Consider the following 250,791-nt stretch of genomic DNA (forward strand, 5'->3'; position numbering starts at 1 on the left):
AAATTGCTGTATCAAGACTGTCCAAATGTGCCTAATTGGTTTATTAATAGATTCGTACTGCAACAAAATAGGAAAAACGCCAAGGGGGATGATTACTTTTGCCAGGCACTGTATGTAAAATGGCTGCGGAGCAGAAAATGGCACCGGAGCAGAAAGCAGACGTTTACGTGCCCCCAACCGATTGTGTTTTTTTTGTTTATCTGCATTGTTTGTAACTTATTTTTGTACTATTTTTGTACATAATGTTGCCGCTACCATCTCTTATGACCATCTCTTATAACTTCTAGACATCAGGACTGAGATTACTCACCACTGACTAGTAGAATCCTTTTTCTTCTTTCACGACTCTGACCAGCCTGAGGCGGAGGATATATGGTTCCCTCGGGAACAGGCTGCCTTCTGAGGAGTAGGAGGCGATTGAATAAACCCCCATACCCCCAATTCTGCTTGCAAACATGCAATCTTTGGACTATAAAATGGATGAGTTATTGGGAAGATTAAACTATCAACGGGACATTAACAACTTTAACATCTTATGCTTCACGGAGTCGTGGCTGAGCGACAACAATATCAACATACAGCTGGCTGGGTATACGATGTACCGGCAGGATAGAACAGCGGTTTCTGGTAAGACAAGTGGCGGCGGTCTATGTATTTTTGTCAACAACAGCTGGTGCACGATATCTAAGGAAGTCTCGAGCCATTGCTCACCTGAGGTAGAGTTTCTCATGATAAGCTGCAGACCACATTACCTACCGAGAGAGATCTCATCTATATTCTTTGTAGCTGTTTATACATACCACCACAGTCAGAGGCTGGCACCAAGATAACATTTAATAAGCTGTATTCCACCATAAGCAAACAAGAAAACGTTCACCCAGAGGCGACACTCCTAGTGGCCGGAGACTTTAATGCAGGAAAACTTAATTTTACCTAATTTGTATCAATATGTTAAATGTGCAAACATAGGGAAAAGTACTCTGGACCACCTATACTTCACACACAGAGATGCATACAAAGCTCTCCCTCACCCTCCATTTGGCAAATCTGACCATAATTCCATCCTCTTGATTCCTGCTTACAATCAAAAACTAAAGCAGAAAGCACCAGTGACTAGATAAATAAAAATGTGGTCAGATGAAGCAGATGCTAAGCTACAGGACTGTTTTGCTAGCACAGACTGGAATATGTTCTGGGATTCCTCTAATGGCATTGAGGAGTACACCACATCTGTCATTGGGTTCATTAATAAGTGCATCGATGACGTCGTCCCCACAGTGACCTTACATACATACCCCAACCAGAAACCATGGACTACAGGCAGCATCCGCATTGAGGTAAAGGCAAGAGCTGCCGCTTTCAAGGAGCGGGACTCTAACCCGAAAGCTTATAAGAAATCCCGCTATGCCTTCCAACGAACCATTAAACAGGCAAGCGTCAATACAGGAATAAGTTTGAGTCGAACCAGCTCTGACACTCGTCAGATGTGGCTGGGCCTGTAAACCATTACAGACTACAAAGGGAAGCACAGCCGAGAGCTGCCCAATGACACGAGCCTACCGGACGAGCTAAACTACTTGTATGCTCGCTTCGAGGCAAATAACACTGAAACATGCATGAGAGCACCAGCTGTACCTGAAGACTGTGTGATTAATCTCTCCACAACCGATGTGAGTAAGACCTTTAGACAGGTCAACATTCACAAGGCCGCAGGGCCAGACGGATTACCAGGACGTGTACTGTGAGCATGCGCTGACCAACCACGTGTCTTCACTGACATTTTCAACCTCTCCCTGACCGACTCTGTAGTACCAACATGCTTAAGCAGACCACCATAGTGCCTGTGCCCAAGAACACTAAGGTAACCTGCCTAAATGACTACCGACCCGTAGCACTCACGTCTGTAGCCATGAAGTGCTTTGAAAGGCTGGTGATGGCTCACATCAACACCATCATCCCAGAAACCCTAGACCCACACCAATTTGCATACCGCCACAACAGATCCACAGATGACGCAGACCCTAATTGCACTCCACAATCCCCTTTCACACCTTGACAAAACGAATACCTACAGTTGAAGTTGAAAGTTTATAAATATTTTCTGGAATTTTCCAAGCTGTTTAAAGGCACAGTCAACTTAGTGTATGTAAACTTCTGACCCACTGGAATTGTGATAAAGTGAAATAAACTGTCTGTAAACAATTGTTGGAAAAATTACTTGTGTCGTGCACAAAGTAGGTGTCCTAACCGACTTGCCAAAACTATAGTTTGTTAACAAGAAATTTGTGGAGTCATTGAAAAATGAGTTTTAATGAGTCTAACCTCAGTGTATGTAAACTTCCGACTTAAACTGTATGTGAGAATGCTATTCATTTACTATACCTCAGCATTCAACACCATAGTGCTCCTCAAGCTCATAAATAAGCTAAGGACCCTGGGACTAAACACCTCCCTTTGCAACTGGATCCTGGACTTCCTGACGGGCTGATCCCAGGTGGTAAGGGTTGGTAACAACACATCCGCCACGCTGATCCTCAACACAGAGGCCCCTCAAGGGTGCGTGCTCAGCCCCCTCCTGTACTCCCTGTTCACTCATAACTGCATGGCCAGGCACGACTCCAACACCAACATTAAATTTGCCGATGACAACAGTGGTAGGCCTGATCACCGACAACAACGAGGCAGCCTATAGGGAGGAGGACAGAGACCTGGCCGTGTGGTGCCAGGACAACATCCTCTCCCTCAACGTGATCAAAACAAAGGAGATGATTGTGGACTACAGGAAAAAGAGGACCAAGCACGCCCCCATTCTCATCGACGGGGCTGCAGTGGAGCAGGTTGAGAGCTTCAAGTTCCTTGGTGTCCACAGCACCAACAAACTAACATGGTCTAAGCACACCATGACAGTTGTTAAGTGGGCACGACAAAACCTATTCTCCCTCAGGAGACTGAAAAGATTTGGAATGGGTCCTCAGATTCTCAAAAGGTTATACAGCTGCACCATTGAGAGCATCCTGACTGGTTGCATCACTGCCTGGTATGGCAACTGTAGTGCGAATGGCCCAGTACATCACTGGAGCCAAGCTTCCTGCCATCCAGGACTTCTATACCAGGTGGTGTCAGAGGTAGGCCCTTTTAATTGTCAAAGACTCCAGCCACCCTAGTCATAGACTACTCTCCCTGCTACCACACGGCAAGTGGTACCGGAGCGCCAAGTCTCGGTCCAGGAGGCTTCTAAACAGCTTCTACCCCCAAGCCATGGGCTATTCACATTGCCCCCCACCCCCCACCCCCTCCCACTCCCCTCTCCACACCACTGCCACTCTATGTTGTCATCTACGCATACTCACTGTAATTAACTCTACCTACATGTGCATACTACCTCAACTAACCGGTGCCCCCGCACATTGATTCTGTACTGGCACCCCCTGTATATATTGTGATTTTTTACTGCTCCTCTTTAATTACTTGTTACCTTTATCTCTTATTCTTATCCATATTTTTTGAAACTGCACTGTTAGGGGCTGGTAACTAAGGATTTCACTGTAAGGTCTACACCTGTTGTATTCGGCGCATGTGACGAATAAAATTTGATTTAATTTGATGTGGTAGTAGGGTAGGGCCCTTGGCAGCAGCTAATGGGGATCCATAATAAATAAAAAAATACACTGATGATGAATATTGCTGTAGGGACTTGTTATGCAAACTAGGAAAGATGATTTTTAAGCGCTACATGCTTTAGCACTCGGCGGTCGTGTTCTGTGAGCTTGTGTGTCCTACCACTTCGAGGCTGAGCCATTGTTACTCCTAGACTTTTCCACTTCACACTGACAGCACTTAAAGTTGACCGGGACATCTCTAGCAGTGCAGAAATTTGAGGTGGCATCATTGAAAAACGTGGCATCGTATGACAGTGCCATGTTGAAAGTCACTGTGCTCTTCAGTATAGCCATTGCCAATGTTTGTCTATGGAGATTGCATGACTGTGTGCTTGGTTTTATACATCTGTTAGCAATGGGTGTGGCTGAAATAGCCTAATTTGAAGGGGTGTCCACACTTTTAATTACAGTGCATTCAGAAAGTATTCAAACCCCTTGACGTTTTCTACATTTTGTGACGTTACAGCCTTATTCTAAAATGGATTAAATAGTTATTTTTCCTTCATCAATCTACACACAATACCACATAATAACAAAGCAAAAACATGATTTTAGAAATGTTTGAAAATGTATTAAAAATACAAAAATGAAATATTACATTTACATAAGTTTTAAGAACCTTTTCTCGGGACTTTGTTGAAGCACCTTTGGCAGTGATTACAGCCTTGAGTCTTCTTGGGTATGATACTACAAGCTAGGCACACCTGTATTTGGGGAGTTTCTCCCATTCTTCTCTGCAGATCCTCTCCAGCTCTGTCAGGTTGGAATGGGAGTGCCGCTATTTTCAAGTCTCTTCAGAGATTTTCGATCGGGTTTAAGTCTGAGCTCTGGCTGGGCCACTCAAGGACATTCAGAGACTTGTCCCGAAGCCACTCCTGCGTCCTCCTGTGTACTTAGGGTTGTTGTCCTGTTGGAAGGTGAACTCTCACCCCAGTCTGAAGTCCTGAGCGCTCTGGAGCAGGTTTTCATCAAGGATCTCTTTACTTTGCTCCGTTCATCTTTCCCTCGATCCTGACTAGTCTCCCAGTCCCTGCCACTGAAAAACAGCATGATTCTGCCACCACCATGCTTAACCATAGGGATGGTGCCAGGTTTCATCCAAACGTGATGGTTAGCATTCAGGCCAAAAAGTTTAATCTTGGTTTCATCAGACCAGAGAATCATGTTCTATTGGTGCCTTTTGGAAAACTCCAAGAAGGTTGTCATGTGCCCTTTTACTCAGAACTGACTTCTGTCTGGCCACTGTACAATAAAGGCCTGATTTGGTGGAGTGCTGCAGAGATGGTTGTTCTTCTGGAAGGTTCTCCCATCTCCACAGAGGAACTCTGGAGCTCTGTCAGAGTGACCATTGTGTTGTTGGTCACCTCCCTGACCAAGGCCTTGCTCAGTTTGGCCAGACCAACAGCTCCTGGAAGAGTCTTGGTGGTTCCAAACTTCTTTAATTTAAGAATGATGGAGGCCACTATGTTCTTGGGGACCTTCAATGTTGCAGACCTTTATTGGTATCCTTCCTCAAATCTGTGCCTCGACAATCCTGTCTCGGAGCTCTATGGATAATTATTTTGACCTCATGGCCTGGTGTTTGCTCTGACATGCACTGCCAACTGTGGGCCCTTGTATAGACTGGTGTGTGCTTTTCCAAATCATGTCAAATCAATTGAATTTACCACAGATGGACTCCAATTGTCACACCCTGACCATAGAGAGCCCTTGTTTCTCTATGGTGTAGTAGGTCAGGGGGTGACGAGGGGGTATTCTAGTTTATAATTTCTGTGTTCTAGTTAAATTTTTCTATGTTGGCGTTTTGTATGATTCTCAATTAGAGGCAGCTGGTAATCGTTGTCTCTAATTGGGGATCATATTTAAGTAGCTATTTTTCCCACCTGTGTTTGTGGGATATTGTTTTGTGTTTGTGCCTGTACACCACGTAGTCACACTTTTCAATAAATATGTGGAACTCAACATCCGCTGCGCCTTGGTCCTGATCTTACGACAACCGTGACACCAATCAAGCTGCAGAAACATCTCAAGGATGATCAATGGAAACCGGATGCACCTACGCTCAATTTTGACGGTCATAGCAAAGGGTCTGAATACTTATGCAAATAAGGTATTTCTAAAAAACTGTTTTTGCTTTGTATCAGTACAAAAGAGGGGTTATTCATAAAACTTCACCACAACAGACAATACACTGCTCTTTCCATGACATGGACTGACCAGGTGAATCCAGATGAAAGCTATGATCCCTTATTGATGTCACTTGTTAAATCCACTTCAATCACTGTAAATGAAGGGGAGGAGACAGGTTAAATAAGGATTTTAAAGCCTTGAGACATGGATTGTGTGGGTAAGACAAAAGATGTAAGTTCCTTTGAACGGGTTATGGTAGTAGGTGCCAGGCAGACCAGTTTTAGTTTGTCAAGAACTGCAACGTTGCTGGGTTTTTAATGCGCAACAGTTTCCTGTGTATCTCAAGAATGGTCCACCACCCAAAAGACATCCAGCCAACTTGACATAACTGTGGGAAGCACTGGAGTCAACATAGGCCAGCATCCCTGTGGAATACTTTTGACACCTTGTAGAGTCCATGCCCTGACAAATTTAGGCTGTTCTGAGAGTAAAAGGGGGTGCAACTCTATATTAGGAAGGTGTTCATAATGTTTTGTACACTCAGTTTATTTATTTTGTATATTGTTAACATTGAGTTAATTCTGAATTCATGCATCAATCCAATCTCTACTAATGATTTTACTTATTCAGAACACAGGTAATACATTTACATTAACTAAAGTTTTATAAAAAGTCAAGTTGAGGCTTATATTTTTATACAGGTGAACAATCAAACACAAAATCAAACAAAAATATGGCTAACGAGTAGTGTTACCTACTGAAATGCTGACAGATAATGTCTGAAAATTAGTATCTCATGGGACATCACATGGGATATTGTTATGGGACATCTGTTTGGTAACACATTACTGCAACAGTCTCAAAATAGATATTACACATTCCAACTCAACACTCAGCTGTGTTGAGTCTCCAAGTGGCAATAACTGATGGAGTAGGCTAATCTCCATGCCAATCATTCATCTGTTGCTGTCCGTTTACATCGTCACCTTCCTGATTGGAGTACCTGCCAACATCCTGGCATTCTGCAACTTTTGCCAAAAACATCCACCGCAAACCTGCCTACATTGACATCCTGCTACTCAACTTGACCATCTTGGACCTCATCTTCCTGCCCTTCAAGATGAAGGATGATATGAACTGGAACTTCCCCTTCATCCTGTATCCAGTCACTAGTTTCCTGTTCTACTGCATCTACGACAGCACCCTCCTCCAGACCGCTGTGAGTGTGGAGTGCTAGCTTGATGTGGCCTTCCTATCAGATACGCATCGTATGTTGGGTGGTGTCTTCACTGAACCTCAGCATCATGAACATTGTGCTATGCTCCCAGTGGATATACAATAATGGGACCATAATGGATAATCCCCAGACAACGTTCTACCTGAACTTCACCCAAGACCAGCTCAGCATCCTTCTCCCAGTGCGTCTAGAGCTATTCCTGGTACCTTTCCTCGTCTGCCTCTTTTGCCATGTCAACTTCATCTGCAATCTGTCTCCGCTGCCCAACATCGAGCTGTTGGTGTTTGCCCTCTGCTTTGGACCCTACAACATTTCCCATGTGGTGGGGTTCGTTCGGAAAGAGAGCGAGAGTTGGAGTGATGAAGCGTTGCTCTCCAGTACCATCAATGCCTGCCTGGACCCCATCATCTTCTACTTCTCTGCGTCTGTCAGAGGCATGCTCAGTCACAGCTTCAGGAGCTTCCTACTGCCCCCCATTGGTAGCCTCCAAGACTGATAAATACAGAGAAACATGACCCCCTTGAGTGTGTATGAAGGTTTATGTATGTTTTTAGTGCAATTATGTATTCTATGCAGTATGTATTAGGTGTATTCTGTTACGTTATGAAACTGTTGGAAAAGTTTGTGAAGATAATGGGGTGGCAGTGTAGCCTAGTGGTTAGAGCATTGGACTAGTAACCGAAAGGTTGCAAGTTCAACTCCCCGAGCTAACAAGGTACAAAATATGTCGTTCTGCCCCTGAACAGGCAGTTAACCCACTGTTCCTCGGCCCGTCATTGAAAATAAGAATTTGTTCTTAACTGACTTGCCTAGTAAAATAAAAGGTTAAAAAATAATAATAATTCATGTTATCAAAGTTCCTACCTACGATTGATTACGCTACCAAAAGGAGTGCCACAATTATGGTACAACCATTACCCACGCCTCAACAAACCACTGTATGTACAGTTCAAATAAATCAATCTCCCTTATCACTTAAATTTTTCTCTGACCAGTAGGCAACACCCATAAAAAAAATATACTTGCTCTATGGGGCTTGGAAGAAATCAATTAGAACCAGAGGCTGTAAGAGCCCAGACGTGGGTGTGAAAGATGTCTAATATTGAGTTAATTTCATGTAACAAGCATGTAAAGCAGGATGTGCAAACATGGGGAGATTATACAGCAGTGTCACAGTGTACCAGGCTCCTCTTACCAGTGATAGGAACTGTAAACAAGACAGGGGTTCAGTGATGCAAAAGAACTGATAAGGACCGTTTGACATCCATTCAGCAATCATGAGCTCCCTCTCCAAACTGTAATCCACGCCAATAGACACCTGCACTCCTATGTGTTGGTCTAGATAAATACAGATAAATGCTCTTTTTGAGTCGTGTATATTCAGTGAACTGTGTTGGTTATTAGTTTACCAGTTGTACATTCTAACATTATAGATACAATGGGATTGAATTCAGTTTAGTGCCTTGTTTGACGCAGCAGATTGGCAATTAGGGCTGACCCCATTTAATCAGTCAAATGGTCAATTGTTTGGTCAATAGGCTGTTGGTCGGCAGATCATTTTTCGGTTGAGCTGTCGCGTATTTATATTTTCTTCACGGCACACAAGACACCCGTCTGATTCGTGCCTGTCTCAGTGGACCAATCCAGTGTGATGGAGTGTGCCATCTTAGTGTGACGTCAAAGTCCATACAGTGCCTTCAGAAAGTATTCACCTAGACTTTTTCCACATTTTGTGACTGGCCTACACACCATACCCTATAATGTGAAAGTGAATGATGTTTTTCAAAACGTTTACATTAAAAGCTGAAATGCCTTGAGTCAGTAAGTATTCAACCCCGTTCTTATGGTAAACCTAAATAAGTTCAGGAGTAAAGATGTGTTTAACAAGTCACATAACTTGCAAGGATTGCAATAGTGTTTAACATGATTTTTGAATGACTACAATTGTCTGTACAGGGTACAGATATGAGGTAAGGTCCCTCAGTCGAGCAGTGAATTTCAAACACAGATTCAACCAAAGGGAGGTTTCCAATGCTTTGCAAAGAAGGGCACTTATTGGTAGATGGGTAAAAATAATAAAAGCAGACATTGAATATCCCTTTGAGCATAGTGAAGTTATTAATTACACTTTAGATGGTGTATGAATACACCCAGTCACTACAAAGATATAGGCGTCCTTCCTAATTCAGTTGCCGGAGAGGAAGGAAACCAGTCAGGGTTTTCACCATGAGGCCAATGGTGACTTAAAAACAGTTACAGAGTTTAATGGTTGTAATAGTAGAAAACTGAGGATGGATCAACAACATTGTAGTAACTACACAATACTAACCTAATTAACAGAGTGAAAAGAACGAAGCCTGCAGAGAATACACATATTCCAAAATATGCATCCTGTTTGCAACAAAGCACTACAGTAATACAGCAAAAAAATGTGGCAAAGTAATTCACTTTTTGTCGAGAATACAAAGTGTTATGCTTGGGGCAATTACTGAGTACCACACTCCATATTTTCAAAAATAGTGGTGGCGACATCATATTATGTGTATGCTTGTAATCGTTAAGGACTGGTGAGTTTTTCAGGATAAAAAAATAAACGGAATGGAGCTAAGCACAGGACAAATCCTAGAGGAAAATTTGGTTCAGTCTGCTTTCCACCAGATACTGGGATATGTATTCATCTCTCGGCAGGACAATAACCTAAAACACAAGGCTAGATCTACACTGGAGTTGCTTATCAAGAAGACAGTGAGTGGACAAATTACAGTTGACTTAAATCTACTTGAAAACCTATGGCAAATCCTGAAAATGGCAATGATCAAGAACCAATTTGACAAAGTATGAAGACATTTGAAAATAATATATGGGAAAATGTTGCACAATCCAGGTGTGGAAAGCGCTTAGAGACTTACCAGGAAAGACACACAGCTGTAATCTCTGCCATAGGTGCTTCTACAAAGTATTGACTTAGGGGTGGGAATACTTATGTTAATTAGATATTTCTGTATTTAATTTCATACATTTACAAACATTTCTAAAATCATATTTTCATTATGGGGTAGTGTGTAGATTGGTGAAAAAAATTCATAGTTTGAATTCAGCCTTTAACACAACAAAATGTGTAATAAGTCAAGGGTTATGAATACTTTCTGAAGGCACTAATTGTGCTACTGAAATTGTATATGGTTAAGTTAAGAACAATGGTGTAACACTAATAAAAATATTTTATAACAAATGTGTTTTCCTGAATTGTATGGTGTATTACTAATAACATATATGCCAAACATCCCCTTTCATTCAACTGTGTATCCGGCAGATTCTTTCCAGACGGCACACGCAAATGAGCCTAATCATAGCCTAAGATTTACCTACCGGTACATACAGTGTCTACGGCCTACTTAAGACAAACAAAAAGTAGAATGCAAATAGTGCAAACAGCGGTTTGCTCATAGTTCAACAACGAATATGACATACCACTTGAAAACAGTAAGTTAGAATGCAACTACGGAGTAGGCTAAAACATTGACAGGTTTTATATGCTTGACAGCGGCCGCTGCAGTGGCACTCCCCAAGGTGCTTAACTGAATCTTCAGTGAGAGCTTTCTCCAGCGTTTTACTTGGCCTTCTTTTTGGTTATCTCTGGCTCCCTCAAGTCATTTGTGTCTTAAAGCATCAGACATGCTCAATGCTTATAGTATAATTTATTAAAACACATTGGGTGTGTCTATATATGGAAAAATACATGTTTACAAATGTTTGACCAATCGATTGGTCGAAAGAACAGCTGACTCTTGATGGACCAAGAGTTTTCAGTCGGGGACAGCCGTATTGGCAATAAAAGACAAATTGACCTACAAGTTCAAAATTACATGGCAACTATATTCTCCCTGCTAGCTCATGCTAATGAAACTAAAGTCTGTTGTCCATATTTGTTTCAGTTATATAGTATATTGTTGTCCATATCGGTCTCACAGGACCACTCTTTTTCATGGTACTTCGAGCCAGATAGGGATAATTATAGCGAGCAGAAAACATTAGCCACTCCCCTGGATCAGGTGTTTTAAACAGACAAGATGCCCCCACATTTTTTTTATAAGGGGGTAAAGGATTGCTTCACCATGTCCGAACAAATATTATTCTTTTTTTTTAATGTAAATAGTATGTTATATAAGTGTCCACTTTTTTTAACGATTTCACTTGGTTTGGAGAAACTTGGACCACCCGAAATAGATTTTCTCATTGCTCGTTCTGCAGTATAGGAGCTACGGAAAAATACATCATTTTAGAAATGGCCACACTCTCAGTATAGTGATGCAGGTCTTTAGATGTTGTACACTTCGGAATAACACAACTTCAACTTTATCCGCAACATTATATTCCATTTGATTCGACTCAAGCCATTTCCCCTACCAGCTCTGCTGAGCGGGCGACACGGAGAAGCAGCATACTGCAGAACGAGCAATGAGGAAGTCTATTGCGGGTGGTCCAAGTTTCTCAAAACCAAGTGAAATCACTAGCGTGTCTGGACCCCTCAAAACAGATTTGGTAAAGGATTGGTTCAGAAATTCTTTAAGACTGCAGCTCAATTCCAAACCCACCTCCTGCCTCTATCCCCAAGGCACTAGTGTAGGCGTAAAAGGATATGATGTAAGCAATGCGGAAAATGTCACCGAGCCAATCAGAATGCAATCCAAGTGTAGGGCCTAGGGATCGACTTGGAATTGGGCATATAGCTCAAGAAAATGCACCTCCACCTTAATACAGAACCAAACCAATGATTGTGTCAATGCTATGGTATAAACATTGAAATTTTATTGTACAATTGGAATAAATCTTGCCAGTGGTTAGAATGCCATGCTGTGCTTGCTTTCAGTGGAGATAAAACAAGGATGCTGACAACCTTCACTCACAAACAATTCCTTAAAGCACTACTGACCTGGGATGTGCTACAATTATCCTTCATAGCACTGGTTCCCAAACATATAAATTACTGGAGGACATGGTGAAATTCCATAATAGACAACTCTCCTTCAGATCTTCAATATTTAGTTGAGTTACCCAGTGTCCCAAATTTGAATTGAATGCCTGTAAATGAACATCCCCTATCATAGAGACTCAGGGATATTTATCATCTTATACATGGCAACGCTGACACATGCTCCAATTAATGTATTGAATTCCGGTAAATGACCTATCACAAGCAGATACATACCATGATTTCATGCCCAATATGCATCATTACCATATAGTGAGACTGATATTCAGGTTAAATGATTTACTGGGCACCAGATGGGACAATACAAGAGATAAGAGCAATTAAAGCAAGGAAGAGGGGACTGAAATTCATTTGGGAACCAATATTATATATTGTCCTAATGACCTGAGCTATGCTATCACCTACTGCCCTGCTCGTATGCGATGTCAGGCCTAGTGTTAATACAACAACCATACCTTTACATCGCAGGCCTTTAAAACAGCTTAAATCAATATTCTCTTATCTACCTCCACTTGACAACGAAACAACCCTTTGAAATGGTGTGCATCAAAGGATGAAGGTGACTGATGTCTACCATGGTTTGTAATCTCTAAGGGAAAATGGAACAGCAAAATTCAGCCCTATATTTGCACTATGATTGTAAACTAATACATTAAATGACAAACAAACGGATTCATTCATGTCAGACACGGTAGTATAACTCACAACAAATGCCAAAAAAAGTCATAGAAAACTGCAGCAGGTTAAAACAGAATAAATGTGAATTGTCATTGTCCATAACAAAAACAGTTGAATGCACAACATTTGAAGAGTTGGCTATTCTTTGAGCAGAAGTGGGGAACTAATTTAGTTACAGAGTCATGAATTTCAGCTTTCAGCCTTGGAACAGAGTGTGTGTGGGGGTTGATCAGTCAGCAGTCCACTTCTTCCTCTCAAGCCCTCTGTTCTGTGTGTATGCGTGGCAATTTCTGATGATGCATACACCTGAGCATGTGTACTTTCATGCATTCTATAAGTATTTGTATTTTACCAGTGTTCCAGTGAGTAAGTAAGAGTGTGTGTGTGTCCAGTAGATCACTGTGGTGTCGTATCTCCATTGATCTCTATGCCGTGCTGTTGTAGCTGAGCTCGAAGCAATGCATTGTCATTCTTCATCTCCTCAATCTATAACATGACAGAACGTCGCAATTAAACAATGTTAACAACCAAATGCCAACACTACCAAATGTGAGAAGACTCTTCAATGTAGGCCTTTTATAAGACCTTCATACATAGGCATGAAAAATTACCAAACAAATGCAAACAGGCTGAAACAGGGAGGGACTAAAATATATTTAAGCAATTATCTTTTTCGTTGCAACATTTTTTTGTTGTAAAATGTTTTGCTACAATGTGAACCAATGAATACACCCGACGTGTTGACGAAACAGACAGCATAGTGGAATGTGCGAGTTACACATATAAGTGTGTACCTGTTGTTTGAGTTGCTCGTTGTCTGCCTGAACTCTCAACACCTCTTTGAAGCTGTCCTGCAATCTCTGGTTATTCTGTCTCAGCTCCCGGATGTAGTCACACGCTTTCGACAGGATCCCTCCTTTACTCTGGAGAGAAGAGGTTGCACATTACTTCTATTAAAAGAAACCGTTATTTTGAACAATCTGCCATTGCGGATCAGATTCTCAGACACAGATTACGCCTAGTTTTGGACTAAAAACCTATTTCAATGGAGAGTTTCCATTGAGCATGTTTTCTAGTTGGTTCTATGGGACTTAATTTCTATAGGCAAATTGACCACACTCACTGCTCCAGTCTTGGTACTGTCTATGTTGCAGTCTGGGATGATCTTTGAGAGGGTGACAATCCAGTTGTTGATCTTGTCTCTTCTCCGTCTTTCCACTGCAAACACAATAATCCCATATTTTAGTTGTCAAAGCTACAGCATGAGCCATACTCCTGTGGTGGTAGAATTTGGGGTGAGCTGTTGTAACTTCAAGGGATACAGTGCATTCGGAAAGTATTCAGACCCCTTGACTTTTTCCATATTTTGACATGTTACAGGCTTATTCTAGACTCTTCCTAGAGCTGACTGCCCGGCCAAACTGAGCAATCGGGGGAGAATGGCCTTGGTCAGGGTGGTGAACAAGAACTCATTCTGACAGAGCTCCAGAGTTCCTCTGTGGAGATGGGAGAACCTTCCGGAAGGACAACCATTTCTGCAGCACTCCACCATTCAGGCATTTATGGTAGTGGACAGATGGAAGCCACTCCTCAGTATAAGGCACATGACAGCCTGCTCGGAGTTTAACAAAAGGCACCTAAAGGACTCTCAGACCATGAGAAACAGTATTCTCTGGTCTGATGGAACCCAGATTTAATTTTTGGCCTGAATGCCAAGCGTCACGTCTGGAGGAAAAATGGCACCATCCCTGCGGTGAAGCATGGTGGTGGCAGCATCATGCTGTGGGGATGTTTTTCAGCGGCTAGGAGACTAGATGAACCTGCTCCAGAGCGCTCAGGACAACAACCCTAAAGCACACAGCCAAGACAATGCAGGAGTGGCTTCGGGACAAGTCTCTGAATGTCCTTGAGTGGCCCAGCCAGAGCCTGGACACAATCAAATATTTCTGGAGAAATCTGAAAATAGCTGTGCAGTGACACTCCCCACCCAACCTGACAGAGCTTGAGAGGATTTGCAGAGAAGAATGTGAGAAACTCCCCAAATACAGGCGTGCCAAGCTTGTACCCAAGAAGACTCGAGGCTGTAATCGCTGTCACTGAGTAAAGGGTCTGAAAACTTATGTAAAATGTCAATTTCCATTTTTGTGTGGAAGATTGACGAAGGGAAAAAAACAATGTAATCCATTTAAGAATGGCTGTAACATTACAAAATTTGGAAAACGTTGAGGGGTCTGAATAGTTCCCGAATGCACTGTAAGTGAGAAGGTTGAGGTAATTACAGGAAGTTAACGAATTATTAGATTGGTAATAAGTGAAAAGTTAGTTGTGATACTGTATGTATTAGCAGGAATCAGATAGCCTACATTGAATACACATAGACTACTTTACAGCAGGAATCGGTTGGACTGCATTGAAGGTACGGTTAATGAAGTTGGTAGAATTGTGTCGGTTGAGAGGTGGTTGGATAAAGAGAGATGAAATTGTATGCGTGTATAATGGGTTACTAGAGATTTTATAAAGTAAAAAACTAAACAAAAAAAACAGGAGAAAACAATACAACAATATACACTTGTGCACCCACACCTAGACGTACGTAGGTGGTGTAAAAAGTATTTGGAGAAATGTTCAGTGGCCCCTTTACGGGTGATTTGATAATGATAAAGGTTAAAGCACTGTATAACAGTCTAAAGGGTCTGTGAAATAAAGTCTCAAACAAAGGTTGGAGCATGTCCTATGCTTTTTAAACAGCTTCCAATGACATATCATTGCCACGTTAATCAGAGCCTTCGTAAAGAATTAAAGAAATACCACCCTGGTAATACATTCTGAAACAAAACCCATGCCCTGTTCAATAGGACCCATGCCCTGTTCAATAGCACGCAAACTTTTAACTTGATAGGTAGACTTGTTTAACTTATGGCTACAATTAATAAATTATTGTACTCCTGATGGAGTTTTCGTTGATATCCCCAGCAATGAAGTTCTATACCAATCCGTGAGTAGGCTAAATTGAACCACTCCACAAGACGGAGTGGGAAACTGGTTCGGTCTCTCAGTCGATTCTGTCTCAGGTACCAGAAACCTTATGGACAGAGCACTTCTTTGACAGTGGACTGTTAGGCAGTGCTAGCCCAGTCATAATAAATGTTGATCCCAGATAGAAACTCAAGTCTCAAGAGTTCCCTTAAATAAATGTCTCTCCATTTCTGAATTGGCAGATGTATTTTATAATTTCGGTCATATTAAATCTCAAAATATTAGACAGTTAATGAGTGTGAGGGAGAAAGTGAATATCCAACAGAAATTGGTAATAAATATACAGAGTAACATTGCTAAGGTAGACTAAAATGTAAAAAGGGGGACAATGGCATCATCCCCCATCCATTAAACCTTACAATAGGGGCAAAAGCAAAACATTGTTCGAGAGTGATCCGTAGTGATTGACAGGATTTTTCTAAAATCGGGAAGAGTATAAGGATCCTAGTTGAAGGAAATAGATATGGAGACTACCGAAACTAACAAAGACAGTGATAAAATTGAAAGATTGATGGTACTCGTGGTTTATCAGTTGATGCTAAATGTAATGAGTGTTGACAGTATGTGAATGATGTTATTAGTGGCTTTCAGATAGCACTCTAATAATGCCATGTCTTAATAATTTGAAGGCGCTAAGGTTCCAATACAAGATCACATAACGAAAACAGAGGGATTAACACTCGGGTCAACACCATTTACACAATATACTCAACTGAACAAAAATATAAAAAACGCAACATGCAACAATTTCAAAGATTTACAGTTACAGTTCATAAGGAAATCAGTCAATTCAAATACATTCATTAGGCCCCAAGCTATAGATTTCACATGACTGGGAAAACAGATATGCATCCGTTGGTCACAGATTCTAAAAATTAAAAAAAGAGGGGCATGAAAAAGGGGGGCATGATCAGAAAACCAGTAAGTATCTGGTTTGACAACCATTTGTCTCATTCAGCGTGACATCTTCTTCGCATAGAGTTGGTCAGGCTGTTGATTGTGGCCTGGATTTTTTTGCCCCACTCCTTTTCCTTGGCTGTGCGAACTTGCTGGATATTAGCCGGAACTGGAACACGCCATTGTACACGTCAATCTAGAGCATGCCAAACAGACTCAATGGGTGACATGTCTGGTGATTATGCAGGCCATGAAACAACTGGGACAATTTCAGCTTCCAGGAATTGTGTACAGATTCTTGTGACATGGGACTGTGCATTATAATGCTGAAACATGAGGTGATGGCGGCATAAGAATGGCACAACAATTGTCGTCAGGATCTCGTCATGGCATCCCTCTGTGCATTAAAATTGCAATCGATAAAATGCAATTGTGTTTGTTGTCTGTAGCTTATGCCTGCCCACACCATAACCGCACAGCCACCATGGGGCACTCTGTTCACAACGTTGATATCAGAAAACCGCTCGCCCACATGACGCCATACACGGGGGGTCTGCCATCTGCCCAGTACAGTTGAAACCTGGGATTCATCCGTGAAGAGCACACTCCTCTAGCTTGCCAGTGGCCATCGAAAGAGAGCATTTGCCCACTGAAGTCTGTTATGATGCTGAACTGCAGTCAGATCAAGACCCTGGTGAGGATGACGAGCACGCAGATGAACTTTCCCCGAGGCGGTTTCTGACAGTTTGTGCATAAATTCTTCAGAAACCCACAGTTTTACCAGCTGTCCAGGTGGCTGGTTTCAGACAATCTTGCAGGTTAAGAAGCTGGATGTAGAAGTCCTGGGCTGGCGTGGTTACACGTGGTCTGTGGTTGTGAGGCCGGTTGAATGTACTGATAAACTCTAAAACGATGTTGGAGGCGGTTTGTGGTAGAAATTAACACTCAATTATCTGGCAACAGCGCTGGTGGACATTCCTGCAGTCAGCATGCCAATTGCAAGCGCCCTCAAAACTTGAGCCATCTCTGGTATTTTTTTTTGTGAGAAAGCTGCACATTTTAGAGTGGCCTTTAATTGTACCCAGCACAAAGCGCACCTGTGTAATGATCATGTTGTTTAATCAGTTTCTTGATCAGCCACACAGGGATGTAAAGGAATTTGCGCACATTTTAGAGAAATACGCTTTTTGTGCACATGGAACATTTCTAGGGCCTTTTATTTCAGCTCATGAAACATTGGACCAAAACTTTACATGTTGCATTTATAATTTTGTTCAGTGTTATTATACAAATAATGTTTTTCTTAATGCTCCTCCTTTTTCTCTCTATGCCCATGGTAAATCTGAACTTTTACTTTCAAGTTTCCATTTGCCAGATAAATACTTTCTGTAATCAATTTACCTTCATTGTGTTGTGCTCTCCTTCTCTCATCCCTAGGTGCCCGTGGACCATCCATCTTCCTGCAAAGAGACAAAGACAAATAAATTATAACATTATGTCCCCGTTAAACACTGTAAAATACACACTCATAAATACAAACAAATTGACTGTGTATTCATATACATTACGCAAATGTAATAATTTAGTCAATCATTTAGCAGACGCTCTTATCCAGAGTGACTTACAGTAGTGAGTGCATACATTTTCATACTTTTTTTGTACTGGCCACCTATAGGAATTGAACCAACAACTCTGGCATTGCAAGTGTCAGGCTCTAGCAACTGAGCCACACGGGACCTGCATGAATCCATCATACTATAAACAAATTATCTATTGATAAGCAACTGCTTGTTAATGTTAGGGCTATGGTTAAAGTAAGGCTTAAGTTTAGGGTTAGGATAAGGGATAGGGCTAGGGTTAGTAGATTGTGATCTGAAATGTTACTGACTGCAGAGTATCTATGGATGGACTATCCAAATAAAGTATTCCTGAGACGTTTCCGCGCCCCATTGAAGAGGACTCCTTTGGTGAACCTATAACCCAAAGCTATACACACACACACACACACACACACACACACACGACAGGTACACTAAGATATGATTCATCACGACTTGTGGATTCAGGGTGGGAGGAGAGGGGGTTAGTTTTAGAGGATGTGAGCGAAAGTTGTCCTCACCAGTTTGAACTGCCATGCTGTAGTATCTCATTTTCACCGTGGTCTCTGGGGATGGCAGGCAAGTGGGACAGTTTTTGTTTTCTCACGTTTTGATTTCTTTTGAATGTTTTCTCATGATACACACAATCACAAACCAATCATGCCAAAATTGGCGTGTAAATACAAAGAGGTGATAATTTCCTGATTGTTTAGCTAGGGAAAGTCCATTCCAATGTGGAGTTGGGAGGGAGAAGTGAGATGAACCACATAGATGGAGGAGCATTGGGGTGTGATGAATGTGTATGGAACACTAAACTGTGTGGCAGGTGAAGCCGTACTCACGTGGTGTAGGTTTGTGTGCGAGGGGCAATGGTCCTTGGCGTGCCAGCTTGCAACACATCAGGTGGGCTCATCATCACATAGAACTGACCTAGTGTCAGAGGTAATACAAGTCAGGGATTTATAGGATTCCCAAGAAAGACTATTGTGACGTAAATGTCTCTGGCCCTATTGAGATGAAGGCAATAGTCAAAACTATATTCAGTCAAATACATGTATTACAGACAATTATTTACTGTTGCATGTGGGACATATTTTGGCAATAGATCATCACAAGGCAACAGTTAGACACGCGATAGAGTGAAGGGAGGACCACCCTGTGAACTCCGTGTGCTAGCAAGACAGCTATTTCATTGTTTTAGCTATTGCTTTAAAAAGCTGTTGTAATGCGGTAAACCAAAGTGATGAACTCTTAGCTAGTCCCGCATCCCAGACCACCGTGAGGACAGCATTGGATTTGTTTTTGGTTCAACTATCATTGGATGATTTCTGCTTTTTCTCTCCGCTCAGAGGCTCGACAGACGGATGCTGTGAGAGACTGAGCTCTGGGTGATTTTAGTAATGTTATCTACTGGTTGTGGTAAAACAAGCGATGAACTGTAGCTATATAATTAGCTACATTGGGACCAGTCTCCATTATTCGAGGAGTACTGTGTTTTTATCCTTTTCAGAAGAGGGACTTTTTATCTACCGTGTTTGAATGGGACAGCCATTGGCCCGTTCGCTTCTCATCAGTCACGATCTGGATTTAGGGCTGTGAGTATCAGGTCCTTACTAATTAAGTGTACATAGATGTAATTAAAATTATGTTGATAATTTTTGGTTAATAACTTGATTTATTTTTATTTTATTTATTTTTTTACCTTTATTTAACTTAGGCAAGTCAGTTAAGAACAAATTCTTATTTTCAATGACGGCCTAGGAACAGTGGGTTAACTGCCTGGTCAGGGGCAGAACGACAGATTTTGTACCTTGTCAGCTCGGGGATTTAAACTTGCAACCTTTCGGTCACTAGTCCAATGCTCTAACCACTTGGCTACACTGCCGCCCCAAGCTTGAGTTTTCGTTTGAAACTGAATTGATACATCTTTAATAATAAAGAATGACTACATCTTGTTTGTTGTGATCATTCTTTATCATAGTTCAAGGGGATATATATTTGTGCTTTTTTCCCCTGTAAATGTATATCTTTAGGGTTACATTACTTATTAGGTGGAGGCACTGCACTACATTATTTATGGTTATACACACATTAACCTTCACATTATGACTACAGACCACATACCCCAACACCAAGATACTAGGTTAAAAATGATTGGAACGCAGAAGAGAGGGTTACAAATTAATTTGTAAAAATTTGTTTTATATGTATACAGTATATCTTTGTTCAATACCATAACATTAAGTGAGCTGCACTCGTGAATGGGTACACTATATGTGGTTTTCATACTAGGATTGGTGGCTACTCACCTCCGGCCTGTGTGAGTGTTGGGTCAGCCTGCACAGACACTGCTGTGGCTGCCCCATCACTGACACTGACTGTGGCAGCAGGGAAATAGGCAAAACGCGTTTCCCCACCCACTGTCTCCCCCGCTGGACTACCCCCATTATTGAAGGGGTTCTGAATGACAGCCTAGAGAGAGAGCGAGAAAAAGCAAATTAGACAGCACTACTCCCCTAAGATGATAAGGTATGCCATGCCAACACACACCTGCGCCACTGCTTGCTGTACTCCAGTAAATGCAGCAGTGGAAACCACACTGACTGCCCCAGTCCCGTCGCCTGCTGCCTCTAGCTGGTCATCTGTCACTTGGACCACACGATAGGTCACCTGGAGTGAAGAAAGTCAAGGGGAGAGGTCCGGACAGGAGTATGGCAAACATTTCAGATATATGGTTTATTCTGATTCTTCGCCAAGTACATTTGACATGTACCAGGAATTTGACCTGGAGAAATGGTGCTGACAACAATAAACAGAATATACAGACAAAATAATTTACACACAATCTACAGATTCTTCTTGTCATTTGTTCATCCAGACAAGGGGGATTTTGTGTTACTGTGTGTGTTCAAAATTAGCTAGGTCATTGATTGAGCTCACCTGTCCTCCACTGTTCTCTGTGCGGAACTGGTATTGAACATTATGATCCGCAAAAGCTGCGGCCTGCTGTACACTCTCTATGGTAGCTGCAGTCTGCTCCTCTGTCCCCACACCTTTTGAGAAAAACACACTAGCACGTTAGAACACACTTAAGCTCTCTCTCACACACAAATTCCATAATTATCCGTTTGAACTGAGTAAATTTCACACACCCCGATACCTACCTTCCAGTTGGAGAATCTCCTCTGTTTCCTGTTTCTCGTGACTGACGGAAAGAGAAGGGATTTGTTTTGTTATAACACTCATATTCAATTGATCAGCTGTGTGCAATAGGCTATTTAATAATAGTCCAGCAGATAAGAACGTAATATACCAAGATCGTTCCAGTTCATGATACAAGTATCAAACTTGATACACTAATACTAAATACCTTAACGAACATTTTAAAGATTGGAGGCAGTCTGGGAAGCATGTCAGTCAACCAGTGCGGCCATTTTAATAAATGGCTGCCAATCGGATTTCCTGTTAAAAGAGAATAGGGTAAAATCACTCCAAACAATGTTGTTATCTGCCCACTATATAAACCCCACAGATAATAAAGACAATAATTCTGATCATAAAATAGCTTTAAGACCTTCATGGGGGTTATATTAAGGTTATATTGATCATAGTCCAGTGTCTACGGGAAAAACTGTGGACTTTGTGATACAGCCACTAAAATACACACACAGCTGGGACATGTCTAAAGAAGTATTTTTGGCTAGAGCCATCATATATTTTGTCCATTACCCCCTGGCGACCAAAGGCCACCAGGACATAATACATTGCCGTGGGATTTTACATAAAGAGTGACGTGTACAGGGAAGGTTTGCTGTAGTTTTTCTTAAAATTTACACAAAACATAATATTATATTATAGTGCCTTCAGAAAGTACTCATACCCCTTGACTTATTACAGATTTTATTGTTGCTCAACTCCATTCGGTTTATTTTTTATCCTGAAAAACTCCAATCCTTAACGTTTCCAGGCATACAAATTATGATTGAAAATATGGAGTGGTAGTCACTAATGTGTTGTATTGGACACAAACATAACACTTTGAATTGAGGACAGAAAGTGAATTGCTTTGCCACATTTTTACATACAGTATTACTTTAGTGCCTGATGCATGTTTTGGAATATTTATTTTATTCTGTACAGGCTTCCTTCTTTTCACTCTGTCAAATTAGGTTAATATTGTGAAGTAACTACACTACCGGTCAAAAGTTTAAGAACACCTACTCATTCAAGGGTTTTCTTTATTTTTACTATTTTTCTACATTTTCAAATAAGACATCACAAATATGAAATAACACATATGGATTCATGTAGTAACCAAAAAAAGTGTTAAACATGTCAAAATATATTTTATATTTGAGATTCTTCAAAATAGCCACCCTTTGCCTCAATGGCAGCTTTGCACACACAGCTCTGCATTCTCTCAACCAGCTTCACCTGGAATGCTTTTCCAACAGTCTTACTGGAGTTCCCACATGTGCCGAGCACTTGTTGGCTGCATTTCCTTCACTCTGCGGTCCGACTCATCCCAAACCATCTCAATTCGGTTGAGGTCGGGGGATTGTGGAGGCCAGGTCATCTGATGTAGCACTCCATCACTCTCCTTCTTGGTCAAATAGCCCTTACACAGCATGGAGGTGTGTTAGGTCATTGTCCTGTTAAAAAAACAAATGATAGTGAGACTAAGCCCAAACCAGATGGGATGGCGTATCGCTGCAGAACGCTGTGGTAGCCATACTGGTTAAGTCGGCCTTGAATTCTAAATAAATCACAGACAGTGTCACCAGCAAAGCACCCCCACACCATAACACCTCCTCCTCCATGCTTCACTGTGGGAAATACACATACGGAGATCATCTGTTCACACACACCGCGTCTCACAACGACACGGCGGTTGGAACCAAAAATCTCACATTTGGACTCATCAGACCAAAGGAGAAATTTCCACCAGTCTAATGTCCATTGCTCGTGTTTCTTGGCCCAAGCAAGTCTCTTCTTATTATTTGTGTCCTTTAGTAGTGGTTTCTTTGCAGCAATTCAACCATGAAGAACTGATTCACGCGGTCTCCTTTGAACAGTTCATGTTGAGAAGTGTCTGTTACTTGAACTTTGTGAAGAAATTATTTGGGCTGCAATTTCTGAGGCTGGTAACTCTAATGCACTTATCCTCTGCAGCAAAGGTAACTCTGGGTCTTCCATTCCTGTGGCGATCTTCATGAGAGCCAGTTTCATCATAGTGCTTGATGGTTTTTGCAACTACACTTGAAGAAACTTTTAAAGTTCTTGACATTTTCTGTATTCACTGATAAAGTAATAAAAGTAATGGCGGACTGTCGTTTCTCTTTGCTTATTTGAGCTCTTCTTGCCATAATATGGACTTGGTCCAAATAGGGCTCTCTTCTGTGTATACCCCCCCTCCCCCCAGTTGGAAAGAAGGAACGAAATTCCACAAATTAACTTAAGAAAACACACATGCTAATTGAAATGCATTCCAATTCCACCCCATGAAGCTGGTTGAGAGAATGCCAGAGTAGCTATTAGAAGAATCTCAAATATAAAATATATTTAAACACTTTTTTGGTTACTACATGATTCCGTATGTGTTATTTCATAGTTTGATGTCTTCACTATTATTCTACAATAAAGAAAACAGTAAAAATAAAGAAAAACCCTTGAATGAGAACTTATGACCGGCAGTGTACAATTTTACTGACCCATCCTCGATTGTAATGGCTGTGATAGGAGAAAACAATCTAACTGTTGGCCTCATGGTGAAATCCCTGAGTGGTTTCCTTCCTCTCCGGCAACTAAATTAGGAAGGACCACTGTATCTTTGCAGAGACTGGGTGCATTCATACACTATCCAAAGTGTTATTAATACACCATCCTCAAAGGGATATTCAATGTCTGCTTCTATTATTTTTACCCATCTACCAATAGGTGCCCTTCTTTGCGAGGCATTGGAAACCTCCCTGCTCTTTGAGGTTGAATCTGCGTTTGAAATTAACTGCTCGACTGAGGGACCTTACAGATAATCTTATGTGTGGACTACAGTGATGAGGTAGTCATTCAAAAATCATGTATAGCACTATTATTGCAGAGTCCATGCAACTTATTATGTGACTGGTTAAGCAAATTTTTACTCCTGAACTTATTTAGGCTTGCCATAACAAAGGGGTTGAATACTTGTTGACTCAAGGCCTTTCAGCTTCACATTTTTTTATTAAACATACAAAAAAATCTCAATGTAATCCATTTTAAATTCAGACTGTAACACAGCAAAATGTCAAAGGTTGTAAATACATTCTAAAGGAACTGTATATAGTTGAAGTCGGAAGTTTACATACACTTAGGTTGGAGTCATTAAAACTCATTTTTCAACCACTCCACAAATTTCTTGTTAACAAAGTTTTGGCAAGTCTGATAGGAAATCTACTTTGTGCATGACACAATTGTTTACAGACCAATTATTTCACTTATAAAACTCACTGTATCACAATTCCAATGAGTTGACTGCCTTTAAACAGCTTGGAAAAATCCAGAAAATTATGTCATGGCTTTAGAAGCTTCTGATAGGCTAATTGACATAATTTTAGGCAATTAGAGGTGTACCTGTGGATGTATTTCAAGGCCTACCTTAAAACTCAGTGCCTCTTTGCTTGACATCATGGGAAAATCAAAAGAAATCAGCCAAGACCTCAGAAAAAAATTGTAGACCTCCACAAGTCTGGTTCATCCTTGGGAACAATTTCCAAACGCCTGAAGGTACCACGTTCATCTGTACAAACAATTGTACGTAACACCATGGGACCACGCAGCCTTCCTACCGCTCAGGAAGGAGACCCGTTCTGTCTCCTAGAGATGAACATAATTTGGTGCCAAAAGTGCAAATCTATCCCAGAACAGCAGCAAAGGACCTTGAAGACGCTGGAGGAAACAGGTATAAAATTATCTATATCCACAGTAAGACAAGTCCTATATTGACATAACCTGAAAAGGCCGCTCAGCAAGGAAAAAGCCATTGCTCCAAAACTATCATAAAGAAGCCAGACTACGGTTTGCAACTGCACAGGGGGACAAAGATCATACTTTTTGGAGAAATGTCCTCTGGTATGATGAAACAAAAGTAGAACTGTTTGGCCATAATGACCATCATTATGTTAGGAGTAAAAAGGGGGATGCTTGCAAGCTTAAGAACACCATCCCAACCGTGAAGCACAGGGGATGCAGCATCATGTTGTGAGGGTGCTTTGCTGCAGGAGGGACTGGTGCACTTCACAAAATAGATGGCATCATGGAGGAAAAATTTTGTGGATATAATGAAGCAACATCTCAAGACAGAAAGTTAAAGCTTGGTCACAAATGAGTCTTCGAAATGGACAATGACCCCAAGCATACTTCCAAAGTTGTGGCAAAATGGCTTAAGGACAACAAAGTCAAGGTATTGGAGTGGCCATCACAAAGCTCTGACTTCTATCGCATAGACAATTTGTGAGCAATGAGGCCTACAAACCTGACTCGGTTACACCAGCTCGGTCAGGAGGAATGGGCCAAAATTCACCCAACTTATAGTGGGAGACTACCCGTAAAGTTTGACCCAAGTGAAACAATTTAAAAGGCAATGCTACCAAACACTAATTGAGAGTATGTAAACTTCTGTTCCACTGGGAATGTGATGAAAGAAATAAAAGCTGAATTATATAATTCTCTCTACTATTATTCTGACATTTCACATTCTTAATTAAAAGTGGTGATCCTAACTGACCTAAGACAGGGAATTTTTACTTGATTTAAATGTCAGGAATTGTGTTTAAATGTATTTGGCTAAGGTGTATGTAAACTTTCCAACTTCAACTGTATCAGTGCAATCAATAAGCGAACACCCATATTACTTTTTAAAAAGTGTTTAAATGTCAACCACTAGAACTAGGCAATTTGTTTTGCACACATTTTCACCACTTTTCTACAAAGACATGTAAGGATATGTATATATGGCATCTTATTTTGTTTTCCAGACCCCCCTCAAAACATTTTAAGCCATCATTGGGCTCTATGTACCAATTATTTTAGGAGATGTGAATCGTGATTGGAGCAGCATACTACTGAAATGTACTTGATCAGCCAAGTTGATTTCACCTGTTGACTCTCTCTCAATGCCACACACTTGTCACATTATAAGGCCTGCCCCGATAATCCCCCCCCCTCCCAAAATAAAAGTTAGGAGCCCAAGTCATAACATTATGATGTCATAATTTCCTTATTTGAGATACGGTGCATTCGGAAAGTATTCATACTCCTTGATTTTGTCAGGTTGGATGGGGAGCGTCGCTGCACAACTATTTTCAGGTCTCTCCAGAGATGGTTGATCTGTTAAGTCCGGACTCTGCCTGGGACACTCAAGGACATTCAGAGACTTGTTCCAAAGCCACTCCTACGTTGTCTTGGCTGTGTGCTCAGTGCATTGTCCTTTTGGAAGGTGAACCTTTGCTCCAGTCGGAGATCCTGAGCGCTCTGGAGCAGGTTTTCATCAAGGATCTCTCTGTGTGCCTTTCCAAATCATATCCAATCAATTGCATTTGGTCTTCATTATGGGGTATTGCGTATAGATCGATGACGGAATTTAAAAATATATATTTTAGAATAAGGCTGTAACGTAACAAAATGTGGAAAAAGTCAAGGCATGGTGCCTTTGGTTTAATAGATTAGTCCTTATCACCTTCACATTATGTAATGCAACCTGCTTATAATGTCTCCTTTGTAGCAGAACCACAAACAAATCCAACTTCACCATGTCCAACCACATGTCCTTCATACATATTGGAACATTGGTGTCTGCTTGCTCCCTGACATTATCAGAGTATCCCTGGTGAAATCTATCCAAAAAGTTCCCCCATCTTTGCCTACTTTTCAGCGGCCACATTGGAAATGACCGCCAGGGGGGGGGGGGGTAAAGGACAAATTCTGTGATGGCACTTTAGCACAAAATACTTATTTAGATATGCCCTAGGTGTGTGTGAAATTTGGTGGCTCTATATAACCGCTGGTCTATGGTCAAAACGAACTTGATGTGACCTCCTTGAAGGACTTAAGAGTACTTTATGATGATAATTATTGTCTATAATACCTGACCGGTTTATATAGTAGGTAGATTACATTACAAATCCATTTTTATATTGTTTGGAATGACTACCCCATTTTTCTTTGAACAGGACATCCAGATTAACTGACAAGCTTCCCATACTGCCTCCAATCTTTAAAAATGTTCCTTAATGTATCTAGTAGTAATGTACCAAGTCTGATACTTTTATCATACAATTGAACAATTATTTCACCTATTCGCTGGACTATAAGTTACTGTGTGTACTAGTGGTGCATGAGTCAGCCATTTGTTCACCTGCCCGCAGTTGCTAATAAGCCATCCGCAATCGGCAGACCATAAATGAAAAAGTGAAAAATCGGCAGCCCGCACCCGACCGTAACCCGTTAATATAGAAAATGCACTGTAGGAAAGGCAGAACTATTTTTTTGACGGGGGTGAAGGATTTGTTGTGACTGATTTTGATAGGTTTCTGTATATAATTTCAACCAATTTAGTAGGCTATTTGTTACATTAACCTCTCGTCATTATATAATTTTTTACAGCCCTTTTTCTCCCCAATTTAAATCTTGTCTCATCGCTGCAACTCCCCAACGGGCTCGGAAGGCAAAGGTTTCGTCATGCATCCCCCGAAACATGACCCGTCAAACCGCGCTTCTTAGCACCCGCCCGCTTAACCCGGAAGCCAGTCGCACCAATGTGTCCGAGGAAACACAGTTCAACTGACGTCAGGCTCCAGGCGCCCAGCCCACCAGAAGAACTCGCTAGAGCACAATGATCCAAGTAAAGCCCCCCTGGCCAAACCCGGACGACACTGGGCCAATTGTACGCCGCCCTATGGGACTCCTGATCACGGCCGGTTGTGAAACAGCCCAGGATCGATTCCAGGTCTGTAGTGACACCTCTAGCACTGTGATGCAGTGCCTTAGATTGCTGCGTCACTTGGGAGGCCCCATTTCTGTCATTACGTTGCCCTAGATAACTAAATAAACCCTTGCTCACCAGAAAAATGTCATAAATGATTGAAGCATTCAATCTATCTAGTTGACATCGGTAAAGTTACATAATTTCTGGTTCTTTCGTGGAGCAAAGATGCTTTGGGACTGGGATGAAAATTTGAGCTATGACGTCTTGTAATATGAGGTTACATAATTGGCCAGGCCAATGTACACGGTCACCAACAACTGTTCGGGGATGGGGAAGAAAAAAATAATGTTTGTACACTTGTTTACATAGATATGATTCTTAATAAAACCTATTTGGGGCGGCAGGGTAGCCTAGTGGTTAGAGCGTTGGACTAGTAACCGGAAGGTTGTGAGTTCAAACCCCCGAGCTGACAAGGTACAAATCTGTCGTTCTGCCCCTGAACAGGCAGTTAACCCACTGTTCCCAGGCCGTCATTGAAAATAAGAATGTGTTCTTAACTGACTTGCCTGGTTAAATAAATTTAAAATTTAAAAAAATAAATACATTTGAAACAAATGTACTTTGAATTATCATGGCGTTTCATTATTATTCAGGTTATTACTTATTAAAATCAACAAATTAAAGAAGTGCCAGGTTGGAGAGAATCTGCACATTTTCGTATTGACAACATTAACAGAGTCAAAACAAAGACATAAATTTGATTTGATATTTGTCACAAACACATGGTTAGCAGATGTTATTGCGAGTGTAGCGAAATGCTTGTGTTTTTAGTTCTGACCATGCAGTAATATCTAACAAGTAATATAACCTAACAATTTCACAACAACTACCTTATACACACACAAGTGTAAAGGAATGAACACGAATATGTACATAAGAATATATGAGCGATGGCCGAACGGCATAGGCAAGATGCAGTAGATGGTATAGAGTACAGTACAGTGGGGCAAAAAAGTATTTAGTCAGCCACCAATTGTGCAAGTTCTCCCACTTGAAAAGATGAGGCCTGTAATTTTCATCATAGATTGGCTTTTCTGTATATACATTTTTTTTATGCAGATCCTATTTCGACACACAAAACCATTCAAACAAATTCTGATGGGCTTTCTCTTTTCCCGAAATATTCACATAACGTCACAAACCCTGTTGCTGTCATTCGATGGCATTGGCATATGTTCTTCAAAGAGAGGACACCGTAATCAGAGAAATGTAGCCTAAGCTCCTAAAAATTGGTATTCAACAATATTAAATCAGGACAGGAGCATTTACTTTTTAATAAAGGGATGGTGTCCAGACAAGATACTTAAGGAAACGTCAATCAAAGCCACCAACGCATGTCAGACTCAAGAGCAAATATTTTTCCTTTCCTTAAATGTATTAAAAAACCTAGGTTTACCAAAAGTAGGCTAGAAGATAATGAATTGACAAGGAAAGTATGAAGGGGACAGCTATGCTATAGCATGAAGATGACATTGACAATCATTAAAAGAAACAAATACACGCAACAGCATATTTACCAGCGATACTGATTATCAAAGGGGAGAGTGTTGGAAAGAATGCATGTAAAATATAAATATTATTACAATACTTCTACGGAATTCATTGTCTTACTGTGTGAGGTGAAGAAAATAAAAAAATGACAGAAGCCCAACTGGGAACTTTCCTACATTTACGTTAAGCAGGCCAGATACTTTTGTGTGTGCTCAGGACTTGCGTGCCATCAACACTAACAGGATAGAGAAACCAGACACATGCTCATTGCTCTCACATGGAGCGTGTAAATTATGGTATGAAATAAACCAAAACTTGTTTCTCACAAGTGTAGCAGGTTGTGAGCTCTGCAAACAATTTCCACTCTGACAATGAGATGGGTATATTACTGTAATTAACACATTGCATTAACAGAAAAGTATGTAACCAAATGACAGGGATTAACGGTATTCTACTTTGTGGGGATATGTGGTTGGCATTTTTTTGTGTCTCGTCTAGGGTGGTATATCGGCCAGTCTATCAATTAAGAAAATATTCTGTATCAAATAATACCATGCCAGGTTGGAGAGGATGGCACGTGTCCAATTGACAAAATTTGAGCATTTTAGGCCACAGAGCCAGAACAATCTTGTTGACTGCTGTTGAATAATTAAGGAAGTAAAAAAATAAAAAATAAAAACAAATAAACACACATATATATATATACATACACACACACACACACACACACACACACACACACACACACACACATATATATATATATATATACATATAGTGCCTTGCGAAAGTATTCGGCCCCCTTGAACTTTGCTACCTTTTGCCACATTTCAGGCTTCAAACATAAAGATATAAAACTGTATTTTTTTGTGAAGAATCAACAACAAGTGGGACACAATCATGAAGTGGAACGACATTTATTGGATATTTCAAACTTTTTTAACAATTCAAAAACTGAAAAATTGGGCGTGCAAAATTATTCAGCCCATTTACTTTCAGTGCAGCAAACTCTCTCCATAAGTTCAGTGAGGATCTCTGAATGATCCAATGTTGACCTAAATGACTAATGATGATAAATACAATCCACCTGTGTGTAATCAAGTCTCCGTATAAATGCACCTGCACTGTGATAGTCTCAGAGGTCCGTTAAAAGCGCAGAGAGCATCATGAAGAACAAGGAACACACCAGGCAGGTCCGAGATACTGTTGTGAAGAAGTTTAAAGCCGGATTTGGAGACAAAAATATTTCCCTAGCTTTAAACATCCCAAGGAGCACTGTGCAAGCGATAATATTGAAATGGAAGGATTATCAGACCACTGCAAATCTACCAAGACCTGGCCGTCCCTCTAAACCTTCAGCTCATACAAGGAGAAGACTGATCAGAGATGCAGCCAAGAGGCCCATGATCACTCTGGATGAACTGCAGAGATCTACAGCTGAGGTGGGAGACTCTGTCCATAGGACAACAATCAGTCGTATATTGCACAAATCTGGCCTTTATGGAAGAGTGGCAAGAAGAAAGCCATTTCTTAAAGATATCCATAAAAAGTGTTGTTTAAAGTTTGCCACAAGCCACCTGGGAGACACACCAAACATGTGGAAGAAGGTGCTCTGGTCAGATGAAACCAAAATTGAACTTTTTGGCAACAATGCAAAACGCTATGTTTGGCGTAAAAGCAACACAGCGCATCACCCTGAACACACCATACCCACTGCCAAACATGGTCCTGTGTGGCTCAGTCGGTAGAGCATGGCGCTTGCAACGCCAAGCGTCGTGGGTTCGATTCCCGCTGGGACCACCCATATGTAAAAGTAGTGGCCCCAGCCGACTTGTAAGTCGCTTTGGACAAAAGCGTCTGCTAAATGGGATATATTTTTTTTATTTTATATTTTTATGGTGGTGGCAGCATCACGGTTTGGGCCTGCTTTTCTTCAGCAGGGACAGGGAAGATGGTAAAAATTGATGGGAAGATGGATGGAGCCAAATACAGGACCATTCTGGAAGAAAACCTGATGGAGTCTGCAAAAGACCTGGGACGGAGATTTGTCTTCCAACAAGACAATGATCCAAAACATAAAGCAAAATCTACAATGGAATGGTTCAAAAATAAACATATCCAGGTGTTAAAATGGCCAAGTCAAAGTCCAGACCTGAATCCAATCGAGAATCTGTGGAAAGAACTGAAAACTGCTGTTCACAAATGCTCTCCATCCAACCTCAGAGCTTGAGCTGTTTTGCAAGGAGGAATGGGAAAAAATTTCAGTCTCTCGATGTGCAAAACTGATAGAGACATACCCCAAACGACTTCCAGCTGTAATCGCAGCAAAAGGTGGCGCTACAAATTATTAACTTAAGGGGGCTGAATAATTTTGCACGCCCAATTTTTCAGCTTTTGATTTGTTAAAAAAGTTTGAAATATCCAATAAATGTCGTTCCACTTCATGATTGTGTCCCACTTGTTGTTGATTCTTCACAAAAAAAATACAGTTTTATATCTTTATGTTTGAAGCCTGAAATGTGGCAAAAGGTCGCAAAGTTCAAGGGGGCCGAATACTTTCGCAAGGCACTGTATATAAAAAAAAGAGTTTGTCTAAAGGCCGATTTATTTACTAGCAAGCAATGAAAATGTGCATTTAATAAAAGAAAGTCCAGACATACATTTTTTTGTTGCCTATAGTGCTCTACACCCTGCACATCTAGGGATGAGCTGCTCAAGCATCAAAGGAAAGTTGGTAAGAGGAGACAGTACGTTTAATAGCCAGACTAAGTTAGCAAAACAATTGCTTTTGTCATAAGTCAACACTCCCGCTATTAGGTCATGTTTATCTACATGAAAATGACGTTGACATAAAATAAATCCTCAAATGCATGTAGACCTATTTAAACAGTTGTTATTTTATTTTCATGGCGGGCTTCACCTATAATCGTCAGATACACGGTTATTAAATGTTTAAAAAATGCAACAACCCCCCCCCCCAAAAAAATAAATAAATAAATAACAGGAAATATTTTCTTTGCAAAATGTCCATATTTACATCAGTTTCACCGGTTGTAAGGAAAGAGAAAATGACCCAAAATGTTTCTGATGAATAAGCCTATTTTATGTGGTTGGAATACTCTCAGCTTTTATGACGCTGATAAACATAGCACCTTCACAGACGGTATAACTGTGCATTCACATTCTTTCAAGATGCTAAAATAAATACGGTTGAAGTTGGAAGTTTACATACACCTTAGCCAAATACTTTTAAACTCAGTTTTTCACAATGCCTGACATTTAATCCTAGGAAAAATTCCCTATTTTAGGTCAATTAGGATCACCACTTTATTTTAAGAATGTGAAGTGTCAGAATAATAGAGTGATTTATTTCAGCTTTTATTTAATTCATTACATTCCCAGTGGGTCAGAAGTTCACAAATCTCATGTGAGTGCATTCCATCTACTGGCACAATGGATAGTTTTTAACATCTCGTCCCGTGTTTTATGATTCTGATTATCTGGACCAGTCCAGTGACTGCTGTGAAAGGACAGCTGACAACATAGGAAAGTCTGTGTGACAGCTTGGAGAGACAGCTGACCGGAGGGAATAGACCCCACTGGGGCTGTCTTGGGCTAGCTACCCATGTTGGCATTCTCCGACGCTGCTTCAGTATGTTGGAAACACCCGCTAAGTGCTACTGAAAGTCAACAAAGGAACATACCCCTAGAGCCTGCAAGAGCTGGGGCGCAAGATGGCTCAATGACTGATCACACAGTTACGGACCCAGGAACGGAAACGACTACGAGTAGGAACACAGACATGAGACAACCATAACAGCAGCAGGACACACACTTCAGGTGTGCAGCTGTGGTTGGGAGAGAGTAACATCGGCAAGGGGGTTAAGGATCCATCAAGGGAGGAAAAGGTGCTTGGGAGAGCAGAGACAGGGACCTCGCATTGACCAGTACTTCTTACAGAGCAGCCAGTCAAATCAGTCGAATGAAGCACAGCGACGGGACGCAAACCAAAGTTTGCAGAGCATCAGCACCCTTGTAACGGAGGAGGATAACACAAGCACAGAAATGCTGGTGGATGAACTCACCCAACCACAGAGACATCTAAAAGAGGAAAAGATCAAAGGGCACAGACCGAGTGTGAAGTGGCCCAAAGCTGCTGAAAAGAGAGGGGGAAACAATTAACAACGACCTGACAAATCTTGGAACAATAGGTAGGAACAGCAGAGAAAAAGCTTGAAAGGATGGGAGACATCTACCACTATGGAGAAGAGCGCTTTGGAGTAAACGAAAGGAGAAGTGGCAAGACACCATCCGCGCCAGCCAAATCTAGGAGGCAGCAAGATTTTGAGATACTTGTCAGAGAGAGAAGGCAGCTGAGAAAGCAGTGGAAGAAGGCCTCTGATGCAGAGAGAGAAGGTCTCATGCTAATCCAAGCAGACATTAAAATGTCAGCTGGCAACCTTGCAAAGAGCGGAAAACTTAAGGAAACTTCATAGGAAGAAGGAACACTCAAGAACACGGTTCTATAAAAAACCCTCTAAGTTTGTCAAAGACCTCTTCGCAAAGGAAAAGTGCAGAATCCTTAACTCCAAAGACAGAACTGGAAGAACATCTGGAAAAGGTCTACCAGGACATGAAAAGGCATGAGCAGATAATCATCCCACATGACATCCCACCAATTCAACCACCAGAATTCAATCTGGACACTGACCCTCCAAAATGGAAGGAAGTAGAGAACGTTGTCCGAAGAGCAAGAGCGGCCTCGGCTCCTGGGCCTAATGGAGTACCATACAAGCTCTACAAGAACGCCCCGGATGTTCTGCACTTTCTTTGGAGGCTCATGAGGATAGTGTGGCAGAAGGAAATAATACCAAAGGCATGGCAAAGGGCTGGTGGTGTGCTAATCCCGAAAGAGAAGGATGCGACAGACATCAGTCAATTCCGACCAATCTCCCTTCTCAACGTCGAATGGACGATATTTTTCAGTATAACAGCACAGAGGCTGTCCACTCATCTGGAAAGGAACAAGTACATTGATACATCTGTACAGAAAGCGGCATTCCTGGTTTCTCTGGTTGCCCGGAACATACTAGTAAGATTTGGCACCAGATCCAAACAGCTAAGAAGGACAAGAGAGACCTCTATGTCATCTTCCTCGACCTGGCCAATGCCTTTGGCTCAGTTCCCCATGAACTCCTCTGGGAATCCTTCAACATTGTCCACGTACCAGAACCCATCACTACACTGGTAAAGGCCTATTTCCAAGACCTGACTTCACAACAACATGGCAGCGCTTGGAAGTAGGCATAATGGCAGGCTGTACAATTTCACCTCTGGCCTTCACTATGGCCATGGAAGTCATCATCAGGGCATCAAGATGGATGGTCGGCGGTGAGAGAACTAAGGAAGGGCTCCATCTCCCACCTATCCGAGCATACATGGATGACATGACTACACTGACCACCACTGCAGCATGCTCCAGGCGGCTACTTGCAAAACTGCAGGATAACATCAAGTGGGCCCAGATGAAAATCAAGCCAAGCAAATCTCAAAGCATATCCATAGTCAAGGGGCAGCTTAAAGATGTGAGTTTCTGCATTGGAGATGACCCGATACCAACGGTGTCTGAGCAACCCGTCAAGAGCCTGGGTTTGATGGTACAATGAAAGCCTCCGGGATAAAAATCAAGTGCAGCAAGTAAGGCAGGACTTCGCCGACGGTCTTGAGAACAACAACAAGACCAAACTGCCTGGAAAGCTCAAGCTTTGGTGCCTACAGTTTGGACTTCTCCCCCGGGTAATATGGCCACTCACCGTCTATGAGGTCCCAATAACAACAGTGGAGAAGATGGAGAGAACCATTACCTCATACGTGAAGAAATGGCTGGGTGTCCCACGATGCCTCAGTAACATCGGCCTCTATGGCAAGCGGGTCCTTGAACTACCTCTTACAAGTCTAACGGAGGAGTACAAGTGCTCTAAAGTAAGACTTCAGATGACATTGAAGGACTCCAAAGACCAGACCATTAGCAAGGCTGCACCTCCTCTACAAACTGGACAGAAATGGACATCATCCAAGGCTGTGCAGCAAGCAACATCAGCCCTGAGACACCAAGACATTGTGGGGAATATCCAGCATGGAAGAGGAGGCTTTGGCCTGGCACCAAGCAAACCAACGTTCCATAAAGCAAAACAACATCTGAACGCAGGAAGCTGGTGGTCGAGGAGGTGCGCAGACAGGAGGAGACTGCAAGAAGTGCAAAGGCTGTCTCTCTTGCTAAACAAGGGCAATGGACATTTAGGGAAGGCCTGGCGAGGAGAAAGATCCACTGGAGTGAGCTTTGGCAAATGGAGGCAAGCAACATCAACTTCATCATAAGAAAAAAACCTACAACAATGGTATGGCGAGGACTCAACCTGCCCCCTCTGCCCAGCTCCAGCGACTCTCAGGCATATAATGACAGGTTGCAAGACCAGCCGCTCACAAGGCTGCTACACCCGGAGGCACAATCAGGTCCTCAAGAGCCAGGCTGCAGCACTTGAGACCAAGAGGAGTACAACCAATTCATTACCTCCAAAAACAAGCAATCTCATCAAAACAACAATATTCATCTGGGAGGGACAGAAAAGGCCCAAGCATCCTCCTACAAAGCCAGAAACCTAGCCATGGCCGGGACTGGGAGATGCTTGTCGATATTGGCCAGCAACTCATTTTTCCACCTGAGATTGCTTCTACCAACCTTAGGCCAGACATGGTACTCTGGTCCCCTTCACGAAAGGCTGTGTACATCATAGAGCTCACAGTCCCTTGGGAAATCTCTGTTGAAGAGGCCTAGGAGTGTAAGAAACTGTGTTACACAGAGTTGGCAGCATACGCAACTCAGCATAGCTGGAATGCAAAAGTCTGGCCAGTTGAAGTGGGATGCAGAGGATTCGTGGCTTCTTCCACCATCAGGTTGCTGAAAGAACTTGGAATCCATGGACAGGCTCTGCGGCAGACCATCAGAGCAGTTTCTCAAGCAGCTGAAAGAGGCAGCCAGTGGATCTGGATCAAACAGAAGGACCCTTGCTAGGCTATAACTTCATGACCTCCCACCCCCTCATGAGAACCCAATTCAGATCCCTACAACTTGAGGGCATATGAGGTATGCGGTCAGCTGTAGGGCTGGCTCAGGGAAGAGGACGCCCCTGCATTGCATAGTCCCGCGGGACATCTTAATTGGACATGGGACACAAACTAAGGCTTGGCCACCTTTGATGAGGGTGTTTAGTGATTAAAGGCCGAAACACCCACTGATTCGAAGGCACACTACTGAGGATGTGTCCCAAAATTAACATCTTAACCCAGTCTAAGAAATAAACCTCCCATGCCACTCTGTCAACATCACGGCAAATCTCATGTGAGTGCATTCCATCTATTGGCACAATGGACAGTTTTTAACATCTCGTCCCGTGTTTTACAATTCACACACTCAATTAGTATTTGGTAGTATTGCCTTTAAATTGTTTAACTTGGGTCAAACGTTACAGGTAGCCTCCCAAAAGCTTCCCACAATAAGTTGGGTGAATTTTGGACCCATTACTCCTGACAAACCTGGTGTAACTGAGTCAGGTGTTTAAGTCTCCTTGTTCGCACATGCTTTTTCAGTTCTTCCCACAAATCTTCTATAGGATTGAGCTCAGGGCTTTGTGATGGCCACTCCAATACCTTGACTTTGTTGTCCTTAAGCCATTTTGTCACAACTTTGAAAGTATGCCTGGTCTCATTGTCCATTTGGAAAACCCATTTGCGACCAAGCTTTAACTTCCTGACTCATGTCTTGAGATGTTGCCTAAATATATCCATATAATTTTCCTTCTTTGTGAAGCCATCTATTTTGTGAAGTGCACCAGTCACTACCGGAAGCAAAGCACCCCCAAAACATGATGCTGCCACCCCCGTGCTTCATGGTTGGGATTGTGTTCTTCGGCTTGCAAGCTTCCCCCTTTTTCCTCCAAACATAACAATGGTCATTATGGCCAAACAGTTCTATTTTTGTTTCATCAGACGAGAGGACATTTCTCAAGAAAGTACGATCTCTGTACCCATGTGCAGTTTGCAGTTGCAAACCATAGTCTGGCTTTTTTTATGGCAGTTTTGGAGCAGTGGCTTCTTACTTGCTGAGCAGCCTTTCAGGTTATGTCGATATAATTGTGGATATAGATACTTTTGCACCTGTTTCCTCCAGCATCTTTACAAGGTCCTTTACTGTTGTTCTGAGATTGATTTGCACTTTCCCCACTAAAATACATTCATCTCGAGGAGCGGTATGACGGCTGCGTGGTCGCATGTTGTTTATACTTGCGTACCATTGTTTGTACAGATGAACGTTGTGGTATCTTCAGGCATTTGGGATTTGCTCCCAAGGGTGAACCAGACTTGTGGAGGTCTACCATTTTTTTTCCTAAGGTCTTGGCCGATTTCTTTTAATTTCCTCATGACGTCAAGCGAAGAGGCACTGAGTTTGAAGGTAGGCCTTGAAATACATCCACAGATACACATCCAATTGACTCAAATTATGTCAATTAGCCTATCAGAAGCTTCTAAAGCCATGACATCATTTTCAGGAATTTTTTTAACTGTTTAAAGGCAGTCAACTTGGTGTATGTAAACTTCTGACCCACTGGAATTGTGATACAGTGAATTGTAAGTGAAATAATCTGTCTAAACAATTGTTGGAAAAATTACTTGTGTCATGCACAAAGTAGATGTCCTAACAGACTTGCCAAAACTATAGTTTGTTAACAAGACATTTGTGGAGTGGTTGAAAAGTTAATGACTTCAACCTAAGTATGCAAACTTCCGACTTCAACTGTACATTAATTATTCATTTTGGTTGCCTATCCTGACGTGAAGTTTGTTCTATAGATAGTATTTGACTCTGATGTGTGCCACAGAAGGTATCTGACTCTAGCCACAAAATTAAGGAAATTATTAGGGGGAGATTTCAGCAGGCAAGAAAATTGCCTTTCTAATTTCCTTAATTTTGTGGCTAGAGTCAAATACTTTCTGTTGCACACATCATAGTCAAATATTTTCTATAGAACAAACTTCACGTCAGGATAGGCAAACGAAATGTATAATTTATATATGTGTGTTAAATTAAACAGAGGAGGGAGTAAAATGTAGGCAAGCAATAAACATTTCAGAACAACTACTAGTTGAATAAGACATGGGAGAGATGGTAAATTTTGTCAAAGAGATTTATTTATAGACTCATACACTTGAAACAAATAGCCAAACCAAAAACTGCAGACATTACTAGTGCCTCCCCCGCTATCAAACCGACATAAAAAAAAAATCAAATGAAACGCAGCCTAACGTGATTAGAAATCTCAACTTGCAAAGAAGTCGCAGCAATGAAGTGAGTGCGCAAAGAGGGGGGTTCTGGCATGGGGGAGATTTGGCACAACACCGGCAATGGTATCATCCTCTTTTACCACTTCAACAAATATTTCCCAAACATTACTTTTCTTGCCCTCCCTTCTCTTATTTTCCACTCTACATTTTGCAGCTTTTTAATATTGAATTAAACTCCGACATTCTGCTTTTTGCCTCCAAAAATCAGCATTACCTTTTTCTGCCTGTTCCCAAAAGTATTTGGGGATTGGCGTATGGGTATTTAGCATGCGTAGTTAGGCCCTAAAGTTTAGGCTTACGCACCAATAGCCAAACATAATTAAAGAAAAATCCCAAGGTAGCCTATAGATATAAATTGCATAATATTATACCTTTATGGACTTTTTTTATGTATTGTTTTCTCTTTATTCAACCCGCCTTCCCTTCATCCACACAATATTTAGCCTAACGACCCTAAAACAGTCTGCCCTGCAGATATAACAGGAGGCTGCGGGTTAGGAGTCGATCCGTGCATTACGGTGTACTTCTTATACCCTGACTATACTGCTCGCGTTGCAAAATAAATGTAGGAATATTGTTATTCAATTATTGCACCCACACTGCTTGTGCAAGTCTGCTTTGCCAAGGGCTAAAATAGAAGTAATTCCTATTTCTGAAGCAGATTGCGCTGCATGTCCCGCCTCTCCCATCTCCTCATTGGTTTATAGAAGCAGGTACCGACATGCCATCTCCTCATTGGTTATACCCACATGGGTGATTGAAAGATGAACTGTTTTGCCAGTTGTCATGGTAATACTATGAAAGTGTAGATGCCAATCACCATATAAGTTCAAAGATGAAAAAGCTTGGAAGGGGGAGAGATGACTAGAAACGATTAGGTTGACCGTTTGATGTGTGGATTAATTGTCGGAGTAGAAGACCTTGTGCATTTCAGGTAAAATAGCAACTCAATGTTTATATCCCAGGACAAATTAGCTAGCAACAGCAACCTACCTAAATAGGACAAATTAGCTTGCAAGTGCAAGCTAACTAGCCATACATGTTTAATGCTTTTCGACCTGTCCCCAAATTAATGTTCAGAGTTTGTTTTGATATTTTAACCTGCGTGTAGTGATCGCGTTTGGTGTAGGGGGGCAAAATAAATGTATACACGTTAGCGCACGCGCGCAGCCGGTTTGTGTTCCGTGTTACTGTGCACTGATATAAGTAGCAAGAGTGCCCCTGGCGTTGTGTTAGCGAAAAAAAGGTGACATTCGAAAAGTGGACTCATCACCATACTAGACTGCTAAAGTTGAATTAGTCAAATTGACGCATATTGGCTGACGGTTTTTTGTAATCAGATTTGCATACATCAGCAGGTCAACACTAGACTTTCCCTCCACTTCGAAAACGTTGACAAATTGGTAACGGACACTTAATCCTTCAAAACTGGAGGCACAGCTCAAGACCGCGCTGTTCAGAAAAGCTTTAAGGATGCGCCTTGGGTGTGAGAACGCGCTTTACAAATTAAATATATTATTAAACCAATAGTGGAATATTGCACAATAATATAATGGAATCATTGAAACAAATGCATTATTCAAATATAGCCAGTTTCACGTAACCCATAATGATATTATCATTGCTGTTCATCATAGGTTGCAAACAAACAAATCACAGGAGGATAATGTACATTTTACTGACGTAACACTGAGAAGTATATAAGTTGTGTATATAAATCGTGCATTATTATAAACCTTATTTTGATGCATTTCTCCCAAAAAAAAGCGACATCATACACTTTCTAATCACATCACTGTCATTAAAACGGTTGTAATAATTTGACAGTTACAGCTACACAATTGACGTATACGACTGTCGCTGGTCTCGCTTGACTGAGTCGAGTAAATAAACCATAGCAATAATTACTGAATGCAAAGCACGACATATTAGTCAAACACGTTAAAAGATATGTCTTATGCATTGGATTTACAAAACGAAATATATTACAGGAAATAAAACATTTGTTCATATAGCTAGCGCTAATGTGTTGCAAAGATGGTGCCTAGGCCTGTGAAGCTATTGTGTGCGGTGAGCGTAGAATGCGTTTTCTTACCCTGTAGAGCTGTCCAAACTCTGTTCATGCATATCCATGAAGGTTACAGTTTAAAATGTGATATTCAGCGACACTGAAAAACGGAGTTGGAAGTACTGATCACGGGGACAAACAAGGGTCATGTGAGAAAGACAGTCCAGAACACGTGAGGTACCGACTGGGCAAACAGTTAAAATGGAGACTGCTGCAGAGCTGGAAGGGTGGTTTTGTTCTTTTGACTCTATCACGTCCCCCTCTTCTTGGAAAATGCGAGATTCGGGTGTCAGAATTGGCTACTGTAAAAGCTTCGAACGACATTTACCGTCGGATTTATAGATGGGAATTTGGTAGATATTTCCGTGATTAACTGGTTTATTTAATTTTAAATGTTTTATTTATTGTTCCCAGGTTGGGCTATTTGCACTCGTAGTGGTGTTAAACGTATCCATCCGCAAGGCTGCGTCTAAAGTTGCCTTGTCGTTGTGGATAATAAAGTATGGAGTGGAGTCTATTCTAAACACGGGTTGACTCTTGATTCCGCTGAATTTGTGAAATTAAAGTATTGTATCCGAATAGTTCTAGCTCAGCCTTGAACAAAAGTTTGTGTAGTCAGTGTTGGAATGACTGAAATAGGTTCCGGTATTCATGTTGGGTCTATGTACTGTTTATATTTAGGTGCAGGAGCTCCACAATACTTTTGAGCTAATATTCTATAAGAGAAACAGAAGCTCAAGGAGTATAACATTTGGGGTGCTGGTACTCAGCTCCGGTGAGCTCACGGCAGAGTCAAGCACAGTGTCTAGTGCAATTGAAATCAGCAGCCTAACTTGACTAATGAGCATGTTGTGCACATGCACTGGGACCCCTGAGCTCCACAGCCCCACATTACCAAAAAGGTTTCTGTCAAAGAAATACTGTGTCTAAAATATGTTTTTTTTTTACTGCAGTAATTTTGCTGTGTAACTGCAGTCAGAGTGCAGTATAATTACAGAACACTGCAGTTATTCCACAATTACTCTGTCCACAATACCACAGTCGCCTGTAGTTACTGCACTTTTATTGCAGTTTTAAAACTGCTATATTTTTTTGTAAGAGCCAACAGACATTGTTTTGGGGGGGTTGTTGGTCCCCTGGAGGTTGTGGGCCTGTCATGCCAAATAATGGCCCCCAGCCAAAAAGTGTCCCACCATCACTTTCATTGCTGTATCAATGGTATGATGATCTAATGATTTGAATTTTGGAGATCATTACAGTCTAAATTATGTTATTTTCGTCCCTGCTATGCAAATAAGGCTGATTTCCGCAAACATGTAGCTGTTTAAACGAGTTGTGTTCAGCTAATGAAATGAAAACATTACTTCTAACTACTTTTGGGCATCTTGTTAACATTACAACAACATAACATCCATGTCTTAAACGTTACTACATTTCGGAAATAGCTAAGAAAATGTAATCTGCTTGACACATTAATGTTACTTACCTTACAGATTACAAAGTCAGTATTTTAACCTGCCCTATTATGACACTGAAATAAATAATTTCTTGCATAGCTCATTAGTGCACCCTTGATGTTGAATATATATGTAACTATTGTAGGTCCTAGGATGTTTATTTATTTAAAAAAAAATAAACCTTTATTTAACTAGGCAAGTCAGTTAAGAACAAATTCTTATTCTCAATGATTGGCATAGGAACAGTGGGTTAACTGCCTTGTTCAGGGGCAGAATGACAGATTGTTAGCTTGGAGATTCGATCTTGCAACCTTTCAGTTACTAGTCCAAAACTCTAACCACTAGGCTGCTGGAACTAATAAATACCCTCAAAGGAAATCTTACAACTTACAGAAATGAACACTTTGTGAAACAGCTGTGAAAACCAACCTGGTAGTATTTAAGATTTTTATATATAAACGTTGATATGTTTTGGGTACAGTTGTGCATTTTTTTTTACACTCACATGGCAATCATAGACTAAAATACTAAATTCTGGTGCGTGGGTTATAGAGGAGGTTGCTGTGTGGGTGGGTGGTTATGCCTGTCACTTGTCTTCAACAGGCAGCCAGTCTCGGAAGGGGGACTTGAATAGAGAGGCTGAAAAGTACAGGGCCTGCTGCTCTCTTTGTTCTGAGTGTTTGCAGTACTAGTGTTATCTCACTTAGTGTGCCCAGTATGATAGAGCAAGACCACTTTCTTGGCATATAATAACATGACAATAAGAGTATCTATAGATGATGTAATGAAAAGTTGGAGGGTGGTTGGTAATGGAGGACATCAGGTGGATCCAGGCCTGGGTGCTGGGCAGAACCCCTAGGTCCTGGAGAACAGGAGCAGTTTTTGTGTGTTTTTTTTCACCTTTATTTAACCAGGCAGGCGAGTTGAGAGCAAGTTCTCATTTGCAACTGCGACCTGGCCAAGATAAAGCATAGCAGTTCGACACATACAACAACACAGAGTTACACATGGAATGAACAAAACATACAGTCAATAATACAGTAGAAAAAAAGAAAACAAAGTCTATATACAGTGAGTGGAAATTAGGTCAAATAAGGGAGTTAAGGCAATAAATAAGCCATGGTGGCGAAGTAATTAAACACTGGAATGGTAAATGTGCAAAAGATGGATGTGCAAGTAGAGATACTGTGGTGCAAAAGGAGCTAAATAAATAAATACAGTATGGGGATGAGGTAGATAGATGGGCTGTATACAGATGGGCTATGAACAGGTGCAATGATCTGTGAGCTGTACTGACAGCTGGTTCTTAAAGCTAGTGAGGGAGATGGGAATCTCCAGCTTCAGTAATTTTTGCAGTTCATTCCAGTCAGTGGCAGCAGAGAACTGGAAGGAAAGGTGACCAAAGCAGGACTTGGCTTTGGGGGTGACCAGTGAGATATAACTGCTGGAGCACGTGCTATGAGTGGGTGCTGCTATGGTGACCAGCAAGCTAAGATTGGGCGGGGCTTTACCTAGCAGAGACTTGTAGATAACCTGTAGCCAGTAGGTTTGGCGACGAGTATGAAGCGAGGGCCAACCAACGAGATCGTATAGGTCGCAGTGGTGAGTAGTGTATGGGGCTTTGGTGGCAAAACGGATGGCACTGTGATAGACAACATCCAGTTTGCTGAGTAGAGTGTTGGAGGCTATTTTATAGATGACATAGCCGAAGTCAAGGTTTGGTAGGATGGTCAGTTTTACGAGGGTATGTTTGGCAACATGAGTGAAGGAAGCTTTGTTGCAAAATAGGAAGCCGATTCTAGATTTCATTTTTGATTGGAGATGCTTAATGTGAGTCTGGAAGGAGAGTTTACAATCTAGCCAAGGTATTTGTAGTTATCCACGTATTCTAAGTCAGAGCCGTCCAGAGTAGTGATGCTGGACGGGCGGGCAGGTGCGGGCAATGATCGGTTGAAGAGCATGCATTTAGTTTTATTTGCGTTTAAGAGCAGCTGGAGGCCACGGAAGGAGAATTGTATGGCATTGAATCTCGTCTGGAGGTTAGTTAACACAGTGTCCAAAGAAGGGCCAGAAGTATACAGAATGGTGTTGTCTGCGTAGAGGTGGATCAGAGAATCACCAGCAGCAAGAGCGACATCATTGATGTATACAGAGAAGAGAGTGGGCCCAATAATTGAACCCTGTGGCACCCCCATAGAGACTGCCAAGGGTCCGGACAACAGGCCCTCCGATTTGACACACGGAGCTCTATCAGAGAAGTAGTTGGTGAACCAGGCGAGGCAATCATTTGAGAAACCAAGGCTGTTGAGTCTGCCAATAAGAATGTGGTGATTGACAGAGTCGAAAGCCTTGGCCAGGTCGATGAATACAGCTGCACAGTAATGTCTCTTATCGATGGCGGTTATGATATCGTTAAGGACCTTGAGCGTGGCTGAGGTGCACCCATGACCAGCTCGGAAACCAGATTGCATAGCGGAGAAGGTACGATGTGATTCAAAATGGTCAGTAATCTGTTTGTTAACTTGGCTTTCGAAGACCTTAGAGATGCAGGGTAGGATATATATAGGTCTGTAGCAGTTTGGGTCTAGAGTGTCTCCCCCTTTGAAGAGGGGGATGACCGCGGCAGCTTTCCAATCTAGTTAAAAGGAACATGGTAGGAGACAGACGTAAACAAGCAAACACGCAGGTTAAACTTTACTGTGAGAAAATTTTATGAATTAGTGCAGGGTTGTAAATGGGAGATATGCACTTTTCAACAGTTTTGGAAGGTATAGCCTACCGTAAGCTGGTCCCCAGGTCTTGCCATCATTTCTTCCTTCTTCCAAACCAAGTAATTTGCCCGGATGTCGAAGCACTTGGTCTCCTTGATTCTCCTCCGGTAGCTCTCCTTCTGTTTCTCCTTTGCCTTTTCGATGTTCAGTCTCACCTTGATTTATAACAGGAATATATGCAATTATATTTCATATTACAAATACATTTCTTACATATCTCTTGGAGGGCCAGAAAATAAATTAACATTTTTACCTGGTCAAAAACCTCCACATCATTCTCAGTCCGTGCTTGAATGTGGTCCTCAAAGGTGTTCTGATCTGGTTCAACAACAGTGATCTGAAAGTACTATATAGTCAATCACAAATTTGAAATACTACAGTATATGCAATAATTGTTTATACAATTGCATTGTTTACCTCAGTCAACAGCTGCGGCTCCTGTCCGTACTCGGTGAGGCCTGGATGCTGTTGTTGTGTGCAAAGAGAATTACCTTCAGGTTGTTCTCCCACCGTTCCTGGTACCCTTCAAGGGACTTGCCCATGGCAGTCTTGAGGGTCTGGTTGGTCCAGTCATCCAAACCTGGAGAAGGGAGTGGAAAAGCGATATCTATTGACAATGCAAGATACTGAAATATGTATGATTATAAGAGCGTCTGCTAAATGACTTAAATGTAAATGTACCATGGAAAAACAAAAACAAATTGTAAAAAATAAATAAAACAAACCATGGTGACAGAATATAACCTATTACAGCGTTCATGACCTTGGTCACTCAAGATGACCTCAGGAAAACCGTGGGTGTTGAAGATGTCCATCATCGCCTTGAAGGTGGCCTCGCCAGTCTTGTCCTTGATAGGTATCATACAAAACGGAAATCCATTTTTGGTTACAAGGACCTTTTTTAATGGGTTGCAGAAGGGGATTTAGAGTTAGGCAAGTTCTCTTGCTTTACTGACCTTAATGGTGTGGCCTCCATGCACTTGGTAAAGTGATCGTTCGCCGTCAGACACTAGCTGTTGCCATTGCTGGATTTCGTGAACTGTCCGATGAGGTCCACCCCAAACATTTAAAGTGTTAGAGAGAATATTACTTTATTCTTACCCATATCTGTCTCATACAGTATGCAGATTTTCATATTTGTAAGGATAATGACACACACACACACATTCTATAATATTGAACTCTGCTGTGGTCAACCATTACAAAACAATTTACAGTGGGGCAAAAAAGTATTTAGTCAGCCACCAATTGTGCAAGTTCTCCCACTTAAAAAGATGAGAGGCCTGCAATTTTCATCATAGGTACACTTCAACTATGACAGACAAAATGAGAAAAAAAATCCAGAAAATCACATTGTAGGATTTTTTATGAATTTATTTGCAAATTATGGTGGAAAATAAGTATTTGGTCACCTACAAACAAGCAAGATTTCTGGCTCTCACAGACCTGTATGTCACGCCCTGGCCTTAGTATTTTGTGTTTTCTTTATTATTTTGTTCAGGCCAGGGTGTGACATGGGTGATTTATGTGTCTTGTCTAGGGGTTTATTAGATTTATGGGGTTGTGTTTAGTAGAGTTGTCTAGGAAAGTATATGGTTGCCTAGAGTGGTTCTCAATCAGATGCAGGTGTTTATTGTTGTCTCTGATTGGGAACCATATTTAGGCAGCCATATTCTTTGGGTATTTCGTGGGTGATGGTTCCTGTCTCTGTGTTTTGCGCCAGTTAGGACTGTTTTCGGTTTTCCACGTTTTCTTGTTTTGTATAAGTATATTGTTCATGTTATCATCTTTATTAAAGATGTTTATAAATAACCACGCTGCGTTTTGGTCCGCCTCTCTTTCACCAGAAGAAAACCGTAACAGAATCACCCACCACAACAGGACCAAGCGGCGTGGTGACAGGCAGCGGCAGCAGGAGCAGCGAAGTCAGGACTATACGACTTGGGAGGAAATAGACAGGTGGGCGGTCAACCCAGGGAGTGTGGCGGAGCCCGCCTGGGATTCGCTGGAGCAGTGCGAGGAGGGTTATAGGAGAAGGGAGTTGGAGAGACGAGCACGGCGGTTTGGATGGAAGCCCGAGATTCAGCCCCAAAAAATTATTGGGGGAAGAACACAGGGAGTATGGCGAAGCCAGGTAGGAGACCTGCGCCAACTTCCTGTGCTTACCGGGAGGCTGGAGAGACCGGGCAGGCACTGTATTATGCTGTGGAGGGCACGGTGTCCCCAGTGCGGGTGCATAGCCCGGTGCGGTACATACCAGCTTCTCGTATCGGCCGGGCTAGAGTGGTCATCGAGCCAGGTGCCATGAAGCCGGCTCTACGCATCTGGTCTCCAGTGCGTCTCCTTGGGCCAGCATACATGGCACCAGCCTTACGCATGGTGTCCCCGGTTCGCCGGCACAGCCCAGTGCGGGCTATTCCACCTCGCCGCACTGGCAGGGCAACCGAAAGCATTCAACCAGGTAAGGTTGGGCAGGCTCGGTGCTCAAGAGCTCCAGTGCGCCTGCACGGTCCGGTCTTTCCAGTAACACCTCCACGCACCAGCCCTCCGGTGGCAGCTCCCCGCACCAGGCTTCCTGTGCGTGTCCTCGGCCCAGTACCACCAGTGCCAGCACCACATACCAGGCCTGCAGTGAGCTTCGTCTGTCCAGAGCTGCCGGAGTCTCCCGCCTGTCCAGCGCTGCCGGAGCCTTCATCCTTGCCAGCGCAGCCGGAGTCTCCCGTCTGTCCAGCGCTGCCAGAGTCTCTCGTCTGTCCAGCGCTGCCAGAGTCTCTCGTCTGTCATGAGCCGCCAGAGTCTCCCGTCTGTCATGAGCCGCCAGAGTCTCCCGTCTGTCATGAGCCGCCAGAGTCTCCCGTCTGTCATGAGCCGCCAGAGTCTCCCGTCTGTCATGAGCCGCCAGAGTCTCCCGTCTGTCATGAGCCGCCAGAGTCTCCCGTCTGTCATGAGCCGCCAGAGTCTCCCGTCTGTCATGAGCCGCCAGAGTCTCCCATCTGTCATGAGCCGCCAGAGTCTGTCATGAGCAGTCAGCATGGAGCAGCCAGAGCCGCCAGTCTGCCTGGATCCGTCAGAGCCACCAGTCTGCCAGGATCCGCCAATCAGCCAGGATCTGCCAGAGCCGCCAGTCTGCCAGGATCCGCCATTCAGCCAGGATCCGCCATTCAGCCAGGATCCGCCATTCAGCCAGGATCCGCCAGTCAGCCAGGATCTGCCAGAGCCGCCAGTCAGCCAGGATCTGCCAGAGCCACCAGTCAGCCAGGATCTGCCAGAGCCATCAACCTGCCTGAGCTTCCTCTCAGTCCCGAGCTTCCTCTCAGTCCCGAGCTACCCCTCAGTCCCGAGCTACCCCTCAGTCCCGAGCTGTCCCTCAGTCCGGAGCTGCCCCTCAGTCCAGTGGGGCCCTTTGTTAAGATTAGTAGGCCAAGGTTGGCGGCGAGGGTCGCCACTCTAAGGACGCTAAGAAAGCAGACTATGTTGGAGTGGGTCCACGTCCCGCGCCAGAGCCGCCACCGTGGATAGACGCCCACCCAGACCCTCCCCCATGGGTTTAGGTGTGCGGCCGGGAGTCCGCACCTTTGGGGGGAGGGGGTACTGTCACACCCTGGCCTTAGTATTTTGTGTTTTCTTCATTATTTTGGTCAGGCCAGGGTGTGACATGGGTGATTTTGTGTCTTGTCTTGTCTAGGGGTTTTGTAGTTTATGGGGTTGTGTTTAGTCGAGTTGTCTAGGAAAGTCTATGGTTGCCAAGAGTTATTCTCAATCAGAGGCAGGTGTTTATCGTTGTCTCTGATTGGGAAACCTATTTAGGCAGCCATATTCTTTGGGTATATCGTGGGTGATTGTTCCTGTTTTACACCAGTAAGGACTGTTTTTGGTTTTCGGTTTTCCACGTTTTCTTGTTTTGTGTAAGTATATTGTTCAAGTTATCATCTTTATTAAAGATGTTTATAAATAACCACGCTGCTTTTTGGTCCGCCTCTCTTTCACCAGAAGAAAACCGTAACACTGTAACTTCTTCTTTAAGAGGCTCCTCTGTCCTCCTCTCGTTACCTGTATTAATGGCACCTGTTTGAACCTGTTATCAGTATAAAAAACACTTGTCCACAACCTCAAGCAGTCACACTCCAAACTCCACTACGACCAAGACCAAAGAGCTGTCAAAGGACACCAGGAACAAAATTGTAGACCTGCACCAGGCTGGGAAGACTGAATCTGCAATAGGTAAGCAGCTTGGTTTGAAGAAATCAACTGTGGGAGCAATTATTAGGAAATGGAAGACACACAAGACCACTGATAATCTCCCTCGATCTGGGGCTCCACGCAAGATCTCACCCCGTGGGGTCAAAATGATCACAAGAACGGTGAGCAAAAATCCACACGGGGGGACCTAGTGAATGACCTGCAGAGAGCTGGGACCAAAGTAACAAAGCCTACCATCAATAACACACTACGCCGCCAGGGACTCAAATTCTTCTTCACCACGCCGTCTGTGTGGGTGGACCATTTCAGTTTGTCCGTGATGTGTACGTCGAGGAACTTAACTTTCCACCTTCTTCTCTTCTGTCCCATCGATGTGGATGGGGGGCTGCTCCCTCTGCTGTTTCATGAAGTCCACGATCGTCTCAGTTGTTTGTTGACATTGAGTGTGAGGTTATTTTCCTGACACCAGACTCCGAGGGCCCTCACCTCCTCCCTGTAGGCCGTCTCGTCGTTGTTGGTTATCAAGCCTAGCACTGTAGTGTCGTCTGCAATCTTGATGATTGAGGTGGAGGCGTGCATGGCCACGCAGCCGTAGGTGAACAGGGAGTACAGGAGAGGGCTGAGAACGCACCCTTGTGGGAACCCATTGATGTGGATCATCTGAGTGGAGATGCTGTTACCTACCCTCACCACCTGGGGGCGGCACATCAGGAAGTCCAGGACCCAGTTGCACAGGGCGGGGTCGAGACCCAGGGTCTCGAGCTTGATGACGAGTCCGGAGGGTACTATGGTGTTAAATGCTGAGCTGTAGTTGATGAACAGCATTCTTACATTGGTATTCCTCTTGTCCAGATGGGTTAGGGCAGTGTGATTGCGATTGCGTCATCTGTGGACCTATTGGGGCGGTAAGCAAATTAGAGTGGGTCTAGGGTGTCAGGTAGGGTGGAGGTGACATGGTCCTTGACTAGTCTCAAAGCACTTCATGATGACAGAAGTGAGTCATTTAGCTCTGTTACCTTCGCTTTCTTGGGAACAGGAACAACGGTGGCCCTCTTGAAGCATGTGGGAACAGCAGACTGGGATAAGGATTGATTGAATATGTCCGTAAACACACCAGCCAGCTGATCTGTGCATGCTCTAACATCCGGCATCGACAGAGCTGCTCGCTTCGCGTTCCTAGGAAACTATGCAGTCTTTTTTTTAATGTGTTATTTCTGACATTCTTACCCCCGGAAGTATTAACTAATATTACATACAGTCGGGAGGAACTATTGGATATAAGAGCAATGTCATCTCACCAACATTACGACCAGGAATACGACTTTCTCGAAGCGGCTCCTCTGTTTGGTCCACCACCCAGGACAATGGATCGGATCCCAGCCGGCGACCCAAAACAACGGCGCCGCAGAAGGGGCAGACGGAGAGGTCAGGCTCTGGTCTGGCTCCGTAGACGGGCAAATCACGTCCCGCTCCGAGCATACTACTCGCCAATGTCCAGTCTCTTGACAACAAAGTAGACAATCTGAGCAAGGGTTGCCTTCCAGAGAGACATCAGAGATTGTAACGTTCTTTGTTTCACGGAAACATGGCTAACTCGGGATACGTCATCAGAGTCGGTACAGCCACCCGGCTTCTTCATGCATCGCGCTGACAGAAACAAACATCTCTCTGGTAAGAAGAAGGGCGGGGGTGTTTGCCTTATGATTAACGAGACATGGTGTGATCACAACAACATACAAGAACTCAAGTCCTTTTTTTCACCTGACCTAGAATACCTTACAATCAAATGCCGACCGCATTATCTAGAATAATTATCTTCGATCATAATCACAGTCGTGTATATCACTCCCCAATCAAACACATCGATGGCCCTACAAGAACTTAATTCGACTCTATGTAAACTGGAAACCACATCCTGAGGCTGCATTTATTGAAGCTGGGGATTTTAACAAGGCTAATCTGAAAACAAGGCTCCCTAAATTTGATCAGCATATCGAATGCGCGACCCGGGCTGGCAAAACCCTGGATCATTGTTATTCTAACTTCCACTACGTATATAAAGCCATCCTCCATTCTGAAAATCTGACCACGACTCCATTTCGTTGCTTACAGCCTATAGACAGAAACTAAAACAGGTAGCGCCCCTGCTCAGGTCTGTTCAACACTGGTCCGAACAATCGGATTCCATGCTTCAAGATTGCTTTGATCACGTGGACATATTCCGCATAGCGTTGGACAATAACATTGATGAATATGCTGAGTTGGTGAGCGAGTTAATTAGCAAAACCTGCGGGCTCTCCTTCACTGCAGCCAACGTGAGTAAAACATTTAAACGTGTTAACCCTCTCGCTTGGCTGCCGGCCCAGACGGCATCCCCAGCCGCGTCCTCAGGAAGGGTCCATTGTAAAATCACAATCTGGGTAAGGTGGGCATCATTTGAAAGATTGTTCTATTACCACCATGACTAGTGAAGTTATAAAATACGATATTGGTGATAGGCTTTCACAATACATTTCAGGGAAACGGATCACAATTTTGGTGCTACTAGAAGGAGTCATTATGAGTGTATTCAGGTGTGTGTGGCATGGTGAATTTTCTTCACAATAGACAAACACGCTGATTCTGTTCAGAATAACCCAGGGTATGGTGCCATGTCATCTTGTAACTGTACATCAAACATAGTGATTATAAACGTTGAGACTGTATATGACGAGTTTTATGAAATGGAAATGTGCACATTTGGACTCACAGGTGTTTTGCTTGCTTGTATGACATCAGTGGTATTTATAATGTCATCTTTCAAAACACATTGTCCTCATAAATGTTCAGCATATCCCTCACTCAGACAACAAAACATTAGCAAAAGTTGCTGGGTACGATTGTACAGGGCTACATAACATTATCCTGTATTTTATTGCAGCAATGCCTTCAGGAACGTCTGGGATCGGAATGAATGGAGCCAGGCTCAGACGGATTCTGACAACTGGAGTCTTTGTTTGCTCCGGAAGCCATCGCTCTATTTAAATACGCCGCCTGTGCTCCAGGTTCTGAACCAAGGGTCTGAATGAAGATATTCAACTCAATCATATTGTTACTTATGTAGATTTTACATTTACATTTAAGTCATTTAGCAGACGCTCTTATCCAGAGCGACTTACAAATTGGTGAATTCACCTTCTGACATCCAGTGGAACAGCCACTTTACAATAGTGTATCTAAATCATTAAGGGGGGGTGGTGAGAAGGATTACTTATCTTATCCTAGGTATTCCTTGAAGAGGTGGGGCTTCAGGTGTCTCCGGAAGGTGGTGATTGACTCCGCTGTCCTGGCGTCGTGAGGGAGTTTGTTCCACCATTGGGGGGCCAGCGCAGCGAACAGTTTTGACTGGGCTGAGCGGGAACTGTACTTCCTCAATGGTAGGGAGGCGAGCAGGCCAGAGGTGGATGAACGCAGTGCCCTTGCTTGGGTGTAGGGCCTGATCAGAGCCTGGAGGTACTGCGGTGCCGTTCCCCTCACAGCTCCGTAGGCAAGCACCATGGTCTTGTAGCGGATGCGAGCTTCAACTGGAAGCCAGTGGAGAGAGCGGAGGAGCGGGGTGACGTGAGAGAACTTGGGAAGGTTGAACACCAGACGGGCTGCGGCGTTCTGGATGAGTTGTAGGGGTTTAATGGCACAGGCAGGGAGCCCAGCCAACAGCGAGTTGCAGTAATCCAGACGGGAGATGACAAGTGCCTGGATTAGGACCTGCGCCGCTTCCTGTGTGAGGCAGGGTCGTACTCTGCGGATGTTGTAGAGCATGAACCTACAGGAACGGGCCACCGCCATGATGTTGGTTGAGAGCGACAGGGTGTTGTCCAGGATCACGCCAAGGTTCTTAGCGCTCTGGGAGGAGGACACAATGGAGTTGTCAACCGTGATGGCGAGATCATGGAACGGGCAGTTCTTCCCCGGGAGGAAGAGCAGCTCCGTCTTGCCGAGGTTCAGCTTGAGGTGGTGATCCGTCATCCACACTGATATGTCTGCCAGACATGCAGAGATGCGATTCGCCACCTGGTCATCAGAAGGGGGAAAGGAGAAGATTAATTGTGTGTCGTCTGCATAGCAATGATAGGAGAGACCATGTGAGGTTATGACAGAGCCAAGTGACTTGGTGTATAGCGAGAATAGGAGAGGGCCTAGAACAGAGCCCTGGGGGACACCAGTGGTGAGAGCGCGTGGCGAGGAGACAGATTCTCGCCACGCCACCTGGTAGGAGCGACCTGTCAGGTAGGACGCAATCCAAGCGTGGGCCGCGCCGGAGATGCCCAACTCGGAGAGGGTGGAGAGGAGGATCTGATGGTTCACAGTATCGAAGGCAGCCGATAGGTCTAGAAGGATGAGAGCAGAGGAGAGAGAGTTAGCTTTAGCAGTGCGGAGCGCCTCCGTGATACAGAGAAGAGCAGTCTCAGTTGAATGACTAGTCTTGAAACCTGACTGATTTGGATCAAGAAGGTCATTCTGAGAGAGATAGTGGGAGAGCTGGCCAAGGACGGCACGTTCAAGAGTTTTGGAGAGAAAAGAAAGAAGGGATACTGGTCTGTAGTTGTTGACATCGGAGGGATCGAGTGTAGGTTTTTTCAGAAGGGGTGCAACTCTCGCTCTCTTGAAGACGGAAGGGACGTAGCCAGCGGTCAGGGATGAGTTGATGAGCGAGGTGAGGTAAGGGAGAAGGTCCCCGGAAATGGTCTGGAGAAGAGAGGAGGGGATAGGGTCAAGCGGGCAGGTTGTTGGGCGGCCGGCCGTCACAAGAAGCGAGATTTCATCTGGAGAGAGAGGGGAGAAAGAGGTCAGAGCACAGGGTAGGGCAGTGTGAGCAGAACCAGCGGTGTCGTTTGACTTAGCAAACGAGGATCGGATGTCGTCGACCTTCTTTTCAAAATGGTTGACGAAGTCATCTGCAGAGAGGGAGGAGGGGGGGAGGGGGAGGAGGATTCAGGAGGGAGGAGAAGGTGGCAAAGAGCTTCCTAGGGTTAGAGGCAGATGCTTGGAATTTAGAGTGGTAGAAAGTGGCTTTAGCAGCAGAGACAGAGGAGGAAAATGTAGAGAGGAGGGAGTGAAAGGATGCCAGGTCCGCAGGGAGGCGAGTTTTCCTCCATTTCCGCTCGGCTGCCCGGAGCTCTGTTCTGTGAGCTCGCAATGAGTCATCGAGCCACGGAGCGGGAGGGGAGGACCGAGCCGGCCTGGAGGATAGGGGACATAGAGAGTCAAAGGATGCAGAAAGGGAAGAGAGGAGGGTTGAGGAGGCAGACTCAGGAGAAAGGTTGGAGAAGGTATGAGCAGAGGGAAGAGATGATAGGATGGAAGAGGAGAGAGTAGCGGGGGAGAGAGAGCGAAGGTTGGGACGGCGCGATACCATCCGAGTAGGGGCAGTGTGGGAAGTGTTGGATGAGAGCGAGAGGGAAAAGGATACAAGGTAGTGGTCGGAGACTTGGAGGGGAGTTGCAATGAGGTTAGTGGAAGAACAGCATCTAGTAAAGATGAGGTCGAGCGTATTGCCTGCCTTGTGAGTAGGGGGGGAAGGTGAGAGGGTGAGGTCAAAAGAGGAGAGGAGTGGAAAGAAGGAGGCAGAGAGGAATGAGTCAAAGGTAGACGTGGGGAGGTTAAAGTCGCCCAGGACTGTGGGAGGTGAGCCGTCCTCAGGAAAGGAGCTTATCAAGGCATCAAGCTCATTGATGAACTCTCCGAGGGAACCTGGAGGGCGATAAATGATAAGGATGTTAAGCTTGAAAGGGCTGGTAACTGTGACAGCATGGAATTCAAAGGAGGCGATAGATAGATGGGTAAGGGGAGAGAGAGAATGACCACTTGGGAGAGATGAGGATCCCGGTGCCACCACCCCGCTGACCAGAAGCTCTCGGGGTGTGCGAGAACACGTGGGCGGACGAAGAGAGAGCAGTAGGAGTAGCAGTGTTATCTGTGGTGATCCATGTTTCCGTCAGTGCCAGGAAGTCGAGGGACTGGAGGGAGGCATAGGCTGAGATGAACTCTGCCTTGTTGGCCGCAGATCGGCAGTTCCAGAGGCTACCGGAGACCAGGAACTCCACGTGGGTCGTGCGCGCTGGGACCACCAGATTAGGGTGGCCGCGGCCACGCGGTGTGGAGTGTTTGTATGGTCTGTGCAGAGAGGAGAGAACAGGGATAGATAGACACATAGTTGACAGGGTACAGAAGAGGCTACGCTAATGCAAAGGAGATTGGAATGACAAGTGGACTACACGTCTCGAATGTTCAGAAAGTTAAGCTTACGTAGCAAGAATCTTATAGACTAAAATGATTGAAATGATACAGTACTGCTGGAGTAGGCTAGCTGGTAGTGGCTGCGATGTAGCTAACCTAGAAAATCGCTCTAGGCTAAACAATTGACTTAGATACAAAGACGGCTATGTAGCTAGCTAGCTACGATCAAACAAAACAAACCGTTGTACTGTAATAGTTACTACAGTGCTGCTATTCGGGGGCTAGCTGGCTCGCTACGTTGAAAGACCGACAATAGCTGGCCAGCTAACCTAGAAAATCGCTCTAGACTACACAATTGTCTTAGATACAAAGACGGCTATGTAGCTGGCTAGCTACGATCAAACAAATCAAACCGTTGTACTGTAATGAAGTGAAATGAAAAATGTGATACTACCTGTGGAGCGACGCGGAATGTTGACCGGGTAGTTGGAGTTCAATTCGGTAGAGGTTGGCTAGCTGTTGGCTAGCTAGCTAGCAGCATTTCCTACGTTAAGGACGACAAATAGCTGGCTAGCTAACCTCGGTAAATTAAGATAATCACTCTAAGTCTACACACTCTAAACTGCACAATTATCTTGGATACGAAGACAGCGAAGACAACTATGTAGCTAGCTGACACTACGCTAATCGAGTCGTTCAGTTGAGTGTAATAGTTTCTACAGTGCTAGTGGACAGTGGATGTTAGCTAGCTGCTTAGCTAGCTGCTGGGCAGATACGTTAGGACGACGAAATACGATAATATGCAATTGTCGTTGATACAAAGACGGCTATGTAGCTAGCTAAGAAGAAATTGCTAAGATAAGACAAATCAAACCGTTGTACTATAACGAAATGTAATGAAATGTAATGAAAAGTTATACTACCTGCGGACCGAAGTGTAGATGCGACCGCTCGCTCCAACCGGAACCGGAAATTGATGGCAGAACTCACGGCCTTGTGGTGGAGACACGGGATCTCGATGAGTCAGCATTGAGGCATCTTCGTTGATACCATGCTGCGTCTCTGGCAGAGTATGTGGTGACGACGATGACATATGACAGGTATGTAATTGGAGTCCACCTCATAGTTGATGCATAATTTTGCTATTGGAATACAACATTTGATCAATAAAAAATGACCTTAATTACTTGGTATTTTCCAGAACACTTGCTCTCCACCGCCACTTCGGCGTTGATGCCCTCACTGACAAAGACATTGAGACAATTTTCTTGTCTTAAAACCTGTTTGAGATCGAGCTACTTTTTTCAACATTCTGTTAAAAATCGCGCAACATTTCAATGTCCTGCTACTCATGCCAGGAATATAGTATATGCATATGATTAGTATGTGTGCATAGAAAACACTCTGAAGTTTCTAGAACTGGTTCAATGGTGTCTGTGACTATAACAGAACGAGTTCCGTTGTCAAAATCGCAAGAAAACGTGGTCACTAAATCGAAGAAGAAAAAATCCATCCGCGCATAAATGATGGAACAGTGCTTGCAATTCCTACAGATTCCACACGATGTCACCAGTGTTGTGATTTCAAGGCCCATTTATTCTTGGTCTGATCACTGATTACCACATCCGGTCTTCAGATGTGCACCCAAAAAAGAAAAAACTTCTAGTTATTGAATACAGATCGCTCCGTGATCAATTTGATCGTTTATTAACGTTTACTAATACCTAAACTTGGATTACAGAAGTAGGTTGAAGTGTTTTGTCAAAGTTTATAGGCAACTTTATGAATTTTTAAAAATTACGTTGCGTTGGGAAACATGCATTTTTCCATGGATTTCACGGTGTTCATAAATGGACATTTTGGGTATATATGGACCGATTTAATAAAAAAAAAGACCCACTTGTGATGTTTATGGGCCCTATAGGAGTGCCAACAAAGTATCTCGTCAAAGGTAATGAATGTTTTATATTTTATTTCTGCGTTTTGGGTAGCGCCGTCTACGCTAATTTCTTTGTTTACGTCCCCTTTGTGTGTTTCTGGGGGCTGCATGCTATCAGATAATAGCTTCTCATGCTTTCGCCGAAAAGCATTTTACAAATCTGACATGTTGGCTATATGCACAATGAGTGTGGCTTGAATTGAGTACCCTGCATGTGAATTTTAATGAAAGTTTGAGTTTTAACGAGTACAATTAGTTGGCGCTCTGGAATTTCCGCTCATTTGGTTCCTGTACAGGAACCAACTCCTGAAGAAGTTTTAAGAAATTGATTGTCTTGATGAGTCTCTCAACTACAATTTGCATGACTAACAGTACCCTTTCACTTAACTATTATATTGCATACCGAGAGCTTTCCCTACGGCACAGTCACAAATGACCGGATGAGCAAGTGGCTGGATCCATCAGGATGAGACGAGAAGGGTCCAAGTTTGCTCATCCTGCAGTCTCCAAGTGCCAAGAGGCCCTCATAAGGAAGATATACAGAGTCATCGCATGGCAAGGACTTTGACGCAGGCACCTACTACTTCATCTCAACAATTATGTTCTGTGAGGTAATGAAATGTGCTATTGGATGTTTCTGTGTGTTATAAGAGTACATTTTGCAGCCAATGCACCATCTCTGTGTGCATTATCTTACAGGTCCCAGTATGGATTCTGCAGAAGGGACCTGTAAGTTGGGCAAAGCACATATTGCCACCCCATAACTTTTGAACATTTTATTTCACTATTTTGTTGCATCTGCATGTTCATTTGAGAGACAGAATCTAAGGGGTTAAGTGGGCCATAACGGAGCTAGCCAAAGTTCCCTGCCTCAACAGATGTACATTGTGTTCAACTGTAATCCTTAGTGTGGTTAGGTAGGTATACCCTAAAAAGTATCGTTCCTGTATTGTATCGAAGCCCATGTACCCGATATATGTATTGATGTAACACCAGCACATTGTTCTTACAGTATGTCTCGCTCATGTCAAACCAATCTTGTCAATGTGTTATGGGTGGGTTTTCCTAACTTTTTTGTTTTTTTAAGATATCCTATATTTCTTATTGTCCTATTACTGTTTAGGGGTCTGCCTCTTGTTACTTTGTTAGCACTTATTCTTAGCTTAAAGTAGGCTACTGCTTTTTTAACTCCTGTAATAATAGTCAGACACGCACTGTACAGTATACTCTAATCATTTAATGCACTAATTTGATTTGCTTTTAAGTGTCAAACACCTGATATAAGACAGCATATCGCTGAGATGTGATAAAACCTGCATATATTTATGCAGGTTTTACATCTAATGATTTAGGTCTGATATCTGCCAGGTGGAGGATGATGGTTTTCTTTTGGATAGCCTGTAATGTCTCTTCCCCTTATACCCTGAAATAAGATGTTCACTCAAATATTTCTCGGTCAATTTCTGTTATCAACTTACGAATTAAGCATTTGGCCATACATGACAAAGGACTTCTCCTTGTTCTCGCAAAACAGTCAAGTCTTCAGTTCCACATTATGACAATAGAGGCCACTCAAGTGACAAAAGACAGCAAAAACAGATTAATTGGAGAAATTAGAGTACCTTGGGTTAGTTATATAAATATTTGGTAGTAGTGTTACTTGATTTGGCTTCACCACAAATTAGCATTGCATTTATTTGCAGTGCTGCCATTTACTTTTCACTCAAGGATTGCTCCAGCTGAGCCTACAGTACCACTGTACTGTTGGCTTTGGGTAATGTGAGAGGCAGTGGATAAAGCTTTTTCTTTGGGGGGGGGGGGGATAAAGTTATAAGCTAACTAGTTGTGGACACAAGCTAGTTGTGCTAGTGCAGCCTATTGTGTAATGCCCAGAATGGCAGATCGCTAGCTCAATACATTTGTTTATCAAAAGTAACAAGAGGATTTGTGAAACAGTTGTTTATACTCTTGCTAAAATCTAGCTTTTACAGCACCTTCGGAAAGTATTCAGACCCCTTGACTTTTTCTAAATGTTAAGTTACAGCCTTATTCTAAAATGGAATGCCCCCCCCCCTCATCATGATGTTCTGTAATGGTGTAGCAAACAAAACCACATAATGACAAAGAAAACAGGTTTTAGAATTTTTTGCAAATTTCATGTTGGAAGGTGAACCTTCACCCCAGTCTGAGGTCCTGAGCGCTGTGGAGCAGGTTTTCATCAAGGATCTCTGTACTTTGCTCCGTTCATCGATCCTGACAAGTCTCCCAGTCCCTGCCGCTGAAAAACATCCCCACAGGTTTCCTCCAGATGTGACGCTTGGAATTCAGGCCAAAGAGTTCAACCTTGGTTTCATCAGACCAGAGAATCTTGTTTCTCATGGTCTGAAAGTCTTTACGTGCCTTTTGGAAAACTCCAAGCAGGCCATAATGTGCCTTTTACTGAGGAGTTGCTCTGTCTGGCCACTCTACCATGAAGGCCTGATTGGTGGAGTGCTGCATGAGATTGCATATGACTCAGTTTCCCTACCAGAAAACATTCAATACTGTAAAGTGTTGTCTATTCACATACGCAAATTCAGGTGGAAACTGAAGAGCCGATGGCTTGACAGCGAGCTGATGGCTTGAGTGTCGGCTGACATGATCGCAGTTTATGACTGCACTAGGTTATGGAGAAAACCACATGAGTACATGCATCCATCAAGCCACATGTCAACATTGCAGGCTGGTTGTGGTGGTGTGATGATGATGTTCTGTAGTCCCGTAATACAGACAGATCCTGGTGTTCAGTCTGCGTAAACGTTCATCTGGAGACAATTGAGCCCTTCCCAGTAGCTTGGGCTCTGGAGGAGGCGGGTTGACCGCCCTCTGCAATTCTCGTGAGAACTTGGGTGACTTCGGAGTTTCTCAGGAACTCAGGCCTTCTGGGTTTTCTGGGAGTCCGGGAGTTGAGGTGGGAATTGAGTGTGAGTGAAAGCGACGCAACAGATTTCCTCTCCCTCCTACGTTCCCGTAGCCGCCCATCGATCCAGATGGCCAAGGCTATGGGGGAGTTGAGGTCCATGGGCAACTCCCAGGCTGTGAGCTCATCTTTGATCACCTCCGATAACCTGTGAAGCATATGTCGAACAATGCTTCCGGGTTCCAGGCAATCTCAGCCGTCAACGTGTGAAAATCCACCGTGTAGTCTGCCACACTATGGGAGTCTTGTGCTGGAGCAGTTTATGAGCAGCCTCTCTCCCAGACAACGGAGACTTGAACACCTTCCATACTTCTGCCACAAACTCCTACAGACTGAGGCAGACGGCAGACTGTTGCTCCCACACTGCCGTAGCCCAGGCAAATGCCCTCCCGGACATCAGCGTTATGATGCACGCTACCCTCGAGCGGTCCGAGGGGAACAAAGAAGGCTGCAGCTCGAAGACGAGGGAGCACTGGGAGAGAAGCCCGGCAGGTTCCAGAATCTCCAGCGTAATGCTCCAGATGATGTAAGCAGGGATCTCGGGACACTGGAGTAGGCTGGTGGTGGGCCTGCTGAAAGTCTGGAGAAATAATGGTGTGGCTTGCTGCCTTGAAGAGAATCCGCTGAATTTCTCCATCAATGTATTGAACACCTGGTCATGGCATTCCGCCAGGGTCAGGAGTCCCACTATAAGGCATCGCAGTAACTCCTCGTGTCTTCCATTGGTGGCTCCTTTCTGGGAGACAACATTGTGGAGCGGTTCTGCCTGCTGAGTCTTATCATGGCCAGTTCGTACTATCAGAACTCAGGATAAGACCCAGATGCAGATAGTTAGAATCACATATGTTTATTGGCCCAAACAGGGGGCAGGCAAAAGACAGGTCAAGGTCAGGAATAGGTCCGTCAATAAAGTACAGAACAACAGGCAGGCTCTGGGTCAGGGCAGGCAGAGGTTCGTAATTGGGTCAGAGTCAGGCAGGTACAGAACGACAGGCAGACTCAAGGTCAGGGCATGAAGAATGGTCAGAACCGGGGAAACTAGGAAACATAAACTTGAGAAAGCAGGAAGACGTGAAACACACTGTTATTAAGACACGCCTCTTATTAAGACAAGATGAACTGGCAACAGACAAACAGAGAACACAAGTATAAATGCACAGGCGATAATGGGGGAGATGGGCGACACCTGGATGGGGTTGGAGACGAGCACAAAGACCGGTAAAACCGATCAGGGTGTGACAGTTTGGATAATGTGCTATTCATTTTTTTGCTAATCTGCTGCTGCGCATATATATTTTGTGGAGTTGTATTAGTGTGACATTGGGGATGTTTTTGTCATTTCCCGGTTCTTGGCATTAGTTTTTTTCAGGAAACGTTAAGTTTTCCTAGGACAGTCCCAGGATCCTAGTTATCCATGTTAATCCCTAGTGTCCTGCCCAGTCACTAGATCTCATTCCAATTGAGCATCTGTGGGAGGAAATGGAACAAGCTATTTGAAGTAGAGATCCACTACCAGCCAACTTGGAGTCAACATGGGCCAGCATACCTGTGGAACGCTTTTGACATCTTGCCCTGACGAATTGAGGCTGTTCTGAGGTTAAAAGGGGGGGTAACTCAATATTAGGAGGGTGTTAGGTGTGCCTAATGTTTTGTACACTCAGTGTATGTCTATGATTCTGTAAGATCATAGTACACCAAGCCTATGTCCTCCATTTATAAGAACACAAATTAGTCTACAATATAGGCCTAGAATTCTGAAACAATCTGAAACAAAAATGGTTCAAAGATGGCGTAGCAGTAGGATGTGTGTCTTTTCCTGTCCCATGCAAATATCGTTTTCCTCGTTTTTTTTGTATATATTTCGTATATATTTTAATCTCACTTTCCATCTACACACTGAATATACTCTCCTGCAACCCGTCTCACCCAATGTGGTACGGATCTGCTATTTTTATACTTTAGAACCGGAACCCCCATCAGAAGCTAGTCAGTTAACTAGCTACTAACTAGTAGTCAGTTAGCCACTGCTAGTGTTCTTCACCGTTAACTCGGACACCAGCCAGTCTCAGCTCGGTCAATATCTGCCAGTCTGCACAGCGCGATATCAACCCAGAGCATATTGGACTGCTTTTTCTCTACCACATCTCCGGATTCCTACCGCAAGCTCTGAACCTTTACACTGGATCATCGCAGCGAGCTAGCTGCAATCCGAGTGGCTACTCCTGGCTAACATCTCTATCCCGAAGCAAGCACCAGTTAGCCTTGATCTAGCCTCGAGCTAAGCCCATCTCCTGGCTAGCCAAAGAAGTCCACCAGCCAATTCTTGGGCTACAATACCTCTTTTGCCAATTGGCCTGGACCCTTTACTGCCGACACGGAGCCCCGCAGATCCATCCATCATGCTGTTTTGATTAGTGATTATTGTCTTATTTCACTGTAGAGCCCCCAGCCCTGCCCAATATGCCTTAGATAGCCCTTTTGTCCCACCCCTCACACATGCGGCAATCTCACCTGGTTTAACTGGTGCCTCTAGAGACAAAACCTCTCATCGTCACTCAATGCCTAGGTTTACCTCCACTGTACTCACGTGCTACCATACTCTTGTCTGTACATTATGCCTTGAATCTACTCTTCCACGCCCTGAAATCTGCTCCTTTTACTCTCTGTTCCGAACGCACTAGACGACCAGTTCTTATAGCTTTTAGCCGTACCCTTATCCTACTCATCCTCTGTTCCTCTGGTTGTGTAGAGGTTAACCCAGGTCCTGCAGCCCCCAGCACCACTCCCATTCCTCAGGAGCTCTCATTTGTTGACTTCTCTAACTGTAAAAGTCTTGGTTTCATGCATGTTAACATCAGAAGCCTCCTCCCTAAATGTGTTTTATTCACTGCTTTAGCACACTCCGTCAACCCTGATGTCCTAGCCATGTCTGAATCCTGGCTTAGGAAAGCCACCAAAAATCCTGAATTTTCCATACCCAACTACAACGTTTTCCAACAAGATAGAACTGCCAAAGGTGGCGGAGTTGCAATCTACTGCAGAGAGAGCCTGCAGAGTTCCTTCATACTATCCAGGTCTGTGCCCAAACAATTTGAGCTTCTACTTTCACCGTCACCGTTGCCGCTTGTTATAGACCCCCCTCAGCCCCAGTTGTGCCCTGGACACCATAAGTAAATTGATTGCCCTCCATCTATCTTCAGAGTTCGTACTGTTGGTTGACCTAAACTGGGATATGCTTAACACCCCGGCCGTCCTACAATCTAAGATCGATGCCCTCAATCTCACACAAATTATCAAGGAACCTACCAGGTACAACCCTAAATCCATAACCATGGGCACCCTCTTAGAAATCATCCTGACCAACTCGCCCTCTAAATACACCTCTGCTGTCTTCAATCAGGATCTCAGCAATCACTGCCTCATTGCCTGCATCCGTAATGGGTCCGTGGTCAAACGACCACCCCTCATCACTGTCAAATGCTCTCTAAAACACTACAGCGAGCAGGCCTTTCTAATCGACCTGGCCTGGGTATCCTGGAAGGATATTGACCTCATCCCGTCAGTAGAGGATGCCTGATTGCTCTTTAAAAGTGCATTCCTCACCATCTTAAATAAGTATGCCCCATTCAAAAAATGTAGAACTAAGAACAGATATAGCCCTTGGTTCACCCCAGACTTGAGTGCCCTTCACCAGCACAAAAACATCCTGTGGCATTCTGCATTAGCATCAAATAGCCCCCACAATATGCAACTTTTCAGGCAAGTCAGGAACCAATATACACAGTCAGTTGCTTTTTCAAACAGAAATTTGCATCCTGTAGCATTCATTCCAAAAGGTTTTGGGACATTGGAGAATAAGAGCACCTCCTCCCAGCTGCCCACTGCTTCTCCTTCACCCAAATCCAGACAGCTGATGTTCTGAAAAATCTGGATCTCTACAAATCAGCTGGGCTCACAACAATCTGGACCATCTCTTCCTAAAATTATCGGCCAAAATTGTTGCAACCCCTATTACTAGTCTGTTCAACCTCTCTTTCGTATCGTCTGACATCCCCAAAGATTGGAAAGCTGTCACGGTCATCCCCCTCTTCAAAGAGGGAGACACTCTAGACCCAAACTGTTAGAGACCTATATCCACCCTGCCCTGCCCTTCTAAAGTCTTTGAAAGCCAAGTTAACAAACAGATCACCAACCATTTCGAATCCCACCGTACCTTCTCCACTATGCAATCTGGTTTCCGAGCTGGTCATGGGTGCACCTCAGTCACGCTCAAGGTCCTAAAAGATATCAAAACCGCCATCGATAAAAGACAGTACTGTGCAGCTATCTTCATCGACCTGGCCAAGGCTTTCAAACCCTGTCAATCATCACATTCTTATTGGCAGACTCAACAGCCTTGCTTTCTCAAATGACTGCTTCGCCTGGTTCACCAACTACCTCTCAGATAGAGTTTCAGTGTGTCAAATCAGAGGGCCTGTTGTCCGGACCTCTGACAGTCTCTATGGGGGTGCCACAAGGTTAAATTCTCGTGCAAATACTTTTCTCTGTATATATATCAATAATGTCGCTCTTGCTGCTGGTTATCCACCTCTACGCAGACGTCACCATTCTGTATACATCTGGCCCTTCTTTGGACACTGTGTTAACAAACCTCCAAACGATCTTCAATGCCATACAACACTCCTTCCGTGGCCTCCAACTAATTTTAAATGCTAGTAAAACTAAATGCATGCTCTTCAACCGATTGCTGCCCGCACCCGCCCGCCCGACTAGCATCACTACTCTGGACAGTTCTGACTTGTGGACAACTACAAATACCTGGGTGTCTGGTTAGACTGTAAACTCTCCTTCCAGACTCACATTAAGCATCTCCAATCCAAAAGTAAATCAAGAATCGGCTTCCTATTTTGCAACAAAGCCTCCTTCACTCATGCTGCCAAACATACCCTCGTAAAACTGACTATCCTACCGATCCTTGACTTCGGCGATTTCATTTACAAAATAGCCTCCGACACAGTTTACTCAGTAAACTGGATGTAGTCTATCACATCCGTTTTGTCACCAAAGCCCTATATACTACCCACCACTGCGACCTGTATGCTCTCGTTGGCTGGCCCTCGCTACATATTCGTCGCCAAACCCACTGGCTCCAGGTCACCTATAAGTCTATGCTAGGTAAAGCCCCGCCTTATCTCAGCTCACTGGACACCATAGCAACACCCACCAATAGCACTCCAGCAGGAATATTTCACTGTTCATCCCCAAAGCCAACACTTCCAACACTTCCACTGCCTTTCCTTCCAGTTCTCTGCTGCCAATGACTGGAACGAATTGCAAAAATCACTGAAGCTGGAGACATATCTCCCTCACTAACTTTAAGCATCAGCTGTCAGAGCAGCTTACCGATCACTGTACCTGTACACAGCCAATCTGTAAATAGCACACCCAACTACCTCATCCCCATATTGTTATTTATATTCTTGCTCTTTTGCACCCCAGTATCTCTACTTGCACATCATAATCTGCACATCTATCACCCAGTGTTATTGCTAAATTGTAATTATTTCGCCTATATGGCCTATTTATTGCCTTACCTTCCTACTCTTCTACATTTTCACACAATGTACATAAATGTTTCTATTGTGTTATTGACTGTACATTTGTTTATGTGTAACTCTGTGTTGTTTTTGTCACACTGCCTTGCTTTATCTCGGCCAGGTCGCAACTGCCCTACCTAGTTAAATGGAGGTGAAATAAAATAAATAAAATAAACATTCAGTGTGCAATCTTTCTCACGATTTGATTACATACACTAGTTTATTAAAACATATCTTTATTGGTTTCCAAGTGATTGCTTTGCTTCCCTTGCTTGTAGCACTAGGGAGGACTAGGCTACTTCTTTCCTCTTGTCTATGAGTCATAGCTACAGTTGCTCTCCACCACAGTCTGCAGAATTCCATTGCCTAGTTATTATGGTTTTACTGGAACTAAATATTGTCTTGAAATAATCATCAATGTAAATACCCATTTGTGTTTTTAATCACATTGTTTGTGAGGGATTATTTTGGGTTTATATTGAAGTGTTCAGCTGCCACGAATAGGGATGACTTCTGACTGCATAGCCTACCATCAAATATTAAATGTTTTCTATAACCTCATAGTTGATATACTCATGTAGAGGCAAAATCTGTACACAAATGAAATAAAAGAAGCATGGAATTTAATGCTGACAAACTATGTTTACATTAACCCTTTTAGTGTTGAGCAATTGTTTTGCAATTTAAATGTAGCATCATGAATTTACTTGGGCAATTCAACATTCATCCCTAAAGTTCACACACACCCAGTGAATGAAGAGAGGGGAAGATAGGCGGAGCATTGAGGAAATCTCTCTCTCTCTCTCTCTCTGTGGTCAACTATATGGGCACTAACAGACTGATTCTCAGGCTGGTAATTCATTTACAGAACATACACTGACAACTGGAGCTATTTTCACAGTCAGAAAGACAAGTTGACCATCAGACAAACGCTGATTTACATTTTCCCCCTCCTACAACACCTTTCAAGGTAAGACTCATGGAAGATTGTCCTATGAAATAGAGACACAACTTATGTTTTTGTTTGAGTTGATCATCCAATTATTACATAAAGACTAGCCAACAGATAATATATTTAAAAAAAATACAAATTAAATTATGATTAGCCTTTCTATGGCCAAAGTTTTGAATGAGTAGACTCAGTTGTTTTCAAATTCCAGCAGCAGGACTTTCTTTTGGAAGGTTAGATAACATTTTTCAATTTTTGCATGTTAATGTCTAGCCAGCAGATTCCGACCTTACCGTTATGCTTGTTAACACTGAGCTGCACTGGGGTCGGAACAATCATGGTTAGATTAAGAGACTGCAGAGCCGGCACGAGATATGGGTCGGAAAAAGTGACTCAATGCAGGGATGGGATGTTCCACTGTACTCCAACTTTTACCTATATCAAAACTGATCGAAAACTGCAATTTTTGTCCACACACTAGCTAGCAGTTGCCACAACCGCAGCTCATTGTAAAGAAGAGTAACGGTAGGGTTGGAATCTACTGTCTAGAAAGGCCTATGGTAACAGTGCTGAGATTTATGATTATATGAAGTTCATGATTATTTGAGTGTTTGTGGTATTCATATGCAAATGACAAGTTAATTGACTTTTGTATAGGCCTTGTTCTGAAATTCTGATCTTTATCTCCCTGTACAGACTAGGCTACCTTCACCAATCATGACGACACCTAACCAGAATCGAACCCCCCGCGGCGTGGGCACCCCGCTCTCCCCCAACCGCATCACGCGGCTGCAGGAGAAGGATGACCTATGCAACCTCAATGACCGCCTGGCCGTCTACATCGACAAGGTGCGCTCGCTGGAATCTGAGAATGCGGGGCTGCGGCTGCGCATTACTGAATCGGAGACCGAGATTAGCCGGGAGATGAAGGGCATGAAGGCTGCTTATGAGGCCGAGCTTGCTGATGCCAGGCAGACTCTTGACTCGGTGGCCAAAGAGCGTGCACGCCTGCAGCTGGAACTAGGCAAGGTGCGGGAGGACTACAAGGAGCTCAAGGCCAGGTACCTACAGCATCGGTGTATATTCCAATATAAAAAACATGTTTTTATCCTATAAACCCCACCATGCAATTGATAAAGCCCTCAATTAAGAAAGATAATCTGCCATATAGCTATTGCGCACTTCCCTGTAAAGACCGCAACACATTCATACTGTAATGTCCTGGTGTGTGTGTGTTTGTGTGTCTGTGTGTCTGTGTGTCATTAGAGTGCAGGGAGAGCGGTGGAGCGTTGATGTGCCATTCAGTTGAACTGAGTTTAGTATTATTAGACTATTAATATTAATTAGAGTAAGAATGTCTGATTACATCATTCTGTGACAGCCAGAAAAGTTAGGCACATTTTGCACAGGTTTACAGAGTCAGTTGAACTTATGAAAGTGTGTGTGATGGTTAAGCGTTGGATTCAAACTTTCCATGCCTACTGTTTCCATTCTGGAGTAGTTTGGGTTCTCTGACTCACCCAAATAGGTTTAAGATGTAAAAGTTATACTGCCACAATGTCTCCAGTGGTTATATAACAACCACTTAGGGAACCAACTCAAGAGCATGCATTGACCACGTGAACGACTATGTCTGAGGTTTCAACTGAAATTTTGTCTCTCTGATTTAAAAATGTATGCAAATATACAGTTTCCTAAGATCTGAACAGATCCAGATGTTTTGTATTACATCTCCATTCTTGTGGGCACTGGGATGCTTGAATGCCTTTTGAAGACGTTCTGATTCTGATCAAAAGCTTGTTTGCCTTTGACCTCAAATACAATTTAATCAGGCTTTAAGATAATATGGATTAGCCTAAAATGCATCACTTATCATGCATGAAAGGATTTGAAATGAAGTACGCTGTTTCTGTGCTTATCAGTAGCATATACACTCACCGGGCAGTTTATTAGGTACTAAATCTAGTACCGGGTCATAGCCCCCTCTGCCTCCAGAACAGACTGATTTCTTCAGGGCATTCTACAAGGCGTCGGAAAAATTCCACAGGGATGTTGGTCAATGCTGATGCGATGGCATCATGCAGTTGCTTCAGATTGGAAGGCGGTACATTCATGCTGCGAACAGCCCGTTCCATCCCATCCCAAAGATCCCAAAGATGCTCTATTGCAGTGCTCATCAACCGGCATTCCTAGTCAATGGCCAAACATTTCTGTAAAAAACCCAACGATAAGCCTTGCGATCCTAATTTTTTTTTATTAGTCTCACGCTGTTGGCGGTAGCTGCACTCAATTCAGCTTCCCTACACGCCAGGTAGGCGACGTGTTACCATTTCATATATCTGAAGGTACGAACTGCCATCCCTAGTACTGGGTCGGTGCCCCCTTTGCCTCCAGAACAGGCCCAGGAGGAGCAAATCAAGTGCATTGGCCTATCAATGGCCAATCAGATGGCTCAGATTATCGTGTCTGCAGTAATATAGCAGGTGTTGATACTGTGAGATTTCTACACTTTTAAAACCATGACTAGAGACAGACTGTCAATGAATACAGCAAAGAGCTGCTATTTTTATGAGTGAGTTCATGTCAAAGTTTTTACTCAGCACTGTCAACACTTTCTATTTAACACTTTTATAAGTCATAAAATGTGCATTCTCCCTACTTAATCATTTTTAATACCGAGGAATATTTCATTTTTTCTGGTCATAGGAGTAACAACATTAATTTGGCAGACAAAATATGGTGCGATTCGAGTTTCACCATCAGATGGATGATGCTGTCCATTTCAGTCATTGTCAGCGGAGGAAAGGGAGAGTGGAGGGACATTGAGAGGTGGACCGTCTGCTGCCCTCTCCCTCTGCTGAGCTCAGACTGACTATCAGATGCAGGCTCCATCAGCCCACTAAAAAAGCAAATTATTCAAATTTATGCTCACTCAGCTGTGCCTCACAAGTAATACAACAACTGATCTATTAGCGTGATCATATAGCCTATCTCAAAAAAATTGTCTAAGAACAACAATGCATTGGCAGGAGAATTGAAAGCAAAGCCAATAGGCGGTGATAATATTTTGGGCCTATAGCCCACTGCACAAACCTCATTACTACAGTACTGTTTTGTGCATAGGGCGGCCGTTTCTGAGATATTGGAACCATCGTGGCTGGCACCTATGATTGTATCACACTCAAAGTCGCTTAGCTCACAAGTTTTTCCCCATTCTAATGTTAAATCGAACAGTAACTGAATGCCTTCGATGTCTGTCTGCCTTCTTTACATAACAAGCTATGGTCACGTGACTGTAGGAGCGATCCATTTTCGTGAACAGGGTGGTGCACCAAATGAAACTGTCCGGTGTAGTTTGCCTACACACACCCACTTCCTACGCCTTCTGCATGTGTCAAATGATTCCGGTTTTATTTTGCATATTCCTTCATTTTCCTCATTGCTCAATGCAGTTTGACTGCAACCATCATCCAGCCAAACAGCTCCCATCCCATCCTACTATACAGCATCCAAGCACAGTGACTAACACTTTCCCGTTTGTGCTTTCCAGTCATCATTCTGTGTCCCAAATGGCACCTTATTTCTTACAAAGTACACAACTGTTGACCATGGCCCATAGGGCTCTGGTCAACAGTAGCGCATTGTGAAGGGAATAGAGTACCATTTGGGACACAACTTAAATGTACAATACGTGGCAGTGTTTGGAGTGTTCCACTCCCCGCTTCCATTATTTTTTCATAAATATTGAGATGGTGACAGCCTTGTGTTTGGCAAAGGCAGGCCGGGTTGCCATGGCAGTCTCTCAACCAAACAAAGACGGTTGTGGCTTGTGGCTACCACATGCGTCACAGTGGATGGATATAGATATAACTATGACTCATAGCACAGGGCTGGAAACACCCCCACCCATTCCCAGGCTTTCCCACCTTTCTCCTCCAGGCTTTCATCTCCCTAAAATAGCCACAGGATACAGCTGTATGAATGAAAAAAAGTAACTGTTGTAAAAACAGTTCTACATCTACATGATTTATTTGTTGAAGGGATAATCAGTGTAGGTAATCAAGTCAGTGTAGGTACACTCGTTACTGACATTCTCTCTTTCTGTAGCAATTGAGATTGGAGACAGATAAAATTACATATTTTTTTATTATATTAATATAAAAATCTACTCAACACTCCGAGACTGCTCATCATAATTATGTTCATACAAGCCAGTGATTCCAGTGAATGCATGTCTCCTCAGGAACACAAAGAAGGAGTCCGACCTGGCAGGGGCGCTACTCCGGCTGAAGGACCTGGAGGCTTTGTTGAACTCTAAGGATGCATCCCTGACCACTGCCCTGGGACAGAAACGCAACCTTGAGGCAGAGGTTAGAAACCTAAAGGCCCAGCTAGCCAAGGTGAAAGCACTCACAATTTGTCTGGTTCTCCAAGACACTATCAATCCCATTCACACAGCTATTGTCCAACACTATTGTTCCACTATTGCTTTAGTGAGTCACTGACTTTTTTCACTCCAGTTCATTCTGATTCAATCTCTTCATCTAGTTGACACTGTTATCTCTTCTCATTGTGTGCATGCTTGTGTGCGCTTGCCTACATGTGTGTGAATGCCATACCCTAACATCTTATTTCTCTTTCTGACTCGATCAGCTGGAGACCAGTCTGAGCGATGCTAAGAAGCAGCTGCAGGATGAGATGCTGAGGAGAGTGGATGGAGAGAACCGCATCCAGACAGTAAAAGAAGAGCTGGAGTTCCAGAAGAACCTCTACACTGAGGTCAGACTGTCAGACATTGTCACTACTGTTACCATGATGATGATAATCATCATTTTAAGACATTTTAACTAGACCTCCATGACTAGTTTGCAGTAAAACTAGTAGTAATCATTATGGGTCAGTAATGTTTCTCGATTAAGATTAAACAGCAACTGCCCCTAAAAAACTTCTTGTTTTGAAAACAGCCTATGTTGCATCGATATGAGACAGAAACATTTGTTATAGTGTTAAAATTGATTACAAAGTGTAAATAGAATAATTTTTGTCATAAAGTCAGTCTCGTACAAAACTCTTGCGAACTCTTTGCGAGACAATAGGAATAAATGGTATGTCACGTAATGAAGGGTTCCATAACAGTTTTCCTTGGGTTGGGTTTATATCAATCCTGCCCTCATGCCCACAGCTGGCAGCAGCAAAGTAATCATCAATTAGGAGCACAGCTGCACATGACCCCATCATAATGCCCATGGTCAATTTGGTTTGACATTCAATATCCTTATGGGGCTATTTAAGGACCATCAATAAATTACAAAATGTACATGGAATAATATTTGAAAAGGTTAATAGCTCCAAATTTCAATGTCTTAACTTCAAACCAACTATAATTTGTAGAAATCCATATTGAAAGCATTTATTGAGGCAACTAAAGCTAATTCGCCAGCTAAAGGTAATTGGCTAAATTAAAAGCTTACCATATGCTTCCCAGTCGAAACAATTCGCACATACACTACTGTTAAAAAGTTAGGGGTAAGAAAAAAAATGAAAAAATGTCCATTAAAATAACTTAAAATTGATCAGAAATACAGTGTAGACATGGTTAATGTTGTAAATGACTATTGTAGATGGAAACGACAGATTTTTAATGGAATATCTACATCGGCGTACAGAGGCCCATTATCAGCAACCATCACTCCTGTGTTCCAATGGCACGTTGAGTTAGCTAATCCAAGTTTATCATTTTAAAAGGCTAATTGATCATTAGAAAACCCTTTTGCAATTATGTTAGCACAGCTGAAAACTGTTGTCCTGATTAAAGAAGCAATAAAACTGGCCTTCTTTAGACTAGATGAGTATCTGGAGCATCAGCATTTGTGGGTTCGATTACAGGCTCAAAATGGCCAGAAACAAATAACTTTCTTCTGAAACTCGTCAGTCTAATCTTGTTCTGAAAAACGGCTATTCCATGTGATAAATTGCCAAGAAACGGAAGATCTTGTACAACGCGCAAACTGGCTCGAACCATAATAGAAAGAGGAGTGGGAGGCCCCAGTGCACAACTGAGCAAGAGGACAAGTACATTAGTATCTAGTTTGAGAAACAGACTCCTCACAAGTCCTCAACTGGCAGCTTCATTAAATAGTACCCGCAAAACACCAGTCTCAACGTCAACAGTGAGGAGGCGACTCCGGTATGCTGGCCTTCTAGGCAGAGTTCCTCTGTCCAGTGTCTGTGTTTTTTATGCCCATCTTAATCTTCTCTTTTTAATGGCCAGTCTGAGATACGTTTTTTTCTTTGCAACTCTTCCCAGAAGGATAGCATCCTGGAGTCGCCTCTTCCCTCTTCACTCAACGAGATTACTAGTTTTCGTGCACATTTTTCTCTTGAGAAATAGTTTACCAAACACCTTAGCTATATGTTCTTTACTATTCTGTCATCAGATTTTTCATCAATGCTCCTTATAGGACACATCACTGCACTCTATACTCCTCTGTAAACTAGTAATCTCCGTATAGCCGTCGCAAGAACCACTGGTTGATGCTAATGTACAAAGCCCTCTTAGGCCTCACTCCCCCTATCTGAGATACCTACTGCAGCCCTCATTCCCCAAATACAACACCCATTCTGGCAGTCACGTTCTGTTAAAGGTCCCCAAAGCGCACACATCCCTGGGTCGCTCCTCTTATCAGTTTGCTGCAGCTAGTGACTGGAACGAGCTGCAAAAACCACTCAAACTTGACAGTCTTATCTCCATCTCTTCATTCAAAGACTCAATCATGGATACTCTTACTGACACTTGTGGCTGTTCGTGTGATGTATTGTTGTCTCTACCTTCTTGCCCTTTGTGCTGTTGTCTGTGCCCAATAATGTTTGTACCATGTTTTGTGCTACTGCCATGTTGTGTTGCAACCGTGTTTTGTCATGTGTTGCTGCCAAGCTGTGTTGTTGTCTTAGGTCTCTCTTCATGTAGTGTTGTGGTGTCTCTCTTGTTGTGTCGTGTGTTTTGTCATATATTTACATTTTTAAGCCCCTGTCCCTGTAGGAGGCCTTTTGCCAGGCCATCAATGTAAATAAGAATATGTTCTTAACTGACTTGCCTAGCTAAATAAAGGTAAAATAAAATAAATAAATAGACTAGATGCGTGCGTCCTCATGTGCCATCGCACGCATGTTGATTTGGTCCATCCACACCGGACATGATCAGGACATGTAGGTTGAAATATCAAAACAAACTCTGAACCAACTATATTAGTTTGGGGACAAGTCGAAACAAATGAAATATTCATTGACATTTAGCTAGCTAGCTTGCTGTTGCTAGCTAATTTGTCCTGGGATATAAACATTGGGTTGTTATTTAACCTGAAATGCAACACTGGCTGTGTGGTCAGCATGTTAGCCCTCAAAATAAATGTATTTATTTCCTGAATATTTTGTGGAAGTGTTTCTGGCTATGTTGTTGCTACAGTGGCTCAAGAGGGACAAAAAAACAAAAAACAGTAATATTGTCTTGAGGGAATGTGGGAGCACAGATGTTTGTTTCGCCTAGCCGAGTTCTACTCGAAGCAAACCAAACCTATGTATGCGGACGCCTTTACTGTGTACTGTTTTGGCAGAGTGAATGTACAAACACTTGCCATTGAGAATTATTTTGAATCCAGGAACAGGCTTAATCTGAGTCGGGGAAACCGGTCCTTAAGATTTAGTTTTGTTGATAAATCTCTTACAGGAGCTGAGAGAAACGAAGAGACGCCACGAGTCTTGCATGGTGGAGCTGGGTAACGGAAAACAGGAGGACTTTGAGAGCAGGCTGGCCGAGGCCCTGATAGAGATGCGCTCCCAGCACGAGCTACAGATCAAGATGTACAAGGATGACATAGAGAAAACCTATACATCTAAGGTAGCCCATCCATCAGATTTTGAGGTTGAGAAAGAGAGCTTCATGATGTGCAATGTGCCTGCTAGTAGTATATTCAGAAAGCTGCAGGCCAACATGCATGCTACCATTTGAGAGATTTGAGTACACATTTCATCAGCATAGCTAAGGGATGAAAAGCATCAGTTTAGACGACCACTGATTCTGGGCCCCATGCTCCCAAGGACTGATGCCCTTTTGTTGTTCTCTGCCAGTTGGAGAATGCCCGTCAGTCTGCTGACAGGAGCAGTCACCTGGTAGGGGCAGCCCATGAGGAGCTGCAGCAGACCAGAGTACGCATCGAGTCTATGTCCTCCCAACTCAGCCAGCTGCAAAAACAGGTATAGTATTTGTGCAGGTTTGTCAAAATAATAACACGTTATATACACATGCGCAACCAAAAGATTCCACAGTTAATCTCGGTTACCCAGAAGTAAAATTATCTTGCGAAAGTTTGTCATTTCAAGCCATTTAACAATTGTGATTACCTTTGTGGAAAGGAAGGAAGCTAAGTCTCCTCCATTGCAAATGGAAACTCTCTGCCAAAACCCTCTTTTTCGCTAATTTCACCTGTGTTTATCATGGCCAAAAAGCACATTTTTGTTAGTGGAAACTGGTTATCATCCACACACAGACTTAAAAATCACTGCACTAGTTAAACGCCGCCTTCGCACAATCCTGATTTGTCAGAAAAACCCAAACCAGGAACTACTGCTGCTCGTAATCACATAATTGTACTTGAGGCTTGACAGATTCTCACCGTTTCATCGCTCCACAAGAGATTATTCCCCAGTTCACATCTGGTGCTGCAGCGCGCCATAATTGCTAGCTAGATCCAACCAGAAAACGGAACAAATGACTAATATACACACATTGACTTGTTAATACCAGATCCACTAAACAAAATCATCAGACAACATTTATTTCCTGTATATTTTCTGTTTGCTCTGGTGTTTCATTCAGCAAATAATATCACTGGAGCTAGCGTGATGTGAAGGTAGAAAAATATCAGTTTACATTGTTAGCCAACTAGCTAGATAAATTAATATCTCTCACGACAGCCAACAAAGTAACTATGTAGCTAGCATATAAATTCAATGTTTGACTGCCACCACATTGTTTACCTCATAAGTTAGCTAGCAGCAGTAATTACCCAACTATCAACCCCTCTCCCCCTAACCAATGTCACTCAGTTCTTCGTCTGCATCCTCCAAAACACAACTATATTTTACCCAAGTGTATTGCCCACTTACTTTTTAAAAGAAACAAACTAGTTTTAATGAACCGCTAGCTTGTGCAAATCATGTATTATCAGCCTCACTTTCCAAGACCAAGTTAGTGGTGTGTTTACAGTAAAGCTGAACTTTACAGATGCTAGCACTGACACCTTGTGGGGATAATGTTGAACTGCATCATCACACCAGGATGGTACATAACATTAGTTTTATTTCAACAACATATCTGGTGATGTATTTTGAAGTTAAATGAACCTTAAAATGTTATTTTCTGCATACCATCATGACAGTGATATTTGATAATAATGGTTCTCTCCTGTGCGTGTCAGGTTAACCCAGGCCCTGTTTGTCCCCAGGCGCTCTCATTTGTTGACTTCCGTAACCGTAAAAGCCTTGGGCTCATGCATGTTAAATTCATGCATGCATGTTCAATTCTCGGGCCGACTCTTTTCTTTGTGTATATCAATGATGTCATTCTTGCTGCTGGTGATTCTCTGATCCACCTCTACGCAGAAGACACCATTCTGTATACATCCGGCCCTTCTTTGGACACTGTGTTAACAAACCTCCAAACAAGCTTCAATGGCATACAACACTCCTTCCGTGGCCCCCAACTGCTCTTAAATGCTAGCAAAACAAAATGCATGCTCTTCAATTGATCTCTGCCGGCACCCGCCCGCCCGCCCAACTAGCATCACTACTCTGGACGGTTCTGACTTAGAATATGTGGACAACTACAAATACCTAGGTGTCTGGCTAGACTGTAAACTCTCCTTCCAGACTCATATTAAATCTAGAATCGGCTTCCTTTTTCACAACAAAGCCTCCACTCTTCACCCTACCGATCCTAGACTTCGGCGATGTCATTTACTAAATAGCCTCCAACACTACTCAGCAAATTGAATGCAGTCTATCACAGTGCCATCCATTTTGTCACCAAAGCCCCATATACTACCCACCACTGCCACTTGAATGCTCTCGTTGGCTGGTCCTCACTACATATTTGTCGCCAAACCCACAGGCTCCAGGTCATCTATAAGTCTTTGCTAGGCAAAGCTCAGCTGACTGGTCACCATATCAACACACACCCATAGCACACACTCCAGCAGGTATATTTCACTGGTCATCCCCAAAGCCAACACCTACTTCGGCATCCTTTTCTTCCAGTTCTCTGCTACCAATGACTGGAACGTATTGCAAAAATCACTGAAGTTGGAGATTTATATCTCCCTCACTAACTTTAAGCATCAGCTGTCAGAGCAGCTTCCGATCGCTGCAGCTGTACACAGCCCATCTGTAAATAGCCCACCCAACAAACTACCTACCTCATCCTGTATTTGTTTTTCTGCTCTTTTGCACACCAGTATTTCTTCTTGCACAGCCTCATCTGCACATCTATCACTCCAGTGTTAAATGCTAAATTGTAATTACTTCACCACTATGGCCTATTTATTACCTTACCTCCTTACTTCATTTGCACACACTGCATACAGATTTTTCTATTGTGTTATTGACTGTACATTTGTTTATCCCATGTGTAACTCTGTGTTGTTTTTGTGGCACTGCTTTGCTTTATATTGACCAGGTCGCAGTTGTAAATGAGAACTTGTTCCTCAACTGGCCTTCCTGGTTAAATAAAGTGGAAATAAAATGTAAAAAATCCCTAAGTTCCACCTTCATTACAAGGGTAGGTTTAGCTACAGATTTTAACACCAGATAATGTGATTTAACCCCAAAAGATGTTTACCCCCTAAGATGACACTCACCTGTCTCAATCAATGAAAACATATTTGAAATAGACAATATGGCGGCATGCACATTGGTGGATTACTTCATGGAGAATAAATTAGATTTATTTTAATAACAGAGCATTTTCTAAATTCAAACGACCCCACTGCAACTGGACACAGACATTTTATGAGACTCATGTTTCCACGAATTGAGAACGAACATAGTACGAACATAATCAAATGACACTTGAAGTTAGCTTGCCAACCACTGGAGGACAGTGAGTGTAGCAGAATGAAGCAAATTGACGCAAAATCCTCCCGCAGCTGATATGCTTATTGTATTAAGATATAGATAAATTCATGATGGACAGGAGACACTACTTTAAGTCTCAGGGGGAAGACATCACATTACATTGGCTACTAGAACTCACCTCTGCTCCAGTCACACCCCTTTCACATCCTCCTACTCCGCCGACAGTGATCCGCCGTGATCTGAGTCAATGTAGCAGAATTAAACCGGGGTGCAACTTCGGAAGTGGGGGGGACATTATTATTTATTTTTAATCCAGTTGGTTTAAACTCTTCAAACAGTCTACCTGACCGCTCGGAGGTGTCCACATGGTCCTAAAGCACACCGCCCCTTGTTTTGTGTCACATTCCAATGGGGGTGTTAGATTGATTCAGTTCACACATTCTGCTCTGCTGACTGCTGAGGTTGATGCGGAGAAGGATGTGTGAGTGTGTCGCACATTAGCTAGTTGACAGGTGCTAAGCTACTTCTCAATTCATCCTTCCTCGATTCCTCTCCTCCTTCTCAAAACCCATTGGAGAAGGTCAGAAGGGTAGGGACCTTGTAGCTTCTCATCCAATACAGTTGCAATACAATACAGATGAGGAAATGGGATGTGAGGAATCAAGGAAAGACAAAGTGAGACAAAATCCTAGTAACCATTGTGTGGTGATGTCACCCACCCTTAGACCTAAAGTACTGTTATCCTAGCCCAACTAGGATAATGGATGCTGGTTTGTCGGGTATGAAGTGGTTGAAGGGGTTGCATCCCATGTCAGACATACAGGTTTTGTTACACCGATGATCAAGGACATCAGCTGCAAATCTATGCAATATCAGTCAAATTGAGAGTGAGTGACAATCAAATGAAACAGACAAACTGGGAATATTAAATCACCATAAAATACACTATACTTAATTCAAAGAATCAACACTTTATTTCATATCATACAAAGAACGCCTATGTAAATAGTTAGTGGGTTTAGACATCCATCTTACTCCAAAACAAGAGAGAATTGAATAGTTAAATGAATAGTGTCTAATACAAATAATTAGCAGAATGTCAGGTGTTAGGGCTGGGCTGCCTTACATTTATTTGGAAAATTTCTTCTCACAAGCTCTACAAGCAAGAATGTTAAACAAAATTATATTTAAACGTACTTTACCAGTTGTCTGTGCGGGTTGTCCTTTAGATAATTGCATCAACTTTTCAAAGTGCTGGTAGTGCTTTCAGATGATTTCTATCACCTGATGCATTCATATAAGATGAAAATACATGCATGAGACGCATGCCTACTTCTAGAGCTCGTGCAACGTGTTTACATGTTTCTGCACGTTTCAGGTGATAGAAATCCGAACGCTCTTTCATCGCTTTGAAAAGTTGACGTACTTTCCTGTAGATATATTTTCTCACATTCCTACCTGGAAAAGGGCCAACCACACAGACAACCATTAAAGTAAGTTAGCTAGCTAGCTTAGCTGTTAAAAATGTGTATACCCTGTGTATACCCTGTCAATAAGTAAGTTTTACCCATTTCATAAGAACCTTTCCACCCATTCCAGTTGGCAGCCCGTGAGGCGAAGGTGAGGGACCTGGAGGAGGCGTTGTCTCGTGAGAGGGACTCCACGCGCCGTCTGCTGGGGGATAAGGAGAGAGAGATGGCTGAGATGAGACAGAGGATGCAGCAGCAGCTGGATGAGTATCAGGAGCTGCTGGATGTCAAACTGGCCCTGGACATGGAGATCTGTGCCTACAGAAAGCTACTGGAGGGAGAGGAGCAGAGGTATAGAAGACATAGAAATATGCATTTTATAGTCACACATACAATACTTGTAAAATAGGGCAGGGTTAAACCTGTTCTGATAGCTAAGTTAGCTTGCTGGTTTCAATATTGAATCACTACAAGGGCTGCCGGCTAGAGCAGTATGGATGCCGTCTTATTTGGCTAGTCACCTCACCACCGTGAACTACACACTGGTACTTTTTAGGGTTCTTTAATGAACAACTGTAGGATGTGGTTTTACAAGGAATAGAAAAACGAACATATTATAGGACACAATAATGTGATTATTACTATAAGATGCATACAGTATAAAGGTTTAACCAGATAAGCTTACTACAATTTGCTATGTAAATGTAATGAAATAAGGCTTCACACAGATGTGAATACAATACTGGCTTAAAATAATATGGTGTATGTAATAGGCTTCCATTACATCTAAAATATAATGCAGTATAGGAGAACATGAATCACAATAGCAGAATACATCTGCAGTCTATACAATGCTACACAATACAATTCTAGTATGCTAACATAGACGGTAAGCTATAAAGTGGCCCGCAAGGACACGTGACCACTACAAGGTGCAATAACTGTGTACTGACCATGAAAATGGTGGACAGAGCGAGAGCGCTCACTAACACAACTTAAACCTGCTATCTCTAATAAGCTGCCGCAGTAACCAGCAGGCTGTACAATGTAAACAAACTCTGACCACGATAATAAAAGGACATAAATATTCTTAAATCTCAAGCATAAACATAACTGCAATGCACTGTGTGCATGATGCATAGAAAATAGTTAGCCTAGCTAACTAGCTAGTTGCTAGCAATAACGATACATAAGCAATTACAACTTGGAGGCGGTACTTACAACAAGCAGGCTAAAGAGAATGTCTCTGATTGGATAGAAATTTGGTGGTGATTGACTGATGATCTGTCGGGTATTCTAACTAAAGGGACGAACTAGAAATACTACATCTGAAAGCCTTTTCTACAATACTAATGCATATTGTACATTTTTACATACTGACAAAACACACATACTTTACATGTACTTACTCACAGGGCTACAAACAGTCACATGTGGCACATACAGTATTAAAAAGTACTGTATACACAGGTCAGAAGCACAAATACATGTCAAACTCAGTCATTCACAAATGACTCTTGCTCTTCTCCCTTCTCGGTTGTTAAAACCCATGGATCAATTCTACTCCATCCAGGTTGCGTCTGTCCCCCAGCCCTCCCACTACGCGAGTGACAGGAAGTGGATCAGGCACCCATACCGTCCACTGCAGTTCCTCTACCAAGAAGCGGCGTCTCAACAACACCGACAGTGAGGCCTCAGGCCTGACAGGAGGCACAGTGGCACGAACACGCATCACCCAGCAGGCTTCTGCCACTGGACGTGTCACTGTGGATGAAGTGGACCTGGATGGGAAGTATGTGTTGCTCAGCAACAAAGCAGATGAGGTGAGAGGGGCTTGTTTGGCATTTTACACATTAAAGTCAGTTTGTTTTCTTATTAGGTTGATAGGATGAGGCTGAAGAGTGACATTTACAAATCTACTGCCACTGCTTTAGCACTTTAATTAGGGATTTACAGGAAATCCATCCTCTACATCACTCCCACAGGACCAGAACCTGGGAAACTGGCAGCTGAAGCGACAGATGGGCTCCGGCACCCCCGTCACCTTCAAGTTCCCCCCTAAATTCACCCTGAAGGCTGGACAGAGGGTTACGGTAAGTGTCTCTGAAAAGCTCCATTACCATTGTGTTAAACATGGCCATTTTATCTGTGAAAAAAATGAAAATACTTCTGAATGTTCTTTTGGGGAATCAGATCTGGGCATCTGCAGCTGGCGGCAGCCACAACCCCCCTTCTGACCTGGTGTGGAAGACCCAGACCTCATGGGGCAGTGGAGACCACTTCCAGACCACTCTGATCAGTGCCAACGGAGAGGTGGGCACTCACTTTATTTATTTATTTGATGAGGCAAGTCAGTTTAAGAACAAATTCTTATTTTCAATGACGGCCTGCCCCACAAACATGTTCATATTATAGGATCTTTCTCTCTATTCAGGAAATGGCTATGAGGAAGGTGACCCGCACCCTATTTGACGAGGATGATGATGACATGGTGAGTGCAATCAAATGCCAATTGAGTATGAAAAGGGTGTGTCTTTGGACTTTGACACATCCATAAGGAATGCAGCAAAATGAATGTGTGGTTAATAGATATATCTCTGACGCCCCCTGCAGATGGCCCATAGCACATGTGGAGGAGATGGTGAGTATAACCTTCGGAGCCGGTGTGGCTCCTGTGGCCTGCCCGCTGACAGCAAGTCCAGCGGCGGCTTCTCTGTGTCCTCCACCTCCCGCTCAATCCGAAGTGGGGGAATCGCTGAGGGTCTCCTCCCACACTCCTATGTTGTGAGCAGCAGCACGTCTCGTAGGGTAGGTCCTATAAGTCCCACAGACACACAACATTTTTAGTCCTTATAAGTAGGCCCATTTGAAATCTACACTTCATCTGCTGGAAAGCACACAAACCTGTTTAATGACACAGAACTCTGGTTGTGTAGTCATTGACCTATTCAACATATTAAGATATTTTGCACAAACAACAGCGTATGTTAAAAAATATATCTCATTTTTCAGAGTGGATCTAGAATGGAGAACTGCCCCATCATGTGAAGCTTTGAGTTCTAACTGGTGCACATGGACTCCATTTCATCTAATTTTTTATATATATATATCTTTTTTTATACTCTTTATCCAATAAAGTTTTTCTAACTTTATACATTGTAATACATTCAGACATGCACATGTATTGTATTTGATTTATGTTTAGATCCAGACAGAGCACAAATAAAGGTTAGATTAATTTGTTGGCATGACAATTTGATTGAACCACTAGTGCCACTGTCAGCTATATATTTTCCCAATGGATCCCTGCATGTTACAGTATGCCTCCAGTCTGATTTGTAACACATATAGCTTCTATTCATGTCACAATTAATAAAATAATAGAATAGAATAACTATGTATGGATCAATACAATTGCCTCATGTTGTTTTCATGGTGTATCTTTGTTCTTGTGGTCTCGTTTTGTTATTCAATGCTGCACATTGTATTGGCTGTTTGAACAAGTATGATGGTGCTGACAGATATGGCAGCTCTGCTTCTAAGTCCCAAGCAACTTTGCAGTATTTTTTTTTGTGTGTTATTTCTTACATTATTAGCCCAGAAAATTATTTGTGTTATTACGTACAGCCGAAAATCAATTTGGATATCAGAGCAGCGGTAACTCACCAGCATTATGAACAGGAATATGACTTTCCCGAATTGGATTTTTTGTTCGTACCCCCCAGGGCAATTCAACTTATTCCAGAGGCTGCTCTAAAACACTTTCGGCGGAGAAGAGGTATTCGGAATGGACTTCTAGTCTGCTTCCGAGTATATTACTCGCTAATGTTCAGTCTCTGGACAATAAAGCAGATGAGCTCAGGGCGAGGATCTCCTTCCAGAGAAACATCAGGGATTGTAAACATACTCTCGCAGTACATTGTGCAGACAGGAAAAAATAACTCTCGGAAGAAGAAAGGCAGGGGTGTATGTTTCATGATTAACTACTCATGGTTTGACTGTGATAACCTACAGGAACTCAAGTCGTTTTGTTCACCTGACCCAGAATACCTCACAATCAAATGCCGACCGTATTACCTCCCAAGAGAATTCTCTTTGGTTATAGTCACAGCCGTGTATATTCCCCCTCAAGCAGATACCTCAACGGCCTGCAAAGAACTACACTGGACAATTTGCAAACTGCAAACCACATATCCTGAGGCCACATTTATTGTAGCTGGGGATTTTAACAAAGCAAATTTGAGGAAAACACAAACAAAATTCTACCAACAAGTTCACTGTAGTATTCGGTCTGGAAAAACATTGAACCACTGCTACTCAACTTTTTGAAATGCCTATAAGGCCCTCCCCCACCTTCCCTTCGGCAAATCTGATCACGACTCCATTTTGCTCCTACCTTCCTATAGGCCGAAATTCAAACACCTGTGCTAATGGCTACTCAACGCTGGTCTGACCAATCGAAATCCAAGCTTCAAGATTGTTTTGATCACACGGATGGAGATGTGTTCCAGGAAGCGTCTGAGAATAACATTGACAAATACACGGATAAGGTTACAGAGTTCATAGGAAATGTATAGGAGATGTTGTATCCACGGTGACTATTAACACCTACCCAAACTAGAAACCGTAGATAGATGGCAGATTTGAGGATAACACAGTGCCACCAATGCGGTCCGCTACCAAGGACTGTGGGCTCTTCTCCATGCCCTGACATAAGTAAGACATTTAAGCATGTTAAACCAGCCCAGATGGCATCCCTATCTGCATCAGAGCATACGTAGAGTGCATACGTAGAGTGTTTGCGGACATATTCAATCTCTCCCTATCCCAGTCTGCGTCCCCACATGCTTCAAGATGTCCACCATTGTTCCTGTACCCAAGAAAGCAAAGGTAACTGAACTAAATGACTATCGCCCCATAGCACTCACTTCTGTCATCATGGAGTGCTTTGAGAGGCCAGATAAGGATCATATCACCTCTACCTTACCTGACACCCTAGACCCAGTTCAATTTGCTTACCACCCCAATAGATCCACAGATGATGCAATCGCCATCACACTGCACACTGCCCTATCCCATTTGGACAAGAGGAATACCTATGTAAGAATGCTGTTCATTGACTATAGCTCAGTATTCAACACTATAGTACCCTCCAAGCTCACCATTAAGCTTGGGGCCCTGGGTCTGAACACCACCCTGTGCAGCTGGGTCCTGGACTTCCTAACGGGCTGCCCCCAGGTGGTAGAAAACAACACCTCCACTTCACTGATCCTCAACAAAGGGGCCCCACAAGGGTCGTGCTTAGCCCCCTCCTGTAGTCCCCGTTCACCCATGACTGCATGGCCATGCACGCGTCCAACTCAATCATCAAGTTTGCAGACGACAACAGTAGTAGGACTGCTTACCAACAATGAGGAGACGGCCTACAAGGAGGAGATGAGGGTCCTGGGAGAGTGGTGCCAGAAAAATAACTTCTCCCGCAACATCAACAAAACAAAGGAGCTGATCGTGCACTTCAGGAAACAGCAGTGGGCGCACTCTCCTATCCACATCGATGGGAAAGCAGTGGAGTAGGTGGAAAGCTTCAAGTTCCTGAAATGGTCCACCCACACAGACAGTGTGGTGAAGAAGGCGCAACGGCCCCTCTTCAACCTCAGGAGGGTGAAGAAATTTGCTTTGGCCCCTAAAACCCTCAAACTTTTACAGATGCACAATTGAGAGCATTCTGTCGGGCTGTATCACCGCCTGGTAGCACCGGCAATGACAGGGCTCTCCAAAGGATGGTGTGGTGTGCCCAACGCATCAGCGGGGGTAAACTACCTGCCCTCCAGGACACCTCCAGCACCCGGTGTCACAGGAAGGCCAAAAAGATCATCAAAGACATCAACCACCCGAGCCACGGCCTGTTCACCCCATTATCATCCAAAAGGTGAGGTCAGTACAGGTGCATCAAAGCTAGGATTGAGAGACAGAAGCTGTTTTTCAATCTCAAGACCATCAGACTGTTAAATAACCATCACGAGCCAACATCCATGGAGGCTGCTGCCATATATACGTACATAGACTTGCAATCACTGGCCACTTTAGTAGTCACTTTAATAATGTGTACACACTTTTCTATTTGACTGTATTTTCGACATTGCCCTATCTACCTATCTAATATTTATACAGTACCTGTCAAAAGTTTGGTCACACATACTTATTCAAAGGTATTCCTTTATTTGTACTATTTTCTACAATATAGATTAATAGTGAAGACATCAAAACTATAAAATAACACATATGGAATCTTGTAATAACCAAAAACAAATCAAACAACCAAAAACAAATCTGAATATATTTGAGATTCTTTAAAGTAGCCACCCTTTGCCTTGATGACAGCTTTGCACACTCTTGGCATTCTCTCAACCAGCTTCATGAAGTAGTCATCTGGAATGCTTTTAAAGTAACAGGTGTGCCTTGTTAAAAGTTATTAATTTATGGAATTTCTTTCCTACTTAATGTGTTTAGGCCAATCAGTTGTTGTGACAAGATAGGAGTGGTATATAGAAGATAGCCCTATTTGGTAAAAGACCAAGTCCATAATAATATTTTGGCAAGAACAGCTCAAATAAGAAAAGAGAAATGACAGTCCATCATTACTTTATGACATGAATCAATCTGGAAAATATCAAGAACTTTGAAAGTTTCTTCAAGTGCAGTCACAAAAACCAAGTGCTATGATGAAACTGGCTCTCATGAGGACCACCACAGGAAAGGAAGACCAAGAGTGACCTCTGCTGCAGAGGATAAGTTCTTTAGAGTTGCCAGCCTCAGAAACTCCTGCCCAATTAAACGCTTCACAGAGTTCACGTAATAGACACATCTCAACATCAACTGTTCAGAGGAGACTGCGTGAATCAGGTCTTCATGGTTGAATTTCTATAAAGAAACCATTACTAAAGGACACCGATTAGAAGAAGAGACTTGCTTCGGCCAAGAAACGTGAGCAATGGACATTAGACCGTTGGAAATCTGTCCTTTGAGATTTTTGGTTCCAACTGCCGTGTCTTTGTGAGACGAAGAGGAGGTAAACGGATAATTTCCGCATGTGTGATTCCCACTGTGAAAAATGGAGGTGGAGGTGTGATGGTGTGGGGGTGCTTTGCTAGTGACACTAGCTGTGCTTTATTTAGAATTGAATGCACACTTAACCAGCATGGCTACCACAGCATTCTGCAGCAATACACCATCCCATCTGGTTTGCTCTTGGGACTATAATTTGTTTTTCAACAGGACAATGACCTAACACACCTCCATGCTGTGTAAGGGCTATTTGATCAAGTACAGTGATGGAATGCTGCATCAGATGAACTGTCCTCCACAATCACCTGACCTCAACCCAATTGAGATGGTTTGGGATAAGATGGACCGCAGAGTGAAGGAAAATTAGCGAACAAGTGCTCAGCATATTTGGGAACTCCTTCAAGACTGTAAAATGTTCCTTGTGAAGCTGGTTGAGAGAATGCCAAGAGTGTGCAAAGCTGTCATCAAGTTTGTTCAAACTTTTGACTTGTACTGTATATTTCTTAATTACATTATTTTACTTTAGATTTTTGTGTATTGTTGGGAATTGTTAGATTGGAGCTAGGACTGTTGGAGCTAGGATCACAAGCATTTCTCTACACCCGCAATAACATCTGCTAAATATTTGTATGTGACGAATAAAGTTTGATTTGTACCTGGATTACTGGAAACACTGTGATGTATATGTGCTTCTGCCTCCACAGAGTCATATGGTTTGTCTCAGTTGAAATATTATCTGTTCTTTTCATTCGAGGGAAAAAAAATAATAATCAAATAATCAAAATTAATATGGAAAATGGCTACAAGGACATAAGGTGGTCATATAAAAAGAAAATACTGACACATGGTTTTTTCTATTATGTGTTTTTATTTTGAATAATTGTATAATGTAGAATTACATGTACATTAATTGCTACAAAAAATGAGGGTTTATGCCTTTCCACTTGCATCTGAAAATACATATTCACATAATTATTTGCTTTTACATAAATGTCCTTGGTAATTAGTTGATTATTTGAATCAGCTGTGTAGTGCTAGGGCAAAACCCAAAAGTTGTTGCCCATGGGGTCCCGAGGACCGAGTTTGGGAAACCCTGCTTAAGGTGTTTTAGATGCCAAGCTTATGGTCATGTTGCATCGCAGTGTAGGGGGGAGAGTACAAGATGTGAGTAGTGTGCAGGTGAGCATGGGGCAAAGGAATGTGTGGTATCAGTGGAAAAAAACTGTGTGTTTCAATTGTGGACGTGCCCATGTTTTTGGGGATCAGAAGTGCCCGGTGCAAGAGAGACCGGTTGAGGTTGGAAGGGTCAGAGTAGAACAGAAGGTGTTATATGCTGAGATAGTGAAGAGATTAGAGGATAATGGGTCAAGGGTGCTATTAGGTGTAGGCTTCCTAGTTATCAACTGTACCTCAAAAATGGAATGTAAATCCAGGAAAATAGATATTGTGGTAGCAGCTGCTGAGAGGCACTTGGGTGTAAAGGGTTTTACTGCAGAAGATTACAAGGTCTGTTGAACGAAAGAGTCTTGTCCTCTCAGGCCATCAGCATGGTGTCGAATCAGTTAAAGTAGTTGAAATGGGGGGGTGATGAAATAGTGGTATATAGGTGTAAGGTTAGTGGTGCCATTTTTTTCCTTTCCTCCCTCCTTTTTATTTTTGTATTACAAAATATAACGTGATTGAGAACACATTACCGCACAGTAGGTGGCGGCATGCACAAACAAATGTGCGAACGCGATGATACCAAAAGCAGAAGCAGAAGCAGAAGAAACGTTTCCGTTTATACAGGAAGTAAATGCTAAGCAATTCGCGTGACAAACTGCACCAGACACACGGTTTAAAGGCGATTTAAATTGTGTCATTTGATTCGTAAATTGTGCAATTGAATATTTGAAGATTAACAACCTTTTAATCTAGAAGATTGTGCATTTGGTGAGTCTTACTAATCATCTCTCAAATCACTTTGTTATGGATGTGAGCAAGTCAAACTAGTAGGCAAGTTGGAGGTTTTCAGTGTTGTGCTTGCTTGGTATTAGGCATAGTTCTGTTTAAAATGTTATTTAGATGTTTTACTGCAGAACTCTTTCTTGATAACTTAAGTTATTTATATATGAGTTATGAAAACCATAGCTTAAAGCACATGCATGCACAATAACATAAGCCAGGCCCCAGACCTGTTTGTGCTCCTGTCAACTCCATTGCTCATTGTCAAATCAAACATTTTTTTGGATGACAATTCCATAAGGAGTTGGCAAGGACCCAGAAACAGACTATCACCCAGGCAATAACAATAGTTTACTCATCTGTCATCTTCAGTGTCCATTACATTCAAACATGGGTCTCTCATTGATTGTGAATGTGTTCCTCCTCTTCCAGGTGTTTGAACCAACTGGATGTTGAGTGTGCGGGCTCTGTTTAGGATTGGGTTCCTTGTGACATTAAGGGCAACCACAGTCCTCTCCCGCAGGAGGGCATGTCCATTGGTCAGTGTGACGAATAGTCTATATAAGGAGTGCTTCAGTGGACAAGTGTCCACCATGGCCCAGTCCATAAAATACCTTGGGTAAGGTGTGTGTGTGTGTGTGTGTGTGTGTGTGTGTGTGTGTGAGAGAAATATTTACATCTGTATCCTCAGGCAGGAGGAGGCTCAACAAATTGACGAGGAGTTGTTCTCAGAGTATGGCTTCAGTGTGGACCAGCTGATGGAGCTGGCTGGGCTCAGCTGTGCTACAGCAATCACCAGGGTGAGACTCAGCATTTCCCCTAGGAGTGTCTCTTACAATGACTGGTACTACCCAAGGTGCTGTGAGATGGTGAATGCCACAGCTGTGTGCTGTTCAGCATTGGAAAATCTCAGAAGCACAAGTTTATCTCAATTTAGACTCTGCATAGTGTAGATTAGACATTTCACAATTGGAAATCATGAGGGCTCTATTAGGCTGGTTGAAATGGTTTTAAGCTTGACATGTGCTTTAAGTGTTGCTTTTAGGCTACCTTTTTATTCACCTGTTGCCTTTCTTCTGTTCCAGGCCTACCCCACCAGCTCTCTGGTCAAAGCCAGACCCTCTTTGCTTGTGATTTGTGGCCCAGGTAACAATGGAGGAGATGGCCTGGTCTGTGCCAGACATCTCAAACTCTTTGTGAGTGTTTTATCCTTCTCATCTGCTATGTTTCCAAATATCAAGGCATGCAGCAGATATTAGAGAATTGGTTCTTGTTATAATTAACCCATTTTTCTTAAAGGTATCTCTTGCTTTTGGAATCAATGCTGTGTTGTGCTTTTTCTGTAATAGTGACTTTAAATTGGCATCACATAGGCTTAAATAACCTATTCGTATGCATTGCTAAGTAACATGCCTATAGTCTGATTCTTTGTGCTTGATGCTTTGTGTGACTGCAGGGTTATGCACCCACCATACTGTACCCAAAGAGGCCAAACAAACTGTTGTTCCAGGGTCTGACCACCCAGTGTGAGAAGATGGACATCCCTTTCCTAACTGAAATGCCTGAGGTACTAGTGAGCTCTGGCTCCTGTGTTAACCTCAGAACAAAGTCTATTTGGTTGTTAGGTGTGTGTCCTGACTCCTCGGCTACCTCACATAAGTTTATCTGTGAGTGTCAGTAGTGTTGTATTAAAGGTTGTTGGTGTATTTATCTTGGAGTGTGTACGTGATGCTGTGCAGTTGTTAATTCTGACAGTGACAGAGATGATCCTCTTAGGCAATGGTGGTCGACGAGGCTTACAACCTGGTGATAGACGCCATCTTTGGCTTCAGCTTCAAGGGTGCAGTGCGGGAGCCTTTTGGCTCCATCCTGGACGTGCTGAAGAAGACAACTGTACCCATAGTTAGTATTGACATCCCCTCAGGTGGGTGGGCCCTTAATTCACTTCAATAGAATCTAGAGGGCAGATATAGATGTTTTTCACTGATAAGCTAGTTGAGTAAAAATATCCAGTCTATACTATATCTCAATCACAAGGTAATAATTGATTTTATATGGTAGAATCTCAAAGTTGGTTTAAAAACAATTTTAGCAAAATCTGGCAGTATTTGGGTGATGGTCTTCGACATCTTTAGATGATAGGCAGTACAGAAAGGTAGTATCTTGAGAAGAGGGAGCATAGATGGTACAGAGACCTTCAGACAGACAGGCCACGGAGCGCCTCAATGGGCACTTAGTCGTTTTGGATAGTCGCAGCTCCTCCTCCATAGGTAGGCTGGATCATCCACTACTGAAATGTAGCACCCACCTGGATGATGATTCGGCAACTGTAAAAGTGGCAGTAAGACCACCCCACCCTCGGCAGTGGTCCAGAAAAGCAACAGACGGAGTGAGCCACTGCATCCCCTCACCACAGTCCACTTACCTCTAGGAACTGGGGCAGGGGGCTAAATAGCTAATACTGTTGATATGGTGTTGCTGCAGTATTCAAATCATATTAGCAAGCTAGCTAGCCAAGCCAAATATAAACTGACTTGCCATAGTCAGTCCTGCATTTCTGTGGGTCACCACCAGATATTTCAATTGATCTATTAACAAGTTTTCAAAAACAAAAAAAAAGCTTATAAGAAAATGCCTTGATTAAAAACCACATTTTTGGCAGTATTTTGTTCAGAAAACATCAGGAACGTTATTTGTTGAATCCAGAGGTTCAATACAGTGTGCCTTAAGTCTATTAGCTCGGCCAGAATGTTTCCACTGGGATGGAGATATTCTCCCCTACTGTATATGTCCTCTTCAGGTTGGGATGTGGAGCAGGGCAGCACAGATGGACTCCAGCCAGACATGCTAATCTCCCTGACTGCCCCTAAGAAGTCAGCAAAACACTTCTGTGGACGCTACCACTATCTGGGCGGACGTTTTGTGCCTCCTGCCATGGAGAAGAAGTACCAGCTCAACCTTCCTCCGTACCCCAATACTGACTGTGTGTACCAGCTGCAGTAGTGCCAACCAGTGATGTGTGTGTGTATATGTAAAAAATAAAGATTGGTGGTAAATGTTGTTCGCAGTGAGTAAAGTAATGCTCCCATGTATGTGCGTTTACCCTCCGCTACACCACTGGTGTCAGCTGTATAGGCGAAAGGCTGTGTAAGTACACTTGGGGTTTGAAAGGTTATCAACGTCAGTGGATCCATTAGGAATTGGATGAGATTTTTATGTACTGTTTGCACAAAAGGTTATATAAATGACTGGGTCTTTTGCTGTTTCAGTTTGATTGAAATGTTTTGGCATTCTTATAAGAGTTTGGATGGACAGCTATAATTGCAGTCTGTTATTTAAATATTAAAAATGTTGAGTTTGATATTATAAATGGTCAATCTTCAATTAATCGTATTTGTCATTGTTATCACTTAACATTGTAAATTGTAGGTATATGTCTTAATAAAATGTACATCTAGCAAGACCAATCGAGCTGAGAAGACAGTTTATCATAGTCGATCACATTCTATTATAAATACCATTTGAAGTTTAGTATATTTCATGATGATTGTGCATAATTTATAAGACATACAACAGGGGGAGTGGATGGATGGATTGATTACAGTTTTTTTTCTTTTTCGCATTGGTGCAATTTTCAGTTATGGGGTGAATTTAAAAACTCAAACTGATAACACTTGTAATACCCTCTCTTATGTTCAAAACATTTTATTGTGCATTAATAAATTGGAGCTTCACACATTTCACCCATGAGTCATTCATGCAAAATCTATGTTTTCTGTGAATTACTATGACAACATTTAGATAATGCTAACTATTTGTTTATGCTGTTTTAACAACTTAAAAAATACAAGATACAAATGTCAAGACTGTTCTTTTCGAAGTGCTGAATATAACAAATAGTAGATGGTTTCATTATTCTTATACAATGCATACAGTACCAGTCATCTTGAATTCCAGGTGAAGCTGGTTGAGAGAATGCTAAGAGAGTGCAAAGCTGTCAAGGCAAACACTTTTTTGGTAACTACATGATTCCATGTGTTATTTATAGTTTTGATGTCTTCACTATTATTCTACAATGTAGATAATAAAGATAAAGGAAAAACTCTGGAATGAGTAGGTGTGTCCAAACCTTTGACTGGTACTGTATAGTATGTAGGGCAAATCATCAGAAATGGGGGTATTGTAAAGCAGTTGGCTGTTGTAAAACGTATCACGATGTTGTATACCATTTCTGTCCCTTGCAAGATTGTACAAGATCACCTTTTCTATGTGACTTGTCAACTGATACAGTATCACCTCTCTGCTTGAAATTCATCAGCTTACAGTGTATCAATGAAATGTGGGCTATTCTTAACATGACGCAACGCAGTTGCTATTATAAACTGGTTACCAATGCAACTAAAGCAGTATACGGTCTGACAAACCACAACTTATAGTTTTATACCATGGCATTGTTGAATACTCAAATCAAATTTTATTTGTCACATGACCCGAATACAAGGGTGTAGACCTTACCGTGAAATGCTTCCTTACAAGACCTTAACCAACAATGCAGTTCAAGAAAGAGTTAAGAAAATATTTACTAAATAAACTAAAGTAAAACATGTAATAAAAAGTAACACAGTAAAATAATGACGATCATACAGGGGATATCGGTACCGAGTCAATGTGCGGGGGTACTGGTTAGTCGAGGTAATTTGTACATGTAGGTAGCGGTAAAGTGACTATGCGTAGATAATAAACAGAGATTAGCAGCAGTGTAATAACAAAGGGTGCGGGTGTTAATGTAAATAGTCTGGGTGGCCATTTGATTAATTGTTCAGCAGTCTTATGGCTTGGGAATAGAAGCTGTTAGGGAGCCTTTTGGACCTAGACTTGGTGCTCCGGTACTGCTTGCCGTGCAGTAGCAAAGAGAACAGTCTATTGACTTGGGTGTCTGGAGGTTTTGACAATTTTTTGGGGCCTTCCTCTGACAATGTCTAGTATATATATGTCCTGGATGTCAGGAAGTCCTGGATGTCAGTGATGTACTGGGCCATAATAGTTTGTTGGTGATGTTCGGCCCTCCTTTTCCTGTAGTCGACAATCAACTCCTTTGTCTTGCTCACGCTGAGGGAGAGGTTGTTGTCTTGGCACCACACAGGTCACTGACCTCCCTATAGGCTGTCTCATCATTGTCGGTGATCAGGCCTATCACCGTTGTGTTGGCGTTGGAGTCGTGCTTGGCCACACAGTCGTGGGTGAACATGAAGTACAGGAAGGGACTAAGTACATACCCCTGAGGGGCCCCCGTGTTGAGGATCAGCGTGGCAGATGTGTTGTTGCCTACCCTTACCAACTGGAGGCGGTCCATCAGGAAGTTCAAGATCCAGTTGCAGATGGAGGTGTTTAGTCCCATGGTCCTTAGCTTAGTGATGAGCTTTGTGGGCACTATGGTGTTGAACGCTGAGCTGTAGTCAATGAACAGCATTCTCACATAGGTGTTCCTTTTGTCCAGGTGGGAAAGGGCATTGTGGAGTGCGATTGAGATTGCGTCATCTGTGGATCTGTTGGGGCGGTATGCGAATTGGAGAGGGTCTAGGATTTCCGGCATGATGGTGTTGATGTGAGCCATGACCAGCCTTACAAAGCACTTCATGGCTACCGACGTGAGTGCTATCGGGCGGTAGTCATTTAGGAAGGTTACTTTCACTTTCTTGGACATAGGGATTATAGGGATGTTGAAAATGTCAGTAAAGACACTTTCCAGTTGATACGTGCATGCTCTGAGTACATGTCCTGGTAATCGGTCTAGCGGCTTTGTGAATGGTGACGTGTTTAAAGGTCTTTCTCATATCGGCTACGGAGAGTGTGATCACACAGTCGTCTGGAACAGCTGGTGCTTTCATGCATGCTTCTGTGTTGCTTGCCTCGAAGTGAGATTAAAAGGCGTTTAGCCCGTCTAGTAGGCTCGCATCACTGGACAGCTCGTGGCTAGGTTTCCCTTTGTAGTCCATAATAGTTTGCAAGCTCTGCCACATCCGACGAGCGTCAGAGTCAGTGTAGGTAGGATTCAATCTTAGTCCTTTGTTGACGCTTTGTCTGTTTGATGGTTCTTCTGAGGGCATAGCAGGATTTCTTATAAGCATCCGGATTAGTGTCCCGCTCCTTGAAAGCGGCAACTCTAGCATTTAACTCGGTGCGAATGTTGCCTGTTATCTATTTCTTCTGGTTGGGATATGTACGTACGATCACTGTGGGGACTATGTTGTCAAGGCACTTATTGATGAAGCTGGTGACTGAGGTGGTATACTCCTCAATGCCATTGGATGAATCCCAGAACATATTCAAGTCTGTGCTAGCAAAACAGTCCTGTAGAATACTCCTTTTTAATGAAGGGCATTCTAGAGCATCTATTATTTCTCTACAACGCACGGTAAATTTGCATGGTAGAATTCAATGGATATTGTACATTTTTACATGTTTTGTTTGAGGTGCTTTTGGAAGCAAAAGCTGAATTGAAGTATTGGTATTGTTGAATTCAGGGGCACAACTTTTGTCCCCCCCCCCTCCCCCAGTTTTATCATTGGAATGGGATACAAAACGAGGCAATGGTCTGCTTTAGGACCTTGCGGATGCCTCCGAGCATCGTGTAGGCTGTTTGGAGTATTTATTAGATTCGATTGTGCCCCTGGCTGAATTCGATTTTCATAATAGCAAGTCTGTATGGTTAACACGGCAACTACTGTAGCCATCAACTAGCCATCTAGTAAACTTGCTAGTGACTTCAGTGGATGTTGACACATTTCTACAGGCAGTAATGCCATGTTCGCAGTTTTCCTGCCAAATTGGGCTACTTTGAAAACAAAGTCGCGGGTGAAACTGTTTTGGCTGCAGGTTTTTGGGCTATTTCTAAGTTGCACAGCGGCCCACATTGCATTTCTTAAAAATATATATACTGTATTTCACTGTGACCTGCTGCTGACTGTCAGGCAGTGAGGTATGTTGTTGTTGAGTGAGTGAGTGGTGGGGAGGGGTGTGTGTGTGTGTGTGTGTGTGTGTGTGTGTGTGTGTGTGTGTGTGTGTGTGTGTGTGTGTGTGTGTGTGTGTTGAGAGAGCACTACAGTTATTGGCTGAGTCACATGAGCGAGAGGAGAGAGAGCAGCACGTGTAGACGTTGTGACACATTTTTACCAGTTGTAGTTAGGCTCTTTAGATTGTCGAAATCCCACCTGTTTTCGAATCATTTCTAGTGAGATTGATCAGGCCTCCAGAAAGTCAGTATACAGGGCATTCGACACCATTAAAATACTTCCTCTCCCTTTCCTTTCCCTGTCCTTCAGAACCCATTTCAAAACATTGGTATCTCATATTTCCATCCTTCTGCATACCCAATTTAAAACTGAATTGAAAAGACCCTATCCAAAATAAATCCCACAATATCAACACCACTATCGCATATTTCATAACCGGTAAATTGTGTGCGTGTGCTGGTGACGGTGTGTGGTAAACCATATGGCAAAAACATTCTTTATTTAGCATGTACTACTCTTAGACACAATTCACTCCCATATGGTATTATATGATTGGTCTCTCTCCCATAACCATGTACAATTATCCGGGTACCGTTAATAGACCAATGTCCAATCAACATATGTAATAGCTGTTTTACCTTAAAAGTGTTCCTGTTAACCTTTCTAAATGTAATACTGACTTCTATCAGTCCTGAAAGCAAGAATTATATTCAAGATACATCAGATAATACAGTATTCCATTAAGTGGAATCGACCCCATCTAAAATATACAATCCCAGAGTCCCTTTCCAGTAATCCTATCAGTTTAACCTGTTGCATTAGTTTAGTAAAATACAGAATGGTGGTTTAACAAATGTAGAACCTTCAAAAAGTTGGTGCTGCCTTATCAGCTTGATAGCCAATACTTAATTCATTCTAATTGTATTACTGGACACTGTTCCACGTAATGGAAACAGATTATAATTTCTAGAATACATTAACTTCCTGCTCAAATTCACTGGTGTTACCTATCTATTAAACCAAGCAACAGTAATGTTTCTCATACCTCTACTTCAAATATTCCACTACCTGCTTGCTTTCAACCGCAGTTAATCTTTTTTACAATCTCAAGGCTCAAACCCTCTACTCATCATATGACCTCGTATTGAAACCTCAGCTTTTCAAATTACTAAAATATCGCATCATCAGAGTGCAATAAAAAGACACTAATAACATATTACAATTCACATACTGTCAACACTCATTACGTTTACATCAATTCTCTTTATCAATATGACTATATTTTTATCACTAACCACTGCTTTACACTCATTAAGCATGTATTATTTTAAGATTCACCTGTAATGCGCCAAATGTAGAAAATATATCAGCCAATTCTTAAAGGAGTAACTCTCCTTTATTACCTTCCCTAGTCTACATTTCTTCCCGTAAACTCAGAAAGCTCTCTACAATCTCAACCATACTCCACCTCTTTTCGCTAACGTTTATGTTACCAGGTGAATTTTTTATTTAAATTATATCAATTTGAATTACTCTTATCTCTTCCTCCCTTACGTCAATTCAATAAATCTATTTTAGAATAAAATGAAATAAAGACTCATGAGTTGTAAAACTACTAAGGTTTTCTTGAGTTGCATCATTCTCGAAAGCCCCAATTGTTTTCTCTTGTTTCGCCAGTAGTACTTTACCATAGCTAAAATTCCTTGTGTCCCTGCTCTACCACATAGTTTACATATAGTATCAACACAGAACCCCCAAATGTACACCCTTTAACGATTTTTTGATTGCGGCGTGATACAAAGTTTGTCTATTTTTACACATCATTCATGCTCTCGCCCATATATACTGCCCATTTTAATATGTTACCTAATATCCACTGTCTTTGATTCTCACAAGGTTATTCAACCCAAAAATCGGCTACTGAACAGGGTTGATCCAAACTTTCTGATTCATAATGCCTAATATTTGTTCTTGCAAGGCAGTGAAGAACCCATGCTAACTGACTAAAGTTGGCTAGCTAATTTAGCTAACACTACTTCCAGACATAAACAAGAGAAAAGATCTTCACTCTCCATTCTACTCACCTCGCAGAGCTGGTTAGGCTCTTTACTTGTTTGATAAAATCATTGGTGACTAACTGTGCTGCTGGCAATAATTCAAATTACATTATTTCCCTGACGTTTACTTACACCGGCCATATTCAATCCGGCTTTGAGCATTAATAAATTCATCAGTTATTCTGCACTCTGGTACATCCAAACTAGTGCGTTCAAATCCGAACAAAATAGCCTGAACGACTTTACCAAGTACTCCATTTTAAACTATCCATTCTCAAAATAGTCCATTAGTGCAATAACGGTGATAGAACATTAACTTCAATACGCTAGTATATTGAGCTTTTGATTCTGGTTTTATGTGATTGTGCCAATTCACAATTGCCTCCCTGAATTCTTTATTAGATTTGAATTCTCTGTTAGCAGGGAAATGTTGCCCAATATTATCCAGTTTGCTCAATTCGAGCCATATTCGAGCCGAATTGGTATATATTTTTTGCGCTTCTTTCAGCGACTCCATGGTTTTATTAAAATAACTATTTTCCAAGCCTCCCTATTTTCCTGTGATATTCGTATTTATTCTTGGTCTCCTAGTTTTGTTTTATTGTGCTATTCACTTTATTTAACCACTCTCTTTCTCTTGTTCTTAGATTTCTCCCTACAGGTCCAGGGCTAAACATCTTTAACGGTCTGTTTAAGCCCTGAATGACTTGACCACACCCTATTCCCTCCTATTTATATCCACATAATTTTTCTTTCTCTGATTATTGTACTCGGTCTATTGGTTATTGCCCCTGTCTCTAAGTTTTTATAATTGTTCTCTTTTTGAGGATATTCTTACTTCAAGTGTTTCAATCTATATATACTCTTCTATCTTGCAACACAGTATGCAATTTTTAATGGCCTCACTGGGCAATCGCTGATGTCGTCTTGACATTTATTACTACCTTACTATAATGTTCATATATATATATTTTTTTATCTGGACTGTTCAAACTACTAGTATTTATATTACTTCAACCGTCTCTCTCATGCCATTTACATTCACCTCCCCTAGTGCAGATCCAGATGCGTCCTCCCTACCAGGTTACACTTTATTAAGCAACGGTTCGGGAGAGGTGCTCAATCCCTTCCCCACCAACAGCAGAGAAGTTTCACACTCACTTTTATACACCTCTTACACTTTCCTACGTGACCTGATTTACAAGGGTTTTACTTGTAACAATACATTTACTCTAGGGCGGTAACCACAGATTTATTTACCTGTCTGAGCAGTCACCTATCAAACAATTTACAGGGTGGTAAGCACAGATATATATACCTGTCTGTGCAGTCCCTTATCAATGAAATTATAAATCATGTTATTCAACCATGCAGATAGACAGTTGCCACTTTGAACTAGATTGAACAGAACAGTCAATAGGGCAGACACACGCCGTGGCATGTAAATGAGAGCAGCAAACAGCTCAAGGAAATTCAGGAAAACATAGCTAAAATGCTTTCAATGCTCACCAAAACAAAGAAACTGTTACAATCTGTTGTTAAAAAAGTTGATTTGTTTGAAAAGAAAGTAGAGTCTATTGAGTCATATACAGTATGCACATACAGGGCCGGTGTGTGGATGAACAAGACAACAAAATTGGCCTTCTGGAAACAAAAGTGCAAACTTCAGAAGATGAACTAGATCAGCTAGAAAACATGAACACACTGTCTTTACCGTAGGATGAGGAAAAAGGGGACCTTTCCAGCTATGTGATCAAACTGATATCGGAGGAGCTTGGCGTGGATGTGTCGCCGGAGGATCTGGAGAAATGCGATTGGATTGGCGTGAAACAGAATAACGCTAATTACACTTGCATGGTAATCTTTAAGATGTGGAACTTTCAGACAAAAGTCAACATTCTAAGGGTACGGGGGGGGGGGGGGATGAGATTAAGGTCCAGGACCAGTCCATTCAAATTTGTCTAGAACCTATCTGCTAGACTGAGGAAAAAACTCCAGCAATTAATTCCGATCAGACACTCACTGGGGGAAAAAGGGATCAAGTCTCAACTCCGATTCCCAGCAGTCCTATGGGTATGGGGGAACACAGAGAATGGAGTTCACAAGCACATTGATTTCATTGTATATCCCACCAGGGGCAAACCTGGTGTTTTTAGATAGCTTGAATCCTATATTAGTTCAAATCAAGGCAGGAACTATTATTTCACCTAAATCACATGTTTGATAAGATTAACAGACGTAGTAATAAAAAAGTATATTTAGAGAGCCTCCAAAGACGCTGAAAAATGTAATCTCTATTCCCAACTACAAAATACTAGTCATTTTTTTCTCAAAATAAGAAAAGCTATGCAAGAATTGACACAAAAAAAATCTATTAACTGGATTCAAAAATGTTTGATATAGAAATATTGGATCATTCTCTGGCATCATGCTTAATTACACCAAGAGAAAATAAATTTAGCGACAGAATTTGAGGAATGAACAGAGTGCATCTTCTGGACCCGAATTTTATTAAATATGTCAACAAAATGTTTTTATTCTTTACCTTCACAAATGTTGACATAGATGACAGAGAAAAGCCAACCCCCGATATAATTTGTGGTGTCTTTAAGGCAAATTTTAGGGGAATGATAATCTCATCCTTTGATAAAGTTAAATATGATTTAGAAATTAAAAATAAAGAACATTTTAAATAACTCACTATCTTTACAAGGCAAAGATGAACATACAATGTCTGAACTACTGCTGAAGAGAGCCAGGTTAAACTCAAATAAAGCATACTACTTAATGACAAATAAACCTGGTAAATATCTCACAGCTCTCACAAAATGAATACATGCTAAACCAGTTATCATTCTAAAAGAGGTAATTAGAAACAACAATGCGATTAATGACAATTTTAAATGTTTCTATGAACACTTACATTATATAAATCTGAATTAAACAGTGGATGGACCTTCTTAGTCTCAACAACTCTGAAGCAACTTTCAGAAGACAAAAGACATTATAAAAACAGAAATCACTCAAGAAATGTTAGATACTGCTTTATAGAAGGGCACAAGACAGGGATGTCTTAAGCAGGGATGGGATGTCTTAGCATTAAACATTTATGGAAATGTAGCTAATGTAGCTAATTGAGATGACAGGGATGTCTTAAAGATCCTCTACTCCAACAGTTAATCCACACATAAAACGGTCAACCGAATTGTTTCTAGTTATCTCTCCTCCTTCCAGGCTTTTTCATCTTTGAACTTACATGGTGATTGGTATCTAAACTTTCATAGTATTACTACGCCTACCGGCAAAACAGTTTGTCTTTCAATTACCCACATGGGTATAACCAATGAGGGGATGGCATGTCAGTACCTGCTTCAATAAACCAATGAGGAGATGGGAGAGGCAGGACTTGCTGCGCGATCTGCGTCAGAAATAGAAAGGACTTCTATTTTAGCCCTTGGCAACGCAGGCGCTCCTTGACGTGCGCGCAAGCAGTGTAGGTGCAATAATTGAATAACAAAGATTCCTAAATTTATTTTGCAACGCTCGCACACACGACGCGAGTGGTGTGGTCAGCCTGTTAGGCATCCTGCAATGAGACATGAGGATTGCAGATGTGGCCAGGGCAATAAATTGCAATGTCCGTACTGTGAGACGCCTAAGATAGCGCTACAGGCAGGCCATGTGTATCAACAACTGCACAGTATCGGTACATCCAATCATCACACCTGCGGGACAGGTACAGGATGGCAACAACTGCCCGAGTTACACCAGGAACGCACAATCGCTCAATCAGTGCTCAGACTGTCCGCAATAGGCTGAGAGATGCTGGACTGAGGGCTTGTATGCCTGTCCTCACCAGACATCACCAGCAACAATGTCACCTATGGGCACAATACCACCTATGTTGGATCAGACAGGACTGGCAAAAAGTGCTCTTCACTAACGAGTCACGGTTTTGTCTCACCAGGGGCGATGGGCAGATTTGTGTTTATTGTTGAAGGAATGAGCATTACACTGAGGACTGTACTTTGGAGCGGGATTGATTTGGAGGTGGAGGGTCCGTGATGGTCTGGGGTGGTGTGTCACAGCATCATCGGACTGAACTTGTTGTCATTGGAGGTAACCTCAATGCTGTGCGTTACAGGGAAGACATCCTCCTCCCTCATGTGGTACCATTCCTGCAGGCTCATCCTGACATGACCCTCCAGCATGACAATGCAACCAGCCATACTGCTCGTTCTGTGCACGATTTCCTGCAATACAGGATTGTCAGTGTTCTGCCATGGCCAGCAAAGAGCCCGGCTCTCAATCTCATTGAGCACGTCTGGGACCTGTTGGATCGGAGGGTGAGGGCTAGGGCCACCCCCCCAGAAACTTGCAGGTGCCTTGGTGAAAGAGTGGGGTAACATCTCACAGCAAAAACTGGCAAAACTGGTGCAGTCCATCAGGATGAGATGCACTGCAGTACTTAATGCAGCTGGTGGCCACACCAGATACTGACTGTTATTTTTGCCCCCCCACATTATTCCCCCACATTATTCCATTTCTGTTAGTCACATGTCTGTGGAACTTGTTCAGTTTATGTCTCAGTAATTGAATCTTGTTATGTTCATACAAATATTTACACATGTTAAGATGAAAATAAACGCAGTTGACAGGGAGAGGACGTTTCTTTTTTTGCTGAGTTTATATGGTTGTGGTGGGAACATGTGGGTCTGAACAGGTGTGATGTCATTGATATTGGTTGAATTTGTGTGTCTGTTGATTGTCTTTTGTTGTTGTTTGAGAAAGTAAAACATTTCTTAAACAATACACTACCAGTAAAGTTTGGACACACCCAATCATTCAAGGAGGAATCACGTAGGAACCAAAAAAGTGTTAAACAAATCTAAATATATTTTATATTTTTCAAAGTAGCCATCCTTTACCTTGATGACAGCTTTGCACACTCTTGGCATTCTCTCAACCAGCTTCATGAGGTATTCACCTGGAATGCATTTCAATTAACAGGTGTGCTTTGTTAAAAGTTAATATTTGTGGAATTTCTTTCCATCTTAATGCGTTTGAGCCAAACAGTGACAAGGTAGGGGTGGTATACAGAAGATAGCCATATTTGGTAAAATACCAAGTTGTCACACCCTGGCCATAGTTTGCTTTGTATGTTTATATGTTTTGTTTGGTCAGGGTGTGATCTGAGTGGGCATTCTATGTTGTGTGTCTAGTTTGTCTGTTTCTGTGTTTGGCCTGATATGGTTCTCAATCAGAGGCAGGTGTTAGTCATTGTCTCTGATTGGGAACCATATTTAGGTAGCCTGTTTAGTGTTGGGTTATGTGGGTGATTGTCCCTTTGTCCTTAGGTCTGTCGTGTGCTAGTTTGCACCAGTATTAGGCTGTTTCGGTTTTCGTGTATTGTTTATTGTTTTTTCATATTTATTCGTGTTTACTTTAGTTTTATTAAACATGGATCGCAATAGACACGCCGCATTTTGGTCCGACTCTCTTTCACCTACAGAAAACCGTGACAGAATCACCCACCACAACAGGACCAAGCGGCGTGACAACAGGCAGCGGCAGCAGGAGATACGAAGTCTGGATTATACGACTTGGGCGGAAATAGACAGGTGGGTGGTCGACCCAGGGAGAGTGCCGGAGCCCGCCTGGGATTCGCTGGAGCAGTGCGAAGAGAGGTATAGAAGAATGGAGTTGGCGAAGCAAGCACGGCGGCGCGGTAGGAAGCCCGAGAGTCAGCCCCAAAAATTTCTTGGGGGGTGCTCACAGGAAATATGGCGAAGCCAGGTAGGAGACCTGCGTCAACTTCCTGTTGTTACCGGGGGGCTAGAGAGACCGGGCAGGCACCGTGTTATGCTGTGGTGCGCACGGTGTCCCCAGTGCGGGTGCATAGCCCGGTGCGGTATATTCCAGCTCCGCGTATCGGCCTGGCTAGAGTGAGCGTCGAGCCAAATGCCATGAAGCCGGCTCTACGCATCTGGTCCCCAGTGCGTCTCCTTTGGGCCGGCTTACATGGCACCATTCTTGCGCACGGTGTCCCCGGTTCGCCTGCATAGCCCAGTGCGGGCTATTCCACCTCGCCGCACTGGCAGAGCGACCGTGAGTATTCAACCAGGTAAGGTTGGGCAGGCTCGGTGCTCAAGAGCTCCAGTGCGCCTGCACGGTCCGGTCTACCCAGTACCACCTCCACGCAGCAGCCCTCCGGTGGCAGCTCTCCGCACCAGGCTTCCTGTGCGTGTCCTCGGCCCAGTACCACCAGTGCCAGCACCACGCATCAGGCCTACAGTGCGCCTCGCCTCTCCAGCGCTGCCAGAGTCTTCCTCCTCTCCTGCGCTGCCGGAGTCTCTTGCCTGTTCAACGCAGCCAGAGCTGCCAGTCTGCATGGAGCAGCCAGAGCTGCCAGTCTGCATGGAGCAGCCAGAGCTGCCAGTCTGCAAGGAGCTGTCAGTCTGCAAGGAGCTGTCAGTCTGCAAGGAGCTGCCAGTCTGCAAGGAGCTGCCAGTCTGCAAGGAGCTGCCAGAGCTGCCAGTCTGCATGGAGCAGCCAGAGCTGCCAGTCTGCAAGAAGCCGCCAGAGCTGCCAGTCTGCAAGAAGCCGCCAGAGCTGCCAGTCTGCAAGAAGCCGCCAGAGCTGCCAGTCTGCAAGAAGCCGCCAGAGCTGCCAGTCTGCAAGGAGCAGCCAGAGCCGTCAGTCAGCATGGAGCAGCCAGAGACGTCAGTCAGCATGGAGCAGCCAGACAGAGCAGACAGAGCCCACCCAGACCCTCCCCAATAGGTTCAGGTTTTGCGGCCGGAGTCCGCACCTTGGGGAGGGGGGGGGTACTGTTACACCCTGACCATAGTTTGCTTTGTATGTTTATATGTTTTGTTTGGTCAGGGTGTGATCTGAGTGGGCATTCTATGTTGTGTGTCTAGTTTGTCTGTTTCTGTGTTTGGCCTGATATGGTTCTCAATCAGAGGCAGGTGTTAGTCATTGTCTCTGATTGGGAACCAAATTTAGGTAGCCTGTTTGGTGTTGGGTTTTGTGGGTGATTGTCCTTTTGTCCTTAGGTCTGTCGTGTGCTAGTTTGCACCAGTATTAGGCTGTTTCGGTTTTCGTGTATTGTTTTTTCATATTTATTTGTGTTTACTTCAGTTTTATTAAACATGGATCGCAATAGCATTTTGGTCCGACTCTCTTTCACCTACAGAAAACCGTGACACAAGTCCATATTATGGCAAGAACAGCTCAAATAAGCAAAGGGAAATTACAGTCAATTATTGCTTTAAGACGTGAAAAATGACAAGAACTTTGAAAGTTTCTTCAAGTGTAGTCGCAAAAACCATCAAGCGCTATGATGAAACTGTCTCTCATGAAGACTGCCACAGAAACAGAAGACCCAGAAAAGGAAGACCCTTACCTATAAAATGGGCTGATGGTGAAGTAGACATACTCGGTATTCCACGCACAAAATATTTAAATAAGCTCTCCACAATGAATTTCAATAGAAAACTTGTAAAAATAGACAAGATCCTGCAACCATGGAGAGGTAAATACCTGTCTATTTATGGAAAAATTGCCCTGATTAACTCCTTAGTCATATCTCAGTTTACTCACTTTCATATGGCGCTGCCTACTCCTGATGATTCGTTTTTCAAATCATATGAGCAAAAATATTTAGCTTCATCTGGGACGCTAAACCAGACAAAATAAAATGAGCCTATCTATACAATGATATGAATTGGGTGGGTTGAGATGATTAAATATAAAAGCACTAAACCTCTCTCTAAAAGCTTCACTCATTCAAAAGTGTTTTATTTGAACCCTAAATGGTTCTCAAGTAGATTAATAAGAAAAGCTCATCCATTGTTTAAAAATGGCCTTTTTGCCTTAATGCAGATTGCCATGTCTCAGTTCGATTAATTGAAAATTATACTTTTTTCAAAGTATCTGTCTTTTTCAAACAAGCATTGCAGAGCTGGCTACAATTTCAATTTCATTCCCCTGAAAAGATAGAACAAATAGTACAACAAATATTATGGCTGAACTCAAATATGCTGGTTGATAAAATACCTGTATTTATAGGAAAGATGTTTAAAAATGTTATTTCGTTCTTAAATGATATTGTAAATTGTAATGGTAGAGTTATGTCCTTCATGGAGTTATCAGAATTGTATGGGAAGGTCTGCTCAATCCAAAAGTACAACCAATTGATTACAGCATTACCCCCAAAATGGAAGAGGCGGGTGGCAGCGGGAGGAGGTGGGGAACTGGTCTGTCTGCCCAATATAAAGAATCAAAACTGTCAGATGAATAAAAAATAACATAAATAGGAAAGTATACCAGTTTCATTTGAGGACCAGGATGTTGACAACTGTGATATTTTTGATGTAAAGATTCCATGTATGAGTTGATATATAAAACAATGCAAGATTCAAGACTTTGTGCTTTTCAGCTAAAATTATTATATAGAATTCTTGCCACCAACAAAACGTTGAATATTTGGGGCATAAAATCATCGAAGCTCTGCAGATTTTGTTGTGAGGATACAGAATCAATATACCATTTATTTTGGTATTGCCCTCAGGTAGCCTGTTTTTGGTCTCAGGTTCAGGAATGGCTGAAAATGCATAGCATTGATCTCAAATTGACCTTAGAAATAGTACTGTTAGGAGATCTGGAGAGACCGGGTCAGTCAATTACTAATATACTAATATTCTTAGTAAAAGTATTTATCTTCAACACGCAATCTGTAGATTCTATTCGATTAGATAGATTGCAATTGTACGTTAAACATCATAGCATAGTTGAAAGATATGTGCTGCGTAGAAACACGAAGTGGGTGGCCAGCACCAGCAGAGATAGATGGATGGGCTGAGGGAAGCTGAAGGTTGGTATGTGGAATTGGAGACAAGTGGGAGTGGAGTTGCTGTGTGAGAGAGAGAATGATGGTCAAAAGATAAAGGAGAAAAAAAAGTCAAAATAAAACATAATAAAAGTACATTTTAATGACACTAAGTGGCAGTGTTTTTACAACGAATGCCGGTTTGCCTGAGGCTGATGCCGTGCAGGTGTTTGTACACATGCATATACACACACTCATTAAAATAAACACATACAAGAACACGCACATTCTTGTAATAGTGCCAGACATGCACACAAACATATAAAGTAGGCATTGCTGTTATGATTTCAGTTGTCCTTGGTGTCCTTTTTTTTAAATGTATTAGTTTGTTCAAAAAAAAGTGCATTGTTGTTTGCTATTTTCTTCTGCCTTTTCCTTTTTTTTCTCTTTAGTTGGTTGTTGGTGCATTGGGGGGTTCTTGGGGGTGGGGAATGGAATTAATTGGATTTTAACATTTTTTTTTCTTCTGGGGGGGGCTGTTGGAGGGGCAAAAAGACAGCTATTGGGGAATTGTGGGGGGGATCTTGGAGGAATCGGGTTTCACAAGACGGTGATCGTGAAAAAGGAAACTGACATTTTATGTCACTATCATGCACACGCACCCTCACACATAATGATGGCTCTGTTGCGGAAAGACTGATACATGTTTGATAGTGTCTTGATGTTGTATTGTTTGTCCTTCATGTTCTAATACCTTAATGTTACCTCTTCTTCGTGTCTTTTGACATAAATAATTATAAAAAATCTAATTAAAAAAAAGACCCAGTGTTACCTTTGCTGCAGAGTAGAAGTTCATGAGAGTTAACTGCATCTCATAATTTGCATCCCAAATAAATGCTTTACAGATTTCAAGTAAGACACAACTGTTCAGAGGATACTGCGTGAATCAGGCCTTCATGGTAGAATTTCTGCAAAGAAACCACCACTAAAGGACACCAATAAGAAGAACAGACTTGCTTGGGCCAAGAAACACGAGCAATGGACATTACTGGTGGAAATCTGTCCTTTGGTCTGATGAGTCCAAATTTGAGATTTTTGGTTCCAACCGCCATGTCTTTGTGAGTAGGTGAACGGATGATCTCCACATGTGTGGTTCCCACCGTAGAGCACGGTGGTGTGATGGTGCTTTGCTGTTGACACTGTCAGTGATCTACTTAGAATTTAAAACACACTTAACCAGCATGGCTGCCACGGCATTCTGCAGCGATACACCTTCTCATCTGGTTTGCGCTTACTGGGACTATCATTTGTTTTTCAACAAGACAATGACCCAGCACACCTCCAGGCTGGGTAAGTGCAAATTGATCAAGGAGAGTGATGGAGTGCTGCATCAGATGACCTGGCCTCCACAATCACCCGACCTCTACCCAATTGAGATGGATGAGTTAGACCATAGAGTGAAAGAAAAGTTTGTGATTTATTTCAGCAGTTTTTGTGACAAAACCATCGTGTTGAAAATGCAATCAAAACCCATTTAACTTATTCTTAAAATGTGTACCACGTCATCAGGCACAGCCTTTTATCTGCAACAAGTCTGTTTGATGGAAACACTTTTGGTGGGAAAATGTGCATATTGTTTAAAAAAAAAGTATTTGAATTAAAAACTTTATTTTGATTAATTTATTAATTATTTCATCCTTCCACAAGATATGGTCCCGACATAAATCTAGGGTTGCTACCCAAGCCGGCTGGTCGTTCATTCTGTCCGTTCGTTTGCCAGCGACGCGACCCAGTCATTCAGTCTTATTGTTCTGTATTTATGGACGCGACCCAGTCATTCGTTCTAAATGTTCCATTGCCATACCGTCTGGCAACATTCTTATCACTTGCTTGCTAACTAGCCAGCTACGGCTAACTTACAGTCACGTCAAACATTAAACAGAATAACAGGAGCTGCATTTGCATTTGTTTAAGCTGTTTTCTAGTGACAATTATTTGGATACATGCATAACAATGAGCAAATGAGGAGCGATTTCGCCTGGCATTAAAAAATCTGCACTGAATCTGTAAAGACTGCAAACTTGGTGCACTTCGTTTTGTTTGACCTTTTTTCAATTTACATTTCTTTGCATATATCTATACAAATTATGCCAGCTGATTCATGATTTCGACTGGCTGAGAAACGCTGCCTGCCTTTTACGTCCCCTACACATTCATTACTATGGGACAGCTCAAAATTGAATTTGACTATTGAAACAATGTTGCAATTTTCGGAAAGACAGACAGCAAAGTTTAAATAAATCTCGGCTGTTGAAATCTCCAATTCGCATACCGCTCCAACAGATCTACAGATGACGCAATCGCACTCCACACTGTCCTTTCCCACCTGGACAAAAGGAACACCTATGTGAGAATGCTGTTCATTGACTACAGCTCAGCATTCAACACCATAGTGCCCACAAAGCTCATCACTAAGCTAAGGACCCTGGAACCAAACACCTTCCTCTGCAACTGGATCTTTGACTTCTTGACAGACCGCCCCCAGGTGTTAAGGGTAGGCAACAACACATCTGCCAAGCTGATCCTCAACACTGGGGCCCCTCATGGGTGCTTAGTCCCCTCCTGTACTCCCTGTTCAACCACAACTGTGTGGCCAAGCAAAACTCCAACACCATCATTAAGTTTTCTGATGACACAACAGTGTCTGCTGACAGTGCCTGATCACCGACAATGATGAGAGCCTATAGGGTGGTCAGAGACCTGGCAGTGTGGTGCCAGACAACAACCTCTCCCTCAACGTGAGCAACACAAAGGAGATGATCGTGGACTACAGGAAAAGTGGAGACGGTCGAGAGTTAAGTTCCTTGGTGTCCACATCAACAACAAACGATCATGGTCCAAACACACCAAGACAGTTGTGAAGAGGGCACGACAACACCTTTTCCCCCCCAGGAGACTGAAAAGATTTGGCATGGGTCCCCAGATCCTCAAAAGATCTACAGCTGCCCCATTGAGTGTGTCCTGACCAGTTGCATTACCGCCTGGTATGGCAACTGCTCGGCATCTGACCGTAAGGCGCTACAGAGTGTAGTGCGTACGGCCCAGTACATCACTGGGGCTAAGCTTCCTGGCATCCAGGACCTATATACTAGGCGTCAGAGGAAGGCCAAGAAATTGTCAAAGACTCCAGTCACCCAAGTGCTCGGCATCTGACCATAAGGCGCTACAGAGTGTAGTGCGTACAGCCCAGTACATCACTGGGGCTAAGCTTCCTGGCATCCAGGACCTATATACTAGGCGTCAGAGGAAGGCCAAGAAATTGTCAAAAACTCCAGTCACCCAAGTGCTCGGCATCTGACCATAAGGCGCTACAGAGTGTAGTGCGTACAGCCCAGTACATCACTGGGGCTAAGCTTCCTGGCATCCAGGACCTATATACTAGGCGTCAGAGGAAGGCCAAGAAATTGTCAAAGACTCCAGTCACCCAAGTCATAGACTGTTCTCTCTTCTCCTGCACAGCGAGCGCTACCAGAGCACCAAGTCTAGGACTAAAAGGCTCCCAGCTTCTATCCCCAAGCCATAAAACTGCTAAACAACTAAACTAATCAAATTGACCCTCCTTGTTTTTACACTGCTGCTACTCACCGTTTACCATCTATGCATAGTCACTTTACAAATTCTCTCAACTAACCTGTATTATAGCCTCGTTATTGTTAAGTACATTTGTCTTACTTTTTTACTGATTTGATTTATTTTTTACTTTAGTTTATTTAGTAAATATTTTATTACGTCTATTTCTTGAACTTAATTTTTGGTTAAAGGGCTTGTAAGTAAGCATTTCACGGTAAGGTCTACACCGGTTGTATTCGCCGCATGTGACAACTTAAATAAAATGTTATTCTAAAATAAATGTGAGATAATGTCTAGATGGCTGGGTTGATGAAAGTGGATTGCAGTGTCCTTGTACAGGTTGATCTACTCGGTGTGTACTATGGGTCCCAAATGGCATTCTTTCCCCTATATAGTGCACTACAGTACATTTGACCTTATAGTGCACTACATAATGAATATGGTGCCATTTGGGACAGACCTAGCTGCAAACTATGAAAATAAGACATGACACTTTTTTTCTCTTGCATTTAGCAGGAGAGACCGCTTGTGTTCCCTGTACTTACCCTGCATACACTTTCAATTAATATTCAGTAATTTATTCCAATATTCCTGGGAAGCAAACCACTACAGTTATGGCATTATGTTAGTTATCCAATATGACCCTGATAACTTGTTGTTCAAACCATATCTGTGCAAACGGAGTTTATTGTGACTCAAACACATTCACAAGACAGCCCATTAGATAAATTGGCTCATTTAAATATACAAAATGTACACAGACTCACATCACATGTTTGTGCCCTCTTTTGCAATATCAATAGCATGATGGGATAGTCATTTAAATAAATAAAGAAATGTCCCTCGTAGAATAATTGTTCACAAACAGGTGCATTAACATGGATCTGAGTGTTAATGGATTACACATGGACCATTATGAGCATAATCAACCAATCTTTTACTCAATTCAAGTGCTGTGGGCCCTATATTCCACCTGTTTATCTCATTTTGCTTCAGCTAAACCTGTCGCTGGCTTCCTCCTTAAAGTTGTGGCTAACCAGAGTCCTTGACTGAGAGCCTAACTCAGCCCCAGCCCCTAACAGCCCACCCATCCCAGACTCTGCCTCCCCCTGAAAGTCTGCCTGCTCCACTTTCACCTGCCCGCCTTGTGAGAGAAACCCCTCCCCGAACCCATAAGCATAACCATCGTCCATGTCGGCAGCCGCTCTGGTGTTACTACTGGCAGCAGCGCCATCACAGCTGGCGGCCAGTCTCTCACAGCGGGCCTGGTGGCGCAGGAAACTGTCCCTCCAGATAACCTTCTTCCCACACAGGCCACACTCATAAGGCCGCAGCCCACCATGGGTCTTCAGGTGCTTGGTCAGGTGGTGCTTCATCTTGAAGCTCTTGGTGCACACAGGGCAGGCGAAGGGCCGCAGGTTGAGGTGCTGCATCTTGACGTGGCGGTCACGCATGCTCTTCAGGGTATAGGCCTTCCCACAGTGGCAGAAGTGCACTTTGCCCGTGTAAGGGGCCCCAGCAAGGGAGAGGGAGGAGGAAGAGGGGATGGGGGGTGAGGAGGAAGGGGGAATGGAGCAGGGGATGGGGACAGGTGGCAGCTGGAGGTTGGGGTACCACCACCATGGGTCATGTCTGCCCCAGAGGGCCAGTTCAACTCTTGGGCCCCCAGGATAAAGTCATTGTCATCAGGAGAGTCAGGTACTAAGGGTCTCTGAGAAACTTGCCCGGTGCCATCCTCAATCTCATCATAGGTTCCCCTTCCAAAAGCACCATCTGCAAATCGGCCAAAGTCCACTTCCTCCTCATCTTCTTCATCGTCTTCTCTTCTGTAGTATTCCTCTCCAGCTTGCGGCCTAGCTACTTGCTGAGACCAGGGACCGGCCTGCCACTGCGTCCGGGATGAGGGTGTAGGAGCTGGGCAGGATGGGCCAGGAATCACATCATCTGGATCCACAACATGGGGAGAAGTCAGGGCTAAGCTTCTCCCCAGCGGTCTCTCCTCTTTCTTCTGCAGTTCCCCTGAGCTCTTTTTCCCCTCTGGCTGTCCTCCCTCTTCAACATGGTGTACACTAGTGTGCAAGTCTCCTGGAGAAATACAAAACAGAAAGATGTACAATGTACAAAAGACATACACATAGATAATTATATAATGGTACAGGGATGTGTGCTTATCACATATTGGTGCTTATCATCTCATAAATAGGAGACAGTTGTTTAAAATTATCAGCAGTTGAAACAATAAAGCATATTCCCTGCCCCGGTTTGGGTAAAAAGCTGATGGATGGGGCTAGATAAAATGTAACCACTCAAAAAACACAACATAGCTATGGGTGCATCCATGATTTAAAAATTATAGCCTCAGCATGGTTAAAATTACTACAAAAAAAAGGGAGGACCAAGGTACTCTTCATATAATTAATTAAAATGCCTTTATTTGTATGGCATGTTCAATAGAAACAAAGTTTCGGCTGCATGGCCTTCGTCAGGGAGTACAAAGAAATAATACAATGTCCTCTTTTGAACAGCTTTTCCAATTAGCCCTAATTAGAAGAGGGAGTGGTTACAAGATTGATTGGACACACCTAGTAAGCAATACTATACACATTAAAAAAAGTGAAATACCGTAGCTATGTTACCATACAAATACAACTCCAAGCTAGAAGTATCAGAACACTTAGAGAGGTAGTTCTAACCTTAAATATGACTGGGAGAAGTGTCAAGAATAAGAAAGCAATATATTCCATAGTACACAGCAAAACATGAACAACAGTCTAAACACAGCTGAAGGCAAAGGAGCGAATTGTCCACGAGATGACAGCAAATGGACCCATCACGACCCAACAGGAATGGTGAGAATTCCATATCTTAATTTAAACCAGGGTATTTAGTGACCTGTAGTTTGTAAATCCAAAAACTTTCCCTTTGGTTTAACTGTTAAAGGCGGTCCCCTTTTCTAATAGAGGCCGGAACATGATCAATACCCATAGCTTGTGGGGAGGCAGGGTTGCCATGGTGTAAGGACTTGTAGTGCCTTGCCATGGGGTAGTCTTCATTGCCTACAGTGCAAGGTGTTCTACATACATACTCCTCTTTCTAATGGTTAAAACTACAGTTGAAGTCAGAAGTTTACATACACTTAGGTTGGAGTCATTAAAACTCTTTTTTCAACCACTCCACAAATTTCTTGTTAAACTATAGTTTTGGCCAGTCGGTTAGGACATCTACTTTGTGCTTGACACAAGTAATTTTTCCAACAATTGTTCACAGAGATTGTTTCACTTAGAATTCACTGTACCACAATTCCAGTGAGTCAAAAGTGTACTGTGCCTTCAAACAGCTTGGAAAAATCCAGAAAATGATGTCATGGCTTTAGAAACGTCTGATATGCTAATTGACATCATTTGAGTCACCTGTGGATGTATTTCAAGGCCTACCTTCAAACTCAGTGCCTCTTTGCTTGACATCATGGGAAAATCTAAATAAAACCAGTCAATACCTCAGAAAAATAATTGTAGACCACCACAAGTCTGGTTCATCCTTGGGAGCAATTTCCAAATGCCAGAAGGTACCACGTTCATCTGTACAAACAATAGTACGCAAGTATAAACACCATGGGACCACGCAGCCATCATACAGCTCAGGAAGGAGACGTGTTCTGTCTCCTAGAGATAAATGTACTTTGGTGCAAAAGTGCAAATCAATCCCAGAACAGCAGCTAAGGACCTTGTGAAGATGTTGGAGGAAACAGGTACAAAAGTATCTATCTGATGAAACAAAAATAGAACTGTGCGGCCATAACGACCATTGTTATGTTTGGAGGAAAAAGGGGGAGGCTTGCAAGCCGAAGAACACCATCCCAACCGTGAAGCACGGGGTGGCAGCATCATGTTGTGGGGGTGCTTTGCTGCAGGAGGGACTGGTGCACTTCACAAAATAGATTGCATCATGAGGATGGAAAATTATGTGGATATATTGAGCAACAACTCAAGACATCAATCAGGAAGTTACAACTTGGTCGCAAATGGGTCTGACCCCAAGCATACTTCCAAAGTTGTGGCAAAATGCCTTAAGGACAACAAAGTCAAGGTATTGGAGTGGCCATCACAAAGCCCTGACCTCAGTCCCATAGAAAATGTGTGGGCAGAACTGAAAAAGCGTGTGCGAGCAAGGAGGCCCACAAACCTGACTCAGTTACACCAGCTCGGTCAGGAGTAATGGGCCAAAATTCACCCAACTTATTGTGGGAAGCTTGTGGGAGGCTACCCAACATGTTTGACCAAAGTTGAACTATTTAATGGCAATACACTCAATTAGTATTTGGTCGCATGTAAACTTCTGACCCACTGGGAATGTGATGAAAGAAATAAAAGCGGAAATAAAGCACTTATTCTGACATTTCACATCCTTCAAATAAAGTGGTGATCCTAACTGACCTAAGGCAGGGCATTTTTAATGGGATTAAATGTCAGGAATTGTAAAAAAAAAAGTGTTAAATGTATTTGGCTAAGATGTATGTAAACTTCCGACTTGAACAGTATTTGTTTGTGTTTGTTTAGATTACTTTGTTTATAAACATTGGAGTAAAACAAGCAAACAATTTGGGGTTCTGAGGGGTTACGACAGTTGAACTAAGCTCATGTGGCATTTATAAGGTATATTCTTCAAGAATCAAATGGGTACATATCATTAATTTAGAAGTCCAAAAAATTGATGTAGCAACTGCAGAATGCCCCATTGAAAGAGACTTTTATAAACACAACCAACCCAGGCATATCAATCGCCAAGTCCGGTTTACATTTCACATTCTAGGAGTACATACCAGAGTTTCCTCTCCGCTCAGGCACCTCCCTCTTCTCCTCTTCCCCCATTTCTTCATTTGCTTCAATCCCTCTTTCAGTCCCTCTCTTCTCCTGAGGCTCTTCCACAAAGCCCCCTCCACTTCCTCTATCCCTGCCATGGAGTTTCTCAGCACTTGGTGGCACTGCTCTCTGTCTCAGTCTAGCTCTCAGTCTCAACGCCTCACCAGGAATCCCCCCATGCCTGGTGTGGCTATGGTCCAGTCCTCTCCCATCATGATGGCTTAGGGGGCTGGCTTTGCTGTGGCTGGACATCCACACCTCCTCACAGCTGGAGTAGTCACTCTCCCCAGCAGGGTGGTAGTCCAGGTGCGAGTCAGCTAGGTGCTGGGCAGGCATGGATATGACTTGCTGGGGTGAGGACCTGGGGCGGCTCCACCTGGGGAACTGCTGGGGCCTCCTCCACGTGGACAATGGAGGCAGCGAACTCTGCTCCTGGCCATAGGGCCTCCTCTCCTTACCTTTCCCCTCTCTCTCCATGTATAGGCAGTCAGTGCTGCTTGGGGACTGCTGCCTTGAGGAGGCACCATGGTGTGTGGCAGCTGCAGCATCCCCAAGGTTGCATTCTGCTGGGGGTCGAGGTCTCTTCAGGATCTCTGTACACTTGTCAACAATATGCCACATCTGGAGGAAGCTGGCTACAGTCACGTAGTTGACAATGTCATCACGCACTATGCTCAGTTGGCCAGTGTAGGCTGAACTCAGGACACTCTCAAAGGCCACAGGGTCCATGACAGAGGGCAGAGACACTGTCGTCACATTCTTCAGCAACACCTGGTGAAAGTGATAACAAAAAAATAGGATTTCACAATAGAGGTCTTCAAGGCTCCACCTGTAGCTGAATACCTGAGACGGGATCTGAGCAGGTCCGGATCCAAAATAATGTCACGGGTCTGATAGGATTGTCACAGGTACAGTGGGGAGAACAAATATTTGAACCTGCAAAATCGGCAGTGTATTTCCTACTTACAAAGCATGTAGAGGTCTGTATTTTTTAATCATATGTACACTTCAACTGTGAGAGACGGAATCTAAAACAAAAATCCAGAAAATCACATTGTATGATTTTTAAGTAATTAATTTGCATTTTATTGCATGACATAAGTATTTGATCACCTACCAACCAGTAAGAAATCCGGCTCTCACAGACCTGTTAGTTTTTCTTTAAGAAGCCCTCCTGTTCTCCACTCATTACTTGTATTAACTGCACCTGTTTGAACTTGTTACCTGTATAAAAGACACACTAGGCTACAGTCAGAGTCTTCCTGTGGGGCAAAAGGAGAGAGGCTACAAACGACCAAGAGCCAACAGGTAGGCTACTACTTTATATTCTGAATGGAGTTGTTTGTAACTGTGTAGGATGATAAAGCGCATGCAGCCGCCATTAGCCTAGCTAGCTTCTCCCGGTTTGCAGTCAAGACAGGTATTATGTAATCATATTCGATGATAAATAACCTAGCTAGGGCAACTAATAGTCTATTATAGCATGAGTCGCCTTTGTTAGTTGCGAGCTCTCGCCTCTCCCTCCCCCATTTGTCACTCGCTCACACTCAGTAGCGCGCACACACACAGCATGGCCCCTGCTAGAGCTTCACGTCTATCTACCTCACTTTATTAGCTCTGGTTAATAAAGTACCTTAAAAATTGACTTTTCTGCTGCTTCCCTCACTTGGATCTGTCCAGTTCTATATGGAATGGGTCTAGTTGTCCTCAGGTCCATTTGGAACGGGTCTCTATTGTAGAAAAGTATTTATGTATATCGGGTCCGGATGGCAAATACCAGATCGATTTCGGGAAACTGGTCCAACTTCATATAGACAACTCTCACAACAAATCACAAGTTTGTGTAGGCTTAAAATGTGGGCGGGAATTGTGCTAGGCCAACAAATGTATAAGGCAGTGACGTACGAAAGCCAGAGAGGCTTTCCCATCACTGCCTTTTCCTCCATGCCAAACTAACCTGGTTAACAAAGAGGTGTAAAGCCAGAACATTGGTACATTGTGTCAACCCAAGAGAGACTACTAGTACACACTCTCTCATTAAACCCAAACAGACAAACCTGATCGTGAAAGTATGGCGAGGAGGCAGCCAGCACACAGCGGTGGGCCCTGAACACCTGTCCCTGCACCTGGATGGAGAGGTCACAGAGCCGTCCTTCCTCCCGCTGTCGATTTAGGCTGTCCAAAACTGCTGCACGCACACCAGGGAAGCATACTTGAACCATCGGGCCAGCAGGGGCACCAGAGACTATGCTAATGCAGCCCTGATCCATTGAGCCTAAAACCAGGGAAGAAAATTGTTAGCACTAACCTTTACTGCTAGCTAGCTATCTGGGAATCCTTGGGACATCTCTACCCAAAACCCTAACTTGTGATGGGGGGGGGGGGGGGGGGGAAGATACATCGATACAGTTACATATCAGAATATTATTTTTCTGCTAGTTGGCAAATCAACTCTATTTTTCCTCCATAGCTTGTTCTCCATCTTCGTTTTAAATTAGGTAGCCAATATGTTTTCAGCACTGTTTTCCCCCCATGACTCAAATTTCTCAGCTATTTCTTGTCCCTCTGTAGCCCAATATTGGACTAAAGGAGCCTAACGTTACTCCTTAGCCCAAGGACCCTGCACGTTCCGTTTGTCTCGAAGCCAAAACAGCCAAATACTCAATTTAAAATGTGAATCGATTATCAATTACTGTACGGTTCTCTCATTTCATATCACACCAAAATAATTTCAACAAATGCAAAAACACACTTTACACTCTTATCTCAGATGCGACCAACAGTATTTTTCAGTGACAAGTTTGTGCCATCTGTCTTCCGTTTAATAACCACAGGTAGTCCACACGGTCTTACTCTGCTTTCCATAAACAAGCGCTATAACATGGAAATATGGCCGTGTGGGAACCCTAAGCCTACTTTTTCTTCTTCGATGAGGTTTAATGACGGTTGGCATCCAATAAATGTTGGATTACTGCCACCTTCTAGATTATCCCTTTATACTTTGCTTGAAAATAAATGTTAATCAACAAAATACCCTACCATCTAATCCACCACCTTACTCCACTATTTAAATATATCTAGTTCTACCTTAGGCCAACATTCAGGACTCGACACCACCACTCAACACACCTTGCACAACACACCCCACACCCTATCGGATGATTCTGAAGTCATGACATAATTTTCTGGTATTATCCAAGCTGTTTAAAGGCACAGCCAACTTAGTGTATGTAAACTTCTGACCCACTGGAATTGTGATACAGTGAAATAATCTGTCTGTAAACAATTGTTTACATTGGTTATACCCACGTGGGTATCTTCTTCTACAAACCAATGAGATGGGAGAGGCAGGACTTGCACAGCGTTCTGTGTCACAATTAGAACTATTTTAGCTCTTGGCAAAGCAGACACTCGTTGGCGCCTGCAAGCAGTGTGGGTGCAATAATTGAATAACAAGTATGTTTAAATTTATTTTGCAACGTACGCGATGCGAGCAGTGTTGCCAGAGTGTAAGGTAAAAAACAGAATGGGTTTATGTATCTTGCTCCTCCCTGTGGCTGTCGATGGGCACTACATACACGACACTATCCTCAATCTGAGGTAGCAACTGCGTCAGCTCTACAAATCAATGAGCTAGACCTATCCATTTGGTTTGCAACTTGGTGAACCTGTGCAGCATTCGCTCAATTCGATGCCTACAAATGAACAGATTGCATGCATATCTAATGACCCAGCAGCCATTTAGAAACAACAAATCTTTAAAATGGTTATTTAATAAACTAATGTATTCTGGCTGTTTAAAATCGCTCACATCTTGAAAAAGAGGAAATGGATATGCGTTTAGGTTTTACACATTTTCTGAAAAAAAATTATACGTTAACTATGACCAGAAAACGTTTGAAGGCTACGCGCCAGCCATTCATCTCTGGCACTGTAGGTCACCTCAACGTGTACACGGGCGAACTGTTAAAGCCAAGTAGCCGTAACGTTGTTAATAATGAGTTACCCGAGGTAAGCCTACAAGGTTAAGCAGAACAATGGGAAGGGAATATATCGTTCGGAAGGCGAGATGGATCCACGTTGCTCTATAGAACTAATAGGGGCTGGCAGGGTGAAACATGAACCTAAAATAAGGCGTTTTTTCGCGATTACTTAAACACTACGGCAAACAGCTGGAACAAAATGGTACGAAACTGGGCTCAATGGCGGATGCAATTAACTAGTTTCTATTAGAAAAAAAAAACGTTTTTAGAAATGTCATGTGCCCAGCCTATCTGCAGCTGATATAGTGAGAAATGTTTGGTACATCGAATCGCATATCGAAATCGTGAGAATCACAATACATATCGCATCGGAACCTAATTAAGTATACTGATAATATCCAGGTCCCTGGCAATTCCCAGCCCAAACATTGACCTTTTTAAATGACAACTGCAATGGGAGGGGTATGGACGTCCCAAGGATCCCTGATAGCAAGGACCTAGCAGTTAGCTACCTTTGCTTTTTAGCTAGTCCGCTGACTTCTAGCTAGGTATGCTGTGAATATATAGTTCGCTAGCAGTCGGACTATGGTGGCGGAGGATGAATTACCCAAATATGGTATTGACCTAGTGCCTTCAATATTCCTAGGTTTACGATAATCTTAAATGTACTGGCGATTTATCTAACTATATTAGCTAGCTAGCTACAACCAGAAAGGGTTGAAGGGCCTATATAGACGCAGCCCTAACTGTATCGCCTTTCTTTCACAGTCTGATATTATAGTTAGGAATAGTGAACATTAGAAACACCGAAATCGTCTAGCTAGTTAGTTTGCTTGTCCATTCATCTCAGTGCACTCAACTCGTAGCTAGTCAGGCTAACAGTAGCTAAATTAGTATGAAACAAAATGTGTGCAATTCCACAATAGCTTTAGCTAGATAATTACCTGTTTTAAGGTTCTCAAAGCGAAACGAGTCTTGAAAATATGCCAGCAATTTCAGCTAAAGCACATTCTATTCAGCATTGTTCTATTATCACCCCGTCCTCGTTTGGTAACGCACACTCGACTCGACAGTTCCATCATGGGTGTTGGGTGTGAGAGCTTGTCTGTGACTGTGCCCATATAGCTACCAACCATGGCTAACTCGTGGAACTACTAAAATAATCTAGGCATCTACCCCTCGTTATTTATTGTCTCCTAGATCCTTGAATGAGTTGGTGTGTACAGACGTTTGTCTGGTACTGTACGTGTGAATGTACATTACCAGTAACATATTTGGACACACCTACTCATTCAAGGGGTTTTCTTTATTTGTACATCCTAACTATGAAATAACACATGGAATCATGTAGTAACCAAAAAGGTGTTAAATCAATCCAAATATATTTTAGATACTTCAAAGTAGTCACCATTCGCCTTGATGACAGCTTTGCACTCTTGGCATTCTCTCAATCAGCTTCACCTGGAATGCTTTTCCAACAGTCTTAAAGGAGTTCCCAAATATGCTGAGCACTTGTTGGATGTTTTTCCTTCACTCTGTGGTCCAACTGATCCCAAACCACCTCAATTGGGTTGAGGCCAGGTCATCTGATGCAGCGCTCCATCACTCTCATTGGTCAAATATCCCTTACACAGCCTGGAGGTGTGTTGGGTCATTGTCCTGTTGAAAAACAAATGATAGTCCCATTAAGCACAAACCAGATGGGATGGCGTATCGCTGCAAAATGCTGTGGTAGCCATGCTGGTTAAGTGTGCCTTGAATTCTAAATAAATCACAGACCGTGTCACCGGCAAAGCACAGTCACACTTCCTCCTCCATGCTTCACATTGGGAACCACACAGAGATCATCCATTCAGCTACTCTGCATCTCACAAATACACAAAGGTTGGAACCAAAAATCTGTATGTCCATTACATGAAATCCAAATGAAAATCCACTTAAATTACAGGCTGAAATGCAACAAAATAGGAAAAATGCCAAGGGGGTGAGTACTTTTGCAAGGCACTGTACCTCCTCCATTGTCCATACATTCACACAAACACACACACCAAAGGATTGGGATAGCCTGATTATCTTGTTCTATCTAGGTGTAGTCGCTCACCTCTCTCTCTGCCATTGTAAAGTGTGTGTGCCCGGGCTGTGTTCAATAGATAACATTGTCGAAAGTTGATATAAATTCATTGTCTAGATATTATCTTGTGTGTGTTTCTGCCAGGCAGGTCTAGCAAGTATTCACATCATCTCTATTCATTAAATTAGACCTATCTTCAACATGTGCATGGTCATCCATCTGAACTCAAACCTGTTGATGCAGTTCTTTATTTATGCTCTTTATTGAAGCTGGGTTGTATTCATTAGAGCACACAACATAAAACCTGTTTCCAAAAAACAAACAAAAAGCATTTGATATTGCACAAGTTCAGATAATATTATTACGTGTTGTGCCTTCTAAACATTACCCTGTCCTTTACTGACTTCTTCTCTGTCCGTCTCTGTAGTGGCCTGTTATTGTTGTATTGACGATGTTGTCTTCTGTTCTTATTTCCCCAGTGGCCTGGCTGCTTTGGGCTGGGCTGTGAGGTGGTCTCTGGGTGCTGGTCTAGGCAGAGAGGCAGAGGCAGGAGGAGCCTGCAGTGGAGGAGTGGCTGTGGGTGTTGAGGTGGTGCCCGTGCCCGTCTATGCCCGGGGTCCGGAGTAGATAGCAGCTAAAACGCTTTGCTCTGCCCTCCAAACAGACGCTGGTTGGAGGCAGCCTCAGCAACAGACTCAGGAACAGGTGAGTAATGGATGAAGGGGGAATAACACAGAGAGAGAGAGAGAGAGAGAGAGAGAGAGACACACACGAACGTGGTACAGTACTACAACAAGCAGGCTTAACATCCCCTCCCCAAACACACATACAGTGCATTCAGAAAGTATTCAGACCCCTTGACTTTTTCCACATTTTGTTATGTTACAACCATATTCTAAAGGGATTAAATTGTTTTTTTCTCTCGTCAAGTTACACACAATACCCCATAATGACAAAGCAAAAACAGTTTATTTTTTTGCTAATTTATAAAATATGAAACATTTAAATGTCACATTTACATAAGTATTCAGACCCTTTACTCAATACTTTGCTCTGTCTGGTTGGAATGGGAGCGTCGCTACACATCTATTTTCAGGTCTCTCCAGAGATGTTTGATCAGGTTCATGCTCTGGCTGGGCCATTCAAGGACAATCGGAGACTTGTCCCGAAGCCACTCCTGTGTTGTCTTGGCTGTGTGTTTATGGTCTTGTCCAGTTGGAAGGTGAACCTTCACCCCAGTCTGAGGTCTTGAACGCTCTGGAGCAGGTTTTCATCAAGGATCGCTCTGTACTTTGCTCCATTCATCTTTCCCTCGATCCTGAACAGTCCATGCCGCTGAAAAACATCCCCACAGCCAAAGATAAAAATCACAAAAGCAAGATTAGAAATAAAATCAATCACTAACCTCTTGAAAATCTTCATCAGATGAGTCATATGACATGTTACACAGTACATTTATGTTTTGTTCGATAATATGCATTTTTATATCCACAAATCTCGGTTTACATTGACGCTGTTACGGTTTTCTGGTGAAAGAGGCGGACCAAAACGCAGCGTGGTTATTTCTAAACATCTTTAATAAAGATGATAACGTGAACAATATACTTATACAAAACAAGAAAACGTGGAAAACCAAAAACAGTCCTAACTGGTGCAAAACACAGAGATGGGAACAATCACCCACGAAATACCCAAAGAATATGGCTGCCTAAATATGGTTCCCAATCAGAGACAATGATAAACACCTGCCTCTGATTGAGAACCACTCTAGGCAACCATAGACTTTCCTAGACTACTTAACTAAACACAATCCCATAAACTACAAAACCCCTAGACAAAACAAACCACAAATCACCCATGTCACACCCTGGCCTAACCAAAATAATAAAGAGAACACAGAATACTAAGACCAGGGCGTGACAGACGCCATGTTCAGAAATTCCTCCAAAGTATCCGGAGGAATTATAGAAAACTACGCCAGATAACAGAAATACTAATCGTAAGCTTTGACTAAAGATACATGTTCTACATAAAATTAAAGACTGGTTCTTAATGCAACCGCTGTGTCAGATTTTTTTTTAAACATTGAAGCCTAACATTGCAATAATCTGAGACGGCGCTCAGGCGTAACAATATTTCTCTGCCAAATTGGAGTCAACAGAAATACAAAATTACAATATAAATATTCCCTTACCTTTGATGATCTTTCATCAGAATGTAGAAGGAGTCCTAGTTCCACACTAAATCATTGTTTTGTTCCATAATGTCCAATACTAGTTTCCAAGTAGCTGCATTTGCTATCACTTTCAGCTCACGTGCCCAAAAACTGACTGCTGGTCCAAGATAACTTGCATGAAAACTTCCAAAAGATATATTCCAGGTCGAATGAACTGGTCAAACTAAGTACAAAATCAATCTTCAGGATGTTATAATCATATATATCCAATAACGTTCCAACCGGATCATTCGTTTTCATCTGGGGCTGATTGGAACAGCCGTAGCACTCACAGAGAAATGCGCCACAGCATAATGGCATTCTGTTGCGACACCGACTATTTTCCCTCCCATTAGGTCAAAGTTCACAGCAAATGCTCCATTACACTTTCTGAATGAGGACATCTAGTGGAAGGCGTAGGAAGTGTTTCCAGATCCATAACTTGTTGGGAAGGAAGGGGGCGATGACGTCAAAGTTGCCCCAAATGTCAGAATTTCAAAACCTGTTTGGAAGATTGCCTGCCCTATGAGTTCTGTTATACTCACAGACCTAATTCAAAAAGTTTTAGAAACTTCAGAGTGTTTTCTATCCAATAGTAATAATAATATGCATATATTAGCAATCTAGGACAGAGTTTGATGCAGTTCACTATGGGCACGCAATTCATCCAAAGTGAAAATACTGCCCCCTATCTACAACAAGTTTTAATCATGGTCTGGGAGTCATTTGGGTGCCTTTTGGCAAGCGGGGTGTTATGTGCCTTTTACTGAGGAGTGACTTCATTTGACCACTACCATAAATGCCTGATTGGTGGAGTGCTGCAGAGATGGGTCTCCTTCTAGAAGGTGCTCCCATCTCCACAGAGGCACTCTGGAGCTCTTTCAGCGTGACCGTTTGGTTCTTTGTCACCTCCCTGACCAAGGCCCTTCTACCTCGAATACTCAGTTTAGCCAGATGGCCAGCTCTTGGAAGAGTCTTGGTGGTCCCAAACTTCTTCAATTTAAGAATTATGGGGGACACTGTGTTCTTGGGGACCTTTAATGCTGCATACATTTTTTGGTATCTTTCCCCAGATCTGTGCCTCGACACAATCCTGTCTCAGCGCTCTACGGACAATTCCTTCGACCTCATGGCTTGGTTTTTGCTCTGATATGCACTGTCAACTGTGGGACCTTGTATAGAAAGGTATGTGCCTTTCCAAATCATGTCCAATCAATTGAATTTACCACAGGTGGACATTTCAAGGATGATCTAAGGAAACAGGATGCACTTGAGCTCAATTTCGAGTCTCATAACAAAGTGTCTGAATACTTATGTAAATTAGGTATTTCTGTATTTTATTTTTAATACATTTTTGCTTTGTCATTTTGTAATAAAATGTGCAAAAAGTTGTTCTAATTTTTCAGAGTAAATAACTCACGGACACTAGAGAAGCTTAACCAAGTGTCGACAGCTGTATTCAGACAAAGGCATGTTTCCATCATTACAAGTATATATACTCCACTTTAGACACTCCTCCTTCTCTCCAATCCTTACATCTTATGGTTCGACAGGAAGAGGATAATAGGATAATAAACCATAATTTCTCCCTTCTGGGGATCTGACCTGACCTCAACCCCTCCTTCGCCTAATCCACAGATGTCCATCCACTTCCCATATAGCAATCCTGTGACTTCCTCCCGTCCACCTAACAGATTCCAAAGTCATCTGTCTTTCTACAGAGAACCATTAACTTCTGATGTAAAAACCAGTCTCTTACACTCCTTTTATATGTTCAAAGTTTACCCAGAATCCAAGTCAAGTGGTCTGAATACGTTCCGAATGCACTGTACACACACATACTTTATTTATTTATGCAAGGCTCATTCCATGGTAAATGAAATGTGTAGGCCTATTTGATGAAGTTGAATATTAGTCTGTTACTACCACAAGACGGTCATATCTTCTTCCTTCCTATCCTGACTGACTTACATTTATATCTTTTTCATTTACATTTACACTCTCTAAGGTCAAGTCGTGCCACATCTATTTCCTGCTCTTAACCAACCTCATTTACTGCCTTTAAAAAACATAGCTGACATGGCTGACTTGCTTAAACAATTGTGGTTTCTACTGACAATTGAGATGCACAAACTATGGCATAAGGGGACGACAAGTGGACAAGAGGCAATCCGTAATTTTGATTAAGACATTAATGAGCGAGCTAGGATGGACGTAGTCAATATAACTATTTGTTCAGCACTTTTGAAATGTACGGCGATAGAATTCAGAACATGGGCCGTTCTTAGTCAGAACCGTAGGATAAATACAAGGGGCATATAAGCAGACAATGAAAGCTCTTACAATATTCAATGATTTACATTTCTCAAAAACAGGTTATAGGCTACATGTGCACCACCAAGTCAGAACAGTAAGTAAAATTAAGAGGTGAAAATAGACCAAACTATGGCCTACTAACAGCTTACTACACAAAATACACTTAGTATTACTTTCTTAGCTACAGTATACATATCTCCCTGGCATATTACATAATTTATTCAGCAGCATACAAGACATTTTAGGACTTACCTTGTTGTGCTGTGTTCACTTGAACAGTGACCAAATTTTGTCATCAGACTTTGTCAACATTCTCTGCTTTCAAGACAACTGGGAACTCAACAAAAAAAAGGTTGAGTCATGATGATCTTAAGGTCATAGCTCTAGAAAGAGGCCCGAGTTCCCTATTTATAATTCCGAGTTGGATGAAAGTACAAAATGTATTTTCCCAGTCGTAGCTCGTTTTTCCCGAGTTCCCAGTTGTCTTGGACTCACTAAAGTCAGATTTTGCAGTTCCGAGTTAACAGTTGTTTTGAGCGTGGCACAAATCATGCTTAATTGACAGCATGGCCAATGTTAAATGTTTATAATTTTAAACTAGAAAAAGAGATCCTTAATCTTATGCTTGGAACCACACAGCTACAGCCACAGCCACTCCACTGAATAGCAGGCTAATGATTGCTTTGCAATGCTTGCAGTTAGCCACTGATTCCTTCGAAAACACTCATTGTTGAATTAGCTATTTCTAACTTGTAATGTTTATGTCTAATGACCGATGAGCACCGATACGTTTTATCTATAATTTCTCTTCATATGAAAAGGATTAAAAAGGATTTGACAGTAGACTGTCGACCTGATTCATGATGATGACTGCTAGCTAAGATTTTGAAAGTATGATGTTGACATGATCAAAGCTACTGTAGATATAATGTGATTTGACGTAATTTTATCTGTGGCCAATGACCTTGAGCCTTCTTGGATGGGCACTTCGAATATAACTCTATGGCAGCACCCAAGGGGCTAGAATTTTCAATGTAGTGTCCCCATGAGTGACAGAACACTGAGCCAATCACAGCGCAACGCTCAGTATTTCCTCTTGGCATGCCCCGCCACCACAGATAGCACTGAGCTAGGCTGAAACAATTGCATTTTGGAGCTGCCTTACTCAAGAAAACAAAAAAGAGACCATATTCGTATGCGGCTTTATTAACTCAATTATATACACTATCGTTCAAAAGTTTGGGGTCACTTAGAAATGTCCTTTTTTTAAATAAAGCACATTTTTGTTCATTAAATTAACATCAAATGATCAGAAATACAGTGTAGACTGATTTTAATGGAATATCTACATAGGCGTACAGAGGCCCATCATCAGCAACCATCACTCCTGTGTTCCAATGGCCCGTTGTGTTAGCTAATCAAGTTGATAATTTTAAAAGGCTAATTGATCATTAGAAAACCCTTTTGCAATTATGTTAGCTAATTAAAGAAGCAATAAAACTGTCGGCCTTCTTTAGACTAGTTGAGTATCTGGAGCACCAGCATTTGTTGGTTCAATTAAAAGCTCAAAATGTCCAGAAACAAAAAACCTTCTTCTGAAACTCGTCAGTCTATTCTTGTTCTGAGAAATGAAGGCTATTTCATGCGAGAAATTGCCAAGAAACTGAAGATCTCATACAACACGGTGTACTATTCCCTTCACAAAACAGCGCAAAATGGCTAGAAAGAGGATTGGGAGACACCAGCACAACTGAGCAAGAGGACCTCAACTGGCAGCTTTATTAAATAGAGCCCACCAATCTCAACGTCAACAGTGAAGAGGCGACACCAGGAGGCTGGCTTGTCTGTGTTCTTTTGCCCATATTTAACTTTTATTTTGTATTGGCCAGTCTGAGATATGGCTTTCTTTGCAACTCTGCCTAGAAGGTCAGCATCCCAGAGTCACCCATTCTCTGTTAACGTTGAGACTGGTGTAATTTCTAAACTTTATGAGGGTAATATCAAAAATATATTAAGCCATTGTTTTTATGGAAAATACAAGCATGATGTTATGTCGCAGCAAACACAACATTACATTTGGAACTTAATTTGGCCAAAGAAAATGGCAAAGAAAATGCTAGTGCCTAACATACCCACCAAATTACAGTGCCTTGCGAAAGTATTCGGCCCCCTTGAACTTTGCGACCTTTTGCCACATTTCAGGCTTCAAACATAAAGATATAAAACTGTATTTTTTTGTGAAGAATCAACAACAAGTGGGACACAATCGTGAAGTGGAACGACATTTATTGGATATTTCAAACTTTTTTAACAAATCAAAAACTGAAAAATTGGGCGTGCAAAATTATTCAGCCCCCTTAAGTTAATACTTTGTAGCGCCACCTTTTGCTGCGTCTACAGCTAATTCGCTTGGGGTATGTCTCTATCAGTTTTGCACATCGAGAGACTGACATTTTTTCCCATTCCTCCTTGCAAAACAGCTCGAGCTCAGTGAGGTTGGATGGAGAGCATTTGTGAACAGCAGTTTTCAGTTCTTTCCACAGATTCTCGATTGGATTCCGGTCTGGACTTTGACTTGGCCATTCTAACACCTGCATATGTTTATTTTTGAACCATTCCATTGTAGATTTTGGTTTATGTTTTAGATCATTGTCTTGTTGGAAGACAAATCTCTGTCCCAGTCTCAGGTCTTTTGCAGACTCCATCAGGTTTTCTTCCAGAATGGTCCTGTATTTGGCTCCATCCATCTTCCCATCAATTTTAACCATCTTCCCTGTCCCTGCTGAAGAAAAGCAGGCCCAAACCATGATGCTGCCACCACAATGTTTGACAGTGGGTATGGTGTGGTCAGGGTGATGATCTGTGTTGCTTTTACGCCAAACATAACGTTTTGCATTGTTGCCAAAAAGTTCAATTTTGGTTTCATCTGACCAGAGCACCTTCTTCCACATGTTTGGTGTGTCTCCCAGGTGGCTTGTGGCAAACTTTAAACAACACTTTTTATGGATATCTTTAAGAAATGGCTTTCTTCTTGCCACTCTTCCATAAAGGCCAGATTTGTGCAATATACGATTGATTGTTGTCCTATGGACAGAGTCTCCCACCTCAGCTGTAGATCTCTGCAGTTCATCCAGAGTGATCATGAGCCTCTTGGCTGCATCTCTGATCAGTCTTCTCCTTGTATGAGCTGAAAGTTTAGAGGGACGGCCAGGTCTTGGTAGATTTGCAGTGGTCTGATTCTCCTTCCATTTCAATATTATCGCTTGCACAGTGCTCCTTGGGATGTTTAAAGCTTGGGAAATCTTTTTGTATCCAAATCCGGCTTTAAACTTCTTCAAAACAGTATCTCGGACCTGCCTGGTGTGTTCCTTGTTCATGATGCTCTCTGCGCTTTTAACGGACCTCTGAGACTATCACAGTGCAGGTGCATTTATACGGACACTTGATTACACACAAGTGGATTGTATTTATCATCATTAGTCATTCAGGTCAACATTGGATCATTCAGAGATCCTCACTGAACTTCTGGAGAGAGTTTGCTGCACTGAAAGGGGCTGAATAATTTTGCACGCCCAATTTTTCAGTTTTTGATTTGTTAAAAAGGTTTGAAATATCCAATAAATGTCGTTCCACTTCATGATTGTGTCCCACTTGTTGATTCTTCACAAAAAATACAGTTTTATATCTTTATGTTTGAAGCCTGAAATGTGGCAAAAGGTCGCAAAGTTCAAGGGGGCCGAATACTTTCGCAAGGCACTGTATATCAATAGGCTAATAATATTTACTTTACAAAAGTCCTACATATGACCTATCTTAAATTAAATACGATTGAACTTAATTTAGCCAACAAAAATGTCTCAACAGAATGAAACAAAACACATTTTGCATACTTTAATAACTGGATAAGATAATAAATAGGGCTACAATAATAACAATGATATACGATAATACTACTAATAATAACAAAACAAATTATTATAAACATGAAATAAAGTTCCCAAATTGCATCCTATCTTTAATTTCAATTTTACCTTTATTTAACCAGGCAAGTCAGTTAAGAACAAATTCTTATTTTCAATGACGGCCTGGGAACAGTGGGGTAACTGCCTGTTCAAGGGCAGAACGACAGATTTGTACCTTGTCAGCTCGGGGGTTTGAACTCACAACCTTTCGGTTACTAGTCCAACGCTCTAACCACTAGGCTACCCTGCCGCCCCTGAATAGTGAATTGCAAAAAAATAAAAAAATATTTTGCTAATGCCTTCTATCATGTAAATAACATTTAATTCCAAGAATTCCAGCACCCCCAACTCAAAACATCTTCCCTTGGCTATGCCCTGGACTGAAGAGGCAGACAAATAGGAGAAATGTGGTGGACTAAATGAGATACAATTACATATTTCTCAAGGTAGGAATATTGCAAAAAATTCTGATCAATGGTCTCACTCGAGAATACAACCTCCCACGTTATGACATCGGTCAGTATTGAAATCTGACATGTAGGATAAACGTGTTTGCGATCCAAAAGTCGTATTCCTATTAACTGAGAGTGGCTTTAGCCCAATGCTACATAATACCAGTTTTTGCCTGCTTAAACGGCAATAGCTTAGTTACACATGATCCAAGATGGCGTAGCAGTTAGACATCTTGCCGTGCCGTTTTTTTTCCCATATTTTTCTTCGCATATCTTTTAAAACATTTTGCTAAACCTCAACATCTAAATACTCTCCTGCAACCCGCCTCACCCAATGTAGCGTAGATCTACTTTTTTTTTCTAAAGTATTTATATTTACTTCGGATCCGGAACCCCTCGACTGAAGCTAGCCAGCTAACTACCAGCTATCAGGCAGCAAACCATTGCTAGCGGTCATCAGCTAACCTTTAGCTCGGAAAGCTCTCGCCAGTTCGTACAACGCGACTCTAACCAGAGCATAACGGACCTATTATTTTTATCCCCGGATTCCCACTGCAAACGGAACATTTTCATCTGGATCTTCACAACTAGCTAACCGCAACCTCGGATGATTACTCCTGGCTAGCGTTTCCACCACTTAGCTTGAAGTTAGCCCGGCCCGAGCTCCTGTGCTACCACCGAAGCGTACTCCTGGGCTACAATATCCGGACCCACGACCGGTCTATTGATGTCACCGCATGAAGAGGCATAAACAGACTAAACCCCATCGCGACGTCCCCCAAAGGCTAACTTTCTAGCCCTTGCTATCTGCTTGCTTGCTAATTCTGCCTGCTAACTGCTAGCTTGTTTAGCCCCGGTCTGCTAACTGCTAGCTTGTTTAGCCCCGGCCTTCTAACTGTTAGCTTGTTAGCACAGGCCTGCTAACTGTCTGAATCGCAGCGTCCCCAGCCAGCCCAACCACCCACTGGACCCCTATTTACTTTCAATCTCTTTTCGATTTTTAATTCGATTATACCTTCCGGTAACCTGCCTCACCCAATGTGATACGGAATCGCTATTATTTAAAATTTTTAGAACACATTCAAGAACCTCCAGAAGCTAACCAGCTAACTAGCTACAAGCTCTTTAGTCATTATTAGCCACCGCTAGCTGCTTTTACCTTCCGCACAGCCAGCCAGTTTTTTTTAACCTGGATAATACTCGCCAGTCTAGCTTCCCTGTCCCATCCACCGCTGCCCCCTGGACACTGATCACTTGGCAACATAGCTGATGCATGCTGGACTGTCCATTAATCACGGTACTCCATTCTGCTTGTTTATGTTTTATCTGTCGGCCCCAGCCGCACTCAGGCTCTGTGTGTCGTTAATCCGAACCTCTCGGCCTAGTCAACGCCATTTTACCTGCTGTTGTTGTGCTAGCTGATTAGCTGTTGTTGTCTCACCTACTGTTTTAGCTAGCTCTCCCAATCAACACCTGTGATTACTGTATGCCTCGCTGTATGTCTCTCTCAAATGTCAATATGCCTTGTATACTGTTGTTCAGGTTAGTTATCACTGTTTTAGTTTACAATGGAGCCCCTAGTTCCACTCTTCATACCCCTGATACCTCCTTTGTCCCACCTCCCACACATGCGGTGACCTCACCCATTACAACCAGCATGTCCAGAGATACAACCTCTCTTATCATCACCCAGTGCCTGGGCTTACCTCCGCTGTACCCGCACTCCACCATACCCCTGTCTGCGCATTATGCCCTGAATATATTCTACCATGCCCAGAAATCTGCTTCTTTTATTCTTTGTCTCCAACGCTCTAGGCGACCAGTTTTGATAGCCTTGAGCCGCACCCTCATACTACTCCTCCTCTGTTCCGCGGGTGATGTGGAGGTAATGTCCCCAGGCCCTGCATGTCCCCAGGCACCCTCATTTGTTGACTTCTGTGATCGGAAAAGCCTTGGTTTCATGCATGTCAACATCAGAAGCCTCCTCCCTAAATTTGTTTTACTCACTGCTTCAGCACACTCTGCTAACCCTGATGTCCTTGCCTGGTCTGAATCCTGGCTCAGGAAGGCCACCAAAAATTCTGAGATTTCCATACCCAACTATAACATTTTCCGTCAAGATAGAACTGCCAAAGGGGGAGGAGTTGCAGTCTACTGCAGAGATAGCCCACAAAGTAATATCATACTTGCCAGGTCCATACCCAAACAGTTCGAACTATTAATTTTAAAAATGACTCTTTCCAGATATAAGTCTCTCACTGTTGCCGCCTGCTACCGACACCCCTCAGCTCCCAGCTGTGCCCTGGACACCATTTGTGAATTGATCGCCCCCCATCTAGCTTCAGAGTTTGTTCTGTTAGGTGACCTAAACTGGGATATGCTTAACACCCCAGCAGTCCTACAATCTAAGCTAGATGCCCTCAATCTCACACAAATCATCAAGGAACCCACCAGGTACAACCCTAAATCTGTAAACAAGGGCACCCTCATAGACGTCATCCTGACCAACTGGCCCTCCAAATACACCTCCGCTGTCAGCGATCATTGCCTGTATCCGCTACGGATCCGCAGTCAAACGAGCACCCCTCATCACTGTCAAACGCTCACTAAAACACTTCTGTGAGCATGCCTTTTTAATCGACCTGGCCCGGGTATCTTGGAAGGACATTGACCTCATCCCGTCAGTTGAGGATGCCTGGTCATTCTTTAAAAGTAACTTCCTCACCATTTTAGATAAGCATGCTCCGTTCAAAAAATGCAGAACTAAGAACAGATATAGCCCTTGGTTCACTCCAGACCTGACTGCCCTCGACCAGCACAAAAACATCCTGTGGCGGACTGCAATAGCATCGAATAGTCCCCGCGATATGCAACTGTTCAGGGAAGTCAGGAACCAATACACGCAGTCAGTCAGGAAAGCTAAGGCCAGCTTCGTCAGGCAGAAATTTGCATCCTGTAGCTCCAACTCCAAAAAGTTCTGGGACACTGTGAAGTCCATGGAGAACAAGAGCACCTCCCAGCTGCCCACTGCACTGAGGTTAGGTAACATGGTCACCACCGATAAATCCATGATTATCGAAAACTTCAACAAGCCTTTCTCAACGGCTGGCCATGCCTTCCGCCTGGCTACTCCAACCTCTGCCAACAGCTCCCCCCCCCCCCCCCCCCGCAGCTACTCGCCCAAGCCTCTCCAGGTTCTCCTTTACCCAAATCCAGATAGCAGATGTTCTGAAAGAGCTGCAAAACCTGGACCCGTACAAATCAGCTGTGCTTGACAATCTGGACCCTCTATTTCTGAAACTCACCACCGCCATTGTCGCAACCCCTATTACCAGCCTGTTCAACCTCAATTTCATATCGTCTGAGATCCCCAAGAATTGGAAAGCTGCCGCAGTCATCCCCCTCTTCAAAGGGGGAGACACCCTGACCCCAAACTGTTACAGACCTATATCCATCCTGCCCTGCCTATCTAAGGTCTTCGGGGCCAAGTCAACAAACATTTCACTGACCATCTCGAATCCCACCGTACCTTCTCCGCTGTGCAATCTGGTTTCCGAGCCGGTCACGGGTGCACCTCAGTCACGCTCAAGGTACTAAACGATATCATAACCGCCATCGATAAAAGACAGTACTGTGCAGCCGTCTTCATCGACCTTGCCAAGGCTTTCGACTCTGTCAATCACCATATTCTTATCGGCAGACTCAGTAGGCTCGGTTTTTCTGATGACTGCCTTGCCTGGTTCACCAACTACTTTGCAGACAGAGTTCAGTGTGTCAAATCGGAGGGCATGCTGTCCGGTCTTCTGGCAGTCTCTATGGGGGTGCCAAAGGGTTCAATTCTCGGGCCGACTCTTTTCTCTGTATACAGTGCCTTGCGAAAGTATTCGGCCCCCTTGAACTTTGCAACCTTTTGCCACATTTCAGGCTTCAAACATAAAGATATAAAACTGTATTTTTTTGTGAAGAATCAACAACAAGTGGGACACAATCATGAAGTGGAACGACATTTATTGGATATTTCCAACCTTTTTAACGAATCAAAAACTGAAAAATTGGGCGTGCAAAATTATGGAAAAAAAGCGGCACGGCAAGATGTCTAACTGCTACGCCATCTTGGATCATGTGTAACTAAGCTATTGCCGTTTAAGCAGGCAAAAACTGGTATTATGTAGCATTGGGCTAAAGCCACTCTCAGTTAATAGGAATACGACTTTTGGATCGCAAACACGTTTATCCTACATGTCAGATTTCAATACTGACCGATGTCATAACGTGGGAGGTTGTATTCTCGAGTGAGACCATTGATCAGAATTTTTTGCAATATTCCTACCTTGAGAAATATGTAATTGTATCTCATTTAGTCCACCACATTTCTCCTATTTGTCTGCCTCTTCAGTCCAGGGCATAGCCAAGGGAAGATGTTTTGAGTTGGGGGTGCTGGAATTCTTGGAATTAAATGTTATTTACATGATAGAAGGCATTAGCAAAATATTTTTTTATTTTTTTGCAATTCACTATTCAGGGGCGGCAGGGTAGCCTAGTGGTTAGAGCGTTGGACTAGTAACCGAAAGGTTGTGAGTTCAAACCCCCGAGCTGACAAGGTACAAATCTGTCGTTCTGCCCTTGAACAGGCAGTTACCCCACTGTTCCCAGGCCGTCATTGAAAATAAGAATTTGTTCTTAACTGACTTGCCTGGTTAAATAAAGGTAAAATTGAAATTAAAGATAGGATGCAATTTGGGAACTTTATTTCATGTTTATAATAATTTGTTTTGTTATTATTAGTAGTATTATCGTATATCATTGTTATTATTGTAGCCCTATTTATTATCTTATCCAGTTATTAAAGTATGCAAAATGTGTTTTGTTTCATTCTGTTGAGACATTTTTGTTGGCTAAATTAAGTTCAATCGTATTTAATTTAAGATAGGTCATATGTAGGACTTTTGTAAAGTAAATATTATTAGCCTATTGATATACAGTGCCTTGCGAAAGTATTCGGCCCCCTTGAACTTTGCGACCTTTTGCCACATTTCAGGCTTCAAACATAAAGATATAAAACTGTATTTTTTTGTGAAGAATCAACAAGTGGGACACAATCATGAAGTGGAACGACATTTATTGGATATTTCAAACCTTTTTAACAAATCAAAAACTGAAAAATTGGGCGTGCAAAATTATTCAGCCCCTTTCAGTGCAGCAAACTCTCTCCAGAAGTTCAGTGAGGATCTCTGAATGATCCAATGTTGACCTGAATGACTAATGATGATAAATACAATCCACTTGTGTGTAATCAAGTGTCCGTATAAATGCACCTGCACTGTGATAGTCTCAGAGGTCCGTTAAAAGCGCAGAGAGCATCATGAACAAGGAACACACCAGGCAGGTCCGAGATACTGTTTTGAAGAAGTTTAAAGCCGGATTTGGATACAAAAAGATTTCCCAAGCTTTAAACATCCCAAGGAGCACTGTGCAAGCGATAATATTGAAATGGAAGGAGAATCAGACCACTGCAAATCTACCAAGACCTGGCCGTCCCTCTAAACTTTCAGCTCATACAAGGAGAAGACTGATCAGAGATGCAGCCAAGAGGCTCATGATCACTCTGGATGAACTGCAGAGATCTACAGCTGAGGTGGGAGACTCTGTCCATAGGACAACAATCAATCGTATATTGCACAAATCTGGCCTTTATGGAAGAGTGGCAAGAAGAAAGCCATTTCTTAAAGATATCCATAAAAAGTGTTGTTTAAAGTTTGCCACAAGCCACCTGGGAGACACACCAAACATGTGGAAGAAGGTGCTCTGGTCAGATGAAACCAAAATTGAACTTTTTGGCAACAATGCAAAACGTTATGTTTGGCGTAAAAGCAACACAGATCATCACCCTGACCACACCATACCCACTGTCAAACATTGTGGTGGCAGCATCATGGTTTGGGCCTGCTTTTCTTCAGCAGGGACAGGGAAGATGGTTAAAATTGATGGGAAGATGGATGGAGCCAAATACAGGACCATTCTGGAAGAAAACCTGATGGAGTCTGCAAAAGACCTGAGACTGGGACAGAGATTTGTCTTCCAACAAGACAATGATCTAAAACATAAACCAAAATCTACAATGGAATGGTTCAAAAATAAACATATGCAGGTGTTAGAATGGCCAAGTCAAAGTCCAGACCGGAATCCAATCGAGAATCTGTGGAAAGAACTGAAAACTGCTGTTCACAAATGCTCTCCATCCAACCTCACTGAGCTCGAGCTGTTTTGAGGAGGAATGGGAAAAAATGTCAGTCTCTCGATGTGCAAAACTGATAGAGACATACCCCAAGCGAATTAGCTGTAGACGCAGCAAAAGGTGGCGCTACAAAGTATTAACTTAAGGGGGCTGAATAATTTTGCACGCCCAATTTTTCAGTTTTTGATTTGTTAAAAAAGTTTGAAATATCCAATAAATGTCGTTCCACTTCACGATTGTGTCCCACTTGTTGTTGATTCTTCACAAAAAAATACAGTTTTATATCTTTATGTTTGAAGCCTGAAATGTGGCAAAAGGTTGCAAAGTTCAAAGGGGCCGAATACTTTCGCAAGGCACTGTATATCAATGATGTTGCTCTTGCTGCGGGCAATTCCCTGATCCACCTCGACGCAGACGACACCATTCTGTATACTTCCGGCCCGTCCTTGGACACTGTGCTATCTAACCTCCAAACGAGCTTCAATGCCATACAACACTCATTCCGTGGCCTCCAACTGCTCTTAAACGCTAATAAAACCAAATGCATGCTTTTCAACCGTTCGCTGCCTGCACCCGCACGCCCGACTAGCATCACCACCCTGGATGGTTCCAACCTAGAATATGTGGACATCTATAAGTACCTAGGTGTCTGGCTAGACTGTAAACTCTCCTTCCAGACTCATATCAAACATCTCCAATCGAAAATCAAATCTAGAGTCGGCATTCTATTCTGCAACATAGCCTACTTCACTCACGCCGCCAAACTTACCCTAGTAAAACTAACTATCCTACCGATCCTCAACTTCGGCGATGTCATCTACAAAATAGCTTCCAACACTCTAGTCAGCAAACTGGATTCAGTTTATCACAGTGCCATCCGTTTTGTCACTAAAGCACCTTATACCACCCACCACTGCGACCTGTATGCTCTAGTCGGCTGGCCCTTGCTACATATTCGTCGCCAGACCCACTGGCTCCAGGTCATCTACAAATCCATGCTAGGTAAAGCTCCGCCTTATCTCAGTTCACTGGTCACGATGGCAACACCCACCCGTAGCATGCGCTCCAGCAGGTGTATCTCACTGATCATCCCTAAAGCCAACACTTCATTTGGCCGCCTTTCGTTCCAGTTCTCTGCTGCCTGTGACTGGAACGAATTGCAAAAATCGCTGAAGTTGGAGACTTTTATCTCCCTCACCAACTTCAAACATCTGCTATCTGAGCAGCTAACCGATCGCTGCAGCTGTACATAGTCTATCGGTAAATAGCCCACCTAATTTTACCTACCTCATCCACATACTGTTTTTATTTATTTACTTTTCTGCTCTTTTGCACACCAATATCTCTACCTGTACATGACCATCTGATCATTTATCACTCCAGTGTTAATCTGCAAAATTGTAATTATTCGCCTACCTCCTCATGCCTTTTGCACACAATGTATATAGACTCTTTTTTTCTACTGTGTTATTGATTTGTTAATTGTTTACTCCATGTGTAACTCTGTGTTGTCTGTTCACACTGCTATGCTTTATCTTGGCCAGGTCGCAGTTGCAAATGAGAACTTGTTCTCAACTAGCCTACCTGGTTAAATAAAGGTAAAATAAAAATATAAAATGACCCTAGGAATTGATAGAACATTGCTCAGAGATGCACAAAAACAATATAACAATCAAAATGGATGAACTTTTCATTTGACCTCTATTTAGGAAGAATAGATGAGGATCTTCTTCATCATTATTTATCGAGTCATTCATTAGCTATTATTACCATCAGAATATCCCAATAATTAAAAAGGCCAGCTTCTACATTCTTGTACCTTTTTTCATTACCACCAGCATCTTATTGTGTCTGTAGGTTTGAGTAAATTTAGTGGAGGGTAAACGCAAGTGAACAAAATTTACCCAAAACGCAAGTGAACAAAATTTACCCAAAATTGTTTTTGCCATGTAGTAAAGGTGCTTTGCAGTCCACCCATAGACTTAGATAGACATCACTTCATTGTATCTGTCTGTCCCGTTATGCGGTCAGCATGCTCTTGTGGGGTCAACATGGGGTCTGCATGCTCATGCTCTCTATTACGGGCAGCATGCTCTTGAGGCATCTTAATTTTGAAGTAGTCAATTTTTTTTCTTCTACTACTTCTAGGAGATGGAAAGCAAACCTGCAGCAAACAGGTAACACAAACAAAAGACAATCAATACAGTAGCGGGGAACAGAGCAAGGGAACTGACAAATATAGGGGAGGAAATAAACAGATGAGTGAGTCCAGGTGAGTCCAATATCGCTGATGCACGTGATGAGGGAAGGCAGGTGTGCATAATGGATGCAAGGAGTGTGTGATGCAGGGCAGCCTGGCGCCCTCAAGCACCAGGGGGGAGGGGGAATAGCGGGAGCAGACGTGACAGTACCCCCCTTCTTTGGGTGCCATCCGGCGTTCCACCTGGGTGAACCGGCCAAGACATGGGCGCTGGGCAAGCCGGTTGGGGCGTGGGAGCCCAACGAACCGGTAGGAGAGTGAGGCATGGAAGCCAGACAATCCAACTGAGTCAAGACGCCTGTCGATCCTGCTGCAGCGAGGGAGCCCGATGATCCGGTGGAGAGTGACGTGGGATGGGAAGCCGCCGAGCCAACTGTGACAAGGAAACCTCTTAAGCCAGCCAGGGCGTGAAAGCCCGACGGGCTTGGCTTAGGCACCCCCGGTTCCATCGGCGGCGACCCAGAGCCGATGCCACCATACCAACCGGAACACCAGTACTCCCCGATGCATTGTGTGATGGTCTTCTGTATTCTGTCACATGGAATGACGCTGGAGAGACGAAGCAGGTACGGGGAGTCAAGCATTTAATAAAGAACAGACATGGAATGAGACAGGAACAGCGTCAGCAAACTAACAATACAAATAAATAATTAAGCCAATTTGTATATTGCTGATTCATGATTTATGTAAGGGTTTGCGACATTCAGGAATGAGACTGATGGGGTAATAATGCATTAATAGAAGACTGTAATCGACAAGATATGAAAATATCTGAAGAGTTAATTCGGGAAATAGTCTTTAAATATTTTCCTGTGGTGCCCTGACTTCCTAGTTAATTAAAGTTTACATGATTAGTATAGTCACGTAAGGAATAATTACAGATAGAGAATTGATTTGATAATATAACAGTCTTCACATTTAATGATAGTCACGCAACGAGACAAGGCTGGGGCACCATAAGCCACTTTGGGTTCATCCTGTGGTCATCTGCCTCTGGTGTTATTTCCCAGAAGCAAGGATGAGAATAAACAATGAAATGCTTGTCCTATTCATTCAGGCTACTATCTTTATCTCGAGTCACACACACACACACCACATCTTATCTATGAATGCAGGCTCAGTCAGACCGGAGACATATGTCTCACAAGCACCACTAATCATAGAATGGAAATTGGCTGTAAAGTTTTTTAGCACCAAGCCATCACTTAATCAGTTGCCAACCCAAGCTTCAAAATAATCCCCTCAGTTCACTCAGAATGAAGAGAGAGTCCTAAGAACCCTACTCTATCGCATGAAAACAACCTTTCGGTAAAAAAACAGCATCATAACATAATCTTGTAATTTTCAAGTCAGTTCGTCAAATTTCTGCCCATCTAGAGCTGCCCCGGTCAACTGTAAGTGCTGCTATTGTGAAGTGGAAACGTCTAGCAAACAACAATAGGCCACACAAGCTTACAGAATGTAACTCCTGAGTGCTGAAGCCAGTAAAAATCATCTGTCCTCGGTTACCCCCGTGCACAAAGTGAGGTCCATACAGAAATGATTTGTTGAGATCCGTGTGGAAGAACTTTACTGGCTCGCGCAGAGCCCTAACCCTAACCCCATCGAACACCTTTGGGTTAATTGGAACGCCGACTGTGAGCCAGGCCAAATCGCCCAACATCAGCGCCTGTCCTCACTAATGTTCTTGTGGCTGAATGGAAGCAAGTCCATACAGCAATTTTCCGACATCTAGTGGAAAGCGCTGTCCACAGGCATGTGCTGAAATCACATCAAATCTTGAATCGTGCCATATATATGCTCTCCAAGGTTGTGAATGTCTTTGCTGCGGTCCCAGGCACAACAAAGATATCGTGCAGGCCACTTTAGACGTCCTTATTTAGAAAAACGGTTGTTTTTTACAAATAATTAGGACTGTAGGTCTGCAGGTCTGCATTAGGCTCATGGTCATATCCCTATATATGCCATATAGTGCTGGCACATCGATAGGCAGTGCGTATGAAATAATTTTACTTTTCAACCACGTTTTAGTTTTCTCCTTTCATCCAGCAGACGGATCGGCTGGTCAGAATAACACTGGCCTAGACCATTATGGTATCCAGTAGTAGGCTACCCCCCCCCCCCCCAACCAACACACAAATATCACCACACACCACACACCCACCCCTTCATTCTTTACATCCGTCACACCCACCCCCGCCCACCAACAGGCACTACTCTCTGCCTTCTTGAACAGGCCTAAAAACATCATGTCAAAATTCACTTTTTTTAAAATCATTAAATATGAAAAATACACATTAAAACATTATGAAAATGTAATACATCATTGCATTGTAGGTGCCAATACTACACCATGCATCACTCCCTGTCTGGTGTTATTTTTACTCCAGTGCATCTGACTACAGCAACCAAGCTCAGTCTTTCCTGTTTCATACATCTTGAAGGGTTTGTTTGAACCATCATTAAATGTGAAGACTGTTATATTATCTAACCAATTCTCTATGTGTATGTCACACCCTGACCATAGTTTGCTTTGTATGTTTCTATGTTTTGTTTGGTCAGGGTGTGATATGAGTGGGCATTCTATGTTTCATGTCTAGTTTGTCTAGTTCTATGTTTGGCCTGATATGGTTCTCAATCAGAGGCAGGTGTGAATCATTGTCTCTGATTGGGAACCATATTTTGGTAGCCTGTTTGGTGTTGGGTTTTGTGGGTGATTGTCCTTGTTCCTGTCTCTGTGATACTTTGCAACTAGTATAGGCTGTTTCGGTTTTCGTGTTACGTTTCTTGTTTTTGTAGTGTTTGTGTTTAGTTGTTTTCATTAAACATGAATCTCAATAGCCACGCCGCATTTTGGTCCGACTCTCCTTCACATAAAGAAAGCCATTACAGTGTAATTATTCCTTACGTGATTAAACTAATCATGTAAACTTGAAATAACTAGGAAGTCAGGGGCACCATGGGAAAATGTTTAAAGAGTCCCTATTTCCCAAATGAACTCTTCAGATATTTTCCTATCTTATCGATTACAGTCATCTATTAATGTATTATTACCTCATCAGTCTCATTCCTGAATGTAGCAAACCCTTGGATATCTGCACGAACCCTAAATTAAATCATGAATCAGCGATATACTAATTGGCTTAATTATTTATTTATTAACTAACTAATCAATCACAGAATTACATAAACACACACATGATAGTTATACATTGGTTACTCACATGATACACTGAAAAGTCCCTAGTGGGCTAAACTGAAAAGACTGCTTGGTAGACAAAGGAAAGGGGTGGGGACAGTTCTAGAGCGGGAAACTCAGAGTAGACCCACGTACATATAGTTCACTACACTCATGGAAATGCTAATACTTTGAACATGCACAGCCGCTCATTTGAAAAGAAATTGCAATTTACATATTTACGAGTGTATGCCTTTGTTGTCTCTCTCTGTGATAGCCGGATCCGTCTGCTGGATAGTCAGTCTATAGAAAGTCTCTGGTTTGTCCACCAGAGATCAAAGTCTTTCGTAGTTGTAGCTTGTTCTAATGGATACGTCAGGCATATCATTCGGTTGTTCGATCAGTTGCGTTTACCAGACTAAAGTACTTAAACAGCTGCAGACTGAATAATTGGTCTTTAATTTGTAGATTTCTTAACCATTTCAGCATGGGGATGATACCCAGATTCTCTGGTCTTGTCCTTCGGTAGAGTTGTTTGCAACATCTGGCTCACGCCGTAGTCTGCTTGGTCTATAGAATCAAATCAAATCAAATCAAATTTTATTTGTCACATGTGCCGAATACAACAATGCAGTTTTAAGAAAATAAACAAACAAAAAATAAAGAGATAAGAATAGCAAATAATTAAAGAGCAGCAATAAATAACAATAGCGGGGCAATATACAGGGGGTAACGGTACAGAGTCAACATGCGGGGGCACAGGTGTCAAGGTAATTGAGGTAATATGTACATGTATGTACAGCTATGAAAGTGACTATGCATAGATAGTAACAGAGAGTAGCAGTAGCATAGAAGGGGGGAGGCAATCCAAATAGTCTGGGTAGCCATTTGATTAGCTGTTCAGGAGTCTTATGGCTTGGGGGTAGAAGCTGTTTAGATGCCTCTTGGACCTAGACATGGCACTCCCGTACCGCTTGCCGTGCAGTAGCAGAAAAAACAGTCTATGACTAGGGTGGCTGGAGTCTTTGACCATTTTTAGGGCCTTCCTCTGACACCGAATGGTATAGAGGTCCTGGATGACCGGAAGCTTGGCCCCGATGATGTACTGGGCCGTACGCACTACCCTCTATAGTGCCTTGCGGTCGGAGGCTGAGCAGTTGCCATACCAGGCAGTGATGCAACCCGTCAGGATGTGCTTGATGGTGCAGCTGTAAATCCCCGTGTTGAGGATCAGTGTGGCCGATGTGTTGTTACCTACCCTCACCACCTGGTGGCGGCCTGTCAGGAAGTCCAGGATCCAGTTGCAGAAGGAGGTGTTTAGTCCCAGGGTCCTTAGCTTAGTGATGAGCTTTGAGGGCATAAAGGTGTTGAAATCTGAGCTCTAGTCAATGAATAGCAATCTCTCATAGGTGTTCCTTTTGTCCAGGTGTGAAAGAGCAGTGCGGAATGCAATAGAGATTGCATCATCTGTGGATCTGTTGGTGCAGTATGTAAATTAGAGTGGATCTAGCGTTTCTGGGATAATGGTGTTGATGTGAGCCATGACCACCTTTTCAAAGCATTTCATGGCTACAGATGTGAGAGTCCGGGTTGGTAGTCATTTAGACAGGTTACCTTAGTGTACTTGGGCACAGGGACTGTGGTCTGCTGTGAAGGGAGTAGTACACAACGTTGTACGAGATCTTCAGTTTCTTGGCAATTTCTCGCATGGAATAGCCTTCATTTATCAGAACAAGAATAGACTGAAGAGTTTCAGAAAAAAGTATTTGTTTCTGGCCATTTTTAGCCTGTAATCGAACCCACAAATGCTGATGCTCCAGATACTCAACTAGTCTAAAGAAGGCCAGTTCTATTGCTTCTTTAAGCAGCATAACAGTTTTCAGCTGTGCTAACATAATTGCAAAATAGATTTCTAATGTTCAATTAACCTTTAAAAAGTATAAACTTGGATTAGCTAACACAGCGTGCCATTGGAACACAGGAGTGATGGTTGCTGATAATGGGCCTATCTACTCTACATGTAGATATTACATTAAAAAATCTGCCGTTTCCATCTAAATAGTCATTTACAACATCAACAATGTCTACACTTTATTTCTGATCAATTTGATGTTATTTTAATTTACAAAAAAGGACATTTCTAAGTGACCCCAAAAAAGGGGAGTTTCTCCCATTCTTCTCTATAGATCCTCTCAAGCTCTGTCAGGTTGGATTGTATGTGTTGCTGAACAGCTATTTTTAGGTCTCCCCAGAGATGTTTGATGGGGTTCAAGTCTGAGCTCTGGCTGGGCCCCTCAAGGACATTCAGAGACTTGTCCTGAAGCCACTCCTGTGTTGTCTTGGCTGTGTGCTTAGGATCATTGTACTGCTGGAAGGTGAACTGTCGCCCCAGTCTGAGGTACTAAATTGTAGAATAATAGACATCAAAACTATGAAATAACACTTATGGAATCATATAGCAACTAAAAAAGTGTTAAACAAATGAAAAAATAATTGATGGCAGCTTTGCAAAGCTTTGCACACTCTTGGCAATCTCTCAACCAGTTTCATGAGGTAGTCACCTGGAATGCATTTCAATTAACAGGTGTGCCTTCTAAAAAGTTAATTTGTTGAATTTCTTTCCCTCTTAATGTGTTTGAGCCAATCAGTTGTGTTGTGACAAGGTATACAGAGGTAGCCCTATTTGGTAAAAGATCAAGTCCATATTATGGCAAGAACAGCTCAAATAAGTAAAGAGAAATTACAGTCCATCATTACCTTAAGACATGAATGTCAGTCAATATGGAACATTTCAAAACCTTTGAAAGTTTCTTCAAGTGCAGTCGCAAAAACCATCATGATGAAACTGGCTCTCATGAGATACGGCCACAGGAATGGAAGACCCAGAGTTACCTCTGCTGTGAAGGATAAGTTACCAGCCTCAGAAATTGCAGCTGAAATAAATGCTTCACAGAGCTCAAGTAACAGACACATCTCAATATCAATTGTTCAGAGCTGCCAGTCTGCAAGAAGCCGCCAGAGCTGCCAGTCTGCAAGAAGCCTGCGTGAATCAGGCCTTCACGGTCAAATTGATGCAAAGCAACCACTATTAAAGGATACCAATAATAAGAGGAGATTTGCGTGGGCCAAGAAACACAAGCAATGGATATTAGACCGGTGAAAATATGTCCTTTGGTCTGATGAGTCCAAATGTGAGATTTTGGTTCCAACCGCTGTGTCTTTGGAGACGCAGAGTAGGTGAACGGATGATCTCTGCATGTGTGCTTCCCACCGTGAAGCATGGAGCAGGAGGTGGTATGGTGTGGGGGTGCTTTGCTGGTGACACTGTCAATATGTATTTAGAATTCAAGGCACACTTAACCAGAATGGCTACCACAGCATTCTTCAGCGATTAGCCATCCCATCTGGTTTTTGCTTACTGGGACTATCATTTGTTTTTCAACAGGACAAGGACCCAAAACAACCCCAGGCTGTGTAAGGGCTATTTGACCAAGAAGGAGAGTGATGGAGTGCTGCATCAGATGGCTTGGCCTCTACAATCACCCGACCTCAAACCAATTGAGATCGTTTGGGATGAGTTGGACTCCAGAGTGAAGGAAAAGCAGCCAACAAGTGCTCATCATATGTGGGAACTCCTTCAAGACTGTTGTAAAAGCATTCCAGGTTAGCTTTTGTAGGGAAGCTAATTATCGATCATGTATGACATTCCTGGGAGTGTGTAAACTTGAATTTTTTATTACCATGGCATTTTTGTTTGTTCTCTATAGTCATGTCCTTGAAAATGTATAAATTGACCAATTAGGCACATTTGGCAAACTCCTGTCATTCTGAAACGTTGCACATACACTGCTGCTTGCTTGTGGACAACATCTCAATTTACAGCTAGAATCCTATCTCAATGTATGGCCTTTCTCTTCCATTTCATGATGATGAAAAAAAAGAAATATGTATTTTTGTTTGTATTATCTTTTACCAGATCTAATGTGTTATATTCTCCTGCATTCATTTCACATTTCCATCAACTTCAAAGTGTTTCCTTCAAATGGTATCAAGAAGATGCATATCCTTGCTTCAAGTCCTGAGCTACAGGCAGTTAGATTTGGGTATGTTATTTTAGGCAGAAATACAAAAAAAGGGTCCGATCCTTGTAACCATAATATTTGTTGTAATATTTGTTCGGTCTTTTCTGGTGGATTAAACTGAAATTGCAACCAACATTCTATGGCTTGTTTTAGAAATAGCAATATTTTGTGGATGATTTCATTTTCAAATAACAGAAAGTGAGAGGTTGTAATCTGAATAAAGGGAAAAAGGCCATTCTTGAACATGGGGTGAGACAATGTGGCTAATCTGCTAGAGAACCATTTATGATTTAAGTATACGTTTTGAATGACTGAAGCCTTTAGTGAGAGGTCTAATGCTTCAATATTTAATCATTTCTGTTCTCTGAATTCATATTCATTATATAAATTGGCAGTTTAATTTTGTCTGGCTTGCTGTTCCAAATAAAAGGACATATTTTTTACTCATATAATTTAAAAAACAAGTCACTAAGTGTAGGCAAAGTCATAAGCAAATAGGTAAATTGGGATATGACTAAAGTGTAAGGACAGAAGCTGGGAGACGAGAAGCAAGTACAGGGAGTGAACATTTAATAAATACCGACAAGAAACAAACAAGGACAATGTCTGGACAGGGGAAACATAATGCCAATAATGCTGACACGGGGAACAAACTGAGGAACAGACAGATATAGGAGGGGAAATCAACAAAGAAATGAAGTCCAAAGACTCGCTGATGCGCGTAACAATGTTGACAGGTGTTCATAAGCAGGCGTGACAGTACCCCTGTGACAAGAGATGAAAAGAATCTGCCCACTCCATCAAGCAATGGGGACAACAACACAGGGCATTCACGGGACCTCATGGAACCATGGATCGCACCTGCAGAAACTGGACAACAGGGAGAAGCAGAGGAGATACCTATCATAGGCTTCTCCCGGCTGACGCTTGACATACCAGCTACGCCACCTCCAGTGGTAGAAACAACCAGCTGGTATGATTGAGTAGAATCAGCCAACAGTAACACGGAAGCAGCAATGTGAGAGTCAGTAGTGCATGACCTTAAATGGTAATAATAGGAAGCTTCCGTTTAACACACAGGCCTAAGATTACGTAGGTCTACAGCCCCAGTGGGAACTTCCCCTGTAAAAAGGTATATAAAGAGAACAGAGATCATAAGACAGTATGATCCTCGTTAACATATGAGACAGACTTCATATGGAGAATCATCACAGGTAAATTTACTATTGCACTATACTCTTTTTGTTAGACTATAACAATATTAGAGAATTGAATTATTTTGCCTAAGTACTTATTGGATCACTATCTGAATATACTTGGTTGAATTTGGTGACCCCGAGACTGAGTCTACAAAACACAGAGGTCTAAACACCTCTTGAATACAGACAAAGTGGCAGTCACTCAGTGAGACATCAGGTACAGATGTGATTGGCAATACAAGGAAACAGCAAAATACCAGTTACAATATATTGAGTCCATACACAGAGTTGTAAGTGTATTAAGATATTGGAATTCGGAATCTAGCGTCATAGCTGCGAGAATACCGATTACAGGAAAGTGACCAAGGAGCTGGGCATTTAAGGTAATTGAACTATTTTTGCTATTTAGTCAATATTGTTACGAAGTGTTAACACATTTAAAGTTTTGCAATATTATCTGGCATAGCTTAACTCTTGAAACTCCCCATCCCGGATCCGGGATCGTGACTAAAGCCTCAGGCTCATTAGCATAACGCAACGTTAACGATTTCTGAAAATCGCAAATAAAATGAAAATAATGCACCTACTCTCAAGCTTAGCCTTTTCTCAACAACACTGTCATCTCAGATTTTCAAAATATGCTTTTGAACCATAGCAATTCACTAATTTGTGTAAGAGTATGCTAAGCTAGCTTTGTGTAGGAGAAATCGCTCCGTTTTGTACATCACATTTGGCTACCGAAACGAACCGAAAATTCAGTCACCTACAACGTCAAACTTTTTCCGAATTAACTCCATAATATCGACCGAAACATGGCAAACGTTGTTTGGAATCAATCCTCAAGGTGTTTTTTCACATATCTCTAAATTGATATATCGTTCGTGGAAGCCTGCTTTCTTCTCTGAATTCCATGGAAAAATACTTGCAGCTGACTTTTGCGCACCAATTTCGGCGTAGGACACCGGGCGGACACCTGGTAAATGTGGTCTCTTATGGTCAATCTTCCAATGATATGCCTACAAATACGTCACAATGCTGCAGAAACCTTGGGGAAACGACAGAAAGGGCAGACTCACTCCTCTCGCATTCACAGCCATATAAGGAGACAATGGAAAACGGAGCCTCAAAAATCCTGTTCATTTCCTGGATGCCGTCTCATCTTGGTTTTGCCTGTAGCTCACGTTCTAGGGCACGCACAGAGAATATCTTTGCAGTTCTGGACACGTCAGAGTGTTTTCTTTCCAAAGCTACCATTATATGCATAGTCGAGCATCTTTTTGTGACAAAATATTGCGCTTAAAACGGGCACGTCTTTTTATCCAAAAATGATATAGCGCCCCCAGAGTTTCAACAGGTTAAAATGTATTGTAGTGAGATCAAATCAAATTTATTTATATAGCCCTTCGTACATCAGCTGATATCTCAAAGTGCTGTACAGAAACCCAGCCTAAAACCCCAAACAGCAAGCAATGCAGGTGTAGAAGCACGGTGGTTAGGAAAAACTCCCTAGAAAGGCCAAAACCTAGGAAGAAACCTAGAGAGGAACCAGGCTATGTGGGGTGGCCAGTCCTCTTCTGGCTGTGCCGGGTAGAGATTATAACAGAACATGGCCAAGATGTTCAAATGTTCATAAATGACCAGCATGGTCGAATAATAAAAAGGCAGAACAGTTTAAACTGGAGCAGCAGCACGGCCAGGTGGACTGGGGACAGCAAGGAGTCATCATGTCAGGTAGTCCTGGGGCATGGTCCTAGGGCTCAGGTCCTCCGAGAAAGAGAAAGAAAGAGAATTAGAGAGAGCATATGTGGGGTGGCCAGTCCTCTTCCGGCTGTGCCGGGTGGAGATTATAACAGAACATGGCCAAGATGTTCAAATGTTCATAAATGACCAGCATGGTCGAATAATAATAAGGCAGAACAGTTAAAACTGGAGCAGCAGCACGGCCAGGTGGACTGGGGACAGCAAGGAGTCATCATGTCAGGTAGTCCTGGGGCATGGTCCTTGGGCTCAGGTCCTCCTCCGAGAGAGAAGGAGAGAATTAGAGGACGCACACTTAGATTCACACAGGACACCGAATTGGACAGGAGAAGTACTCCAGATATAACAAACTGACCCCAGCCCCCCGCCACATGAACTACTGCAGCATAAATACTGGAGGCTGAGACAGGAGGGGTCAGGAGACACTGTGGCCCCATCCGAGGACACCCCCGGACAGGGCCAAACAGGAAGGATATAACCCCACCCACTTTGCCAAAGCACAGCCCCCACACCACTAGAGGGATATCTTCAACCACCAACTTACCATCCTGAGACAAACCTGAGTATAGCCCTTAAAGATCTCCGCCATGGCACAACCCAAGGGGGGGGCGCCAACCCAGACAGGATGACCACATCAGTGAATCAACCCACTCAGGTGACGCACCCCTTCCAGGGACGGCATGAGAGAGCCCCAGTAAGCCAGTGACTCAGCCCCTGTAATAGGGTTAGAGGCAGAGAATCCCAGTGGAAAGAGGGGAACCGGCCAGGCAGAGACAGCAAGGGCGGTTCGTTGCTCCAGAGCCTTTCCGTTCACCTTCACACTCCTGGGCCAGACTACACTCAATCATATGACCCACTGAAGAGATGAGTCTTCAGTAAAGACTTAAAGGTTGAGACCGAGTTTGCGTCTCTGACATGGGTAGGCAGACCGTTCCATAAAAATGGAGCTCTAAAAGGAGGAAGCCCTGCCTCCAGCTGTTTGCTTAGAAATTCTAGGGACAATTAGGAGGCCTGCGTCTTGTGACCGTAGCGTACGTGTAGGTATGTACGGCAGGACCAAATCAGAGAGATAGGTAGGAGCAAGCCCATGTAATGCTTTGTAGGTTAGCAGTAAAACCTTGAAATCAGCCCTTGCTTTGACAGGAAGCCAGTGTAGGGAGGCTAGCACTGGAGTAATATGATCAAATTTTTTGGTTCTAGTCAGGATTCTAGCAGCCGTATTTAGCACTAACTGAAGTTTATTTAGTGCTTTATCCGGGTAGCCGGAAAGTAGAGCACTGCAGTAGTCTAACCTAGAAGTGACAAAAGCATGGATAAATTTTTCTGCATCATTTTTGGACAGAAAGTTTCTGATTTTTGCAATGTTACGTAGATGGAAAAAAGCTGTCCTTGAAATGGTCTTGATATGTTCTTCAAAAGAGAGATCAGGGTCCAGAGTAACGCCGAGGTCCTTCACAGTTTCATTTGAGACGACTGTACAACCATTAAGATTAATTGTCAGATTCAACAGAAGATCTCTTTGTTTCTTGGGACCTAGAACAAGCATCTCTGTTTTAAAAGTAGAAAGTTTGCAACCATCCACTTCCTTATGTCTGAAACACATGCTTCTAGCAAGGGCAAATTTGGGGCTTCACCATGTTTCATTGAAATGTACAGCTGTGTGTCATCCGCATAGCAGTGAAAGTTAACATTATGTTTTCGAATAACATCCCCAAGAGGTAGAATATATAGTGAAAACAATAGTGGTCCTAAAACGGAACCTTGAGGAACACCGAAATTTACAGTTGATTTGTCAGAGGACAAACCATTCACAGAGACAAACTGATATCTTTCCGACAGATAAGATCTAAACCAGGCCAGAACTTGTCCGTGTAGACCAATTTGGGTTTCCAATCTCTCCAAAAGAATGTGGTGATCGATGGTATCAAAAGCAGCACTAAGGTCTAGGAGCACGAGGACAGATGCAGAGCCTCGGTCCGATGCCATTAAAATGTCATTTACCACCTTCACAAGTGCCGTCTCAGTGCTATGATGGGGTCTAAAACCAGACTGAAGCATTTCGTATACATTGTTTGTCTTCAGGAAGGCAGTGAGTTGCTGCGCAACAGCCTTTTCTAAGATTTTTTTGAGGAATGGAAGATTCGATATAGGCCGATAGTTTTTTATATTTTCTGGGTCAAGGTTTGGCTTTTTCAAGAGAGGCTTTATTACTGCCACTTTTATTGAGTTTGGTACACATCCCGTGGATAGAGAGCCGTTTATTATGTTCAACATAGGAGGGCCAAGCACAGGAAGCAGCTCTTTCAGTAGTTTAGTTGGAATAGGGTCCAGTATGCAGCTTGAAGGTTTAGAAGGCCATGATTATTTTCATCATTGTGTCAAGAGATATAGTACTAAAACACTTGAGCGTCTCTCTTGATCCTAGGTCCAGGCAGAGTTGTGCAGACTCAGTACAACTGAGCTTTGAAGGAATACGCAGATTTAAAGAGGAGTCTGGAATTTGCTTTCTAATAATCATAATTTTTTCCTCAAAGAAGTTCATGAATTTATCACTGCTAAAGTGAAAGTCATCCTCTCTTGGGGAATGCTGCTTTTGAGTTAGCTTTGCGACAGTATCAAAAAGGAATTTCGGATTGTTCTTATTTTCCTCAATTAAGTTAGAAAAATAGGATGATCGAGCAGCAGTAAGGGCTCTTCGGTACTGCACGGTACTGTCTTTCCAAGCTAGTCGGAAGACTTCCAGTTTGGTGTGGCGCCATTTCCGTTCCAATTTTCTGGAAGCTTGCTTCAGAGCTCGGGTATTTTCTGTGTACCAGGGAGCTAGTTTCTTATGAGAAATGTTTTTAGTTTTTAGGGGTGCAACTGCATCTAGGCTATTGCGCAAGGTTAAATTGAGTTCCTCAGTTAGGTGGTTAACTGATTTTTGTCCTCTGGCGTCATTGGGTAGACAGAGGGAATCTGGAAGGACATCAAGGAATCTTTGTGTTGTCTGTGAATTTATAGCACGACTTTTGATATTCCTTGGTTGGGGTCTGAGCAGATTATTTGTTGCAATTGCAAACGTAATAAAATGGTGGCCCGATAGTCCAGGATTATGAGGAAAAATGTTAAGATCCACAACATTTATTCCATGGGACAAAACTAGGTCCAGCGTATGACTGTGACAGTGAGTGGGTCCAGAGACATGTTGGACAAAACCCACTGAGTCGATGATGGCTCCGAAAGCCTTTTGGAGTGGGTCTGTGGACTTTTCCATGTGAATATTAAAGTCACCAAAGATTAGAATATTATCTGCTATGACTACAAGGTCCGATAGGAATTCAGGGAACTCAGTGAGGAACGCTGTATATGGCCCAGGAGGCCTGTAAACAGTAGCTATAAAAAGTGATTGAGTAGGCTGCATAGATTTCATGACTAGAAGCTCAAAAGACGAAGACGTCATTTTTTTTTGTAAATTGAAATTTGCTATCGTAAATGTTAGCAACACCTCCGCCTTTGCGGGATGCACGGGGGATATGGTCACTAGTGTAGCCAGGAGGTGAGGCCTCATTTAACACAGTAAATTCATCAGGCTTAAGCCATGTTTCAGTCAGGCCAATCACATCAAGATTATGATCAGTGATTAGTTCATTGACTGTAATTGCCTTTGAAGTAAGGGATCTAACATTAAGTAGCCCTATTTTGAGATGTGAGGTATCATGATCTCTTTCAATAATGACAGGAATGGAGGTGGTCTTTATCCTAGTGAGATTGCTAAGGCGAACACCGCCATGTTTAGTTTTGCCCAACCTAGGTCGAGGCACAGACACGGTCTCAATGGTGATAGCTGAGCTGACTACACTGACTGTGCTAGTGGCAGACTCCACTATGCTGGCAGGCTGGCTAACAGCCTGCTGCCTGGCCTGCACCCTATTTCATTGTGGAGCTAGAGGAGTTAGAGCCCTGTCTATGTTGGTAGATAAGATGAGAGCACCCCTCCAGCTTGGATGGAATCCGTCACTCCTCAGCAGGTCAGGCTTGGTCCTGTTTGTGGGTGAGTCCCAGAAAGAGGGCCAATTATCTACAAATTCTAACTTTTGGGAGGGGCAGAAAACAGTTTTCAACCAGCGATTGAGTTGTGAGACTCTGCTGTAGAGCTCATCACTCCCCCTAACTGGGAGGGGGCCAGAGACAATTACTCGATGCCGACACTTCTTTCTAGCTGATTTACACGCAGAAGCTATGTTGCGCTTGGTGATCTCTGACTGTTTCATCCTAACATCGTTGGTGCCGACGTGGATAACAATATCTCTATACTCTCTACACTCGCCAGTTTTAGCTTTAGCCAGCACCATCTTCAGATTAGCTTTAACTTCGGTAGCCCTGCCCCCCGGTAAACAGTGTATGATCGCTGGATGATTAGTTTTAAGTCTAATACTGCGGGTAATGGAGTCGCCAATGACTAGAGTTTTCAATTTGTCAGAGCTAATGGTGGGAAGCTTCGGCGTCTCAGACCCCGTAACGGGAGGAGTAGAGACCAGAGAAGGCTCGGCCTCTGACTCCGACTCGCTGCTCTCTTGATACTACCCATCCCGGATCCGGGATCGTGAATAAAGCCTCAGGCTCATTAGCATAACGCAACGTTAACGGTTTCTGAAAATCGCAAATGAAATAAAAATAATATGCCTGCTCTCAAGCTTAGCCTCTTCTTAACAACACTGTCATCTCAGATTTTCAAAATATGCTTTTGAACCATAGCAAATCAAGCATTTGTGTAAGAGTATTGCAAGCTAGCTTAGCATTTTGCGTAGCATTTAGCACGCAACATTTTCACAAAAACCAAATAAATAAAATCATTTACCTTTGAAGAGCTTCGGATGTTTTCAATGAGGAGACTCTCAGTTACATAGCAAATGTTCAGTTTTTCCTGAAAGAATCTTTGTGTAGGAGAAATCGCTCCGTTTTGTACATCACATTTGGCTACCGAAACGAACCGAAAATTCAGTCACCAAAACGTCAAACTTTTTCCGAATTAACTCCATAATATCGACCGAAACATGGCAAACGTTGTTTAGAATCAATCCTCAAGGTGTTTTTTCACATATCTCTTCATTGATATGCCGTTCGTGGAAGCCTGCTTTCCCCTCAGAATCCCATGGAAAAATACCAGCAGCTGAAAATTACGCACCAATTTCGACGGAGGACACCGGGCGGACACCTGGAAAATGTAAACTCTTATGGTCAATCTTCCAATGATATGCCTACAAATACGCCACAATGCTGCAGACACCTTGGGGAAACGATAGATAGGGCAGGCTCATTCCTGTCGCATTCACAGCCATATAAGGAGACAATGGAAAACAGAGCCTCAAAAATCCTGCTCATTTCCTGGTTGCCGTTTCATCTTGGTTTTGCCTGTATCTCCTGTTCTACGGCACCCACAGACAATATCTTTGCAGTTCTGGAAAATTCAGTGTTTTCTTTCGAAAGCTATCAATTATATACATAGTCGAGCATCTTTTTGTGACAAAATATCTTGTTTAAAACGGGAATGTTTTTCATCCAAAAATGAAATTGCGCCCCCAGAGTTTCAAGAGGTTAATGGGGAAAACCGGTTGAAAGTTTCTGTTGGCTGAATGAGCGACACCGGTTGAGCGTTCCTACAGCATTTCCTTCCAGAGACCGTGAGAAAGTTGTCCGGCTGCGGGGACTGTGCCAGGGGATTAATACTACTATCTGTACTTACTGGTGGCACAGACGCTGTTTCATCCTTTCCTACACTGAAATTACCCTTGCCTAACGATTGCGTCTGAAGCTGGGCTTGTAGCACAGCTATCCTCGCCGTAAGGCGAGTACAGCGACTGCAATTAGAAGGCATCATGTTAATGTTACTACTTAGCTTCGGCTGTTGGAGGTCCTGACGAATCGTGTCCATATAAAGCGTCCAGAGTGAAAAAGTTCACTTCTTTATTTCGGGATATGAATACCGAGTATGTCTACTTCACCGTCAGAACATTTTATTACTACACGGTATTGTAAAAGTTATATTTTAGTGATCCAAGAAGTAGAGTTTGCTGATGTGGCAACGATCCTGATTGAAGATGATAGTTTCGAATACCAAATGCCGAAGCACCAGCGCTGTGCTTGCCACCTACTCAACATAGTATCTACAGTCGATGCCCTGAAAGCAACATCCAGTGAGGCTTAGAAAAAAGTGTCCCACTCAACATTTGTCAAGTACCAAGCACTTTGGAACAAATGCGGAAGATCCACACTTGCAGCCAAAACAGTTGAAGATGCTTGCGACCTTCAGCTGTTGCGCCCGAATGCTACAAGGTGAAACTCCAGCGTCATGGCTGTAGAAAGACTCCTGAGGATCGTCAAAGACAAGGGACAGGCGGCTGTCAGAGTTCTCTGCACAGACTTCGATGTTCCAATGTAAGTAAGGATTATCTGTTATTTTATCTTAATGTAAGGTCTTGAATATTGTCTAAATCTTTTGCAGTATTTCCTGACCCTTTGCTTGGGGACTAATAGCCATTTCACATATTGTATCCATAAACTATAATTGATCCATTTAGTCAACTACTCATCCCGCCGTTGATTACTGTAGTTAAATCAGGTGAACTGGTTAGTGGGCCCATTTGTATAGGGTTATGAAACAGTTTTGTTATTGTCATAGGTTCAATCTCGCTGAACTTGCCTTCCTCACAGAGTATGCTGCCACCATGAGCAACATCCTTCAGGCTGAAGCCAAAGTCCAGATGGGGTGGCTACTTCTTCAAACTATCAACCTGCTGTTGTCCTTGAAGTACTGGTGGATGCGTTACAGCTGGGACTGAAACAACGCTTCAGCCACATGTTTCAAGGCCCTGAGCTGATCGCAGCTACAATCCTTCTCCTCAAATTCACAACAACGTGGACAAAGGATGAAGCCACCATCAGAATGAGTAACACAATGTGGTTAATGAACAATATTTCATTATTCATAAACAACTATGTGCAGTGTACATGTTGACACTTCATAGATTTGAGAACCACCCATTTAAACTACAATCCTGACTTTGTGGTTCAGTCCACTGTGAGTCACCTGGACTCAAATTCAACTTTACTTAGCCCTGTTGCTTGGTTTATATAAATGGGGGATGGGGATGGTTTAATGTAGGCATACAAAAAACATAACTGCAAGATTTCTATTGTCATCTCCCTATTTCAGGAATGGACTACATCAAGGATCACATGGAATAACCCTTGTTGCATCTAGGTGATGGCACCAGTTCATCAGACGAGGAGGACTTCTTCTCTGCCATGAAGACGTCTCAAGCACAAGAAATCTACAGCTGGATGGATATCTGGCCTGTTCAGCTGATCATATGGAGTTGCTCAAGTACCTTCCCAGCAGTCTGTAAGCTGTCTCTGCGGCTAAACACACCCTTACTTGCCACAGCTGATTGTGAAAGGCTGTTCAGCATTGCAGAACTTGTTTTCATCCCCAGGAGAGCAAAGCTGGATTCTATAAACTTTGTAAGACAGCTTTTACTGAAGATGAAGAGCAAATTCGTCAACTTCAAGTAATGACAGCTTAAAACCTCTTGAAACTAGGGGACACTATTTTCATTTTTGGAAAAAAATAACATTCCCAAAGTAAACGGGCTATTCTGTCAGGACAAGATGCTAGAATATGCATATAATTGACAGCTTAGGATAGGAAACACTCTAAAGTTTCCAAAACTGTAAAAATATTGTCTGTGAGTATAACAGAACTGATATTGCAGGCAAAAGCCTGAGAAAAATCCAATCAGGAAGTCTCATGTTTTGAAAGCTCTGCATTCCAATGCGTCCCTATTGAGCAGTGAATGGGCTATTAACCAGATTCCTTATTCTACGTATTCCCCAAGGTGTCTACAGCATTTTGACGTAGTTTCACGCCTTTATGTTGAAGAATGAGCGTAAACTACATTGCGTAAGTGCTGAGGGCTCTCAGAGTAATTATTGGGTAATAGACAGAGATAGCTATTTTTATCTTACTGAAAATACAGCTGTCCCGGTTGATATATTATCGAATAGATATTTGAAAAACACCTTGAGGATTGATTATAAACAACGTTTGCCATGTTTCTGTCGATACTATGGAGCTAATTTGGAATACTTTTCGGCGTTGTCGTGACCGCAATTTCCGGTCGAATTATCAACCAAATGTGAAGAACTAACCGAGTTATTTCAGCTACAAAAATAATATTTTTGGAATAAAGGAACATTTGCTATCTAACTGGGAGTCTCGTGAGTGAAAACATCCGAAGCTCATCAAAGGTAAACAATTTAATTTGATTGCTTTTCTGATTTTCGTGACCAGGTTGCCTGTTGCTAGCTAGGCATAATGCTATGCTAGGCTATCGATAAACTTACACAAATGCTTGTCTTGCTTTGGCTGTAAAGCATAATTTAAAAATCTGAGATGACAGGGTGATTAACAAAAGGCTAAGTTGTGTTTCAATTTATTTAACTTGTGATTTCATGAATATTAATATTTTCTAGTAATATTTTTTGTCTGTTGTGTTATGCTAATTAGTGTCAGTTGATGACAATTCTCCCGGATACGGGAGAGGGAGTTCCAAGAGTTAACGCTAGCAAGCCCAAGGACAGGGATGCCTTATAAGTTTTGTTAATTCATGTTTAAAATTCCAAAGTTATAAGTGACCTTGTTAAAAAAGCATCACCTGACACACTTATTTCTAATACAGTTCCATCAGTGGTGATGTCCTCCTATTCTTGCTGTGAGGTTGTTCTATACATGTACTTCTGATGAGCTAATTTTCTACATTTTTCTTTGTTGATATAGGGTTTTATTATAGGGTTTTATGTCTAAAGCAAAGTGACTTTGATTGTAAGCACCTACATTTACTGGCTATATTCCTTCCTTAAATCTAAGCCTACGACGTTAGCTGCGCCTGTTCCACATCAGTTCACTCCTGACACATTGTGGGGCATGTGAAAGACCATATTGATCCAGACTATTTACCTTTCATTATGAAGGGCTTTGTTTCTATGTAGGAAGTAAGGACCTAGTGCCAGTGAAGATCCTGAGAGACACAGGTGCCTCTGAATCGTTTGTGTTGGAGTCTGTGTTACCCTTCTCTGCTGAGACTGATTCGGGGAATAGTGTTCTAATTAGCGGAATAGGTTTGAACACTGTTAGTTCCATTGCATAAACTGATGTTGGATTGTGGACTGGTGAAAGATGAGGTTGTTGTGGGGGTGTTTCCTTCGTTGCCTATTGAGGGTATTGATGTTATCCTTGGGAATAACTTGGCTGGTGAGCGTGTGTGGCCTGTCGTGTTTACATCTCTAGTAGTTTCCACTAAGCCGTCATTTGTAGGGATTCCTGACGCGAGTGCGCAGAGTTTCCCAGAGGTGTTCTCTGCGTGTGCAGTGAAGCGTTCTATGAGCCGTGGCGAACTGGTCACTGCGCCGACTAATGAGAATACCACAAAGAAGTCTGTAACTGCTTTCCCTGTTATCCCGTTATCTGTATTCCGCACCGATCTAATCAATGCGCAACGGACTGACCCCACATTAGAAGAGTTGCGTGACCAAGTTGTGCCTGTGGAACAGTTGGGAGATCTCGCCCATGGCTATTTTCTCCAAGGCGATGTCCTGATGAGAAAGTGGGTGTCTCTTGGTAGTTGTAGCTTATTGTAGAAGTAGAAGTCTCATTTAAATTTCTATAGATGGTTGACATCTAGTGGAACTCCTAGGAAGTGCAAAATCATGAATATCTCAAGGGGATTTCATTGGGAACTGGTGAATACATACCAAGCCCAGATTTCTCACTTCCTGTTTTGATTTCTCTTGCCATATGAGTTCTGTTATACTCACAGACATCATTCAAATAGTTTTAGAAACGTTAGAGTGTTTTCTATCCAATACGAATAATAATATGCATATATTAGCAACTGAGACTGAGGAGCAGGCCGTTTACTTTGGGCAACTTATTCATCCAAGCTACTCAATACTGCCCCCCAGCCATAAGAATTTTAACACGATGTCGTGGTCTGTGATGTTTTGAACATCAATGATCACGCGTGGAGGCATCTTTTTCTCAGCTTTACAAGAGTCTTAAATAACTAAATTCCTTCTGCCCACTGTTCACTGTTATTGACAATTTGCTCAATCACACTAAAGCCAATAATGGGGATGTGATAGATCTACCCTAAGTCTACCCTTCATCATGAGCACTGGGATGACTAGTTATTTTATAGATGCTCAATACAATCACAGACAGAGCGAAAACAAACTGGAAAGAGTCCCTGATCAAGCTGCTGCATGTATGCAACTGTACTCGCTGTGAGGTGACAGGATTCTCTCCATTTTACCTCCTGTATTGACGAATATACAGATCACCCATTAACGTTCTCTTCAACTTGAACTCGGGGTCAGGAAACCGCAATCATTAGAAGTACACTAATAAATGAAAATAAGGAATGCAGGAAGCATACGGAATCGCAAGGGAGAAGTTTAAAAAGTCAGCAGATGGGCAAAAGAAACTACGACAGCAAAGTCAGAACTTTAGTGTTGCAACCAGGCGATCATGTCCTCATCAGAAACATGATACCACATGGAGGTACAGGCAAACTTCAGAATCACTGAGAAAACAACCTTCATACACTTGTATGCCAGGTGGGAGAAGACATTCTAATCTACTAACTGAAACCGGAGCAAGGAAAAGGAATGTCTGACGAGACTTGCATCACAACCTACTCTTACTGTATGACAACCTGCCTCTGAAAGTTCAAAAACAGCTAAACTCCAAGTCAAAGTGAAGATGAACAAGCAAAATGAACGGACAAATGGAAGAACCCAAACAGGACAATGATGAATACTACAGATATGAAATACCGTCGGGTGTGATAATTCATAGAAGTAGCAACAGCATAACACAATTCTCATCCAAGTCTGAAAATGTAGGCTATATTATTTCTAGTGCTAACTCAAACGATCATATTTAGCCAACTCTCGGCTTATAGAAACCATAATATGAATTAGTTAATAGCAATTACTATTTACAATTCATCACATCACGGGTGAGCTCATCAGTGGTCGAAATAATTTTGTAAAACTATTTCTAAAATTCAAAAGTAATCCAACGGTGGATAGTTCTTGCACACCTCCATGTTTGTTTTTCTTCGTCAACCAAAGATAAGAAGAGGTGACAATATGAGTTTGGTTTGTTTGCAGTATGCATGTTGAAGGCAAAGCTGTCATGGTCGAGGGGAACTCCACCCCCATCCCCGTTCAGCTGAAAAGGTGGCGCAGGGAATTCAAAAATATTCTTTAGAAATATTTAACTTTCACACATTAACAAGTCCAATACCTCAAATGAAAGTTAAACATCTTGTTCATCTACCCATCATGTCCGATTTTTTAAATGTTTTACAGCGACAACACAACATATATTTATGTTAGACCACCACCAAATCAAAGGGAAAACGCAACCATTTTTTCCAGCCAAAGATAGAGTCACAAAAGCAGGATTAGAGATAAAATGAATCACTAACCTTTTGAAAATCTTCATCAGATGACACTCATATGACATGTTACACAATAGATTTATGTTTTGTTCGATAATATGCATATTTATATCCACAAATCTCGGTTTACATTGAAGCCATGTTCAGAACTGCCTCCAAAATATCCGGAGGAATTATAGAAAGCTACGCCAGATAACAGAAATACTCATCATAAACTTTGACTAAAGATACATGTTCTACATATAATTAAAGATACACTGGTTCTTAATGCAACCGCTGTGTCAGATTTTTTTTTAAACGTTACGGAAAAAGCCTACCATGCAATAATCTGAGACGGCGCTCAGACGTAAATATATTTCTCTGCCATGTTGGAGTCAACAGAAATACGAAATTACATCATAAATATTCCCTTACCTTTGATGATCTTTCATCAGAATGTAGTGCAAGGAGTCCTAGTTCCACAATAAATCATTGTTTTGTTCCATAATGTCCAATACCAGTGTCCAATTAGCTGCATTTGCTACCACTTTCAGCTCACGTGCCCAAAAACTGACTGCTGGTCCAGGACAACTCGCACGAAAACTTCAAAAAGATATATTCCAGGTCGAATAAACTGGTCAAACTAAGTTGAGAATCAATCTTCAGGATGTTATTTTCATATCTATCCAATAACGTTCCAACCGGATCATACGTTTTCAGCTGCAGCCAAATGGAACGGCAGTAGCACCCACAGAGAAATGCGCCACAGGAAAATGGCATTCTGTCGGGACAGTGACTATTTCCCCTCCCATTCGGTCAAAGTTCACAGAAAAAGCTCCAATCCACTTTCTACTGAATTAGGACATCTAGTGGAAGGCGTAGGAAGTGCTACCAGATCCATATCTTGTTGGGAAAGGAGGCAGCGATGACGTCAAAGTTGACCCACATTCAGAATTTCACTTCTTGTTTGGAAGATTGCCTGCCCTATGAGTTCTGTTATACTCACATACATAATTTAAACAGTTTTAGAAACTTCAGAGTGTTTTCAGTTCACTATGGTTTTAGAAACTTCAATATGCAGTTCACTATGGGCACGCAATTCATCCAAAGTGAAAATACTGCCCCCTATCCTCAACAAGTTAAAAAATACTTTAAAGTACCACTTAAGCAGTTTTTTTGGGTATCTGTACTTTACTTTACTATTCATATTTTTGACTACTTTTACTTTTACTTCACTACATTGCTAAAGTAAATTATGGACTTTTTACTCCATACATATTCTCTGACACCCAAAAGTACTCATTACATTTTGAATGCTTAGCAGGACAGGACAATTATCTAATTCACACACTTATCAAGAGAACATCCCTGGTCATCCCTACTGCGTCTGATCTGGCGGAATCAGTAAACACATGCTGCATTTATAAATTGAGAGTTAGGAGCGTGCCCCTGGCTATCTGTAAAGAAATAAAAACTAGAAAATGTGGCTGTGTGCTTTGCTTTAATATAAGGAATTTGAAATTATTTATACATGTTCTTTTGCTTTTGATACTGAAGTACATTTTAGCAATTACATTTACTTTTGATACTTAAGTATATTTAAATCCAAATACTTTTAGACTTTTACTCAAGTAGTTTTTCCTGGGTGACTTTCACTTTTACTTGAGTCATTTACTATTAAGGTACCTTTACAAGTGGGTACTTTTTCCACCACTGTACATTACAACCTATGCAGGAATCAGAATGCATGATTTGCCACCGGTATTTGAAAACGTGAATACAATGTTAAATAAAAAAATAATTTCCACTCAAACCCTTTTGTGATAGTGATTTATGGATACAAGTGGCCTGTGCCGGTGTTACGAAATTTGTCACCACAGATAGTTTGTTTACATTTCTACCATTGTGACTAGTGGTCGTGTTGGGGACAACAGTTGTTGACAACTGCAGCATTGTAGCTAAACCTAACCTGCTGTGTTAGTTCTCCTAATCTGCCACGTTAATTATTCTAATCTGCTATGTAAACAAACCATATGTGGAGACAAATCTTCAATATCCCCACACCGGCAGCCAAACATGTGAAAGTTGGTTTGGTGTCTCTAGCTTGAAAAGTTCAAGAGTTACTGTTGGTGAGTTAATTTATGCTAATTTAAATAGTTATAGTTGATTAAAACTCTTTAAGCATTTGAAGTTAGGAAAACCTGAACATGAAAACAATGGTTTGGGGTCTCTAGCAAGAACGGTTCAAGAGTTACTGTTGGTGAGTTAATTTATGCACATTTCTATAATTGTAGTTTATAAAAAAATAAAACAAATTGGAAGTTAGGATTGCCTGAACTTGTGAATTTGGTTTGGTGTCTCTAGCTTAAATAGGTTCAAGAGATACTGTGGGTTGGTTATTTTATGCTAATTTATGCAAAATTATATAATTATAGTTAATTTATGCAGTTATAGTTGTTAAAAGTTTTTAAGAATTGGAAGTTGGGATAGCCTGAACATGAGAAAGTTGGTTTTGTGTCTCTAACTTGAAGAGTTCAAGATTTACGGTTGGTGAGTTCAATTATGCTAATTTATATAGTTATCGTTGATAGAAATTCTTTAAGCATTTGAAGTTAGGAAAGCCTGAACATGAGAACATTGGTTTGGTATCTCTAGCTTCAATGGTTCAAGAGTTACTGTTAGTGAGATACTTTATGCTAATTTATGCTAACTTATATAGTTAAAATTGATAAAGGTTTTTAAGACTTAGAAGTTAGGATAGCTTCAACATCTAAAAGTTAGTTTGATGTGTCTATCTTGAACAGTTCAAGAGTTACAGTTCAACTCTTTACAGACCGACAGCTCTTCAGAGACAGCTCCATAACACCATGGCTGTACTAAATTCCATGGGGAAAATAATGGGGACCGTAAAAATATCTGAACACTATGACGATTATGCGCCCACTCACACACTCAATTACACACTCTGCTTACACATATGGATGGACACACACACACCTGATGCCGCTCTCTTCACTCACTTTCTCTCTCCTCTCCTCTCCCTCTCTTTTATTATCAAGAACTTCTCTATAATTCTATGTTTTTTGTTTGTCTTTCTTTTGTATGTCTTTGTCCACAGGTTTACCTATGTTTACATCAAGCAATGGAAAGATATCAGAACAGGGATGTTGGGGAATAATAGCATATTGTACAGGATACATTTGAACTGTAGTGAAGCCAATTCTGTAGTAATGCAATGTCTCTTTCATAATCATGTGAAACGTCAATTACTATGGAAATGCTGGGATGTGTTTTTCTTCTAAAATGATGTTTAATGTAATTATGATGCAACTATGATAATGATACAATATGGATTACAATTATCATGCTCAATATTAAGGCCATATTCACTTCATGTTACAAACATAGTGTTATACACTTGAGTGAAGACCCAAAAGCGGTTTAACAGAAACAGAGTTCTTTTAATGAGAAAACAGGAATGGCATAGATCCTCTTCCGACGTTGTCAATGGCACAATAGACTACCCGCAGAGAGGGCGACAAATGAAACATAAAGTCCCTCTGATGAATAGCTAGAGAGTCCCCGTCTTAGCAGCAGAGGAGAATAGCTGGGTAGCGACGACAGGCTGCAGGTCGCTCTGGGTCGGTGCGGGTCACAGAGGAACGGTGGTACCTGATCACAGATGAACTGGACACAGTGCAAACGAAAGACAGTTAGAAGTGTACAGGATGCACCTGCCAGGCAGACTTCGACAGGATAGGACAAGGAGGAAGCAAACGAGACAATAGCTTGCTTCTGGCATGAGAAACACAAACGAGAATCTGACACAGAAAGTAGCAGGAACAGAGAGAGAAATAGAGACCTAATCAGAGGGAAAAGGGAACAGGTGAGGAAAGGGTGAACAAGGTAGTTAGGGGAGATGAGGAACAGCTGGAGAAGGAGAGAAAGAGAAGGTAACCTAATAAGACCAGCAGAGAGAGACAGAGTGAAGAGAAAGGACAGGAACAGACATAATAAGACATGACAGTACCCCCCCCCCACTCACCGAGCGCCTCCTGGCGCACTCGAGGAGGAAACCTGGCGGCAACGGAGGAAATCATCGATCAGCGAACGGTCCAGCACGTCCCGAGAGGGAACCCAACTCCTCTCCTCAGGACCGTACCCCTCCCAATCCACTAGGTACTGATGACCACGGCCCCGAGGGCGCATGTCCAAAATCTTACGGACCCTGTAGATAGGTGCGCCCTCGACAAGGATGGGGGGGGGGGGGGACGAGCGGGGGCGCGAAGAACGGGCTTAACACAGGAGACATGGAAGACCGGGTGGACGCGACGAAGATATCACGGGAGAAGAAGTCGCACTGCAACAGGATTAATGACTTGAGAAATACGGAACGGACCAATGAACCGCGGGGTCAACTTGCGAGAAGCTGTCTTATGGGGAAGGTTCTGAGTGGAGAGCCATACTCTCTGACCGCAACAATATCTAGGACTCTTGGTTCTATGCTTATTAGCGGCTCTCACAGTCTGCGCCCTATAACGGCAAAGTGCCAACCTGACCCCCTTCCAGGTGCGCTCACAACGCTGGACAAAAGCGAGAGCGGAGGGGACGCAGGACTCGGCGAGCTGAGATGAGAACAGCGGAGGTTGGTACCCGAGGCTACTCTGAAAAGGAGAAAGACCGGTCGCAGACGAAGGAAGCGAGTTGTGGGCGTACTCTGCCCAGGGGAGCTGTTCTGACCAAGACGCAGGGTTACGAAAAGAAAGACTGCGTAAGATGCGACCAACAGTCTGATTGGCCCGTTCGGCTTGACCGTTAGACTGGGTATGGAAGCCGGACGAGAGACTGACGGAAGCCCCAATCAAACGGCAAAACTCCCTCCAAAATTGAGACGTGAACTGCGGGCCTCTGTCCGAAACGACGTCTGACGGAAGGCCATGAATTCGGAAAACATTCTCGATAATGATCTGAGCCGTCTCCTTAGCAGAAGGGAGCTTAGCGAGAGGAATAAAATGAGCCGCCTTAGAGAATCTATCGACAACCGTAAGAATAACTGTCTTCCCCGCTGACGAAGGCAGTCCGGTGATAAAATCTAAGGCGATGTGAGACCACGGTCGAGAGGGAATGGGAAGCGGTCTGAGACGGCCGGCAGGAGGAGAGTTTCCGGATTTAGTCTGCGCGCAGACCGAACAAGCAGCGACAAATCGACGCGTGTCACGTTCCCGAGTGGGCCACCAGAAACGCTGGCGAATGGAAGCGAGCGTACCCCGAACGCCGGGGTGGCCGGCTAACTTGGCAGAGTGGGCCCACTGAAGAACGGCCAGACGAGTAGGAACGGGAACGAACAGAAGGTTCCTAGGACGAGCTCGCGGCGACGGAGTGTGAGTGAGTGCTTGCTTTACCTGCCTCTCAATTCCCCAGACAGTCAACCCGACAACAAGCCCCTCAGGGAGAATCCCCTCGGGGTCGGTGGAGACTTCAGAAGAACTGAAGAGACGAGATAAAGCATCAGGCTTGGTGTTCTTTGAGCCCGGACGATAAGAAATAACGAACTCGAAACGAGCGAAAAACAGAGCCCAACGAGCCTGACGCGCATTAAGTCGTTTGGCTGAACGGATGTACTCAAGGTTCCTATGGTCAGTCCAAACGACAAAAGGAACGGTCGCCCCCTCCAACCACTGTCGCCATTCGCCTAGGGCTAAGCGGATGGCGAGCAGTTCGCGATTACCAACATCATAGTTACGTTCCGACGGCGATAAGCGATGAGAAAAAAAAAAACGCGCAAGGGTGGACCTTGCCGTCAGAGAGGGAGCGCTGAGAAAGAATGGCTCCCACGCCCACCTCTGACGCGTCAACCTCAACAACGAACTGTCTAGAGATGTCAGGTGTAACAAGAATAGGTGCGGATGTAAAACGATTCTTGAGAAGATCAAAAGCTCCCTGGGCGGAAACGGACCACTTAAAGCACGTCTTGACAGAAGTAAGGGCTGTGAGGGGAGCTGCCACCTGACCGAAATTACGGATGAAACGACGATAGAAATTCGCGAAGCCAAGAAAGCGCTGCAGCTCGACGCGTGACTTAGGAACGGGCCAATCAATGACAGCCTGGACCTTAGCGGGATCCATCTTAATGCCCTCAGCGGAAATAACGGAACCGAGAAAAGGGACAGAGGAGGCATGAAAAGTGCACTTCTCAGCCTTCACATAAAGACAGTTCTCTAAAAGGCGCTGGAGGACGCGTCGAACGTGCTGAACATGAATCGGGAGAGACGGTGAAAAAAATCAGGATATCGTCCATGTAAACGAAAACAAAAATGTTCAGCATGTCTCTCAGGACGTCGTTAACTAGTGCCTGAAAGACAGCTGGAGCGTTAACGAGGCCGAAAGGAAGAACCCGGTATTCAAAGTGCCCTAACGGAGTGTTAAACACCGTCTTCCACTCGTCCCCCTCCCTGATGCGCACGAGATGGTAGGCGTTACGAAGGTCCAATTTGGTGAAAAACCTGGCTCCCTGCAGGATCTCGAAGGCTGAAGACATAAGAGGAAGCGGATAACGATTCTTAACTGTTATGTCATTCAGCCCTCGATAATCCACGCAGGGGCGCAGGGACCCGTCCTTCTTCTGAACAAAAAAAACCCCGCTCCGGCGGGAGAGGAGGAGGAGACTATGGTACCGGCGTCGAGCGATACAGACAAATAATCCTCGAGAGCCTTACGTTCGGGAGCCGACAGAGAGTATAGTCTACCCCGGGGGGGAGTAGTTCCCTGAAGGAGATCAATACTACAGTCATACGACCGGTGTGGAGGAAGAGAAGTGGCCTTGGAACGACTGAACACCGTGCGCAGATCGTGATACTCCTCCGGCACCCCTGTCAAATCACCAGGCTCCTCCTGTGAAGAAGAGACAGAGGAAACAGGAGGGATAGCAGACATTAAACAGGTTACATGACAAGAGACGTTCCAGGATAGGATAGTATTACTAGACCAATTAATAGAAGGGTTATGGCGAACTAGCCAGGGATGGCCCAAAACAACAGGTGTAAAAGGTGAACGAAAAATTAAAAAAGAAATGGTTTCGCTATGATTACCAGAGACAGTGAGGGTTAAAGGCAGCGTTTCACGCTGAATCTTGGGGAGAGAACTACCATCTAAAGCGAACAAGGCCGTGGGATCCCTTAACTGTCTGAGAGGAATGTCATGTTCCCGAGCCCAGGTCTCGTCCATAAAACAGCCCTCCGCCCCAGAGTCTATCAAGGCACTGCAGGAAGCAGATGAACCGGTCCAGCGGAGATGGACCGGAAAGGTAGTGCAGGATCTTGAAGGAGAGACCTGAGTAGTTGCGCTCACCAGTAGCCCTCCTCTTACTGATGAGCTCTGGCTTTTACTGGGCATGAAGTGACAAAATGACCAGCGGAGCCGCAGTAGAGACAGAGGCGGTTGGTGATTCTCCGTTCCTTCTCCTTGGCCGAGATGCGGATACCCCCCAGCTGCATAGGCTCAGAACCCGAGCCGGCGGAGGAGGGTGGCAGTGATGCGGCAGGTGGCAGTGATGCGGAGAGGGGGGCAACGGAGAACGCGAGCTCCTTTCCACGAGCTCGGCGACGAAGATCAAACCGTCGCTCTATGCGAATAGCGAGTGCTATTAAGGAGTCCATGCTGGAAGGAACCTCACGGGAGAGAATCTCATCCTTAACCTCGGCGAGGAGACCCTCCAGAAAACGAGCGAGCAAAGCCGGCTCGTTCCAGTCACTAGAGGCAGCGAGAGTGCGAAACTCAATAGAATAATCCGTTATGGATCGATTCCCTTGACATAGGGAAGACAGGACCCTGGAAGCCTCCTCCCCAAAAACAGAACGGTCAAAAACCCGTATCATCTCCTCCTTAAAGTCCTGATACTGGTTAATACACTCAGCCCTCGCCTCCCAGATTGCCGTGCCCCACTCACGCGCCCGTCCGGTAAGGAGAGAAATGACGTAGGCGATGCGAGCTGTGCTCCTGGAGTAAGTGTTGGGCTGGAGAGAAAACACCACATCACACTGAGTGAGGAATGAGCGGCATTCAGTGGGCTCCCCAGATTAACACGGCGGGTTATTGATTCTCGGCTCCGGAGACTCGGAAACCCTGGAAGTGGGCGGTGGATCGAGGTGGAGTTGGTGAATCTGTCTTGTGAGGTCGGAGACTTGGGCGGCCAGGGTCTCAACGGCATGTCGAGCAGCAGACAATTCCTCCTCGTGTCTGCCTAGCATCGCTCCCTGGATCTCGACGGCGGAGTGAAAAGGATCCGGAGTCGCTGGGTCTATTCTTGGTCAGATTCTTCTGTTATACACTTGAGTGAAGACCCAAAAGCGGTTTAACAGAAACAGAGTTCTTTTAATGAGAAAACAGGAATGGCATAGATCCTCTTCCGACGTTGTCAATGGCACAATAGACTACCCGCAGAGAGGGCGACAAATGAAACATAAAGTCCCTCTGATGAATAGCTAGAGAGTCCCCGTCTTAGCAGCAGAGGAGAATAACTGGGTAGCGACGACAGGCTGCAGGTCGCTCTGGGTCGGTGCGGGTCACAGAGGAACGGTGGTACCTGATCACACGTAGCATCAGATGAACTGGACACAGTGCAAACGAAAGACAGTTAGAAGTGTACAGGATGCACCTGCCAGGCAGACTTCGACAGGATAGGACAAGGAGGAAGCAAACGAGACAATAGCTTGCTTCTGGCATGAGAAACACAAACGAGAATCTGACACAGAAAGTAGCAGGAACAGAGAGAGAAATAGAGACCTAATCAGAGGGAAAAAAGGGAACAGGTGGGGAAAGGGTGAACGAGGTAGTTAGGGGAGATGAGGAACAGCTGGAGAAGGAGAGAAAGAGAAGGTAACCTAATAAGACCAGCAGAGAGAGACAGAGTGAAGAGAAAGGACAGGAACAGACATAATAAGACATGACACATAGACACTCAACCACGCAAATTGGCTTGCTAATTATTTATTTGGACATCACACATATAGTCTTACTCATATCCAGAAATCATACACACATCCAATATCACACACTTCCTGACCCATATTTTTTGTTTTACATCTGTGGCACTGGCTCACAGGCAGTGCTCACAGGCAAACAGGAAAGGGAATGAAAAAAGATCAAAAAGAACAAAAAGAGTTGTGTTTCCAGCAAACTGACTTTTTGTGGATAAAAGGCTGTGCGTGATGACATAGTGCACATACAAATTACTTTTACCATTAAATTCCCATTAATGAAAAATACAAGTTAAATGGGTTTCCATATTTCCATCTCTACTGATGGTTTGTCACAAAAACTGTGCCCACTCTGGTCTTGGAACATGCGCTCTAGCCAACAGCTTGCAGATAGAGTGCGGGTTGGCTACCTACATTATGAAATTATTATGGATAAAAATTATATTATTTGAATTTGACAAATGGCAACCAAGCATCAATCATCATGTCACCAGAATAACACCCTCGATATTTATTGGAAAGACATGTCAACCATGCACATTTACCACCCTGTGAAGTTCATAATTTATTTAATCTGTAGCCGAATAAACTGCATTCTTTCCCAAGTCACAGTGGGTAGACCACACGGCATTTCATCACGTTCAAGTTTACTTCGATATGATGGTTATTATATAATTTCCACCGGCATTTCTCGCGTTATTCATTTTACCGACAGAGATCCCACAATGTCGAACGAACAAATTGTCTGTCTGCATTTATAAAATTGTACATGCATTTCATGTTTCCATCAGCCCAGTCGCGATTTTTTTTTTAAAGCTTCAGGTAATTCATCCACATACAAGTTTTTGTCATTTTTTTAATATAATATATTTTTGGGGGGTTGTTTAAAAAAAAAATATACATTTATTTATTGCAACAATAATAACAATATTACACATCATGAAATGGTTGGATGGGAACGTGGTTTGTAGCTATGCCCAGTGATTTTTTTTGTCGACATTTAGTTCATATAGAAAACAGAATCGACAATTGCCTGCTAGGGTGTGTTTCTATTTAGGCCTAACTGTCTTGTGTCGATAAAAAAAGAGCTGGATATAATGATGTCACACCTATGAAAAAGAACAGCTTAAGCAAAAACCTACAGTGTCAAATAAAAATGTAGTTGTTGAAGTGTTTCCATTAGGCCTACCCATTTAGACAAATTGCGCATTAATAAATTGGCGACAGCCTGTATGCCCTCCCACCTATCTGTTTCAAGTCTTAGGTAGCCCGCAAAAGCCAGCATGGATAGAATGCAATAATTGGCTAATATTTGCAATATTCTAATAATTATCATGTGCCAACATATCGCCAAGGTCCATGCCATTGTGAAACTTTCACTCCTGTAGATCTGGAATAATTGGATTGGGAAACTTGCCAGCCACCTAGACAAGCAGGGAAGCAATTCAGCAATTCAGGCATTTTTGAAAGCAAAGAAACGTCATTTTTCTTGTTGACATTTTTTATTTTGCTAGCAAGTAGGCATTTAGAATTAAATGGGGAGTGGAGTTTATAGTTACGTGATTACATCATGTGCCCTGCGTACCTTCAAATGTATTCGGCAATCATAATTCATTAGAAAAACACATTTTCGCCATAATTTGCCTCAGTAAAAAAAGTTTGACAAAATAAAAATTCACACTTGTCAAATGGATAAAAATGTTTTCGATATTTAGAAAATGTCTCCTATATCTTTGTTTCCGTTACAAGTCGCAATGATTCATTTTTGGGGGGTCAATCGGTCAATGGAAACCTGCCTGTAGCTTCCATCCAATTGGCGATAGATTTTCATGCGAATACTTTAGAATCCGCATAAAGAAAATATGAGCATTTCCAACCGTTGGTATTTCCACAAAATTGACTTGTTGTGGATAAAAATCAGTGAGTGATGACATAGCACACACAAAATGTAGCCTATTTTTTCGCTGAAGTATTCATGTACCGAATAAAAATCTAATGTTCAATAGGTTTCCATCGCATTTTCAACTCTACAATAGTTTTGTCATAAAAACTGTTGTGTTAAATAGAAAATGTGCCTACTCTGGTTTTGGAACCTGCGCTCTAAATAACAGCTCACAGATACAGTGCGGTGTGGTTAGGCTGTGAAGGTTGTCTCGTCTACATTATGAGATTATTATGGATAAGAGTGATAATATTTGTATTTGTCCAACAGCAGTCAAGACAGAATAAGACCCCAGAATAAGACCCTCCATATTTATTGATTAAGGTATTCACTTTCTGTACAATAGAAGATGTTTAAACTAGACAGCTTTTAGGGAAACACTTGTGACCTCTCTTTCAGTTAAACCCTGGAAGAAGAGTAGCCAGCTGCAGTGGCGACCTGGGCCGGTGGGGCTTTTGAGCCCCACATTTTTAGCAAAATATATATATATAATGATACTTTTTGGGGGGGCTTGCTTATTTTGGCATAAAAAATATATATATATCAATGAGTTAATAAAGCCGCACACACTCTTTTTTTGTTTTCTTGAGTAAGGCAGCTCCAAAATGCCAGTGTTTTAGCCTAGCTCAGTGCTTTCTGTGGTGGTGGGGCGAGCCAGCAAAAAAATAGGAGCGTTGCGCCGTGATTGGCTATGTGTTCTGTCACTCATAGGGACACTATGTCAATGCGAAGTTAATGTCCTTAGTAAGGGTAGACATCTTTGGGTCCTGCCATAGAGTTTTATTACAAGTGCCCTTCCAAGAAGCCTCAAGGTCATTGGCCACAGATAAAATTACATCAAATCGCATTATATGTACAGTAGCTTTGATTGGACTGATCATGTCAAAATCTTACTTAGCTAGCAGTCATCATCATGAATCAGTTTGACAATCTACTGTCAAATAATTTTTAATCCTTGTAATATGAAGAAAAATAATGAAGAGAAATTATAGATAAAAGGTATCGGTGCTCATCGGCCATTGGACATAAATATTACACAACAAGTTGGAAATTGCAAATTCAACAATGAGCCGTTTGGAAGGAATCAGTGGCTAACTGCAGGCAGTGCAAAGCAACCGGTAGCCTGCTATTCAATGGAATTTTTTTCTTCAGAGTTCCCCCCATAAATCCAGAGAATGCCAGACTTTGATGACAAAGTTTGATGACAAAACCCCCAAGTCAGAACAGTAGGCAAAATGAATTGAAAATAGACCAAATTATTAGGGTGAGGCACATGGGCTACTAACAGCGTACTACACAACATACGGGTAGTATTACTTTCTTAGCTACAGTATTACATATCTCCCTGGCATATTATATAATTTATACTGCAGCATACAATACATTTTTTAACTCACCTTGTTGTGCTGTGCTCACTTGAACAGGACGGTGATGCGGTGTATTATTTTTTTAAAGTCAGTAAAAGAGGCTGTATGAACTGTTTCGCTGCCAGACAAGGCTCTGCTGATAGCCAGTTGTAACAGTGGTAAGGTGTTGGGACTGCTAGGACTTTTCTTGTGAAGGCGAACCTCATTCAACTATTGTGGCTATTCCTTGTGGCTAGCTTCACACAGTTGTCCTGCTCAGCTTGGAAGATGCTGCAGTCAGATGCACTGCGGTAAAAAATAACGCCAGACAGGGAGGGAGAAAGAAGTCTGTATTATTCCCAATGCCAGCCCGTGAGAAATATCCAGGGTCCTTTGATGCGTGGGATATTTTTTGCCACTCAAAAGAACAGCGCTTCATTAAATAATTTGTTGATCCTTCAGAAGGAAAGGATAGCCCACATTTTCCCCGGAGAACGGACAAATCGGGATAAGGAGGCTATTTTTTCAAAAGGGACAACGTGAGGGCAGTAAAATGTGAGACAATGCAAAATATGATTATTTATACCAAATAGTGCAATAAAACATTTACAGTGTTCCTAAAAAAATATAGATATATAATTGGTATGTAGCTTATGTAGCCTAGGTCGTCTTTCATATGGCATGCAATTAATTATTAATGTAGCCTATTCTGTGGCATGCGATTTTACATTAGCCTATTTAGCCATAGACCTACAGTGTCGACAGATTATTCAAATAAGCATAATATATAAACTAATTTCAAAGCTATGCCATCTTTAGTGGTGCACTGCCTTTATAACCGTGTGAATATCATTTAGAACTAGGCCTATTATTCTAATAGAACATCAGACTACAGTTGGTATAAATAGCCTGTAAAGATAATAATAGTTCAGTGTAATTAATATTAAGACTTCAGGGAACTGATAATCCCAGGCCAGGGTGTAGATTTGTAAACACTTTGTGTCAACAAAGATCTGGAACAATAGAAAAATATGACCATAATCACAGCTATAGTTCAGCGATACACTGAGCTCCAAAAGTATTGGGACAGTGACTCAATTTTTGGTTGTTTTGGCTTTGTACTCCAGCACTTTGGATTTGAAATGATACAATGACTATGAGGTTAAAGTGCAGACTGTCAGATTTAATTTGGGGTATTTTCATCCATATCGGGTGACCCGTTTAGGAATTACAGCATGTTTTGTAAATAGTCACCCTATTTTATGGGACCTAAAGTATTGGGACAAATTCACTTATATGTGTATTAAAGTAGTCAAACGTTTAGTGTTTGGTCCCATATTCCTAGCATGCAATGATTACATCAAGCTTGTGACTTCAGATTATTTTGTGTCCAATATAAATGAATGGTGTGTGTAAATGTGGAGTCCCTTCTATTCTAAATAAGAATATAGTATGTTTTGTAAACCCTTCTACCTTAATGTGGATGCTACCTTTAACCTCATAGTCATTATATAATTTCAAATCCAAAGTGCTAGAGTACAGAGCCAAAACAACAACAAATGTGTGCTTGTTCTTCTGCTTGTTTTCTAGAAAGTCAGTTCTTAGCCTATTGGCGTTTAATAGTTTACACTTTATTAGAGTGAGTAATCATCCACTCAAAGGAACATTATTTAATTGAAATCAACAAGCTCCAGAGTCTTCCTATAACACTTTAATTGTAAACAAATATTCATGGTAATACTTGCATGTATCCTCACTGTGCATGGAAACAGTAGCCTATGTAACAAAGTAAATTAATTAATGCAATAGTCTTTGATGAAAATATTTTTTACCATTTAAAGAGAAGTGCATGGCACCAAGAGCATGGCACCAAGAGCATATAGCACCAAGAGCATATAGCACCAAGAGCATATAGCACCAAGAGCATATAGCACCAAGAGCATATAGCACCAAGAGCATATAGCACCAAGAGCATATAGCACCAAGAGCATATAGCACCAAGAGCATAGCACCAAGAGCATAGCACCAAGAGCATAGCACTTGCAATGCCAGGATGGTGGGTTCCATTCCCGGGACCACCAGTGAGTAAAATGTATGCATGCATGTCTGTAAATTGCTTTGGATAAAAGCATCTGCTTGATGACATATATTTTTATTATTATATTAAGTGTTAGTTTAAGTATTTTATCATGTCAAATGTAGTATTGAAGCTGTTGGGACTTCTATTGTTGTTATTTCTAAGGTAATTTCGGAGGAAGCAACTTCAGTCCCTACCATTTCTTACTTTGCTCAAACAACGTCTTCCTGGATAACATCTCAAAGGAATATCTTACTATCAAGTGTTCAAAGAAGAGCCTTTTTTAGGCTTCTCAGCCCTAGGATCTGTACATTCATTGCTACATTACACTTAAGGACATGTCTGCTGTGCGACTGCTGCTCCTGTTTCTGCTTTGTTCCCATTTTGGTAAGTGGAGTTGACCACCGTTGTGGATTGACCATTTGTGTATAGTCACATCTTTCAGTATATGGATATTCTTCAGTGTACTATTGAATTATGAATCTACCCATTTCTACAACCAAAATGTTAAGCACTAATAACATGTCTTCTCTCTCCTGTATCAAGTGTCCCTGTGCCATGGGGCCTGTTCAGAGGTGGACTCGGACACTGAGGCCGTTGCAGGCAAAGGGTTCAAACTGGGCTGCATCTCCTGTAAGATGAGGCCTGAGGTGGAGGCTTCTGCCACGGTCAACTGGTATTTCAAGGCCAAAGGAGAAGCTGAATTTGCTCATGTGAGTATCTGAGATGGATTATGATTGCTATAGTAGTCCAAATTGCTGCTACAGCAGTAGATTGTAGGATTACGCTTCAATCACACCGACAGCGTCATTGCAGATTGACTAGGACTAGGTTTACGTTGTCCTTTAGACAAACCTGTCTTACTCCGTATGGTCCAGAGCCCATCCTTTAAGCACACAACCACAAGGCACAACACACAAAGGTTTGCACGCTTACATGCACATGCACACACGCACGCACATACCACAATGCCCAACCACATAATATGGCAGAGTGCTGCGTGCAGTTCAGATAGAATCAATCTAGATGACATTTTAGATCTCAGAGATCACTAGGGCCACTGGGACAGCCGATAGGCAGATACAGTGCATTCGGAAAGTATTCAGACCCTTGACATATTCTACATTTTGTTACGTTACAGCCTCGTTCTAATATGTATAAAATATTTTTCCCCTTCATCAATCTACACACAATACCTCATAATGACAAAGCAAAAACAGGTTTAGAATATTTTTTGCAAATGTATAAAAATGTTTACATTAATGACTTATTTATTCAGACCCTTTGCTATGAGACTCGAAAATGAGATCAAGCGCATCCTGTTTCCATTGATCGTCGTTGAGATGTTTCTACAACTTGATTGGAGTCCACCTGCGGCAAATTCAATTACTTGGACATGATTTGGAAAGGCACAAAACTGTCTATATAACGTTGACAGTGGATGTCAGAGGAGCAAAAACCAAGCTATGAGGTTGAAGGAATTGTCCATAGAGCAAAACACCAGGCTCAACGTCAATAGTGAAGAGGCGATTCCGGGATGCAGGCATTCTAGGCAGAGTTCCTCTGTCCAGTGTCTGTGTTCCTTTGCCCATCTTAATATTTTATTTTTATTGGCCAGTCTGAGATATGGCTTTTTCTTTGCAACTCTGCCTAAAAGGCCAGCATCCTTGAGTCGCCTCTTGACGTTGAGACTGGTGTTTTGCAGATACTATTTAATGAAGCTGCCAGTTAAAAAAATACAAAATCTATTTCACCTTTATTTAACCAGGTAAGCTAATTGAGAACAAGTTCTCATTTACAACTGCAACCTGGCCAAGATAAAGCAAAGCAGTGCGACACAAACAACAACACAGATTTACACATGGAATAAACAAGCGTACAGTCAATAACACAATAGAAAAATAAGTCTATATACAGTATGTGCAAATGGCGTGAGGAGGAAAGACAATAAATAGGCCATTACAATTTTGCAAATTAACACAGGAGTGATAGATGAGCAGATGGTGATGTTCAAGTGGAAATACTAGTGTGTAAAAGAGCAGAAAAGTAAATAAAACAATATGGGGATGAGGTAGTGAGATTGGGTGGGCTATGTACAGCTGTAGTGATCGGTTAGCTGCTCAGATAGCTGATGCTTAAAGTTAGTGAGGGAGATTTAAGTCTCCAGCTTCAGTGATTTTTGCAATTCGTTCCAGTCATTGGCAGCAGAGAACTGGAAGGAAAGGCGGCCAAAGAAGTGTTGGCTTTGGGGATGACCAGTGAGATATACCTGCTGGAGCGGGTGCTATGGGTGGGTGTTGTTATCATGACCAGTGAGCTGAGATAAGGAGGAGCTTTACCTATCATAGACTTATAGATGACCTGGAGCCAGTGGGTCTGGCGACGAATATGGAGCGAGGGCCAGCCGACTAGAGCATACAGGTTGCAGTGGTGGGTGGTATAAGGGGCTTTGGTAACAAAACAGATGGCACTGTGATAGACTGCATCCAGTTTTCTAAGTAGAGTATTGGAAGCAATTTTGTAAATTACATCGCCGAAGTCGAGGATCGGTAGGATAGTCAGTTTTACGAGGGTATGTTTGGCGGCGTGAGTGAAGGAGGCTTTGTTGCGAAATAGGAAGCCGATTCTAGATGTCATTTTAGATTGGAGATGTTGAATATGAGTCTGGAAGGAGAGTTTTACAGTCTAGCCAGACACCTAGGTATTTGTAGTTGTCCACATATTCTAAGTCAGAACTGTTCAGAGTAGTGATGCTAGTCGGGCAGGCGGGTGCGGGCAGCGAACGGTTGAAAAGCATGCATTTGGTTTTACTAGCATTTAAGAGCAGTTGGAGGCCACGGAAGGAGTGTTGTATGAAGCTCATTTGGAGGTTAGTTAACATGGTGTCCAAAGAAGGGCCAGATGTATACAGAATGGTGTCGTCTGCTTAGAAGTGGATCAGGGAATCACCCGCAGCAATAGCGAAATCGTTGATATATACAGAGAAAAGAGTCGGCCTGAGAATTGAACCCATGTGTTACCCCCATAGAGACTGCCAGAGGTCCGGACAACAGGCCCTCCGATTTGACACACTGTCTGAGAAGTAGTTGGTGAACCAGGTAATGCAGTCATTTGAGAAATCAAGGCTGTTGAGTCTGCCGATAGGAATACGGTGATTGACAGAGCCGAAAGCCCTTGGCCAGGTCGATGAAGATGGCTGCACAGTACTGTCTTTTATCAATGGCGGTTATGATATTGTTTAGTACCTTGAGTGTGGCTGAGGTGCACCCATGACCAGCTCGAAAACTGGATTGCACACTGGAGAAGGTGCTGTGGTATTCGAAATGGTCAGTGATCTGTTTATTAACTTGGTGCTCTTGTGCTACAGGATGCAAATATCTGTTTGAAAAAGCTAGCCTTAGCTTTCCTAACTGCTTGTGTATATTGGTTCCTAACTTCCCTGAAAAGTTGCATATCACGGGGACTATTCGATGCTAATGCAGAACGCCACAGGATGTTTTTATGCTGGTCGAGGACAGTCAGGTCTGGATTGAACCAAGGGCTATATCTGTTCTTAGTTCTACATTTTTTGAAAGGGGCATGCTTATTTAAAATGGTGAGGAAATTACTTTTAAAGAATGACCAGGCATCCTCGACTGACGGGATGAGGTCAATATCCTTCCAGGATACCCGGGCCAGGTTGATTAGAAAGGCCTGCTCGCAGAAGTGTTTTAGGGAGCGTTTGACAGTGATGAGGGGTGGTCGTTTGACCGCGGACCCATAGCGGATGCAGGCAATGAGGCAGTGATCGCTGAGACCCTGATAGAAAACAGCAGAGGTGTATTAGGAGGGCAAATTGGTCAGGATGATATCTATGAGGGTGCCCATGTTTACGGATTTAGGGTTGTACCTTATGGGTTCCTTGAAAATTTGGGTGAGATTGAGGGCATCTAACTTAGATTGTAGGACGGCCGGGGTGTTAAGCATATTCCAGTTTAGGTCACCTAACAGAACGAACTCTGAAGATAGATGGGGGGCAATCAATTCACATATGATGTCCAGGGCACAGCTGGGAGCTGAAGGGGGTCTATAACAGGTGGCAACAGTGAGCGATTTATTTCTTTTTCAAATCAAATCAAATTTTATTTGTCACATACACATGGTTAGCAGATGTTAATGCGAGTGTAGCGAAATGCTTGTGCTTCTAGTTCCGACAATGCAGTAATACCCAACAACTAATCTAACTAACAATTCCAAAACTACTGTCTTATACACAGTGTAAGGGGATAAAGAATATGTACATAAAGATATATGAATGAGTGATGGTATAGAGCAGCATAGGCAAGATACAGTAGATGGTAACGAGTACAGTATATACATATGAGATGAGTATGTAAGCAAAGTGGCATAGTTAAAGTGGCTAGTGATACATGTATTACATAAGGATGCAGTAGATGATATAGAGTACAGTATATATGTATACATATGAGATGAATAATGTAGGGTATGTAAACATTATATGAGGTAGCATTGTTTAAAGTGGCTAGTGATATATTTTACATCATTTCCCATCAATTCCCATTATTACAGTGGCTGGAGTTGAGTCAGTGTGTTGGCAGCAGCCACTCAATGTTAGTGGTTGCTGTTTACCAGTCTGATGGCCTTGAGATAAAAGCTGTTTTTCAGTCTCTCGGTCCCAGCTTTGATGCACCTGTACTGACCTCGCCTTCTGGATGATAGCGGGGTGAACAGGCAGTGGCTCGGGTGGTTGTTGTCCTTGATGATCTTTATGGCCTTCCTGTAACATCGGGTGGTGTAGGTGTCCTGGAGGGCAGGTAGTTTGCCCCCGGTGATGCGTTGTGCAGACCTCACTACCCTCTGGAGAGCCTTACGGTTGTGGGCGGAGCAGTTGCCATACCAGGTGGTGATACAGTCCACCAGGATGCTCTCGATTGTGCATCTGTAGAAGTTTGTGAATGCTTTTGGTGACAAGCCGAATTTATTCAGCCTCCTGAGGTTGAAGAGGCGCTGCTGCGCCTTCTTCACGATGCTGTCTGTGTGAGTGGACCAATTCAGTTTGTCTGTGATGTGTATGCCGAGGAACTTAAAACTTACTACCCTCTCCACTACTGTTCCATCGATGTGGATAGGGGGGTGTTCCCTCTGCTGTTTCCTGAAGTCAACAATCATCTCCTTAGTTTTGTTGACGTTGAGTGTGAGGTTATTTTCCTGTCACCACACTCCGAGGGCCCTCACCTCCTCCCTGTAGGCCGTCTCGTCGTTGTTGGTAATCAAGCCTACCACTGTTGTGTCGTCCGCAAACTTGATGATTGAGTTGGAGGTGTGCGTGGCCACGCATTCGTGGGTGAACAGGGAGTACAGGAGGGGGCTCAGAACGCACCCTTGTGGGGCCCCAGTGTTGAGGATTAGCGGGGTGGAGATGTTGTTGCCTACCCTCACCACCTGGGGGTGGCCCGTCAGGAAGTCCAGTACCCAGTTGCACAGGGCGGGGTCGAGACCCAGGGACTCGAGCTTGATGACGAGCTTGGAGGGTACTATGGTGTTAAATGCCGAGCTGTAGTCGATGAACAGCATTCCGACATAGGTATTCCTCTTGTCCAGATGGGTTAGGGCAGTGTGCAGAGTGGTTGAGATTGCATCGTCTGTGGACCTATTTGGGCGGTAAGCAAATTGGAGTGGGTCTAGGGTGTCAGGTAGGGTGGAGGTGATATGGTCCTTGACTAGTCTCTCAAAGCACTTCATGATGACGGAAGTGAGTGCTACGGGGCGGTAGTTGTTTAGCTCAGTTACCTTAGCTTTCTTGGGAACAGGAACAATGGTGGCCCTCTTGAAGCATGTGGGAACAGCAGACTGGTATAGGGACTGATTGAATATGTCCAAAAACACACCAGCCAGCTGGTCTGCGCATGCTCTGAGGGCACGGCTGGGGATGCCGTCTGGGCCTGCAGCCTTGCGAGGGTTAACACGTTTAAATGTTTTACTCACTTCGGCTGCAGTGAAGGAGAGTCCGCATGTTTTCGTTGCAGGCCGTGTCAGTGGCACTGTATTGTCCTCAAAGCGGGCAAAAAAGTTATGTAGTCTGCCTGGGAGCAAGACATGCTGGTCCGTGACCGGGCTGGTTTTCTTTTTGTAGTCCGTGATTGACTGTAGACCCTGCCACATACCTCTTGTGTCTGAGCCGTTGAATTGAGATTCTACTGACGCTTAGCTTGTTTGATAGCCTTGCGGAGGGAATAGCTGCACTGTTTGTATTCGGTCATGTTACCAGTCACCTTGCCCTGATTAAAAGCAGTGGTTCGCGCTTTCAGTTTCACGCGAATGCTGCCATCAATCCACGGTTTCTGGTTAGGGAATGTTTTAATCGTTGCTATGGGAACGACATCTTCAACGCACGTTCTAATTAACTCGCACACCGAATCAGTATATTCGTCAATGTTGTTGTCTGATGCAATACGAAACATATCCCAGTCCACGTGATGGAAGCAGTCTTGGAGTGTGGAATCAGCTTGGTCGGACCAGCGTTGGACAGACCTCAGCTTGGGAGCTTCTTGTTTTAGTTTCTGTCTGTAGGCAGGGATCAGCAAAATGGATTCGTGGTCAGCTTTTCCAAAAGGAGGGCGGGGCAGGGCCTTATATGCGTCGCGGAAGTTAGAATAACAATGATCCAAGGTTTTGCCAGCCCTGGTTGCGCAATCGATATGCTGATACAATTTAGGGAGTCTTGTTTTCAGATTAGCCTTGTTAAAATCCCCAGCCACAATGAATGCAGCCTCAGGATGTATGGATTCCAGTTTGCAAAGAGTCAAATAAAGTTCGTTCAGAGCCATCGATGTGTCTGCAGTTGGGGGAATATAATGCATCGTATATTGCATCGTCTGTGGACCTATTTGGGCGGTAAGCAAATTGGAGTGGGTCTAGGGTGTCAGGTAGGGTGGAGGTGATATGGTCCTTGACTAGTCTCTCAAAGCACTTCATGATGACGGAAGTGAGTGCTACGGGGCAGTAGTTGTTTAGCTCAGTTACCTTAGCTTTCTTGGGAACAGGAACAATGGTGGCCCTCTTGAAGCATGTGGGAACAGCAGACTGGTATAGGGACTGATTGAATATAATCGATTATAATCGAAGAGAATTCTCTTGGTAGATAATGCGGTCGACATTTGATTGTGAGGAATTCTAAATCAGGTAAACGGAAGGATTTGAGTTCCTGTATGTTTCTGTGATCACACCACGTCTCGTTAGCCATAAGGCATACGCCCCCGCCCTTCTTCTTACCAGAAAGATGTTTGTTTCTGTCGGCGCGATGCGTGGAGAAACCCGCTGGCTGCACCACCTCCGATAGCGTCTCTCCAGTGAGCCATGTTTCCGTGAAGCAAAGAACGTTACAGTCTCTGATGTCCCTCTGGAATGCTACCCTTGCTCGGATTTCATCAACCTTGTTGTCAAGAGACTGGACATTGGCGAGAAGAATGCTAGGGAGTGGTGCACGATGTGCCCTTCTCCGGAGTCTGACCAGAAGACCGCCTCGTTTCCCTCTTTTACGGAGTCGTTTTTTTGGGTCGCCGGCTGAGATCCATTCCGTTGTCCTGGTTGAAAGGCAGAACACAGGATCCGCTTTGCGAAAGTCATATTCTTGGTCGTACTGATGGTGAGTTGACGCTGATCTTATATTCAGTAGTTCTTCTCGACTGTATGTAATGAAACCTAAGATGACCTGGGGTACTAATGTAAGAAATAACACGTAAAAAAAACAAAAAACTGCATAGTTTCCTAGCAACGTGAAGCGAGGCGGCCATCTCTTTGCAGGCTATCTCTGGAGTAGATTGCCACTCCTCCTCCTTTGGCAGTTCTATCTTAATGGAAAAGGTTGGGTATGGAAATCTCAGAATTTTTGGTGGCCTTCCTAAGCCAGGATTCAGACAAGGCAAGGACATCAGGGTTGGCGGTGTGTGCTAAGCAGTGAGTATAACAAATTTAGGGAGGAGGCTTCTGATGTTAACATGCATGAAACCAAGGTTTTTTCGGTAACAGAAGTCAACAAATGAGAGTGGCTGGGGACACGCAGGGCCTGGGTTAACCTCCACATCACCCGAGGAACAGAGGAGGAGTAGGATGAGGGTACGGCTAAAGGCTATCAAAACTAGTTGTCTAGTGCGTTGGGGACAGAGAATAAAAGGAGCAGATTTATGGGCGTGGTAGAATAGATTCAAGGCATAATATACAGATATGGGTATGGTGGGTTGTGGGTACAGTGGAGGAAAACCCAGGCACCGAGTGATGAAAAGAGAGGTTGCATCTCTGGGCGGGCTAGTTATGCTGGGTGAGGTCACTGCATGTGTGGGAGGTGGGACAGGGATCTGAGGCATGTTGAGTGGGACTAGGGGCTCCGCAGTAAACTAAAACAATGATAACTATCCTAAACAACAGTGTACAAGGCAAATTGCCATTTGAGAGAGACATAAAGCGAGGCATAAAGCATTCACAGGTGTTGATAGGGAGAGCTAGCTAAGACAACAATGGGTAAGACAACAACAGCTAATCAGCTAAGACAACAACAGGTAAAATGGCGATGACAGGGCAGAGAGGGTTAACTACGACAGATAAACAAAAAATAAACTAAATGGAATACAGTGATTAATGAACAGTCCAGCAGGCATCAGCTATGTAGCCAAGTGACCATATGGTCCAGTGAACAGCAATAGATGGAACAGGGAAGCTGAGGGGTAGTCGTTACTACTCGCGGGGGACACAGCGTTTAAAGTTAGCAGGTCGGGGTAAGAAGAAGCGTCTGCTCCGACATCCGGCAAAGGCCAGTTGAGCACACAGCGGATTAAGTTACGTCGGCGGACAAGTCGTGGTGGTACGGGTGGGTGCCATGTCCACAAAGGGTCCGAGCCAGATGGCGAAAGGATATTGTAGTTGTAGTAATTTCATTTGCTAGCCGGGAGTTGCGCCCGGCTCGTAGCTAACTGGTGCTAGCTTCGGGGCAGGGGCGTTAGCCACTATCGCCACTCGGTAGCAGCCAGCTAGCAGCGATGATCCGATGCAAAGGTCCAGAGCTTTCGGCAAGGATCTGGTGGAGTAGTGGATTCTAGCCGTGTTGGTGTAGAGTCCGGGAGGCATCGGCTGAGTTGCCGAGTGATCACAGAGTAGGCCGGGAGGTGGGCCTGGCTCAGGCCTAGCTTCGGGGCTGGGTCACTCGGTGGCAGCTAGCTAGCTGTGATGATCAGGAGCAATGGCCAAGGGTTTACGGCAGGAATCCGGGGTTGTAGTGGAGAAAACAGTCCGATACTGGCAGGCTGGCAAGTATTATCCAGTCAATTTGTTTTTTAAACGGCTGGTGTCTGTGCAGAAGTTAAAGGCCGCTTGCAGTGGCTAACAATGACTAAATAGCTAGTCGCTAATTAGCTGGTTAGCTTCTGATGGAGGTTCTGGCTATAAGGTCTAAAACAAATTGCAGATCCGTGTCACATTGGGTGAGGCGGGTTACCGGAAGGTATATTTAATTTAAAAATGGAAAAGAGATTGAAAATAAATTGAGATATATACAAAAAAGATGAAAAATACAAAAGGAAACAAGAGGACGACAAACCACGTCTGCACTGCTACGCCATTTTGGATCTTGGATCAGTTTGCACAGATGAGGACTTGTGAGGTGTCTGTTTCTCAAACTAGACACTCTAATGCACTTGTCCTCTTGCTCATTTGTGCACCGGGTCCTCTCACTCCACTTTCTATTCTGTTTAGAGCCAGTTTGCGCTGGCGTAGTACACGGTGTTATACGAGATCTTTAGTTTATTGGCAATTTCTTGCATGGAATAGCCTTCATTTCTCAGAACAAGAATAGACTGACGAGTTTCCGAAAAAAGTTGTTTGTTTCTGGCCATTTTGAGCCTGTAATCAAACCCACAAATGCTGATGCTCCAGATACTCAAGTAGTTTAAAGAAGGCCCGTTTTATTGCTTCTTTAATTAGATAAACAGTTTTCAGCTGTGCTAACATAATTGCAAAAGGCTTTTCTAATGATCAATTAGCTTTTTAAAATGATAAACTTGGATTAGCTAACACAACGTGCCATTGGAACACAGGAGTGATGGTTACTGATAATGGGTCTCTGTACACCAACTTTTGAACGGTTGTGTAATTCTTTTTTGAAAGTTGATAAACTTGTAACCCCACTTTTGAGAAAATGGCCTTTGAATGTGTTGGTAGCTACTGTAGAGTTCTTCTTTGTCTACAACAATTTAGCATCGTTCACACCCTCTTAAGCTTTAGCCCCACCCATCTCTTTAAGGGCTGATCAGAGTGTTCTGTCCTAACAACAGGAGTCAAGCACCCAGGCTAACTGGCTAAAGTTGTCTAGCTTGCGAGCTACTTCCAGACACAAATGAGAGAACAGCTCTAGCAGAGCTGGTTAGGATGTTTTCATGTTATCCAGGGTGTTGGTGACTGCAACTGTGCTGCTGGAAACAATTTACACTTCATTGCCGACGTTTACTGACACCGGCCATATTTAATGTGTTGAGCGTTCGTAAATTCGGCAGTTATTCTGCGCTCTGGCACACTCAGATGAGAGTGCTCTGAAATCAGAGTTGATAGCCAGAGCAAATTTAACAGCTACGTCTATAAACAGTTGTCTCAGTGAATTTATTTTATTTCTTTCATCACATTCCCAGTGGGTAAGAAGTTTACATACACTCAATTAGTATATTGTAGCATTGCCTTTAAACTGTTTAACTTGGGTCAAATGTTTTGTGTAGCCTTTCACAATCTTCCCACAATAAGTTGGGTGAATTTTGGCCCATTCCCCCTGATGTAACGGAGTCAATTTTGTAGGCCTCCTTGCTCACACACACTTTTCAGTTCTGTCCACACATTTTGTGTGAGGTCAGGGTTTTATGGTGGCCACTCCAATACCTTGACTTTGTTGTCCTTAAGCCATTTTGCCACAACTTTTGAAGTATGCTTGGAGTCATTGTCCATTTGGAAGACCCATTTGCGAACAAGCTTTAACTTTCTGACTGATGTCTTGAGATGTTGCTTCAATATGTCCACTAATAAAGTGCACTCGGCCCTCCTGCAGCAAAGTACCCCCACAACATGATGCTGCCACCCCCGTGCTTCATGGTTGGGCTTCAAACATAACGATGGTCATTATGGCCAAACAGTTCTATTTGTACGATCTTTGTCCCCATGTGCAGTTGCAAACCATAGGCTGGGTTTTTTATGGCGGTTTTGGAGCAGTGGCTCTTTCCTTGCTAAGCGGCCTTTCAGGTTATGTCGATATAGGACTCGCTTTACTGGGATATAGATACTTTTGTGCCTGTTTCCTCCAGCATCTTCACAAGGTCCTTTGCTGATGTTCTGGGATTGATTTGCACTTTTCACACCAAAGTACGTTCATCTCTAGGAGACAGAACGCGTCTCCTTCCTGAGCGGTATGACGGCTGCGTGGTCCCATGGTGTTTATACTTGCGTGCTATTGTTTGTACAGATGAACGTGATACCTTCAGGCGTTTGGAAATTGCTCCCAAGGATGAATCAGACGTGTGGAGGTGTCCACTATTTTTCTGAGGTCTTGGCTGATTTCTTTAGATTTTCCCATGCTGTCAAGCAAAGAGGCACTGAGTTTGTAGGTAGGTCTTGAAATACGTCCACTGGTACCCCTCCTATTGACTCAAATTATGTCAATTAGCCTATCAGAAGCTTCTAAAGCCATTTTCTGGAATTTTCCAAGCTGTTTAAAGGCACTGTCAACGTAGTGTATGTAAACTTCTGACCCACTGGAATTGTGATACAGTGAATTATAAGTGAAATAATCTGCCTGTAAACAATTGTTGGAAAAATTACTTGTGTCATGCACAAAGTAGATGTCTTAAACGGCTTGCCAAAACTATAGTTTGTTAACAAGAAATGTGTGGAGTGGTTGAAAAACTAGTTTTAACAATGACTCCAATCTAAGTGTATGTAAACATTTACATTACATTTAAGTCATTTAGCAGACGCTCTTATCCAGAGCGACTTACAAATTGGTGAATTCACCTTCTGACATCCAGTGGAACAGCCACTTTACAATAGTGCATCTAAATCATTAAGGGGGGGGGGTGAGAAGGATTACTTATCCTATCCTAGGTATTCCTTGAAGAGGTGGGGTTTCAGGTGTCTCCGGAAGGTGGTGATTGACTCCGCTGTCCTGGCGTCGTGAGGGAGTTTGTTCCACCATTGGGGGGCCAGAGCAGCGAACAGTTTTGACTGGGCTGAGCGGGAACTGTACTTCCTTCTGACTTCAACTGTAGGTAAACAATTAACCATAATCCCAACTCATGACGTTACTACCCTGCATGGATCTACAGGTAGCTAACCATCCAGGTTCAATGTTAGCTAGCTGTAACTAGCAAGTAAATTGCTCAGAGATACAAATAATAAGATTATGCATGTAATGTTATTGAGTGAACCAGCTAATGTTAACTAGTCAGTTAAGAACAAATTATTTTTTTTACAATGACTGCCTACCCTGGCCAAACCCAGGACAACTTTGGGGCCAATTGTGCACCACCCTATGGGACTCCCAATCATAGCTGGTTCTGATACAGCCTGGGATCGAACCAGGGCCTGTAGTAATGCCTCTAGCATTGAGATGCAGTGCCTTAGACCGCTGCGGCACTCGGGAGCCATGGTTGCCCTTAGTTTGAAGATGTAATCCGGAGACAGGTGTTTCCTCCATCTCCTTTAGCTATCATACTCTAATTCCACTGATTTCAAACTCAGTCCTCCAGAAAGTGGAGTGCAACACTTATGCAGTTCTACTACGCAATATATATATTTTTAAGCTGCGTTAGACAGGATTACCTACACATACTGATCAGCTCAAATAGACAGAAGCGTGCTATGTTGCAGACCAATCCGAACTCATCTCTCGGCATGTCCAGCCCACTCATTATCTCAGCCAATCATGGTTGCTGTCTTTTTCTGTGACTAAACCAACTAGACTCGTAATTTAACAATTTTATTCTTATTTACAGATGGCATACAACTTTGTTTTTAAGGCACATGAAAGTTTACATTTTCCTGGAGGCATTTCTGCAAAAAAAATGCATTTTGATAAAATCAAAAAGTTGACATTCAAATGGCTCTCCTGTGAAGTAGTGACCCTTCGACATATGCCTCGTTTCCTGAAACGAGTCACAAATGTGCAAACTTTTCTAAAAACCTGTTTTGCTTTGTCATTAAGGGGTATTGTGTGTAGATTGATGATATATATATTTTTTAAATCAATTTTTGAATAAGACTGTAACGTAACAAAATGTGGAAAAAGTCTAGGGGTCTGAATACTTTCCGAATGCTTACAGCTACTGTATGTAACTTTGGGTATACTTTCCTAATCAAGGGACTTCTCTCAAAACACAGCTGTATCCTTTGGATGTTGCCAGGTATGGGTGGGGATCTTGGAAGTGAACTGAGAGATCTTCAGTGCCAGGGGAACAACCCAGATTTCATTGTGTCATTAGATATATAATTACGATGAGGAGGGCCCCCACATTGTGGATGAGCGCTTTGAGGAGCGCGTCGACTGGAATGGCAGTAAGAGGAGCCAAGACATACAGGATGCATCCATCTACCTCTTCAATGTCACCTTCAATGACTCGGGCACCTACAGTTGCCACTTCCACCGGCTCTTGACGTATGAGTTCTACGAATACCAGACTGTTGTCAGCAAGCTTGTGCACCTGAAAGTGGTGGCTAAAGGTTCAGTATTACAATACAGACATGCTTTTTGTAAGCAATTTGAATTCCGATGTCAATTATCCCGATTGTTAGGAAACATTTAGGACTTGAAATGAAGCTTGTAAGTGTTTTGTAAGTGCTAAGAGCCTATATGGTGCCTACTGAGTGCTTTGACTCCCCCCTCTTTCTCCCATTCTCTCCCTCTCTCTCTAGCCACCAGAGGAACAGCCTCCATAGTCTCTGAGGTGATGATGTATGTGTCCATCATCGGGCTACAGGCTTGGCTCTACATAGAGATGATATACTGCTTCAGAAAGATCTCAGCTGCAGGAGAGGAAGCATTAAGAGAAAGCGCGTGAGTAACACTGTAACCCTACTTCCTCTCCTGCAGCTGTATCCTTTCGTTTTAGGTCCTCTTACGGTCTTCCTACATAAAATCTCACTGCCCTTGTCTGTTATGAACCTGTCCATCCTGTTGATTTGTGTTCTCTCCTCTCTCATCCATAGTGCTGAGTAGTGCAATTCCTCTGTTCCTCCTTGTTCAATATTCTCTCCCTGTACTCTTGTCTTTCTCTTGATCTTCGTCTTCCTTGCCACTCCCATTCTCTCTCATTCTTTCCATCTCTGTGCCTCACAATCATCACATTTTCCACTCTCTAGAAAAGCCAAAGAAGGTACTTTTCCTGAAAAACGTTTGCTTGCTTGCTTCAGCAGTCTAGAAGTATGTTTAAATAGCTTAAAAGCTCATGTAAAATTCAAGTTGAAAAGAAGTTGGAGTTAAATATAGTTGTGTCAGGAGGGGAACTCATGTATTCCGTTGACATCACATTTCATTGAACATAAAATGTGTATGATACTACATTTGGCCTTGGTGTTTAGGCTGTGCTCTGTGGGGTGCTGCCAACGTGGGAAAAGTGCTCAATTAATGTATACAATCAAAAGCAAGCTATAGGTAGGGAGCAGGGTATCTGCCATGCCCCGCATAGATAGAATAACAGAACCAAAAGCGGGTGGAGGCTGGGGAGCTGGATGGCAAAAGCACAGCAGTTGCAAGCAATGGTGCTTGCTGAATGGCGAAACTGAATAAGCTGCCATTTAAATAAATGATATTCAGTCTCTGATTGAATGTTAGCTCAGTCGACACTGCTTGCTTCGCTTTGCTACATTAAAGTAATACATCTGGTTACTTAAGTTGGATGCATGGTTGCTTGATAGAAGGATAAAGAAAGTTATTATGGATGGATGGAGTGATGAAAGAAGGTTAGGGGTGTTGTTGTATGGATAGAGATGTAAGAGGAGTACGTGGATTGATAGAGGATATGAATATATAGATAAAAAAGAGTGGAATAGACATAGGAATAGTATTGAAATGCTTTAAGTAATGAGAGTGGTTTGAATGGTTATAGATGGATAGATGGAGGGATGAATGATTAAGGTTAGGATGAAAACATAGAGATAGTTAGGACGCAACATTATATCTGTCCCACTATGAGTTAATAAACAAACTGAAAGGGTAGAGTGTGTTTGTTGTTTGAACAGTTATAGAGCAAAGCCTAGCTATTTAATGCCACCTGTAGTTATGGAATGTTTTCTCACACGTATAATTCATTGGCTGATCCCTCCTGATGACCTGCATGGAATGATGTGATCCTTCCTTATTCCATAGGAAGTTGACTATGTCAAAATGGTGTAAGTCCTTAATGGCTCTGCCTATGCTAAAACAGGTATTTGGGCACTAGAGTCCTCTATCAATCTCCATGAGATGAAATATCAGGTTTTTAGGTAATAAGCGGATGATGATATTCTAACCATTTCTATCTTTCTCCTTTCTTTCCAGGAATGCAGAATATTTAGCTATAGCCTCGGAGAGTAAAGATAACTGTGCAGGGGTGCAAGTGGCAGAATAACCCAGGTATGTCATGAAAAAAACTGCTATCTGTTATGACTTCTATGAATGTTGGGTGGAGGAGTCAACCGCAGAGAGCAGGTAGTTCCGTACGTGGATCTTTTATTCCAATGACAGCGGAAAAACGGACATGCAAAACACAAGGGTGCATGAAACAATCCATCCAAATGAACAGGACTAAAACTGTCCTGAAAAATAGAGATCACAATAATCAACCAACACCATAAAACAGAGAACAAGCCCGCACAATAACCAGCGGGCCTAGTGCCCTTAAATAGCCTACAAACAAAACTAAACTCGAAACAGGTGTAACCAATTAGACCCAATTAACAGAAACAAAAGGAAAGGGAATCGATGGCAGCTAGTAGGCCGGCGACGACGACCGCCGAGCGCCGAAAGAACAGGAAGAGGCACCATCTTCGGCGGGATTCGTGATGGGACCCCTCGATGTCCAGAGGGGGCGGAGGGACCTCCGGTACCTCACCTTCTTGTAGGGGACCAGCTACCCCCGGACTGAGGAGAGACACATGAAACGAGTGGTTAATGCCATAGTAAGAGGGAAGTTGCAATCTATAACACACCTCGTTTATCCTCCTCAGGACTTTAAATGGCCCCACACACTGCGGCCCCAGCTTCCGGCAGGGCAGGCGGAGGGGCAGGTTTAGGGTTGAGAGCCAGACCCTGTCCGCTGGTGCAAACACAGGGGCCTCACTGCAGTGGCGGTCAGCACTCTTTTTCTGCTGTTCTCTGGCCTGCCTGAGAGAATCCTGGACTGCCCGCCAGGTCTCTCTAGAGCGCTGTACCCACTCCTCCCCCGCAGGAGCTTCGGTCTGACTCTGATGCCACGGAGCCAGGACCGGCTGGTAGCCGCATTCGAATGGCGACATGTTCGTGGATGAGTGACGAAGTGAGTTCTGGGCCAACTCTGCCCACAGGACGTACCTCGCCCATTCTCCTGGCCGGTCCTGGCAATACGACCTCAGAAACCTACCCACTTCCTGGTTTACTCTCTCCACCTGCCCATTACTTTCGGGGTGATACCCAGAGGTAAGGCTGAGCGAGACCCGCAGAGCGTCCATAAACGCCCTCCAAACCCGGGACGTGAACTGGGGACCTCGATCAGATACGATGTCCTCTGGAACCCCGTAGTGCCGGAAGACGTGGGTAAATAGAGACTCAGCAGTCTGTAGGGCCGTACGGAAACCAGGCAATGAGAGGAGACTTAGAGAACCGATCCACAACGACCAGAACGGTAGTGTTCCCCTGGGATGGGGGAAGATCAGTAAGAAAATCTACCGAGAGATGAGACCATGGCCGTTGTGGAACCGGGAGGGGTTGTAACTTCCCTCTAGGCAGATGCCTAGGAGCCTTACTCTGAGCGCATACCGAAAAGGAAGAGACATAGAGCTTCACATCCTTAGCTAAGGTGGGCCACCAGTATTTCCCCCTAAGACCCCGCACTGTCCTATCAATCCCTGGATGACCCGAAGAAGGAGAAAGAATAAATCAAGATGTCATCAATATAGACTACCACCCCCTGCCCGTGCAAATCCCTGAGAATCTCATCTACAAAGGATTGGAAGACGGCTGGAGCATTCTTCAACCCATACACCATGACGAGGTGCTCATAGTGGCCTGATGTGTTACTAAACGCTGTTTTCCACTCATCTCCTCCCCGAATACGCACCAGATTATACGCGCTCCTGAGGTCCAGTTTTGTGAAGAAACGCGCTCCGTGGAATGATTCCACTGCCATAGCGATGAGAGGTAGCGGATAACTAAATCCCACTGTGATCGAATTGAGACCTCGATAATCAATGCACGGACGCGGTCCTCCCTCCTTTTTCCTCACAAAAAAGAAACTTGAGGAGACGGGTGACATGGAGGGCCGAATGTACCCCTGTCTCAGAGCTTTCGTGACATATGTCTCCATAGCCAACGTCTCCTCCTGTGACAATGGGTACACGTGACTCCGGGGAAGTGCAGCGTTCTCCTGGAGGTTTATCACGCAATCCCACCGTCAATGGGGTGGTAATTTGTTCACCTTTTTCTTACTAAAAGCGATAGCCAAATCGGCATATTCTGGGGGAATGCGCACGGTGGAAACCTGGTCTGGACTCTCCACCGTCGTGGCACCGATGGAAACTCCTATACACCTACCTGAACACTCGTCTGACCACCCCTGAAGAGCCCCGTCTCCAGGAAATCAGGGGATTGTGAATAGCCAGCCAGGGAATCCCCAACCCCACTGGAAACCCAGGTGAATCAATAAGGTAGAAACTAAGCTGCTCCCTATGATCCCCCTGCGTTACCATGTCCAGCGGAATCGTGGCCTCCCTGACCAGCCCTGACCCTAACAGTCGGCTATCTAAGGAGTGCATGGGGAAAGGTGGGTCTATCTGCACCAACGGAATACCCAACTTACGGGCGAGTCCGCGATCCATAAAACCCCCAGTTGCGCCTGAATCAACTCGCGCCTTATGCTGAAGAGAGGGGAAAAATGCAGGGGAAAAAATAAACAAAAACATGTGGGAGCTCTGGGTGAGTTTTGTGCCTACTCACCTGGAGTGGCCGAAAAGTGTTCCACCTGCCAGCTCGACTCCCAGAGGGACTCCTCCAGCACCGGTCCGCCTAGATGCAGCTCCTCCCAGAGAGCCTCCTCCTCCGGTCCCCCTAGATGCAGCTCCTCCCAACTCCATCGGAGTTGGAGCGGGAGGGCTGGAAGGTGGAATTGACAGGACCCCTTCTGAACGCCCGCAGGGAGCTAGCAGGTTGTCTAGTCGAATTGACATGTCTATAAGTTCATTGAGGGAGAGTGTGGTGTCACGATAAGCTGGCTCCCGGCGGACGTCCTCCCGGAGGCTGCATCGGTAATGGTCCATCAGGGCCCTGTCATTCCACCCTGCACCAGCAGCCAGGGTCCGGAACTCCAATGCGAAGTCCTGCGCACTCCTCGTCTCCTGTCTGAGCTGGAACAGTTGCTCACCCGCCGCTTTGCCCTCTGGTGGGTGGTCGAACACAGCTCGAAAACGGCGGGTGCAGTCCGGGTAGTGGTCCCGAGCCAAGTCTGGGCTGTTCCAGACAGCGTTGGCCCAGTCCAGGGCCCTACCCGACAAACAGGAGACGAGGAGGCTCACACTCTCCTCACCCGAGGGAGTCGGACGCACGGTAGCCAGGTAGAGCTCGAGCTGGAGCAAAAATCCCTGGCACCCAGCCGCCACTCCATCGTACTCCCTCGGGGGGGAGAGACGCAATGTGCTGGACCCAGACGACGACGTAGGTGGAGTGGGTGGCGTCGTCTGTGGGGGAGCTGGGGTAGACGTCGGTAGACCACTCCTCTCCCATCGCTCCATCCTCTTCATCATCTGGTCCATCGCTGAGCAGATCCGATGGAGGACAGCTGTATGATGATGGACGCGCTCTTCCATAGTTGGGAGAGGGGTGGTCGCTGCTCCTGCTGACTCCATTCAGTGGTGCGGGCTTCTGTTATGACTTCTATGAGTGGTGGGTGGAGGAGTCAAGTGCAGAGAGCAGGTAGTTCCGTACGTGGATCTTTTATTCCAATGACAGCGGAAAAACAGACATGCAAAACACAAGGGCGCATGAAACATTCCGTCCAAATAAACAGGACTAAAACTGTCCGGGAAAATAGAGACCACAATAATCAACCAACACCATAAAACAGAGAACAAGCCCGCACAATAACCAGCGGGCCTAGTGCCCTTAAATAGCCTACAAACAAAACTAAACTCAAAACAGGTGTAACCAATTAGACCCAACTAACAGAAACAAAAGGAAAGGGAATCGATGGCAGCTAGTAGGCCGGCGACGACGACCGCAAGCACCGCCCGAACAGGAAGAGGCACCATCTTCGGCGGGATTCGTGACAAGTAAAAAGAAAAGTAAACTCAAAATATAAACAATGTAAATGCAGCACAGCACATAGTAGCCAGATTCATGCACATGGAGAGGCATTTTCATCTAACAGAGTTCAACTGTCCTTAACCTCTCTCTTGGCATAGGATACAGTGCCTTCAGAAAGTATTCATAACCCTTATTCCACATTTTGTTGTGTTACAGCCTGAATTCAAAACTGATTAAATATATTTGTTTTGTCACCCATCTACACACAATACCCACATAATGACAATGTGAAACATATATACTGTATTTGTTTTTAAAATTTTAGCAAATGCAGAAATCCTCTGCAAAAATTAAATACAGAAATATCTCATTTAGATAAGTATTAACGGTAGCTCCCTCCAGTAACCACGAGCACAGCTGTTCCCTGGTGGCTTTATTCTGTAGTTTTAGTCAGAATTATCACCTTCCGTGAGAACAATAAAGTAAATTAAAATACAGTTAACTTCTTCGATATAGGGGGCGCTCTTTTAATTTTTGGATAAAAAAACGTTCCCGTTTTAAACAAGATATTTTGTCACGAAAAGATGCTCGACTATGCATATAATTGACAGCTTTGGAAAGATAACACTCTGATGTTTCCAAAACTGCAATGATATTGTCTGTGAGTGCCACAGAACTAATGCTACAGGCGAAACCAAGATGAAATTACATACAGGAAATGCCCCAGATTTTGAATGCGCTGTGTTCCCATGTCTCCTTATATGGCTGTGAATGCGCCAGGAATGAGCCTACACTTTCTGTCCTTTCCCCAAGGTGTCTGCAGCATTGTGACGTATTTGTAGGCATATCATTGGAAGATTGACCATAAGAGACTACATTTACCAGGTGTCCGCTTGGTGTCCTCCGTCGAAATTATTGCGCAATCTCCAGCTGCGTCCACTTTTCCATTTGGTTCAGAAGAAAAAGGCAACTGCCACGAATGTTTTATTATCGAATAGATATGTGAAAAACACCTTGAGGGTTGATTCTGAACAACGTTTGCCATGTTTCTGTCGATATAATTTGGAAAACAGTTTGGCGTTGTAATGACTGAATTTTCAGGGTTTTTAGCCAAACGTGATGAACAAAACGGAGCGAATTCTCCTACACAAATAATCTTTTTGGAAAAACTGAACATTTGCTATCTAACTGAGAGTCTCCTCATTGAAAACATCCGAAGTTCTTCAAAGGTAAATGATTTTATTTGAATGCTTTTCTTGTTTTTGTGAAAATGTTGCCTGTTGAATGCTAGGCTTAATGCTATGCTAGCTATCAATACTCTTACACAAATGCTTGTGTAGCTATGGTTGAAAAGCATATTTTGAAAATCTGAGATGACAGTGTTGTTAACAAAGGCTAAGCTTGTGAGCCAATATATTTATTTCATTTCATTTGCGATTTTCATGAATAGTTAACGTTGCGTTATGCTAATGAGCTTGAGGCTATGATTACGCTCCCGGATACGGGATTGCTCGACGCTAGAGGTTGAGCACACTCTTACAACTTTCTTGTCTTAAGAGTGACTTATTAGCTTGATATAACTCTGAAGTGCTTACACACAAACAGTTTATCCGGAGCTAAAACAGTATCAGATTAAACACATGAATAAAGGAAAAATACCTCATTGTCTGTGTATTATTCCTGGCATGAATTCACGCTTCATCCTTAATTATTATAACGTTACCGTCTTAACATACACACTTCAACCTTTACTAGCTTTACTACCCCCGAAGACATGGAAATTTAGCTAACACAGCGCGGGATTGCCTTCAACGATAATAATCCCCGTTACAACAGTTCTTAGCCACGTAGTTCCACTTGTCTTATCATTTTCCCCGCATAGCGGACACGTAAACAATTCAAACAAAAAAACAACGACTTAGACTTACCGGCTAAATTGTTAGTTACATTAACACCGCTGAGTCAATACATTTTCAAATCAAATCAAATTTTAGTTGTCACATGCGCCGAATACAACAAGTGTTGGCTCATTGTCCTGTGGAAAAACAAATGATAGTCCCACTAAGCCCAAACCAGATGGGATGGTGTATCGCTGCAGAATGCTGTGGTAGCCATGCTGGTTATTTGTGCCTTGATTTCTAAATAAATCACAGACAGTGTCACCAGCAAAGCACCCCTACTCCATAACACCTCCTCCTCCATACTTTAGAGTGGGAAATACACATTTCAGAGATCATCTGTTCACCCACACCACGCCTCACAAAGACATGGCGGTTGAAACCAAAAATCTCCAATTTGGACTCAAGACTAAAGGACAAATTTCCACTGGTCTAATGTCCATTGCTCATGTTTCTTGCCCAAGCAAGTCTCTTCTTCTAATTTGTCCTTCAGTAGTGGTTTCCTTGCAGCAATTCAACAATGAATGCCTGATTCACACAGTTGCCTCTGAACAGTTGACGTTGAGATGTGTCTGTTACTTGAACTCTGTGAAGCATTTATTTGGGCTGCAATTTCTGACACTGGTAACTCTAATGAACATCCTCTGCAGCAGAGGTAACTCTGGGTCTTCCATTCCTGTGCCGTTCCTCATGCGATCCAGTTTCATCATAGCGCTTGATGTTTTTTGCGACTGCACTTGAACTTTCAAAGTTCTTGAAATGTTCCATATTGACTGAACTTCATGACTTAAAGTAATAATGGACTGTCGTTTCTCTTTGCTTATTTGAGATGTTCTTACTATAAGTTAGGAAGAACGACTTTATCTTTGTAGTGACTGTGTGTATTGATACCCATCCAAAGTGTAATTAATAAAATACACTGCTCAAAAAAATAAAGGGAACACTAAAATAACACATCCTAGATCTGAATGAATGAAATATTCTTATTAAATAGTTTTTTCTTTACATAGTTGAATGTGCTGACAACAAAATCACACAGAAATTATCAATGGAAATCAAATTTATCAACACACGGAGGTCTGGATTTGGAGTCACACTCAAAATTAAAGTGGAAACCCACACTACAGGCTGATCCAACTTTGATGTAATGTCCTTAAAACAAGTCAAAATGAGGCTTAGTAGTGTGTGTGGCCTCCACGTGCCTGTATGACCTCCCAACAATGCCTGTGTATGCTCCTGATAAGGTGGCGGATGGTCTCCCGAGGGATCTCCTCCCAGACTAAAGCATCCGCCAACTCCTGGACAGTCTGTGGTGCAACGTGGCGTTGGTGGATTGAGCGAGACATGATGTCCCAGATGTGCTCAATTGGATTCAGGTCTGGGGAGCGGGCGGGCCAGTCCATAGCATCAATGCCTTCCTCTTGCAGGAACTGCTGACACACTCCAGCCACATGAGGTCTAGCATTGTCTTGCATTAGGAGGAACCCAGGGCCAACCGCACCAGCATATGGTCTCACAAGGGGTCTGAAGATCTCATCTCGGTACCTAATGGCAGTCAGGCTACCTCTGGCGAGCACATGGAAGGCTGTGCGGCTCCCCAAAGAAATGCCACCCCACACCATGACTGACCCACCGCCAAACCGGTCATGCTGGAGGATGTTGCAGGCAGCAGAACGTTCTCCACGGCGTCTCCAGACTGTCACGTCTGTCACATGTCTGTCACATGTGAACCTGCTTTCATCTGTGAAGAGCACAGGGCAAATTTGCCAATCTTGGTGTTCTCTGGCAAATGCCAAACGTCCTGCTCGGTGTTGGGCTGTAAGCACAACCCCCACCTGTGGACGTCGGGCCCTCATACCACCCTCATGGAGTCTGTTTCTGACCGTTTGAGCAGACACATGCACATTTGTGGCCTGCTGGAGGTAATTTTGCAGGGCTCTTGCAGTGCTCCTCCTGCTCCTCCCTGCACAAAGGCGGAGGTAGCGGTCCTGCTGCTGGGTTGTTGCCCTCCTACGGCCTCCTCCACATCTCCTGATGTACTGGCCTGTCTCCTGGTAGCGCCTCCATGCTCTGGACACTACGCCGACAGACACAGCAAACCTTCTTGCCACAGCTCGCATTGATGTGCCATCCTGGATGAGCTGCACTACCTGAGCCACTTGTGTGGGTTGTAGACTCCTTCTCATGCTACTACTAGAGTGAAAGCACCGCCAGCATTCAAAAGTGACCAAAACATCAGCCAGGAAGCATAGGAACTGAGAAGTGGTCTGTGGTTATCACCTGCAGAACCACTCCTTTATTGGGGGTGTCTTGCTAATTGCCTATAATTTCCACCTGTTGTCTATTCCATTTGCACAACAGCATGTTAAATTTATTGTCAATCAGTGTTGCTTCCTAAGTGGACAGTTTGATTTCACAGAAGTGTGACTGACTTGGAGTTACATTGTGTTGCTTAAGTGTTCCCTTTATTTTTTGAGCAGGGTACATTGTGATAGTCAATCTACCAATAGGTGCCCTTCTTTGTGAGACATTGGAAAACCTCCCTGGTCTTTGTGGTTGAATCTGTGTTTGAAATTCACTACTCGACTGAGGGACCATACAGATAATTGAAGTAGTCAAAAAAAAACATGTTTAACACTATTATTGAGAGTGAGTGAGTTCATGTAACTTATTATGTGACTTTTTAATCCTGACCTTTTTTGGTTGAATATTCACTCAAGACATTTCAGCTTTACATTTTTTATTAATTTGTAAACATTTCTAAAAACAGAACTCCATTATGCGGCATTGTGTGTAGGCCAGTGACACAAAATGTTAGTTTACTCCATTTTAAATTTAGGCTGTAACACAACACAATTTGGAAAAAGTCAATGGGTGCGAATACTTTCTGAAGGCACTGTATGCCATGTGTAATCTATTGATGTTTGCTTCTGCTTTCAGGAATGCAAAGGGATTCCATCTATGTACTGGCCGCATCAGCTATACGACCCCTTGGAACGCATGAAGACATCCTGAAGATGCACAGTATCTACACATTCTGAGTCTTTATTACTTTTCCTGTTATGTTAATGGATAAATGTGATATGATGGACATCATTCCTTTGAAAGTAGCATGATATCAGCACCTCTGTATATATTACACACAAAAGCATGTAACTAATTCAACTAATGAATCCTTATGTGTATGAATCCTTCATCAAGGTATTTTTTGGGTTGTATCGATCTCTCTCTAAAGTGAATGTACATTTATATTAAGAGTTATTGTGAGAGAATAAATCTGATTAAATGGTTATCAAGAGAGCTTTATCACAAACTGTATTTAAGTTTTCATTGACTTCTGTGAAATTTTCATAAGTACAATATGTGGTACATTTTCACAACTCTAAGCACAAAAATCAAAACAGATCATCAAAATGGCTCATGTTTCAAAACTAAGCACATTTTCAATTGACTGAGTACAGCAAAACAAATTCACAAAGCCACTTGTAACACTGCACCAAATCGCTCTTTTAATTTGAATATATATATAATATATAACACCCACACATGCAATATTCACTTTACTTTGATATGATTTTCTTGTCATTTTTTAACAATACAATTATTTATCACTTAATCAAACTGCTCAAAACTACTTAACCAAAATTATGTAGTGCCTAGTTAACGTATCCAGTTGAAGTCGGAAGTTTACATACACTTAGGTTGGAGTCATTAAAACTAGGGTATGCCTGACCATGAAAGGTGAACCGTAGAAAATGTCTGTGTTCCAGTAACACAGGAACGTGAAAGTAAGCATCCTTTAAGTCAAGGGACGTGAACCATTAACCTGTGGCTACGGTCTGGAGAACGTGTGAAAGGGGAGAACTTTTAGGAAAACATTGAACCATTTTAAATCCCGAACTGGACCGAAGCTTCCGTCTTTCTTCAGAACCAGGAAATTGGATGAGTAAAAGGCATTTTGCGTGTCGGCCTAGCATCTCTGAAGCTCCATAAGAAAAGCCGGTCAAGGTGGCACACTGAACAGTGTAGCTGCCCGGGCCTTCTTAAAGAACAGGTTAGCTGCAGGGGCTGTGGCCATCAAGCTCTAGCCTAGCTAAGGCTGCTCGCAGGACAGCGCGTAGTCAAGCAGAGCTTTCTTCTGACTCCGTGTGATCAGAGCCTGGGAATGATTCCTCTAACCCATCTTTAGCATTGAGACTGAATCTGAAAAAAAAGGAGCAGTCAACTTGTGTGACACAACTAAGCTAATTTTGCAAGAAGAAATAAGAGACCGTGTGTGGTCCTCCCATGCTATCATGTCACCGGCGTGACTTTGTTGTTATTATTACTCAACCTGCGCAGAGCACGAGGGATATAATTCATACTTTCAACCATATTGAATGTCTGAAATGAATGAAGTAGAAACCATTGTTCGTGAACCCAAGAAAGCAAACGTAACTGAATTAAATGACAACCGCCCCATAGCATTCACTTCAGTCATCATGAAGAGTGTTTTAATATATATATTTTTTATTTAACCTTTATTTAACTAGGCAAGTCAGTTAATTAAGAACAAAATCTTATTTACAATGATGGGCTACACCGGCCAAATCCGGACGACACCGGGCCAATTGGGCGCTGCCCTATGGGACTCGCAATCACGGCCGGCTGTGAGACAGCCTGGATTCAACCCAGGGTGTCTGTAGTGACCCGTCTAGCACTGAGATGTAATGCCTTAGACCGCTGCGCAACTCGGGAGCCCTGAGAGCTTTGAGAGAATAGTTAAGGATCATATCATCGCCACCTTACCTGACACTTTAAACCCACTTCACTTTGCATACCTCCCCAATAGATCCACATACAATGCAATCGTCGATGCAAACTGCACACTGCCTTATCCCATCTGGACAAGAGGAATACCTATGTAAGAATGCTGTTAATTTACAGCTCAGCCTTCAACACCAAAGTACTCTCCTAGCTCATCATTAAGCTTGGGGCCCTGGGTCTGAACTCCGACCTGTGCAAATGGGTCCTGGACTTCCTGACGGTCCGCCCCCAGGTGGTGAATGTAGGAAACAACACCTCCACTACGCTGATCCTCAACACAGGGCCCCACAAGGGTGAGTGCACAGCCCCCTCCTGTACTCCCTGTTCACCCGTTACTGCGTGGCCACGCACGCCTCCAACTTAGTCATCAAGTTTGCAGATGACACAACAGTAGTAGGCCTGATTATCAACAATGACAAGACAGCCTACAGGGAGGAGGTGAGGGCCCTGGCCGAGTGGTGCCAGGAAAATAGCCTCTCCCTCGAAGTCAACAAAGCGAAGGAGCTGATCGTGGACTTCAGGAGAGAGCATAGGGAGCACGCCCCCATCCACATCGACAGGACTGCAGTGGAGAAGTTGAAAAGCTTCAAGTTCCTCGATGTACACATCAATGACAATCTGAAATGGTCCACCCACACAGACAGTGTGGTGAAGTCAGCGCAACAGGAGGCTGAAGAATTTTGGCCTGGCCCCTAAGACTCTCACAAACTTTTACAGATGCACCATTGAGGGCATCCTGTTGGGCATCCTGTTGGGCTGTATCCCCACCTGGTATGGCAACTGCACAGCTCTTAACCGCAGGGCTCTCCAGAGGGTGGTGCAGTTTGTCCAACTCATTGCCTGCCCTTCAGGACACCGACAGCACCCAATGTCACAGAAAGGACAAACACATCATCAGAGCCATCTGCATGTGTGTGTGACCAATGCAATTTGATTTGATCGAACTAGGCAAGAAAGCACCAGGTTAAGTTACAACCAGTTTAACTGCTGTTGCAATTAGAGGCCTAGCAAACAACCTCCTATATTATCTTTCCCCATCCACACGTGATGAAACAGAGGAGAGCTGTCTCCCTGGCTGGTGGGCTCCTAAGGCACAGTTGCAACACAATGCCTTGTGAAGTAGCAGATTCTCAGATTCTCAGCTGCTACCCTAGGTGGGTGTCTTGGTCTCTGGATCTACATTCTTCTCGTGGTTCAAGGTTATCTTCCTCCATGGCCCATATTGTTTCCCCCGCAGTCTCTCTTAACCTTCAAACTGGAGGGACAAAGCCAAGAGTCTTCTGGACACGAGGGCACATGCAGTGCAGTCAACCCACTCCATGCATTCCTGCTCTCTATCTCTGTTCATAGACCCTCCCTGACAAAACAGATGGACTACTGTAGACATTAGATAAATGTCAAACATGTCTCCCTCCAAGTGTACTCCATTTATAGAATGGCCAAAAGCCATTATAACCATGCTACTATTTATAAAGAAAAGCAATGTGTCCACCCATGAACAGCATAACTCTATTGTGCAAGCCACAGTTCTCATGGAGTTTTGACTCTCATCACCAGCATTGTGCAGATTTAATTTGACACATCTCCTACGTTACGTTTATAGGCCTATGTGTCAGGCTAAAGTATAATAGCTTTTTTTGACATGGCATACAATGTGTAGTTCACACTTTCTGACGAAACATTCTCTTTTAAGTTTCTTCTAATTGTATTGTGGGAAATGAAGCTTGCTGCATTTTTACACTTAGACTAGTTGAGATTAGTGTGTTTCTCTCATAACACTTCCATATTATTTTAGCTCATCTGTTCTTCTGATGTTTCAAAGCCGTCTGAGATTCTACTCTCATGTTTAATCTCACTTTGTCAACGCTATTATCTGTACTCTACTTTTGTGTGCAGAGCAGAGGTCTCTGAATTAGTCAGAAAACAGAAACTTTAGACACCATCAATCACCGGAGTGAGTTCTGTGAAAGTACTATTTGGAATGTCTTTGAGGCCATTGCAGGTTAATCCTACTAAGTCAATATTTTCTGTTTAGCTTTAAAATGGTATTAAATATTTGGAATTCACCCCAACCTATCATCGTAAAATTAGAGTTTTGCAAAGTTTATTATTTTGCTCTGAAAGTTACCTTCTTTACATAGCTTTGTTTGTTCAACAAAAATAACCATCAAAAACAAAAGGCATCTGTTCCAAAATATGAATATGCTAATTTTAGGATATTTTATAACACAACTCACCACGCTACAGAATCAGATTTGTTTCACAACTGCTGCAGCTTCTATGGGTAAAAATGACACAATAAAGTTTGATAAACATAAGCAGGAAGTACCAGTTCAATATTGCATTGACAAAACAGCATTCATAAATATTGGCTATAATTACTATTACCTATAAAATGCATTGAACATGATTAATTATGAAATAATTAAGTAGGTATGGTTTTGTGTCTGTTCAGATTTGAGGGGGAGAATATTGTAGTGGGGTAATATTTGATATGTCTATATTATATTTACCTCACATGTGACCTGTGATAAGACTACGCAATTAGCCTATTAAAATGTTTATCTGACTATGGAGACCTTAGTTGTGACACAGTAATAGGCAATCAAGAAATGTCTGTGAAAGGAATTCTAAATACAAGTGTATTTAATTACTTTGTAAAATAAATAGATTCACATAGAAGGCATACAGCTTAAGTTACAAAGCATTACAAGGCATTATTCTAAGCATGATCAGAGAAAGAGAGAGTGAGAGAGAGAGACAAAGAAACCATGACTTGAGCCATGGCCCATAGCTCATGGGATAGGGAGAGAAAGAAGGAAGAGAGAGATACTGCAGTATCTTACCACAGCAGTTCAGAAACAACAACAAAAAGAAAGAGACAAGGAATCTAGACCCTTTTATAACATTTTGGTTCTTTGGATTCAAAATCTGAGTTGTTGACCAATAGCATTACTGTAAAGTTAACCTCCAAACAACTATCAAACCTACAGACCTGTAGGCTATAGGCCTATTAAGGAATCCTCAAGGTTTTGTTCACCTGAAGTAGAGGACATCATGATGAGCTGTAGACCACACTATATACTGAGAGTTTTCATTTATATTTTTCGTAGCTGTCTATTTACAACCACAAACCAATGCAGGCATTAAGAACGCACTCAACAAGGTGTGTAAGGCCATAAGCAAACAAGAAAATGCTCACCCAGAAGCGATGCTTCTAGTGGCCAAGGACTTTCATGCAGGCAAACTTAAATCCGTTTGACCTCATTTCTACCAGCATGTCACATGTGCAACTAAAGGGGGGAAAAAACTCTACACCACCTTACTCCACACACAGAGACGTGTACAAAGCTCTCCCTCACCCTCCATTTGGCAAAACTGACCATAACTTTATCCGCCTGATTCCTGCTTACAAGCAAAATATCAAGCAGGAAGTACCAGTAATTTGCTCAATACAGAAGTGGTCAGATTACGCAGATGTTAAACTACAGGGATATGTTCCAGGATTCATCTAATGGCATTTTGGAGTATACCACATCAGTCACCGGCTTCATCAATAAGTGCATCAACGACGTCGTACCCACAGTGACTGTACGTACATATCCCAACCAGAAGCCATGATCCGCACTGAGCTATGGGCTAGAGCTGCTGCTTGCTAGGAGTGGGAAACTAATGAGATACATTATAAGAAATCCCGCTTTGCCCTCCGACGAACCATCAAACAGGCAAAGCGTCAATACAGGACTAAGATTGAATCCTACTACATGAGCTCTCATACACGTCAGATGTGGCAGGGCTTGCGAACTATTACGGATTACAAAGGTAAACCCAGTCAGTCACGAGCTGCCCAGTGACGCAAGCCCACCAGACGAGCTAAATGCCTTTTATGCTCTCTTCGAGGCAAGCAACACTGAAGCATGCATGAGAGCACCAGCTGTTCCATCCATGCTTTCCGTAGCCATAGACAATGTGAGTAAAAACTTTAAACAGGTCATCATCATTCACAAGGCCGCAGAGCGAGACAGATTACCAGGACATGTACTCAGAGCATGCACTGACCAATGGCAAGTGTCTTCACTGACATTTTCAACCTCTCCCTGACTGAGTCCGTAATACCTACATGTTTCAAGCAGACCACCATAGTCCCTGTGCCCACAAAGCTAAGGCAACCTGCCTAAGTGGCTACCGCCCTGTAGCACGCATGTCTGTAGAAATTAAGTGCTTTGGAAGGCTGGTCATGGCTCATTGCAACACCATCATCCAAGAAACCCCAGACCCACTACAATTTGCGTACCGCCCTAACAGATCCACACTGCCCTTTCCCACCTGGACAAAAGGAACACCTATTTGAGAATGCTGTTCATTGACTACAGCTCAACGTTCACACTAGAGTGCCCTCAAAGCTCTTACATACCTTAAGGACCCTGGGACTGAACACATCCCTCTGCAACTGGATCCTGGACTTCCTGACGGGCCGCCCCCAGGTGGTAAGGGTAGGCAACAACACATCTGCCAAAGCTGATCCTCAACACGGGGGCCTGTCATTCCAAATAATTTTTCCCCGGCCAAATATAGTGTCCCCCTCTGCATCACAATGGGATTCGATAAACTATAAACTACGTTAATTAATTAATCAATTAATTATTGTATCCTAGGATAGTTTGGACACATCTAATATTTATTTTTACTATTTTCTACTTTGTAGAATAATAGTGAAGACATCAAAACTATGAAAAAACACATATGGAATCATAGTAATGAATACCTTGTGAAACAGCTATGAAAACCTATGATTTTAATAAATAAACTTTTGTATTTTTGTGACACAGGCTTGTCATTCATTTATTTTCACTGATTATTTTTGATTATTTTTTTGTCAGTGGTTCTCAACAGGCAGCTAGTCTCGGAAGGGGGACTTGAAGAGGGAGACTACGAAGTCCATGCACTGCTGCTCTCTTTGTTCTGTGTTTGCAGTGCTAGTGTTTTTAGGTCATCTGTGTATCTCATATATTATGTGCCCAGTACGATACGGTTAGCAAATATTTTTAGTAGATAATGACATGACATTAACAGATTTCGATGGTTTGATGAGATGGAGGGAATGGGATGAGTGGGCAGATTGTTGGGCAATCAGACGGCACTAGATGCAGAATTTCATCTGGAGAGACAGGAGAGAGGATGAGGAAATAGGCAAAATCAAGAGACAGGTGCTGTGGCAAGTTCTTCTTGTGTCCTCGACAGGCAGCCACTCTAGGTCATTGGTGGTGGGATGGTAAAGCAAACAATGGATACTTTATTTTCATTAACATTGGCTTGGTTTAGTTGGAAGCCGTCTCACCACGTCAAGGTACCGGCCAATTTAATTAAGGCCTCTATAACCCCCTACTCTGTATTTTTTGTGTTTGACCTGATGGGGCTTGAATAAGCATAGCAATATGGTGATGACTCAACCCTGCTGTGTAATGGATTCCCGGACACTTCTGCCATATTACTTACACAAATGTAGACCCTCCAGATATGCAAACACTAACTAGAAACCAATGTCCAATTCCATACCAAACCTGGTCTAAATTTTTATTTGGACACAAAAGATTAATGGCTAGGGAGAAGGACCAGTAAGGAACTGGGCAACTGAACAGTCAATTGAACATTTTACTTGTGTAACATGTGCACAGGGAGTCGGGAAGCAAGTACAGGGAGTGAATCATTTAACAAATAAATGGAACATAATACAAAACAAGAAAAGCACACAGACATAAATCTGAAACAAAGTCAATAACGCCTGGGGAAGGAATCAAAGGGAGTGACATATACAGTGGGGCAAAAAAGTATTTAGTCAGCCACCAATTGTTCTCCCACTTATAAAGATGAGAGAGTCCTGTAATTTTCATCATAGGTACACTTCAACTATGACAGACAAAATGAGCAGAAAAAAAATCCAGAAAATCACATTGTAGGATTTTTAATTAATTTATTTGCAAATTATGGTGGAAAATAAGTATTTGGTCACCTACAAACAAGCAAGATTTCTGGCTCTCACAGACCTGTAACTTCTTCTTTAAGAGGCTCCTCTGTCCTCCACTCGTTACCTGTATTAATGGCATCTGTTTGAACTTGTTATCAGTATAAAAGACACCTGTCCACAACCTCAAACAGTCACACTCCAAACTCCACTATGGCCAAGACCAAAGAGCTGTCAAAGGACGCCAGAAACAACATTGTAGACCTGCACCAGGCTGGGAAGACTGAATCTGCAATAGGTAAGCAGCTTGGTTTGAAGAAATCAACTGTGGGAGCAATTATTAGGAAATGGAAGACATACAAGACCACTGATAATCTCCCTCGATCTGGGGCTCCACGCAAGATCTCACCCCGTGGGGTCAAAATGATCACAAGAACGGTGAGCAAAAATCCCAGAACCACACAGGGGGACCTAGTGAATGACCTGCAGAGAGCTGGGACCAAAGTAACAAAGCCTACCATCAGTAACACACTACGCCGCCAGGGACTCAAATCCTGCAGTGCCTGACGTGTCCCCCTGCTTAAGCCAGTACATGTCCAGGCTCATCTGAAGTTTGCTAGAGAGCATTTGGATGATCCAGAAGAAGATTGGGAGAATGTCATATGGTCAGATGAAACCAAAATATAACTTTTTGGTAAAAATTCAACTCGTCGTGTTTGGAGGACAAAGAATGCTGAGTTGCATCCAAAGAACACCATACCTACTGTGAAGCATGGGGGTGGAAAACATCATGCTTTTGGGCTGTTTTTCTGCAACGTGACCAGGACGACTGATCCGTTTAAAGGAAAGAATGAATGGGTCCATGTATCGTGAGATTTTGAGTGAAAACCTCCTTCCATCAGCAAGGGCATTGAAGATGAAAGTGGCTGGGTCTTTCAGCATGACATTGATCCCAAACACACTGCCCGGGCAACGAAGGAGTGGCTTCGTAAGAAGCATTTCAAGGTCCTGGAGTGGCCTAGCCAGTCTCCAGATCTCAACCCCATAGAAAATCTTTGGAGGGAGTTAAAAGTCCGTGTTGCCCAGCAACAGCCCCAAAACATCACTGCTCTAGAGGAGATCTGCATGGAGGAATGGGCCAAAATACCAGCAACAGTCTGTGAAAACCTTGTGAAGACTTACAGAAAACGTTTGACCTCTGTCATTGCCAACAAAGGGTATATAACAAAGTATTGAGATAAACTTTTGTTATTGACCAAATACTTATTTTCCACCATAATTAGCAAATAAATTCATTAAAAATCCTACAATGTGATTTTCTGGATTTTCTTTCTCATTTTGTCTGTCATAGTTGAAGTGTACCTATGATAAAAATTACAGGCCTCTCTCATCTTTTTAAGTGGGAGAACTTGCACACTTGGTGGCTGACTAAATACTTTTTTGCCCCACTGTATAGGGAAGGTAATCAGGCAGGTGATAAAGTCCAGGTGAGTCTGATGAGGCTGGTGTGCGTAACAATGGTGTGCGTAATAATGAGCAGCCTGGTGACCTGGTGATAGGGAGTACAAGTGACAACTTGCAATGAATACATTTAATATGCAAATGTATACATTTACAGCTAATTACAGAGCAAGTTTCAAATATTTACCAGCAAACCAATGGAAAAATATACAAATATTTACATGCTTGTAAACGTTACTTTACAATACAAGACAGTTATGTACTATATACCTACCAACCAACTTATACTTCACAGCCAATGTCTGCAAGAAAACACACCTTTATATAAATTAAAAACAACATTACCACAGGTTATTAAGGTTATTTATAATAACATACAATTCACAACAGGATGCAATGTAGTAAAATACCTACCTTCTTGAGGGTGGGGAAAACAGACAAAACAGATGACGGACGATGGACACGATGGACAGAAATTCACTCACATTGACGACATGAGACAAACAAGACACGTGAAAATTCTAAGTAAATTTACACTGCTGTCTTTCTCTTTCGCTCTCTCGCTCTCTGTCTTTCACTCTCTTCCCACCTCTCTCTCGCTCCCTGTCACTTTCTTTCTCACTTCCTTCCTCTCTCTCTTTCTGTACTGGTCTCTCTGTCAATCTAGCAAAGACTAGGTTCCATTTGGTTCCATTTGATCAAATCATTAATACAAGTCGATTGCCATAGCTCAGAAATATCTGTTGCTTGCATATTCGACATCACGTAAAGTACGTATTCGTTATATATCGAGGAATATAATAGAAGAAACGCTAATTTAATCCAAAGTATCCGTAAGATCAAGTCGGAAGTCACCATTTACTGTACTTCCAAAATCCTAATGATAGAGCACCATTTACTGTAGTGGGGTAATATTTGATATGTGTATATTGTATGTACCTTACATGCGACCTGTGATAAGACTATTTAATCAGCCTATTAAAGTGTTTATCTGACTCCATAAAGATAATTAAAAACATGCAAGACTATAGTTGAGTTACAGTAATAGGCAATCAGCAAATGTCTGAGAATGTAATTCTAAATAGAATAGTATTTAATTACTTTGTAAAATGAATGGATTCACATACAAGGCGTAAAGCATAAGCTACAAAGCATTAACAAGCTTTACAAGGCATTATTCTAAGCATGGTAGAGAGAGAGAGAGAGAGAGAGAGAGAGAGAGAGAGAGAGAGGAAGGGACCATGGGAGAAACAGAAAGAAAGAACCACAGCAGTTTAGGTACAAGAGACATATAAGACCCTTTTAAAACATCGGAGTTGTTTACCAATAGCATTACTGTAAAGTTAACCTCCAATCAGATATCAGACCTACTGACCTGTAAAGACAACAGAACCTCTGCTACCTAGAAGCGTGACATTGGGGGTTGGAAAGATAATGAGGCATTCCTCAAACAACACAGATGAATCCTTGCATACAGTTTTAAAGAAGAGTTTCTTCGGAGGCTGCCCTACAATGTCATATTAACAGTAAAGGAGGTCAAAGCTCTTTCCATGGCTGACCATAACATTTGTGTAGTTATTATTTCTCTTTAAAATAGTTTGTTTTAATGTTTCCATATGTTTGAACATTTGTTAGCTTTTGGGTGTTTCCTTTTCTAGTCCACTCTGTATGGAAAACAGGGCTAATTTAAATCCTATTTCAATATAATCTATCAAAAAGATAAATGGGGTCCATTTCAACAATGAGTTCACAGTGCTGGAGACTGTTACTCATCAGGGCCCTAGTTCAGCCTCATACATAACCCTTGTTGTTCCTCAGACTTGGTGAGGCAGACGGGGGAGGGGAGAGAACAATGGCTGGCCCATGCAGAGGGCGGTAGTGACTGACTCCGCAGGCACTGAGGGACCAAAGAATGCCTGGAGTCAGGCCAGCACCATGGATGCCACTGTGGCCGCCTACCCCCACCTTACACGCATCATCTCCCATGGTGCATTGGAGCATGGGGACGACACCTTCAAACACTGCCCATCCAACGTCAGACGGATAGAAAAGTAACATAGATAGAGGAGCAACAGCAGAGAGTTTACAGAGTTGGTTTGGATTGTTTGCAAGAAGTCTTACTCCCAGATACAGAGCATTCAACCCCACCCAACCTAATCACCGTCCAGCATGACCACAGCGAGTAGCTCAGGGCAAAGCTCATTTGGACTGAGCAGGAGGAAGAAGGCCCCTGGTCTGATGGATCAGATTAGCACTTTCTTTGGAGGCGACAAAAAGAAAGGGAGCAAGGTGAGCATCTGGAGTTACCAACTGTCATAACCAATTGCCTCACAAAGACTCTCCAGTCTATAGAGGTCTAAGATGACGATGGTAAGGATGCATCTGTCCAGTTTTTGTGTTGAAGTCTGCGGTCAAGAAAGAGATTCTTTGAAAATTTGTGATTTACTAATTGTGCAGAACTAAAATACTTGTAGAGCTAGAATACCTGATGTAATGTAATAATCTCAGATAATTGGTTAAATTTCTATTCTAGAGCTAATGTGTTGTGAAATCTATTGTGAAATGTAATAGAATTTTTGTAAAATTGTATATAACTGACATAATTTTTCTGGACCCCATGAAGAGTAGCTAATGCTATGGCAGCTATGTTGAGGAATATTTTCAGGCTAGCTATAGAACCGCTAAAGATAACAGGAATTCGCTTTGATGAACAGGAATACATTTAATTTATTTTCTTTTTAAGAGAGTAGCATTCACGAGCATGGTATACTATGTCACGTACACTGAGTATACAAGGTGAATGCAGATGAAAGCTAGGATCCCTTTTTAATGTCACTTGTTAAACCCACTTCAATCAGCGTATTTGAACGGGAGCAGACAGGTTAAATAATTATTTTTTAGTATTGAGACAATTGATTGTGTGCCATTCAGGAGGTGAATGGGCAAGACAAAAGATTCAAGTGCCTCTGAATGGGGTATGGTAGTAGGTGCTAGGTTCACCAGTTTGTGTCAAGAACTGCAAAGCTGCTAGGTTTTTCATGCTCAACAGTTTTCTGTGTGTATCAAGAGACATTCCTTCAACTTGACACAACTGTGGGAAGCTTTGGAGTCAACATGGGCCAGCATCCCTGTGGAACGCTTTCGACACCTTGTAGAGTCTGTGCCCCAACGAATTAAGGCTGTTCTGAGGGCAAAAGGGGGGTACAACTCAATATTAGGAAGGTGTTCCTAATGTTTGGTATACTCAGTTTAGGTGCAGGTACAGTATGTGCACCACGCCATTGCTCTCTCTCTATCTCGCTCTAGCTGTAACTCAAATGGGGAGGGGCTAAAGCTCATTGACTGGAACTTGAATTACTAGGGGGCTGGCCCACATGGGGGAAAATGGCGCCGCACAGCTTCCAGTAAACAGTCGCTTTCAAACTAGGGATTTCGTGGCTAATTGAGGTACAACAGTAATTCTGATCGTAGATTATGCATGTATGAACTACATATTGACACATACAGCCCAGTGTTTAAAAGAGTAAAAAGAAATACTTACTAGTTGCCAAAGTTCCAAAGCATGTCTTTAATGTTTTTACCGATGTAGAAAAATCAGTGCCTTACCTCATAAAATATATTTGCCGTTAGAGTTCCTCAAATTTTTGAAATAGTTAGAATCAACAGTCAGGTTTTGGGGCAGCTCTCAGGGTAACTTGTGGGCAGATCTTGGATGGTTGGTGTTTGTATTTGAAATACAACTACTGCATAGTTTATTTTAATTCATAAAACATTGACCACCATTGGTTTAGCTGTACAGATTTGATAGCAAACAGAATATCAAATGTGATCTGTCTGCATTAGGCACCAGGTGGTCCTCTGCGGGTTATAAAGTTTAATGATTTTTCCTAATGCTGAGCATGTCGATCAAACACCCCCAAATGATTCTGAGCTCCACCTTTAGCTTATTTTCTCTAGAGTTTATTTCAACCAAATCTAAGGAAGGGGGCACGTTGCAGAGTGATGGCAGGTCAACAACAGCTTATCCCTGGTGATATGCATTTGTTTGTAATGTTTTATCAATATATATGCATTTTAGACCAGAAAAAAATTGCAGCATTTTCCCATTGAAGACATACTGAAAGAATATCCTGTCTTCTACTCTGCTCTGTGCTTGTGCTGAACACTTACAGATATGAGAATGTAAATTAACATAATGCCGTAGTTTGTGTTACAGATGTAGGATCTTAATTTGACCAGTATTGCCGTAGCAAAATAATCCTGCACCAACAAGATTTGAACATTTAGCCAATAATGTTTCTTGATTGGCAGTTAGGCTGGACAAAAGTAGGCTACAAGGTGCAATACTGTTAATATAACCGTGAGTTAGCACGGGTTTTCAGAAATGTATCTAAATCACAAAGCTCATCTGCATTTCCTGCAGTGTAGAAAATTTGCAGCAAAAAAAGAGTGATCAAATTAAGATCCTACGTCTGTAGTTATGATCTGCATACACCTAAAAAAATTATTGAATTCCGGCTGAATTTTCTTGCTGTAGTAAAGTTGTACTCCTAGATAGGTTCATTGTTTGCCAATTTCTTGGAAATCTGAATTTCTTTCTGCCCAATTATAGTTTATAGAATAGTTTCTTTATACAGGTTTTGAGCATCTTCCATTGAAGTGCAATCCTCCAGTCAGACAGCTTTAAAAAAACAACTCTTAATCACCTTCATATGAGGGAGGATTTGGTTATACAACACTTTTTGTACTCATCTGTATGCATTTAATTTAATTTCTAATTCCATTGAGCAGACAATGTAAGAAAACTAACTAGGTGCATAACATTAAATCAAATCAAATTTTATTTGTCACATGCGCTGAATCATACCACCCCCCCCCCCCTTACAAGCCCGTAACCAACAATGCAGTTTTAAGAAAAATATGTGTTAAAGTAAAAAATAGATAGGTAACAAATTACAAATAAAAGTAACAAATAATTATTATGAAGAGATACAGAGCATAGTATCTGTTCAGAAAGTCACCTCAGGTTGAAAATGGTATTTCAAATACATATAAAGATGTTTATGGAGTAGATTAACATGTGCTCTATAACCATGTAGACATTTCATTGAGCCTGAATGTCCAACGGTAGCAGTAAGGCATCAGTGAGTTTTTGACTCATGTTTATAACTTTAGGGGTCCTTCCGGGGTCATGCCACCTCCCCCAAGCCAGCCCCTCGACGTCGGGCTAATGAGAATGCTGTAATGCATTTCTTCAGGAGCTTGAGCGTGAGTATCTTAGGATTGAATACCTCACTGCATTTGTATCTGTTATAACATGTATTTGATTATTTATATAAACAATTGTAAAGTTAAAAAAGTAGTTATTTAATACAAGACAAGTTGTGTCTCTAGGCCTGCACCATTGCTTTTTTTAAAATCAAATTCTGGTGTTGCAAAGGATTTGACCAATTAGCCAATATCTTCATGTAACCATCTTTGAACTCATAGAATAGGACCTCATCATTTGTTGTGTTCTGTAGCCTCAGGCGACATCCTCTCCCCATCCCAAGTCCAGGGTGAGTTCCATTACCTCATTTTGTATTATTTTTGTATTTACTGTGGTTACAGTTTCTTTAGGCCTCTGTCAAGAAAACAATGTTAATTAGCTTTTAAACTTTCCTTGCTTTTTACATTGCATGACTTACATCTCTTCATGGGCCTGTGCAAGTTGGGTAGCTAGACTTTCAGCAGTTATAGTAACAGGTGCTGCTCCAGTAGGCCTTCATGAATCTTCCTGATCCTCTCTTTCTCTTTCATGTCTAGTGGAGGAAGGTGTTGGGCTTGGTAGGTCATTCAAACTCAGTCCTAAACCCCCCAAACACTGCTGACTTTACAGCCCTGTGCGTAATAATGACATCTCAATGTCTCCGTCTGTCTGAAGACGTTCTCTAATGTCGTTCTGTGACCGTCTTGATATGTTGTTCTTCCCTCTTACTTAACTCTTACTCTCCCAGCTCTGCATCCTTTCCCTTGTGTGATTCTTCAAGACAGCTAACATCAAAAATATATATATTTCCTTACATAGCTTGAATTGAATTTTGCTAAGTACAAACATTGTTTACGTGAAATGTTACTATTCTTACTCTGACGGAAAATGTCAACGTCGAATGCCGTTCTCCTGGAAAAGTAGCTTAGACTGTAGTGCCATTATATTTCATTGTGTTTCTGACGATTTAATTCAGTCACTGCTTCTGGATGACTTTGACACTCCTCAACTATTTCTGAACCACAACCGTTAAGGACTAAGGGACCCCTATATACAAAAGTTCCACCTTTCCTTTCCTTACCAGTCTGAGACTATTTCCTCTCTGCCCCCTCCTCAGTTCATAGTGACTCACTAATCTTCATGCATTTGTGTGTTTCTTCATTCAACTCCTCTGTGTCAATAGAGTGAGCTGTCCAGTGTGTAAGAGTTGAAATGTGCTCTTCACCAGTTCTCTGTGTTATGTGTGTTCTGAAGTAATGCATGCCTTTGACTTCCATCTTTCCCCCTAAAGGGCGCTGTAATGCTGGTCGTTCTTTATTTATCTCTCTTCCTGTCTAATTCACAGCATTCTTTTACACTAATAGATCACTGAATGAAGCCAATTTATTTGGATAGCAACATGACATTTCTAGGTTTAATGCAAACGAGAATTGTAGTAATATAACATTTATACCCATTGTATTTATCAAAATATTTTCAAACTCAATATAACTACTAGTTCGACACCATTTTGGTGTCCTCTCTCCCTACTTCATTTAATAAGAACTGAGCACTGATAAGGTTTCAGGTCCAGCCATGTTCCTTGTGTTTATAAAGCATTATGTTCTAGGCCACGCCACCGCGTGCTGATGCCACAAAGTCACCTCACAGACGCCGCAGAGACCAAGGAACACTGTCCAAAATCTTCAACCTGGTGAGACATCCTGACTTTGGTGTCGCAATTTTATCTTGTCACTACACAGTTACACTGTCTAAAGATGCACCTGATAAACATTGTTTTCTTGTTTGTGTTTACTTCTCAAAACAACAGTGGTGATATCATGAATCAGTGAGTAAATTAGAGTTGTAACCTAGCCATATCCATCCTGAATCATCATTCATCGACACATAAAATCCCCAAAAAGCTAATTACATTGAGATGTATTTGCCATCATAATAAGCTAACAAATATGCATCAGCAATTAATTAAATGAAAAAAGCATGTATTTTTAAGGTTGGGTTCCACTTGATATACGTTCCTATACATTTACATAGTAGTTACAGTGTAATCACAGTGTAGGTACACATTGTTATAAACAGGTATAACAGTAAGCAAACAGGTATGTAAGTGCACTGTAATTACACTATTTGGCTAGGCAATTTTCATGTACATATATAGGTATTAGGCAAATTAATTACAAACTGTGTATTTTGCTTTTTCAGTTTTGCTTTTTCATGCTTTTTCAGTTTAATCTCTATTGCATCACTCCTTTTTATTGATGGTACTTTTTATTGATGTCTTTATACCTACCTCAACCCTATTTCCCGAGAGTATGTACTAATTAAGAATCCCTGAAAATGTGACATTTGACAATCATATAAATACAAATAACAATTTAAACCCCAATCTAATCTCATAGAAAATAGAAATATTTATTTCCATCGAATACAGAGACACTCGTCAAACCATGACAAGCACTTTTAAACTCTGTATTTCCTCCTTTGGTTGTATAGAATTTATTATTCAGATGTCAATCATCTAATGTATTACTTCTACTTCCCTCTGTCTACAGGAGACCAAGTCCCGCCCTCCTCCCAAACGCTGGAGCACCATCTTCTGAGCTGTCTTTAGATGAGAAAATCAATGATCCAACAGAGAGGGAAAAGGATGAAGAAGAGAAATAAGATATTCATTTGAAAGACTCATAACAACCCTCGACAACATTAACACACTAACACCAGCCAGTCTTCTTTGTTTGTACATAGTGACACAATCTTGGCACCTAATATTTAGCCTGCTGGGATCACAATATGCAGTCTTTGAGTTCATCAATAGCCTTATAATCTTAGCTCTAAGGGAAAGTTCTTGTTTAGATGTATTTTTCATAGCTTTCAGATTTTTTTGGTAATGCTTCAAAATGATTCTACTGTAACATTTGGCTCAAAGGGCTATTCACCTCATCCTAGCACCGTGTTCTAATGACGCTAGTGTCTGCTATCAATGGGTTATTGTTCATGTTATGTGTTTTTCTATTTGTCTGAATTTTGTATGTATTCTTCTATGCATAAAAATGCTTTATATTCCCCTTTGCTGCTTTTAGGAGCTTACACACAACTGTGTTTTGTTTTGTATGTTGCCATTAATGTGAAATCTTGTCTGATTAAGTGTTTGTGGGTCTTGTTATGCATGCAATAGTAAAAATTGTCTTGTGAAAAGTATTTCATGAATGCAGTGTTTTTGCATTTGAAAATGTAATGGGAAAAATACCTGTACAAATTATAAACTAACATTATGTAATATTCTATTGTAATATAACAACAATTACATTTGATTAGTTTAGTCATATTACGAAAGTCTTGGTTAACTTATGCACTTAAATAATCAATGTTGTGTACTGTTATGTTGTCCATGCCTAATAAAACAACAACAATTAAAACAAATGCCCTTCCAAACTGCACTGTTAAACTTTTTCAAAACTGTTTAAGAGGACTTCTTAGGGAACGGCGTCCCGCCAACAGGACAATTGTAAATCATGCAGCGCCTTGTGTCAAGATCGCAGATTTTAGAGAAACAACAAATGTCGGTACATATAAGTGTCTTATACAGTTGAAGTCGGAAGTTTACATAGAGCTTAGCCAAATACATTTAAACTGAATTTTTCACAATTCCTGACATTTAATCCTAGTAAAATTCCCTGTCTTAGGTCAGTTAGGATCAAATCAAATTTTATTTGTCACATACACATGGTTAGCAGATGTTAATGCAAGTGTAGCGAAATGCTTGTTCTTCTAGTTCCGACAATGCAGTAATAACCAACAAGTAATCTAACTAACAATTCCAAAACTACTGTCTTATACACACAAGTGTAAGGGGATAAAGAATATGTACATAAAGATATATGAATGAGTGATGGTACAGAGCAGCATAGGCAAGATACAGTAGATGGTTTCGAGTACAGTATATACATATGAGATGAGTATGTAAACAAAGTGGCATAGTTAAAGTTGCTAGTGATACATGTATTACATAAAGATGCAGTAGATGATATAGAGTACAGTATATACGTATACATATGAGATGAATAATGTAGGGTATGTAAACATTATATTAGGTAGCATTGTTTAAAGTGGCTAGTGATATATTTTAGATAATTTCCCATCAATTCCCATTATTAAAGTGGCTGGAGTTGAGTCAGTGTGTTGGCAGCAGCCACTCAATGTTAGTGGTTGCTGTTTAACAGTCTGATGGCCTTGAGATAGAAGCTGTTTATCAGTCTCCCGGTCCCAGCTTTGATGCACCTGTACTGACCTCGCCTTCTGGATGGTAGCGGGGTGAACAGGCAGTGGCTCGGGTGGTTGTTGTCCTTGATGATCTTTATGGCCTTCCTGTAACATCGGGTGGTGTAGGTGTCCTGGAGGGCAGGTAGTTTGCCCCCAGTGATGCGTTGTGCAGACCTCACTACCCTCTGGAGAGCCTTACGGTTGTGGGCGGAGCAGTTGCCGTATCAGGCGGTGATACAGCCCGCCAGGATGCTCTCGATTGTGCATCTGTAGAAGTTTGTGAGTGCTTTTGGTGACAAGCCAAATTTCTTCAGCCTCCTGAGGTTGAAGAGGCGCTGCTGCGCCTTCTTCACGATGCTGTCTGTGTGGGTGGACCAATTCAGTTTGTCTGTGATGTGTATGCCGAGGAACTTAAACCTTACTACTGTCACACCCTGACCATAGTTTGCTTTGTATGTTTCTATGTTTTGGTTGGTCAGGGTGTGATCTGAGTGGGCATTCTATGTTGGATGTCTTGTTTGTCTATTTCTATGTCTGGCCTGATATGGTTCTCAATCAGAGGCAGGTGTTAGTCATTGTCTCTGATTGGGAACCATATTTAGGTAGCCTGGGTTTCATTGTGTGTTTGTGGGTGATTGTTCCTGTCTCTGTGTTTTCACCAGATAAGACTGTTTAGGTTTTCACACATTTATTGTTTTGTTAGTTATTTCATGTCGAGTTCCTTTTATTAAAGAACGTGAATAACCACCACGCTGCATTTCGGTCTGCTTCTCCTTCACCAGAGGAAAACCCTTACAGAATCACCCACCACAACAGGACCAAGCGGCGTGACAACAGGCAACAGCAACAGCGGCGCAATGAGGAATGGACATGGGAGGATGTTTTGGATGGCAAGGGTTGCTACACATGGGAGGAAATACTGGCTGGAAGAGATCGCCTCCCATGGGAACAGGTGGAGGCACTTAGGAGAGCAGAGGCAGCCGGAGAGAGGAGCCGGCGTTATGAGGCAACACGGTTGGCAAGGAAGCCCGGGAGTCAGCCCCAAAAATTTCTTGGGGGGGGGCTCACAGGGAGTATGGCGACGCTAGGTAGGAGACCTACGCCAACTTCCTGTGGTTACCGGAGGGCTGGAGAGACCGGGCAGACACCGTGTTATGTTGAGGTGCGCACAGTCTCCCCAGTGCGGGTGCATAGCCCGGTGCGGTATATTCCAGCTCCGCGTATCGGCAGGGCTAGATTGAGCGTCGAGCCAAATGCCATGAAGCCGGCTCTACGCATCTGGTCCCCAGTGCGTCTCCTTGGGCCGGCTTACATGGCACCAGCCTTGCGCACGGTGTCCCCAGTTCGCCTGCATAGCCCAGTGCGGGCGATTCCACCTCGCCGCACTGGCAGAGCGAGATCGGGAGTATTCAACCAGGTAAGGTTGGGCAGGCTCGGTGCTCAAGAGCTCCAGTGCGCCTGCACGGTCCGGTCTACCCAGTACCACCTCCACGCACCAGTCCTACGGTGGCAGCTCCCCACACCAGGCTTCCTGTGCGTGTCCTCGGCCCAGTACCACCAGTGCCAGCACCACGCATCAGGCCTACAGTGCGCCTCACCTCTCCAGCGCTGCCAGAGCCTTCCTCCTCTCCTGCGCTGCCGGAGTCTCCCGCCTGTTTAGCGCTGTCAGAGCCTTCCTCCTCTCCTGGGCTGCCGGAGTCTCCCGCCTGTTTAGCGCTGTCAGAGCCTTCCTCCTCTCCTGGGCTGCCGGAGTCTCCCGCCTGTTTAGCGCTGTCAGAGCCTTCCTCCTCTACAGCGCTGCTGGAGTCTCCTGCCTTTTCAGAGCAGCCAGAGGTGCCCGTCTGCATGGAGCAGCCAGAGGTGCCAGTCTGCATGGAGCAGCCAGAGGTGCCAGTCTGCATGGAGCAGCCAGAGGTGCCAGTCTGCATGGAGCAGCCAGAGGTGCCAGTCTGCATGGAGCAGCCAGAGCTGCCAGTCTGCATGCAGCAGCCAGAGCTGCCAGTCTGCAAGGAGCTGCCAGTCTGCAAGGAGCTGCCAGTCTGCAAGGAGCTGCCACAGCTGCCAGTCTGCATGGAGCAGCCAGAGCTGCCAGTCTGCAAGAAGCCGCCAGAGCTGCCAGTCTGCATGGTGCAGCCAGAGCCGCCAGTCAGCATGGAGCAGCCAAAGCCGCCAGTCAGCATGGAGCAGCCAGAGCTGACAGTCATAATGGAGCAGCCAGAGCCGTCAGTCTGCCAGGATCCGCCAGTCAGCCAGACTCTTCCAGATCCTCCAGTCAGCCAGACTCTTCCAGATCCGCCAGTCAGCCAGACTCTTCCAGATCCGCCAGTCAGCCAGACTCTTCCAGATCCGCCAGTCTGCCAGACTCTTCCAGATCCGCCAGTCAGCCAGACTCTTCCAGATCCGCCAGTCTGCCAGACTCTTCCAGATCCGCCAGTCAGCCAGGATCTTCCAGATCCGCCAGTCAGCCAGGATCCGCCAGTCAGCCAGACTCTTCCAGATCCGACAGTCAGCCAGGATCTGCCAGAACCGCCAGCCAGCCAGGATCTGCCAGAGCCTTCCTCCTCTCCTGTGCTGCCTGAGTCTGAAGAGCCCCTCTGTCCCGAGCTGCCCCTCTGTCCTGAGCTGCCCCTCAGTCCAGTGTCATGAAGTAGGGTCGCCGTGGCTAGGAGGTCACGGAAGCGGACAAGGTGGTGGACTAAGACTACGGTGAAGTGGGGGCCACGTCCAGCACCAGAGCCGCCACCGCGGACAGATGCCCACCCAGACCCTCCCCGATAGGTTCAGGTTTTGCGGCCGGAGTCCGCACCTTGGGGGGGGGGGGGGTACTGTCACACCCTGACCATAGTTTGCTTTGTATGTTTCTATGTTTTGGTTGGTCAGGGTGTGATCTGAGTGGGCATTCTATGTTGGATGTCTTGTTTGTCTATTTCTATGTCTTGCCTGATATGGTTCTCAATCAGAGGCAGGTGTTAGTCATTGTCTCTGATTGGGAACCATATTTAGGTAGCCTGGGTTTCACTGTGTGTTTGTGGGTGATTGTTCCTGTCTCTGTGTTTTCACCAGATAGGACTGTTTAGGTTTTCACACATTTATTGTTTTGTTAGTTATTTCATGTCGAGTTCCTTTTATTAAAGAACATGAATAACCACCACGCTGCATTTTTGTCCGCTCTCCTTCACCAGAGGAAAACCCTTACAAATACCCTCTCCACTGCTGTTCCATCGATGTGGATAGGGAGGTGTTCCTATCACCACTTTATTTTAAGAATGTGAAATGTCAGAATAATAATAGAGAGAATGTTGGGTCAGAAGTTTACATACACTCAATTAGTATTTGATAGCATTGCCTTTAAATTGTTTAACTTGGGTCAAAATGTTTTGGGTAGCCTTCCACAAGCTTCCCACAATAAATTAATTTTGGCCCATTCCTCCTGACAGAGATTGTGTAACTGACTCCGGTTTGTCGGCCTCCTTGCTCACACTTATTCAGTTCTGCCCACAAATGTTCTATAGGATTGAAGTCAGGGCTTTGTGATGGCCATTCCAATACCTTGATTTTGTTGTCCTTAAGCCGTTTTTCCACAACTTTGGAAGTATGCTTGGGGTCATTGTCCATTTGGAAGACCCATTTGCGACCAAGCTTAACCTTCCTTGACTGATGTCTTGAGAGGTTGCTTCAATATATCCACATAATTCCCTCCCTCATGATGCCATCTATTTTGTGAAGTGCACCAGTCCCTCCTGCAGCAAAGCACCCTCACAACATGATGCTGCCACCCCCGTGCTTCACAGTTGGGATTGTGTTCTTCGGCTTGCAATCCTCCCACTTTTTCCTCAGAACATAACGATGGTCATTATGGCCAAACTGTTCTATTTTTGTTTAATGAGACCAGAGGACATTTCTCCAAACAATACAATCTTTGTCCCTAAGTGCCGTTGCAAACCATAGTCTGGCTTTTTTATGGAGGTATTGGAACAGTGGCTTTGTCCTTGCTGAGCCGGACTTTTGGAGGTCTATAATTTTTTTCTGAGGTCTTGGCTGATTTCTTTTGATTTTCCCATGATGTCAAGCAAAGGGGCACTGAGTTTGAAGGTAGGCCGTGCAATACATCCACAGTTACACCTCCAATTGACTCAAATTATGTCAATTAGCCTAACAGAAGTTTCTAAAGCCATGACATCATTTTCTGGAATTTTCCAAGCTGTTTAAAGGCACAGTCAACTTAGTGTATGTAAACTTCTGACCCACTGGAATTACGATACAGTGAATTATAAGTGAAATAATCTGTCTGTAAACAATTGTTGGAAAAATTATTGTCATGCACAAATTATGTCACGTCTGCTCCAGCTCTTCCTGCTCTTCCCCCCACACCTGGCGCTCGAGGCGCCAGGCTGCCATGCATCACGCACTCCTATCATCCATTACGCACACCTGCCTTCCCTTGTCATGCGCATCAGCGATATTGGACTCACATGGACTCACTCATCACCTGTTATTACCTTGGCTATACTTGTCAGTTCCCCTGCTCTGTTCCCCGCTTCTGCATTGATTGTTTTTTTGTCTATGTTTGCTTGTATGCCGACGCTGTTCCTGTCTCGTTCCATGTCCGATTCTTATTAAATGATTAACTGCTTCGTCGCTCCAGCGTCAACTAATGTGACAGAATGCAGAAGACATTACACGAAGCATCGGGGAGTACTGGCGTTCTGGTTGGTATGGTGGCATCGGCTCTGGGTCGCCACCGATGGAATCGGGAGTGCCTATCCAACTCGTCGGGCTTCTACGCCCTAGCTGGCTCGAGAGATTTCCTTGCCGCAGTTGGCTCGGATGGCACCCATCCCATGTCGGACCTCATCCAGATTATCAGTTGTTGTTCCCCCAGTCGGTCCAGGAGTTATTTTTTTGTTTTTTTTGTTTTGTTGGTGACGTCGGGGTGGATTCCACCGCCGATTGTAACCGGAGGTGCCTAAGCCACCCCATCGGGCTTTCACGCCCTCGCTGGCTTGAGAGGTTTCCTTGCCTCACAAAACCGCTCTTGTTCTTCCTCCTCTAGCCATGTTCGGGATATAGTTGGTAAGAGACCATCATTAAGTAATCAAAAGTGTAGTCCACCTACAGACAGAAAAAGGTTTAGATAATGTTTGTGTTTCAGGACCATCCAACAGTTTGGCCAGGAGTCGATTCAGCAGACACAACAGCTCGAACTCTCCCTCTGCCATTTGGTGTACCTGTTTGCTATCTGGACTAAACACAGATTGGGTTCTTATTTGTGTTTCAGGGAAATTCAGGGATTCAGCCGGCCGTTCCAGATGCTCTCCTTCCACATCTCACTTCGCACACAGTAGGTCAAGAGTAAAGCTTGCCAGACAAGTCTAGAATTCTTAATCAGCTAAGCGGTCTTAAACTTCTTAAAGTTTTTAAGAAGGTTTGTTCATTGGTTGAATGTTGCAGAATCATCCAGGGCTTCTACTAGCCAGTCCCACCTCCAGAGCAGAGAGCACAGATGTTCTCCATCTCCATCCTGTTACTCTATCAGACAAGGTGAGAGCAGATATGTAGTAACTAAAGAGCACACACAGACAACAAGCACACGATGGGGACACTCGCTCATCAGTGCTGGTTTCCTTACATTGAGCAGAAATTATACACATCATGTTCAGTCTTGATAACTGAAGATTAAAACTAACCTTAAAATATGCATTGTAGTGCATAGGTTTACAAAAATCAAATGCTATTTCTTTTTGCTGTTTACCTCTTGTGTTGACACTGAGTTGGCTTTGAATTTTGCAGATTCATCCAGGGCTTCTGCTTGCCAATCCTAACGGAGCCAAGGGCATTGCAGCTCTCACCCTCCCTTTCCCTCCGCTAGACCAGAACTGTTTCTGTCACGTTCTGACCTTTATTTCCTTTGTTTTGTCTTTATTTAGTATGGTCAGGGCGTGAGTTGGGTGGGCAGTCTATGTTTGTTTGTTCTATATTTTGGGTATTTCTATGTTTCGGCCTAGTATGGTTCTCAATCAGAGGCAGGTGTCATTAGTTTTCTCTGATTGAGAATCATACTTAGGTAGCCTGGGTTTCACTGTGTGTTTGTGGGTGATTGTTCCTGTCTCTGTGTCTGCACCAGATAGGACTGTTTAGGGTTTTCACATTTCTTGTTTTTTTTGTAGTCAGTTGTTCATGTGTACATTACGTATTAAAAAGAACCATGGAAACTTACCACGCTGCATATTGATCCTCTGATCCTTTTCGCCTCTCCTCTTCGGAAGAAGAGGAGGAAATCCCTTACAGTTTCCCATGAATAATGCCAGTAAGTGGATTGTTCCACGAAATGTGTGCCATTTAATTCTCTCTGATAGTTTATGTATGCAATAATTCAAAAGGCACCTATTTTGTGGAACGACTCAAAATGTACTACAAAATTGAAACATGTGTTAAAGTTAAACACTGAATCCATTAGAATATAGAATACTATTGAAACGTTGAATTATATGTATTATTGAAAGTAAAATGTAACTTGTATTTGCAATCCACAATCTCATCTGTCAGGATCCTCTTGCGTGTGACAACCACATATTTCCAGTGTCAACAAAATGTTCTCCTTTCAGAATTTCCGAAGTGTGTCCTAACTACATTGGTGGAGATATTGAAGGAGGAGGTGAAACGTGTTGGGAGAGCAGAGCCCCAAGACTCTTGAGTTCCATGTCAAGAGGATGGAGACGGAGCAAGACGTTGAGCAACTAGGGCAGCAGCTCCAAAGTGCGGATGCACAGAATCTGATGGTGAAACTGAAATTGATTTTGACATTTAATTTACACTGTAGATTTAGTCAGCATTATTCACCCTACCTAAAGTGATACAATTAGTTAATTCCACTCTTACAAGCAATGCCTGTATAATACTAAAAAAAAGTAGTCATTCAGAAACAGTTGTTACTGCATAACTTCCGATGTTTCAAACAAAGTCTCTTGACACAGATTGCAAGGTTAAGCAAAATTGGTGGTGAGGACACAAAGGACTGTGCCAACAAGGTCATAGATAGGGTTGTCATATCTTTAGAATGGATCCAATAACAAAGTAATTTTAAAGGTATCGTTAGTGATACAATCTGTCAGCATCAAAGACAACAAAGCAACAATCCAGCCTTATCTCCTCAGCAGTTTGAAAGTGTTCAATTCACAAAGTACATCCTATGTGTGCTTGACTTTCAGGCTCTTTACCAATGGCCTGATGTCCTTCTGCAACTTCAACGGCCATCACACAATTTGGGAATTAGGAAACACATCTGTGTACTCTGTTGTCAACGGTACCTACAAACATGTCATTATTCTGTAGTATATTTTGTATTAATAACTGGGTGGTTTGAGCCCTAAAAGCTGATTGGCTGACATCCATGGTATATTTAAGCAATAATACATGAGAGCCCATGTGTTATGATCACATTTTTATCATGGCTGTGAGTGTCATAGCCGTAAAAGCAACGTTTTCTGGATTTTGTGGTACCGTAACCAGACAATACATGGTTACAGTCAGTATCCAGGCACGCTGAGTTGCGTTGTGCATAAGAAAAGCCTTAACTACACCCTCCCATTGCTTAAAGGGTCGCACAATCAAAATGACCTGCTCTGTCTGTTTTAATAGGCTATATTCTTCTAAACAAATTATTCATTTGCATGGTGGTAATTTGTGTGGTCCATCTTTGCGACGAATGGTTTTAGGAGCTTGCCAATTTTTAATGAGGTGATCATGTGACCTTAATGGCCTATTAACCTATTGACCCCCAAGTTCTAAAAATGTTTGACGGGCCCGCAGAGTGACATTTTCTCTAATTATATATTTTTTTTATGTTCCTCTGCTGTAGCCCTAATACATTCTTTACCATTTTGTTCTTCGTTAGAGCAGACTCTAGTATGTCATTATGCTGGTTTTGTTTAGCTTTCAGGCCTGTTATCAATTAGTCATTATTACTTCTCTTCATCACACAGCCTACTAGTCCTGCATTTAAATGCAGTCAAGCATTCTCTTGAATAATTAGCCTACAATGGCCTAATAATAATAATAAAGGCTTTATAATTTTTTTCATTAGTACAGATCAACTTTCTTGTACACGTATACTTTATTTTGTGTTGTTTACACTGTACCAAGCAATTAGACAAGAAAAATATAGTAGCCTACAGCATTGCATTGACCAACCCCCCCCCGGAGCGCTGCTGCTACTCTCTGTTATTATCTATGCATAGTCACTTTAATAACATGTACATATTACCCCAATTTCCTCAACACCGGTGCCTCCGCACATTGACTCTGTACCGGTACCCCCTGTATATAGCCCCACTATTGTTATTTACTGGCTGCTCTTTAATTATTTGTTATTCTCTATCTTTTTTTTTAGGTATTTCCTTAAAACGGCATTGTTGGTTAAGGGTTTGTAAGTAAGCATTTCACTTTAAGGTCTTCCTACACCTGTTGTATTCGGCGTATGTGACAAATACAATTTGATTTGTTTGGCACATGCACACAGCGCTGGCTCCTTCCTCTTTCTATGAGCTCAAGTCAAATGTCTTCCATATGTCTGACATTGCCTTTGTCTCCTGAGCAACCAGTTGGCTTAACAATCCCCATTTCAAGTTGATTTAAAAAAAAACTTGCGATCTCCGCATACTGACAAATATATTAGGCTACACTGTTCAGAGTTTACCAATGCATGTGTTTATAATAAGTCTATTAGGGAGGAGTGAAAGAAACAACTTGCGCCATTCAAACAGGGCCTTGTCTTTTCTACGTCTTTTCTACACGCATGCAAGTTTGAGCCCAACCCTAATCAATTGTCAGCCCCTGAGGACAACTTTAGCCAAACTTAACTGCGTTTTGTCTTTGATGGTGTCAGAGTCGTGTGTATAGGTGGCAGGGAAGTCAGGCGCCGGAGAATCAAACTGAGTGTAATGGAGTTATTTAATAACAACAGACGAATACATAACTCCAACACTAAATGTAACAAATAAAACAAAGTGGGTACGAGGACCTGATCGCGCACCAATACAAAACAACACTGAAATAACAAACCATCTCTGACAAAGACATGAGGGGAAACAGAGGGTTAACCGCCGAGCACCGCCCGAACCAGGAGAGGCTTCGACTTCGACAGAAGTCGTGACAGATGGACACAGAAAAGCAAACACATTTATCTACTTCTAAATGATTCTGAATAAATGTAATACATTATCATTATTACTGCACAACACAAAATAGCCACCATTGGTTAGTGATAAACCGGTGGTTTGAGCCCTGAATGCTGATTTAAGTGCCTTGGGGAACCTGTAAGATGCTCCATATCCATTAGTCTTTTCTATAACTTACGGTGTTTATTTTGGTGTTACAACTGCAGTCAAGAAATGGAACAGCAAGGCCACTGACCATGATGTTCGGACAGCTGTGGCAGACCTCAAGCATGCTCCTGGTAGAGCCGCGGGTGGTGGTTTCCATGTCACCACCACACAGGGCCGTTGCTAACGCAGCAAACTATATCTATAATTTTGATGTATATAATTAATTATATTCATTTGAACTTAACTGTATTTAACTGTATTTTGACTGTTATCACTGTACTAGATAGTATTCTTTGACTGAATGTTTTGTGCAAATACTGGAGTAATGTAATGAGAAGTGTGATTGTTCATTTTAAGAAATTACAGACCATTTTTGGTTACTGCGTCCATGTGTATAGTCTACAAGTACATTGAAATTATGTTATTTGCAAGTCGTTAAAACAACGACCTGAAACGACCTTTTCAACGACCTTTTCAACTTTCACTTTAAACCAAAACCGAATGTATATTAGCCGTCGGGCATATTCGTCTTTCAATGTCTTTTTAATGACAGTTTGCTGGGTGGGGTAGGTCATTTGTTACATGCAATATGTTTTGTAGTCTTCACTGGACAGATGTTGCTCTCTGGTTTTGTGATGAAACAAAAAGGTATGGTTGAATTTATTCTGCCATTGTGTCTACTTATTGTCTCAGCTTTATGCCTATATATCCCGTTGTCAAGGCATATGAAATAACAGGTTAGTTAATGGATAGCATTCTCACATAGGTGCCAGGTAGGAATGTTGTCAGGTAGAAATGAGCTGTGTGGAGTGCAATAGAGATTGCATCATTTGGGGATCTGTTATGCAAATTGGAGCAGTATGCGAAAGCACTTCATGGCTACAGAGTCCTACGGGACGGTAGTCATTTAGGCAGGTTACCTTGGCGTTCATGGGCACAGGGATTATGATGGTCTGCTTGAAACGTGTAGGTATTACAGACTCGGTCACAGACAGGTTGAAAATGTCAGTGAAGACACTTGCCAGTTGGTCAGCGCATGCTCTGAATACATGTCCTGGTAATCCGTCAGACCCTGCGGCCTTGTGAATGTTGACCTGTTTAACCTCCCTGGGATATTGCGTCCCACCTGGCCAAAAGCCAGGGAAAATGCAGAATGCCAAATTCAAATAAATTACTATAAAAATCAAACTTTCATTAAATCACACATGGAAGATAGCAAATTAAAGCTACACTTGTTGTGAATCCAGCCAACATGTCAGATTTTAAAAAGGCTTTTCGGTGAAAGCAAACAATGCTATTATCTGAGGATAGCTCCTCCGTAAACAATGTTTTAATACCAATTAAAATTAAACACTGTCAATTCCTAAGAATTTGTAAGAATCTTATTTGCATAAAATGGACAGAGACCAGTCTCAAAAATCAACCAGCAGTGTTTATTCTCGAGACTACTGAACATGATACAGTTTACCACAGGTTATAAACTGAAAATGACGTCATTAGTTTTCGAACTGTCCCGTCTCTTCTTGACACTGGTACAATGGCTGTATAGTTCTCAAGCCTTCCCACATCGTCTATCCTAATTTAGATAATTTACGACCGAGCCAAGGCCAGCCTGTGTAGATAAGCATTCTAGCCAGTCTGGGGATATAGTTAATTCATTTCTACCAAAGAACAGACAGTCATTGTTCTAATTCTTGATTATATTTACACACATTATATTCAGTACTAGGATTAAAAAGAAAATTCATACATATACAGTAACATAATAGTATTCTGATTAGTCAGTCCTGATTGAAATGTATACATAATTAGTCATTATTGATAAAAATTCCCTTAACCAGAAATCATATTTCAACCCTACAGGGACGACACAAAACGCAGAAATAAAAATATAATTCATGCCTTACCTTTGACAAGCTTCTTTTGTTGGCACTCTAATATGTCCCATAAATATCACAAATGGTCCTTTTGTTCAATTAATTCAGTCGATATATATCCAAAATGTCCATTTATTTGGCGCGTTTGATCCAGAAAAACACTGGTTCCAACTTGCGCAACGTGACTACAAAATATCTCAAAAGTTACCTGTAAACTTTGCCAAAACATTTCAAACGACTTTTGTAATACAACTTTAGGTATTTTTTTTATGTAAAGAATCTGTAAAATTGAAGACGGGATGATCTGTGTCCAATATAGGAAGAAAACAAACTGTAGCATGCTTTTTGGTCACGTGCCTCTTATCTAACAGTACACTTCAAGTGACCCTCGTTCAAGATGGCCGTACCTCTTCATTACACAAAGGAATAACCTCAACCAATTTCTAAAGACTGTTGCCATCCAGTGAAAGCGATATGAACTGCAAGAAGGCCCCTTAGAAATCTGGATCCCCAATGAAACCTCATTGAAAAGAGAGTGACTTTTTTGTCCTCGGGGCTTCGCCTGCTAAATAAGTTATGTTATATTCACAGACATGATTCAAACAGTTTTAGAAACTTCAGAGTGTTTTCTATTCAAAATATACTAATAATATGCATATCTTATCTCCTGGGGATGAGTAGCAGGCAGTTGTATTTGGGCATGCATTTCATCCAGACGTGAAAATATTGCCCCCTGTCACCAAGAAGTTAAAGATCTTACTTATATCTGCTACATAGAGTGTGATCACACAGTCGGTGTTGGTGTTGATCACACAGCTGGTGCTCTCATAGATGCTTCAGTGTTGCTTGCCTCGAAGTGCATATATAAGTCATTTAGCTCACATTGTAGGCTCGTGTCACTGGACAGCTTGGCTTCCCTTTGTAATCCGTAATAGTTTCCTGCCTCATCCAACGGGCGTCAGAGCCGGTGTAATAGGATTCAATCTTAGTCCTGTATTGACTCTTTGCCTGTTTGATGCTTCATTTGAGGTCATAATGGGATTTCTCATATGCATCCGGACTAGTGGCCGCTCCTTGAAAAGAGCCAGCTCTACCGTTTCGCTAGAGAAAAAGGCACCAAATGTCACTGTTTCTCAACAAATGATATGAAGAAATGCAGAAGATTATTTGCATTATCTCAATTATCATTCTGTCACTGCATGACAATGCACATTCATTTGTTATAGCCTACAATTGTTATTGTCTTTGAAGCCAAAAACAAGACATGTGTTTTGGGGAAATGTGCTAAATATGAAGTTGTTCAGTTGTTTATTTTCATACCCATAGGCCTACTTGAAACAAACATTGCACTAGACTACTGGGCGAATAAATGAAAATAACAATTAGGCTTACAGCTATCACAACCTACATTTTAATAGCAATAAAACAGCAATTGGTTTTGAATGGTCACCAAAAAGGAGGGCTCCCCACTTCCCAATTCAATTAACCCAACTTCCCAATTAAATTAACCACCATTTTTTAAATTATATAATCTTTTATTCTGATTTTTTTCAGAGGGTGCTAATGCACCCTCAGCACCTCAGCTTTCCAGCAGCTGTGCAGTTAGCATATGTGCCCTATATACACTGCTCAAAAAAATAAAGGGAACACTTAAACAACACAATGTAACTCCAAGTCAATCACACTTCTGTGAAATCAAACTGTCCACTTAGGAAGCAACACTGATTGACAATAAATTTCACATGCTGTTGTGCAAATGGAATAGACAACAGGTGGAAATTATAGGCAATTAGCAAGACATCCCCAATAAAGGAGTGGTTCTGCAGGTGATAACCACAGACCACTTCTCAGTTCCTATGCTTCCTGGCTGATGTTTTGGTCACTTTTGAATACTGGCGGTGCTTTCACTCTAGTGGTAGCATGAGACGGAGTCTACAACCCACACAAGTGGCTCAGGTAGTGCAGCTCATCCAGGATGGCACATCAATGCGAGCTGTGGCAAGAAGGTTTGCTGTGTCTGTCGGCGTAGTGTCCAGAGCATGGAGGCGCTACCAGGAGACAGGCCAGTACATTAGGAGACGTGGAGGAGGCCGTAGGAGGGCAACAACCCAGCAGCAGGACCGCTACCTCCGCCTTTGTGCAAGGAGGAGCAGGAGGAACACTGCCAGAGCCCTGCAAAATGACCTCCAGCAGGCCACAAATGTGCACGTGTCTGCTTAACCGGTCAGAAACAGACTCCATGAGGGTGGTATGAGGGCCCGACCTCCAAAGGTGGGGGTTGTGCTTACAGCTCAACACCGTGCAGGACGTTTGGCATTTGCCAGAGAACACCAAGCTTGGCAAATTCGCCACTGCGCACTGTGCTCTTCACAGATAAAAGCAGGTTCACACTGAGCACGTGACAGACGTGACAGAGTCTGGAGATGCTGTGGAGAACGTTCTGCTGCCTGCAACATCCTCCAGCATGACCGGTTTGGCGGTGGGTCAGCCATTTCTTTGGGGGGCCGCACAGCCCTCCATGTGCTCGCCAGAGGTAGCCTGACTGCCATTAGGTACCGAGATGAGATCCTCAGACCCCTTGTGAGACCATATGCTGGTGCGGTTGTCCCTGGGTTCCTCCTGGGTTCCTCCTAATGCAAGACAATGCTAGACCTCATGTGGCTGGAGTGTGTCAGCAGTTCCTGCAAGAGGAAGGCATTGATGCCATGGACTGGCCTGCCCGTTCCCCAGACCTGAATCCAATTGAGCACATCTGGGACATCATGTCTCGCTCCATCCGCCAACTCCTGGACAGTCTGTGGTGCAACGTGGCGTTGGTGGATGAAGCGAGACATTATGTCCCAGATGTGCTCAATTGGATTCAGGTCTGGGGAAAGGGCAGGCCAGTAGGATGCTTTAGTCCAGGTCTGGGAGGAGATCCCTCAGGAGACCATCCGCCACCTCATCAGGAGCATGCCCAGGCGTTGTAGGGAGGTCATACAGGCACGTGGAGGCCACACACACTACTGAGCCTCATTTGGACTTGTTTTAAGGACATTACATCAAAGTTGGATCAGCCTGTAGTGTGGTTTTCCACTTTAATTTTGAGTGTGACTCCAAATTCAGACCTCCATGGGTTGATACATTTGATTTCCATTGATAATTTTTGTGTGATTTTGTTGTCAGCACATTCAACTATGTAAAGAAAAAAGTATTTAATAAGAATATTTCATTCATTCAGATGTGTTATTTTAGTGTTCCCTTTATTTTTTTGAGCAGTCTTTTTATGAGAGGGAGGGGGTTAAAACCTGTTAAGGCTCGGGACAATACTGCCCCCTTTGGATGAATTGCGTGCCCATAGTAAACAAAATCTGTCCAAAATTGCTAATATATGCATATAAGAATTATTATTGAATAGAAAACACTCTAAAGCTTCTAAAACCGTTTGAATTATGTCTGTATGTATAGCAGAACTCACAGGGCAGCCAATCTCCCAAACTAGTTTTCTCATCCAGAAAGTTGGGCCAACTTTGACGTCATCGCCCCCACCCTTCCCAACCAGCTATGGATCTGGTAACAGTTTCTATGTCTTCCGCGAGATGTCCTCTATCAGTAGAGGTGCAAATTGTGCAAATCCCGCGAGCTTTGACCCTTTGGCAGGCAAAATACTGGGTGTCGCAAGAAAATACATGCACTTTGTTCCAACATGCACGAGAAGAATACAGTTTGTCCGGTCGATTTGAGAATTGTTTTGTACGTTAATAACATCCTAAAGCTTGATTCTGCACGCACTTGTCGCATTTGCTAACACAAAGACACACGACTTGAAACCAAACTCTGTTTTGGGTAAGTATGACTCCTTCCACTACATTCTGATTGAAGACCATCAAAGGTAAGGGAATATTTATGTTGTAATTTTGTGTTTCTGTTGACTCCAACATAGCGGAGAAATATTGCTTATGTCTGAGCGCCGTCTCAGATTATTGAATAGTAAACGATTTCTGTAACGTTAAAAAGAAATGCTTCCCATGCATAAACAATTAATGAACATGCACCTGTGGAACGGTCATCCTGACATGACCCTCCAGCATGACAACGCCACCAGCCAAACTGCTCCTTTTGTGCATGATTTCCTGCAAGACAGTAATGTCAGTATTCTGCCATGGCCAGCTAAAAGCCTGGATCTCAATCCCATTGAGCATGTCTGGGACCTGTTTGATCAGGGGCTGAGGGCTAGGGCCATTCCTCCCAGAAATGTGTGGGAACTTAGAGGTGCCTTGGTGGAAGAGTGGGGTAACATCTCACAGCAAAAACTGGCAAATCTGGCGCAGTCCATGAGGAGGAGATGCACTGCATTACTTAATGCAGCTGGTGGCCACACCAGATACTGACTGTTACTTTTGACTGTTACTTTTGTTCAGGGACACATTACTCCCTGAACAAAAGTTAATGTCTGTGGAACTTGTTCAGTTTATGTCTGAGGTGTTGAAATTTGTTATGTTCATTAAAATATGAACATAACCGTTCCACAAAGGGGCAATCTTGCTGACAAAGTATGGGATTTCAGTTAATTAGCAGTCAAGAGTGCTTTAATCGCCGGTGCTTGCTAACGGTTGTTCAATTTAATCAGCTGGGTTCTCATCGAATGTGAAAAATGAAATGAACTGTGACTCCGAGTCTATCTAGATCACTTCTCTTATCCCGGCAGAGATCAGAGAACGGCTGGGGGTTTTACTCCAACTCAGGCCACTTCATTTTTGGCTAGCTCTGGGGCAGATTTGGTGGGAACAAAGCTATGCATCCTATCTGTCTCACCCCGGGGATGCCATTTTTCTCCTTTCCCGAAGCCATCTCAAAGCTGAAGCAAATTGGATGAGGCCTCTATGACAAGGAGTGTCAGTGAAACACAATGCTTTCACAAACCTGTATGAAGTTATAACCCTTCTTTTCACTTTCTCTCTCAGAGTTGTGATGAACAGCTTGTCAGAGCTGAACAACAGACTGAGGGTTACATCCCAAATGGCATCCTATTTCATACATAGTGCACTACATTTGACCAGAGTCGTATTGGCCATTGTCAAAAGTTGTGCACTAGCACTATAGGGAATAGGATGCTATTTGAGATTCAGAAAGTCAGAGGGAGGCTGGGGGAACTGGGAGAAGAAGAATTGTGATGTTTCGAGGAAGAGAGCTCTGTAAAGATCATATTTCATCTTCAAAAAATACTTAATAGCATATGAATGAGCTTGACTAAAGTATGGTCTACATCTACTGTATTTGTTTTAACTGTTTGTCTTACTGTGAATTGTGTTTAGAATCCCACTTTTTAAGTTAATGTTATTGGATTCAATATTTAGCATTAAACCTATACAACTGTATCATTGCAAATATTTATTGTGAAAAGTGAATTAATACAGCCTCTTTCGATCAAATAAACCATGCCGCATCATAGGTAGGTACCTGTTTAAATTCACACAGATTAGACATTCTCGCTAGATGGCAGTACTCCCCTATGATGCAAATCAGGTGCAAATTGGCTTGCTCTTCTATGGAGAGATGGTGCTAAGATTTGTGTGCCCTCTCCCTGTCCCTGGCTGAGTTCATGAGTTGAATTACTAACAATGGACTGTTTCTTTTCAAATTAAAGATTAGGTAATGATGTATAAAATATCTGCTTGCTAAATTACAATAAAACTGTTTGACTTACATAGGAACATTGCTGTAAATTGCTAAACATTTATCCCCTTCTTCTTGCCCCCATAGCCACACTAATGATGTTAAACTAATAATAATGATACTAATTTTCAACTGTATGTCACAGCATTCTTTAGACTATTGCCTCTATTTGTTATTGTTGTATTCCAACTAGGCTCAAAAGTTGAGTCCAGGAATTAGTATCTATTGTTTTGGGTGTTTTATCATTCAGCTGTTTGTGTGTGTATGTGTGTGTGTGTGTGTGTGTGTGTGTGTGTGTGTGTGTGTGTGTGTGTGTGTGTGTGTGTGTGTGTGTGTGTGTGTGTGTGTGTGTGTGTGTGTGTGTGTGTGTACACACTGGGTAACAAATAAGTTCCTTGCTGTGATTGGATTTATTTTGACCATTTTAATTGAAAACAAAGCAAATTACTTCTTAGCAAAGACCAATTTCTCAAGCAAGAATTTTGCTCAGACTGTCTGGGAGTGGTCTGAGTTGGGAGGGGGGAAACTGAAAACTGTCTGTTATTGGCAGAGAGATTTGAAGATCTTTCTTATTGGTCTATTAGATAATTTGGTGATGTCACCGGGCAGGCCAAAACTCCATCCCACCAAAAAGGGAACAATTTCAAGCAATTTTCTCAAACAGCTATTACGCTAAAAGGGCATTGTAACAATTTTCACAATATTATTGCAAGCTTATAGTGTGGAAATATAGTGTCATCAGAAAGGATTCACATGCCTTGACTTTTTCTACATTTTGTTGTGTTACAACCTGAATTTAAAATAGATTATAATGAGATTTTTGTGTCACTGGCATACTGGTATTATCTTTTTGGAATTTTTTAGCAAATTCATTAAAATGAAAAGCTGAAATATCTTGAGGCAGTAAGTATTCAAACCCTTTGTTAAGGAAAGCCTAAATAAGTTTGGAGTTTTAATGTCATTTAATGCTTTAGTTTTGGCAAGTCGGTGAGGACATCTACTTTGTGCATGACACAAGTAATTTTTCCAACAATTGTTTACAGACAGATTATTTCACTGTACCACAATTCCAGTGAGTCAGAAGTTTACATACACTAAGTTGACTGTGTCTTTAAACAGTTTGGAAAATTGCAGAAAATTATGTCATGACTTTAGAAGCTTCTAATAGGCTAATTGACATCATTTGAGTCAATTGGAGGTGTATCTGTGGATGTATTTCAAGGCCTACCTTCAAACTCAGTGCATCTTTGCTTGACATCATGGGGAAATCAAAAGAAATCAGCCAAGAACCCAGAAAAAATATTGTAGACCTCCACAAGTCGGTTTCATCCTTGGGAGTAATTTCCAAACGCCTGAAGGTACCACATTCATCTGTACAAACAATAGTACTCAAGTATAAACACCATGGGTCCACGCAGCTGTCATACCGCTAAGGAAGGAGACGCGTTCCGTCTGCTAGAGATTAACGTACTTTGGTGCGAAAAGTGCAAATCAAACCCAGAACATTAGCAAAGGACCATGTGAGGATGCTGGAGGAAACAGGTACAAAAGTATCTATATCCGCAGTAAAATGAGTCCTATGTCTCCATAACCTGAAATGCCGCTCAGCAAAGAAGAAGCCACCGCTTTAAAACCCTCATAAAAAGCCAGACTATGGTTTGCAACTGCACATGGGGACAAAGATCATACTTTTTGGAGAAATATCCTCTGGTCTGATGAAACAAAAATAGAACTGTTTGGCCATAATGACCATCGTTATATTTGGAGGAAAACGGGGGACGCTTGCATTCCGAAGAACACCATCCCAACCGTGAAGCACAGGGGTGGTAGCATCATGTTGTGGGCTGTTCTTTGCTGCAGGAGGGACTGGTGCACTTCACAAAATAGATGGCATCATGAGGTAGGAAAATTAAGTGGATATATTGAAGCAACATTAATCAGGAAGTTAAAGCTTAGTCACAAATGGGTCTTCCAAATCAAAAATGACCCCAAGCATACTTCCAAAGTTGTAACAAAATGCCTTAAGGACAACAAAGTCAACATATTGGAGTGGCCATTACATTACATTTAAGTCATTTGGCAGACGCTCTTATCCAGAACTACTTACAAATTGGTGAATTCACCTTATGACATCCAGTGGAACAGCCACTATACAAGAGTGCATCTAAATCATTTAAGGGGAAGGGGGGGGGTGAGAAGGATTACTTTATCCTATCCTAGGTATTCCTTAAAGAGGTGGGGTTTCAGGTGTCTCCGGAAGGTGGTGATTGACTCCGCTGTCCTGGCGTCGTGAGGGAGTTTGTTCCACCATTGGGGGGCCAGAGCAGCGAACAGTTTTGACTGGGCTGAGCGGGAACTGTACTTCCTCAGTGGTAGGGAGGCGAGCAGGCCAGAGGTGGATGAACGCAGTGCCCTTGTTTGGGTGTAGGGCCTGATCAGAGCCTGGAGGTACTGCGGTGCCGTTCCCCTCACAGCTCCGTAGGCAAGCACTATGGTCTTGTAGCGGATGCGAGCTTCAACTGGAAGCCAGTGGAGAGAGCGGAGGAGCAGGGTGACGTGAGAGAACTTGGGAAGGTTGAACACCAGACGGGCTGCGGCGTTCTGGATGAGTTGTAGAGTTTAATGGCACAGGCAGGGAGCCCAGCCAACAGCGAGTTGCAGTAATCCAGACGGGAGATGACAAGTGCCTGGATTAGGACCTGCGCCGCTTCCTGTGTGAGGCAGGGTCGTACTCTGCGGATGTTGTAGAGCATGAACCTACAGGAACGGGCCACCGCCTTGATGTTAGTTGAGAACGACAGGGTGTTGTCCAGGATCATGCCAAGGTTCTTAGCGCTCTGGGAGGAGGACACAATGGAGTTGTCAACCGTGATGGCGAGATCATGGAACGGGCAGTCCTTCCCCGGGAGGAAGAGCAGCTCCGTCTTGCCGAGGTTCAGCTTGAGGTGGTGATCCGTCATCCACACTGATATGTCTGCCAGACATGCAGAGATGCGATTCGCCACCTGGTCATCAGAAGGGGGAAAGGAGAAGATTAATTGTGTGTCGTCTGCATAGCAATGATAGGAGAGACCATGTGAGGTTATGACAGAGCCAAGTGACTTGGTGTATAGCGAGAATAGGAGAGGGCCTAGAACAGAGCCCTGGGGGACACCAGTGGTGAGAGCGCATGGTGAGGAGACAGATTCTCGCCACGCCACCTGGTAGGAGCGACCTGTCAGGTAGGACGCAATCCAAGCGTGGGCCGCGCCGGAGATGCCCAACTCGGAGAGGGTGGAGAGGAGGATCTGATGGTTCACAGTATCGAAGGCAGCCGATAGGTCTAGAAGGATGAGAGCAGAAGAGAGAGAGTTAGCTTTAGCAGTGCGGAGCGCCTCCGTGATACAGAGAAGAGCAGTCTCAGTTGAATGACTAGTCTTGAAACCTGACTGATTTGGATCAAGAAGGTCATTCTGAGAGAGATAGCGGGAGAGCTGGCCAAGGACGGCACGTTCAAGAGTTTTGGAGAGAAAAGAAAGAAGGGATACTGGTCTGTAGTTGTTGACATCGGAGGGATCGAGTGTAGGTTTTTTCAGAAGGGGTGCAACTCTCGCTCTCTTGAAGACGGAAGGGATGAGTTGATGAGCGGTCAGGGATGAGTTGATGAGCGAGGTGAGGTAAGGGAGAAAGTCTCCGGAAATGGTCTGGAGAAGAGAGGAGGGGATAGGGTCAAGCGGGCAGGTTGTTGGGCGGCCGGCCGTCACAAGAAGCGAGATTTCATCTGGAGAGAGAGGGGAGAAAGAGGTCAGAGCACAGGGTAGGGCAGTGTGAGCAGAACCAGCGGTGTCGTTTGACTTAGCAAACGAGGATCGGATGTCGTCGACCTTCTTTTCAAAATGGTTGACGAAGTCATCTGCAGAGAGGGAGGAGGGGGGGGAGGAGGATTCAGGAGGGAGGAGAAGGTGGCAAAGAGCTTCCTAGGGTTAGAGGCAGATGCTTGGAATTTAGAGTGGTAGAAAGTGGCTTTAGCAGCAGAGACAGAGGAGGAAAATGTAGAGAGGAGGATGCCAGGTCTGCAGGGAGGCGAGTTTTCCTCCATTTCCGCTCGGCTGCCCGGAGCCCTGCCACGGAGCGGGAGGGGAGGACCGAGCCGGCCTGGAGGATAGGGGACATAGAGAGTCAAAGGATGCAGAAAGGGAAGAGAGGAGGGTTGAGGAGGCAGAATCAGGAGATAGGTTGGAGAAGGTTTGAGCAGAGGGAAGAGATGATAGGATGGAAGAGGAGAGAGTAGCGGGGGAGAGAGAACGAAGGTTGGGACGGCGCGATACCATCCGTGTAGGGGCAGTGTGGGAAGTGTTGGATGAGAGCGAGAGGGAAAAGGATACAAGGTAGTGGTCGGAGACTTGGAGGGGAGTTGCAATGAGGTTAGTGGAAGAACAGCATCTAGTAAAGATGAGGTCGAGCGTATTGCCTGCCTTGTGAGTAGGGGGGGAAGGTGAGAGGGTGAGGTCAAAAGAGGAGAGGAGTGGAAAGAAGGAGGCAGAGAGGAATGAGTCAAAGATAGACGTGGGGAGGTTAAAGTCGCCCAGGACTGTGAGAGGTGAGCCGTCCTCAGGAAAGGAGCTTATCAAGGCATCAAGCTCATTGATGAACTCTCCGAGGGAACCTGGAGGGCGATAAATGATAAGGATGTTAAGCTTGAAAGGGCTGGTAACTGTGACAGCATGGAATTCAAAGGAGGCGATAGACAGATGGGTAAGAGAGAATGACCACTTGGGAGAGATGAGGATCCCGGTGCCACCACCCCGCTGACCAGAAGCTCTCGGGGTGTGCGAGAACACGTGGGCGGACGAAGAGAGAGCAGTAGGAGTAGCAGTGTTATCTGTGGTGATCCATGTTTCCGTCAGTGCCAAGAAGACGAGGGACTGGAGGGAGGCATAGGCTGAGATGAACTCTGCCTTGTTGGCCGCAGATCGGCAGTTCCAGAGGCTACCGGAGACCTGGAACTCCACGTGGGTCGTGCGCGCTGGGACCACCAGATTAGGGTGGCCGCGGCCACGCGGTGTGGAGCGTTTGTATGGTCTGTGCAGAGAGGAGAGAACAGGGATAGATAGACACATAGTTGACAGGCTACAGAAGAGGCTACGCTAATGCAAAGGAGATTGGAATGACAAGTGGACTACACGTCTCGAATGTTCAGAAAGTTAAGCTTACGTAGCAAGAATCTTATTGACTAAAATGATTGAAATGATACAGTACTGCTGGAGTAGGCTAGCTGGCAGTGGCTGCGTTGTTGACTTTGTAGGCTAGCTGGCAGTGGCTGCGTTGTTGACACTACACTAATCAAGTCGTTCCGTTGAGTGTAATAGTTTCTACAGTGCTGCTATTCGGGGGCTAGCTGGTGTTGATTACGTTACGTTACGTTGAAAGAAATACAATAGCTGGCTAGCTAACCTAGAAAATCGCTCTAGACTACACAATTGTCTTTGATACACAGACGGCTATGTAGCTAGCTAGCTACGATCAAACAAATCAAACCGTTGTACTGTAATGAAGTGAAATGAAAATGTGATACTACCTGTGGAGCGAAGCGGAATGTTGACTGGGTTGTTGAAGTTCTATTCGGTAGACGTTGGCTAGCTGTTGGCTAGCTAGCTAGCAGTATCTCCTACGTTAAGGACGACAAATAGCTGGCTAGCTAACCTCGGTAAATTAAGATAATCACTCTAAGTCTACACACTCTAAACTACACAATTATCTTGGATACGAAGACAGCAAAGACAACTATGTAGCTAGCTAACACTACACTAATCAAGTCGTTCAGTTGAGTGTAATAGTTTCTACAGTGCTGGTATTCGGTAGACGGTGGACGTTAGCTAGCTGCTGGGCAGATAGCAGTGTAGACTACGTTAGGACGACGAAATACGATAAATACGCAATTATCTTTGATACAAAGACGGCTATGTAGCTAGCTAAGAAGAAATTGCTCAGATTAGACAAATCAAACCGTTGTACTATAATGAAATGTAATGAAAAGTTATACTACCTGCGGACCGAAGTGTAGATGCGACCGCTCGCTCCAACCCGGAAGCTATAACCCGGGTTGGCCATCACAAAGCCCTGACCTCAATCCTATAGAAAATGTGTGGGCATAACTGAAAAGCGTGTGTGAGCAAGGAGGCCTACAAACCTGATTCAGTTACACCAGCTCTGTCAGCAGAAATGGGCCAAAATTCACCCAACTTATTGTGTAATATTCTTGTGGAAGGCTACCCGAAATGTTTGACCAAAGTTAAACAATTTAAAGGCAATGCTACCAACACTCAATTAGTATGTGTAGACTTCTGACTCACTTGGAATGTAATGAAATAAATAAAAGCTGAAATAAATCATCCGACAACTGTATATTTCATTTTTCAAATTCATTCCATTGATTTTCTTGTGTTGACTGTTGCTCTCTTAATAACATTTCACATTAAGACTCACGCAGTAGGTAGTCTCATTTACATGTATGGGTCCCAAGCTAATACAAATAATAGATTTACTCCCTGCCCTTCAGATCCTAACATCTTGTTATTAGCAATACAAGTTTTGAAGCATTTGATTTATTACAGTCTCAGGGAGAATATCTAATATGATTAATATTCGTCCAAGCTAGGTTCCACTCAGAAACATATAATTTATAGGATGGGCTGGTAACTAAGTTCATGAATTATAGTCTATGAGGACAAAGATGTATCTCACTACCCCCTCCTGACCTGGCACCTTACCTGTGATTTTATTAAGTTGTCATTACATCATAATATTAACGTCTTCCATGATGAGGACAGGAAAAGCAATGATATAATCAAGAGCCATGCATGTATAACTCGGATATAACCAAAACAATCTCAGGATACATATTGACATCAAATACATTAAATGAATTAGCTTCGTAATAACAGATACATTAATTATATAAAAATTACTAGAAATGAGCCCAGATCGTCCAATTGATGTTCATTGGAAATGCATGTTGAATAAGTAAACACCAAGCTATGATTTATTTTACATTATGATTTACCTGTATGGCTATATAATAATGAGAGACCTCTACTGATCTACTTACTCTACTGCTATACCTAACTCACTGTCATTTGAGTGGTGTCTTGTGGTCACTTAAAAATGCATTAACATTAACCCCCATAAGCCAGATAGAGGTTACATGTAAAACCAATGATCCACTTGAAGGCCTAATCAAAGTGCAGTGTTTATGAGGATTAAGCTTTTAGATTATGCTAAGAGATCACAGGCCAATGCCATCAGACAAGGTAATGGAGCTTTGTCGCAGCCTGATGAATATGGCTGTAGGGCTACCCCCCCCACACACACACACACACACTTCATCCCCGTCACAACAATGACCCTAATTAATAATGATTAGTCCCCCCCAACACCCAAAATGTACAATTGGACCAATAAACGTAGCTCTTGCTAATTAACCGAAAGCATTTCTGCTAATCATTAGTAAACATCCCTGCTTTGTCATTATTACGCGGTGGTAGTGCTACAAGGGCAGAAACAACCAGGTCAGCCTGTTCTTTGAGCCCCTAACCTAACAGTTAATCTGACATACAAATAGCCATAGCCATATTCTACTGCTCTCAGTCTTTAGAGTGAGGACCTGACTGACCGTGAAAGTCATTAGCTTGACTTCTCCACACAAGTAACATTCTTATTGGATCCAGATGACAGATACAGTGCTTTCAGAAAGTATCCATACCCCTTAAATTCTTCCACATTTTGTTGTGTTACTGTCTGAATTCAAAATTGATTAGAAACATTTTTGTCCTCATCCATCTACACACAATACCCCATAATAACAAAGTAAAAACATGTTTTCACATTTGATTTGAAATTTTAGCAAATTTAATGAAAATGAATTTCAGAAATACCAATTTACATAAGTATTCACACCCTTGAGTATTTTTGGGTAAGTCTCCAAGAGCTTTGCATACCTGGACTGTACAATATTTGCACATTATTCTTTAGAAAAAATGTCAAGCTCTGTCAAGTTGGTTGTTGATCATTGCTATAGAGAGCCATTTTCAAGTCTTGCCATATATTTTCAAGCTGATTTAAGTTAAAACTGTAAGTTGCCACTCAGGAACATTCAATGTCGTCTTGGTAAGAAACTCCAATGTATATTTGGCCATGCATTTTAGGTTATTGTCCTGCTGAAAGGTGAATTTGTCTCCCAGTGTCTGTTGGGGAGCAGACTGAACCAGGTTTTCCTCTAGGATTTTGCCTGTGCTTAGTTATATTGCATTTTATTTGTAAACCTCCAATGACATGATGCAGCCACCACCATGTTTGAAAATGTGAATAGTAGTACTCAGTGATGTTTTGCGTTGAATTTGCACCAAACATAACGCTTTTAATTTTTTGCAGTTTTACTTTAGTGCCTTGCACCCCCCCCCCCCCCACACACACATACATACATACACACACACTTCAGGATGCATCTTTTGAATATTTTTATTCTGTACAGGCTTCCTTCTTTTCACTCTGCCAATTAGGTTAGTATTGTGGCGTAACTACAATGTTGTTGATCCATCCTCAGTTTTCTCCTATCACAGCCATTCAACTATGTTACTGTTTTAAAGTCACAGTTGGCCTCATGGTGAAATCCTTGAGTTTCCTACCTATCTTCCTGAGTTGCCTCTAACTTGTGGTGACTGAGTGTATTAATACACCATCCAAAGTTTAATTAACTTCACCATTCTCAAAGTGATATTCAATGTTTTTGCTCATCTACCAATAGATTCAGAATGTAACAAAACAAAATGTGGAAAAAGTCAAGGGTTGTGAGTACTTTCTGAAGGCAATGTACAGAGGTTCTTCCTTTACACCTACTCATACCTAGATCTCACTAGCAGAGAAACACTGTAAATGAGAAACATTGGAATTTGCCAAGGAATTATGCTGAGTAAAGTATGCCAATTATCATTTTTCTTTAATACTGGATAGATATACTATAGATATATGGAAAACCTTTGCAAAGGCAGCTTGTTGAGATACATTTAATCCACACCAAATCTGTGACATTGATGTTAGCATGGAAAGTGGGGATAGTGGATAATCGGGGATGTAAGAAAATTAATGATTAGCCTAGTATGTAAATGGAAATTAAAGGACACAGAGTGCTGCAGGCATTGTCCTTGCTTTTTGCTGTTAGTTTCGGTAGGAACTCACCCAGATGCTATCTGAGAGCAATTGGCCTCTGACATTCATTTGTCAAAATTAAAAAAATTCTTGACTCACGGCGACCACATTTAAAGGCCCAGTACAGTCAAAAACGTGATTTACCTGTGTTTTATGAACAGTGCCTTCAGAAGGTTTTCATACCCTTTGACTTTTTCACATTTTGTTGTGTTACTAAGTGGAATTAAACAAATATTTTTTCATTGTCAACAATCGATACAAAATACTCTGTCAAAGTGGAAACATTCTAACATTTGCAAAAAATAAAAAATAAAAACACGTATCTTGATTAGATAAGTAATTCAACCACATGAGTCAATACATTTCAGTATTGTTATGTTCCCCAGCAACAAAAAAAGTCACTCAAACAGAGGGGGAACTAACAAAGAGTCACCAACAACAACCAAAATGAAACAGGTGGAGTATTAGGAGGGGTTGAAAAACACACTCATGGTGGTGTCCACTGAAAGTTGCATAGCAACAACAACTGGAACTTAAAACCAGTTATGCATTAGGGGGCTCTATTAATTTTTTTTGGATGAAAAACATTCCCGTTTTAAACAAGATAATTTGTCACGAAAAAGATGCTCGACTATGCATATAATTGACAGCTTTGGATAGAAAACACTGACGTTTCCAAAACTGCAAGGATATTGTCTGTGAGTGCAACAGAACTGATGTTACAGGCGAAACCCAGATAAAAATCCAACCAGGTAGTGCCGCATTTTTTGAAACCGCCTCATGCCAATGATTCCTTATATGGCTGTGAATGAGCTACGAATGAGCTTACATTTTCCACGTATTCCCCAAGGTGTGTACAGCATTGTGACGTCTTTTTAGGCATTTCCATTGAAGAATAGCCGTAAGGGATCATATATAGCATGTAAACTTTACATATGGTGTCTCCCGCAGAAAATACGGAAAATACTGGAGGTAGCCATTTTTCCAATCGCTTCTTATGAGAAACCAATTGCCTCGACGGATATATTATCGAATGTATATGTTAAAAACACCTTGAGGATGGATTCTAAACAACAACCCTGGCCAAATTTGCCGTGTTTCTGTCGATATTATGTAGCTAATTTTGAAAGACGTTTGGCGTTGTAGTGATAGCATTTTCCGGTTGATTTCTCAGCCAAGCATGATGAAGAAACGGGAGCTTTTTCGCCTACAAAAATAATATTTTTGGAAAAAAGGAACATTTGCTATCTAACTGGGAGTCTCCTGAGTGAAAGCATCCAAAGTTCTTCAAAGGCAAATGATTTAATTTGGTTGCTTTTCTTATTTTCGTGAAAAAAAAGCGTAGCATAGCATTATGCCATGATAAACTTACAAAAATGCTTGTCTAGCGTTGGCTGTAACGCATATTTTGAAAATCTGAGATGACAGTGTTGTTAACAAAAGGCTAAGCTTGTGTTTGAATATATTTATTTCATTTAATTTGCAATTTTCTTGAATAGGAAAAGTTTCTAGGGGTATTGTCCGCTGCGTTATGCTAATGCATTTGAGGCTATGATTACGATCCCGGATCCGGGATTGCTCTTAACTTCTTGAAACTCCCCAAACCGGATCCGGGTTTGTGACTAAGCCTCAGGCTCATTAGCATAACGCAACGTTAACGATTTCTGAAAATCGCAAATAAAATGAAAATAATGCGTTTGCTCTCAAGCTTAGCCTTTTCTTAACAACACTGTCATCTCAGATTTTCAAAATATGCTTTTGAACCATAGAAATTGACTAATTTGTGTAAGAGTATGCAAAGCTAGCATAGCATTTTGTGTAGCATGTAGCACGCAACATTTTCACAAAAGCCAGATAACCAAATAAATAAAATAATTTACCTTTGAAGAGCTTCTGATGTTTTCAATGAGGAGACTCCCAGCCACATACCAAATGCGCAGTGTTTCCTGAAAGCGTCTGTGTGTAGGAGAAATCGTTCCGTTTTCTACATTGCGCCTGGCTACCGAAACGAACCGAAAATGCAGTCACCTACAACGTGAAACTTTTTCCGGATTAACTACATAATATCGACCGAAACATGGCAAATGTTGTTTGGAATCAATCCTCAAGGTGTTTTTTCACATATATCTTCATTGACATGCAGTTCGTGGAAGCTTGCTTCTCTCTCTGTGCAGGAACTATTTTGAAAATAGCCTGAGATGACAGGGTTGTTAACGAAAGCAAGGTGTTGATATATTTATTTCAGTCAATTTGCCATGGAAAAATACTGGCAGGTGACTTTTGCGCACCAATTTCGGCGCAGGACACCGGGCGGACACGTGGTAAATGTGGTCTCTTATGGTCAATCTTCCAACGATCTGCCTACAAATACGTCACAATGCTGCAGACACCTTGGGGAAACGACAGAAAGGGCAGACTCATTCCTCTTGCGTTCACAGCCATATAAGGAGATCATGAAAGACAGAGCCTCAAAAATCCTTGTCATTTCCTGGATGCCAAGTCATCTTGGTTTTGCCTGAAGCTCACGTTAAAGGGCACGCACAGAGAAGATATTTGTATTTCTGGACACGTCAGAGTGTTTTCTTTCGAACAGTAGCAATTATATGCATAGTCGAGCATCTTTTTGTGACAAAATATCTTGTTTAAAACGGGAACGTTTTTCTTCCAAAAATGAAATAGCGCCACCATAAGTGTAAGAGGTTAAAAGACACCCACCATGAGGTCCCACTAAGATTTGCACAAACAAGGCAAACAAAATAAAAACCAATACCAAAGACAAGAAGCAAGCCAAAAAATGTGGAGCTAAACAAAATTATGGAAATGAGACTCAAAATGTGGTGCTCCAACTAAACCCTCCGCATCTGGATATATGGAGGCTTACATATCCTGACCTAGTGAGATATGTATGGCTGATGCTCAATCAAGCAAGTTGTCTTGACTACTTTCTTATGTCATTCTCGCTGCCAGCAAAAGAAGGAAACAGAGCGGCTAACAGTACAGATAAAAACAGTACCATAGATAAACAGAATTCATTAGAGGAAAAACTAAAAGAAATTGAGAAAATTATTCAAGAAAGATCAAGTGTAATATATTATAAAAAATAAAGAGATCTAGAAATACTACCAAAAATAATTTACTGAAACTTGTTACAAATGACGGTCACCCATAATTCACCAAACAATATTTTGAAAGAGGAAGCCAAGTACTTTAAGCATATGTTTTCATTTCAGTCTCCCCTATCTCCACTAAACAAAGTTAATTGTAAAGATTTTTTTCCTATTAATAATGTACAATTAACAGCTTTACAGAAACACTCATATAAAGGCCAAATTACAGAGGTGGAACTTCTTGATGCAGGTAAAGCCTTTTAGTCCGGGAAAACTGCAAGACTGGATGGCATACAAGTTGAGATATACTAAATCTTTTTTTGTGTACTTAGAAGACCATTATTAACATGTTTTAACCACTCCTATAAAAATTGGTAGATTATCAGATACTCAACAAGGTCTGATTTCATTATTACTGAAACAGGATCCAAGTGGTAATATAAAGGTGCAGACTATTTCTAGAATTTGAGGCCCCTTACACTTCAGTGTTGTGATACAAAAATTCTAGCAAAGTGCATGTCACATAGAATTAAAAAGGTATTGTCGGATATTTTTCATCCTTATCAGACACGTACTGGAAACACTACAACACTATGAAAAACCTGGAAAACCAGGCAGAGTATTTATAGCTGACTTTGAAAAGGCTTTTGATAAAGTGCGACTAGAATTTATATATAAATGCCTGGACTATTTACATTTTGGAGAATCTCTTATAAAAGGCTATGTATAGTAAACCTGGTTGTAAAATAGTAAATAATTGCAACATCTTATAAAGTATTAAACTGTCCAGAGGAGTAAAACAAGGTTGTCCACTATTGGCATATCTATTTATTATGGCCATTGAAATGTTTGCTATTAACTGGGATATGTGGGACGCTAGCGTCTGAAAATGCAGAGCACCAAATTCAAATAAATGACTATAAAAATCAAACTTTCATGAAATCACACATGTAAGAAACCAAATTAAAGCTACTCTTGTTGTGAATCCAGCCAACATGTCAGATTTCAAAAAGGCTTTTCGGCGAAAGCAAATGATGCTATTATCTGAGGATAGTACCTCCGTAAACAAAGAGAGAAAAGCATATTTCAACCCTACAGGCGCGACACAAAACGCAGAAATAAAAATATAATTCATGCCTTTGTTGAGCTTCTTTCGTTGGCACTCCTATATGTCCCATAAACATCACAAATGGTCCTTTTTTTCCCGATTAATTCCGTCGATATATATCCAAAATGTCCATTTATTTGGCACGTTTGATCCAGAAAAGAAAACGGTTCCAACTTGCGCAACGTGACTACAAAATATCTCAAGGGTTACTTGTAAACTTTGCCAAAACATTTCAAACTACTTTTGTAATACAACTTTCAGTATTTTTTTACGTAAATAATCGAACAATTTAAGACGGGGTGATCTGTGTTCAATACAGGAGGAAAACAAACTGTAGCTACCTTTCTGGTCACGTGCCTCTATCTAACAGTACACTTGAAGTTACCCTCGTTCTGAACAGTACTACTTCTTCATTACACAAAGGAAAAAGCTCAACCAATTTCTAAAGACTGTTGACATCCAGTGGAAGCAGTAGGAACTGCAAGAAGGTCCCTTAAAAAATCTGGAATTCCAATGAAACCTCATTGAAAAGAGTGACCTCAAAAAAAAATCTGAATGGTTTGTCCTCGGGTTTTCGCCTGCTAAGTTCTGTTATACTCACAGACATGATTCTAATGCATATGCATATCTTATCTTCTGAGGATGAGTAGCAGGCAGTTGAATTTGGGCATGCATTTCATCCGGATGTGAAAATACTGCCCCCTGTCACCAAGAAGTTAAAATCAGACAGCTAGGGCTTAAAAAGGTGTCATTGTACGCTGATGATTCATGTTTTCTTTTAAATCCATAATTTGGATCCTTCCCAAAGCCTCATAGATGATCTAGATACTATTTCTAACCTCTCTGGATTACAACCAAATTATGATAAGTGTACAATATTACGTATTGGATCACCAAATAAAGACTACTTTTACATTACCGTGTAGTTTACCAATAAAATAGTCTGACGGTGAAGTATAAATATTGAGTATTCATATCTTAAAGAAAGACATTCTCATTACAGTACATTTCAGTAGAATGTTGGCAGAAATTTGATATCTTTTTGCTACGTTGGAAAGGAAAATACCTATCTATTTGTGGAAAAATCACAGTGATGAACTATTTAGTCATCTCCCAGTTTACCTATTTGTTTATGGCCTTGCCTACACCTACAGTTGTGACTTGTTTTTTTTTTTTAAATATGTTCCATTTTACTTGGAACGGCAAGCCAGACGAAATTAAATGGGCCTATTTATATAATGAATATGAATTCAGAGGGAAGAAATGATTAAATATTAAAGCATTAGACCTTTCACATAATGATTCTGTCATACACAAGTTGTGCTTAAGTCCGAACTGGTTCTCCAGCAGATTAGTAAGAATGTCTGACCCCAGTAAGAATGTCTGACCACAGAAAATTGTGATAAACAAGAACTATACTAGTTTCATTTACAGCTGTGCCATACAAATGGAAAAATATTTGGTAAGAGATTGTTTGTACCAATTCCATGGCACATGGGTTATTTTTTAATGAAAAAATGTAACCTTCATTTAACTAGGCAAGTCAGTTAAGAACAAATTCTTATTTACAATGATAGCCTACTGGTGAACAGTGGGTTAACTGCCTTGTTCAGGGGCAGATTGACAGATTTTTATCTTGTCAGGTCGGGGATTCGATCGGGCCCAATGCTCTAAGCACTAGGCTACCTGCCGACCATCTATGAACTGTTTATGAACTGATACACAAAACAATGCTGGATTTAAAACAGAGTTTTCAATTTAAATTATAATACAAAACGCTTGCAACTAATATAATGTTATACAGTTGAAGATGGAAGTTTCCATGAACCATAGCCAAATAAATTTAATCTCAGTTTTTTACAATTCCTGTAATTTAATCCTAGGTAAAATTACCTGTTTTATGTCAGATAGGATCACCACTTTAATTAAAGAATTTTACATGTCAGAGCAATAGTTGAGAGAATCATTTATTTCAGCTTTTATTTCTTTCATCACATTCCCAGTGGGTCAGAAGTTTACATACAGTACACTCAGATAGTATTTGGTAGCATTGCCATTAAATTGTTTAACTTCAGTCAAACGTTTTGGGTAGACTTCGACAAGCTTCCCAAAATAAGTTTGGTGAATTTTGGCCCATTCCTCCTGACAGAGCTGGTGTAACTGAGTCAGGATTGCAGGCCTCCTTGCTTGCACACACTTTTTCAGTTCTGCCCACAAATGTTCTATAGGATTGAGGTCAGGGCTTTGTGATGGCCACTCTAATATCTTGACTTTGTTGTCCTTGAGGCATTTTGCCACAACTTTGGAAGTTTTGTCCATTTGGAAGACCATTTGTGACCAAGCTTTACCTTCCTGTTTGATGTCTTGGGATGTTGCTTCAAAATATCCACACCATTTTCCTCCCTCATGATGCCATGTATTTTGGGAAATGTACCAGTCCCTCCTGCAGAGAAGCACCCCCACAACATGATGCTGGCACCCCAGTGCTTCACGTTTGGGATGGTGTTCTTCAGCTTGCAAGCCTCCCCCTTTCCCTCCAAACATAACAATGGCCATTATAGCCAAACAGTTCTATTTTTGTT

The 250,791-nt window shown here is 42.7% G+C and overlaps 4 protein-coding genes and 2 pseudogenes across 12 annotated transcripts; 4 read left to right on the plus strand and 2 right to left on the minus strand.

Annotated features, from left to right (window-relative positions):
- The first annotated feature begins 6,734 nt into the window (after positions 1–6,734).
- On the plus strand, positions 6,735–7,522 carry LOC135549333 (free fatty acid receptor 3-like; annotated as a pseudogene).
- A 3,187-nt stretch (positions 7,523–10,709) lies between these two features.
- On the minus strand, positions 10,710–41,640 carry usf2 (upstream transcription factor 2, c-fos interacting). Of its 3 annotated transcripts, XM_064980667.1 has the most exons (12): positions 41,235–41,639; positions 21,609–21,690; positions 21,393–21,433; positions 21,169–21,281; positions 20,779–20,898; positions 20,538–20,700; positions 19,071–19,158; positions 18,750–18,794; positions 18,032–18,090; positions 13,821–13,915; positions 13,492–13,620; positions 10,710–13,183 (listed from the first exon to the last, which is right to left on the minus strand). In XM_064980667.1, exons 1-12 carry the CDS (start codon positions 41,260–41,262, stop codon positions 13,094–13,096), a joined length of 1,053 nt encoding a protein of 350 aa, XP_064836739.1. In that variant the 5' UTR covers positions 41,263–41,639; the 3' UTR covers positions 10,710–13,093. The 3 variants fall into 3 exon arrangements, with proteins under 3 accessions (XP_064836739.1, XP_064836740.1, XP_064836741.1); XM_064980668.1 differs by lacking the exon at positions 18,750–18,794 and having other exon boundaries at positions 41,235–41,640; XM_064980669.1 differs by lacking the exons at positions 18,750–18,794; positions 21,609–21,690; positions 41,235–41,639 and having other exon boundaries at positions 21,393–21,574.
- A 25,504-nt stretch (positions 41,641–67,144) lies between these two features.
- On the plus strand, positions 67,145–83,299 carry LOC135550145 (lamin-A-like). The gene is made up of 13 exons (XM_064980671.1): positions 67,145–67,316; positions 67,992–68,356; positions 71,539–71,695; positions 71,949–72,074; positions 75,019–75,189; positions 75,420–75,545; positions 80,022–80,242; positions 81,465–81,714; positions 81,877–81,984; positions 82,085–82,204; positions 82,326–82,382; positions 82,505–82,699; positions 82,904–83,299. The coding sequence occupies exons 2-13, from the start codon at positions 68,013–68,015 to the stop codon at positions 82,937–82,939; spliced, it is 1,911 nt and encodes a 636-aa protein (XP_064836743.1). The 5' UTR covers positions 67,145–67,316; positions 67,992–68,012; the 3' UTR covers positions 82,940–83,299.
- A 5,430-nt stretch (positions 83,300–88,729) lies between these two features.
- naxe (NAD(P)HX epimerase) lies at positions 88,730–92,643 on the plus strand. The gene is made up of 7 exons (XM_064980672.1): positions 88,730–88,888; positions 89,333–89,519; positions 89,592–89,700; positions 89,986–90,096; positions 90,357–90,467; positions 90,677–90,824; positions 91,701–92,643. The coding sequence occupies exons 2-7, from the start codon at positions 89,350–89,352 to the stop codon at positions 91,901–91,903; spliced, it is 852 nt and encodes a 283-aa protein (XP_064836744.1). The 5' UTR covers positions 88,730–88,888; positions 89,333–89,349; the 3' UTR covers positions 91,904–92,643.
- An 18,459-nt stretch (positions 92,644–111,102) lies between these two features.
- LOC135550147 (hypermethylated in cancer 2 protein-like) lies at positions 111,103–120,659 on the minus strand (annotated as a pseudogene).
- On the plus strand, positions 119,224–199,525 carry LOC135550148 (sodium channel subunit beta-1-like). 7 transcript variants are annotated; one of them, XM_064980676.1, is made up of 9 exons: positions 119,224–119,303; positions 121,826–122,051; positions 124,635–124,746; positions 174,995–175,216; positions 175,376–175,542; positions 188,335–188,572; positions 188,765–188,906; positions 190,389–190,463; positions 199,160–199,525. In XM_064980676.1, the coding sequence occupies exons 4-8, from the start codon at positions 175,168–175,170 to the stop codon at positions 190,456–190,458; spliced, it is 666 nt and encodes a 221-aa protein (XP_064836748.1). In that variant the 5' UTR covers positions 119,224–119,303; positions 121,826–122,051; positions 124,635–124,746; positions 174,995–175,167; the 3' UTR covers positions 190,459–190,463; positions 199,160–199,525. The 7 variants fall into 7 exon arrangements, with proteins under 7 accessions (XP_064836748.1, XP_064836745.1, XP_064836746.1 ...); XM_064980673.1 differs by lacking the exon at positions 119,224–119,303 and adding an exon at positions 119,727–119,891; XM_064980677.1 differs by lacking the exon at positions 119,224–119,303 and adding an exon at positions 121,039–121,159.
- The last annotated feature ends 51,266 nt before the right edge of the window (positions 199,526–250,791 follow it).

This window comes from Oncorhynchus masou, chromosome 12 (genome assembly GCF_036934945.1).
Source record: "Oncorhynchus masou masou isolate Uvic2021 chromosome 12, UVic_Omas_1.1, whole genome shotgun sequence".
NCBI lineage: Eukaryota > Metazoa > Chordata > Actinopteri > Salmoniformes > Salmonidae > Oncorhynchus > Oncorhynchus masou.

Coding starts and splice junctions, on each gene's coding strand:
- LOC135550148 (XM_064980676.1), top strand. CDS start 175,168: ATGTCTGCTGTGCGACTGCTGCTCCTGTTTCTGCTTTGTTCCCATTTT. Junction 175,543..188,334: donor GAGAAGCTGAATTTGCTCAT/GTGAGTATCTGA, acceptor TTGTGTCATTAG/ATATATAATTACGATGAGGA. Junction 188,907..190,388: donor GAAGCATTAAGAGAAAGCGC/GTGAGTAACACT, acceptor CTTTCTTTCCAG/GAATGCAGAATATTTAGCTA.
- naxe (XM_064980672.1), top strand. CDS start 89,350: ATGTTGAGTGTGCGGGCTCTGTTTAGGATTGGGTTCCTTGTGACATTA. Junction 89,701..89,985: donor GTGCTACAGCAATCACCAGG/GTGAGACTCAGC, acceptor CTTCTGTTCCAG/GCCTACCCCACCAGCTCTCT. Junction 90,825..91,700: donor TAGTATTGACATCCCCTCAG/GTGGGTGGGCCC, acceptor TGTCCTCTTCAG/GTTGGGATGTGGAGCAGGGC.
- usf2 (XM_064980667.1), bottom strand. CDS start 41,262: ATGAACAGAGTTTGGACAGCTCTACAGG. Junction 21,691..41,234: donor AGTTTGGACAGCTCTACAGG/GTAAGAAAACGC, acceptor CTCTTTTAACAG/GAAATCCGATTGGCAGCCAT. Junction 18,091..18,749: donor CAGCATGGCAGTTCAAACTG/GTGAGGACAACT, acceptor GTCTCTTTGCAG/GAAGATGGATGGTCCACGGG.
- LOC135550145 (XM_064980671.1), top strand. CDS start 68,013: ATGACGACACCTAACCAGAATCGAACCCCCCGCGGCGTGGGCACCCCG. Junction 72,075..75,018: donor AGAAGAACCTCTACACTGAG/GTCAGACTGTCA, acceptor AATCTCTTACAG/GAGCTGAGAGAAACGAAGAG. Junction 82,383..82,504: donor ACGAGGATGATGATGACATG/GTGAGTGCAATC, acceptor CGCCCCCTGCAG/ATGGCCCATAGCACATGTGG.